The following is a 288358-nucleotide window of genomic DNA, read 5'->3' on the forward strand; positions in this document are numbered from 1 at the left end:
CGAATCACCTGGTTCGGATCCGGAAGGGAGACGAGTGGAAGACGGCATTTAACACCCCGTTAGGTCACTTTGAGTACCTGGTCATGCCGTTCGGCCTCACCAATGCGCCCGCTACGTTCCAAGCTTTGGTTAATGATGTCTTGCGGGACTTCCTGCATCCGGCCAAGGTTGCGGCGGTGAGAGATTGGCCCCAACCGACAAGCCGTAGGAAACTGCAGCAGTTCCTCGGCTTTGCAAATTTCTACCGGAGGTTCATTAAGGGCTACATCCAGGTAGTTAGCCCCCTGACGGCCCTAACCTCCACTAAAGTCCCCTTCACCTGGTCGGATCGGTGCGAAGCCGCGTTTAGGGAGTTGAAACGCTGGTTCTCGACTGCACCAGTTCTGGTGCAGCCCGATCCCAATCGCCAGTTTATAGTTGAAGTGGATGCCTCTGACTCAGGGATAGGAGCCGTGCTGTCCCAGAGTGCGGAGTTCAACAAGGTTCTCCCTTCTTGTGCCTATTTTTCCCGCAGGTTGACCCCGGCTGAAAGGAACTATGACGTCAGCAATCGGGAACTTCTGGCGGTGAAAGAGACCCTTGAGGAGTGGAGACACCTGTTGGAGGGAGCTGTGGTACCTTTCACGGTTTTCACGGACCATCGGAACCTGGAGTACATCCAGACCGCTAAGTGTCTGAACCCCAGGCAAGCCCGTTGGTCATTGTTCTTCGGTCGGTTTGACTTCCAAATCACGTATCGCCCCGGGACCAAGAACCAACGGTCCGATGCACTGTCCCGGGTGAAGAACAGACTGTACGTCCCACCAGAGGCCAGAGCTGCAGTCTTGGACTTCTGTCATGGTTCCAAGCTCTCCTGCCACCCAGGGGTGCAAAGAACCGTAGCAGTTGTAGAAGAATTTTTAGGTCCATATTTGAACTGTGATGAACTATCAAATGTCCTGATCCGAACTGTATGTCCTCTGGTTGAACTAGCAGGTGTTCAACCCAAAAAAAGGGCTCTATTAGTCATTTAGTCTGTCAGGGGCTTTCCAAGGCCTTTTAGGTGCTTTCCCGCAGGCCGCGTGCAGGGGCCTCAGGCCAGCTGCACGTGTGGTTGAGGCCACGTGCGGAGGGGGCCTCAGGCCAGCTGCACCTGTGGCTGAAGGTCTTTTAAAAAAATCAGTTGTAAATCCTTCATGTTTTAATGGGAGCGTTTGTCACATTGAAATAATGGCCTAACACCTGCTTAGGGTTCACTAGAAGACGCTTCCAATAGAAAACCATGTCTTGGGAATGAAATAAATAAAAAAGTCGAAGGAGGAGCGATGCCCGCGGGTCTCCAATAAATAGACGAGCGCGGTTGTCATATTCAGTCTCTCTAGAGGACTCAGTTTGTCTAAGCTTTGTGTCGAAGGCTTAAATAAACTTAAAAACTCTGTGCATTTTATCTTGCTTAAGGCTGAATTATTCTAAAGTGTTGTGTCCTCTTTCTAGCATATCACTTGCAATTAGTTTGTGTTATCTAAAAGACGACATCCTGAGAAGACCAAAAAGACGAGCCGCGACAGAACTTGGCGAGCCAGCTTCAGGAGGGTCCAGGGGCATTCCGGCAGCCTGGGGCAGTCCAGCTCATCCCTCCAGACCGTAAATAACAGTGATCACGACTAAAAGGTAAGCAGAAACCTTTTATAATTTCTGCACGATCTGGAGGAGTGAGTCAGGATTTCCGCCCAAGTTGACAGGTGATATTTTTTAATTGCCTCTTACCCAAAAGAACCTGGACTAAGAAAATTGATAAGAGACTAAAAAAAGATAAGATTGAAAATTATCAGGCCTTGTAGATAAAATGCTCAGAAGGTGTGTGTGTTCCCGGGAAAAAGAATGTCTATGTGAGTGAAAGGTCAGGAATGTTCATGAACTCTGGTGCGGAAAGAGTGCGTGGAGAACTAACCTGGATGCTTGGGGAATAATTGGTGTTGAAATTCGTTACTAACGTGCCGGCTGATAGCATGCGCTGTAGGGGTTAATTTAGGGGAGTATACTGACAAATAGATACAAGGTAATACAAGGTTATTTAAAGAGTTTAACAGAGACTGAAGTGAAATAAGTGAGAAAAAAGAGTTTAACAAGAGAATACGTGCAGAGAAAGCACAAGATAAGCGCCTGAGGGGGCGCAGTAGAAATACCGTACGTGATAAAGAGATTTAAAGAGAAAAGTGCAAAGAAGCACAGCTGACAGTAAGTAAAAGAGCTCAATAAAGGACGTCATTTTTTAAGAAAAGAGAAAAACTATAAAAAAATAATAAAATAAATAGAGAGTTAGTGCAGAATACATGAGAATTAATGAAGCAGAAAATAGTGCAGTAAGGCACCAAATACACGCTTGTGGGGCGTGGGAGAAGAATAAGTAATTAAGTACACAGTAATATGAGTTTTTTTTATAAGAAAAGAAAAAGAGAATATTTTCAGTGCAAAGGCACATTAAGCTCACGAGGAGCTCAGTAAGTGAAAAAAAAAAAAAAGGCAGAAGAAAGTGCAGAAAGGCACAGGATACGCACGCGAGGCGCGGTAAGGCGTAGAAGTAAATGAAATATTGTATGCTCAGAAAGGAGCTTGTGAAAATAATATAGTAAGCACAGGATACGCACGCGAGGCGCGGTAAGGCGTAGAAGTAAATGAAATATTGTATGCTCAGAAAGGAGCTGGTGAAAAATAATATATTAAGCACAGGATACGCACGCGAGGCGCGGTAAGGCGTAGAAGTAAATGAAATATTGTACGCTCAAAGAGGGCTTGAAAAAGTAATATATGAAGTTGCTGACAGCGCCAGAGAAGCTGTCTAACGTGAAGAAGAGATACATGCTTAAACAGAACACATTGGTGTTAAGTGACTAAAAAGGTTGTTTAAAGCTGCGGAGTGAAAAGTGGCAGAAGTCTAGATAGAGATATATAGAAAGTTGTTTTTAATAATTTTTGTGTATAAAGCTTTTGAAGATTGGTGTGTGGGAGAGTGGAGAGTAATCTGTGTAAAGCTGTGAGAACTTGCAGGCTGGCTGACATACAAGATTAATGTGAAAGAGTACGAGGGGGAGGTATTTAGACCCAACAGGAGGACTTGGGAGGTGCATGACAGGCAGAGAGGAAAGTGTGAAACAGAGGCAGTGAAGAAAAAGACAGGAGAAGAGTGCTATGTAAATACAGAGAAGGTAGATATTATTTCAAAGAGAGAAAACTAATAAACAAACATAGCAGAAAAAGACGAGAAGCAGAAAGTTAAAAAAAAAAATAAATAAAATAAAAATTAGAAGGGAAATAGAAAGTCGGGAGCAAAGACATTAGGAGGTGTTAGGGTTGTAAGAGGATTAAATAAATAAAGTTGGTTATAAATCAAAAGAGTTAAAGCTTAGATTATAGTGAAAAAGCTGACAGACTGATCAATGCTTGGGACAGTCTTTGATGGGAGACTTAAGTGATGATGAAATAATACTCCCAGAACATTACTTGACTGACGGAGACATCGAAACCCAGGGAATCAGGACACATTTTTGGCTGGAAAGGACCTATTTTGACAGGGTAGGAGCAGAACATTGGCAGGACGAACAAGAGATCAATCAGAAATTATGGCAGATTACTAAGGTAATCAATCTGAAGCAAAAGAAAGAACAATTCCCTCGAATTAATTGGGAGCTGCTGATAAGACGTCTGTGGCATCAGGGTTTAACCCCGTGGCTGGAGCTGCTTTGTGCTGACCCTAATAAAGAACTTAGCATACCATTAAATCATTTAGTAACACTACCAACCGATCCAGGTGAAGAACTGTTTCCTAGGTTGACTCTGACTGTGGTCCCAAGGAAGGTTCGGTGGGAAACAGGTAAATTTTCATATTTAGTTAAAGAAAAAGAAGACGGGCATAGCAGTTGGAAATTTAATCCTTTTAAGGGTTTAAAATACAAAACAGGTGTGACAGCCAGCAAGTTATTGGTCTGGATCAGGACAGCCCCTGAGGGACTACCAGAACACCATAGAAACACCTCACATAGCGTTTGTCAGGGTTACATGGGTAACTCTCAAGGTCAAGGTCGGGAAAGTACCCCGCTAGACTTAGTACTAAGAAAATATCCAGGAAAACGCACTAAGGCCAACCAATGTATGAGAAAGTGGCACAAAAGGTCACATGGGGGCAGGCAATGGCCTTTGGTGGGATCATTTGATCCGGTGATGTGTGAAGCAGTTGCGGTAGAAATACAGAAAAAAGAAATTAAAGATCAGCAGAAGAACGTAAAAAACAACAAAAAACGCACTGAAGAAAAAGAAGTTTTGGCCTTGTTCAAGCAGGAAGCACAGAGGCTACAGCAGAAAAGAGAAAAAATGACAGAGGAAAGATCCAAAGAGACTAAAGCCAGTGCACCGAGCTGGGAAGCAGAGCCACCCCCATATAAACGTCATGATATAGGGAAGACAGCTGGACAATTTGTATTAGGAACTCGTGAAGAGGACCAAGGCATGGATGTGGAGGGCAAATTCACACTGACACTAAAAGCTCGAGAGCCACAAGGAGACAGGTCCTCAGTCTGTCAAATGGATCATACAAGGTCTCCAAGTCCGAAAGTAAGTGGTCGCACACCACGACCAGCAGGGGGGGGCCACAAATAACAGTGACACGGAGGCAGACGAGGATAAAGAGAGAGACCTGAAGGCTCCGCCTGCACATCGAGGTCCACTGAAAACCGTCCCCTCCCACCATAAGTCAGCCGACTGGACCTTCACAGGCTATAGAGGCTCCGAAGAGTGGCACAAGAGCTTCTGTGACACACTGGATCTGGCCAGAAGAGATAATGAAGAACTAGCTGAGCAACTTCGGCTAGCGAAGGAAAGAATACAAAGACATAGGGACGCCGAGGAAAGAAGAATATTACAACAATCGACGCCCAATCAAGGGAATCACATTATAGAGCCACCCACCCGAAAAATTTCTGGTGAGATCATCATTGAGACTGCAAAAGAGGCCCGACTCAGGCAAAGACAACAATGTGTAGCCAAAGACATAGCGGCTTTAGAACAGAATATAACCGACTGGATGGACTGCCTGGAACCAGTCAGTCGCACTCGATCTGGAAGACAGTATGGAGTCCGCACAGAAGAAGAGGAGGACGAAGACCTCATATGCCCATTGGTGGTTAGAAATGGTCATCATGTGTATACCCCATGGAGCTGGACAGACATGGTGGGGCTGGCCAACAGACTGCCAGACATCACCCAAGGAGCTGGGAGATGGATAACTGCCTTAGAAGAAGGCACTGCAGGGGTAACCTTGTCTTTAGGTGACATAAAAGCCTTGCTAATGCATGTCATGGGAAAACATGACACTGAAGAATTAGCAGGAAAGGTTGGACTAACACAAATGATGGGCACAAATCAACATGATGAAGTCCCCTTTAATCGCTATAGAAACTCCATGTGGGAAGGACTGAGAAGAAAGTACCCTGAGGTCTTGGATCCCTCTAAATTGGATGATGAGGAGTGGACACCTGAAGAGTGCCCAAAGAAGTTCCTGCACCGATTCCAGAAGAGATGGGCGGAGGAAACAGGAAATGCATGGAACCATTCTCCAGCAACAGAAATCCTGTTTAAAATAACTGTAAAAAAGGCTCTACCAGATGAGGTTCAGAAAGCCCTAGATGGAGTCGTGGGACTATCAAAAATGAATTGGGCTTTATACTCTGAGCATATTTGTCACCATCTTGAAATCTACAAGAAAGAAAAACAAAAAGAAGAAGATGCAGCAAAATCCCTGACGAAAAAATTGGTGCAGATGCAGTTGGGAGAGCTAACCAAAGTCAAGAAAGAAAAAACAAAGACCCAGGCACCAATGATGACCCCTGTTCCTTCTGAGTCGGCAAGCCTAGGCCCTACGGCAAACACTGCTGCCACCATACAGGCACCTGTGGTAACAGCCACACAGAGCCCCCAAGGAGCAGCAGGGAGCACTGCTGCAGGAGAAGTCTCAGCACCAGTGGAGCATCACTATCACTACCATAGCACTGGCACACCCGGAAATGGACCCACCTACAGTCATGGGTGGAGAGGAGAGTCACGGAACTTTCAAGGTCAAAGAGGAGGGTGGCGAAGAGGATCTCGCCAACCTTCATTTGGAAACAGATTCCAAAACTCAGCTCCCAGGAACAGTCAAGCGGGACCGCCTATGGGACCAACACCCCCAATAGGGGATCAACCCTCTAATGAATGTTGGAGCTGTGGACAACCTGGACATCGAATGAGAAATTGTCCGGCCCGACCTTGGGTTGGACCCTCTGCCTATTGGCAATAGGGGGGCCTAGAGAAGACAGAGGGGGAAACGGTGGCATTGGCTATTTCGATGATACCTAAGGAAGAGCCAACCGTCACTGTTAATATACAAAACAGAGATTTCCCTTTCATGGTGGATACAGGGGCAACATACTCTTGCATAGGGAAAATGGGCGCTCATCTCCCCCTCTCTGGGTCTGTAATTAAGACCATCGGCTTCTCTGGGAAGACTCAAATAATACCGTTTACACGCCCACTTCCTGTAACGATTGCAGGAAAAACAATTGAAGCACCCCTGTTATACTCACAAAATACACCTGTGAATTTGCTGGGAAGAGACATTTTATGTAAGCTACAAACCCAGATAGTGTGTACCCATCAAGGACTGCAAATACACTTTCCCGACGAAGCACTCGCCAACATTATGGTGCTTATGGACATGGAAAACAAGGTCCGACCTGTGCAACCCATGGTATACTGGCTGAAGTTACAACCAGAAAATTCAAATCTTCAACTGCAATGGGAAAAATGGAAGCCCTGGGCCGAACAACACTATGAAGCAGTATATACACCTAGTTTACCTTTACATGTCACCCTGATGTTCGATGCCAAACAAGAACAAACTGACTATGCATGCTGCTGGGATGCATTGATGAATCAACGGCTGTTTCACATAACCACCACAGAAATTTATTTAGGCCCCCAAGGGGCCGCAGCTTCTGTCAAGCTAACTTCAGCTGAACAACAATGGTATCAAGTGCCGAATGCCATGCCTCATGTGACCCTTTTAGTCTCAGAAAAGTATGAATCCCATGACCTAGGTCCAATGGTAAAGACAGCCTCAGAAGTTGAAGAATGGCAAAACATGGAAAGTCCACAAGTACATCTGTCAAAAGACCAGCAGTTTATACAAATTAATTTAAAAGTAAATGATGAGGCTATAGCTCAAAAAGTGGAGCTCAATCCTAGACCAGAGGGACAGATGGTGTTATCGGCCCAACAAAAGAAATTGTTAGAGCAAATACCACCAGTGGTGTGGTCCAAAAGCAAAACGGATGTAGGACTAGTAAAAACAGCCTTACCAGTAAAAATAAAAGTAAAACCGGGAGCAAAACTGCCTCACCAAAGGCAGTATCCATTAAAACCTCAGGCTATTGAAGGCATAAAACCAGTAATTAAGGGACTAATGGCAGCTGGAGTTCTAATAAAAACTGCAAGCCCATGCAATACTCCTATCTATCCTATCCCTAAAAACAATACCAAAGAGTATCGGCTGGTACATGATCTGCGTCCTATCAATGCAATAATAGAAATGGATGCACCTATAGTACCTGATCCGCATACTATACTATCAAGCATCCCTGCTGGAGCAGAATGGTACACAGTAATAGATCTGTGTTCAGCCTATTTCAGTGTGCCTGTGCACCCAGACTCACAACATTTGTTTGCATTCACATTTCTGGGACAACAGCTAACGTATACACGGCTACCTCAGGGACTGAACCTGTCCCCAGCCATCTTTAACAAAGTCCTGGCTGAAGATTTACAACACCTTGACATACCCAGTACATTGGTGCAATATATGGATGATCTCCTTATTGCATCAGAGACTCAAGAACAGTGTGAAAAAGATTCATTAATTGTATTGCATGCATTGGCAGATGGAGGTCATAAAGTAAGTAAGGACAAATTGCAGTTCTGCAAACAACAAGTAGAATACTTGGGAAGACAGTTGTGTGGGACCACGCGATGTATAGCCCCAAGCCAAGTGGAGGCTATAATCAAGGCTCCCAAACCCCAAACAGTGGGACAGATGCTTTCATTCCTTGGGATGGCAGGGTACAGTCGGCCGTGGATTTGTGATTATGCTATAAAAACTGCACCTTTGCGTGCCATGATTAGAGCAGTGGGGCAAACAAGCAATGCAGCTCTCCTCGTCTGGACAGATCAGGCAACGGGAGCTTTTGAGGCCCTAAAAACAGACATGCAATCTGCTCCCGCGTTAGGTAACCCAGATTATGGGAAACCTTTCCATTTGTATGTTACTGAAAAAGCTGGTTATGCTTGTGCTGTACTAATGCAGGAAACAAATGAAGGAAAACAACCATTGGCCTATTATAGTACAAAGCTTGACAACATTGAAACAGGATTGCCACCATGCTATCAGGGTCTAGCAGCAGCTGCCTTTGCATTTCAAAAAGCATCATCCATAATCATGGGACATGCAGTAACGTTGTACACGTCGCATCAGTTACATGCCCTGCTAACCAGTCAACGTTTTGTCTTAACACAAGCTAGACGCACTGGATATGAAGTTGTGTTGTCCGCCCCAGAAATAACAATACAACGTTGTCACACGGCGAATCCCGCCACCAAATTGACCACACCGTTAGATGGTACTCCACATAACTGTGTGGCAGAGACAGAGAAATTTTTGAGAGCCAGAGAACATTTGTATAATCACGCCATAGATGCAGATCTAACCCTGTTCGTGGACGGCTCATGCTTTCGGGATGCCGCGGGATTGCATGCAGGTATGGGGATTGTTAAACTAAACACGGATGGCGAGACCTTTGAATTACTGGAGTCCCAAGGAATTGATCAGCCTTGTTCAGCCCAACTGGCAGAAATCAACGCCTTAACTATGGCTTGCCAGATAGCTAAAGATCAACGTGTTAATATCTACACAGACTCAGCCTACGCTTATGGCGTATGTCATGTACATGCAAACATTTGGAAACAAAGGGGATTCCTGAGAGCAGATGGCACCCCTGTCACTCATGGAGAAGCGATTTCCCAACTGTTACAAGCTCTCCAATTACCGTCTGAGGTAGCCATCATTAAATGTGCAGGTCATCAAAAGAATAATAACATCATAGCTCAAGGTAACAACCTAGCAGATGACGCAGCGCGCAAAGGAGCACAAGGAGAAAATATGTTTCCCCTGCTAACCATCCAAGATTGTGCCCCACTGGTTTCACTTGACGCACTGATAGTGGCTCAAAGTAGGGCCAGTGGAGAAGAAAAACGAATGTGGGTTAAACGAGGCGCTATTGAGACACGCAGTCAGGGGCCAGCGGACAAGCTGTGGCGCAGTAGTCATGGACATTTTGTGTTACCCACCAATTTATTACGACATGCAATCATTTGGGCCCACGGACCCGATCATTGTTCGCGAGTCCAAATTATGAACAAACTAAAAGCTGTCTGGTGGTCACCATATATGGCAGCAACAGTGGACCGTTTGTTGAATGAGTGTGAGGTATGTGCACAGTACAATGTCCGGAAATCATTCACAGCCCCTTTAGCCCACATTCCGGTCCCTGATGGGCCATTCAGACATCTTATGATGGATTTCATAGACATGGGAGCTGAAAATCGAGTTAAACGAATGAGATATGTTTTGGTACTGATATGCAGATTCAGCCGATGGATTGAGGCAGTAGCCTCTGCAAATCAAGACCATAAAACGGTAGCCAAATTCTTGTGCCGAGATGTCTTTCCAAGATTTGGCATTCCAAATACTATCTCATCTGACAACGGTAGGGCTTTTGTAGCCAAGGTTACACAAGAAACATTCAAACAATTGGGTATCAAACAGAAGTTTGGGTGTGTTTATCACCCCCAATCAAATGGGGCGGTGGAACGGGCTAATGGCATTTTAAAGAACAAACTAGCAAAAATCATAGCAGACAGCAATGGCAAACTAACCTGGCTGGATGCGTTGCCGCTTGCTTTATTGTCAATGCGCTCACAAACTAACCGACTAACCCATTTGACACCATTTGAAGCTCTTACAGGTCGGCCGATGCCTATTCCATACCTGAGAGGACCCTACGAAGGACCATCGCTGGAGCAGCTACAAGACGAATGGCATAATTATCTGAGACAGTTAACCCAAATACACAAAACTATCTTTTTGCAGGTCAAAGGTGCTACAGAAGACAGAGAAGCAGAGATTCCACTTGAAAATCAGAGCATCCAGCCTGGTGATCTGGTTTACGTCAAGGTGTTCAAAAAGAAGTGGGACAGGCCCCGCCGAGAAGGTCCTTTCAAAGTTATTCTTGCCTCACGTACAGCAGTCAAAGTAGACGGTAAGGACACTTGGTTTCATTTAAACCACTGCTGTAGGGTTGGTGGCCCAGCGCCCCTGCGGCCTCGGCAAGCTCGTCTTGGCAGAGCCGCCGGGCCAAGGGGGGAAGCAGGAGAAGCCAGAGACCCTACAGCAGCACCGAGGGACGGCCACGCCTCCCTGCAGCCAGAAGAAGCACCGAGGGAAGGCCACGCCTCCCTGCAGCCAGGCGAACACCGGCCAAGGCGCTCACAGAGACTGATTGAACAAAGACGACGCACAGCTTCAGAGAGTAGTGGATCCCTGCCAGATAGAGCAGCGACAGACTCAGATGCAGACTCAGAGACAACTGGAGACGCAGGCCAACAGACAGACAGAAATACAGACCGACAGATAGACAGGCCACAGGAGACATCAGACTCGGACAGCAACTCAGTAGATTTACCGACAGAAGAACCGCAGGAAGTACAACCCAGACAAAGCACAGATACACCACACATCCCTAGTGACAGCTCATCTAGTGACGGCTCACTTAGTAGCACATCTAGTAGCACATCTCAACAGTCATCAGAGCAATGATTAAGGAATTATTCAAGGGATTGACAATACTACTGGTGGTCAGTATGGGAGAAAATAGACATCCAAAACATACAACGGACTGTGCCGTGGCCATGGCCGCAATAGCAGCTAAACAAGGCATTCTAAACACAGGAAAAACATATAATTTGGTATACATTAAATCAAAAGCCTACAAGAACATAGGAATACAGGGAAAGCTGGGGGATTACATATTAGGCGAAGCCATTAGCATCAAATGTGAAGAGGAGGGAACACTCAACATAGAGGTAATTTGTGATAAAAGAGGATGCAGGGAAACCAAGCAAGACGTAACTGTTACAGTACATGAAGCCACAAAATGGGTAAAAATCAAACCAAGGAAAAAGAGGACAATTAGAAGCCTAGAAACAAGCAGTCACTTAGGGAGATGGGATCCCAGTACAGACCTAGCCCGCACACAAGGGTTGAAGACCAATTTATTTTACCAATGGTTGAAATTTTCGGCTAGGCAGATCAGTGAAAAGCCTTGCATAGCCTGTCACCGGAAAGGTGTGATACCTCAGGCTAAACCCCTACCTGATATCAACAACTGTTATAGGAGCCCCCAACATAACCCAGACCAAGCAGAATGCTATACACAATGTGTTATGAAAATGGCAGTAGGTGATGAAAAATATGCTGCCGACAGTAAACTTTGTCCAGTGCCCCTAAGTACAGAAGGAACCGTTCCACCTATGATTAAAATAGAGAAAGGGATGATACACCCATTCTGTATAGCTAAAGGCTTAGTAGCACAATACATAAGCGATTGGCAGGTAGGGACGACCCAGCCAAAACACCACATACAGTGTATGCAAAAGCAGCAAGAATACAAACCGGCCAAAACAGCATGGAACATTACCGTCTGTCACACCCTGCCAGCAGCAGGCATACAGTGTGAACAAATAGTACCGGCCACAGGGGGGTCGGTAATTGGACTGAATCTCACCCATGCTTTATGGGTATCTACTCCAAATTTAGCTAAGGGAACGGTACCCTTAGCTGACATCTTTTGGATATGCAGACAAAGAAGGAAACTCCTGTCATCGCTGTCCCCTAATTGGAAGGGCCTTTGTGCTCCTGTGATGCTCACAGGAGCTATAACAGTAATTGAAATGCCAAATTCAATACAACCCATGCCACAGAAACTTCGTAAGAAAAGAGGAATAATGACGTTTAAAACAGACTACAACATCACAGTAAGAAACGGGATACCAGAAGGGATACCCCGACAGTTAGAAGCCATAGACAGTAGCAGAGTTAAAGCAGATGAAGATGCGGATAAATGGGGATGGGCATTGGCTCTGTTCGGGGTTACTCCAAAAATCCGTTCTAGGTTCCAGGAGGTGCAGTGGATTAATTACTTGTGGTATAATCAACAAAGATACCTGAACTGGACATTGGCAGCAGTAGGAGCCTTAACCGAACAACTGCACGCCACCTCGCTAATGACAATGCAAAATAGATTAGCTATTGAGATGATGATGGCTGATGAACAAGGAGTTTGTATTATGATCAAAGCCACCGAATGTTGCACAGCTATTCCCATGCGTACAGGGGAAGACGGAAATTTGACAGAGCTTTTAATCACACTTGAGGAGATGCAACAGGAACTGTTAAGTAACTCCATAGGAGGGAGAAATGAAACTGACGATTCTGGATACATTGTAGGGAATGGAATGAATATTGGCCCACTGTTTTCACTGTTTGGGACTCTAAGGAGAGGGTGGATATCATGGAAAGACTGGTTGTACCAGATAGGTGTAATCTTGGCACTAACAGGGGTGGCGGTCTTGCTGGTAATATGTTGTGGTATTCCCTTGATAAAATTTCTGGTCAATAAATTGATTTCATCCACAGTAGGACAGCTCCCACTGCTAGCCATCCGAGCCCTAGAAGAAAGCACAAACGAAACAGACAGAGAACCAGAATATATGGAAATGGATGAAATACCAATTATCCTCCCCGACAGCCCCCAGCTCCCTAATATTGTGGCGTACACCCCAGATAGGGAGGACTGGGATGGACCGTGCTTGGTGATATTGTAGACGAGGAAGAAGACATGCACGCACATTTACATTCACACACATGCACCCACAAAAATGAGGGATAGGATAGACAATATCTGAAAGAATGACATGGAGCTGTAATAATGAACGTATATGTATATTACTAGGACACAGGAGTATGGCTGAGAGACCAGACTCCCCTGATCAGGGACCTATGCCTGATCTGCCTCTATCAAGTCTGATTGGACTCTCAGAACTGTTTGGAGAAGAGGATATGCAGGAGGGATGGTCGAGACATGATTGGTCGCCACAGCCGCCTTCCATCCAGCAGCTAAACCAGTTGGCAACAGAAGGATCTTCATCGTTCCAGCACCTGGCGATGACGGCTTCACAGAATCTGCCTGCAGCAAGAGTCAGCCCGAGGACTCCACCATCACCTGAAGGACCCTTTGGACTCAGGAACACACCCCTTCCGCAGATGCCATGGAGACAGTCACATGTGCCAGGGGCAACGATACCCTCCAGGGGAGGCAGCCAAGGTCGGCCATATGCAGCAACCGCCCGAGTGCATCCTAGACCCAATTCACTGCTAGGACCTGTCCCCAGCTTTCCACCCCCAAGGCAGGAGAGATATTCTGATCAGCCCAGTACCTCTGGAGGAGGATCAGCAGGGGTAGACCTTAGCCAAACTCACCCACCAGGACAGAGGGGAGCTTTGTACAGGCTACTAAATGCCCAGAGTGTCCCAACCACTTGCCTGTGCGACATCAACAATACTCCCCCCACACACGAAATGCCTTCCCCCTTGTACTTCCTGTCCCCTGGACTGCACAACCTTAATCTGGTCATGGTCACCCCACAGGACATGGCAATCTTGGTTCGAGAGCTTCGTCTTCCACAAGAGTCTGTTCCAAAAACCTTGGAGCAGCTCCTGCCCCTCACAAATCACATTCCCCATGAGCTATTTGAGGAAATCATGCCACAACTAAGTCAGACAGCTGCATACCTGTTCAGGATACACCGTGACAATGCCAACATCTCTTGTGCTCAGGAGGGCCTCCATACTCAACTGTGTGGTCTTCAGTCTAGTATGGACATGCTAGCCTGCATGATGGAGCATATGGAAAGGGAACAGCTAGGGCTGGCCACCACCACCCTGAATGTGGGCAAGAATTCTCTGGGGGCCCTGTACAACCTGGCCAAGCAGCACAAGGAGCTGGAAAGATCCATCAGAGAACTGCACGACTGTCTGAAAGCCAGAATTCCTGATCCTTCCCCCACTACCCCTGAAAGGCCAACCTCCCCATGTTCCCCAACTTCTCCAAAAACTTCAGATGCTGAGTAAATGCTGAGGAGCGCGGACTGATGTAATGGCACTGACCACGGACTATGATCTTGGTTCTTGAGTTTGAATTGCGGACTGGTTTCAGAAATCTGAGTGTAAATAAAACAAAGAAGGATATATGTTAGTAACGAAGGTTGGGTAAATGTCTGTCCTTACCATCATCTGCGTAACACAGATAAAGCTAAATGCATACACATAGATATCACATTGCAAAGTTATAAAAAGGGGACCCTTACACGGCGTGTTTGTAGATTTAGTAGTAAAGATGCACCATAGGGACCCCTTTTTTCTTAAATTATAGCATGCCTCAAGAGACATGCATTGCCTAAATTTGGTGTCTGGCCAAAACGGGCATTAGAAAACAAGCTGAAAAAGAAGAAAAACAAAGTGGAGAATGTTGAGAAATGGCCTATAATGAAAACCATTATATGATTGACTAAGGCAAATGACTTAAGGACGGACATGAAGGGAAACCATTTATTGTGTTTATCATTTAACTAGACATAGCTGCGCTAACCTTAGAATAGTTTCTTGATTGGTTGACTAAATAGTGGTAACGTAGGGGTTATTTGATGCATTTAAATAATAAATGTGTGACTCTTTAACAAAATAATATGTAGAACCAAGAATAATGGGTTGGAGCCTCTGGTTGAGTGAGTCAATAGATGCCAGAAGATGATTGGTTGCACTGATGTCAATGTAAGGCCTTTACTTTGCCATGATTAAGAGGTTGCTGTAACTTGGTTTATGTGGCCATTTTAAGTGCCTTGAATTACACCAAAACTCAATGTTTGAATGTCACCTTGTGTTGATATAATCCAGCTAATTGCTCACCTTGTGCCTTAGTATGTAGGTTCACCTGCACTGCAATATATTTACCATGTGAAGTATCACTGATATTCATATCCGCACCAGAGTTATCAGTAAGTCGAGTGCTGTGTTTTTCTTTTATATTGCAATGCACAAATGAGGATGTCTTGTCAGTAAACAACCCAAGAGTATAGTTGATGTAATGGGACTCTTTCGAGTCCCAGAGGAGGGACTGTAGAAGAATTTTTAGGTCCATATTTGAACTGTGATGAACTATCAAGTGTCCTGATCCGAACTGTATGTCCTCTGGTTGAACTAGCAGGTGTTCAACCCAAAAAAAGGGCTCTATTAGTCATTTAGTCTGTCAGGGGCTTTCCAAGGCCTTTTAGGTGCTTTCCCGCAGGCCGCGTGCAGGGGCCTCAGGCCAGCTGCACGTGTGGCTGAGGCCACGTGCGGAGGGGGCCTCAGGCCAGCTGCACCTGTGGCTGAAGGTCTTTTAAAAAAATCAGTTGTAAATCCTTCATGTTTTAATGGGAGCGTTTGTCACATTGAAATAATGGCCTAACACCTGCTTAGGGTTCACTAGAGGACGCTTCCAATAGAAAACCATGTCTTGGGAATGAAATAAATAAAAAAGTCGAAGGAGGAGCGATGCCCGCGGGTCTCCAATAAATAGACGAGCGCGGTTGTCATATTCAGTCTCTCTAGAGGACTCAGTTTGTCTAAGCTTTGTGTCGAAGGCTTAAATAAACTTAAAAACTCTGTGCATTTTATCTTGCTTAAGGCTGAATTATTCTAAAGTGTTGTGTCCTCTTTCTAGCATATCACTTGCAATTAGTTTGTGTTATCTAAAAGACGACATCCTGAGAAGACCAAAAAGACGAGCCGCGACACAGTGGTCCGGCAGCGCTTCTGGTGGGCGTCGATGGAAGCTGACGTCTGGGAGTACGTCCAGGCCTGCACCACCTGTGCCAGGGGCAAGGCAGAACACAAAAAGGAACAAGGACTGCTTCAGCCGCTGCCTGTGCCCCATCGCCCCTGGTCCCACATAGGCCTGGACTTTGTCATGGGTCTCCCTGCGTCCCAGGGTATGACCGTCATCCTGACTATAGTGGACCAGTTCTCCAAGGCGGCCCACTTTGTGGGCCTCCCGAAGCTCCCGACAGCTCACGAGACTGCAGACCTCCTGGTCCACCACGTCGTGCGTCTGCATGGTATCCCAACAAACATTGTCTCAGATCGTGGTCCCCAGTTCTCCTCGCAAGTCTGGAGGAGTTTCTGTAGGGAACTAGGGGCCACCGTGAGTCTCTCGTCCGGGTACCACCCCCAGACAAATGGACAGGCAGAACGGGCGAATCAAGATCTCAAGCAGGCCCTGTGGTGTGTAACCTCCGCGCACCCGATGGCCTGGAGTCAACATCTGGCCTGGATCGAGTACACCCATAACAGCCAAGTCTCCTCAGCGACCGGCCTCTCCCCCTTCGAGGCGTGTTTGGGGTACCAGCCCCCATTGTTCCCAGCCATGGAGGGAGAGGTCGAGGTCCCCTCGGTCCAGGCCCACCTGAGAAGGTGCTGTCGGGTGTGGCGCACAGCCCGCTCTGCCCTTCTAAAGGCCCGGACGAGGGCTAAGGGCCATGCAGACCGCCAGCGTACCCCGGCCCATGCATACCAGCCCGGGTAGGAGGTATGGCTATCTACCAAAGACATTCCTCTGCATACGGACTCCCAGAAACTGAAGGACAGATTCATTGGACCATTCACCATCACTAAAGTCCTCAGTCCAGCCGCAGTGAAGCTGAGACTACCAGCTTCACTGCGGATACATCCCGTATTCCATGTCTCCAAGATCAAGCCGTGTCACACCTCAAACCTCTGCACCCCCGGACCAGCACCGCCTCCTGCTTGCATCACTGACGGCGAGCCTGCGTGGACCTTCCACAGGCTCTTGGATGTTCATCGGAGGGGTTGGGGATTCCAATATCTGGTGGACTGGGAGGGTTACGCACCCGAAGAACGCTCCTGGGTGAAGAGGAGCTTCATCCTGGACCCGGCCCTCCTGGCCGATTTGTACCAGCGGCATCCTGACAAGCCTAGTCGGGCACCAGGAGGCGCCCGTTGGGGGGGTCCTGTTGTGTGGGTCACCCGAAGAGGAGGACTGCTGGCCCAACACCAGAGGGCGCCCTGCCTGAAGGCAGGCTTCAGGCACCAGAGGACACAGTCGCCTACCAGGAGCCCCAGGAACCCGGAGCTGACAGCTGTCGCCACTCAACCCATCATCACCATCCACCATAAAAGCCTGGCAGAGACATCACTTCCCTGCCGAGAAATCAGCTTACCCAACAGGTAACATCTCAGCCGTATCTGTGCCGTATGCACATAATTGTTTTCTGAACGTTTTGCAGTCGTAACTTTCTGTAACTTACAGCTTGGAGCTGGTTTGTAGGAATTTGGAGGAGTTGGCGATACCACTCCTAAATTCTTAAGTGTTACAGTAGGCACTGCACATACTGTGTTCTCCTGCTACCTGGAAGTGGAGGACTTTTCTCTCAGGAAGGAACTGTGAGTTGCTGACTGTTGCTGGGTGTTCCACACACCCACATAATCTGTTTGTGCTTCCTGCCAGCAGTACCTGATCTGACAGCTGGAGGCAGTAACCACCTGGGGACTCAGGACTTGGCGGCTCCGGTGTGTTGCAGGTCTCCGCTGGCAGTGGAAATCGTGTGGGGCCCGACTCTTCTCTGGACAGGCGTCTCCTATCCTCGAGCCTGCCCACACGTCACCTATTGTTTAAGTGACTGTTACCTAAAGTTGTATCTGTATTCCGTTGTGCACATTTTCACAACATTAAATTGTTATCTTTTGGCATTTTCATTGTCCGTTCATTTACGCCCCCTGTTGTGGGTCCGTGTCACTACACTTTCCCAACACCATTGCCTTTTAATTAGAACAAGAACGGCTAATTAATCGATTAATTAATTTTCCCGAACTACTTTGTTGATCAAAGCTATACAGTTACGGCTGTATAGCTGTATACTGGTTGTAAAAATGCAGCGAAAGCAGTAACCAGCTAACGCCGTTTCTGCATGTGTCCTGTCTTTTAATTAGTATGCAAATGGAATATATTGATTAATTTTTCCGAACAAATTTGTTGATCAAAGGTATACAGTTATGGTGGTAATGTGGCTTGCTCAGTATATTCCTACGCCAGCCTTTCGCTGGGGTAAAAGTTCTCCCATCATGCACCTCGGTGAGCCATATTGTTTCTTGTGTACTTCCTGTTTCCGGTGATGAAAGTGTACTTCCTGTTTGCAGTCACAAAAACTGAGCTGAATGGGCTATGAGAACACACCGTGCTCGTCTGTCATCATCCTTGTTACGCACGGCGGCTCTGCCACCTCACGCACTGCTCTGTATAATTTCCAACAACGTGCAACAATATAAAATTACATTTGAGAAAATGAATACATTTGATAAAACTACCAAATATATTCATTAAAATTTACAATCATACTCATTACAATATGTCATGTATTGATTATTGTATGCTTTTGACATTTTGTTGAAAATATGCAGTGTTTGTGTATTGAGTATTAGAGTTTATATTTAGACTCTCTATTGCTAAATTTGTCTGTAATGAAACTATCTACCACAAGGCTACATATAGACAGACAAACTCATTCACACCTGCATGCTCACCTACAGTCAATTTAAAGTTTCCACTTCGCCTAACCTGCATGTGTCATGTGGGTCTATGTTCATGTTTGGGGTTTTGTATTTTCTTTGTATTCATGTTTGGGGTTTTGTATGGCTTTATGTTCTTGTTTGGGTTTTTCTTTGCTTTGTGTTCAGGTTTTGTTTTTCTTTGCATTTTTCTTACTGCACGCTCTTGTCTTGTGCCTGGGGTTAGGTCTGGGCGGGTCTTTTCCCCTGTGTTTTCCATGCCTCCTTCCTGATTGTTCTCTCACACCTGTTCCTAATTTTCCCCTCGTCACCTGTGTTATTTAAGCCCTTTGTTTTCCCTCCTGTCTTTACCAGTTTATCATATCTTGTGTTGCCGCTACTAGCCTTTTCACAGTTCTCATTATTGCTCTGTTTTTTGTACCTCTTGCCTGTTTTTCTCCTGATTTGGACATTTCTGCTGATTCTTGCCTTCCTTTTTGTGTCCCGACCTTTGCCAGTTTACCCAGTAAGTCATTTTACTTATTCTATGCCTCTGTGTGAGTTCTGCATTTGTGTCCAGCCTTTTTGGGTCCAAATTCATAACAGCATGTCTTTGGAAGTGGGAAGAAGCCCCGGAGGGAACCCACGTAAACATGGGGAGAGTGCTGCATGCTGCGGTCTTCATGTGGGAGGTGCCCACTGATTGTGTGGACGTTGCCCACTGATTGTGCGGACGTTTCCCGTGTGGACATTGCCCACTGATGGTGTGGATGGTGCCCTCTGATGGTGTGGACAATCCCTCTCTGTGGTGCTGGCACCAGTGCGGCTATACCCATGAGAGCAAATGAAGGTCAACTAAGGCCGTTGCAAAATGGACTATGCATGAAGACTGGATCTGAAGATGTGAAGATGTGATCTGACCTGACCTTCACTGACTGCTAAATGTGCAGCATATTCATAAATATGTGCAACTATAATGAGCTCCTCCAATCATGGCATGTGACCTACAAGGACCACAAAAGCAGCTCACAACTTACCCACTAACACCCACTTCTATTCTTCTGTGGATTTCAATAAACAAAGCACGAGTTACATTATTTACCTTCAACTCTGACGTGTGGTTATGGCTAAAGCAACAAACCCTTGCCTATATTCAAATATTTTTGGACCAAACAGGCAACATTGACTGATTTTCATCATAAATGATTGATTTTGGTTGTCATTTAAAGCAGCACGACTCGCAGGCTCATGACATGAGGCAGAAGGATTACAGCTCACATCCCCCAACAGTAGCAGCTGCACTGCAGCCGTTAATGCTGCCATTTAAACTGCATCACGTGACCCCAGATAAAGGCGGGGTATGTAGATCCTTGGCTGTATCCAAGCAACTTCATTTATTCATTCGCTAGATCTTAGGAGGAGGAATGGGGGTTGGTGTCTGTGGTTCAGAAATTCCTCACATTTGTGACAAAGCCATGACGAAAAACTGTAAAATCAAGAGTGAGACACACTGATATGTCCCCGAAGATCGTTCCATGATAAAGCTTCACAAAATTTTAACCATCTGCATAAACTGTGCATGAAGAACACACAATTTCAGCTAAAGAATAACAAGATGTGCTTCAAGAGAGTGCATGTTTTAACTGCAGGTTCCATAAAGAGAAATGTGACAGAGAAGAAAAATACAGGCATCACCTCCGACTGTTCTTCTTCTGAGGTAATGAGAGCATTAATCTGAAAACTGGCTTCCTCACTGAGTGAATTTCTCAAATTGGTTCTGAATCATAGTCTGAAATGAAACATGTAAAAAGATTTATAGATTTCTATCTCATCTTATACTCATTCAGTATGTAAAATTCATATTTTGATGCAGATTTTTATGGATCTGCACCAAATTAAATATATTGTTGAAATGTCTCATAATGTGAATGTTTGACTTTTTCATGATGGATTATGTATCGATTTCAGAAAAATGTATGAAAATTGCTAAATCATCCTGCCTCATTTGAAAATTTTTAAAACCACCTTGCAGTGCAGTGGGACCCAGACTGGTACCAGCTCGCCCAACAACTTCAGCAGCGCTGCACTGCCCTTGAGAACCCCAATGTTACACGGATGAGGCACACAGGGCACCCACATTAAGACAACAAGGGACAAAGAAGAAAGTGAACAAAAAATTTCTGGATCTGCTCTAAAAGTGAATGTTTTCCTCCTTTGCCCACACCCCGCCTTCCACCAAGTTTCATGAAAATCCGTTCAGTGGTTTTTGCATATTCCTGCAGACAAAGAGACAGACAAGCAGCACTGAAAACATTCCCTCTTTGGTGATGGTGGTAATAATTGTCCTTATTTCTCAGTAGAGACGGGCTGCAGGCAGTCAAAAAGGTAATACTGCTAACATTCATGATTGTGCTGCACAACAAAAACATTTGTGGTGGAGACTCTGATGAGAAAGTCTGAACGGTGACACTGTTCAAACAGAAGCAAAGAAAACACCACCAAGGCTGAAGATCAGTTTTGGACAATGACTGACGTAGTGACCGACGTGTGCAGTAGGTTCTGCGTCTGCCCATTTTACTATTTCTATAAATGATTGTTTGCACCACTGTAGGATAGCTGTAGAACCTGGAGCGCAAAAACAATTGTCACCCAATTAGAGGTGGAATGAAGTCACCATCAAGTCACTCTCAAGTCATGAATCAGCAACTCCCAAGTCAAGTCTCAAGTCATAATGACCACCAATTGTTTGCAAGCTGACTTGGGACTTTCTGATGAATGACTTAACATTGACTTTGTCCCACCTCTGCAATTACTCCACCAATTAAAACAGGTTTTAAAAGTATTTTGGAGGTTTCCAAGATTCCATACTCTGTCTGTCTGTATGTGAATTATATGAGCTTAGGGTCGCGCAGCGGGGTGAAGTTAACTCATGGTACAGGGCATCCTAAACAGGAAGTGCCAAAATTCAAATCCACAGTAAAATAGGAAATGTTCAAATGTCAAACATTTCCTGGATTGACAGACGAGACCCCATGGATTCTCGTGGGAACTCAGTGGCAAGCTCACACTCAAACAGGAAGTGCCAACTTCTCAGTCACAGTGAAACAGGAAATATCTATTGTTGTACATTTCCTGGCATGGGTGGAGCGGAGGCCAGGGTTTGACTGGACTCCCCTGAAATCTGATTGGACACAGATGATTGACATGTCACGGCACCACACGTCTGGTTGAAAGACCTGCATTTTGAAATCAGTGAGTAACATTGACTGCTAGGTTCCTCCTGTCCAGTAGTTTGTGCTGTGTAACACTAAAAGTTCTAATCCACTTTAGTAGAAGAAGAAAAGTGTTTGCTTCAGATTTGAACTAAACACGTCATTTGAACTATGGACTTCTAATGACACCAAACTTATATTGGTGAGTAAACGACCGTATTTTATGGCAGAAATGAGGTCCAGGTTGTTAAAAGCAGCATTTCTCCTTTAATTCGGGTTGCCTTATATACACGTTTAGGCTAACAGCTGGTTCATGCTCTGTTGGTTTAGTAGTACAGCAGATAACTGAAACAGTTCTTCAAATGGTGATACAAGCATCAGATTCAGCACAAATACAGCTGGAGCAAAATTAATGGAACAACTTTAACTTCTGACCTCTGTACAAACTGAACCTTGGTATTTTACACATTTTAATTTGTTTATTCCATTTCAAATACATTTTTTTCTAAAATTATCTTCTTAACTCAAACTGAAAGCAAATCTCTACAACTTGATATAAATGAACTAAAAATATAAAATCCAGCTTCCAGATGAAGTGGTGTAGAGGATTTTCTTAAAAAGAAGACCTGAAACTTTACAATACTACAATTTGACAGACAGTACATTTGAGATGAAAGCCTCGATTTGATGTTTTGGTGAAAGAAACTTTTGTATTTCTTCATAATTGATGTAAATAAAGTCCAAGACATATTCAGTGACTTGGAAATGTTCATGTTTCCACCCCCTGACTTGTCTAAAGAAAACAGGCAATAAAACTGATTATTATTTACAGGTTTTATCAGGTTTTAGAGATTTGCTTTCAGTTTGAGGAAGATAATTTTAGAAAATTTTATTCTTTATTTTTTTTTTGCATTTCTTGTATTTAAAATGGCATAAACAAATTAAAATGTGTGAAATGCCAAGTGTTACAATACTTTTGGAGGGCACAGTATCCTAACCTTATGATGAGTTAGGGCTGGATCAGGTGACCCTGAACCATCCCTTAGTTATGCTGCTATAGACTTAGACTGCTGGGGGGGTTCCCATGATGCACTGAGTGTTTTCTCTTTTTGCTCTGTATGCACCACTCTGCATTTAATCATTAGTGATTGATCTCTGCTCCCCTCCACAGCATGTCTTTTTCCTGGTTCTCTCCCTCAGCCCCAACCAGTCCCAGCAGAAGACCGCACCTCCCTGAGCCTGGTTCTGCTGGAGGTTTCTTCCTGTTTAAAGGGAGTTTTTCCTTCCCACTGTCACCAAGTGCTTGCTCATAGGGGGTCGTTTTGACCGTTGGGGTTTTTCCGTAACTATTGTATGGCTTTGCCTTACAATATAAAGCGCCTTGGGGCAACTGTTTGTTGTGATTTGGCGCTATATAAATAAAATTTGATTTGATGAGTGCAAAATGAGTGTGGTATTATTACTATTTTGTTTAAGAATGTTTAATTTTCACTGTTGCTGCACTTTGTGTCAGATCATAGTCATATCGTATATCATATTGATATGACAGTTCAGTAAGGTATATCTTCTATTATACATTACAAATCTAAGGTGGAACTTTACTAGTGTTTACTAAGGTACACCTACTCAGCTTTTAAAAAAAGAGAGTAGAGCCACTTAGGTGCCTGGTCTTGAGAACCAGGGATGGTAGGTTGAAAAGCTTTTTTTTTATCCCATGGGAACTCTCCCTACCCACCTAAGCAGCTCTAGAATATGTACACCATGTATATAAGTGACATTTATGACAATATTGAGATACGATAATTTGGCCATATTGAACATCCTTACTGTCAACTAGCTGAAAACATTGAATATTCATTTACAGCTCCATTTTAAAAAAAAAAAAAAAAAAAAAAAAAAAAAAAAAAAAAAATGCTTTCAGAGGGCTGTAATTAGGGGGTCAGCTGAAAAGCAAAAAAAAAAAAAAGAAACGACAAATGCTTAAAAAGGTGGGGAAGTATGGGGGCAGAGCTCCTCCAGAAGCTGAAAGGTTTTTGTCATGCTAATGCTCCCCTGAAGCATTTACTCAAAATAAAGTCTGAAGGACCTAAATGACATGGTGAGATGCTGAGGAGCTTCGCTCATTCATGTCCACAACATATATGCATATTGATAAATCCTACATGAAATATAATACACACTCATGTAAAACAAAAACTCAGTTGAGTAATACAAATTCAGTTATTTTTTATGTAATAGAATAGATTAATTCCAAGATTTCTGGGTTCAGGCTGAAGCTCTTATAGGATCTGACTATAAAACCTGCTTGTAGCAACACCTCATGTAGATGCACTATTATTTTGACATGAAATTTCACATTTGACTGATGTAGCCAACCTGATCTCACGATCTCAAGTTAAATAGTTCATGATACATTTTTATGATGGTATCATGAAATTATTTCATGATGGCATCACAAAATTTGGGGTGACACGGGGTTGGGGAGGGGGAGGGAATTGGGGTTATGGTTACAGTTAGGGTTAGGGCCAAAACTAGTGATTGAATCTTGTGAGGCTGGGCTGGATGCAACATATTTCTGAAGTAAAATTGACCCAGAATGCATTGCATCAACACCCCCCCCCCATAAGTCAAACATCTGATTCCATTCTTTACAGTCCTTCGCATATACATTTTATTTCTATATGTGTCTGAGAAAGTGCATAAAGTTAACCAATTTTATAGGATGCAAATAGTGAATGTTTATGAGTTCAATGGTATGAATATTTCATAACGTGAAAGATGGAGCGTACTATTCAACAAGGCTCGTTGAATTGTGTGTTCCATCTTTCACCTCATGAAATATTTGTTCCATTGAAAGAATGGAAAAACATATTTGTTTTATATAACGGCAAAAATAGATCCTTGTCATTTCATATTTTATTCATTTATAAACAACAGAAAAGAGACTTACATTTTGGTATTCGTCACTGGGGCTTTGACGTCAATTAGATCAAAAATAATTCTGACGTAGTCTGTGAGGCCATGCACTGCCTTTGTGTACTTCAAAAAAAAAAAAAAAAAAAAAAAAAACTTTGTGTACTTCCTCAAAAATTTGACCAGGTTTTCATCCTAACTTCATCCTCTTCAGCCTAATGGCCCTTCCTGCCTCCAGACGCCTTACAGCGTGTGGATTTGTTTTCTTTTTGTGTGTGTGTGTGTGTTAAGCCTTGGCCCCACTGAATAATAAGCCATGAATAATGAGCCACGCATGGGTGTGTCAATGATTATTCGAAGAATGATCCACATTTTAAGCTATCACGTATCCGCTACTAAGGTGCCTCAATGTGCCTCTCTGTACCTCACATGTGCCACGTATCAGCCTCTTATGGGCCACGACTGACCTGCCATTTGAGCCCCATCCAGCCTCGAATGGCTTGTGTCGCTGTATACTTTTACAGCTGCTTATAACGAAGGAATGAACATGCAACTGTTTTACCAAGCTATAACAATAAAAACATTCCAAATCCTTACCTTTTAAGCTGTTCCAAATACATTCTCCACCTCAGCATATGAGACAGAGAGCGGAAAAAAAGGGTCCAGAGGAAACAGTACTCTGTGATTTCAACTGCCAAGCTCTGACAGAAAAGGATTATTCCGCTACAAAATAATTATTTTATATACAGCGTCCGGCGCATAAAACAGGTGGGACTGTCACAACAAAGTGCGCGAGAGAGCGGAGCCAAAATAGCCTGTCCAAAATAACCTGTCCAAAATAACCTGTCCTGTCCTCAGAGCACCAGGTGCTTGGATAATGGGCTTTTAACAGCCTCATCCTCACCACAACCATGCCTCTAAAATCCTCATTTGTCTTCGTAGTACCTTGTACACAAACTGCCCCACACTGTTGCTAAATTTTGAACTTCAGAGATGAGCCTCTGTTAGGACCTACCTAAAAACTCTTTGACACAGGCAACAAATGAGAAACAGGTTTCAGTTTATAAGATCTTTTATTTAAAGCTTTAAAGGTAGTTGTCATACAGAGTGTAGGTCTGGAGACAAATACGAGTACATTCACTTTTCATGCCACTTCTATACAGTCCCAAGGTGTTATAAAGTACATTCAGTGAAATCATTTGATAGTATAAGACAGTCACTCTCAAAGTCCATTGCCGGTCGTCAATCATGTACTGATGAACATTGTCTCGCCTCATCATATAGCATAAGACAAACAGATGAATAGTCCTTTCCTTCTTGTTCATCATGCACTGATGAATGCCTCATCAATCTTATCTGTGCCCTTTGTACACTTCCATGGCATTGTTCAATCAATTACTAAGACAATTATAATGGTAAATATACTGTATTTGACATAGCATTAACAACATTAACTTTTATAACATTTCCCTCCTGTTTAACCATAATTTCCTACATCAGAATTGTACAATTTCATGGAGGTTTTCTGTACACACTCATCACATTTTAATCACAATGATCAAACAGTAGGACCAGAATCGTACACTTCAAACTCATCATCATAGTTGGCAGCATCATCTCTTGGTTGCATCTAGACATTTTCTGTCACTCTTTCATAAATTAGCAGTGCCAGATAAACATCATCATGGTGTTAGTCCAACCCGGTTCTTATTGTAATGCTGTCCCTCACAAAATACAAAGTTGAACTATTTCTCAATTTTATATTAATTCAAAGTCACCATGAAAAACAGGCCTGGGTCCCCAGAGATGTGTCCCACACAGGGGCTCCATCTTGTAAGAGCCCCCGAACTGAGCCAACAAGTGGTTTTTATAAAAGACAATATCTGAAGCTTGCACATGCATAATGGAAGCTAAACTTAACTGTCTGTTGAGACTTTGAACCAGTTAAAACCAGGTTCCAGGCAGTTCTATACAGATAACAAAAGCAAGTATTTGATAACTAACATAAAAAATTTAAATAAGGAATTAACACAGATATTATCTAACAACTCCCACTCTTGACATGAATCTGTCATGTCAACAATTAAGATAATTTTGGCATAATAATTCAATTCTCATGTATGATCCAATATCCCAATCAAGTCAATGTACTGCCAAACATGTAGGTACATCAACTGACCCCATCCTGATGCTCCCTTATGGTGCCCATGTAGCCAGACTATGGTCAAGGCCTCACTGAAACAAGATCAAGTAATCATGACTCTGCCTGTTAGGTCGTCCCAGGGTATAAGGTGGGATCTTACCTGTCATGAGCTATCCAGCCTTCCATACTCGCCTGATACAACATGCCAACAAGGCAGGGGCACATAGGTGTGAGGGAACTACCATTCAAGGTGTTATATCCAAATAGTTCAAATTGTCACTGATCTTTAAATTCATAGGATCACTGGATGTGAAGTTAATTACTTCCCCTGTAATTTACCTGAAGATACATCTGTTGGATACATCGGACATTGTTGCACTCAACCAACAACAATGACAATGCCATATCAAATGGAATGAGGCAATGATCAGATACAAAGGTTGAGAAGCAAATAATAATAGTGAAAATTAGGGCGCTCATCAAGTATCACGGGAATCTTTAAGTGTCCATCATGAAATTATCAGAATGACCACCACAAAGCAAACACAACAGATTCATGCTTTTGTTTCTTCTAGACTAGATTATTGTAATGTTCTATTTTCAGGGTTACCACAGTCCAGCATTAGGGATCTTCAGCTGGTTCAGAACACTGCCGCCAGACTTCTGACACGTAGCAGAAGATCTGAACATATCACACCCATTTTGGCATCTTTGCACTGGCTCCCTGTCTCTGTGAGAGCAGATTTTAAGGTTTTGCTATTGACTTATAAGGTTGTTCATGGACTGGCGCCATCTTATCTACCTGATCTGGTGGAACTCTACGTGCTGGCCTGGGCTTTGCGGTCGCAGGATGCGGGACTTCTCTGTGTTCCCAGGGTGAAGAAGAAGTCAGCAGGTCAAAGAGCCGTTTCGTATCGTGCACCCACCCTGTGGAACAGTCTTCCTGCGACTGTGAGGCAGTCTGAGTCCATGGACATTTTCAAGTCAAGACTCAAAACCTATTTTTATTTTCTTTCTTATGAATAGTTTTTCTTTTTGGATTTTGGGAATCCTGCCTCTACTGGTGGTTGGCTCTCACTGCGGTATTGTATCACTTCCTGTTCCGGAGCACAGCTGTGTTTTGCTGTATCTGTTAGCTGTTTAATCTGCACAGTTAGATTGATCTAGTTAACTAGATAACGATTTGTTTCACAGTATAATCTTCACGTGCCTTAACTAAAGCACTCCCTCTGCTGAATCACCTCTAAATTATTTACACATTATTCACTTTGCGTGTTTTTAGGAATCCGCTAGCTTAGCGCAGCTACTAGCTCTTAGCCGGTTTAGCATGGCGGCTTCTCCTGTCTCTCCCGCACTTTTCTGCTCTGGGTGTGAAATGTTTAGTTATTCCTCGGCCTCCTTTAGCAGTAATGGTACTTGTAATAAGTGTAGCTTATTCGTAGCTTTGGAGGCCAGGCTGGGCGAATTGGAGACTCGGCTCCGCACCTTGGAAAATCCTACAGCTAGCCAGGCCCCTGTAGTCGGTGCAGACCAAGGTAGCTTAGCCGCCATTAGTTCCCCCCGGGCAGATCCCGAGCAGCCGGGAAAGCAGGCCGACTGGGTGACTGTGAGGAGGAAGCGTAGTCCTAAACAGAAGCCCCATGTACACCGCCAACCCGTTCACATCTCTAACCGTTTTTCCCCACTCGGCGACACACCCGCCGATGAACAAACTCTGGTTATTGGTGACTCTGTTTTGAGAAATGTGAAGTTAGCGACACCAGCAACCATAGTCAATTGTCTTCCGGGGGCCAGAGCAGGCGACATCGAAGGAAATTTGAAACTGCTGGTTAAGGCTAAGCGTAAATTTTGTAAGATTGTAATTCACGTCGGCAGTAATGACACCTGGTTACACCTGGTCACTAAAATTAACATTGAATCGGTGTGTAACTTTGCAAAAACAATGTCGGACTCTGTAGTTTTCTCTGGGCCCCTCCCCAATCGGACCGGGAGTGACATGTTTAGCCGCATGTTCTCCTTGAATTGCTGGCTGTCTGAGTGGTGTCCAAAAAATGAGGTGGGCTTCATAGATAATTGGCAAAGCTTCTGGGGAAAACCTGGTCTTGTTAGGAGAGACAGCATCCATCCCACTTTGGATAGAGCAGCTCTCATTTCTAGAAATCTGGCCAATTTTCTTAAATCCTCCAAACCGTGACTATCCAGGGTTGGGACCAGGAAGCAGAGTTGTAGTCTTACACACCTCTCTGCAGCTTCTCTCCCCCTGCCATCCCCTCATTACCCCATCCCCGTAGAGATGGTGCCTGCTCCCAGACCACCAATAACCAGCAAAAATCTATTTAAGCATAAAAATTCAAAAAGAAAAAATAATATAGCACCTTCAACTGCACCACAGACTAAAACAGTTAAATGTGGTCTATTAAACATTAGAGCTCTCTCTTCTAAGTCCCTGTTAGTAAATGATATAATAATTGATCAACATATTGATTTATTCTGCCTTACAGAAACCTGGTGACAGCAGGATGAATATGTTAGTTTAAATGAGTCAACACCCCCGAGTCACACTAACTGCCAGAACGCTCATAGCACGGGCCGAGGCGGAGGATTAGCAGCAATCTTCCACTCCAGCTTATTAATTAATCAAAAACCCAGACAGAGCTTTAATTCATTTGAAAGCTTGTCTCAGTCTTGTCCATCCAAATTGGAAGTCCCAAAAACCAGTTTTATTTGTTGTTATCTATCGTCCACCTGGTCGTTACTGTGAGTTTCTCTGTGAATTTTCGGACCTTTTGTCTGACTTAGTGCTTAGCTCAGATAAGATAATTATAGTGGGCGATTTTAACATCCACACAGATGCTGAGAATGACAGCCTCAACACTGCATTTAATCTATTGTTAGACTCGATTGGCTTTGCTTAAAATGTAAATGAGTCCACCCACCACTTTAATCATACCTTAGATCTTGTTCTGACTTATGGTATGGAAATTGAAGACTTAACAGTATTCCCTGAAAACCCCCTTCTGTCTGATCATTTCTTAATAACATTTACATTTACCCTGATGGACTACCCAGCAGTGGGGAATAAGTTTCATTACAGTAGAAGTCTTTCAGAAAGCGCTGTAACTAGGTTTAAGGATATGATTCCTTCTTTATGTTCTCCAATGCCATATACCAACACAGGGCAGAGTAGCTACCTAAACTCTGTGAGTGAGATAGATTATCTCGTCAATAGTTTTATATCCTCATTGAGGACAACTTTGGATGCTGTAGCTCCTCTGAAAAAGAGAGCCTTAAATCAGAAGTGCCTGACTCCGTGGTATAACTCACAAACTCGCAGCTTAAAGCAGATAACCCGTAAGTTGGAGAGGAAATGGCGTCTCACTAATTTAGAAGATCTTCACTTAGCCTGGAAAAAGAGTCTGTTGCTCTATAAAAAAGCCCTCAGTAAAGCTAGGACATCTTACTACTCATCACTAATTGAAGAAAATAAGAACAACCCCAGGTGTCTTTTCAGCACTGTAGCCAGGCTGACAAAGAGTCAGAGCTCTATTGAGCTGAGTATTCCTTTAACTTTAACTAGTAATGACTTCATAACTTTCTTTGCTAATAAAATTTTAACTATTAGAGAAAAAATTACTCATAACCATCCCAAAGACATATCATTCTCTTTGGCTGCTTTCAGTGATGCTGGTATTTGGTTAGACTCTTTCTCTCCGATTGTTCTGTCTGAGTTATTTTCATTAGTTACTTCCTCCAAACCATCAACATGTCTATTAGACCCCATTCCTACCAGGCTGCTCAAGGAAGCCCTACCATTAATTAATGCTTCGATCTTAAATATGATCAATCTGTCTTTATTAGTTGGCTATGTACCACAGGCTTTTAAGGTGGCAGTAATTAAACCATTATGTAAAAAGCCATCACTTGACCCAGCTATCTTAGCTAATTATAGGCCAATCTCCAACCTTCCTTTTCTCTCAAAAATTCTTGAAAGGGTAGTTGTAAAACAGCTAACTGATCATCTGCAGAGGAATGGTCTATTTGAAGAGTTTCAGTCAGGGTTTAGAATTCATCATACTACAGAAACAGCATTAGTGAAGGTTACAAATGATCTTCTTATGGCCTCAGACAGTGGACTCATCTCTGTGCTTGTTCTGTTAGACCTCAGTGCTGCTTTTGATACTGTTGACCATAAAATTTTATTACAGAGATTAGAGCATGCCATAGGTATTAAAGGCACTGCGCTGCGGTGGTTTGAATCATATTTATCTAATAGATTACAATTTGTTCATGTAAATGGGGAATCTTCTTCACAGACTAAGGTTAATTATGGAGTTCCACAAGGTTCTGTGCTAGGACCAATTTTATTCACTTTATACATGCTTCCCTTAGGCAGTATTATTAGACAGCATTGCTTAAATTTTCATTGTTACGCAGATGATACTCAGTTTTATCTATCCATGAAGCCAGAGGACACACACCAATTAGCTAAACTGCAGGATTGTCTTACAGACATAAAGACATGGATGACCTCTAATTTCCTGCTTTTAAACTCAGATAAAACTGAAGTTATTGTACTTGGCCCCACAAATCTTAGAAACATGGTGTCTAACCAGATCCTTACTCTGGATGGCATTACCCTGACCTCTAGTAATACTGTGAGAAATCTTGGAGTCATTTTTGATCAGGATATGTCCTTCAATGCGCATATTAAACAAATATGTAGGACTGCTTTATTGCATTTGCGCAATATCTCTAAAATTAGAAAGGTCTTGTCTCAGAATGATGCTGAAAAACTAATTCATGCATTTATTTCCTCTAGGCTGGACTATTGTAATTCATTATTATCAGGTTGTCCTAAAAGTTCCCTGAAAAGCCTTCTGTTAATGCAAAATGCTGCAGCTAGAGTACTGACAGGGACTAGAAGGAGAGAGCATATCTCACCCATATTGGCCTCTCTTCATTGGCTTCCTGTTAATTCTAGAATAGAATTTAAAATTCTTCTTCTTACTTATAAGGTTTTGAATAATCAGGTCCCATCTTATCTTAGGGACCTCATAGTACCATATCACCCCAATAGAGCGCTTCGCTCTCAGACTGCAGGCTTACTTGTAGTTCCTAGGGTTTGTAAGAGTAGAATGGGAGGCAGAGCCTTCAGCTTTCAGGCTTCTCTCCTCTGGAACCAGCTCCCAATTCGGATCAGGGAGACAGACACCCTCTCTACTTTTAAGATTAGGCTTAAAACTTTCCTTTTTGCTAAAGCTTATAGTTAGGGCTGGATCAGGTGACCCTGAACCATCCCTTAGTTATGCTGCTATAGACTGCTGGGGGGTTCCCATGATGCACTGAGTGTTTCTTTCTCTTTTTGCTCTGTATGCACCACTCTGCATTTAATCATTAGTGATTGATCTCTGCTCCCCTCCACAGCATGTCTTTTTCCTGGTTCTCTCCCTCAGCCCCAACCAGTCCCAGCAGAAGACTGCCCCTCCCTGAGCCTGGTTCTGCTGGAGGTTTCTTCCTGTTAAAAGGGCGTTTTTCCTTCCCACTGTAGCCAAGTGCTTGCTCACAGGGGGTCGTTTTGACCATTGGGGTTTTTACGTAATTATTGTATGGCTTTGCCTTACAATATGAATCGCCTTGGGGCAACTGTTTGTTGTGATTTGGTGCTATATAAATGAAATTGATTTGATTTGATTTTTATTTGTTTTATTCTTTTACTTCTGTTTTTATGTATTTGAAAAAAATTTTATTCATTTTTAATTATTATTAAATTTTGTGTTGACTTGTTTTATGTAAGGTGCCTTGAGACAGCTTTTGCTGTGATTTGGCGCATTATAAGCTAATTCATTAATTAAATTAACTTTAAAATTATTGGCAGTTGCAGTGTGCTGTGATATAGCGAGAAATTAATGCAAGTGTGTGATGTCAGAGTCTCTCCATGTACGGGCAAATTGAATTATAGACACACTAGCTACTCCCTCTTTTAGACAAAACAAAGCCCCATAATCCTGTACCCCCAATGGTGTATTAACGGTTACTTCATTGCATTACCTATATCAATAGCAAAATTGATGTGAACAGTACTTCGTTGCCACATCAAGAGTAGCAATCATTCATCATTGCCCATTGTATCATGGAAAGAATCTACACAGTATAACAGTGAAAGTTAATAATAAAATTGATAAAAGAAAAACTAAAATAAAAACACAGAATTCATCTCTAAGAAAAAAGAACCATGGCCTATATGTGTTAACACTTAGCAGCACAATATTTTAATTAGGCAATAAAAAATACATCGGTTTTCATCCTCATCCTCTCCCAGGTCTGTTGCCTCAGGCTGGAAGATTAAAAAATTTAGATAGCGTTGTAACATTTAATAAGGGGAAAGTACCCCTAATTTGGTGTCTAAGGCAGTGTTGATACATTTGGGAGACAAATGTCTTATACAAAGGACCAGTACTGGTACTGCTGAAGTCAAGGTGATTTAAATAAAATAGAAATTAAGGTACCAGCCCTGTCACTTGCCAAAATGGTCTACCAACTCAGTCAACTTTTAGGTTATTGATACCAAATTCATAGCCAGTCCCTCAGCACCTCTTTAGTCCAGTCAGGGCTCTGACTGGACTTACAGGGCCGTAAGATGCAATATTGTTTGGAAGAAATTTACTTACTACTCTTTTTTTGCTAGAATAAAATGTTTAAATGAGCACTCAATGAAATGGCTGTAAATTATTCATATCGTCCAGTCACACAGTCTATGGTCAGATTGTTCATCTTTGCACATTGAAATAAACATAATTGATTCCATTCACGTTTTTTTGCAATTTAGAACCACCAGTTTAGATTCATCAGGCACCCTGCTAGGTACTCCTAGGGTATCAATAGGAGGAGTGGCATATATTTCAAATGCAATATGTTTAAATATATGTGAAATACTAACAGGTCTCCTTTTTGCTCAGTAATCCATAAAATACTGAATTTAGTCCCTTCCCATCATATTAATAGTGGTTAGGGCCCCTTCACACATCGTTCGAATAAGTACAACTCAAGCTGACTCATGGTGAAACAGCTCGTATGAGCAAACCACGAAACATCACGCCGACGGGCAGGTGTGCACGATGCCAGTGTGATGGTTCATGCACGCGATGGTGTCTTTAGAGCAGGAACACAGTGTGTTCCTGCTCTGTGTTTCATGGGACGAGATGCACCACATCGTGCCGCTGATGTGGAATAAATAAAAAATAAAAACCAGCTGGTCCATGTGGAACCACATTGCACCGCTGCTGTGGAATAAATAAAAAATAAAAACCAGCAGGTACGTGTGGAGCCACATCGTGCCGCTGCTGTGGAAAAAAAATACAAGCCACCCATTCGTACCTGCACTTTAAAATTTTATCCAAAACACTCCAAAATTTTATCACTGAGCTACCATTGCTGGCCTATAAACAGTGCAGAAAAATGCCTGAAATCAATGAAGAGATGGACGTATTTAAAAACAATTAAACCACATACCATAAAAAACATAGCATTTCACTGAATCCCTCTTATCAAGTATGAACCGTCTGTTCCTCTGCAGATGACCCATAGTCACAAACTAATGACATGAATGAGAAGCAGGGTGCTCTGATCATGTCCACATTTGTTGGGGCCGTGTCCAGCCAGCCCTGCGTGTGTGTCCTGCCTGACGTGTGTCTTGTGGACGGCGCGCATTAACAGCCTCGTTAGTTTAGTTGAATATTCTCAATTTCAATTTATTAATTTTTATAGCGCCATGTCACGACAGAGTTGCCCCAAAGCCCTTTCCATAACACACAATTTATAATAGAGTAAATTAAAATCAAAAAGGGCATGATAAAAAGGTAAAACACAGTAGAATAAAAAGACATTATAAAGCAAACATAAAAACAGAATAAATTAATGATAAGACAGTCTAAGAAAGTGGGTCTTCAGTCTTGATTTAAAAGTCTCCACCGTGTCGGACTGCCTTATAGCTGCAGGAAGATTGTTCCAGAGAGTAGGGCCATGGTAGGAGAAGGCTCTATACCCCACAGACTTCTTATTCACCCTTGGAACACACAGAGGCCCTGCGCCCTGCCAACACAAGGGCTGTGCCGGTACGTAGGGCTTGACCAAGTCCGCCAGGTAGGAAGGAGCCAGTCCATGAACAATTTTATAGACCAGCAACAGGAGTTTAATATTCGATCTGGCAGAAACCAGAAGCCAATGAAGGGACTCCAGAATGGGTGTAATGTGGTCAAACTTTCTACCTTGTGTCAAAAGTCTGGCAGCAGCATTCTGCACTAACTGTAGACCCCTAATGCTGGACTGCAGCAGACCAGAAAATAAAGCATTACAATAATCCAATCTGGAAGAGATAAATGCATGTATCAAAGTCTCAGGCCAAATAAATATCCAGATTAGCAGATGCCTGAAAGATTCCACAGTTCTGAGAACAGAGTGGCTCTCAATGCATCTGAATGTAGAATGTGGTCTTTACAGACGGTCAAAGCGGGTTTCCAGAGCTGCAATCCTGCCCGAGATGTTTTCCAGCATGCGGTTAACACCCGCCGACTGCACAGCCACTGCCTTCCCAATCAAATCAATCATGTAGGGCAGTCTGGACAGCCCAATCAAAGCTGCCTCCACTTTCTTGATTTTCCGGTCAACCAGCGCCATGCCCAGCCCCCGAATGTCTTGTAGAAAAAATAGTGTCAATTGCGTTCAAAGACCACTTTAACAGATCCATTTTTGTCGTTTTCCAGAAGAGCAAAGCTGCAGCCTCACAGACAACATGCCACAGAAGCAGGAAAGATAAGGAGGGAGGGAGAAGAGAAAAGTGCGTCCGTCTCGGCAGAGTGCAAGCTGGCAAAAAAAAAAAAAAGTGCATGTAGCAATGAAAGGCAATCCCATAATGCCACAGAATATGCCCAAGAGGTGCTACATAAAGTGAGAAAAGCAAGGGGCCTAACATAGACCCCTGTAGAACCCCAAATTTCATTTCACCAAGACCAGAGGTAGTGTTATTATACACAACACAATGAGAACGACTGGACAAGTATGACGTCAACCAAGCAAGGACACTTCCAGTTAGGTCCCCAAAGTAATTTTCCAGCCTATCAAGTAAATCACGATGATCCACAGTATCAAACGCAGCACTAAGATCTAAAAGCACCAAAACCATTGTGGTGTCCGAATCCATTGCACGCAGAAAATCATTCACCACTCTAATAAGCATTGTCTCTGTGGAGTGATGTTTTCTAAAAGTAGACTGCAGTGGCTCAAAAAGATCATTCTCAGTAAGATGGTCCAGAAGCTGCCGTGAAACCACTTTTTTTCCAGAATTTTAGAGCAGAATGACCGATTTGATATCGGCCTATAATTATTCAATACACCAGGGTCAAGACTAGATTTCTTAAGCAATGTTTTAATCACTGCAGATTTAAAACACCTAGGAACAGAACCAGAGGTTAATGAAAGATTAGCAATTTCCAGCACAGTCAGCCCAAGAATGGGCCATAAGTCCTTAAACGACTTTGTTGGTATAGGATCAAATAAACAGGTTGTGCTTTTTGCAGACGTCACGAGCTTCGCCAGCACATCTAGTGAAATAGTATCAAATTCTGTAAATCTCAGTGTCACCCCATTGATAACACCCACCTCTATAGCAGGGTACAATGATTCAGCCAAAGCATGCTGAGATATGCACAATCTAATGTCTTCTATTTTCTTCTCAAAGTAATCCAAGAAATCCTGAGCTACAAACGGAGAATGACTAACAATTGACCATCCATGGATAAGAAATGCTACCGTGTCAAACAAAAATTTCGGGTTGTGCTTGTTTTTATTGATCAAATCTGAATAGTAGGCTCACTTTGTAGTCCATAATGCATGCTTATACTCTACGACTGCATCATGCCATGCAAGGTGGAACACCTCTAATTTAGAGCTACACCACTTGCGATCCAGCCTTCTGCCCGAGGTCCCGCAAGTAACCATTGAACCAAGGCGACTGCACTTTGGGTAGGCAAGGCCTTAATAGAGGAGGCGCAATCTTATCAAGTGTAGTTTTGAGTACTGAGTTTAGATTATCCACCATACTGTCTACTGGTTGAGCATTCTGCAAAGTTGAAGCTAAAAGATAAGGCAATCTAGCTTTGAGTTCAGTCCTAGTTGAAGGTTTAATGCGTCACTGCAGTCACAGGCAAGGCTGTTGCTCCACTAAACGTGGCAGCGTAAATGTAAACCTAATAAGTGAGTGGTCAGAGACCACTGATGCAAGGGGCAAGATACCAATATTCGTGACAGCAACACCACGTAGAAGAACCAAATCCAGGGTATTTCCAACAATGTGTGTCGAGCCCTGAATACATTGCTGAAATCCCAATGCATCCACAATTTCCATAAATGATTTACACAGGGGATCAGCGGGCCTATTCACATGAATATTAAAATCACCAATGATCAAAATGTTATCAGCACTAGTTGACAAGTTAGAGATAAACACACCAAATTCGTCCAAGAATTCAGAATGTGGGCCAGGGGGCCTATAAACAATGACAAAATAACACGACTGATGTCCATACTTGTCCCCAGACAATATGTAGCATCATGGACAGAGCAGAGAATCAGATGCTCAAATGATTTATACTTGTGACCCCTAACAGTTAAAGTAAACCTAGACCTATAAATAAAAGCAACACCCCCGCCTTGACTCGCTCCATGGGAAACATGACTAAATGTGTATGCCGGTGGGCAGGCCTCATTCAGGGGAAGGACAACTGCAGGCCTAAGCCAGGTTTCACACAAACCAATCATATCTAAATGGTGATCCACAATTAGATCATTGATCAACATAGATTTTGAAGACAGTGATCTGATATTAATAAAATCCAAACTAAGGACCTCGGCAGAGTTGACAATTGGACTGTTTGCGTTTACAGGTGGTTCCAAAGTAACATTTCTGAAGTACCTGAAAATAGGTTTAGGCCTGAAACACTCCACACGGATCGCAGGCATCAGACACGAAATATTTAATTCAGCAGGAACAGCCAGCAGGCCATCCTCAATTCCAGTGTGATCCAATATAGTAATAGGTGTTAAATTTGAAAAACATATCCCCCTATAATTTCTTTGAACACGTCTACAGGAGCAGGCCACAGTCTCAACCTGATAAATCTCCCTACCGAAAAAAAAAACCCCATTATCACCACCTTGGATTGTCTGCACTAAATTCCCCGCTAAACTAGTGGATCCCACACCCACATTCATCCCCTGCTCTGCGACCTGCTGTATACTTCTAGTGTTACCCTCCCTGCAGAGCCCTATCTATATTTGCAGACAAGATGGCAGCGCCTTCCCCAGTCGGGTGAAAGCCATCCGGCATCAGCAAATCATGCCGGCCCCAGAAAGAAGGCCATTTATCGACAAAACTAAAGCTGTGTTGTGTACAAAACTGTGCCAGCCACCTATTTAACGATATCAGACTGCTAAAAACCTCATCACCACCCCGGGAGGGCAGCTGACTAGAGACTATTAAACAATGCCGACATGACCTTCTAGCAAGGTCACAAGTCCTCTCTATATTCATTTTCGTGACTTCTGAGTGCTTCATCTTAACATCATTTGCACTAACATGAATAACTATATGACTGTATTTCATGTCATGTTCATCTGTTTACCCTTTACCCAGCTATTCTGCCTCTAAGAGCCTCTCAGAGCCACTATTCTCCCACAACTGTTGAATAACTGGACTCGTACCAAAAAAACCAAGCTACGTGGCTCATTATTCATCCTTCAGTATTCGGTGGGACGAAGGCTTTAGAAGAAGTAGCACCATCAATTAGCTCGTTCAAAACGTCATCTGTCAGCAAAACAAACTCTGCCATGATTAGCTCCCCCTCAACCCCCCCCACACACACACTGTGTGCGTGGGCGAGGTTCACAGTGCGCTATGGTACAAAACATATGGAACCAAATTTGCACAGTAAATGGAACCATTTTCACGCTAAATGCAATGCAACACAAATGGGACGAATAATCCATGTCAATCAATCAATCAATCAATTTTTTTATATAGCGCCAAATCACAACAAACAGTTGCCCCAAGGCGCTTTATATTGTAAGGCAAGACCATACAATAATTATGTAAAAACCCCAACGGTCAAAACGACCCCCTGTGAGCAAGCACTTGGCTACAGTGGGAAGGAAAAACTCCCTTTTAACAGGAAGAAACCTCCAGCAGAACCAGGCTCAGGGAGGGGCAGTCTTCTGCTGGGACTGGTTGGGGCTGAGGGAGAGAACCAGGAAAAAGACATGCTGTGGAGGGGAGCAGAGATCAATCACTAATGATTAAATGCAGAGTGGTGCATACAGAGCAAAAAGAGAAAGAAACACTCAGTGCATCATGGGAACCCCCCAGCAGTCTAAGTCTATAGCAGCATAACTAAGGGATGGTTCAGGGTCACCTGATCCAGCCCTAACTATAAGCTTTAGCAAAAAGGAAAGTTTTAAGCCTAATCTTAAAAGTAGAGAGGGTGTCTGTCTCCCTGATCCAAATTGGGAGCTGGTTCCACAGGAGAGGAGCCTGAAAGCTGAAGGCTCTGCCTCCCATTCTACTCTTACAAACCCTAGGAACTACAAGTAAGCCTGCAGTCTGAGAGCGAAGCGCTCTATTGGGGTGATATGGTACTATGAGGTCCCTAAGATAAGATGGGACCTGATTATTCAAAACCTTATAAGTAAGAAGAAGAATTTTAAATTCTATTCTAGAATTAACAGGAAGCCAATGAAGAGAGGCCAATATGGGTGAGATATGCTCTCTCCTTCTAGTCCCCGTTAGTACTCTAGCTGCAGCATTTTGAATTAACTGAAGGCTTTTCAGGGAACTTTTAGGACAACCTGATAATAATGAATTACAATAGTCCAGCCTAGAGGAAATAAATGCATGAATTAGTTTTTCAGCATCATTCTGAGACAAGACCTTTCTAATTTTAGAGATATTGCGTAAATGCAAAAAAGCAGTCCTACATATTTGTTTAATATGCGATGTGACATACAAAACACCAATCAAATGACAAGGATCCACTCAGCCATTATATAAACCTTTTTAAAAAGCAAATATAAATGAAGGTTCTGTTTTTGCTTGTTTTGCAGTATATACAGAAACATAGCATGTGCTTCCTATGGTCAGATGTTCACTGCTCACAGCAATATGGCTTCTGAACAATATCTGTAAAATTCTCTGTGATAGTTTATAAATGGCTGTCATTGATCTACAGACAGTTCCTTTGACTTAATGCTTGGTTTGTGCTCTGACATGCACTGTCAACTATGGGGCCTTATATGTGTGTGTCATTCCAAATAACTTACAATCAACTGAATTTATCCTAGGTCGACTTCAATTAAGCTGTAGAAACTTCTCAAAGATGATCAGTGGAAACACGATGCACCTGAGCTCAATTTTTAACTTCATAGCAAAGGCTGTCAATACTTATGCACACGTGATTTCTTAGTTTGTTTGCTTTTTTAATAAATTTGCAAAAATCTCAAAAAAAAATTTTCACATTGTCATTATGGGATATTGTGTGTAGAATTTGGAGGAAAAAATGAATTTCATTCATTTCGGAATAAGGCTGTAACATAGCAAAATGTGGAAAAAGTAATGCACTGTGAATACTTTCCGGATGCACTGTACAAACTCTGTGGTACAGTATGGTAAATTTGTCTGGCGGTGGCAGTTCCCAAAGACTGAGTGACCATGCAGGAAAGTGACTAGTGAGAAAAGCCACCAAGACAAGAAGATAACCCTGAATATGAAATTGGCTTTTGTGCCTGCGATTGAAGAAACTGTGCATAGTGGACATTTTGCATTTTACTTCACCAGTTATCCAGCTTCATCATGCAATGGTATATGTAATATAGCATATGCTTGCATTCCTCTAATTTTAGTAGAGAAGCTTGAATCTTCGATTGGACTGGGTTGGTTGATGTGAGGACGTTTCGCTTCAAATCGCAGAAGCTTCCTCAGCTAAAATTTTTGCTCTGGTAGTCTGACTTCTGTCTTTACTCTTGTAGAGAAGAATAAACAGAAGCCAACAAAAGCTGGAGTTTTTTAAACCTAACCAGACCCCTCCTACCGAAAGGCCGACTGCTATAGGCTAGTGACTAAACGATAGCTCTAATTAGCACCTATTGTGCTCTAGTTAGCACCCTCCTAATGACAGGGCAGCTGTCCCTCCTAATGATGGGACGGAAGCCTCTCCTGATGGCTCCCTCCTCTAATTTTGTGTGGGTTTTTTATGTAACATCTTAATCCATTGTTAGTGTTTCTTTGTAGATTAAGACATACTGTGCAGTGTGCAAATGTTTACCTTTTTTACACTTCTGAGCTTCCCCAGGTAACTCCGGTGTTGAGTGGAATTTTTGACCTCTGCACAATATCTGACCAGGCTTAGTGCACATACGATACGATATGATACACTTTATTGTCCCTTCCGGGAAATTTGTCTTGGACTCCAAGAGCTGCACAAGTAAAAAGTAAAACTGCCATGACATAATTACATGACTCATGCATATTACATAACTTAATACACACACCAATCATACATATTGCACATCCCTAATACATATATCCAAATTGCACATACCCCTATTACACAGCAGTCACACATAAATAATTCATGCATATTGCACATCTCCCTAAAAACACATACCCCTATTGCACAGCCATCTCCCACATATGGTTAAGGAAAACACTAACAGTGAATAAATAACACTAAAATAACAATGCCACCATGTCATTAATGCACAATCCTACTACCTATCCCAGGAACCATATTTAAGACTCTAATTGACGTAGGCACAAATGAGTTTTTAAAGCGATTCAATTTGCACTGAGGGACTCTGTATCGCCTACCAGATGGTAGGAGTTCATACTCAGGATAGAGGATGTGGGAAGGATCTGACAAAGCTCGCTGTGCTTGTTTGAGAACAGACCCTTCATACATGGACTGCAGGGAAGGGTTTCCCGTCCTCCCTACAACTTTTATAGCAGTCTTCACCAGACAAGCAAGCCTAGCTTTTAACTGGACAGAAAGATTACCGTACCAAGATGACATCTCATACCGGATAATGCTTTCCAAAACAGCCTGATAAAACAAAAACAAGATGTTCTGATCAACCCCAAACACCCTGAGTCTGCGCAGAAAATATAACCTCTGCTGTAAACGAGAGCATAAATTATTGACGTGTTTCCCAGCTGAACTGGTTATCTAAGTAAATGCCTAGATACCTGTAAAAGCTGACCTGATTAATTTCTTCATCATGGATTACCAGAGGGGTATGATCACCAATAGAACGAGGGTCAATTATCATCTCCTTAGTTTTCTTTACATTCATGGTAAGAAAATTATAGCATCACACCAGTGGACGAAAGACTGCACCTCCTTAAAGTACAGTGATGGATCTGAGTCTTTATGAAGCAGACTGGGGATGGCAGTATCATCAGAAAGCTTAAAAACATGATTTGCATGAAAGTGGCTAATGCAATCATTAGTATAGAGAGTAAAAAGGACAGGCAAACTGACACAACCCTGAGGTACGCCAGTACTGATGTTTTTAGGATCAGAGATAGTGTTATTAACTCTGGCATTTTGAATTCTATCTGTTAAAAAAGAATAAAACCATTTTATAATTACAGGATTTACTGACAGGTGAATTAATTTTTAAATCAGTAAATGAGCTGTAACGTGTTACAAGCAGAACTAAAATCAGTAAATAAAAGACGTGCGTAAGCCTTTGGGTCTTCAAGGTGTTTTAATGACATCATCTGTACCCCGCCCTCTCCTATACGCAAACTGCAAGGGATCTAGATCTGAATTTATCTCTGACTTTAAAATAGACACCATATATTTTTCTAAACATTTCATAACAACAGAAGTTAAAGCTACCGGTCTGAAATCATTGTTAATCGTTGGGCAGGGTTTTTGGGGACTGGAACAATAATTGACTTTTTCCAGAGTAAAGGAACTGTGTGCTGATCTACAGACTGCTGGAAGACCGGGCACCAGGCTGGTGTGAGCTCCTCTGCAAAAGTCTTTAAAAGAAAAGCTGAGATGCCATCTGGGCCAGCAGACTTATTTTTCTGAACCCTACTAAAAAGTGACTTAATTTTGCCTGGATCAACTACTAACCTGTGGCGCGAATCAGTAGGTGAAATGGAATTTAAAATATTAGCACGATCCAAAGAAAAATCCTGAGTCTCAAATCTCAAATAAAAGTCACTGAGCTCATTCGCTTTTTCCTGATCATCATCTGTTACAAAGCTTTTCCTTTTTATTACCATATTAGCTGCCACTTTCATCGAATCCCAAAATTTTTTAGAGTCCATTGAGGCAAAATTCTGCTCAATATTGTCCTTGTGCCTCTTCCTTGCATGCCTTAGCATCTGATTCAGTTCTTTTTGCACAGTTTTTAACTCCATCCGGTCTTGATTCTTAAAAGCCATTTTTTTACGGTTAGTACAGTCTTTAACCTCTTTGGTTATGTAAGGCTTGTTGTTTGGATACATAATAATATCCTTTCTGGTAACCACACAATCAGTACAAAACTGTATGTAGTCTGTTATAGTATCTGTGGCCTCATCAATGTCCAGAGTATGAAAAATGTCCCAATCTGTGCAGAGGAAAGATCCCTTTAAAGCCTCTATGTTATCACTTGACCAAACAGACACTGTCCTGATCTGTGCCTTGCTGCTCTTCAACACAGTCTTGTAAGTTGGGATCAGATGTATTATGTTATGATCTGAATTAGACAGAGGAGGCTTTGCTCTGGCCCTGTAGGCGTTCTTAATATTGCCATAACATTTATCTAAAATCTTATCATCCCGAGTGGCACAATCAACATATTGATCAAATCCAGGGAGGGACAGTTCACATGCGTGGGGCCAGGTGGGAAGTGACAGGTCAGTGTCTGTGGAAAACCTGACTTGTTTGCAAAGCTAATAGGGCAGCACAGTCTCATTTGAACCCTGCGTGATATTGTGGGATTTGACCACGAATGGGGACAACCACTCCTGTTGTGCAATATATATACAGCATAACTTCACATGGGAAAATGGTGTACTGTTTTGTTTTCGGCTGCAATCACCGAAGCAGACGCGAAAAGTGCCGTTTTTTTCAGTTCCCAGTGGCAAAGGGAAAACGAGGCGAACATGAGAGGTCGTGTCGGTAAGTGTTAGCCTACACAGCTATCTAGAGCAGCTCCGTTCTCTCGCCTGCAAAACCGCCTCAACACGTTTGAGCTCCAGGTCATAAACAAACTGCAACACATGTCCACTTTCCACTGCATCGTTACCTTTTCTTTGTATTTTCACTTTGTTTGCATGTAATGTGCCCAAAATCTCAGAGAAAGTGCCATGTTTCTGTCCCGGGAAGTAGAGAAATTATGTCATATTTTACCCCTTTAGGGCCTGCCCTCAAATGAGATGGCGCACACAGCCCAGTCACGTGTATGCACATACCAACCTCGCAACAGCTATTTCACACAACACCAGTTTCATGTCACAATGCTGTGCATAATAACCTCCACCAACAAAGTTGGAGGTTATGTTTTCGCTGCTGCTGTTTGTTTGTTTGTGAACAGCCCGGAGCTCGCAATTTTTTCATATATTGTTATTAATTTTTTGCTGAAGATTTATATCCTGATATGCAAAAACTGACTCAATTTTCAAGGTCATAGGTCAAAGGGCAAAGTCAGGAAAATTGGAAAAAAAATCCCTATTTTTAACATTGAATGAATTTTCAAAAAAAAAAAAAAAGTTCAAATGTCTTTCATATTTGAGAGCACTATGTACAACCCCAATTCCAATGAAGTTGGGACTTTGTGTAAAATGTAAATAAAAACAGAATACAATGATTTGCAAATGCTCTTCAACCTATATTCAATTGAAAACACCACAAAGACAAGATATTTAATGTTCAAACTGAAAAACTTTATTGTTTTTCTGTAGATATTTGCTCATTTTGAAATGGATGCCTGCAACACATTTCAGAAAAGTTGGAACAGGGCAACAAAAGACTGGGAAAGTTGATGAAGGCTCAAAGAACACCTGTTTGGAAACAGGTGAGTGTCATGATTGGGTATAAAAGGAGTGTTCCCAAAAGGCTCAGCCATTCACAAGCAAAGATGGGGTGAGGATCACCACTTTGTGACAACTGCATGAAAAAAACAGTCCAGCAGTTTAAGAACAATGTTTCTCAACGTTCAGTTGCAAGGAACTTAGGGATTCCATCATCTACAGTCCATAATATAATCAGAAGATTCAGAGAATCTGGAGAAGTTTCTACACGTAAGGCAGCACTGCATTAAAAACCGACATCATTGTGTAAAGGATCTTACTGCGTGGGCTCAGGAAAACTTCAGAAAACCACTGTCAGTTAACACAGTTTGTCGCTACATCTACAAGTACCATTTAAAACTCTACCATGCAAAACGAAAGACATCCAGAAATGCCACCACCTTCTCTGGGCCTGAGCTCATTTTAAATGGACAAATACAAAGTGGAAAAGTGTGCAGTGGTCTGATGAGTCCACATTTCAAAATGTTTTTGGAAATCATGGACATCGTGTCCTCCGGACAAAAGAGGAAAAAGACCGTCCAGATTGTTACCAGTGTAAAGTTCAAAAGCCAGCATCTGTAATGGTATTGGGGTGTGTTAGTGCCTATGACATGGGCAACTTACACATCTGTGATGGCACCATCAATGCTGAAAGGTACATCCAGGTTTTGGAGCAACACATGCTGCCATCCAAGCAACGTCTTTTTCAGGGACGTCCCTGCTTATTTCAGCAAGACAATGCCACATTCTGCACATGTTACAACAGCGTGGCTTTGTAGTAAAAGAGTGCAGGTACTAGACTGGCCTGCCTGCAGTCCAGAGCTGTCGCCCATTGAAAATGTGTGGTGCATTATGAACCGTAACATATGACAACGGAGACCCTAGACTGTTGAACAACTGAAATTGTACATCAAGCAAGAATGGGAAAGAATTTCACCTACAAAGCTTCAACAATTAGTGTCCTCAGTTCCAAAACACTTATTGAGTGATGTAACACAGTGGTAAACATACCACTGTCCCAGCTTTTTTGAAACGTGTTGCAGGCATCCATTTCAAAATGAGCAAATATTTGCACAAAAACAATAAAGTTTATCAGTTTGAACATTAAATATCTTGTCTTTGTGGTGTATTCAATTGAATATAGGTTGAAGAGGATTTGCAAATCATTGTATTGTTATTATTTACATTTTACACAGCGTCCCAACTTTATTCGAATTGGGGTTGTAGTATGGTATCCTTTATCAACTGACAAAGTTTGATCTGGATCTGATCCAGATTACAGATTTTGTGGCCATTTAAGTTTAACATTGAAAACCCAATTTAATGTATATTTTCCATTATATCTTAATCAAGCGTGCCCCAATCACTCTCCTATTTGAAAGTGAGGTGCAGACTGTCACTCACTATCATCTGACCACGCTTGACCCGCATCTAATCTGGAACGGTGATTTTGTGGACATTTAAATTTAATACTGAAAAGCCCATTTGGTGTACATTTTGCATATCTGTTGTTTCAACAGAAAAAGAACTGTGTAGGTCGTCTGCATAAAGACTGCACTTTAAGAAGAACACTCCAAACTTTATTACACACTGAATAGAAAACAACCATGTAATCTTCTCGTCTGCCTGCTCACCAACACTGCGACCCAACATGGCAAACCTGCCCCTTTTATACAACAGGATGAGTGATCCCTGCTGGTCTCTTACAGACACCACAAAATCTCAGTCAAGTGTCTCAGTCTCTCTCATTTATGACAATGAGGTTCAAGCTGGCATGCTCAATGAATAAACTAAGTTTGATCCGGATTTGAAAAGCCATTTTGATCTATATTTTGTACTATAATTTTGCTTAAGCCCCTTTCTCACCAAGCATGCGTAGAGTTACATTGTGCTACATGCAGGAATGGCTCCAGGGGAAGAAGCTTGGCTCCATGACACTGTTTTTACAGACTGCCTGGATGGATTTGATACATTTGATACGTGCAGATGGATTTCATACATTGGCGATCCGTCCATGAGGAGTTATAGTGGACATGGACGCTTGGTCCACCTCTTCTTCTTCCGTGGTTTTGAAGCTTCACTGAAAGCAAAGTTCAGCGGGATCAAAAAAAATCTACCAATGCAGGTATGTACTGATAAAAACCTAAAAGGATTTTTCACCTGGCCGGCATAGGGTTGTATACAATTGTGGAGGCATGGTGTACAATAGTGCAGTGTTGCACAGACTTGCATACAGTAGCGGAGTGTTGTGTAGACTTGCGTAGTGGTCTACGCTGAAAGTCCTCAAAAAACTTAAACAGGTTTAATTTTTTCTGTCCATTTCCCAGACCCTTTTGCGTCCCTTGGCATATTGCCACATAGGGCTGCATAAACATGGCGTAGGCCTGCATGAGCTCAGTGGAGCCAGTACGTGTACCTTATCACATCTGTTTATGTATCATGCCCCGATGTATCTGTATCAGCCCTCATCCAAATAAACAGACATGTAATAAGATATTTATGACATATTACAACAAAAATAAAGAACAATAATCATACACATAAATGATGTAGAACAAATAACGAAGGTAAATCATGTAAACATGTAAATTATGGAATGTTCTTATGTCTCTCTATAAAGACATGAGTGTTCACTTCATTGATGTCTCACAACTTTTAGGGAGGCTAAAACTCTCTCATCTTGATCAGAAATCTTGGTTGAATGAAATGATCTGGATCCTGTATCAGGATCCTGCACTTGTCACCAGGGTAACACAAAATGGGGGTGTGTTATTGGTGGGACTGATAAATGGGGGCTCCTGATTGGATGAAAAGCATGGTATTTTCAATGTTGTTTTTTGTTGTATCACCCTGTTTTAACATTTGTATCCCCCTGATTTTATTGCCACAGTTTCCAGGGCAGTAAAATTGATAGGAAAAGTGTATATTTATCAGCCCTATTTTTTCTTGTATCTCATGAGGAGTGGTTTATGAGTATAGGGCAGATTTTTGTTGTAATATGTGATAAGCCCCATTACGCAACTCAACGTTGGCCCTGTATGAAAGAGGCTTTATGAAAAGCCACTTCTAACAGGACTTTGACCTTGAAATTTTTTTCCAAGGTAAATATTTGTGGAATTACAAACGAATATTGACTCTGATTCCCTTAGTCTACCCAAATGACTACTTTGGAAAAGTGGACATAAAGAGCTCCAAAAATCTGCAGGAGAGCCCTAGTGCACCTGACAATGTGACACTGGGACATCCCTAACCCTCACACATTTTGTGGAAACGCACTTCAAAGTCTGAGTCTGGGAGTGTGGAGACTGGGATTGGGCCAACCTGTTACACACATCTTAAAACAACCAATTTTGTTTATTAAAACATGCTCAAATATAACTATCCACAGGAAAGCCAGATAAATACATTTAGAAATGAAGTTTGGTAAAATGGCTGCGCCAATAGTACGCAATAGTCCAAAGCTGCTTTTAATCAGTGGACCTGGCAACACAGCTTGTATAAATGTGCGCGCCTCCTCTGGTCCGGCGTTAGTCGTTGCATCGACCCCGCCAGGTTCCACAAGCGACGTTACAAAAAACACAGCTGTCCACGTTTTTCTACCTTCGGTGGAGTTTGTGTCTCTAAAGAAAACATGGTAAGCTTTGAATCTTTTGCTGTGTGTTAATGGAACGTTGACTGACTACTTCAAAATAAGCACAGCGTCAGCACAGTTTGTTGGATGACATCTAAATGTTTTCTATCTGTAACGAATCGTCTGTAATTTGGTGTAATCTATCTGAAAGCCATCATTTGTGTTTGGTTAGTGGTGAATATCGCTGTGAGCGCACAGTTTGGGCTGCAGCAGTGATTCGACTGTGACGTCACAGAGAACAAAGCGCTGCTTCATTCAGTCGGTTTCTTACAGGCTGCACAAAAAATGTGCTTCAGTGTTATAGAAATGTATAAAACAGTAGCTTTCCAAAAACCCTCATCTTGTTTTTTTTATATGTAATGAGTCAATAAATCATAATCCATCCTTTTAAAATATGTCTGGACGCAGGGAGGCAGCCGGGATCTGATGGAGACGTCAGAAAGCAGAATTCATTTTTAATTAATTGCAGTTAACGTTTTGCTTTCATCTGTGAATGTGTCATTTTGCAGCTGTTTGAAACACAATATATGATTTCAGATGTGGATTATTAAAGAACACCCGCGTGTCCACTCATCAGTGGGTGTGACTGCGTGGATTTTTTTTTTTTTTTTCGTCAGCTGTCATTGTGCTTCAGTGTGCGCGCGCCAGTGGAATATTCCACACTGACTGTGTGCGCGCGCCTATAAACACGTAAATCAGTCAGTCTGGTGTTGAATTAATGTTAACAAATGTGGATTAAAACGCACAGGACAAAGAATTTGATGGAATCGTGGAGTGTGTGTCTGTGGGGCCGCAGCCTGGTTTTTGTTGTCTGTGGGTTGAGGAGCAGTCAGACGCCTCCTCATGCAGTGTCTGCTGATGACCGACAGGGGGCGCACCCGTATCTGTTTATGTTCATTTACTTGTCGATGAAAAACAAACTGAGTAGTGATTTTTTTTTTTATCTTTCTTTCCACAGCGTGAGTGTATCTCCATCCACGTTGGTCAGGCTGGTGTCCAGATTGGCAATGCATGCTGGGAGCTTTACTGCCTGGAACACGGGATCCAGCCTGATGGACAGATGCCCAGTGACAAGACTCTTGGAGGAGGAGACGATTCCTTCAACACCTTCTTCAGTGAGACTGGAGCTGGAAAGCACGTCCCCAGGGCCGTCTTTGTGGACTTGGAGCCCACCGTCATCGGTTCGTCTCATCGGTTTTTACCAATATGTGTTTCAGGAAACATTTGAAATGCAGCATCTGAACAACAGTTTTGTCTCCTCAGATGAAGTCCGCACTGGGACCTATCGCCAGCTGTTCCACCCAGAACAGCTGATCACTGGTAAGGAGGACGCTGCCAACAACTACGCCCGTGGACACTACACCATTGGCAAAGAGATCATCGACCTGGTGCTGGACAGGATCCGCAAACTGGTGTGTAAACAAGAGAAAAGTACTATTTGACAAATGAATATGTTTCACACAGTTGAACATCATCTTTCTGCCCTCAGGCTGACCAGTGCACCGGTCTTCAGGGCTTCCTGGTTTTCCACAGTTTCGGAGGTGGCACTGGCTCTGGTTTCACCTCCCTGCTGATGGAGCGTCTCTCTGTAGACTACGGCAAGAAGTCCAAGCTGGAATTCTCCATCTACCCAGCTCCCCAGGTGTCCACTGCCGTGGTGGAGCCCTACAACTCCATCCTGACCACCCACACCACCCTGGAACACTCAGACTGTGCCTTCATGGTGGATAACGAGGCCATCTACGATATCTGCCGTAGGAACCTCGATATCGAGCGTCCTACTTACACCAACCTGAACAGGTTGATCAGTCAGATTGTGTCCTCCATCACTGCTTCCCTTCGATTCGATGGTGCCCTCAATGTTGATCTGACAGAGTTCCAGACCAACTTGGTGCCATATCCCCGTATCCATTTCCCTCTGGCCACCTACGCCCCAGTCATCTCCGCTGAGAAGGCTTACCACGAGCAGCTCTCAGTGGCCGAAATTACCAACGCCTGCTTTGAACCAGCCAATCAGATGGTGAAATGTGACCCTCGCCACGGCAAGTACATGGCCTGCTGCCTGCTCTTCCGTGGTGATGTGGTGCCCAAAGATGTAAATGCTGCCATTGCCACCATCAAGACCAAGCGCACCATCCAGTTTGTGGACTGGTGCCCCACTGGTTTCAAGGTTGGCATCAACTACCAGCCGCCCACTGTGGTTCCTGGTGGAGACCTGGCCAAGGTCCAGAGGGCTGTGTGCATGCTGAGCAACACCACCGCTATTGCAGAGGCCTGGGCTCGTCTGGACCACAAGTTTGACCTGATGTACGCTAAGCGCGCCTTTGTCCACTGGTATGTAGGTGAAGGTATGGAGGAGGGAGAGTTCTCTGAGGCCAGAGAGGACATGGCTGCTTTGGAGAAGGATTACGAGGAGGTTGGTGTTGACTCCATTGAGGGTGAAGGAGAGGAGGAAGGGGAGGAGTATTAAGTGTAGTTGTACGTGGTCCATAAATTATACAGTGTTGCATGATCTTCTGACCGTTGGTAATAAACACTGAGTTTAAACTGGCATTTTGTGTGTTTCTGTATTAAATAATGGTTTGTGTATAAGATCAGAATAAACTGAACATTTAACTGATGGTGTCCTCTGATATAAAGTTTTAACATCTGTAAACACAATGAAAATCTGGCAGGATCTTCTCATATCGATCTGCTTATCAAACTCAGAATTCTTCAAGTATATAGCATAAATAATTGTTCCAGTAGCTGATGTACACCAGAAAGGGTACAAGTAGAGAATATCTCTGAAAAGGTAATAATGGGCAAATATTGTTACCTCTAACAAGAGAACAAGGTCAAAATTATTATTCTTAATCCAGACTGGATCTTTGTGATTTCATAAAGAACAATTGCTAAAGTCGTTAGAGGAAACTCGTTTGAAGCCAATTTGTAATGCTACAAGAATCAGCTCTTCCTTAACCAAATACTCCATCTTGTTGCAACAGTGTTGCCGTAGTCTGCCACCTCGACAGATCCTGCTTTCAGACACATGTACCCTCCTCTGTCAGCTGGCAGATGTTATAACACATTTATGTGCTTAAAAAAACTGAAGATGCATATATGTCCAGCACCAAGACCTCATTAAGGGCAGCAAACGGCTGCAAACATGCACGGAGTATCTGAAAGGGTGACGCATGGGTTCAGGGCTGAGATGTGTCAGGTCGGCAGACTGGCAGTGACTCAGCTTTGTCCCAGCTGTCGTCTTGGTGTGTCGTGCTTAAGTTTGTCAACAGGGGTACAGATCAACCAGTCAAATCTATGTCAATTTCTTCATATTCCTCACATTTAACAAACAATATACCTGTTAAGTCAACTATGCCTTTAATATAAATTTATTTAAAAAGACATTTGTGTGAAGTGCCTCAGGGCAGCTTTGTTGTGATTTGGCATTATATAAATGAAATAAATTGAAATATTTGCTAGCTTTCAATTACTGACAAATTTTCATTGAAATATGAGTTCAAATGCGTGGAACAGGTATAAAAGTAAATGCAGGATGGGTAACCCCAGTGCTGTTGTCTTATCACTGCCACCTTGTGGTGAAAGTCAATCTTAAGTAACTCACTGGGCCCATGAAAATTCAGTAAGGTATATCTTCTATAATACATTCAAAATCTAAAGCAGAACTCTACTAGTCTATACTAAGGAACACCTAAATATCTAAAAAAAAAAGAAAAAAAAAAAGTAGATCCACTTTGGTGCCTGGTCTTGAGAACCAGGGATGGTAGGTTGAAAAGCTTTTTTTACCCATCTCTCCCTACACACCTAAGTGGCTCAAGAATATGGACAGCATGTATATAAGTGATATTTACACAATCAGGGTAGTAAACAACATATACAAGAAATATAGTTACTACATAATATTATAGGAGTTAGCTCCTGAAACCTAAGTGTTCATACAGGAGAAGATTGTAGTATACACCTAGTCTGTAGACTTGTAAAACTAAATTATAACTAGTAGGCTAAGCTATAAATATGGTTATGTTATTATAGAAACAGAAGCTATGATGTAATATTTTTTAGGTTTCTATCTAAAGTTCACCCTGCTAGCTATAGGAAGACAAAATCCATACTCTACATGCTGCTCTACATACATGGTGTTAGTTCGCCATCCTGCAGTGTAAAGTGGATGAGTCTACAACTCCCCCTGGAGGAGACACCGGTCCATCTGAGGTTACTTCCCTATCCAAGGCCAGTACCATTTACAGCAGGGTGGACTGGGACTATGCAGACTGGAATTCAACACTGGTCTATGTACTGTTTGTGCAACTCCTATACCTCCGTGCCACCTACTCGACCGGCCCAGGTGTAGCCCAGACCTTGCACAAGTGAGTCAAACCAGCACGGGTTAATTTTAAGGAATAATTAAAACCAATTAAATGATACATTAAAGGTTCAAGATGACTCACTGATAACATACTAAATTTAACGTACCTTTCAAGCAACTTACAAGAACAACCACCATTATGTTGACATCATGAACAGAATTTGTACAAGTATTGAATATTCTTTTAAGCTGTTTATACAGTACTAATTCACAAACAGCCAAGTCACTTTCCAATCCCTTTGAACACCACTTAATTCACAGATTTTCATTGAGAAGCTGATCGGACAGTGATGGGAGATAATGTTATGATACTCGAATGAATGAATGAATGAATTTGTTTCAAAGAAAGAAAACATGAAAAAAAACCACAAGTGAAATATGTCAATCAATAAATGATGTTCAAAAAGGAGTAGGAAGACGTAAATGAATAGATTCCTACTCTCTTTACACTGTTCATATATTAAAGTAAATGACAACACCACCGCACAAATCCAAGCTATTTACAGACTAAAACTTGGTATTAAGAATGAGTGGTAACAACTTAAAAAAGTAATCCTGGAGAAACATTATTATGCTCCCTAGAGTGATGTAAATAATCTTTACCTGTCAGATTTAGGATTCTCCATTCATCAGCCATTCATATTCTCCTGGTATATTTTACACTCCCTGCTTAAGAAAGTGATGTCTGGGTACAGGACTTGTCCAAACATGGTTCCATCACCATTTCAAAATGTCTCCCAATTATTGCTTGATGCAATTAGTATTGGACGTAAAAGAAAGAAAGAAAGAAAGAAAGAAAGAAAGAAAGAAAGAAAGAAAGAAAGAAAGAAAGAAAGAAAGAAAGAAAGAAAGAAAGGAGAAAAAAAATGAAGTTGCACAGTCCTTCGGCTGCTCCCTTGTTTTCACTCAGTGTCACCACAGCACATCCAAGATGGATTGACATGTTGATTTGGAACAAGTTTTACACTGGATGCCCTTCCTGATGCAACTCCACATTACCCTTTCTGAGAAAAATTGGGATCATCAAGATTGGGAGAATGTATATTAATCTCTTCCCCTGTGATCATAGCACATCCTTCCATCCTTTAAAAATATTATGTATAGATGTCTGAAAGGAACTTTCTCCAGATAAAACTGGAGTTGCATCATTAAGGGCATCCAGCATAAAACTTGTGCCAAATCCCAATGTGGCTCTGTGTTGGTTGCGCTGTGGCGACCATGAACAAAATGGAGCAGCTGCAAGGCAAATGACAATGAGGTCTGAAAGGAACTCCCTTCTGAATAGGTAAGGCTGCACCTCTGGCTTTCATTGAAAATTTGGAGTAATATATTAGACATCAACACCTGACCTTATTGTGCCCTGTAAAACAAATAAATAAATAAATCTGCTACCTTTGCCCCCCTTTACAGGTTTTTTTTAAGTCCATTAACATTCCACATACAAAATACCACTTCGTCCACCGCCTTTCCTTTGTCAAGACTATCTTGCATTGAATCAATAGATTTTGTCAAGGCTCGAGGATGCATGGCACAAAAATGTGGGAGGGCACAAAATGCAGACTCGAGGGCCAGGCGTTGTAAGTAAAAAGATAATCTTTATTGTTTTCACAAGCAGGGATATGGGACACGGGAAGGCAGGCAGCGAAGCAGAGGCACAGATAACTACTAGGCAAAAACGTGGTCAAGAGACAGGTTGGGTTCAAAAACACTGTGAGATACTGTATCAAAGGCAGAGGCAAAATCAAGGTCAGGTAAACAAAGCAAGGTCGAAACATACTGAGGCAGAACACCGAACACACAAACACAACGAACTGGCAGGGGAGTGAAGAAAGTGAAGGCCTTAAATACACAGGTGGGGTAATTAGGTTGACAAGGTGCACAGAAGAAAGTTCTAGAAGGGAGGTGTGGTGGGGTGAATCCAAGAGAAGGGAAGAGATGCAAGAGAGTGAGGGAGTGATCAAGGCAGACAAAGATGAAACAGGCAGGTGCAAGAGTGTAAGTGAACACACGTGGAAAACAGAGACAAAGATGAAACAGGTATGTGCAAGAGTGTAAGTGAACACATGGGGGGGAACAGAGACAAAGATGAAACAGTCAGGTGCAAGAGTGTAAGTGAAGGACATACAAACGGAGAACAAGTGACTACTGAAATCAGTGACTACTAAGATAACAAACTAAACACATGGCTGAAGTCTAAAAGATAATAAACATAAATTAACCTATAGATAAATAGCATAATTGCATAACCGAAAACAAAACCCAAGACAACTGTATAAAGTGTAGCACAAAAAAGGAATGAAACAATGAAAGACTACATAATATGAGCGAAGCGTCGCGCAGCGGCGTGAAGCTCACTCATGGTACAGGGCGTCCTAAACAGGAGTGCCAATTTTCAAATCCACAGTAAAACAGGAAATGTTCAAATGTCATACACTTCCTGGATTGACAGACGAGATCCCATGGAATGTCGCGGGAACTCAGTGGTAAGCTCACACTCAAACAGGAAGTGCCAATTTATCAGTCACAGTGAAACAGGAAATGTTCAAATGTCAAACACTTCCTGGCAAGGGTGGAGCTAGAGCGGAGGGTGGGGTTCCTGAAATCTGATTGGACACAGATGATTGACATGTCACGGCACCACACGTCTGGTTCAAAGAGCTGCATTTTCAAATCAGTGAGTCACATTGACTGCTAGGTTCCTCCTGTCCTGTAGTTTGTGCTGTGTACCACAAAAAGTTCTAATCCACCTTAGTAGAAAAAGAAAAATGTTTACTTCAGGTTTGAACTGAACATGTTGTTTGAACTATGGACTTCAAATCACACCAAACTTATATTGGTGAGTAAACGACCGTATTTTATGTCAGAAATGAGGTCCAGGTTGTTAAAAGCAGCATTTCTCCTTTAATTCAGGTGGCTTATTGTTGTTGGCTTATTAGTGCAGCAGATGACTGAAACAATCCTTCAAATGGTGATACAAGCATCAAATTCAGCACAAATACAGCTGGAGCAAAATTAATGGAGCAACTTTAACTTTTGACCCCTGTACAAACTGAAACTGACCTTTGTCACCATTCTTGCTGCTTTTACCTCATAACTACATATCATTCAGTCACAGATTGCCCAAACTATACCTTTTTGGAATCTTTATGATCAGGCAAATAATGTGGTGTAGTTTTCTATATGATTGGAGCATCTTTTAATTTAAACCAGGGGTGGGCAACTTGTTCCAGAAAAGACCAAGAGGGTGCAGGTTTTCTTTGCAGCCACTGACTCCACCAGGTGATTTCACTGATTAATATCACCTTGAGCAGATGGAATCAGTTAATCAGTGAAATCATCTGGTGGAGTCAGTGGCTACAAAGAAAACCTGCACCCTCTTGGCCCTTTCTGGAACAAGTTGCCCCAGTGTGATTCTTCAATTGAACCCTACCTCGCTGTCTATTGAAAATTCAAGTGAACAATCAGTTTTTTTAAAGAGTTAATGTCTATGGATTATTTGTGCAAAATTTGATGCTTGTATCACCATTTGCAGGATTCCACTCTAAATATTCTCTTATCTGCTGCACTCAGGGTCGGACTGGGAACAAATTTTGGCCCTGGCATTTTTCCTCTGGACCAGCCCACTATTGGCCCGACGAATCCACCCCCAAACACGCACACCCACCCGTCCATACCGAACCCCCAATGAACAAATACTATACACCTAAACACCATGAACACACACCTAAACACACACCTTCACTGTCATTTCATATTGATCATAGTACAAAACGCGGACCCGGCGCCACGAGGGGGCGTCCTGATAACATTAAAGGCAATTACATATTTTGACGAAATTATAAGTTTAAATGACTATATATATATATATATATATATATATATATATATATATATATATATATAAACATGAGGTTTATGTCACAGAAATCCTACTTTACAATCACACTGCAGTCATTGGTAAATTATTTCCTTTTGCATTTATAATAAACATTTGTATTTATTTAGTGTTTGTTTTTCTGGTTGAAATAAGATATAAATAATCTACCAGACTTCAAAAAATATACAAGTTTCCATGTTATTTTATTTGTCTAAAAATAAATGTCTGAGGTTCCTTATGTTAAACAAGAAATTATCTAATCTGAAATAACAGGTGGTTTTAATACAGATGAAAGGTTTCTAAAGAACCATTTATTGATTTATTTACCTATTTTAATTACAAGTGTTCTAAACTTTTTTAACAGTAATCAGAAATTTTGAGGTAACAACAACAAAAAAACATTTCCAATGATTTTTCTTCAGAAAACTGCTCTCTAAATGAGCAGTCCTGTCACACATTAATGTTTTGTACAGATCAGTGGTTTCTGCACCACTATTGGACAGTGCCAAGGTACATCACAGCTCAGAGTGTCGAAAGTTGGCGCACCTCATCTCAACAGAACACCGGCTCTGTGGTATGCAGGAGATCACTTGACCGAGGGTCTATACGTTCAAATAATAATTTTAAAAAATACTGTCATCACTCTTCACTCTTGGTCAGTCTCTTACAACGGTGCAACGTAAATACACGAGCTTTACAGGAGCGCACGTCTCCTCCGGTGCGCACTATTTTTTGGGGGGGGGGCGACCCCGCCCTCATCACCCCCTTAATATTTTTTTTTTTCTGGCGCCGGGTCTGACAAAACGGAAGCAAATGCACACAAGCGGAAAAAAGTTTTTGTGTCTCCAAAGTGTGTGTGTGTGTGTGTGTGTGTGTGTGTGTGTGAGAGAGAGAGAGAGAGAGAGAGAGAGAGAGAGAGAGAGAGAGAGAGAGAGAGAGAGAGGGGAGTAATGTGTAACCACTGCTAGGATTCACACAGCAGCAAATTAAGGAGCTGAAGTCCATAGCTGTTGCATTTAAAGATTAATACAAGTAAAGCACAGTTAATTAAGATAAAAGAAACGACTCCAACCTTGTATCAGTAGAAGAGCGGAGAGAAGTCCAGGCGCCGAGGAGTCAATCCATCCACAGGGGCGGGAGCGGCCGCCTGCTCTTCCTGCAATCTGATTGGCCACCATGTTCGCTTCTCCATTGTCATTGGCTGTTGGTCATGTCAATCATTGTGCTTGATGTAAGTCTCCGTTGTGTGATCAAACGGAAACAAAACTGAAACCTAGAATATGACTGCGCCGTGTATGAAACATTACAGAACTTTTATTTTGACACAAATTCAGGAAGTGGCTCTGCAGCTGCGCCGATTAAATGCTGTAGCTTCACCGATCACGGACTTTCCTCGTGTTGACAGCAGTGCGCGGTTCGAGAACACAATATATTTCCATAATCTCTATAAATATGGGACGGCCGGCCCACGCACGTCTAAACATGCAGCGGCCCACCGGGCAAATGCCCAAAATCACAGATTATCAGTCCGAGCCTGGCTGCACTATATATAAGATGTAAGATGCTGCCCCTCAGTGTTACTCAATTGCCCTCAAAAGTATTGAAACATTTTGTATTTCACACTTTTTAATTTGTTTATTCCATTTTAAATACATTTTTTTTTTCTAAAATTAGCTTCCTTAACTCAACCTGAAAGCAAGTCTCTACAACTGCTATAAATTAATTAAAAATATAAAATCCAGCTTCCTGATGAAGTGGTGTAGAGGAGGATTTTCTTAAAAAGAAGACCTGAAAGTTCAGCTACAATTTGACAGAAAGTAGATGTTGTATGGCTGGGGGGCCTGGCTGCCTTTTTGTTTCTGTCTTTTGTTTTTCCTTCCAGGTGGCTTGCATTTGGGACTGAGTGGCTGTGTTGCTGAGGTTATCAGGACCTCACCCTGATCACCTGCGGCTCGTCAGGACTCACAGCTGAGGTGCATCTATATGGATTGGAACATGGTGGCATTTAAGACTGGAGTATACAGTGTGTATTTGCCAGAGACTCGACCTTGTGACCAGACGGGTGAGATCGTCGTCTTGGGAGCCATCTCATCATCAGTGGATGCAGAGAACGTCCAGGGTTTGATGCACGGTCTGTGAAAGAGGAGGGAGTGAGGTCTCACGCTCGTCAGCACACTTCCTGAGGTACGTTAGATTTTGTGACTAACATTTATACAGTCAGTAAATGTGGTGTCCCTCACACCTTTTTATATTGAGCTGTATGTTAGTCATGTATCGGCTTCCACTGCAGTGGAGTTTTGTGAACTGGATGTTCCATGCCTGCAGGTTGGGAAGCTGATTAGTAATCAAGCCAGGAAGTGTTTGCTGTTTGTACACCTTTAAGTGTTCTCTCTGTGTGTAGAGTGTGGACTCACATAATGGTTCCTTCTTTCACAGACTCGGTTTGTTGCGGCCACCTGGGGGGTGTCGGCGGGGTCCTTGGGTCCGAACAGCTTCTGGCTCCGGACCGTTAGCGCTGCTGGGAGCGCACCACGCCAGACCGCACTTTCTTTTGTTATTTTTTGTATCACTGTTATGTATTAAATTCAGTTAGCCTTTGTACCATGCTCTGCTTATTTCATACTGGGTCCTTCAAACGCTGGTCGGTTCTCCGAGCTGCGTCCGACACATAACAGTAGATTTGAGATGAAAGCCTAGATTTGATGTTTTGGTCAAAGAAACTTTTGTATTTCTTCATAACTGATGTAAACAAAGTCCAAGACATATTCAGTGACTTGGAAATGTTCATGTTTCCATCCCCTGACTTGTCTAAACAAAACTGGCAATAAAACTGATTATTATTTACAGGTTTTATCAAGTTTTAGAGATTTGCTTTCAGTTTGAGTTTGAGGAAGATAATTTTAGAAATTTAAATTCTTTTTTTTTTCGTATTTCTTGTATTTAATGTATTTAATGACATAAACAAATTAAAATGTGTGAAATTCCAAGTGTTCCATACTTTTGGAGGGCACAGTATCCTAACCTTTTGATGAGTGCAAAATGAGTGTGGTATTATTACTGTTTTGTTTAAGAATGTTTAATTTTCACTGTTGCTGCACTTTATGTCAAATCATAGTCATATCGTATATCATATTGATATGAAAATTCAGTAAGGTATATCTTCTGTTATACATTCTAAATCTAAAATGGAACTCTCCTAGTGTTTACTAAGGTACACCTAAATATCTTTAAAAAAAAAAGAGAGAGTAGAGCCACTTAGGTGCCTGGTCTTGAGAACCAGGGATGGTCGGTTGAAAAGCTTTTTTTATCCCATGGGAACTCTCCCTACCCACGTAAGTGGCTCAAGAATATGGACAGCATGTATATAAGTGACATTTACATGACAATTTATATGACAATAAAGAGATACGATAATTTGGCCATATTGTACAGCCCTACTGTCAGCTAGTCACATGACTAAAGGAAGAAAAACAGAAAATACAAAACACACAGGAAACAAAACCAGAGACTACAGAATACTGAACAGAAAATAAATGATGAACTCAGAATGAAACTATAACTAGAAAAACATACTGTGGAGAGGAGCGACCCCCCCATGACAGATTTCTCTAGTTTCCTTGAGCTTCCTTATGCTGCCAGTTGAAGACATTTTGGCATTAAGAATAACAAGCAAAGAAATTTTTCACTTCTTGGGTGATTCTTTAACTACGGGCACTATTGGCCTTGTAAATGTCATTTCCACCACACCATTGCCTTACAATATAAAGCGCCTTGGGGCAACTGTTTGTTGTGATTTGGCGCTATATACATGTACTCTGATGTCACTGTTTATCTCCATAGAAACTACCCAAACAATCTTTCATACAAACTGTTTAAAGGGACATTACAGTGTTGTGGTGGAAATTACGGCAATAGTGTGGGACAACTACATTTTGTTTAAAAAAATCACAACAGTTGTATGACATTGAATACCCCTATTATGTTTTGATTATTTTACTGATATTTTATTCAGAGATATTTTAAAACATTAGAAAAAATGTTTCTTTACCATTCATTTTTATCATTGAATATCAAAAGTCTGGGTGTGGGACAAGCACAAAACGGCAATATTTACATATAATGATGCTGAAAAAAGGTGAAAAAGTCATCATAGACTACTAGAACAAAGTTCTTAACACACTTTCATTGCAAAGATAACTATAAAAGTGTGAAATTTCCCCTTTTTTCTGTTTTTCATACAATATGATCAAAGGACATAATAAGTGCCCGTAGTCTAAGAATCACCCTCTTATTTTAAGCAACAGTACAGGGTTGTGTTGCATTTTTTATTTCAAAATTCTCCACATTTTCTATTGAGGCCAGGTCAGAATTGTAGGCAGGTCTGCACCCATACCCACTTCAGAATGCAGGTTTGCTTTGTCTTACTGAAAAATGCATGGATGTCCCTGAAAAAGATGTGAAGGCAAAATTTGCTGCTCTAAAATCCCATTGTACTTTTCTGCAATAATGCAATAATACAAAACCGTAGCCAAAGACACTGACACAATCCCATACCATGACTGGCTTTTGGACTTGTTGCTGATAACAGTCTGGATGGTCCTTTTTGTCTTTGGTCCGGAGCACACAGTGTCCATTTCTATTAAAAAAAAAAAAAATCTACAATACTGATTCCGCTGACCACATTTCCACTGTGAAATTTTCCAACTCAGATGCGTCAGAGCCCAAACACGTCAATGCCACTTCTGAACAAGTTTAACATAAGGCTTCTTTTTTGCACAGTAAAGTTTGATGTACCATTTATGAATTTATGAGGGTTGTCTGACAAGTTCGGCCTCCAAAGCAATTGTTTCAATCAAGTATAAGATATTGAAGTGAACTGGTATGAGAATAATCCTTATCGACTATGAGTGTGCCTACAATTTCAGGCATGTGCAGAATGGCCTTTGACATAATACATGCAAGCAGTAGCCTGTAAAAACTGGTGACATACCTGGACATGTGTTTGGACCAACGTGCGATTATTGAATTCCTCACAGTGGAGGATTGTGCACTCATGCACATTCATCGAGGAAAGAGTGTTGTGACACAGTTATACTAATGATGCACAGGTGCAAACAGCTGTGTGCTGCTGGTGGTGAGAGCATACACCTCGTTCCTTCACCAACAGGATGCAAAACTTGTCCGGCACTGGGATAAGCATGTATCTTGCTTGTTCATGAAATAATCATTGAGGAGGTGGAACTTTTCACTAATTCCTTGTCCATGTGGTCATATCAGCTGCTGATGAGTGAGGATTCTTGGTTGAGTGCTATCTGAGGGATCAGAGATCAGGTGGTCAGCTTAGGTTTGCACCCTTGCCCTTTATGCACTGAAATTCTTTCAGATTCCTTGAATCATTTAATGATATTATGCACTATGGAAGGATAAATATACAAATCCCGCCCAGTCTTTCTTTGATGAACATTCAATAATTTTCTCATACATATTGTTGACAAACTGGAGATCCTCTGCCCATCTTTGCGCCTTAAAGACTCAGCCTTTTGTGGATCCTGCTTTTGAACCAAATCATGATACAATCACCTGTGTAAAATAACATACCACATACTTATTTAATTTTGTTAACCTCGTTACAAGCCCTATACTGCCTCAGTCCCTATTTTTGGAATGTGTTGCAGGCCTGAAATGCAGGAATGGATTATATTAACAAATGAAATGAAGCTGGAAATGAAGCATGGAATATCTTGGGGTAATGCTATCAACATTGAAATAGAAGTCAAATGTAAGAATCACTGCAGTTTATTTTTTAATTTGCATTTTCTATTTTCCAACTTTTTCTCATTTGGGGTTGTATTTTTGGACACATAGAATGCAGTACTATAGTGCCTCTTCCAGCCTTATGACCATTTAATATATATATATATATATATATATATATATATATATATATATATATATATATACACTCAACAAAAATATAAACGCAACACTTTTGGTTTTACTCCCATTTTGTATGAGATGAACTCAAAGATCTAAAACTTTTTCCACATACACAATATCACCATTTCCCTCAAATATTGTTCACAAACCAGTCTAAATCTGTGATAGTGAGCACTTCTCCTTTGCTGAGATAATCCATCCCACCTCACAGGTGTGCCATATCAAGATGCTGATTAGACACCATGATTAGTGCACAGGTGTGCCTTAGACTGCCCACAATAAAAGGCCACTCTGAAAGGTGCAGTTACCAGTCAGTATCTGGTGTGACCACCATTTGCCTCATGCAGTGCAACACATCTTCTTCGCATAGAGTTGATCAGGTTGTCAATTGTGGTCTGTGGAATGTTGGTCCACTCCTCTTCAATGGCTGTGCGAAGTTGCTGGATATTGGCAGGAACTGGTACATGCTGTCGTATACGCCGGTCCAGAGCATCCCAAACATGCTCAATGGGTGACATGTCCGGTGAGTATGCCGGCCATGCAAGAACTGGGACATTTTCAGCTTCCAAGAATTGTGTACAGATCCTTGCAACATGGGGCCGTGCATTATCCTGCTGCAACATGAGGTGATGTTCTTGGATGTATGGCACAACAATGTGCCTCAGGATCTCGTCACAGTATCTCTGTGCATTTAAAATGCCATCAATAAAATGCACCTGTGTTCTTCGTCCATAACAGACGCCTGCCCATACCATAACCCCATCACCACCATGGGCCACTCGATCCACAACATTGACATCAGAAAACCGCTCACCCACACGACGCCACACACGCTGTCTGCCATCTGCCCTGGACAGTGTGAACCGGGATTCATCCGTGAAGAGAACACCTCTCCAACGTGCCAAACGCCAGCAAATGTGAGCATTTGCCCACTGAAGTCGGTTACGACGACGAAATGGAGTCAGGTCGAGACCCCGATGAGGACGACAAGCATGCAGATGAGCTTCCCTGAGACGGTTTCTGACAGTTTGTGCATAAATTCTTTGGTTATGCAAACCGATTGTTTCAGCAGCTGTCCGAGTGGCTGGTCTCAGACGATCTTGGAGGTGAACATGCTGGATGTGGAGGTCCTGGGCTGGTGTGGTTACACGTGGTCTGCGGTTGTGAGGCTGGTTGGATGTACTGCCAAATTCTCTGAAACGCCTTTGGAGACGGCTTATGGTAGAGAAATCAATCAATCAACTTCAATCAACTTTTTTCTTATATAGCGCCAAATCACAACAAACAGTTGCCCCAAGGCGCTCCATATTGCAAGGCAAGGCCATACAATAACCATGAAAAACCCCAACGGTCAAAACGACCCCCTATGAGCAAGCACTTGGCCACAGTGGGAAGGAAAAACTCCCTTTTAACAGGAAGAAACCTCCAGCAGAACCAGGCTCAGGGAGGGGCAGTCTTCTGCTGAGACTGGTTGGGGCTGAGGGAAAGAACCAGGAAAAAGACATGCCGAGAAGAAATGAACATTCAATACACGAGCAACAGCTCTGGTTGACATTCCTGCTGTCAGCATGCCAACTGCATGCTCCCTCAAATCTTGCGACATCTGTGGCATTGTGCTGTGTGATAAAACTGCACCTTTCAGAGTGGCCTTTTATTGTGGGCAGTCTAAGGCACACCTGTGCACTAATCATGGTGTCTAATCAGCATCTTGATATGGCACACCTGTGAGGTGGGATGGATTATCTCAGCAAAGGAGAAGTGCTCACTATCACAAATTTAGACTGGTTTGTGAACAATATTTGAGGGAAATGGTGATATTGTGTATGTGGAAAAAGTTTTAGATCTTTGAGTTCATCTCATACAAAATGGGAGCAAAACCAAAAGTGTTGCATTTATATTTTTGTTGAGTGTAGATTAGTTAATGCTCAGTAGTTTCACATTTAGCTGAATATTTACAAACATCAAGTTACATATTTAGCTAAATGTTGAGACAAATATGCACATTAATAAAGAGCTAATTGTTTCTGCCTGAAAGACAGATTACTAAAGTGTCTAATATCAGACATTTAGCATGTCAGGGTGTGTTTATTCAAACTTGCAATCCATGGATAAGCGTTACATTGTAGCCTGCTGTCTTTTGATGTCAATTTCAACTGCAATTTCAGGGGCACTTCTAAAATCTAAAAATAAATAAATAAAATAATTTTTAAAAATGGCTGTTTGTGCAAAATTTTGTGGGTTTTTTTGGGTGGTTTTGCTCAAAGGGGGTCTCACCCGGGGAGTAATTCATTGTAGAACCGCCACTGCTCTCCCCCTTCCCCTCCAATAAATCTGTTTCCATGTAACTAATTAGACAGAAAATATATTTCACACACTTCCAAAAATACACGTTCTTTTCACTTTTGTGTTGTATTTGGAAATTAAGTAACATAGAATGACAACCATTGTTTTGTGTACATTTTTATGACAACAACAACAATAATAATAATAATTCTGATGATGATTAGGATACTCTAAATAAATTAATATATTATATACAGATATAATACATATACAGACAGTAGGAATGGACGTTAATTTCAACAGGGTCCTCAAACGTTCCACAGTGATTCAAGCTGCATATTCATTCATAACGTCAGTGAATAAAATTAAAATCATTTTAACAAATAAACACTAAAACAAACACCATCATTTGATGAAACGTCATAGAATAAATATAATAGCAGACGCTTCGTTCTGACTAAAAGCAGCCAATTAGTGCTCGTAAATGTGAACATATTCTCTTCACTCCCACATATCTGGAGACAACGTGACACAGAATAAGAATCATACTGATTTGTGTGCATTTTTTCGGCGCAAGCTGCGTATCTGTGCTGTTAAATGTGAGTTTACGGCGACGAGGTTCAAATGCGCGTTCCCGCGAAGCAGGGGTGCTGAATTCGGCACAACACCTGTCATATCTGACCACTTCATAACGTTTGACCGGAAGTGCCTCTCTTTGTGACGTCACGTGTGTTACTTTATGCTTTTGTTCTTTGTGCAGTTTCACTTTAGTTTGAGTCAGTCTGTAGTTTGTGTGGCAGTGTGTGTGTTTAAACCTGCAGCAGTCTGTGTTTTATCTCTCAGTCTGACGGTTTTATTCATATTAACTGATAAGTTATTTGACTGGTGAAGTGAGAATTTGGTTCTTAACGTCAGACGAAGTTGCGGTTTGAGGATTTTTCGTGGATTTTGAGAGTTAATCAGCCGCCTGATCGTCACTTCACAACACAACAGGTAAATTATTCAAACATTTAATGATCTGTCTCAGAGGAAATCATGCAGAAAAACAGAAGTTGGCTGGATTTCATGAAACTTTCCAGAAGTGAAGAACAATCATAAAAACGTGGACCCATAACATTTTTTCACTCCATAAAACGTTCTGAACAACTTTAGACAATTTTTAAAATGATCCACTTTTGGCCATGTTTGCAGTCTCTGCATTGAAATATAGTAAAAAAGGCGATTTTGAAAGTGAATGTTCTCAATTCTCGACGCCTGTATTTCTGTTCCCTGTGTACCAGAATTTAGGAAATATATTTTTCTAAATGTTTTTAGTGTCTGTAGCGTGGCATATTGCAGTGTAAATTAGCAAAGTGACCTTTTTCTGACAATGTCAAATTCTCCAGTTACTGTCTGAAAGGAAATTATGGTGTGTGTGTGTGTGTGTGTGTGTGTGTGTGTGTGTGTGTGTGTGTGTGTGTGTGTGTGTGTGTGTGTGTGTGTGTGTGTGTGACCGACTCCGATTTTGATGAAATTTTCACCAAATATCCTTCAAGTAGATTGATTTAGGAATGACAAAGTTAGTTTTTCCATGAGGCAAAATTTTACTTGAATTTTGGTCAGTTCAAAATTTAATGTCAAAAAGGCCTCAGATTGTGTTAGTATAAAAATATAGCAAAAATGACCAACTTTGACATATCGATTCTCAATTCTCAACAGGTAGACAAAAAAGTGAGTGTGATTCCTCATATGGGGTGCCAGTGACCTTCAAAAACCACTGTTTGTTCTGTGGCATATTTCCTTATATTTCTGTAATTGACACTTTTTAAATCCTATATAATGCAGCAGATAAGAGAATATTTAGAGCAGAATCCTGCAAATGATGATACAAGCATCAAATTCAGCACAAATACTCCTTAGACATTACTATTTTAAAATAACCAATGAGACACCTGAATTTTCAATAGGCAGCCAGGTAGCGGTCAATTGAAGAATTACACAGGCATCAAACTTTAAAATGCTCCAATCATGTTGAAAACTACACCACATTATTTGTCTGATAATAAAGATTCCAAAAAGGTATAGTTTGGACTATCTATGACTGAATTCCATTGAGTTATGGGGTAAAACAGCAAAAATGGTGAGAAAGGTCAATTTCAGTTTGTACAGGGGTCAAAAGTTAAAGTTGCTCCAATTTTGGTAAAAAATTATGCAAATTATTGGTTGAGTTAATCACATTTTTTTAAAGGAATAGTTTGCGCCGTTATGCTTGGTTATCATCTTACAGGGTAACATATGTCACATGTCATAGAATCCAATGGACGTCGACCTTGTTTGACCTTTACTTTGGACACCAAGCATTCAACACTGTCAAAACTATTCCATTTATTTATCTGTGTCTCATGTCAAGATGTTTGCTCATTGTGTGTTGTTGACTGTCTGAACCCACAAACTGTGTAAATTTGACTGAAATGCAGTCTTTGTGATTATTTTCTGTCTCTCCAGTCATGGCCTGTAGAAGTGCCCGTCTGCTTGCGATGGGCTACTATGTTTATGATGAAGACACTGAGTCCTACAAGAGGACCGTTTGTTACAGAGAGACCCTGGTCAGGTACGTGATCTGCTTCTGTGGCTCTAACTTTAACTCTGATATTCTTTTGGCACTCTGTTTCTTTTCTTTGTCCTCATTATAATTCCTTATGTTGTGTATCCGTGTTTCTCTGTCGCCCCTTCCAGGAATTTCAAGAAGAGGAGGGACACTCATCGTACGGCCGTCAGCCACAACGCCAGCAGTGATTCTGCTGACGTCATGACCAACCTTAACCAGTATGACGATGACCTGGAATCATCTTCCTGTGAAGGTCACTCACAGGCAGACACACACACGCACACACACACACACACACACACACACACACACACACACACACACACACACACACACACACACACACACACACACACACACACACACACACACACACACACCTGAATCATTATTATTATTATTATTATTATTATTATTATTATTATTATTATTGTTGTTGTTAGTAGTATTTTGTGACATTTTAAACTTTATTACAATACTAAAAATCCAAGAGTTTTTTCTCGTTTATTTTGAATGGCCTCTCATGGCCCTCCTGCAGTACCTTCTCGGTCCACCAGAGGGCAGTGGCCGACACACTGGGGACATAGTACAGAGTCCTGTGACACTGAGAGGTCTCTCTGTGTGGTTTCTTTGACAGGTGGGGACTCACTCCTCCACAAACCGGACCCCACCAGGAGGAAACCAGCAGCCTCCACCAGCTCCACTGATGCTCCACGTCATGGATTTGGTGCCAGGATTTGGATTACTGCCTTCACTTTGATGGGTGAGTGTGAGCCAATCAGCTTCCATCTCAGGTGCATCCTGTGCTTCCTTGATGAATTGTGTTTGGTGATTGGATGCGTTGGATGATTTTTAGCAGCTTGGTGGATTCAGCAGATGTTTGCTTTCTCCTCCCTGTTTTTTTTTTCCAGCTCTTTGGCACCTCCTGCCCACAGTGCCCAGCTTCCACATGATCGGTTCAGCTGTCACTCATCCTGGTGACCTCAGCACCACCAAGGCTCCATCTGTGAAGGTAGACTTCACCTGCAAACACCTGCAGCTCACTGCTGATTTGTGTGTTGGTTAAAGTCATGCAGATTAAATATAATTTATATTTTTAAGACAAGACTGTCTCTTCATATGTCTTGTTACTGTCCACCCACCCAACAGAGTCCATCTTCAGAAGCTGGTCCTGGTCTTGACCACGTCGAGCTCAGCCCGGAGCTGAAAGAGGCTGCTGAGAGGTGGCTCATGGACCGAATCAAGGTACGTGGATATACATGTTGTGTCCATACCCGGGTGGATCTGTAAATTGACACATTTTAAAGTAAAAACACCAAATTTGCACACACATTGTTTTAGATATCATGCCAAGCTCAGTTTTATTAATTTATTTATTTTTTTAAATCAATGTAATTGTGGCTGGAATGGATTCAGTGTCAGACAACAACACTTCATTAGTCTCTGTATGACATCTACTACTATAAGCAACAGATTCATCATCATGACAGCAGCCTGTACTCAAAGTTCTTGAAATGGACCAATATCTCCACCTGGTGGAGATTTAGCATTAATGCAGGTACAATACAGTTTCACCAAGAGCTCTAGTTTAGTAAAAGACAGATCATTTTGAAGATCTTCTGGACCTGCATGGTGGCTGTCTCAGATTTTGCTATTTGCTGAAGATGAAAACTGAATTTGAAATTATCTTCTTCTTCTTAAATATCAAACAATGTGTGTGCAAAATTTGGTCCTGTTACCATAAAACGCACAAATTTTAGTCATTCATTTCTTGTGTGGGTTAGCGACGTAGGGATGGGACGGAGTGTAATTTTAAACTTTGTGTGTGTATGTGTGTGTGTGCACATTTGGTCATTTATTGTATGTTGTATATTTTTCAGGAGCAACGTGAGGCTGATCAGCGGCGCTGTGAACGCCCGATTGCAGACAGAATGGCTGACTTTGCTCTGGAGCCTCTAGGTTGGATTACCCCCCCCAAATATCTGAGTCATGCGACTTCATTCTTCAGTATTTCAAAATATCTGTTTTCATGCCACACTGAAATATTAAAATAAGAATAGAAACGTATCAATATTCCAAAGTCATAGTTCATTAAAATACATCAAAATATGCCTAAACACTCGTTTATTACCTCGCGTGCGAGTTGCCCTGTTAGCGTCCGTATAGCCCCTATGTTACAGAGCTGGATCGAGTCTAAAAGTACATTTTAGGGGTTTATTCCAGTGATACTTTCCAGCTGTGGACATGCTCCATATTTGACCATTTCCCAGATGTACTGGAACAATTGCAGGTGTTTTTATAGCAAATCAGGATAAACAAAAAAGCGACATTAATATCGCTCACTTTCCTTCTAAGTTACACCTGCAATAACGTATTGATGTGTTTTCATGAGCTTTAACTGAGCTCTTCATATCTTCATGTGAGCGGGCCCCCTCATGGAGGCCACCATGTTGGTACAGTAGCCCAGAAGGGACATACTTACCCAGTACAGTGAATTTCTCAGCACACCTGGAATATTGAAGGGTTGCTAACATGAAGGCTAACGCATTTACATTAAATCAATGTTGTTGTTTTTTAATCCTCTGTAGGTGCCACTGTGGTCCAGTCCAGATCGTCTGAGACCCACCACTCTCAGTCCACGTGCAGGACCCTCTTTGGATTTTCTCTGTGGTGTCGCTCTCAGAGTCCACGAGTTGCCATTCAGGTATATTTATTTATTTATTTGAAAATTTTGTTTCGTGTTTCACTCTGTCTGTGTCTCTGAAGATCTTCTTGTCACGATTATCGATTGTTTGCTGCTGGGTCTAAATGGTTCTTTGTCTTCTTTCAGGGCTTCCCGGAGCTGCTCCCGGGGAGGTGCTGGCCATTTCAGGGTCATCAGGGGACTCTGGTCGTCGCTCTGTCGCACCCCGTCAGGATGAGTCACGTGACTTTGGACCACCTGCCGAGCTACAGCTCCCCCAGTGGACGCATTGACTCGGCTCCCAAAGATTTTGAGATCTATGTGAGTGATCACGATCTAGAAAAGAAGCGTGGAACTCCATGACTGATTTATTTACCAACGGAAATGTTCATTTTTTCCGTCTCTAGGATATCCTGTTAATGCATCACTGAGTAACTTGATATGTAACCGATCTGTTGGAACCCTGTTTAATTCACAGACGTACTAAAGCGGCGCCATCAGATGGCAAAAAGTTTGACACTTTTGGCTGCTGACAAAATTTGGAAAATTGCGGCTGGTATGCTATGCTAACGCTTAATCCAACCCTGAATATACTGTCGACAGCATTATTGTGATTTAGGGGAGGTGATGGTCTAGTGGTTAAGGTGTTGGGCTTGAGTCTAGAAGATCATGGGTTCAAATCCCCACCTGACTGGAAAATCACTATGGGCCCTTGGGCAAGGCCTTTAATCCCCTATTGCTCCCGCTGTGTAGTGAGCGCCTTGTATGGCAGCACTCTGACATCGGGGTGAATGTGAGGCATAATTGTAAAGTGCTTTGAGCCTCTGATGCAGATGGAAAAGCGCTATATAAATGCAGTCCATTTACCATTTTCTTTTCATGAAAAGGAAAAACAAATTTGTTTTAAACTGCGAGTGACCTCAGAACACAGTGAGGTGCTTTCTTTAGATAGTTTAATGCTAATGCTCAAGCTAACAGGGGCCTAGCTTGGCGTTTAGCTAACATTCAGCAACTTTTCACTAGGAATTTTTTTTTTTTTTTTTGGTAAATGTGCAAAAGGAGAAGAAATGATAAAGAAAGTGATTCATTATAAACTTGCAGATAATCATTCCATTAAAATCACATGGAATTCTGCTTTTTGAGCTCTTGTTGTTGTGCTAATTAGCATGAGGGTTAGCTGCAGAGGTCTCTGTTCCACACGTTGTTTCTGCGTTTCTGGTCGGTCCCACAAGTTTTATTTCTAACATGTTCCGCTCCGTCTTTCTCAGGGGATGGAGGACAAGGACGACGACGGGACTCTGCTGGGCAAGTTCACGTACGACCAGGACGGAGACCCGACACAGACGTTTGAGCTGCCTGTAAGTTTGAAGAAACATCTAAAGATCTGGTTGCACTTTGTTGTCTAGATATTTGAACTGCACACATCCTAACAGCACTTTTCTCTGCTCCTCTGTTCTTCTCTCCACCTGCAGAAACCCAGCGAGGTCCATCGCTACGTATCCTTACGTGTGCTCAGCAACTGGGGTCACGCAGAGTACACGTGCGTGTACAGATTCCGTGTGCACGGAACGATGGACGTCACATGATGTTTGAAACACAAGACTGTTTAAATCCTGTAAATAATAAATTGATTTAAATGAAGAAAAACTTGTTCTTTATTTCAGCCACTTTAAACAGAAGTTTAACTCCTTCTTGGCAAAACTGGAGCCTTTCTGACAAACTCCTCTGGACTCATATGAAGAAATAAAACAGGTTCCAGTAACTGAAGAGCTGCTGATACAAATCCCATCTGTGTCTTCATCAGTTAAAAAAAAAAAAAAAAACGTAGAAAAAAGTGACTCTGGTGTCAGATGAAAAGCCACCATGTAAAAGTTTTCCTTGACTGGATTTGGAACAATTTTGAGGCGGTTTACGAATAAGTAACATTTAATAACAAAAATACTCTATAATATTTACAATCCTTCTCTGCCCCACTCTGTAAAGCTGGACAAGTGACGCAACACACAAAAGTTGCACAATATAGTTTCTCAAACAGCCACAAAAGCCTGTAACTCTTTTAGAGTCATCATGGGTTCTTGATGGCTTCCCTCACTGGTCTCTGTTCAACAGATTTACCAGTTTGATGGGTATCACACATAATTAGTGACTTAGAAATGTACATGTGTCCATCCCCTGACTTTAAAAGAAAACTGGCAGTAATTTAAAATAAATAAATAAATAAAACGTCAAAATACTTATAAGCTATGAAAATGAAAGCTGTGTAAAAAATTTAATTAATCAAAGGCTCATAAATTTTTAAATTGTTGTAATTAACCCCTTGAATTAAATCTGAAATTCTACACTACAAGCATGTTAGCTTCATTTTCATTTAAACTCCATTCTGGTCATGCACAAACTCTTGTTCAAATAAGGTGATTATTAAAGGGGTCTTTGTTGTGTTGAAGTCAGGTTTAACTACGTTTTATGTTTTCATGCGTTTAAGGTTTAGCGTTAAATATCTCAAAAGTCACACAATTCTGTGTGTGTGTTTTCAGACATTCTCCCGCTGTAATCATCACTGAGGACAGACAAGGCTCATTTTAGACCTAGGTGACATATGTAACAGAAATAGTCCTCAAAGTGCATTGTGGTGGTTTACAGAGGCAACTGTTGTGAAAGTGACGTGACACGGACCCACAACAGGGGGCGTTAATGAACGGACAATGGATAAGCCAAAAAGTAACAATTTAATGTTGTGAATCGCACAACAACGTACAGACAATAACAATATGGTGGACTGTTAATCATACACCAGGTGACGTGTGGGCAGGCTCGACGATAGAAGACGCCTGGAGAGAGAAGAGCTGGATCCCCACACACCAACAATGTGCATGTGCAGACTAATTAGGAAACAAGGTGCAGGTGTGGAGGGAAGATTCCAGAAAGGGGGCGTGGCTCATGAACAAAGACACAATGTTGTGCAAGACAGTGAGGGAAGAGAGCACAAGGTGGAGAGAAGAAAATACAAAGATGTGTGAACAGGAGTCAAGAGTGTGACTAAAGGGAGTGAGCACAGTGGCGTGATGTAATAGACAAAGACAATGGAACAGGTGCAAGAGTGTGAGTAAATGGAAACAAAGCAAACATAAACAAGGTGGGAGACAAAGACATGGGGCAGGTGTAGTGAAGTAACATAAATAACTGGGCATGAGACAAGGAGCAAAGACTTGATGGGAGGTGCAGAGTGTAAACAAATGGCAAAAGCAGAACAGAGCTAAAATGGGAATCAGGGGCAGAATATAACACAATAGGAAACCAGACATGAACATGAGAACTGAAAGAAGACAAAGATAAAACTAAACTGGACTGACTAAGAAAACAGAGTGGTTAAACAAATTACAAAATAAAACAGACTGAGATCAACAAAACCTGACACTAAAGCACAACAGATAATATAACAAATGAGAAGAACAAAATAAACAAGTGGTAAACAATGAAAACACAAACTGGCTAAAACAAGGATGGAACAGGACAACGGCTAAAGTATAAAAGTAGCAAAGAAACAAAGTGACAAAGCAAAATACAACATAGCAGAAACACATGATGAAAATAAACTATTAATAAATCAAAGCGGGAACAGAAGATGCCGCAAAGAAAGGGGCAAAAAAGGGATCAAAGCCTGGAACAGGGCCGGTCATGACACTGAGTACAACAGGATTTTTAACATACAGAGATCTTGATTGGAAGAGAAGAATATGTAAGAGCTAGAATAGATGAAGAGGAGCAAAAGTGGGCTTCCAATTTACACCAGGATAAATTGGGAGATTCCACCCAATGACGTATTGTGTGAATGTGTGTTGCCCAGTAAGAAAATTGCAAACTGAGTAATACAAGCCCACTGCTAAATTTACACATCTTTGAAGCAATAATTTACAGATCTATGGAGGTCTCACACCCTAAATAAAGGAGCTAATCATTTTATCCAAAGAATCAAAAAAGTATGTTGGCAAAAATAAAGGAATTGATTGAAACAAATAAAGAAATCTAGACAAAATGTTCATTCTAACAGCATTAATCCTCCCAATTAGAGAAATGGGTAACACATTCCATCTCTGAAGACCAGATTTAGTTTTGGCAGTAAGTGGCGTTAAACCGGCAGACAACAGGCGTGAAAATGTATGCATCACTTCAATACAGAGATACCTGAAACCAGAATGGGAGATATTAAATGGCAAATCAGTTAGCTGGAGTTGCAGAGCTACTGCATTAATTGTATAACATGTAGGCAGTGGCTATTTTGCCGGATACGGCAAACACGCACCTAGCGATATTTGACTGGATCTCCTCACTGATTGGCTAGTTCAAATGACATCATCATAGAGGGTATTTAAACATGGCGGAGCCCACGGCATGAGTGTTGGTGCTAATTTTTCATCTTTAAATGCCATTTTGGGTGCCATTAAGTCTTTTGAATCGGAACAGAAAATCACCTACTGGTGGAGGGATTCTCGGAGGCTAAAAGCAGCTCAAAAATGTGGCATAGCCGTGCCTGAAATTATTTCCACCGCCGTGCCCAAAATGACTTCCACCGGCACTTTTTGCCACGTGGTGGAAATAATTTCGGGCACAGTGAAAATAATTTTTGCAGTCTTGGTAATTTTCTGTGTTGAGTGGGGATGATAAACAACTTCATTTTTTTATTTGGCCTTAAGTGCCCTCATTTTGTGTAGCTAACATGATAAAACATTCAAAATGCCATGGTAAACAGAAATAATCTCTTAGATTTGTGATTTCCAAAACCTGCAAATTCAAGACAGAATATAAACGAAAATACAGAAGTCGTCGACAAAACGAAAATACAGAAGTCCACGTCGGCACGTGTGTTTATCCTGTTTTTTTCTCTGTCACTGTCATGTCTGCAAAACCTTCGATCAGTCCACCCCTGAAAATAATGAATGGTAATATATGCCAATTTTCAATAATGGAAATCACCAATATCGAGCTACAATCATGAATGTGAAATAAGGAAATCTTAAACTCTGATCACCTTTAACTTCCCACCCGACCGTGGCCGTTCTGTTGTGAATAAATTTAGACAGCCGGCAAAACAACGCAAGCTGCGTACGGTGAAATATTGTCCAGTTCAACTTTGCCGGAGCTGATTTCATCACAGGTTCTGGTACGGATGACGTCATTTGACTTAGCCAATCAGATAGGAGATCCGGCAAAACACCACTAGCTGTAAGTTTGCCGGGTCCGGCAAAATATCCACTACCTAACAATTACTTTTCAAAAGACTTAGTTAATATCCTGAGAAGGAACTGAGAATATCTAAAATAGAGAGAGAATACCCAGAAAGATAAATGCAGGTTCAGTCACATATAATAACAAATAATCTGCATAGTAGTCTATGATCAATGTTCTTACGGACAACGTTGTTGAAGGATCGAGATGACCTTAATGCAATAGACAGTGGTTCAAAGTAAAAAGAGATGGTGATAAAGGGTGTGTCCCACTTTCTAATATGAAATATTGAAAATGAAATAAAATAAATATTATTTGTGCAAACAGAAGCCGGTGGAGACGGGAATAATAATTAAACCCAAATAATAAAGTTATCACCAAAACCACTTTTTAAAAAAACTGAAAACAAACACTCCCACTCAACCCTATCAAAAGCTTTCTCAAATACAGACTTGCAATTTGTGGCAAATTTGAAGGAGTTGAATAAATTACATTTAGTAGAGTGAGAGTATTAAAAAAATAAATGACTATATGAGGTCTGTTAGAAAAGTATCCGACCTTTTTATTTTTTTCAAAAACCATATGGATTTGAATCACGTGTGATTGCATCAGCCAAGCTTGAACCTTTGTGCGCATGCGTGAGTTTTTTCATGCCTGTCGGTTGCGTCATTCGCCTGTGAGCAGGCTTTGTGTGAGCACTGGTCCACCCCTCTCGTCGTTTTTTTATTGCGAATAAATGTATGAACGTTTTGGAGCTTTGCTGCATCAATTTGTTTCCAGAAACTGTGAGAGACCTCCAGATGGACACCGTTTGGAAAATTAATATGGCTTTCAGGGACGATTTTATGAGGATTACACAGATTAAGGAATGATCCAGATGGTTTAAAGACCACCCACAACTGCTGAGAGCGCAGCGCGCTCCGAGTGCTGATCGACAGGCTCACACCCCGCTGAAACAACCAGATCATTTCCAACGTGAAGGCTTTGTTGATCCGGGACGTCTGACTTTCACAAAAAGGCAGAAGGTGTGGACATCAGCACTTTTTTGGCACATTCCACTGTTACAGGAGTTTTTTTCATGGAAAGAAAAGCAGAGGGACGCAGCACGGAACCGTTCATGACGCGGGACAAAACCACCTCAGTGTTGGTCTCACAGGACGGCTTTCAGGTGGATTTCAGACGGCTGTTGGTTGCTTTTCAGTCGTGTGATTATCCGAGAAATTGAGCATGAGCTGGACATGCCCCAACATGTCCTGTGAGGCTTCATCACGGCGTTGCCTTGCGCCATGCGGCTCCACCATGACGTGTGGAATTCCACTCCTCTTTCCATGACAAAAACTCCTGTAACAGTGGAATGTGCCGTTCATTTCTAAACTGGACACTGTCTTGATCCGGTATGTCGTCTGACTAGCACAGGAATTGTGAAAAGACATGGACATCAGCATTTTTTTGGCACACTGAGACAGATGTGCGGAGGAATTCCGTGCGTCGTGGTGGAGCTGCATGGCACAAAGCAACGCTGTGATGAAGCCTTACAGGACATGTTGGGGCAGGTCCAGCTCATGCACAATCACAATCGGATAATCACACGACTGAAAAGCAACCGACAGCTGTCTGAAATCCACCTTTAAGCTGTCCTGTGAGACCAAAACCGAGGTGGTTTTGTCCCGCGTAATGAACGGCTCTGTGGTGTGTCCCTCCACTTTTCTTTCCATGAAAAAAACTCCTGTAACAGTGGACTGTGCCGAAAAAGTGCTGATGTCCACGACTTCTGCCTTTTTGTGAAAGTCAGACAAGGTCCCGGATCAACAAAGCCTTCACGTTGGAAATGATCTGATTGTTTCAGCAGGGTCTGAGCATGTCGATCGGCGCTGGGAGCGCGCCGCGCTCTCAGCAGTTGTGGGCCGTCCTTAAAGCGGCAGTAACACTCCTTAATCTGTATAATCCCCATAAAATCGTCCCTGAAAGCCATATTAATTTTCCGAACGGTGTTTTCCTGGAGGTCTCTCATAGTTTCTGGAAAACAATTGATGCAGCAAAGCTCCAAATCGTTCAGACATTTATTCGCAATAAAAAAACGACGAGAGGGGTGGACCAGTGCTCACACAAAGCCTGCTCACAGGCGAATGACGCAACCGACAGGCGTGAAAAAACTCACGCATGCGCACGAAGGTTCAAGCTTGGCTGATGCAATCACACGTGATTCAAATCCATATGGTTTTTGAAAAAATAAAAAGGTTGGATACTTTTCTAACAGACCTCGTATACCCTTAATAATAAAGGCATTTTGTTCTTATATACTGGATAGAACTTATACTGGATAGAACTCTCTAACCAAAGAGCAAGAGTTTTGTCCAGTACTTTGACATCAGCATTCAACAAAGATAGATGTCTGTACGAACTGCAGGAAGTAGGATCTTTATCACTCTTTAAAAGTAGAAACGCCATCATGATGAAGTAAATGTCATAATTAAAAGGCAGATAGTGACAGTAGCACAGTGAGTGCGCACCGAAGGTCAAAGAGCTGCTAGCATGATAGCACAGCTAGCTTAGCCTTAGTGCCAGTTTGGAAACAGGCAGTGGTGGGCACAGTTCTGATAAACCGATAACCAATAATTATCGAAGATAATGTTTTTATTATCGGATTATCTTTTTAGATAACTTTAAAAACCCTGCAGATTCATCAAAGTCTAATCTCTGTCTGTAAGATCAGCGCTGCACTGTGTCACACAACATGGAGCAGCGCACCCTTCTATTGTGGTTTGTCAGCCATCTACCTCAGGAGATTTTGTTTTAAGTTGTGTTGAGTGATTTTTTTCTTAAACAAAATTGTTGACTGTGATAATAAAGTATTTTGTTGTCACATACAATGTTTGGCGAAATTCTATCCTAGGTCTTTTGGATCCTTTGGATCTATGAATCCAAACCATTTCCGGTTTGTACCTTCGTCTGCCATTGAGCTCGCGAGATTTTTTTTGTGACATTTCTGCTCTAATGTGATTTCATCCAGTGGGCAGATTTTTTGTGCCATTTCTGGTTTGTGCCTTCGTCTACCATTGAGTGAGCTCATGATGGCGGAGCTCATATCAGTAAATCATACTACATATGCATGATAAGAAGAGGAAATATTTTGCAGCTTTGGCATTCTGATGACCACGATTCATGTCACATCAATCAGGCGGGACATCAGAGCCGTCTGCAGTGTCAAGCATTTTAAGAAACATTACATGCAGGGGTGGTGGCCAAGTGGTTAGTGAGCTTGGTTTCAGTGTAGAAGGTTCCCGGTTTAAATCCCAGTTTTTCCATATTTCTCCATGTGGAATTGCGTCAGGACTCAGGAAGAGCATCTGGTGTAAAACCTGCGGCAACCCTGAGTGGAAAAGAGCAAGGGAGCAGCTGAAGGGGCTTACGAGGTCTGTGAGAAAAGTATCTGACCTTATTATTTTTTAAAAAAACCATATGGATTTGAATCACGTGTGATTACATCAGCCAAGTTTGAACCCTCGTGCGCATGCGAGAGTTTTTTCACGCCTGTCGGTGACGTCATTCGCCTGTGAGCACGCCTTGTGGAAGGAGTGGTCCAGCCCCTTGTCGGAATTCCTTTGTCTGAGAAGTTGCTGAGGGACTGGCGCTGTGCTTGATCAAAATTTTATCAAAAACTGTGAGGCACATCCGAGTGGACATCATTCGAGAAATTCAGCTGGTTTTCGGTGAAAATTTTAACGGCTGATGAGAGATTTTGGATTGTTTCTATCGCTGTAAGGACTTCCCACAGAGCGGGACGTCGCGCAGCGCTCCGAGGCGACGTCGTCATCCTGTTTCAAGCTGAAAACCTCCAAATTTAAGCCTCTGTTGACCCAGGACATCATGAGAGAACAGAGAATTTTCAGAAGAGGTCGGAATCAGCAGTTTATCCGGACATTCCACTGTTAAAGGAGATTTTTTTTTAATGAAAGACGCGCGGACGAATTGGCGCGTCGGCTCGCAGTCAGCGCGGCGCTCCCACCACAGGAAAAACACCTCCGTTGGAAGCCTTAAGGACAAGTTGGGACATGCCCTGCTGTTAAACAATTTCTCAGATATTCACTCAACTGAAAGCCACCAAAAGTCGCCTGGTTTTTACAAATGGTTATCAACACGGAGGTGTTTTTCCTGTGGCGGGTGCGCCGCGCCGGCTGCAAGCCGACGCACCAATCCGTCCGCACGTCTTTCATTAAAAAAATCTCCTTTAACAGTGGAATGTCTGGACAAACTGCTGATTGCCACCTCTTCTGAAAGTTCTCTGTTCTCTCACGACGCCCTGGGTCAACAGAGGCTTAAATTTGGAGGTTTTCAGCTTGAAACAGGATGACGACGGCACCTCGGAGCACTGCGCAACGTCCCACTCCGTGGGAAGTCCTTACAGCGATAGAAACAATCCAAAATGTTGTGGGGGCCGCTGAAGAGGAGGTACTGCTGGCCCACCACCACCAGATGGCGCCCTGCTTGAAGTGCGGGCTTCAAGCACGAGAGGGCGTCATAGCAACCGGGAGTGACAGCTGTTACTCATCATCAGCATCAGCTGTCACTCATCCACATCACCACCACCTTATAGGCCGGACTGCAACTCCACCTCCCCGCAGAGAAATCAGCTACCTTGGAGGTAATTTCTCTGCTAACTTAACATTGAGTAATAATCTGAACTTCTTTGCAGCCATTTTCCTGTGGTGTTTTCCTTATCTGTGGGATTGGCGTTTGGTGTGATCAGCGACGGCTTCGCTTCACACCCCAACCAGATAAGTGATTAGACAGGAGCTGCACAAGTGTGTGACTGGAGGTGGAGGTGCTCCCTCCCAAAAGAACACAGACTGTGGGATTACTGAGTGTGCGTACTCACACTCACCTGTGCTGTTTCTGTTCTCTGCCAGCAGTACCAGGTCTGACAGCTGGAGACGGTGACCACCTGGGGACCCAGGACTTGGCGGCTCCGGTGTTCTTCAGATCCGTTGGCAGTGAGGGCCGTGTGGGATCCGGCTCGGTTCTGGACGGGCGTCTCCTATCCTCAAGCCTGCCCACACGTCACCCAACGTGTAATTGACTGTAGTTCCACAGTAATTGTTGTCTGTATTCCGTTGTGCACAATTTACAACATTAAATTGTTACTTTTGGCTTATCCATTGTCCGTTCATTAACGCCCCCTGTTGTGGGTCCGTGTACCTACACTTTCACAACAGGATTTCTCGGCCAGCATCATGGATCCCGAGGGGTGTCAACCATCGCTTGAACAGCCAATGGAAGAGCGAGGTGCACAGGCGCCAGCAGGAGGCGTGTTAGGTAAGCTGCAGCACATTTTTAACCGCTTTTACTGCTCGGTTGGACTTAGTTACTGAGTAGAGCATTGTTCTCAATCGGAGGATGGAGGCTCTCACCGCCCAGGTGGAAGCGCATGCTCAGGGTGCTGTTGCAGCACCTCCTCCTGCTGACCGAATGCCAGAAACAGACATTCCACTGGTCATTCAACGAACCCCCCCACCTTCCCCTGAAGCATAAATAAGCCCTCCGGAGCCGTACGGAGGCTGTGTGGAGACGTGCGCGGACTTCTTGATGCAGTGCTCGCTCGTCTTTTCACAGCGTCCTGTCATGTACGCGTCAGACGCTAGCCGGGTGGCTTACGTTATAAATTTGCTTCGAGGAGAGGCACGCACCTGGGCTATGGCGCTCTGGGAGCAGAATTCACGGCTCCTAACGATTTACACTGAGTTTGTGAGGGAGTTCCGACAGGTGTTCTACCACCCTCATAGAGGCGAGACTGCTTCAAGCGTGCTGCTGTCGATAAGACAGGGGTGTCGGAGCGCAGCGAAGTATGCAGTCGACTTCCGCATCGTGGCAGCGCGAGCCGGCTGGAATGCTGTTGCGCTCCGTGCCGCCTTTGTAAATGGACTGTCCCTGGTCCTTAAGGAGCACCTGGTGGCGAAGGACGAGCCGCGGGATTTAGACAGGCTTATCGACCTGGTTATACGGTTAGACAACCGATTAACAGAACACCGACGGGAGTGACACGAAGGGCGTGGTCAGGCACAAGCCGTCCCTCTTCCTCCCGGGTCCGAAAGGGAGCCGTCTTCCCCACGCTCCACAGCCAGGGCACTCCACGTGATGACAGCTCCCCCTGCTGACGTTGCTATGGAGACGAGCAGGGCCAAAAGGCGATCAGATCAGAGACAAAGGAGGCTGATCCGTGGGGAGTGTTTTCTCTGCAGCTCAACCGAGCACACACAGAGAGAATGCCCCAAACGGTCAAAACAGCAGCACTCGTCCTTAGAGACTGGGCTAAGGGTGGGTCACAATACCCACGCGGGGAGACCCTGAAAATATGCACGTATCCCAGTCACGATCCTGAGTGGGGATCTAACCCTTCACGCCCCAGCACTGGTGGACACGGGGTCGGAGGGGAATCTGCTGGATAGCAGATGGGCAAAGGAGGTTGGGCTCCCTCTAGTGGCCCTACCGTCACCATTGTCGGTGCTGGCACTAGATGGCACCCTTCTTCCACTAATCACACACCAGACACAGCCAGTGACATTGGTTGTGTCTGGAAATCACAGGGAGGAGATTGTGTTTTATGTAACACCTTCTACCTCCCGAGTGATTTTGGGTTTTCCATGGGTGTTAAAACACAATCCCTGGAATGATTGGCCGTCTGGGGTTGTGGTTCAGTGGAGCGAGACCTGCCACCGGGAGTGTTTAGGATCCTCGGTTCCACCCGGTGTGACAGCTAAGGAGCAGGTTTTAGTTCCCCCCAATCTGGCGGCAGTGCCAGCCGAGTACCATGACCTTGCTGACGTCTTCAGCAAGGATCTGGCACGCACGCTGCCCCTGCACCGTCCGTACGATTGTGCCATTGATTTGATAGCGGGCGCTGAGTACCCGTCCAGCAGGTTGTACAACCTCTCACGTCCGGAACGCGAATCAATGGAGACCTACATCCGGGACTCGTTAGCTGCCGGGTTGATCCGGAACTCCACCTCCCCGATGGGTGCTGGTTTCTTTTTTGTGGGCAAGAAGGACGGCAGACTCCGTCCATGCATTGATTACAGAGGGCTGAACGAGATTATGGTTCGCAACCGATACCCGTTACCTCTGTTGGATTCAGTGTTCACGCCCTTGCATGGAGCCCAAATTTTCACAAAATTGGATCTTAGAAATGCTTATCACCTGGTTCGGATCCGGGAGGGAGACGAGTGGAAGACGGCATTTAACACCCTGTTAGGTCACTTTGAGTACCTGGTCATGCCGTTCGGCCTCACCAATGCACCCGCAACGTTCCAAGCGTTGGTTAATGACGTCTTGCGGGACTTCCTGCATCGGTTTGTCTTCGTATATCTAGATGATATACTCATCTTTTCTCCGGACCCTGAGACTCATGTCAAGCATGTACGTCAGGTCCTACAGCGGTTGTTGGAGAACCGGCTGTTTGTGAAGGGCGAGAAGTGTGAGTTCCACCGCACTTCTTTATCCTTCCTGGGGTTCCTAATCTCCTCCAACTCCGTCGCCCCTGATCCGGCCAAGGTTGCGGCGGTGAGAGATTGGCCCCAACCAACAAACCGTAGGAAACTGCAACAGTTCCTCGGTTTTGCAAATTTCTACCGGAGGTTCATCAAGGGCTACAGTCAGGTAGTTAGCCCCCTGACAGCCCTGACCTCCACAAAAGTCCCCTTCACCTGGTCGGATTGGTGCGAAGCCGCATTTAGGGAGTTGAAACGCCGGTTCTCGACTGCACCGGTTCTGGTGCAGCCCGATCCCAATTGCCCGTTTGTAATTGAAGTGGACGCCTCTGACTCAGGGATAGGAGCCATGCTATCCCAGAGTGGGGAGTGCGACAAGGTTCTCCATCCATGTGCCTACTTTTCCCGCAGGTTGACCCCGGCTGAAAGGAACTATGACGTCGGCAATTGGGAACTTCTTGCGGTGAAGGAGGCTCTTGAGCAGTGGAGACACCTGTTGGAGGGAGCATCGGTACCATTTACGGTTTTCACGGACCATCGGAAGCTGGAGTACATTCGGACCGCCAGGCGTCTGAACCACAGGCAAGCCCGCTGGTCACTGTTCTTCGGGCGTTTTGACTTTCGGATCACCTACCGCCCCGAGACGAAGAATCAACGATCTGACACCCTGTCCCGGGTGCATGAAGAGGAGGTCAGGACCGAGCTGTCAGACCCGACGGAAACCATCATCCCCGAGTCCACTGTCGTGGCCACCCTCACCTTCACAACACAAAATCTCTCATCAGCCATTAAAATTTACACCGAAAACCAGCTGAATTTCTCGAATGATGTCCACTCGGATGTGCCTCACAGTTTTGGAAAAAATTTTGATCAAGCACAGCGCCAGTCTCTCAGCAACTTCTCAGACAATGAAAATCCGACGAGGGGGCTGGACCACTCCTCCCACAAGGCGTGCTCACATGCAAATGACGTCACCGACAGGCGTGAAAAAACTCACGCATGCGCACGAGGGTTCAAGCTTGGCTGATGTAATCACACGTGATTCAAATCCATATAGTTTTTTTTTTTAATAAAACTGCCGGTTTCTTTTCTAATAGACCTAGTATTATTTTAAGAAACATTATAACCTTTTTAAAATTTTGGTCATTGATTTTATAGTTTTATGTTTGTTTTATGATTTTGTCTTTATTTTTTCCTTTTTCTTTTTTTATTGTTGTGTATGCACCAACAACACCAGATCAAATTCCTTGTATGTGAGAACTTACTTGGCCATAAATTAAACTCTGATTCTGATTATCTTGGTTTTATATTTTATGTGATACATATTTTGTGTGTGTGTGTGTCTGTTTGGGTGTATTGATGATATTGTTTGTACCTTTGATGTGTTTTCAGGTATTACGTACAAATTTTTCACACTCGGTTTTTGGGGTATTTACTTTTCTGTGCTTTGTACAGTTGCTTTTCCACACTAATAAATGAATTATGTGATAATAGTTCTTTTTTACTGGTTAATTTATCTATTGAAAACGAAACGGGGAAGAAATGAAAGATGTCCATGCGAACCGGTCACGGAAGAAGACGGGGGAGGACGCAGTGTTCGAGGAGTGGAATGGTTTGGATCATATAAACTGCTGATAAAAGCCAACACAGACGTAAGCTTTTGCATATTAAGATTAGTGGGGCTAGAGGAGGGAATAGGTCTGGTATACGGTATGCTTACTGGTATTCCTTACTCTTAGGAATGGCAGGGGAACAGGGAGAGAGCAGGTGGAATATGGATGATTTGGAGGAGGAAGATAAGAGTAGTACTTGGGTGTCAGGGTGGTAAATAAGGGATCAAAGGGATCAGAAAGTAAGCAACAGTTTAATGTTGTGAGATTTGAAGGGGAAGGATCGAGGAGTTAAACACTTGGACCCATTTAAGCTTACAAAAATGATTAAAAATCAGGTTGGAGATGTGAGGTTTGTGAGAGTTTGGAATGATGGAAACTTGTTAGTGAGTATCCCACTAAATGAGAGGGTGGACAGGTCAGCTGCAAAAGCTGTGACAAGCAATCTTTCTAAAGCAGAGGGCAAATGTACAGTATGGAGGGAAATTAACTTACAATGGCAAAAAGGTTGGGAGCAGGAGACTAAGCATAGGCACTCAATAGCTAGTAGAGTGACAGATTCAGGAAATTGTTGTAGAGAAGAAAAGGGTAGAAAAGGAAGGAGGAAGTCACTATTACCAGGCTGAGAGCTGGTCATATGTTCTTCAATAGTACTCTCTTCCTCCTAGGAAAATATCTGGATAGACTATGTTTGGTAGAGGTGGGTGATACCGGGAATTTTGGTATTGATCCGATACCAAGTAAATACAGGCCCAGTATTGCCGATATCAATACGATACCTTTTCATATTTAAGCTTCATAGATCCAAAGGATCCAAAAGACCTAGGATAGAATTTTGCCAATCATTGTACATGACAACAAAATACTTTATTATCACAATCAACATTTTTGTTTAAAAAAATATCACTCAACACAACTTAAAACAAAATCTCCCGAGGTAGCCTAGAGGGCTGACAAACCACAATACAACTGTGCAGCAGCGCTGCGCTGTGTCACACAACAGAGAGCAGCGCTGCTCTTACAGACAGAGAGTAGACTTTGATGAATCTGCGTGCGCAGCAGTCAGTGCATGCAGGAGAGAAAAAAAGCTTGAGTATCGAGCTTTTTACACGAGGATCGTTCAATATCAATACCAGCATTGGTATCGATATTATCGCTATTAGGATCGATCCGCCCACCTCTAATGTTTGGCATGTCGCCAGCCAGAGACAGTGCTGCATGTCCTCTTGTATTGGTGATAAATATTCCAGGGAAAGGAAAGAGCTTCTTTTTGAAATTTAGAGGGATAGACCTGAAAGAAGTGGAAGGAGGAAGTGTTGGTTTTGTAAATACCTGAAACTCAGACACTGATCTCATCAAGAGGATTTAGTACAACTGTATAGAAGGTGGCAGCAATGCACCAATAAGGACGCCGGCACCCTGCTCAGAGTGCCGCTCTCGTTGGACCGACATCTCTGCTATTTTGGAATTGTGGGATAGCTCGCGCCCACAGATTGAACTCGCCGGACTACTTTCGCCACACTCACGAGCGCAAGCTAAGCTAGTGGCGGTCGTGAGAGTGTGCTCTTTCCGCATGAAACTCCATCGTGTCAGTGTTTATTACTACTAATTAATTTAGATGAGATATACTCATTATCTCACAAGAATCTATCACAATTATCTGGGAACTACTTTTTGCGTAGAAATTCATTAAGCACGGTGCGTACTAACACAGAATACCCAAAAACTGGACAATTGTTCGGCCATAAGGAGAGCGTCCACTTTTAGCTTGCCATAAGCTAAATAATAATAATAATAATAAGACTTTTTTTTTTTGTGCAAATCTTTATTTCAACAAATACAATAACAAACAGTAAACGAACAAAAGACAAGGCCACGCAATTATAATGGTAAGCGATATAAAAGGAACAAGAATCTGAAGAATAAAGTTGATGTTAATATCCCTTTGGGAAGGGTTGATTGTTTTAGTATTTTTAAAGAGTTGAGTGATCAGAAGTGGCAAAAGCAGTGGGAGAGTGAGTCGGTAGGGAGGCACTATTTTATGTGTCAGCCTTCGATTAAAAATAAGAGACTCCTCATCCTGTCGTAAGGATCAAGTCAAATTGATTAGATTGAGACTGGGGCATTGTGGGTTGGCAGCATATTTAAAAGTGATTGGAAAACATCCAGATGGAGTGTGTCAGTGTGGTCAGTTGGAAAGTGTTCTGTGCTGTCCTATGTATTCTAGTGATAGGCGGAAATTGTTTAACGATTTGTCAGACTGTGGATTGACTGTGTTTTCTTTTAGGTCAATTTTTTCTGAGAGCAGTTTAGTTTAGTGGACAAAGCTGTGATTAAGTTCCTCCATTCCACCAACCTCTTATTTGAGAGTCTAACATATGATAAAGTATTTATATATTTAACTATTACCTGTGGGGGGCAGCATTATGCTACGCCAGCGTACAGCTGCCGGAATCTATTAGAAGAAGAAGAAGAAGACGGCGGCGGCGGCATGGCTGTTGCGTCATCAATATGCGTCTATCAAAATAGTGACCAGAAGCGGGAATTTGACCGTTTGTAAACGATCTCCGAGGATAAAGTGAGTGCAAACACTTTACCACATTAATGATTTGGAGACTTGTGTTAGAAGAAACTATTTACCGCTACTACGTGCGTGGCGTACTCACGTTAAAACGCCGTGTCACTCCCGTGCCTGACCTGATGGTTGTGTTTTATATGATATCTGTGTTTTATCAGTCGGGTAGAGTGTCGTGTCACCATGACTCAGAGAAAGAAAGGGTCCAGCTCTCAGAACCCAGTAAGTTTAAAATTTACAGCCGACACACGCACACACCCCTTTATTGGCATGAAAGTACAAAAGACAAAGCGACAAGTGATGCAGACAGTTGCCCAGTTGCCCGGATCACCTTTTTTCAAGTATCGCTATACGGAGCCATAATGCAACTGAATATCCTTTATTGCGTATTGTTGTATTGGACATTGGATGTTATCGCGCTGAAAAAGTCTGGATGGTGTAGCCCTTCTACTTAAAGTGTGAAGCCACATTATGTGTGGTGCAAATATTTGCCGGAAATGGATCAGTTTGCCCGGTTCTGGATCACGACACTCGGCCTCACTTTGGGTTCATTCCTGGCATCTGTCTGGAGCCCTTCTAATGCAGAATGATACACACTGTGCCCGAGAATGTGTTTTGAACACAAAATGATAGAAATTATACTAAATGAGAATTTACTTAGTTTCGAAAATCATTGCTATACGTTTTTACAAGCAAAAAATGAAGTGTGGAGGTGAGATTTCTCCCGAATTAAAAAGTAAAAGCCCCCACATTCATGCCCATTCGTGATGTTGAGATGACCCCCCAAAGTCCACATGACTCACAAGAACTGGCTTCAGTGATCCACAACCGACAAATTTTTGTGTCAGAGATAAATGCGTGCAGCAATTAAACAGCAAGACATAACACACTGACATTTTCTACCCAAGTAAGTAAGTATTTTCCCACTCTAGAACCAAAAACACAGAATAGCTAACTCACCTTTGCTACGTATCGTTACTTTCAAACTTGCAGGAATGAGTGAGTCAGAAAAAACATGCACACCGCAGACACCAAATGTTTTGATTCCTCTGCTGATCACAAGGATGGCTGGATCCGGTCGAGCTTGTGGTCGTTTATAGACAAAACATCGGTCTTTCCATTGGTACCAAGTATTAACTTATTCGCGCTGATTACGAGAAACGGCAGTGCAAATACTACAGCAGTGATCCGGAACTGGCAATGATCCGGAACTGGGCAAGTAACTGTATTGATATTACAGATGCAACGAAAATGGTATATTTCATAAAATACAGCCTATAAAGCAGTGTCTGTGTCACTCAGTATGTATTCAAGGGATTATTCAGAATTATCATGTTTTGTTCCTAATTTGTTGACTTTTTACCTTTTTTTTTTTTTTTTTTTTTACAATTACAGAACATTGGCAAATTAATTCAACGGCTTTGTCCCAATTCAGGGTCTGTACCCTTTTCATGTCTGTGTCTCAACAAACCTTTCAGGCTTCAGTCATTCAGACACCCTGGATCAAATCGTTATGAAATTAGATCATCTGGTCCACGAGCATTATTCTGTTGCATCATTATGTTTCCCCAACCCCTAACGCCTGTCGCCAAGCAACCTTGACAGCTGCATTCTCCAAATTGGCATAGATTAGATTAGATTAGACAGAACTTTATTCATCCCTTGGGAAGACTCCCTTAGAGAAATTGAAGTTCCAGCAGTGTTGGATAACAGCACACATGGTATCAAAAGTAGAAGTAAGAGACGATTTACAAAAAGTAAATAAAAATATAAATACTACTGGCTTACTGGCTACTACTGTTCCTGTCATTCTCATCCTCTGTCTTCCCGTTACTCCTCCTCCCACTGAGTGAGGAGTTGTACAGTCTGATGGCCTGAGGGACAAACGAGTTTTTCAGTTTGTTGGTCCTGCACTTGGGAAGGAGCATTCTGTGGCTGAACAGGTGTCTGTGGTTGCTGATGACGGTGTGCAGAGGGTGACTGGCATCGTCCATAATGTCCAGCAGTTTGTCCAGTGTTCTCTTCTCTGCCTCCGTCACCGGAGACTCCAGCTTCATGTCAACCACAGAGCCAGCCCACCTGATCAGTTTGTCCAGCCTGGATGTGTCCTTCTTGAATGTGCTGCTCCCCCAGCACAACATGATGTAAAAGAGGATGCTGGCTACCATAGCCTGGTAGAACATCCACAGGAGTTTCCTGCAGATGTTAAATGACCGCAGCCTCCTCAGAACGTACAGCCTGCTCTGTCCCTTCCTGTACAGGTGGTTGGTGTGGGTTGTCCAGTCCAGTTTGCTGTCAAACCACAGCCCCCCAAGGTACTTGTAGGAATCCACAGCCTCCACCTCAACTCCCTTGATCAGAACTGGTTGCAGACTTGGTCTGGACTTCCCAAAGTCAATGACCAACTCCTTTGTCTTCGAGGTGTTGCGCTGTAGATAGTTTGTGTGTCACCAGGCAGCAAAGTCCTTCACTAGGCTCCTGTACTCCTCCTCTCTGTCATCCTTGATGCAGCCAACAAAGGCTGTGTCATCTGCAAACTTCTGGATATGAGACAGCTCAGAGTTGTAGCAGAAATTCGAGGTGTACAGGGTGGAGAGAAGAGGGGCCTGCATCATGGGTGTAACCCATAGTAATCATTTTTCAGTATTTATTTATGCTTTACTTACTATTTACAATTGTGCACACAAAGCTTTAAAGTGTCTGTGACGTATGGGGTTGTTTGGACTGTGAATGATCCAGCTCATGTATCCTTTGTTTGCGGGGGAAAGAAGGCCGTGACTGTCAATGGCTTCACAAACAGCCTTTGAAGTGGGACAGCCTAGTCGCGCTACCTACGACATAAACAGCTGCCGATTACAGCTTTCACAACATGCAGCCTCTGAACTGGGGCACAGCCAGTGCCTGACTAGACGGTTGCACCATGTTTCTGACAGAAATGATGACAAGTCCAACTACTACAACCCCTGGCAATAATTATGGAATCACTGGCCTCTGTGGATGTTCATTCAGTTGTTTAATTTTGTAGAAAAAAAGCAGATCACAGACATGACACAAAACTAAAGTCATTTCAAATGGCAACTTTCTGGCTTTAAGAAACACTATAAGAAATCAGGAAAAAAAATTGTGGCAGTCAGTAACAGTTACTTTTTTAGACCAAGCAGAGGGAAAAAATATGGACTCACTCAATTCTGAGGAATAAATTATGGAATCATCCTGTAAATTTTCATCCCCAAAACTAACACCTGCATCAAATCAGATCTGCTCGTTAGTCTGCATCTAAAAAGGAGTGATCACACCTTGGAGAGCTGTTGCACCAAGTGGACTGACATGAATCATGGCTCCAACACGAGAGATGTCAATTGAAACAAAGGAGAGGATTATCAAACTCTTAAAAGACGGTAAATCATCACACAATGTTGCAAAAATGGTTGTTCACAGTCAGCTGTGTCTAAACTCTGGACCAAATACAAACAACATTGGAAGGTTGTTAAAGGCAAACATACTGGTAGACCAAGGAAGACATCAAAGCGTCAAGACAGAAAACTTAAAGCAATATGTCTCAAAAATTGAAAATGCACAACAAAATAAATGAACGAATGGGAGGAAACTGGAGTCAACGTCTGTAACCCAACTGTAAGAAACCACCTAAAGGAAGTGGGATTTACATACAGAAAAGCTAAACAAAAGCCATCATTAACACCTAAACAGAAAAAAACAAGGTTACAATGGGCTAAGGAAAAGCAATTGTGGACTGTGGATGACTGGATGAAAGTCCTATTCAGTGATGAATCTCGAATCTGCATTGGGCAAGGTGATGATGCTGGAACTTTTGTTTGGTGCCGTTCCAATGAGATTTATAAAGATGACTGCCTGAAGAGAACATGTAAATTTCCACAGTCATTGATGATATGGGGCTGCATGTCAGGTAAAGGCACTGGGGAGATGGCTGTCATTACATCATCAATAAATGCACAAGTTTAACTTGATATTTTGGACACTTTTCTTATCCCATCAATTGAAAGGATGTTTGGGGATGATGAGATCATTTTGCAAGATGATAATGCATCTTGCCATAGAGCAAAAACTGTGAAAACATTCCTTGCAAAAACACACATAGGGTCAATGTCATGGCCTGCAAATAGTCCGGATCTTAATCCAATTGAAAATCTTTGGTGGAAGTTGAAGAAAATGGTCCATGACAAGGCTCCAACCTGCAAAGCTGATCTGGCAACAGCAATCAGAGAAAGTTGGAGCCAGATTGATGAAGAGTACTGTTTGTCACTCATTAAGTCCATGCCTCAGAGACTGCAAGCTGTTATAAAAGCCAGAGGTGGTGCAACAAAATACTAGTGATGTGTTGGAGCGTTCTTTTGTTTTTCATGATTCCATAATTTTTTCCTCAGAATTGAGTGATTCCATATTTTTTTCCCTCTGCTTGGTCTAAAAAAGTAACCGTTACTGCCACAATATTTTTTTTTCCTGATTTCTTATAGAGTTTCTTAAAGCCAGAAAGTTGCCATTTGAAATGACTTTAGTTTTGTGTCATGTCTGTGATCTGCTTTTTTTCTACAAAATAAAACAACTGAGTGAACATCCTCCGAGGCCGGTGATTCCATAATTTTTGCCAGGGGTTGTAGTACAGGGATGAGCAATTAACTGAAAATAATAGTTAAAACTTGTTCATATCAATTAATTCAAGTAATTGTGCCCCATGGATGTCTTATTTTTAGCTTTGTCTCTCACCCTCTGTGGCACTGAACTGTGCTACTGAGATATTAATTTTGGTTACATTTGTCCATCCATCCATCCATTTTCTTCCACTTATCCTACGTCGGGTCGCGGGGGCAGCAGCTCAAGTTACATTTATTGTTTTAAAATTCAAAATAAATGGAAAGATGAAGGCTTACTTTGACCTGTTCAATAAATAGCCATAAATATTTAAGATATACACTGCTTTTGAAAAAAAAACAACTTTTTTTTTTCTGGTTGGTGATGTATGAAGGCAGTGCACAAAAAAGCCACTAAAATATGATAATCGTTCATTAATCGCAATTGCAGTAAAAGTTTGAACCAGTCATTTTGATCTGGAATTCTATTGTCCAGCTCTACTAAAAGTGGTGTATATCTGTGTCCTCCGCCTATATTAAATGTTGTTTGTGCATAAAGGTATGAAAGCATATACTCATAATTAAATTTGATAGATAATGACTTAACACTTTCTCTCCACTGTATTGTCTTGATACCTGTAAATAAAGTGATGCTAAAGATGTCTGTTACAAGTAATTCTAGACCACTCTTGGTAATTTTTGATGTTTAAACACTGGAAAATATGCAAGATTGTAAAGTTTAACACCTATACCAAAAAAACCGATGTGTCCCAAATCCACACAAGACCGTGAACGCAGTGCAGCATCGCCGCATAAAAATGAGGCAGGTCACTCATTTTACAGGCTGCCAGCAGTTACTGTGCATCAAGCAGTGGAGTGTTACGAGCTTTCTAAGTGACACACAGAGAGACCTGGCTCAGCAGATCTCAAGGAAGCTTTAATATGGACAGAACCAAGCAGCCCGCCCAGAAATCCAAATCCAAAGCCACCCGGAAGAGCGCTCCGCTACCGGCAGTGTGAAGAAGCATCACCGTTACAGGCCCGGCACTGAGGCGCTCCACCGCTACGAGAAATCCACCGAGCTGCTGATCCACAAGCTGCCCTTCCAGCACCTAGTGAAAGAAATTGCTCAGGACTTCAAGACCGACCTCCGCTTTCAGAGCTCCGCTGTGATGCTCTGCAGGAGGCCGGCGAGGCTGACCTGGTCGGCAGATCAGCAGCTCGGTGGATTTGTGGTAGCGGCGGATCTCTCTCAGCGCCTCAGTGCCGGGCCTGTAACAGTGAGGCTTCTTGACACCGCCGGTAGCCGGAGCGCTCTTCCGGCTTTGGATTTACGGGCGGTCTGCTTGGTTCTGGTCATATTAAGTTTACGCTGTGAAACTGCCGGCCACTTTGTTACATCGTCATTAAATTCACTATCCAGTACAACATACAGATCCACTGAACCAACTATTACACATCGATCACAATAAACAGCTTTATCTCAAGGGTTTAAAGCCTCGTAATAAGCTTTCGTTCTTTTTTCTTTCACGCACCAGCTGTGTAGTAATCCACGATGGAGACAGTCCGATGGAGTCATTATCTATCAAAGGACCCACGTTTCCTGAATGCAACATCATGTGAGGACTGATTGCTCTGCTGTCACTCACAATTCCACGCCCCTCTCAATCATAGCCACGCCCTCCCACGCCAGAACGGGGCCAAAAGTTGGAAACTGAAAAAATAAGATCTGAAAGTGAAAAAAAGATCTGAAGGTGAAAAAAAGAAATATGAATGAAAATAAATTATTTGATCAAAATAATTAGAGCTGAATCAAAAATATATTTAAACTGAAAAATATATATCTTACACTTATTTTTATTTTAATAATACTTTTTAAATGATTATAAAATTCAAGAACAAACATTGAATTTTCAGTTTCAAAATTTATTTTTTTCAATCTTTTTTTATTTTCAGATTACAAAACTTTTGGCCTGGATTTAGCTCCATACAAAATCAGTGGGACGAATGAATAGATAGATAGGACAAGATAGTTTGGTGACAAGCCACCATGTCATTGCAGCTTCAACATTTAGTTGTTTTCCTTGTTGGACCATTGGGGTTTGTCATTTCTAGTATTAGATGTAATCATGAAGCTTTTCTCCAGCTCAGCTATTATCATATTGGTAACAAGCTGACTGATGTGCGTGTCCAGTATGCAATGTGATCAGTCTTGTATTGTGTTTATGAAGTTGCGTTGAACAAAAACGTGAGCATGAGAATGGTCTTGTCCTGTTTATTTTCAAATAGAGGTCTGCGGATGCTACACTTGCTGAGGAAGAGGATGGTGATTTTTCTTTCACTCAGCTGACTACCTCACAGGTTCAGAGAGGCCTTGAAAAGTTCACAACTGCACAGGTTGACCAGAAGGTAAGGAAAACCTGCTGTTAATTCAAATGTTTAAAAAATGATTTAATGCTGCGGTGCTGTCACAACAAGTGTTGAAATCATGTTCTCAGAGATGTTTTAATATGATGCTGGGTAGAAATTCCTCGCACAGTCATTGCCTGACAAAAGAAGAGTGTTAAAGGAGAAGTTTGGCATTTTTTTCACCTGGCCTCTATTTTTAGAAGTGTAATGTTCATCTTTGCACTTGGGACAAAATTAATTTAACAGGTACAGTATGCATTTAGAATACAAACACTGTCATGGACTGAATGACTATATAATGTTAAGGGGCAAGCTAAAAGAATATAGTAAACCACTTCTTGCTCCACTGAACAGGTGAAACTATTATTAGACGTTTCTGGGAGTATGGAGAGATTCCCTAAATGTAAAACAGCTTTCCTGATGAGGAGCTCAAACATCGTTTTACTTTTTTTTTTTTTTTTAAGAAAAAGTCATTTCATTAAAACTTACTAGGGGTCGGTGCCGATATTTATCATTTTTCCATTTACCAGTATCGGCCATTTTTATAGCCAAATTGCCAGTAAGATTGTTTCCTTTAGTCCCACTTGCTAGTTGCCAGTTCTATCTTCATTTGAAGGCTGGTACATCTGTTTAATTTGATGATTTAGTGGTGCATTACTACCACCTTTTGCTCCAAAGTGTAGATTTGTGCGTTCCTCATTCAGATCAGTATACAGGACCAGCTTGTCACGCATATAAACTGTGCCATCTTGGCATTGTAGATGATGATGCAGTAATTTTTTTCCCCACGAGTAGCTTTGAAAGAAGAGCCAAACAATTATAGAAAGTGCAACTTAACGTCCAGAAAATATGGTAAGTAATTATTACCTTAAAAACACCACCACAAAATGGAATCTGTATTTCACTATATAAACTTTGAGATGAGTCTCTGGTACATATGTGTGGTGGTTCGTCCGCATCGCAGATCAGCTGTGGTCTGTTAAGCCAGTACTTTCTCTGTTACATTCTCTGTTAATTGTAAACATGTTTGTTACGCAGACAGCCGAGGTGGTGCAGTATTTCTTAGTGAAGGACCAAAAGAAGATTCCTATACGCCGAGCAGGTTAGACTTGCATAAAATTGATAATTAACTGAGTAGCAGGCTTCATTTTCATTCTGGGCTCTGTAGATGGTCCTCCAGGTTCCAGATAATGCCTTTTTGGGGGCTGGCAGAATAGGCACTGCAACCACTGTAGAAACCTTTGCAGAGCTTCACATGGGGGAACACCTGTTTCTTGTTTTTGCTCTCTGTGGTTTTGCAGATGTTCACAGGACATGGTATTTTATCTAAAAGGGAACTCTGAATATTGTCCATAGAAGTCATAATGCATGCCTTGGTATAAATTCCGGCCTAGGGATTTCCTTGAGTGTTATCCAGCATGCAGGGGCCTCAGTGTTGTGGACACCAGAAACCGAGAAAAGGCCAAGGGGATGCTTGCTCATCACGTGCCTGTGGCACATAGATGGTTACTTTTGGGAGGTGGGAACAGACCATGTTGTTGCATGTCAAGATCAGAGTGGTTCTATAGTGTGGTGGAAGCTGTGACACGCGACCCTCGCATGTATTTCATGCAATCTATTTTTGTGTTTTTCAGACCTTGTGAAAAATGTAGTGAAAGAGTACAGACACATTTACCCTGAGATCATGGCGAGAGCAGCACGTACGTTTGATCAGGTTTGTTCAGTGTGGTCAGAGGCAACACTAACGGATAAACATAACCATGTTTAACAACTAAATCAAAAACATTTACACACAGATGGATCTCATTTGTAATCTTTTGCTTTCAAACAGGTATTTGGCCTCCTACTGCTAGAAATTGATCCCAAAAGTCACATATACATACTGATCAATAAGCTGGAGCCGGCTGATGGAGCCCCACCGATCGAGTGAGTGTAGCTGTTTAGAAACGGGTCACACAATGAATCAGTTCTGGTGACTTGTCAGAACTTAGTTGTATTTGAGTGCACACATTTACTTATTATGAAATAATTTTGGTTTTTGTGTCTGTAGTAGCCCTGCCAATCCAAAGACGGGTCTGCTGTTTGTGGTTCTAAGTGTTATTTTTATGAAAGGAGGTGTAGTAAAAGAGAGTGAGTACAACACTTCGCCTCATTTCAGTGTACTGTTTGAAACATGCACTAAGTAAAAAAAATTGTCTTGTGACATAGGTCTTATCTGGAATACACTGAAAAAACTGCGTGTAGACCCTGGGTAAGACGTGTGCACACACACATCCAGATATTGCGTTATTATGATGCTAAGTTTTTTTTTGTTTTTTTTTTGTGCTGTTTTCCAGAGAGAAACATGAAGAGTTCGGTGATGTAAAGAAGGTCATCACAGATGAGTTTGTGCGCCAGAGGTGAGTATTAACAACTCTGTGCTTTCTGGATGTTGCTCAGAGGAATCTGTTGCTTAAGTAGCTCCCAGCAGGCGCTGATGGCTCAGTCAGTTAATCCAGTGTCTTTGAGATCCAAAGGTCACAGGTTCGATCCCTGTAGAGATCAGTAATGGTGTGTTCAGAGCCAGTTTCTGTCAGACCGTAGACTCTGGTTTATACCACACCAAAGAGCAACAAGACAGTGAAAAAAACTCTAGACCACTTTGAGCAGAGTGGTTGGATTGACACTGACTCTGTACATTATTATGCAGATTATTTTATTCCTTTTAAGAATTAAACACAGGTTATTTATTCAGTTAACAACATTATAGTTTACATTTATAAAATGCTTCAAATGCAGGTTACAGTAGTATGACAAAAAGAAACTTTCATCATAGTAACTTCACTCCCATACTTACAGTCACCGAGCACTTGATGAGGTACACCTTGTTAGTACTGGGTTGGCTCCCCTTTTGCCTTCAGACCTGTGCAGCAGATAACTGAAACAATCTTTCAAATGGTGATACAAGCACCACATTTGACACAAATATCCCTTATAAGAGAAGCTTGAATCTTCGACTGGACTGGATTGCTTGACGCGAGGACGTTTCGCTTCAAATCGCAGAAGCTTCCTCAGCTAAAATTCTTGCTCTGGTGGTCTGACTTCTGTCTTGACTCTTGTAGAGAAGAATAACAGAAGCCACAAAAGCTGAAGTATTAAACCTAACCAGACCCCTCCTACCAAGAGGCAGACTACTATTGGCTAGTGACTAAACAATTGCTCTAATTAGCACCTATTGTGCTCTAGTTAGCACCCTCCTAATGACAGGGTAGCTGTCCCTCCTAACGATGGGACTGACGCCTCTCCTGACGGTTCTCCTGATGACGTGAATGACTCATTACCATGAACAAAAGACTGCTTACTGCTTAGACTGAGTACCCCATTGTAAACAGGGGCAAAGCGTGTCTTAGACCCCCTCCCTGGTTAAGGCTGGGTTTCAGCTGTTTCACATACAATGCCTCCTTCACTCCTCTCTCAAACCATTTTCAAGAAATGGCGCCAGTCCCATCGTTAGGAGGGACAGGTACCCTATCATTAGGAGGGTGCTTACTAGAGCACAATGCTAATTAGAGCAATTGTTTAGTCACTAGCCAATAGCAGTCTGCCTCTCAGTAGGAGGGGTCTGGTTAGGTTTATTACTCCAGCTTTTGTGGCTTCTGTTATTCTTCTCTACAAGAGTCAAGACAGAAGTCAGACTACCAGAGCAAGAATTTTAGCTGAGGAAGCTTCTGCGATTTGAAGCGAAACGTCCTCACGTCAAGCAATCCAGTCCAGTCGAAGATTCAAGCTTCTCTACTATGGAAACCACCTGGACAACTGAGAGCCTTCACAGAAACAAATACCCCTTAGACATTACTCTTGAGAAAACTGACTAGCCACTTGAATTTTTAATAGGTGGCCAGATAGATTAGATGAGATTCAACTTTGTCATTGAATCTAATCAGTATTATCTTCAATCTTTTTCTTTCTTTCTGTGAGTGTACAAGAAGAACATGTTATCAGTAAGACATCAACTGTTCCGAATTGAAAAAACTGCAGGTAAGCTGGTTTTGTGTGCAGGTATCTGGAGTTTGTGCGAATTCCTCACACTGAACCAGTCGAGCACGAGTTCCGCTGGGGTCAACGTGCTGACCTGGAAGTGTCCAAAGCTAAAATCCTCGAATTCATGGGTCAGGTAAGTGAATCTGTGGATCTCTAATTTTGTGTTTGGGTAAAATCAATGTGTTGAAGAACACAGTAATGGCAAAAGAAAGCTTTCTGAAAATGAGAGGCTTTTTGACAAATTGTATCACAAGGATTCATGCCTATCAACTTTCAAACAAAATGTTCTGTTGTGGGATCTGCTGAACCAAAGCAAGAACGGCATCGGATCAAAACTCGGTTCACTGAAGCATTTGGAAAATGTTAATTTTCAAACTGCATTATATTTGAAGTCATATTTTGTTATGTTTGTGAACGAATGGCATCATTGTAACATTATTTTAACTACGTAGCCTGCATGGTTTTTATTTTATAAAAACACAGCCTCCATGTGAAGCCTGCAAATGTTGCATTTGTGTTCACGCTGGAGTATCAGGATTTATAGGTCTCTGAAAATTAATGTAATTCTGTGAAACTGAAATATGTAATTTAACACATGGATTTTGCTCATACTGCATCTTCTAAATAAATCAAAAGTTTAAAAAATGCAACATAGACAAACCAAAGGCACATTTTCAGCTGAAATCAACTTAGAAAGCAATAATAGAGGATTTTTCTATGTATGTACTTTTTATATTCAGTGCTACATGTATGCATGTCCGACATATAGCGGGTAAAATAAGTATTGAACACCTGGGTACTAGCTGCGGTGGGCAGCACCGCTCAGTTCTGCAAATTTCTGCCCAGCTCTCGCATTCAAATTGGTTGTCCTGCCCACCTTTATCACAAAAAGGGTTTCTATAAAAAGGTAGATGATGAACAGCTGATGATTTGGCTGTGAGCTTTCCAGTTCACCTAACCTGCATGAATTTGGAAGTGGAAGGAACCCAGAGCACCCGGAGGGAACCCACAAAAACACGGGAGAACATGCAAACTCCACACAAAGGACAAAGCAGGAAACGATCCCAGGACCTTCTTGCTGTGAGGCAACCGTGCTAAGCACTAAGCCACCATGCCGCCCTTAAATACATGCAGGTTAGGTGACTCTTAAGTTGACTGTAGGTGTGAGTGTGAATGTGTTTTCTCTGCCTGTGACCCTGCGAAGGCTTGGCAGCCTGTCCAGGGTGTACCCGTCACTTGCCCAGTGACTGCTGGGATAGGCTCCAACCCCCTCCTAAATGGAATATACAGGTATAGAAAATGAATGGAAATGTACTGTCAAGTCCTCAAGTAATTGGACAGTGATAACTTTTTGCAATTTTCCTTCTGTACATTGACACAATGGAGTTGAAATAAAACAATCAAAATGTTCTTGCCATGTTGACTTTCAGTTTTAATTTGAGGGGTTTAACAAAAACATCACATTAATGTTTAGGAATTGGAGCCATTTTTATAAGCATGACTCTCCATTTTCAGAGACCATAAGTTATTAACAAACCTAAGTATTATTGCTCATACAAATCATCACTTTTACAGCCAGTTTTCTGTAGATAAGTCTGGGGACAAATACATGAACATTTCCATGTCACTGTATGTGTCTTAGACTTACATCAATCGTTAAGAACAGTATGGTACTGTATCCTAAATCAGAGGAGACAGTTCTCAAATCCTGACTGTACAAGAAGGAGATGGGTGAGGGAAGCCACCAAGACAGTCTGAAGGAGTTATACAGTAGTATTCAGAATAATAGTAGTGCTATGTGACTAAAAAGATTAATCCAGGTTTTGAGTATATTTCTTATTGTTACATGGGAAACAAGGTACCAGTAGATTCAGTAGATTCTCACAAATCCAACAAGACCAAGCATTCATGATATGCAGTCTTAAGGCTATGAAATTGGGCTATTAGTAAAAAACAAAAAAAAAAAAGTAGAAAAGGGGGTGTTCACAATAATAGTAGTGTGGCATTCAGTCAGTGAGTTTCAGTTTTGTGGAACAAACAGGTGTGAATCAGGTGTCCCCTATTTAAGGATGAAGCCAGCACCTGTTGAACATGCTTTTCTCTTTGAAAGCCTGAGGAAAATGTGACGTTCAAGACATTGTTCAGAAGAACAGCGTAGTTTGATTAAAAGTTGATTGGAGAGGGGAAAACTTATACGCAGGTGCAAAAAATTATAGGCTGTTCATCTACAATGATCTCCAATGCTTTAAAATGGACAAAAAAACAGAGACGCGTGGAAGAAAACAGAAAACAACCATCAAAATGGATAGAGGAATAACTAGAATGGCAAAGGCTCACCCTTTGATCAGCTCCAGGATGATCAAAGACAGTCTGGAGTTACCTGTAAGTGCTGTGACAGTTAGAAGAGGCCTGTGTGAAGCTAATTTATTTGCAAGAATCCCCCACAAAGTCCCTCTGTTAAATAAAAGACATGCTGAAGAGGTTACAATTTACCAAAGAACACATCAACTGGCCTAAAGAGAAATGGAGGAATATTTTGTGGACTGATGAGTAAAATTGTTCTTTTTGGGTCCAAGGGCTGCAGACAGTTTGTGAGACGACCCCAAACTCTGAATTCAAGCCACAGTTCACAGTGAAGACAGTGAAGCATGGTGGTGCAAGCATCATGATATGGACATGTTTCTCCTACTATGGTGTTGGGCCTATATATCACATACCAGGTATCATGGATCAGTTTGTATATGTCAAATACTTGAAGAGGTCATGTTGCCTTATGGTGAAGAGGACATGCCCTTGAAATGGTTGTTTCAACAAGACAATGACCCCAAGCAGACTAGTAAACGAGCAAAATCTTGGTTCCAAACCAACAAAATTAATGCCTCGCAGATGTGAAGAAATCATGAAAAACTGTGGTTATATAACTAAATACTAGTTTAGTGATTCACAGGATTGCTAAAAAAGCAGTTTGAACATAATAGTTTTGAGTTTGTAGCGTCAACAGCAGATGCTACTATTATTGTGAACACCCCCTTTTCTACTTTTTTTGCTAATAGCCCAATTTCATAGCCTTAAGAATGTGCATATCATGAATGCTTGGTCTTGTTGGATTTGTGAGAATCTACTGAATCTACTGGTACCTTGTTTCCCATGTAACAATAAGAAATATACTCAAAACCTGGATTAATCTTTTTAGTCACATAGCACTACTAGGCATCTATTGCTATGATTGGAGAAACTGCATAGTGTACTTTTTGTCTGTTGTGTCACCAGTTAACCAGTTTCATGGAAGAGTGGAACAAAAAAGGATTTTAATACAAGAAAGCATATTAAATCTAGGGAGAGGTGGGACAATTCAACATCAAGTCACTCTCATGTCATAATGACCACCATTTATTTGCAAGCTGACTTGGAACTTGCAGATTGATGAAGTCCCATCTCTGAATCTAGGTTCCTGTGGTTCTGGCAAACTAACTGGAATTTCATGTTTGCTTCTTAAGGAATCCTTCTCTGTTCCACTCCACTGTGACACTGCTGAAAAACCGTATTGGTGCTCCACATCCTAGAGTCACATGGTTGATTTAAATGACGCTTCATGTCTTCATAAACAAATCATGCCTCACACATTTTGTATGCGTGTGTGCCTCTTAGCTTCAGTATAACTGTGTACATGTGTGTTTTTAAACCCACAGCTTCATGAACAGGACCCTCAGAGCTGGACTCAGCAGTACAGAGAAGCCCACTCCACCCCCAACTCCCCACAGGCTAGCACCAGCAGCCAGAGATAATGCTGTTCGTGTCATTACTGATTCTGCTGTTCGCATTTTCTTTTTGAATGTTGTGGTGGTGAAGACTTTAGGATCACATCCACTCATCGTTATGAACTTTGCTCATATCTTTGTTCTTTGTCTGGAAGAGCTCGATACCACACCCAAACATTTCAGGTGAACAGTTTAGTTTTATTGCATGAACTTTAAGTTGACAGTTACATTTTTCAAGTTTAGAAAATAAAATCTTTAAGATTATACATTGACTGTATAGAGTGCCAGTTTTGTTCCCGTTTTTTCTCTCTCCAGACAGTCCTACATACTACTTTGACACAAATAGCTAAATACTACAGCTCATATGTCATAGGCATACTGGCAGAGTACTCTGTACAAATCAGTATGAAACAGCTGTACAAAGTGAGCTGACTGCACGAGGAAGCACAAAGTTGCATCAGACTGGACATCTAATTGTCACTCACACTAAACATGCAACTTCAATTCTAGTTTTCTAATTGCCAGATGTATGTCATGTTGTCAGTGAGGAAGTACATACATGCCGTAACATTTTAAAAACTACTGCTAGGGCTGTTCATCAATGATTTCCCCTAATCAACTCCTGGTTATTGTAGGAGGCTGAAATTGCACTATTGTAGGAGGCTGAAATTGCACATAGGTCATGTGGTATTTTGCAGCCCTGAGCTCCTAACAGTTTCTTTTTTACAAGTGCTAAGGTAGAGTAAGGTGCGATCACAGAGCGGTATCAGGCTCCTGTAGTTGAGAGGCCACACACCAAGGGAGACATTTCAGTGAAATAAAAGAGACTTAGGGGGAGGATGCCAGTTCAAGTGTGGTTGGATATCGGTGGAAACTACCCCCATTCCTGTGCAGCCACAGTCCACCATTGATGAAGACACCATCTGGCAAGTAGAGGCATGCCACACCTCTCGGTTTTGATGGCCTTCTGTAATTTCTGCAACAGTGAAGCACAATATGTCCAGGTAATTGTGGTACCCTTTGCCAGGAAAGCCATCATTACTATGTCTTGCTGGTCCCTAAAAAACCATGAGGATGACCTTGCCCAGTGAGGGTTGGACACATGCCATTTTCAGAGATGGTGAGTCACAATGCTTCCACTGCTTCTGCTGGGCTTTAGTCTCTGGATCATAGTGATGGATCCATGTTTCATCCTATTTGCCTGATGGTGTCTTCATCAATGGTGGACTGGTTGCTAGACAAACACACTTGAACTGACAATGCCAGTGCTTGACTACATCATATGATGGGGAATCTTGCCCATAGGTCTCAATCATCTCGCTGAACACCTCCTGTGGTGTGTGCGGCCTTCTCAGATACAGGAACCTGATGACCGCTCTGCATTCAACTGGCTCAGTTATCGCACCTTACTCCACCTTAGCACCTATAAAAGAGAAACTGTTAAGAGTTCAGGGCTGCAAATTGCCACATGACCTATAGAGAGAGGTGTTGTTAAACGTGCAATTTCAGCCTCTTACAATAACCAGATGCTGGTCAAGGGAAATGTTTAATGAACAGCCCTCGTACAGATACCCTGAGAATACTGTATTTTAGATTGCTCCCTCAGGTGAAGCAACTTTTCTTTTTTTTTTTTTTAATCATGCTTCTACAAATGACACCTGTTCCTCTGGGGCACATAAACCTGATCAAAACAGAACTTCAAATTAAATCAAGTAAAACTATTGCACCGGATTCCCTCATGTGGCCTACTGTTAGGAAACAGTCTTGTGTGCTGTACAAGGCTGGTGTGTAGAGGGTTCTTGTGCATAAACTTTGCTACCATGAGTGCAAAAAAACCCCCAAAAAAACCAAAAAAACAAAACTATTATGTTATATGAAGCTTCAATGTTTTCATGCGAAACATTATAACGTGATACTGAGTAAGGTAAAGGATGAGTCCCATATTTTTAAAATGAATGTTAACCATTGGTGGAGGTCATGGCTTGGCCTTGCTATTGTCCTTGGCTTCAGCATAGTCTGGCTTCGAAGAAGAAGCTGAGGCTGGTTCGAGGCAGAAGCATTTATTTTATTTTTAACTTATTTTTTGCACTGTTTACTTCCCACCAAACAAAAAAGAGCCCCCATGGTAAATTTACGCATTTGGTGGTCTATGGATGCAATACTCGAATGCATCGTTTTCTAATCACCAACAGTTTATCTTACACACAGACACGTGCTATGCTCAGTGATGGGCATGGTTCTGCTAATCTGCTCATTAGCAATGCTAACTTTTTTGTTAGCTTTTCAGATAACTTCAAAAACAATCAGTGGACCAATTAGCTTCTGCTAAATTTAGTTCTGCTAATGTTTTTTTTTTTTTTAAACATAGAAACAGTGGAAAAACATTTGTAAACCCTAAAATCATACATGTTGGTTCCTGTCTGCTACGTATTCTGCAGCAGTCAGGCAGCTGGGAGGAGCTGAACTCAACTCTACCCTAGCAGAAGGGGCCAGGTTGCTCCAAAAAACAAACAAACAAAAAAAAAGTAGTTTACGTTCACAGCATATAGCGGTCCAGACATGAGGCAGACGTCCTGAAAAGGTAAACAGGTTTGACTTATGGTTTTGAATTATAAACCAAATTAATCCAGATAGTTTAACTACATTGTCAATTCTGTAATTTGTACAAAATGAAAATATAACATCTTTTAATTTTAAAATAATGCACTCCTGAAGTTTTGAACATTAACACACACAGATGCCAAAAGGCATTATGGGTAAACTGAGCTCCCGCTCATCACTGATTGGTTGATTCATTATATGTATAAAAAAAAAAAACCCAACACAAGATACTGTAACGTGTGTGTTGATTTTTACAAATTAATGTGCAACTGTAAAATATGTAATTTTTTCATTTGTAAAAAGACATTTGCAAAACTAATAATTCTGTTGTGATTCTGCAACAACCATGTGATATAACCGGGCGTCATTCACACTGCCATCCAGTACATGGCAGTGTTCTATGCATTTTGACCCATCTACTGGATGGCAATGTGAATGGTGCCCGGTTATATCACACGGTTGTTGCTGAATCACAACTTAAAAAGAATTTTCAGTTTTGCAAATGCCTCTTTTGAGAGTTCACATTAATGTAGATATTCTGTCTGGATTGATTTGGTTTATAAATCAAAACCATAAGTCAAACCTGCTTGCCTTTTGAGGACTTCGGCCTCATGTCTGGAACACTATGCTGTGAATGTCTCTTCCTTACAGCAGTGGGCAGGGCGCACAAACAGAAGCGCTGACTCGTTGACTGTGTTTGTGATCGTCATTGATTCTAACCAGAAGCGTTGGCGGTGCTTAAACTCAAAACCGGCTTGTCAGTAGCTGAGGGTGTACTGGAGACAATACTGAAAGTTAGTGGTTAACTGTAGCTTCCGCAAAAATTTTTTAGTGGTTTATCGGTTTAGCGTTATAAAAGTCAACTTTTTAGTAAGCTGATTAGCGGTTATCGAAGCTAACTCTTTGGTTAGCTGTGCCCACCGCTAGCTACGCTACACTATGACTACAAGTACTTATATGTAAAAGTTTTCCAAAACATCTGCGTCAGTACCTAAGCGTGATTATATTTCTTCACCCGGGTAACTTACTAATTAATGTCTGTACACTAAAGATTATACAAGGTCATGTCTGACTCATTTGGCTGTGAATTGAAATTACATATGAGTCTATGGAAACAGGCTGCTGCAACTGAGAAAGACTTTGGATAATACTCGGCCTTGAGTAGTGACTTGGCCTCTGAGACCCAGGACTGACTCAGCCTTGGGCAAGGTGGGCTTGACTACAACACTCAATTTAACTGTGCTTAGGGGAGGTTCTACTTCAAGCTGCACATGTACGAGTTGAGGTAGGGTGGCCAGTTCCTTTCCTTGCCACCTTATACCTTCCCCAAGTATTAGTCATGTGCCCCTTTTACTGTTGGGTGGGTGGTAGATTGGCATCAGATGCCAGTCCAAGCCAGGATTCCATCCAGCAACCTGGAAAGAAGGCCGGTGTCGCAGACCGAACAGTACCTCCCCTAAAAATTGGTCTGCCCTGCCTTCACTGCGCATGCATCATTTTGGACCACAGCGGCATGTCTGACTGAGTCTGACTCTCTACACACAAAGCGATCAAAGGGAATAATGTGATTATTAACCATCAGATGACAAAGTAAAACCTCTTAAACCATTCTAAAGTCAGATTTAAGCAGAAACGGGGTGATAATCACCTCATTTTGTTACTATGCTCCGAAATAACGTAGGTGCAGCAGCATGTCAAACGTTTGGCGTGCTGCTGTGCTCTGACTGGCCGCCATCTTTTATTATGTAATAAGAATGAATTTATGTTGAAATGATTGCTGCACAAAAGATATCTATTGCTGAAATAGATTATACTGGAGTGCAGTTTTAAGCAGAAACGACATGATAGTCGGTGGGTCGCTGCTTAGAAATGAGGCATGTGCAGTGAAGACAGGGTGGACTGATTTTTAGGGGGGGACCATTCGGTCGGCGACACCGGTGCGCCAACCGCTGAGCCCCCGATACTGAGTGAGTGAAGGTTTCTTTAATGACTGCTGCTGATCACAGTGGGATCAGTTCAGCTTTAACAGCTGGAGAGATTTCTGAAGTGATATTTTGTCTGCACACTCGTTCAGTGTGGTCTGTCACCTGTGATGCCACATTGTGTAACTGTGCACACATATTCATATAATGAACTGTGAGGAGTTTTTAGATTTTCCTGCTTCAATGTTAATAGCATTTATTGCTGTGTGTACACATGCACAATTGCACATACAGGCCTGCTCTTGTAGAGACCCTCTGCCACAAAGAATAAGATTAATTTATTGCTCAGCAATCTATGGTTAAACTACAGTTTTTAGTTTTCTGCCTAAATAATATTTCTAGCAGACTCTAATTCATGCAGTTTTTCTTATACATCTTGTACATGTATGCACATATTCATGAAGGTCACATGACAGAATACAGAGATATGGTCGCTGAGTTTATAACAGTGCTGCTGTGCAGACATACTCCATCAGAAATCTCTCCAGCTGTGATCAGCTGCTGCAGTCATTAAAAAAAACCTCCACTCACTCCTGACAGCATGTTATAATGTGTTACTGCTATTTTTTTTTAAACTACTGTTGTAGCAATACACTTCCACAATTAGTCACATGGTGGTATAGAATAGATATTATTTGAGAACTGTGGAGTACATAGTGTGAAGAGCTGCGAGGCTTCGTTTTGCTCATAAATTTCATTGAGCATGACCTCGGTGTGGTAAGAAACATAAAAGTGGCGGCTGACAAAAACCTAATCCTCTCTAACACCTCACCTCTGGCAGGGAGATGTTCTTAGGATGTGCCACTGCACCTAAAACCGTAAGAACAGTACATAACTGATTCAAATTGATCGTCCCAGTTAGATGTGTTTTGGCAGTTTCATTAATAAAGGAGAGCAAATGCAAAGAGAATAAAAAAAGACAAAGAATGAAGACGTGAAGAAAACAGGATAAAATACAAATGAGCAGGCGTGCACGTAACAGGTCCTCATGGTGCTTGTGTGTGCTAAAAATGAATGATGAGCAGCAGAAAACACAGAGCTTTTCTTACAAGCTGTCACAGCTTTCCTCCTGAGAAGTGCTTCACTCCGTGTGTTCTGCTGCATATTTATTTTTAGCACCATGAGCACCAGTTGTGTGCACGCCTGCAAATGAATGCTTTAACATGACCCATGTTGCTGGTGTCTAGGTAAAAAGTGAAGCTTCATTTTCACAGTAAATTAAATGTTAATGTAAAAAATGTGGACAGCTGAGTTCTAAAGTGCATTTCCAATGGTAACAGGCTGCCACAGAAGAAATATCTCACGTGTCAACATTTCAACAATAACAACAATGGTCAATATGATTAATTAATAACAATAAAAAAAAAGGCCACATTGTGTGATTGAAGTAAAATCAGCTCTTTGTGGCTGTTGGTCTTCTATATGTGCTCTGGGACCGTCTCCAGTGCTTCCGCTGGGTCTCTGTCCACATCCACGTTCTGGCAAACAGATTCAAACAGTGTGTCAAATCCCACTGTTATGCTGGTACTTATAAGGAAACTGCACAAATCTACATTTTCTCATAATGTGATGCTCGGGGGAATTTCTGTACTACATATGAAGTGACAAAAAAAAAAAAAATTCAAGACTTTTCCCCTCTTCAATCAGCTCTTTGATTTATTTACATAGGTTCAAAACCAGTCACCTCAAGGTGCTATACCGTAAACCTTACCCACCCCATGAGCAAGCACACTGGGGACAAGGTTAAGGAAAAACATCAACCAGACCAGAGTCAGCATGGTGACCATCCGCTACGGCCATTTTCTCACAGACCCAATCACATGATGCACTTTTTTACCACTCTCTATTTCTGAAAAACACCTGTAAATCACTAGAAAGAGGCTATTAAAGGAAATACTTGTAAATTTATAACAACAAACCTTTTGCTTACTGTACAGTCTCCTCTTAAAGTATTGGAACCACAAGGCCAAGTAATTTATTTAATTATTGTTTTTTTTTTGTTTTTTTTTTTGTTTAGCTGTAAACTGAATACATCTGGGTTTGATCTCAAAAGTTGAATTAGAAAGGCAAAGGCTATTCGCCCAACCGCTGGGCAGATCAGTCATACAATGAACATTACATGCCCAACCGTTGGGCAGATACAGTGAGGAAAATAAGTATTTGAACACTCTGCGATTTTCCAAGTTCTCCTACTTAGAAATCATGGAGGGATCTGAAATTTTCATCTTAGGTGCATGTCCACTGTGTGAGACATAATCTAAAAAAACAAAAAAAAAACATCTGGAAATCACAATGTATGATTTTTTATTTTATTTGTATGTTACTGCTGCAAATAAGTATTTGATCCCCTACCAACCAGCAAGAATTCTGGCTCACACAGACCTGTTAATTTTTCTTTAAGAAGCCCTCTTATTCTGCACTCTTTACCTGTATTAACTGCACCTGTTTAAACTTATCTGTATAAAAGACACCTGTTCACACACTCAATCAATCACACTCCAACCTGTCCACCATAGCCAAGACCAAAGCGCTGTCTAAGGACACCAGGGACAAAACTGTAGACCTGCACAAGGCTGGGATGGACTACAGGACAACAGGCAAGCAACTTGGTAGAAGAAAACAACTGTTATGATTATTTATTAGAAAGTGGAAGGAACACAAGATTTCTGTCAATCTCCCTCGGTCTGGGATTCCATGCGAGATCTCACTTTGAGGCATGGGAGAAGGTCATGTGGTCAGATGAGACCAGAATAGAGCTTTTTGGAATCAACTCCACTTACCATGTTTAGAGGATGAGAACAACCCCAAGAAAACCATCCCAACCGTCAACCATGGGGGTGGAAACATACACTGGGGGTGCTCTTCTGCAAAGGGGACAGGATGACTGCTCCATATTGAAGGGAGGATGGATGGGATCATGTATTGAGAGATTTTGGCAAACAACTTCCTTCCCTCAGTTAAGAGCATTGAAGATGGGTCACGGTTGGGTCTTCCAGCATGACAATGACCCCAAACACACAGCCAGGGCAACAAGGAGGGGCTCCGTAAGAAGCATTTCAAGGTCCTGGAGTGGCCTGGCCAATCTCCAGACCTGAACTCAATAGAAAATCTTTGGAGGGAGCTGAAACTCCAAACCTGAAAGATTTGGAGAAGATCTGTATGGAGGAGTGGACCAAAATCCCTGTTGCAGTGTGTGAAAACCTGGTGAAAAACTACAAGAAACATTTGACCTCTGTATTTGCAAACAAAGACTACTGTACCAAATATTAACATTGATTTTCACAGGTGTTCAAATACTTATTTGCAGCACTAATATACAAATAAATTATTAAAAAATCATACATTGTGATTTCCGGATTGTTTTTTTTTTTAAATTACACTCAACAAAAATATAAATGCAACACTTTTGGTTTTGCTCCCATTTTGTATGAGATGAACTCAAAGATGTAAAACTTTTTCCACATACACAATATCACCATTTCCCTCAAATATTGTTCACAAACCAGTCTAAATCTGTGATAGTGAGCACTTCTCCTTTGCTGAGATAATCCATCCCACCTCACAGGTGTGCCATATCAAGATACTGATTAGACACCATGATTAGTGCACAGGTGTGCCTTAGACTGTCCACAATAAAAGGCCACTCTGAAAGGTGCAGTTTTATCACACAGCACAATGCCACAGATGTTGCAAGATTTGAGGGAGCGTGCAATTGGCATGCTGACAGCAGGAATGTCAACCAGAGCTGTTGCTCCTGTATTGAATGTTCATTTCTCTACCATAAGCCGTCTCCAAAGGCGTTTCAGAGAATTTGGCAGTACAACCAACCAGCCTCACAACCGCAGACGTGTAACCACACCAGCTCAGGACCTCCACATCCAGCATGTTCACCTCCAAGACCGTCTGAGAGCAGCCACTCGGACAGCTGCTGGAACAATCGGTTTGCATAACCAAAGAATTTCTGCACAAACTGTCAGAAACCGTCTCAGGGAAGCTCATCTGCATGCTCGTCGTCCTCATCGGGGTCTCGACCTGACTCCAGTTTGTCGTCGTAACCGACTTGAGTGGGCAAATGCTCACATTCGCTGGCGTTTGGCACGTTGGAGAGGTGTTCACTTCATGGATGAATCTCGCTTCACACTGTTCAGGGCAGATGGCAGACAGCGTGTGTGGCGTCGTGTGGGTGAGCGGTTTTCTGATGTCAATGTTGTGGATCGAGTGGCCCATGGTGGCGGTGGGGTTATGGTATGGGCAGGCGTCTGTTATGGACGAAGAACACAGGTGCATTTTATTGATGGCATTTTGAATGCACAGAGATACCGTGACAAGATCCTGAGGCCCATTGTTGTGCCATACATCCAAGAACATCACCTCATGTTGCAGCAGGATAATGCACGGCCCCATGTTGCAAGGATCTGTACACAATTCTTGGAAGCTGAAAATGTCCCAGTTCTTGCATGGCCGGCATACTCACCGGACATGTCACCCATTGAGCATGTTTGGGATGCTCTGGACCCGGTATATGACAGCGTGTACCAGTTCCTGCCAATATCCAGCAACTTCGCACAGCCATTGAAGAGGAGTGGACCAACATTCCACAGGCCACAATTGACAACCTGATCAACTCTATGCGAAGGAGATGTGTTGCACTGCATGAGGCAAATGGTGTTCACACCAGATACTGACTGGTATCCCCCCCAATAAAACAAAACTGCACCTTTCAGAGCGGCCTTTTATTGTGGGCAGTCTAAGGCACACCTGTGCACTAATCATGGTGTCTAATCAGCATCTTGATATGGCACACCTGTGAGGTGGGATGGATTATCTCAGCAAAGGAGAAGTGCTCACTATCACAGATTTAGACTGGTTTGTGAACAATATTTGAGGGAAATGGTGATATTGTGTATGTGGAAAAAGTTTTAGATCTTTGAGTTCATCTCATACAAAATGGGAGCAAAACCAGAAGTGTTGCATTTATATTTTTGTTGAGTGTATGTCTCTCACAGTGGACATGCACCTAAGATTAAAATTTCAGACCCCTCCATGATTTCTTAGTGGGAGAACTTGCAAAATTGCAGGGTGTTCAAATACTTATTTTCCTCACTGTAAATATGTCTTACCTTATTCGCCCAACCGTGCTGTGATACAGTATTTGACATGTTTTGTGCATCTAAACTGTTTTTTACACCACTTTTTTAAGCCTCTATTGGGGCATGAAAAGCGGCGTATGTTTGACACATTTAACTGTGGCGTCTTTAATAACTGAGAAAAAAAAAACACCGCAATGGATGAAAGCAAACTTCATAAACATTTTGAACAGAAGCTTGTTAACGACGATGAAACAGTTCTTATGAACAAAATACTGCTTGTTGCCTGAAAGATGGTGTTAGTTTGACACAGTTCCCTGGGTGTGATGAGCCAAACAGAACCGCTTTAGATCACAGCCCCTCCGCAGGCTGCGAACCCTCCCGCAGCCAGAGAAAATATCTGCCCTTTTTCCCTGCGTTGAAACCGGAAGTGAACTTACAAGCATGCTCATTGGTCGGTTGTGGTTGGGCGTATGCTCGCGTATTTACTTTATTGAACCAACAGTTGGACATACAGCCACTCCGAATTTGACAATTGGCGAGAACTGGATGGGCACAAAGAGTGAAGACAGTTCAGGTTTTCATTTCAGCTGAGCAGCTCAGCAGGAGATTTCACAGACCACTAGAGCACCGCAATCGTAGAGCACAAACCTCTGCCAACCCTAGTTTCCAATTCCACAAATTTTTACCTTGGAAAAAGTTTCAAGGTCAAAGTCCTGTTAAAGTGGCTTTTCATAAGCTATATTAGATCTGATCACATGTCAGTAGTATGTATTTAGTTCATACACTTTAAGTTTTTTTTTGTGGTGGTGTCAGTTTTTTTTTTCCAACTTTTTCCATTTCTGAATTCTTTTTCAGATAATTTTCACAGAACATTGGTTATCTCTGCTGTGCACAATTAGTCACTGCTTTCTGGCACTTGGTTTCTGACTGATAACTAACTGGAAGGTAGACAAACAGGCATAAAACTAGAACCTCCATCCAATAAGCCTTTTCACACTGGGAATGTGCATGCGTGACCAGGTTGGTTCAAAGGTCGAGAGGTGTAAAAACATAAACAGACGCTCACTCGGTCAGTGACATCGTCAGTCAAACAACTGTCTAAACCCATAATAAACATAATTTTACAGATGCTTATAAGGAGTGAAAATGCAACTGTTTTACCAAGACATTACAATATAAATATTATAAATAATGTCCTTTGAGATTGCCCCAAACACTTTCTCCACACCATGAAATGCACAAGAAAATTAAGCTGCTGGAGAAAATTTCTCTATGCTTCGGAGCAATTAGAGATGGTTTTATCAGCCAATCTCTGACAGCAAATGATTAATCAGCTATGAAATACAGTAATTATTTTATATAATGCATTGTCCAGCTGCACACAGTGCGGCATCCAGCGGGTCGCGTTGGATTGAACTGTGCGGCAGTACCATCAAATCATGCCACTCTTATCATCCAGCCAGTCGGACTCAAGTTCGGATCGGGCTGGGGAATGATTTGCCGTTGTGATCTTTTGAAAGGGCAGCGTAATCTGTCGCCTTGGTCTGTTGTGATACAAATCAGTGCGTTTTATCCCACCTGTTATTCATTGATCCCAATCACAGGCACATGAATAAACATAGCCTAATAAATGACACAGAACATGCAGGGATATGGACCAGGCAGTTACTTCATGATTATTTACACCATTCAGCTGCCATTCACCAACCAGATCCATGATTAATTTGATTTTATTCTTCATGAATAATTTTATTTCACACTCTCGGAAATACAAACGTAGTGCAGAAGATTTATAGAGGTCTGCAAAGTGAAACAGTGATCATCTGATTCTATGTTTACAAATAGACAGCCATGGACACCAATACCACATTTTCACAAAAAATCTCAAGGAATCAACACGCCAACGGGAAAATTTTTTTGGAGAGTAAATAGACCTGAAAATGCACCAGAATGCATCTGAGATTTCATTTTTTTTTCTGTGGGAGAGCCCCCAAACGCCGCCAAGGGCTTCGGGCCTTCCACCCTTGCCAAAAACGTTTTTGTTCCTCATGCCTTACTTTCATCACTGGTGACTGAGGCACTTTTGATTAAGATTTAATTAAGATATAATGCAAAATGTTCATCAAATGGGCTTTTCAAAATTAAATTCAAACGTCCACAAAATCCACAATCCAGGTAAATCAAACTTTGTCAGGTGATAGTGCGTGCCAGTCTGCACCTCACTTTCAAATATGAGAGTGATTAGGGCACATTTGGTTAAAATATAAAATAAACATTAAATTGGGTTTTCAATGTTTAAATAGCCACAAAATCTGTAATCCAGATCAACCTTTGTCAGGCGATAAAGGATACCATCCGACATAATGCTCTCAAATACGAAAGAAATTGAATCTTTTTTGATAGTTATGATTTTTTGAAAATTCATTCAATGTTGAAGGATAGGGATTTTTCCAATTTTCCACATTTTTTCCAGACTTTTACCTATGACCTTGAAAATTTAATCAGTTCTTGCCTATCAGGATATGAAGCCTCTGTAAAAATGTCATAATATATGAAAAATTGTGGGCTACAGGCAAACCATGCAAACGTGTCGCTGGTAAAACTCAATTTACGATCATTAATTCTAGCATGAACACCCGCAAATGATGAGACACAACAGGGTTATTCCCATTCTAATCCAGTTTCATTGTTTGCATGGTTTATTTTTCTGTAAGTAATTCGGTTGGTGAATCATTGTGAAATGGTGTGGTCCGCTCATCAAAGGTTACCGTAGCAACAGCATCTTCAAACTAGAAATTCTGTGAGCAGATCCACAAATTTGTCCATCTCATCAGCTGCACTGATTTAAATCCACGGTAAATCCGTCAATCAATCCAGTTCAATCCATTCATATACAAATAATGAATGTTTATGAGTTCAGTGGTACAAATATTTCACCGATTTAAATATTCGTTCCATTGAAAGAATGTAAAAACATTCATTATTTGATTTATATGGCTAAAATAGATCCTTATCATTTGATAGCTTATTCATTTATAAGCAACAGAAAAGGGACTCACATTTTGGTGTTTCACTGCTGCTAAAGTCCAAATTGTAATGTGTAGTCCAGTGATGCTGTGCACTGACTTCGGACTTCCATAAAAAAAGACTTTGTCTAGTTCCTCAGTCCAACCAAAAATCACGTCAGCTTTTCATCTGAACAGCTCTTCATGCATCCAGACGGCTTACAGCGGCGTGGATTTTGTGTGTGTGTGTTAGAAGAACTAGTACCGTCAGTTAGCTCAATCAAATCCTCATCTCTCTTGTGTCATTGTCCTGCATGCATGCGGTGCACAGGCACACTCGCACAACCGGGTCGATGCTTGTGCACGTACACTACTACTACTACAAAAAAAGACTGTGTATATCCTCAGTGCAGCAAAAAAAAAAAAAAAAATCACATCAGAAATAGTCCAGCTTTTCATTCTAACTTCCTGCTAACAGCCTCCAGACAGCTTACAGCGCAGTGGATTTGTTTTGTGTGTGCATGCACATGCGGGGGTGTGCATGTGTGCGCGTGCAGAGTACAATGGTACCAAGAGTATGGAACCAAATTTGCACTCTAAATGGAACCAAATTTGCACTCTAAATGCAATGCAACACAAATGGGACGAATAATCCATGTCACGTGACATACAAAGCACCAATCAAATGACAAGAGTCCACTCAGCCTTTATATAAATCCACTTATTTCTGCAGCGTCGTTGCAGCTGAGAGCACCATTATTGACACCTGCATCGCAACACATTCACGGCGCAGAGTTATACATCAAATGTGAAACAGTCGACTTATTTTGCCACTGTCTACTCAATATTTTATGGTCTGAAATCTCATACGTTTAACCAATCAGATTTGCAGAACAAATGTAACTGGATCAGAATAAGGTTTTCACCCCTGTTTGTCTGTTTGTGAACAGCCTGTAGCCCACATTTTTCATATATTATGAAATTGTTATAGAGGCTTCATATCCTGATAGGCAAGAAGTGATTCAATTTTCAAGGTAATAGGTCAAAGTTTGGAAAAACTTTGGAAAATTGGAAAAATCTCTATCCTTTAACATTTAATGAATTTAAAAAAAATTCATAACTGTCAAAAAAGATCAAATTTCTTTCATATTTGAGAGCATTATGTCGGATGGTAACCTTTATCGACTGACCAAGGTTGATCTAACACATCGCCGGTAAAACTCAATTTGCGACCATTAATTCCAGCATGAACGTCCGCAAATCATCAGACACAACAGGGTTATTCCCTAATTACGCCAACAAAGTAATAATGGGTAAGGGTAATGAGGAGTTTAAGTCGAGGGGAGGAACTCAATAGCAAATCCACCTGTTGAGGTGATCAGCTGCCAGGAAAACCTGCACCACAAAAGCTCACAAGACCGAAGCTCACACCCTTATTGAAAAAAAGGACAAAAGTTCACATCACAAAATTTTTGTTATTTTGTTTATTATACCCAAACATTTACATATCGCATTAGATTTATCACATGATATTATACATATAAAATAGCACAAATTCTAGATATTACATGAAATCCAACTAATTCATTGTAGTCGGATGCAGTGCCCCACTGCAATGAGGAAGTCAGCCATAGACCTACGCTCAGCCGTGAAGTCCCAGCAGGGGGTCTTGGAGGCGCTTCTGAAGCTCAACACATTATCGTTGCTTTTGCTTCTTGATCACCTGCCCTCTAGTGTGCTGAAGTAGTTGTGTGCTGACTGAGGCGTAGTCTTTACGGAGCCCATCCACAACAGTCCAAATGAGCAGTAGTGATGCCCGATGAGCTGGCAGAAGGAAGAATTTCAGTCCTCACATGCATTGTTGGTCCTATCTCCTCCCTCCAGGGTGGCCTGATGCACGTTCCAGATGGGGGTGCCAAACCAAAAAATATTTAAAGTATTTTACTTACTTCAATCACATAAGTCTAGTCCATTAAATTGAAGGGATGATGCTCAATCAGAAATCTGGAGGTTGTGTGACTTCTTGAGGGCAGCACATATATACAAATGTATGACCCAATAACATTGTGAGACTGAACAATAGGACCCAATCAGTATGTTCATGCGGTCGAACAAAAAAATTATAGGTTTTATGGTGATAACAAAAAATTGTTGTAATTCTGCAACAGTGGGTCTTAAAGGGTTAAATGTGTACACTGAGGAAAACTAGGTGTGAACAACTCTAAAAGATTAACTCAAATGTGTAAAGTGAGGAGAAAAACTGTTTTAACACAATATTTGTTATGTTTGTGATCTTTTGTATTATATCTTTTTAAAAAAATGTGAGCTTTTGTCCTTTTTCATTAAGGGTGTGAACTTAATGTTGTCTTGTGAGCTTTTGTCATGGAATCCCTTGGCACTTCATGTCTAGGGAGGTCTTCCAGGTGCATGTAACTGGGAAAAGGCCTTTGATGAAAGACTCTGGACATGCTGAAGGGTTTATATCTCCATGCTAGCTTGGGAATGCCTCGAGATCCCCAGAAAGTCTTAGAAAGCTTGCTTGAAGATAGGAAGTGTAGACGTGATCTGCTGCCACTACGACTCGGATAAGTGGCAGTAAATGAATGAATGTTCCAAAAGCAGTCATACAAGAAAAAGACATAACAATACGTCCACCATGCTTGATGAAATGTGGACAGTGCATACATCACTAAAGGAACCACAAACCCCTTAAGATGAATAAAATGGAGATTTACGAGGTCTATTAGAAAAGTATCCAACCTTATTATTTTTTTCAAAAAACATATGGATTTGAATCACGTGTGATTACATCAGACATGCTTGAACCCTCGTGGGCATGCGAGAGTTTTTTCACGCCTGTCGGTTACGTCATTCGCCTGTGGGCAGGCTTTGAGTGAGGAGTGGCCCACCCTCTCGTCGATTTTTTCATTGTTTAGGAATGGCTCAGAGACTGCTGCTTTGTTTGATAAAAATTTTTTCAAAAACTGTAAGGCACAACTGAGTGGACACCATTCAATAAATTCAGCTGGGTTTCGTTGAAAATTTTAACGGCTGATGAGAGATTTTGGTCTGGTAGTGTCGCTTTAAGGACGGCCCACGGTGCCTGACGGCGATCTGCGCTCTGAGGCAGCGTCATCTCGCTGTTTCAAGTTGAAAACTTCCACATTTCAGGCTCTGTTCACCCAGTAAGTCGTCAGAGAACAGAGAACTTTCAGAAGAAGTCGGCATGAGGAGTTTATGCGGACATTCCATTGTTAAAGACCATTTTGTAATGAAAGAACGTGCGGGCAGAGTCGCATGTCGGGCCGCACCCGACCGCGGGGGGTCGCGACAGGAAAAACACCTCCGTTGGGAAACTTAACGGGCAAGTTGGAACATGCCCAAGCTGTTAAACAATTTCTCAGTTACTCACTTGTTGAAAGCCATTAAAAGCCGCCTGAATTTTACAAATGGTTTTCAACACGGAGGTGTTTTTCCTGTCGCGGCGCACACAGATTTGCGGCGTCGTCACGGAAACGACTCGGCGAATTTGCGCGCACGTTCTTTCATTACAAAATGACCTTTAACAGTGGAATGTCTGCATAAACTCCTCATGCCGGCCTCTTCTGAATCTTCTCTGTTCTCTCACGACGTCCTGGGTCAACAGAGCCTTAAATTAGGATGATTTCAGCTCGAAACAGCCAGACGACGTCGTCTGGGAGCGCTGCACAACGTCCCGCTCCGTGCGAAGTCCTTAAAGCGACAGAAACACCCCATAATCTCTCATCAGCCGTTAAACATTTCATCGAAAACCAGCTGAATTTCTCGAATAGTGTCCACTCGGATATTCCTCACAGGTCCTGAAAAAAGTTTGATAAAGCAACGCACGCCGTCTCGAGCAGCGTCTCAAACAAAGGAATTCAGCCGAGAGGGCTGGACCAGTGCTCACTCAAAGCCTGCCCACAGGGAAATGACGTCACCGACACGCGTGAAAAAACTCATGCATGCGCACGAGGGTTCAAGCATGATTGGTGTAATGGCATGTCATTCAAATCCATATAGTTTTTTTTTTTATAAAACTGCCGGTTAGTTTTATAAGATACCTTGTATTTCAAAGGCTAAAGCAGCATTTAGGGTGATTACCCTTCAATCATCTCTAGTCAGCATGCAAAACAATAATTTTGCAATTAAAGTTTGTGTTCTTACTGACCACTGGTTTGTCCCTGTGTGTGTTGACAGCATCAATGTTCAAAAAGACAGACTCCACTTTACAACCTGTCAAACACAAATAGAGATGATGATTTATGCATGTGTTGGCTCAAAAAAGTATATTTGAGAAGTCTTGATGCAATTAACAGCTCTATCAACAAATATCAAAATCAATCAACAGATATCAAAAAGGAAAAAAATTTTTTAAATCACTGACCATATGCGACCGGGGTGAGTTTGAGGACCGTGTGAAGAGGACACTTCAAGTAAGGCAGTTCATCTGACACACACACACACACACACACACACACACACACACACACACACACACACACACACACACACACACACACACACACACACACACACACACACACACACACACACAAACAAACACACACAGAGAGAGAAGTACGATTCTATTATTGAATGACCCAATAACATTGTGAGACTGAACAATAGGACCCAATCATGTGGATGAACCAAAAAGAGGTTGGTGAAAGAACAACAGTTACGAAGTTACATATATTTTTAACATTTTAATGAAGTCAGTCCTTCCAACCATTTAAAACACCTGCTTGGGTAAAGAATATTTTGTCTAAGATGGTCTTGTACGAAAATACTGTACCTCCTGTTTACATGTGCCGTACCTTCAGCCAGTGGTGGGCACAGTTCCGCTCATCCGCTAACGTTTTCATTATCGGATTAGCTTTTCAGATAACTTTGAAAACCATCAGCGGACTAGTGATCTTCCGATAAATTTTGGTCCGATAAATTTTCGACTGCTAACCTATTTTTGCAGGCGTGGTGAACAAAGCTTAACAGTTACAAACATTTATGAAGTCTGAAATCAAAGATTTGAGTACCTACCTGTTAAATGTTTTGTAGCAGATGCACAGTTCTATCCTCTGCAAACTGGTTCCAGGAGAAAACTGCTTTCTCCTCTGCCAGCAGGAAAACTGTCACAGAAAACTGTCACAGAAAAGAAAAGCTAATTTCTTTTGCTCCCAATTCAGATCAGGGAGACAGACACCCTCTCTACTTTTAAGATTAGGCTTAAAACTTTCCTTTTTGCTAAAGCTTATACTTAGGGCTGGATCAGGTGACCCTGAACCATCCCTTAGTTATGCTGCTATAGACTTAGACTGCTGGGGGGTTCCCATAATGCACTGAGTGTTTCTTTCTCTTTTTGCTCTGTATGCACCACTCTGCATTTAATCATTAGTGATTGATCTCTGCTCCCCTCCACAGCATGTCTTTTCCTGGTTCTCTTCCTCAGCCCCAACCAGTCCCAGCAGAAGACTGCCCCTCCCTGAGCCTGGTTCTGCTGGAGGTTTCTTCCTGTTAAAAGGGAGTTTTTCCTTCCCACTGTCGCCAAGTGCTTGCTCACAGGGGGTCGTTTTGACCATTGGGGTTTTTACGTAATTACTGTATGGCCTTGCCTTACAATATAAAGTGCCTTGGGGCAACTGTTTGTTGTGATTTGGCGCTATATAAATAAAATTGATTGATTGATTGACTGATCCCATGCAGATGTGCTGGCAATATCACCCAAGTCATCCAGAGGTATACAGTTTTAACTAACAGTTTTAACTAATTTCGGACAAGTTATTTAAATTTACATTATGTCTGAAGTTTTCTAAAGTGAAAATATCAGATATATGTTTTAGTTTTCAAGTAATGCACTAATTTTGAAGGGTTTAGTGTGGACATTGTGTCTCCACAAAGTGCATTATGGGTAACCTCAGTACATTCACGACAGAAGAAATGCATTTGCAATGCTCTGATCAGGCTCCACATGGACAACAGCATTAAATCCTTTGTATATTGTGCCTAAAACTCTTGTGAATATTTTCTCTGGGTTTAAAGACGTTGTTATTGTGTTTGTTTTATGTAAAAATACCAGAAGAAGCACATGTTGCTTCTTCATTATTTTCAATTGGAGTCATTGTGAGCTGCAACGCTTCATGCTCCTTAACGTCTTGCTTTTGTCAAACACTGACTGTCCTCTTTGTTCCAGAGTAATATATATAAGATGTCTGAAATTCGGTTTGCGTTTATTAAATTCCACGCATCTTAAATGTAGCAGACACGGACAGGTTATTTATTTGGAATAATAAATGAGACAGATGATCCGTATGAAAATTGCAAGTTTTCAGGGTCTTTACTGCCATCTAGTGGCCAGTACTGTTCATGGCAGTATTCGCCCTAAGTACTAAGTGTCTGGGCACCAATAGATGGCAGTGTTCTATTTATTTTGACCCCGGTTATATCAGACAGTTGTCAAATCAACTTTTTGGCTTTGCAAATGGCTTTTCTTTTTTTTTTTTTACAAATAAAAAAAAATGGCATATTTTACAAAGCACATTTATATGTAAACACCAACACACACACTTCACATTAACGTGTTGGTTTTTACACAGAATGAATGAGTCAACGAATCAGTGTTAGCGGAGGCTCATTTACCCATAATCCCTTTGGCATTTGTCTGTGTTTGTTACAAAACTTCAGAATTAGTGCATTGTTTAAAATTAAAAGATATGTTATATTTTAACTTTGTACGAATGACAGAATTGACATTAATGGAGTTATTCTATCTGTATTAATTTCATTTACACTCCAAAACCATAAGTCAGCACTGCTTTATTTTCCAAGACCTCCGCCTCACGGCGACTTTGCTATTGAGTAGAGAGTTGAGCGCTACAGCTCCTCTCAGTTGCTTCACTGCTACAAGCTATGTAGTAAACAGGAGCTTTCAGCAGTGGGCAGGGCCCTCAAAGACAGAAGTGCTGACTCAGTGTTTGGGTCTAGTTGCCTTTGATGCTACCAGAAGCGATTCAGCTTGTTAGCTGCAAGTGTACTAGAGACACTACTGAAAGTTATTGGTTAGCTGTAGCTTTTGGGTGGTTTATTGGTTTAGCTTCATAAAAGTTAACTTTTCAGTTAGCTGATTATCTGTTATCAAAACTTTTTGGTTAGCTGTGCCCACCACTGCCCTCAGCAGAGTTCCAATAATTGAATATTAATACAATAACATGCTTTTGGAGGGCGGTATGCATTTTCAGAGGCCCGACGTTCAACTCGGGCGAATATCTGTCATTTTGGGCGACTGATCATGAACGGAGGGACACAGAAAATGCATACCGCACAACAAATGCATGTTATTTGCATTATTATCACTTTACTGAGATACACAACACGTAACGCGTACATGAACAGTAATTCACAAAGCTCCTTTTACAGCAGATTAGTTAAACAAACATATTATCAGACACTTCCAGGTTAGAGAAAAATGTGTGAGTGATCACCATCAAAAAGCCTTTAATTTTTTTTTAAGCCTTTCTAATAGGGGTGCAATGGTGCACCTCCCTCGTGGTTCAGTACAAATCATGGTTTCAAGATCACAGTACAGTTCAAATGACGGTGCACGTCTGTAAGGGCTCCTCATACACAGGACACGAGACATGCACAGAATTTAAAAGATAAAATATTATCACTTGAAATGTTCAACTGTTAGCCTGACTATCTACAATTTCGTCACATGAAAAAAAATGACACCTGATGTTTTTACATTGCACTTTGCCTCATCATAATAAAAGCAAACATCTGAACATGACAATATTACTCAGTCAATGTCCCACGACTGACATTGTTTTCTTAAATGGTACACAGCCCACAGTTTGGTACATTTAAAATATTGCAGTTCTTTGGGATGATGATACTTTCCAAGAAAACCCAATCCTTCTTCACATATTAGTGGATATGATTTAAAAAGTTACTATTTTTGTGTACTAATTGACAAGAAGTTATTGTATTTGTGTATCTCTCTCTCTTTCTCTCTCTGCATTCTTAAAGCAGCAGTGACCTTGGTGACCACAAGGCCAACAAACTGGCAGACAACCTCAGTTATGTAACTTCAGCCACAGCTGTTGTTGAATTATTTTCAGCAACAAGCCCAGACATGTTCAGCAGCTCACAAACAGGTGCAGCGTAGCTAGAAAGTATTCACAGCGTTTCAGTTTTTACACATTTTGTTATGTTACAGCCTTATTCCAAAATGGAGTAAATTAATTTTTTCCCTCAAAATTCTACTCCATAATGACAACATGAAAAAAGTTTTTTTTTTTCTTTCAAATTTATTAAAAATAAAAAACTAAGAAATCATATGTACCTAATTATTCACACTCTTCGTTCAGTACTTTGTTGATGCACCTTTGGCAACAATTACAGCCTCAAGTCTCCTTGAATATGATGCCACAAGCTTGGTGCACCGATCTTTGGCCAGTTTTGCCCATTCCTCTTTGCAGCACCTCTCAACCTCCATCCCTAAGCACACAGCCAAGATATCAAAGGAGTGACTTCAGGACAACTCTGTGAATGTCCTGGAGTGGTCCAGCCAGAGCCCAGACCTGAATCTGATCGAACATCTCTCGAGAGATCTGCAAATGGCTTTGCACTTGTGTGAAGCACCTTGAGGCAGCGTTGTTGTGATTTAGCGCTATATAAAGGAAAAAAAATTGAAACTAGGGATGCACCGATACCACTTTTCCCCAGACTGAGTACAAGTACGAGTACTTACATTTGGGTACTTGACAATACCGAGTACCAATACAAATACTTAATGATACCATTACAATTTTATGACTTTGAAAATGTTTTATTCATCAGTTGTTCCTTACTTTTTGAATGTAACTGCTACCAATATCATTTTCACTTAAATCATATAACTTCACTTTTTGACTCCAACAAATTGTGCTTTAACATTAACCGTGTGTTTCTTAACAAAGATGACACTGTCAGACATCTCAGTGAAATGTAACCTGTGGCACTGCAAAATATACACCAGGAAGAGAACTGAAACTGTCCGTCACTAACTTTACTTATGTCTGTGAGCACCAGTGTTGCCACAGTTACTTTGAAAAAGTAACTTGTTTTACTGATTACTTGCTTTACTGATTACTCAATTTTAAAAGTAACTAAGTTAGATTACTAGTTACTTTATTACTTACTTTCAGTAGCTGCTGATAGCACCCCCCTGCCACCTCAACATGAAAATGATAACCAGTTTTGCCAATGCTCACTTTATAGTCACCCTTTCTTGACCTCAATCAACATAAATAATTGTTTTATAAAAAATAACATAAAGACATCTTTCTTGACCTCATATTTAAATGTTGACAGCACTGTAACAGTAAAACTTACAATTTAAAGTCTACATCGTTTATAAATGTAACTATTAAATTCTATTCTATTATATTAAATTTGTTCTAATATTTTTCTTACATTTAAATTCTTTCTCAACATTTATTTGTTAAAATTATTATTATTATAGTATTAGTAGTAATTGTATGAAAAACTGTCTTCAAAAGTGGACCTTTAATCTAGGGGTGTGGAGGGGAAGCACGCCCCCCTCCCCTTTCTGCCTGGATTCGCCCCTGGATGGCTGTCTGAGCAGGAGGAATTGACAACGTGTATTTGAGGAAAAAGCACAACCAGATTGAGAGGTAGGGAATTTTTTTTTATGTTTTTCAGCATTTTTGTACATCATGTCATCCACAGAAAGAGACTTTAGGTGCATCTGGGTGGAAAAAACAAGCGCTATTAATGTGTGCAGATCAGCTGTTTTTAGCGAGAGCACAGATGGAGCGGCACAAAGTTTTAAAGAAAAAAAAAATGTCTCAGTAAAGCTCAGTGCAGGTGTGTTGCCGTCACCGAGCTTTGAAGGCAACAACTGTTTTTAACTCAGAGTTGCACTGCAGAAAACAGGTGAAAAACTCGCAGCATCAACCACTCTGGGCGAAGTGGGCAGTTCCGTCAAACAGCTACCTTCACCTGCCCCCGGGCTGCTGCGATCGACACGCAATACAAACACAATGCATTGAGAGACATCGCGGCAGGTTGACCTGAACTGTAAAATCTACGAAATAAACCTTTACTTTTTTCTAAATAAATTTTACTCACCTGCAGTCTTGTCCAGGAAGTAAGCCAGCAGACATCTCATAACAGCCTGATGACAGATGACTAAAACGTTCTCCTGCCTCTCCAGCTCCATGATGACCGGCTCCAGACGCTGCACAAGGTCCTCATAGGACTGATGCACAGACACAACACAGATACAAACCATTTGACACATTGATATTTTGCAGACACCCGTTATTACAGTTTTTCTGAATTGCTAAAATACTCAATTCCCTGAACCAAATTCTCAGTGGCCTGAAAGCATTTCCTGAATCAAGCAACTCTTTCGGCAAAACCTTAAGCAGTTTTCACCCAGTCAGACACAATTTAGAGCTCTTATGCAGTCTTTTTTGTAAAACTTTCTTATTCGGCCTATTGAGATATCCCATAATCCCCTGCACGCCAGAGGGTCACTGCAGTCAAAACAACATAGAGAATCCACATGACAACAATTCCAAATGCACATGATACTACCAAAATGTGATTTTAATGCTTTTCATCATGTTACTAAGAGGCTGCATGCATGATACCCTGAAAACTTGCTAAAACAAATATTCCAAATAATCTGTCTCTGCTACGTTTAATCTGTGTGGAATTTAATAAACAAAAAACAAATTTTAGACATCTTATAGATATATTACAGGACAAACAGTGCTGTAAAGGACAATAAGCAGGACGTTAAAGAGCAAACTTCACTTTCCCTCACAATGGCATGAACAGGAAGCGATTGCGGTGCACAGCAACTCCCACTGAACATAACGGAGAAACAACCTGAGCTTCTCGTATGTTTACATAAAACAAACACAATAACAACGTATATAAACCCAGAGAATACGAGGTCTATTAGAAAAGTATCCGACCTTATTATTTTTTTCAAAAACCATATGGATTTGAATCACGTGTGATTACATCAGACATGCTTGAACCCTCGTGGGCATGTGAGAGTTTTTTTCACGCCTGTCGGTTACGTCATTCACCTGTGGGCAGTCTTTGAGTGAGGAGTCGCCCACCCTCTCGTTGATTTTTTCATTGTTTAGGAATGGCTCAGAGACTGCTGCTTTGTTTGATAAAAATTTTTTCAAAACTAAGGCACAACTGAGTGGACACCATTCGATAAATTCAGCTAGTTTTCGTTGAAAATTTTAACGGCTGATGAGAGATTTTGGTCTGGTAGTGTCGCCGTAAGGACGGCTCACGGCGCCTGACAGCGATCTGCGCTTCGAGGTGGCAGCGTCTCGCCGTTTCAAGTTGAAAACTTCCACATTTCAGGCTCTGTTCACCCAGTAAGTCGTCAGAGAACAGAGAACTTTCAGAAGAAGTCGGCATGAGAAGTTTATGCGGACATTCCACTGTTAAAGGTCATTTTGTAATGAAAGAACGTGCGGGCAGAGTCGCATGTCGGGCCGGACCCGACCGCAGGGGGTCGCGACAGGAAAAACACCTCCGTTGGAAACCTTAACGGGCAAGTTGGAACATGCCCAAGCTTTCATTACAAAATGTCCTTAAACAGTGGAATGTCCGCATAAAGTCCTCATGCCGGCCTCTTCTGAATCTTCTCTGTTCTCTCACGACGTCCTGGGTGAATTAAGCCTTAAATTAGGATGATTTCAGCTCGAAACAGCCAGACGACGGCGCCTGGAAGCGCTGCGCGACGTCCCGCTCCGTGGGAAGTCCTTAAAGCGACAGAAACACCCCATAATCTCTCATCAGCCGTTAAACTTTTCACCAAAAACCAGCTGAATTTCTCGAATAGTGTCCACTCGGATATCCCTCACAGGTCCAGAAAAAAGTTTGATAAAGCAACGCGCGCCGTCTCGAGCAGCGTGTGAAACAAAGGAATTCAGCCGAGAGGGCGGGACCACATCTCACTCAAGGCCTGCCCACAGGGAAATGACGTCATCTACACGGGTGAAAAAACTCACGCATGCGCACAAGGGTTCAAGCATGATTGGTGTAATCGCATGTCATTCAAATCTATATAGTTTTTTTTATAAAACTGCCGGTTAGTTTTATAAGATACCTCGTATATTCATGAGAGTTTTAGGGACAATATACAACGAGTTTTACAACCCCAATTCCAATGAAGTTGGGACATTGTGTAAAATGTAAATAAAAACAAAATACACTGATTTGCAAATCCTCAACCTATATTCAATTGAATATACCACAAAGACAAGATATTTAATGTTCAAACACACAATACGGGTTTGGGAACTGAGGACACTAATTGTTGAAGCTTTGTAGGTGGAATTCTTTCCCATTCCTGCTTGATGTACGACTTCAGTTGTTCAACAGTCCGGGGTCTCTGTTGTCGTATTTTGCTCTTCATAATGCACCACACATTTTCAATGGGTGACAGGTCTGGACTGCAGGCGGGCCAGTCTAGTACCCGCACTCTTTTATTCCGAAGCCATGCTGTTGTAACACGTGCAGAATGTGGCTTTGCATTGTCTTGCTGAAACAAGCAGGGACGCCCCTGAAAAAGATGTTGCTTGGATGGCAGCATGCGTTGCTCCAAAACCTGGATGTACCTTTCAGCACTGATGGTGCCATCACAGATGTGTAAATTGCCAGTGTCATGGGCACTAACACACCCCCCCTACCATCACAGATGCTGGCTTTTGAACTTTGCGCTGGTAACAATCTGGATAGTGTACTTCCTCTTTTGTCCGGAGGACGCGACATCTATGATTTCCAAAAACAATCTGAAATGTGGACTCATCAGATCACAGCACACTTTTCACTTTGCGTCTGTCCATTTCAAATGAGCTCAGGCCCAGAGAAGGCGGCGGCATTACTAGATGTTGTTGTTGATGTATGGCTTTCACTTTGCATGGTAGAGTTTTAACTTGCACTTGTAGATGTAACAACGAACTGTGTTAACTGACAATGGTTTTCTGAAGTGTTCCCAAGCCCACGCGGTAAGATCCTTTACACAATGATGTCAGTTTTTAATGCAGTGCCGCCTGAGGGATCGAAGGTCACGGGCATTCAATGTTGGTTTTCGGCCTTGCCGCTTACGTGTAGAAAGTTCTCCAGATTCTCTGAATCTACTGATTATATTATGGACTATAGATGATGGAATCCCTAAATTCTGTTCAATTGAACGTTGAGAAACATTGTTCTTAAACTGTTGGACTATTTTTTCACGCAGTTGGTCACAAAGTGGTGATCCTTGCCCCACCTTTGCTTGTGAACAGCTGAGCCTTTTGGGGATGCTCCTTTTATACCCAATCATGACTCTTACCTGTTTCCATTTAACCTGTTCACCCGTGGAATGTTCCAAACAGGTGTTCTTTGAGCATTCATCAACTTTCCTAGTCTTTTGTTGCCCCTGTCCCAGCTTTTTTGAAATGTGTTGCAGGCATCCATTTCAAAATGAGCAAATATTTGCACAAAAACAAAAGGTTTATCAGTTTGAACATTAAATATCTTGTCTTTGTGGTGTATTCAATTGAATATAGGTTGAAGAGGATTTGCAAATCATTGTATTCTGTTTTTATTTACATTTTACACAACGTCCCAACTTCATTGGAATTGGGGTTGTAACTCAGAAGTATATACACTCTACAGCATAGGTCTGTCTTTCTGTAACACTTACAAAATGTATCTGTTTTTACAGAGAGAATGTTTGTACTGGATTCCATGGAAATACCACACAAATGTATTTTTATTGATGGAGACGGTGTCGCAGACCAAACGGTACCCACTAAAAATCTGTTGGTAAAAATCTTATTGTACAATCTGTCGCTGAGTTAGATGATGACTGGAGTGTAGTGTGAAGTAGAAACAAGGTGATAATCGGTGAATTGCTGCTGATGCTCCGAAATGACGCATGTAATAGGAGGAGAAGTCTTGTTGATTGAGAATTGAGTTTGATTTTGCAGTTATGTTGACTGTAATGTGCTTTCATTTCAATTTTGTCTGTCATTTGGCCTTCTGCAGTACTGTTTATACAGTATTGTACTATAAGGATATGATTATATACTTTAAGGATATGATTCCTTCTTTATGTTCTCTAATGCCATATACCAACACAGTGCAGAGTAGCTACCTAAACTCTGTAAGGGAGATAGAGTATCTCGTCAATAGTTTTACATCCTCATTGAAGACAACTTTGGATGCTGTAGCTCCTCTGAAAAAGAGAGCTTTAAATCAGAAGTGTCTGACTCCGTGGTATAACTCACAAACTCATAGCTTAAAGCAGATAACCCGTAAGTTGGAGAGGAAATGGCGTCTCACTAATTTAGAAGATCTTCACTTAGCCTGGAAAAAGAGTCTGTTGCTCTATAAAAAAGCCCTCCGTAAAGCTAGGACATCTTTCTACTCATCACTAATTGAAGAAAATAAGAACAACCCCAGGTTTCTTTTCAGCACTGTAGCCAGGCTGACAAAGAGTCAGAGCTCTATTGAGCTGAGTATTCCATTAACTTTAACTAGTAATGACTTCATGACTTTCTTTGCTAACAAAATTTTAACTATTAGAGAAAAAATTACTCATAACCATCCCAAAGACGTATCGTTATCTTTGGCTGCTTTCAGTGATGCCGGTATTTGGTTAGACTCTTTCTCTCCGATTGTTCTGTCTGAGTTATTCTCATTAGTTACTTCATCCAAACCATCAACATGTTTATTAGACCCCATTCCTACCAGGCTGCTCAAGGAAGCCCTACCATTATTTAATGCTTCAATCTTAAATATGATCAATCTATCTTTGTTAGTTGGCTATGTACCACAGGCTTTTAAGGTGGCAGTAATTAAACCATTACTTAAAAAGCCATCACTTGACCCAGCTATCTTAGCTAATTATAGGCCAATCTCCAACCTTCCTTTTCTCTCAAAAATTCTTGAAAGGGTAGTTGTAAAACAGCTAACTGATCATCTGCAGAGGAATGGTCTATTTGAAGAGTTTCAGTCAGGTTTTAGAATTCATCATAGTACAGAAACAGCATTAGTGAAGGTTACAAATGATCTTCTTATGGCCTCGGACAGTGGACTCATCTCTGTGCTTGTTCTGTTAGACCTCAGTGCTGCTTTTGATACTGTTGACCATAAAATTTTATTACAGAGATTAGAGCATGCCATAGGTATTAAAGGCACTGCGCTGCGGTGGTTTGAATCATATTTGTCTAATAGATTACAATTTGTTCATGTAAATGGGGAATCTTCTTCACAGACTGAAGTTAATTATGGAGTTCCACAAGGTTCTGTGCTAGGACCAATTTTATTCACTTTATACATGCTTCCCTTAGGCAGTATTATTAGACGGTATTGCTTAAATTTTCATTGTTACGCAGATGATACCCAGCTTTATCTATCCATGAAGCCAGAGGACACACACCAATTAGCTAAACTGCAGGATTGTCTTACAGACATAAAGACATGGATGACCTCTAATTTCCTGCTTTTAAACTCAGATAAAACTGAAGTTATTGTACTTGGCCCCACAAATCTTAGAAACATGGTGTCTAACCAGATCCTTACTCTGGATGGCATTACCCTGACCTCTAGTAATACTGTGAGAAATCTTGGAGTCATTTTTGATCAGGATATGTCATTCAAAGCGCATATTAAACAAATATGTAGGACTGCTTTTTTGCATTTACGCAATATCTCTAAAATCAGAAAGGTCTTGTCTCAGAGTGATGCTGAAAAACTAATTCATGCATTTATTTCCTCTAGGCTGGACTATTGTAATTCATTATTATCAGGTTGTCCTAAAAGTTCCCTAAAAAGCCTTCAGTTAATTCAAAATGCTGCAGCTAGAGTACTGACGGGGACTAGAAGGAGAGAGCATATCTCACCCATATTGGCCTCTCTTCATTGGCTTCCTGTTAATTCTAGAATAGAATTTAAAATTCTTCTTCTTACTTATAAGGTTTTGAATAATCAGGTCCCATCTTATCTTAGGGACCTCGTAGTACCATATCACCCCAATAGAGCGCTTCGCTCTCAGACTGCAGGCTTACTTGTAGTTCCTAGGGTTTGTAAGAGTAGAATGGGAGGCAGAGCCTTCAGCTTTCAGGCTCCTCTCCTGTGGAACCAGCTCCCAATTCAGATCAGGGAGACAGACACCCTCTCTACTTTTAAGATTAGGCTTAAAACTTTCCTTTTTGCTAAAGCTTATAGTTAGGGCTGGATCAGGTGACCCTGAACCATCCCTTAGTTATGCTGCTATAGACGTAGACTGCTGGGGGGTTCCCATGATGCACTGTTTCTTTCTCTTTTTGCTCTGTATGCACCACTCTGCATTTAATCATTAGTGATCGATCTCTGCTCCCCTCCACAGCATGTCTTTTTCCTGGTTCTCTCCCTCAGCCCCAACCAGTCCCAGCAGAAGACTGCCCCTCCCTGAGCCTGGTTCTGCTGGAGGTTTCTTCCTGTTAAAAGGGAGTTTTTCCTTCCCACTGTAGCCAAGTGCTTGCTCACAGGGGGTCGTTTTGACCGTTGGGGTTTTACATAATTATTGTATGGCCTTGCCTTACAATATAAAGCGCCTTGGGGCAACTGTTTGTTGTGATTTGGCGCTATATAAATAAAATTGATTGATTGATTGATATGCAAGTGTTGCATCCAGACATTCTATGTATATTGTATTGCTTGCAGTTATCTACACTTCTTAGTGAGTTGAAAAATTCTGTTTGAAAACACAATGTATTTACTGTAGGAATAAACTTGTTTTCCCAGACTATGTGCCCTTAGCACTGTGTTCTCAAATATTCAGTGGTGTCAAAAGTACACACATTTGTTACTTAAGTAGAAGTAACTTAAGTAGAAGTATAGATAGTGCAGTTTAAAAACACTCTGGTAAAAGTTGAAGTATCAACTTGACCTCTTTACTCAAGTAAAAGTGAAAAAGTATGTGCTCCAAAGCCTACTTAAAGTATAAAAGTATAAAGTAACCTTTAAAAAAAAAAAGGTAGATGCCACTATATGAATTGAAAGCTTAATTTAAAAACTGATTCGTTCTACATGTGGCCCAAGACCCAAAACCCAAAATTACCCCCCAACACCACCTGCACGAAAATGTTTCAATTCTAGAAGCTCTGAAATGCAATCTGGGACTATTCCAGACAATAAACTGCAGTGAGTGCAGCATCCATTTAGTAAAGGAAAAAAACAAAAAAAAAAACCCCACAACTTTCCTTATTCAAATTCATTCCAGTAGTATTCTGCTCTTACTAGGATGCAGCAGTTTTCTAGTTTCAATCAATCAGTCTGTGAAGAAGATTCCCCATTTACATGAACAAATTGTAATCTATTAGACAAATATGATTCAAACCACCGCAGCGCAGTGCCTTTAATACCTATGGCATGCTCTAATCTCTGTAATAAAATTTTATGGTCAACAGTATCAAAAGCAGCACTGAGGTCTAACAGAACAAGCACAGAGATGAGTCCACTGTCCGAGGCCATAAGAAGATCATTTGTAACCTTCACTAATGCTGTTTCTGTACTATGATGAATTCTAAAACCTGACTGAAACTCTTCAAATAGACCATTCCTCTGCAGATGATCAGTTAGCTGTTTTACAACTACCCTTTCAAGAATTTTTGAGAGAAAAGGAAGGTTGGAGATTGGCCTATAATTAGCTAAGATAGCTGGGTCAAGTGATGGCTTTTTAAGTAATGGTTTAATTACTGCCACCTTAAAAGCCTGTGGTACATAGCCAACTAACAAAGATAGATTGATCATATTTAAGATCGAAGCATTAAATAAGTTTGGCAGATAGTTCTGGAGGAAATCACTGAAGAAATTAACACATTGAAAATATGGTCATTAAATAAGACAGGGATGAAATGGAGGTGTAAGAGTCACTAGGTGTTCACAGGAAACACTTATTTATGTATGTATTTATTTATTTATGTATGTTCATTGTTAGTTGCTTTTATATTTTCTGTTGTGTTTCTATTCAGGTTCTTTTTGCCTCTTTCTCTAAAATTGTATATAATAATCATTAGATTATTAATATATAAACAAAAATAAATGTAAGAAATATTACAATGTGAAAACAAATGCACCCGAACGTGATGAGAGCTGCAACTGCTTAATGCTAACTTTAACATTGAAAATGCCATAGACATGCTAACGCGTTAGCGTCGCTCCCGTTTTTAAGTTATAAAATACATCTATCAACTGTTTCAGAAGACCATAACAGGTCGGTTTAACATAGAAAAGGTAAATAATACTCACAGAAGTATGCTCTTTAGGGTTTTAGCGGGAGGGAAATTAAGCGAAAGAAAGAATAAACGAAGCAATAGGTCGAAGCATTGCTTCAATCTGCGAACCACTGCTTCGATTGGTTCACGGTTCAAAGCAAAGCCGTGCTGCAGAAAAGTTGATTACAGGCGCACATGACGTGAAATATATATATAAACATTAAACTGAAGCCAAGAGTAACGAGGCTGTTTTAAAAATGTAAGGAATAGAAAGTACAGATACTTGTGTGAAAATGTAATGAGTAGAAGTCAGAAGTAGGCAGAAAAATAAGTAAAGGAGTAAAGTATAGATACCTAAAAAGTGTACTTAAGTACAGTAACGAAGTATTTGTACTTCGTTACTTGACACATCTGCAAATATTTGATGTAGAGTGTACTGACTATTCAGTAGTGCTCTGATTTTTACTGACTGTGTGTATGACTGAACACATGCTTGAGTATTCAGCACAGTTCAAACTGTTCTGAGGTGATTATTTGATTATGCAAGAAGATTCAAAGGTTCTGTGAATCTACCTTGAGCATTTGGGTTTTGTGTTTACAATTATGAGAAAAGGGTGCAAGGTTTCACGACATGTATTTTTGCAACTGTGAAATACTGCAACTGTTTAAGCACATGCACTATTTCTGACATTTAAGGTTTCCTAAAATTACAAATGTCAGGATATGCTGCCTGACTTTGTTCTATAAACTACATATCTGGCTGTTTACACTGTTGACATGATGTATCACACTGAGCTTTGTGAATTTGGTGTTTAAACCAGTTTTCTGTTATTTTATATAACTATATCTATAAATCTGTAAAAGAATAAAAACAAAAACAAAATTGACTTTGACCTGTGAACGCCTTAAATAACTAGCAAGGGCTACCGTCATGTTCGATATACACTCAGTAGGGGGCAGTAAATGTTCATATTATGGCCATAAATTATCATCGTGTCCATTTTCAAAATGGTTCTGTTATGATGCAAATCATATCAGTATGGGGGCCTTGAAGGGCCAGAGTCAGGATTATGTTTTTAAGAGGTGTGAATTTATTTTTAGAGCTTGTTTTGCATTCTCTCACAGTTTTGTCTACAGCCACTCTTAACACCCAGGGCTCTGGAATGGATGCACTCAGAAATGTATTTTGAGCCATATTTAATTTGGCTCATTTCAGAAATAATTCCATCTCTGAAGATGCCTCATTTTCCTCAGGAAAACCCCTCTTCTATCCATTTCATCCACATTTAAGTGGAAATCCTATTATTAATTAATTTATTAAGCAGACATCCTCGTCTTCTGACAAGCAGATGTTCTCTGCATTTCAGAAACATCCATCTGTATTTGTGACGTCTCCCTGAGTGCAGTAACTGACGACAAATTCAAATCAGCAGCATCTACCAGATTACTGTAACATTTTCTTGGAGACAGCCCTCTTATTCTAAAAAAAATCTTTGACTTTTCTCTCGCTAATTTTCACATCTGTGCTTTGCATGCAATGGTAATGTCTGCATATTTAACACCAAGCTCACCAAGCTATGAGCACATCCATTCCACAGTGACGGGTACAAAAAGTAATTAATTGAGAAGGGATGTAGCCAATACTGTGTCAGAACGCAAAACGTATTGTGAGCAAACACAAAACAAGCTCTAAAAATTAATTTCATCCTCTTAAAAAAATCCTACCATGGACTTTCAGGGACTCTGCACATCAGGGATAAGCATAACTTTATTTTTTAACAATGAAGAAAAGATTAATCTACCAAGCGGAGGTCTAGCAACTGAATAATCAAGTTTTATGTAAGGGGCACAGGTGGTCTTGAAACGGAAACCTTGTGGAAGCAAGTGCACTAACTGCTTGAGCACCATGCTGCCCTTTTTACTGGCACAGTGGTTCATATTTCAAAAGGGTGATATGGACTAATGGCCCCTGAGTGCTTGAAGTAATGGGACATCAATGCACCTATGCAAACTGGAATAAAATAAATAATTCAAGATTTGTAATTTTTTTAAATCGATTGTAAGAGCCACAACTTGCTGCAACCAGTTTTAGTTGAAGTGAAATATGATGCAAATTTCATACTGTGTTATTTTATCTTACATTTCATGTCATTTTACATGATGCATAGGTCATAAATAATGTTTGTAAGATTAAAAACACATTAATGGACATAGGAGTTTCTCCCGTCTTCAAAACGTACAAACAGTAGCTTTAATCTAGTGTGGCAGACTGGGAGAGAGGTTTTCTCTCTACCATATGACAGAGTGCAAATGCAAACTTTCTTTTTCATGAAACATTTTTGAATTTTATTACATCTCTTGTCATGTTACTCTGCATACAGCTCATTAAGTGTTTTTGTTTTTGGTGATCTATGATCGCCAGACCACCTTCAACATTTTGTCAACAATGTTTCTTTGATTTTGCACAAATGATGACATCTCATAAAACACCACTCTGTACAGAATGAAAATCATCAGAGGCAGCATCGTTATTTAGGGAATCAATTCAGGTTCTCCTCCTGGTGGCAGTAAATTAAGACTCAATATAGTCAAAGCACTTCAATAAAGGTTAACATTTCAGAGTAAAAAGGTAATATATATCATGTTTGGGAGCTTTTTGGTACATTCTTTTAAAAATTTATGCACCAGTGACACAAGCCACACTGAATAATGAATCACTGCATTCCATAGCTGATGTTTCTTCTCTCTGCTTCTTTCATTTACTGGCTGTTATAAATGCTGATTCAGATCTATATAACGATCATTTCAGCTGATTAGATCAGCTTGCCGGTTTATCTGTTGAGCTATTGTTCTTGCGGCAGCATGGTGGATTAGTGGTTAGCACTGTTGCCTCACAACAAGAAGGTCATGGGTTCAATTCCCACCTGTGGTCTTTCTGTGTGGAGTCTGCATGTTCTCCCCGTGTTTGCGTGGGTTTCCTCCGGGTGCTCCGGTTTCCTCCCACATCCAAAGACATGCGGGTTAGGTGGACTGAAACCTTTAAATTGTCCGTAGGTGTGTAAGTGAATGTGTTTGTTTGTCTCTTTGTGGCCCTGTGACAGACTGGCATCCTGTCCTGGGTGTACCCTGCCTCGTGTTCTATGACTGCTGGGATAGGCTCCAGCCCCCCACGACCCTTAATTGGACTAAGAGGTTGAAGTGTGTGAGTACTAAGTAAATGTGAGTGCTAAGTAAATGTAAATTAAGAATCACTGCTGGATTCTTTTATGTATTTATTTATTTTGCATTTTCCATACTGTCCCAACTTTTTCTGATTTGGGTTTATAGTAAAAATCTCTCCATTTACGATACCTGCTTACTCCAACTAAGGGTCGCGGGGGCTGGAGCCAGCAGTCCCAGCAGGCATAGGGCATGAAGTGGAGTACACCCAGGACAGGACGCCAGTCTGTCACAGGGCGATTATAGTAGTAATAATTAATAACAAAAGAGAAGCACAATCAAGTCCATCAGTATTTAGACAGTGACAGATTATTTGAAATTTTGCTGCTGTACATTACCAAAACAGAGCTTAAATGAAACAAAACATGCTTGTAGTATAGAGTTTTAGGTTTTATTTACTGGGTTTAACAAAAATATTGCATTAAACCATTTAAAAATTATATCCATTTCTTAACACAGTCTTTCCATCTGAGCCCATCAGTAAGTCTACAAGTGAAATATAAGGATTATTTTATGTCTAAATAATGACTGACAGCCACAGCAGCCTATAATTCCATCAGAGCTGTGTGGGTGCTGTGGTCGCTTCCCTCACCCCCTGTTGCACTGTAACTCAGTTTTTTTCAGAGATACCTGTTGTGTGTTGGGGGGGGCGTGGCTGGATGTTTTGGTGTTCTTTTCTTTTCTTTGCTCTCCAGGTGGCATGAGGGCTGATTTGTCTGTGAAGAAGGTGCTGGCTGAAGAGTCTTCACCCTCATCAACATCATGGAAAGCACCTGTGATTGGTGCTCACGTGCAACCTGGACGACTTGCAGCTGAAGCAGATAATTGGATGGCGTTCTGCATTTAAGTCATGTGTGATTCAAGCAGAACTGCCGGGAACTCGACCTTGTGACGTTCGTTTGTGAGACGCTGAGGACCGCGCCTGGGTTTTGACACATCGAGCCCGTGAAGCAGGGAGGGGTGAGGACACATGCTGTCAGCACACACGAAAGGTAATTAAGTGTTTAAGTAATTGTTGATAGTAACTTGGAGTTTTGTTACACAGTATACTGGAATTGTGAAGAGAATTGTGCAGTTTGCTTCTCACTGCTGTGGCGTGAAGGATAAGTGATCCTCCACTTGTTGTGAGAAGCTGCTCATTTGCATAAAGTAAAAAAGGATACTGACCTGAGTGTGTTGCTGATAGCGTGTGTTTATTGGAAGATATAGTTGTATCTGTTGACTTACCTCATCTTCTCTTTGCTTCACAGAGAATCAGTTTGTCGTGTCCACCTGGGGGGTGTTTGGCGGTGGTAGGAAGTCCAGGAGCGCCGGCTTTAATCCTTGCGGGCGCTGGAGAGCGAGCCACGAATCACTCCACCAGAGGGATGTTGTTTTTATGTTTTTACACTTTTAAGCACAGGTGAATAATAAATAGTTTCTGTTTGGAACCGCTTTCTGGTTATTTTTAGCGCTGGGTCCTGTCTGACGCAGGTCCGCTCCTCAACCCGCGTCGACACATAACAATACCTCCAGCAGACAGACTTGGCACGCAGTATCCTACTGTGTGTATTTCTTACTGATGTGTATAAAACAGAAGATATATTCAGTGATTTGAAGAAGTTCATGTGTCCATTCCCTGACTTGTCTAAAGAAAAGTGATGACGCATATTTAAAAAAACTTCTATTTGTCTGATTATTTATGGGCTCTGAAAATGGAGCCTTCATTGATACGAATGGCTGTAAACACCTGGGTAATGTGATATTTTCTGTAAAACCCCTTGAATTAAAGCTGAAAGTCTAGACTACAAGCGCACCGCAATTATTTTATTTCAGCTCCACTGTGACGACGCACAGAGGTCAATTACAGAAATTGAGTCACTGTCCAGTTAGTCAAGAATCTAACTGTAACCTGTACTTTACTGAGTGACAATCCATTGGATTAAATCAAACAGAATCCTCAGTAGAATGGTACGTTTTTATGATTCATCAAATTATGACAGACAGAATCATTTATGATCTGAATAATTAAAATTCCTGTGGCTCATGAGTGAAACAATCTACATGATAAAGTGATAATATAAGGATATGATTCTCACCTCTCCTTTTGGATATCGGTAGCGATACTTGTCTTGGTCCCTGAGTGCAAACTCCTCGGGGTAATTTTCCTGAATCTCTTCGTACATCATCTCTTCACAAACGCCCTGAAATGGTAAAGAGAGAGAAAAATACAAATTTTCATGAAATGTATACATTATATATGTATATATATATACGAGGTCTGTTAGAAAAGTATCCAACCTTTTTATTTTTTGTAAAAACCATATGGATTTGAATCATGTGTGATTGCATCAGCCAAGCTTGAACCTTCGTGCGCATGCGTGAGTTTTTTCACGCCTGTCGGTTGCGTCATTTGCCTGTGAGCAGGCTTTGAGTGAGCACTGGTCCTCCCCCCTCGTCGGATTTTCATTGTGAGGAAAACGTCTGAATGGCTGGAGCAGCGCTGCATCAAATTTTTCCAGAAACTGTTAGAGACAGCCAGGTGGACACCATTCGGAAAATTCAGATGGCTTTCAGGGATGATTTTATGGGCATCACACAGATTAAGGAGTGGTACAGCCAGTTTAAAGACGGCGCACAATGGCGGAGGGTGCGCCGTGCTCTGAGCGGCGATCGACGGGCTGAAACGACCAGATCATTTCCAAACTGAATGCTGTGTTGATCCGGGACGTCGTCTGACTACCAGAGAAATGGCAGAAAAGGTGGACATCAGCACTTTTCCGGCACATTCCACTGTTAAAGGAGATTTTGTCATGAAAACAGGAGCGGAGGAATTCCCCACGGAGCCGCTAATGGCGCGGAATGAAAGCACCTCTGTGCTGGTCTCACAGGACATGTGACATGCCCAGATCTTCGACAATTTCTCGGATACTCACTCGACTGAAAAGCCACCCAAAGCCGTCAAAATCTTCCGAATGGTGGAAGAGCTGGGCATGTCCCGTGAGACTTCCAACACGGAGGTGCTTTTTGTTCTGCGCCATTACGCAGCTCTGTCCTGACGCGCAAATTCCGCCGCACGTCTTTCATTACAAAATCTTCTGTAACAGTGTAATGTGCCGAAAAAGTGCTATGTCCACCTCTCTTGCAATTTCTCTGGTAGTCAGACGACGTCCCGGATCAACACAGCCTTCACTTTGGAAATCATCTGGTCGTTTCAGCCTGTCGATGGCCGCTCGAAGTGCGGCGCGCCCTCAGCCGCTGTGGGCTGTCTTTAATCCAGTTGTAATGCTCCTTAATCTGTGTGATGCCCATACGTTCTTCACCGAAAGCCATCTGAATTTTCCGAATGGTTTCCATCTGGCTGTCTCTCACAGTTTCTGAAAAAAATTTAGATGCAGCAAAGCGGCAGTCGCTCGGCCATTTTCCTGACAATGAAAATCCGCCGAGGGGGCTGGACCACTCCTCCCACAAAGCCTGCTCACAGGCGAATGACGTAACCGACAGGCGTGAAAAAACTCACGCATGCGCATGAAGGTTCAAGCTTGGCTGATGCATTCACACATGATTCAAATCCATATGGTTTTTGCAAAAAATAAAAAGGTCCGATACTTTTCTAACAGACCTCGTATATATATACACACACACACACACACACACACACACACACACACACACACACACACACACACACACACACACACACACACACACACACACACACACACACACAGTGCATCTGGAAAGTTTTCACAGTGCTTCGCTTTTTCCACATTTTGTTATGTTACAGCCTTATTCCAAAATGGAGTTCCATGAAAATTCTATTCACATCACCCCATAATGACCACATGAAAATTTTATTTTTATTTTTGCAAATTTATTCAAAATAAAAAACAAAGAAATCACTTGTACATAAGTATTCACACCCTTTGCCACAAGCTTGCTGCACTTATCTTAGTTTTGTCCATTCCTCTTTGCAGCACCTCTCACACTCCATCAGGTTGGATGGGGAGTGTCAGTGAAGAGCCATTTTCAGATCTCTCCAGAGATGTTCAATCAGATTTAGGTCTGGGCTCTGGCTGGGTCACTCAAGGACATTCACAGAGTTGTCCTGAAGCCACTCCTTTGATAGCTTGTCTGTATGCTTAGGGTCATTGTCCTGCTGAAAGATGAACCATCACCCCAGTCTGAGGTAAAGAGCACCCTGGAGCAGGTTTTCATCCAGGATGACTCTGTACATTGCTGTATTCATCTTTCCTTCCATCCTGACTGGTCTCCCAGTTCCTGCTGCTGAAAAACATCCCCACAGCATGATGCTGCCACCACCATGCTTCACTGTAGGGATGGTGCCTGGTTTCCTCCAAACATGACGCCTGGCATTCACACCAAAGAGTTCAATCTTTGTCCCATCAGACCACAAAATTTTGTTTCTCATGGTCTAAGAGTCCTTCAGGTGCCTTTTGACAAACTCCAGGCAGGCTGCCATGTGCCTTTTACTAAGAAGTGGATTCTGTCTGGCCACTCTACCATACAGGCCTGATTGGTGGATTGCTGCAGAGATGGTTGTCCTTCTGCAAGGTTCTCCTCTCTCCACAAAGGAATCCTGAAGCTCTGACAGAGTGACCATTGGGTTCTTGGTCACCTCCCTGACTAAGGCCCTTCTCCTCCGATCACTCAGTTTAGACGTGCGGCCAGCTCTAGGAAGAGTCCTGGTGGATCTGAACTTCTTCCATTTACAGACGATGGAGGCCACTGTGCTCACTGGGATCTTCAAAGCAGCAGAAATGTTTCTGTACCCTTCCCCAGATTTGTGCCTCGAGACAATCCTGTCTCTGAGGCCTACAGACAATTCCTTTGATTTCATGTTTGGTTTGTGCTCTGACATGCACTGTCAGCTGTGGGACCTTATATGTAGACAGGTATGTGTCTTTCCAAATCATGTCCAATCAACTGTATTTACCCCAGGTGGACCCCAATTAAGCTGCACCTTAAGGATGATCAGTGGAAATGGGATGCACCTGAGCTCAATCTTGAGCTTCATGGCAAAGGCTGTGAATACTTATGTTGGCTGCATGTAATTTCTTAGTTGTTTTTTTTTTTTTATTTAACAAAAAACTAAAACAAACACACAACCCCCCCCCCAACCTTTTCCCATTGTCATTAGGGGTATTGTGTGTAGAAGTTTGTAGTGAGCAAGGCTGTAACCTAACAAAATGTGGAAACAGTGAAGCGCTGTGAATACTTTCTGGATGCTCTCTGTGTGTGTGTACATGTGTGTGTGTGTGTGTGTGTGTGTATATATATATATATATATATATATATATATATACCACCACTTGCTTATTAGGTTTACAATTACGCTGCCGCATTTAGTGGAGCAACAACCTTGCCTATCATTGCGGCGACGTATTAAACCTTCAACTCTGACTGAACTCAAAGCGAGACTACCAGAAATCTTGACTTCAAGCTTGATGAATTTTCAGTCAGTAGACAGCCTTGCTGATAGCCTGAATTTAGTGCTAAAAACCACACTCGATAAGACTGCGCCTCCTCTATTAAGGCCATGCCTTCCCAAGGCACAGACTCCTTGGTTCAACAGTTATTTGCGTGACCTTAGGCAGAAGGCTAGAGGGTTGGAACGGAAATGGCGTAGTTCCAAACAAGAGGTGTTCCACTTTGCAAGGCGTGATGCTGTCTTAGATTATAAGCATGCACAACTGGCTACAAAGCGTGCCTATTATTCTGATTTGATCAATAAAAACAAGCATAACTCAAAGGTTTTGTTTGAAACTGTGGCATTTCTCATTCATGGACAGCCACCTGTCATTCATTCTCCCTTTTCAGCACAGGATTTCTTGGACTATTTTGAGAAGAAAATTGAGGATATTAGGTTGAGCATATCTCAGCAGGCTTTGGTCCAACCACTGCATACTGCTATGGAGGTGGATGCGCCCACTGAGGTGTTACCCAGATTTACAGATTTTGATGGTATCTCGCTTGGCGCGCTGACAAAGCTCATGACGTCTACAAAAAGTACAACTTGTTTACTTGATCCTATACCAACAAAACTATTTAAGGACCTGTGGCCCATTCTTGGACCAACTGTGCTGGAAATTATAAATCTCTCATTAACTTCTGGATCTGTTCCTAAATGTTTCAAGTCTGAAGTGATCAAACCATTACATAAGAAATCCAATCTCGACCCTAGTGTATTGAAGAATTATAGACTGATATCTAATCTATCATTTTGTTCTAAAATCCTGGAAAAAGTGGTTTTGCGACAGCTCGTGGACTACATCACAAATAATCTTTTTGAGCCACTGTAGTCTGCTTTTAGAAAATATCACTCCGCAGAGACAGCACTTACTAAAGTAGTGAATGACCTTTTGTGAGCAATGGACTCAGATACCACTACAGTCTTGGTGCTGCTGGATCTTAGTGCTGCGTTTGATACTGTGGATCATCATATTTTACTCAATAGGCTGGAAAATCACTTTGGGATTACTGGAACTGCTCTTGCCTGGTTGACGTCATACCTGTCCAGTTGCTCTTACTGCGTATTGTGTAATGGCATCTCCTCTGATTGTAGGGACATGAAGTTTGGGGTTCCTCAGGGATCCGTTTTAGGCCCCCTGCTTTTTGTCCCTTTATGTAGCACCTCTTGGGAATATCCTGCGGCGCTTTGGGATTTCCTTTCATTGCTATGCTGATGACACTCAACTGTACATGCCAATAACTGCTGGTAATCTCACTCACATAAAATCTTTGGAAGATTGCCTTGCATCAGTAAGAAGTTGGATGTCTAATAACTTCCTACTTTTAAATTCTGATAAGACTGAAGTTATGGTTCTTGGTCCAGCGAGGTATCGGCATAAATTTGATCAGCTAGCACTTAGCTTAGGTCTGTGTGTTATACATCATACGAATAAAGTGAGGAGCCTTGGAGTAATTTTTGATCCTACGTTGTCCTTTGATCTCCACATTAGAGACATTATGAGGACTGCTTTCTTCCATCTGCGAAATATAGCGAAGATTCATCCCATCCTGTCTATGGCTGATGCTGAGACTTTGATTCATGCATTTGTCTCTTCTAGCTTGGACTATTGTAATGCTCTATTTTCTGGCTTACCGCAGTCCAGGATTAGGGGTCTTCAACTGGATCAAAATGCTGCTGCCAGACTCTTGACACAAAGCAGAACGTTTGACCATATTAAACCCGTTTTGGCGTCCCTGCACTGGCTTCCTGTTCCTGCAAGATCGGATTTTAAAGTACTGTTATTAGTTCATAAAATCGTTCATGGACTTGCACGTCCCTATCTGGCTGACCTGGTAAACCCTTATGTACCAGCTCAGGCCGTGCGTTCTCAGGGTGCAGGACTTCTGTGTGTTCCCAGGGTGAATAAAAAGTCTGCCGGTCACAGAGCTTTCTCCTACCGAGCCCCAGCTCTGTGGAACGATCTCCCAGCACACAATCGGCAGTCGGATACTGTGGATATTTTTAAGTCACGTTTAAAGACTCATTTGTTTTCTCTGTTTTATCATTAGTATTACGAAGTGTTTTTATTCTTGTATTCTTTTATGGTTGTCTTTCTTTTATGGTCGTTTATTTTTATTTTTTTTATTGTGTTTTAAATTTTTTAATTGTTTTTTGTGTGAAGTGCCTTGAGAGGATTTTCTCGTGAATTGGCGCTATATAAAATAATAAATTTGAATTTGAATTTGAAAACTAAAACATATATCTGATATTTCCACTTTATAAAACTTCAGACGTAACATTAATTTAAATAACCTGTCCGAAATGAGTTTGGTTAAAATTTTAACCATAAGTTAAAACTGTATGCCTCTGGATAACTTGGGTGATATTGCCAGCGATCAGTATGGGGGTCAAAAAAAATTTTTTTTTTCTTTTGCTTGCTTGCTTTCTTTCTTTTCTGTGACCAGTTCTCCTTTGACTGCAGAGATTATGGCAGTTTCTTCTGTAACTAGGTCACTTCTGTTTGCAGAGGATAAAACTGTACATCTACTACAAAACATTTAGCAGGTAGGTACTCAAATCTTTGATATCAGACTTCATAAATGTTACAGTTAAGCTTTATTCACCACGTCTGCAAAAATATGTTAGCGGTATAAAAATGATCGAACCAAAATTCATCGGAAGATACTAGTCCGCTGATGGTTTTCAAAATTATCTGAAAAGCTAATCCGATAATGAAAACATCAGCTTTGATAATTAGCAGTTAGCAGATATACGAGGTCTATTAGAAAAGTATCCGACCTTATTATTTTTTTCAAAAACCATATGGATTTGAATCACGTGTGATTACATCAGACATGCTTGAACCCTCGTGGGCATGCGAGAGTTTTTTCACGCCTGTCGGTTACGTCATTCGCCTGTGGGCAGTCTTTGAGTGAAGAGTCGTCCACCCGCTCGTCGATTTTTTTCATTGTTTAGGAATGGCTCAGAGACTGTTGCTTTGTTTGATAAAAATTTTTTCAAAACTGTAAGGCACAACTGAGTGGACACCATTCAATAAATTCAGATGGTTTTCGGTAAAAATTTTAACGGCTGATGAGAGATTTTGGTCTGGTAGTGTCGCTTTAAGGATGGTCCACGGCGCCTGACAGCGATCTGCGCTTCGAGGCGGCAGCGTCTCGCCGTTTCAAGTTGAAAACTTCCACATTTCAGGCTCTGTTGACGCAGTAAGTCGTCAGAGAACAGAGAACTTTCAGAAGAAGTCGGCATGAGGAGTTTATTCGGACATTCCGTTGTTAACGGTCATTTTGTAATGAAAGAACGTGCGGGCAGAGTCGCATGTCGGGCTGGACCCGACCGCGGGGGGTCGCGGCAGGAAAAACACCTCCGTTGGAAACCTTAACGGGCAAGTTGGAACATGCCCAAGCTGTTAAACAATTTCTCAGTTACTCACTTGTTGAAAGCCATTAAAAGCCGCCTGAATTCTACAAATGGTTTTCAACACGGAGGTGTTTTTCCTGTCGCGGCGCACACAGATTTGCCGAGTCGTCACGGAAACGACTCGGCGAATTTGCGCGTACGTCTTTCATTAAAAAAATGTCCTTAAACAGTGGAATGTCCGCATAAATTCCTCATGCCGGCCTCTTCTGAATCTTCTCTGTTCTCTCACGATGTCCTGGGTGAATTAAGCCTTAAATTAGGATGTTTTCAGCTCGAAACAGGCCGACGACAGCGCCTGGAAGCGCTGCAGGACGTCCCGCTCCGTGGGAAGTCCTTACACCGACAGAAACACCCCATAATCTCTCATCAGCCGTTAAACTTTTCACAGAAAACCATCTTAATTTCTCGAATAGTGTCCACTCGGATATTCCTCACAGGTCCAGAAAAAATTTTGATAAAGCAACGCGCGCCGTCTCGAGCAGCGTGTGAAACAAAGGAATTCAGCCGAGAGGGCGGGACCACATCTCACTCAAGGCCTGCCCACAGGGAAATGACGTCACCGACACGCGTGAAAAAACTCACGCATGCGCACGAGGGTTCAAGCATGATTGGTGTAATCGCATGTCATTCAAATCCATATAGTTAAAAAAAAAATAAAAGGGTCGGTTTATTATCTAAGAGACCTCGTATAAAATAAAAGTGGGTGATGTTTTGCACTCACAGCGTCAATCTCGTTGAGGGCCTTCCACTGTTCGTATGGGACTCCCAGAGCCTCGGCAGTCTGGATAGTCCTCTTCATGTGGCTGGTCCACACCTTCAGGTCTCTGATACACTGACCACGCAGGTACGTGCCCAGAGTGCTGGCAAACTGACACACAACACATGGTACAGCACAAAGCAGATCAGACCAGGCTCCTCATTTATCAATGGATGTGTAGAAAAAGTTCTAAATGCTGAGATACAAACAAAATTTACTATGAGTGTAAGTACTAATAAATAAATAAAATAAATCTGTATTTATCAAACAGGCGCATGCCATTTGTACGCACATAAGTATCAGCTGTTGATAAATCCCTCACATTCTAAACCATCATGCTCGTGCACATTCATGGTCATCTGCATTCAAAAATGCCCTCAATTGGGCAGTGCAGTCTTGTTTTGCTAAAGGGGTAAAATATGACGCATTTGATTTAATTTTTCTACTTCCAGGGAGAGAAACACACCACTTTCTCTGAGATTTTGGGCAAATTACACAAGTGACGATGTGGTGGAAAGTGGACATGTGTTGTGGTTTGTTTATGACCCGAAGCTCAAATGTGTCGAGGCAGTTTTGCAGGTGAGAGAATGCAGATACTCTGGTTAGCAGTGTAGGCTAACACTTACCGACACAACGTCTCCCATTCGCCTCGTCTTCTTTTCTCCACTGGGAACTGAAAAAACTGCACTTTCGCGACTGCAGCCGAAACGAAAACAGTACAGCATTTTCCCATGTGAAGTTATGCTGTGTATATATTGTGCAATGGGAGCAGCTGCCCCTATAAATGAACGAATCACGCGATATCGGGTTCAAATGACACTGCACTGCCCTATTAACCATATATGGTAACAAAATGCCTGTTTGTTGCTCGTGTTCCTCACGAGAAGAACAGAAGAAGAGAGAGAACAAAATAAACTGTTGTGAAACAAGCATCGAGGCACTCATTCGTAGTCACGGCAGTTTGCCTTTTCTACCTTACAGCTGTGCGTGTACAAGACAGTAAATACTATACTTTGTGTAAAAATGTTCATATGCACAAACCTGTGCATATGAACAGTTGATAAATGAGGTCCCAGGATTCAAACACAAGCTGAAAGCTGGCCAAACAGAAAATACTGCAAAGTTTGATCTACTTAATAACCAGCAACCAGATGATATGTTTTAGCAGCTGCAGCTTAATTCCATGTCATTGTCACAACTACGAGAAAACAGCTTCGCAAGACGTTTTTTTTTTTTCCAACTATGACCCTGACCATTATATCATCAATTATGACATTTCTTTTACAAAGTCTCAGATTATCTTGGCAGCACAATACAATCCAGACATGAGGACATGCACATGGACCCTTACCTGAGCACCACGTTGCGACAGTCCAGAATCTCCCCCAATGCGCCCCAATAAGTTGAGTTCACTCTCTCCATGGCGGCACAGGTAGATGGAGCGCGGCGTGACATGGATATTCATGAGGTAGTAGACTATCCTGCTCTGAATGTGGTCCTGGACCTGATTCACCAAGTACCTGCTGCCCACGTTGAAGATCTTGATGTAAGACAAGTCCCTGCATGAGGGAGGGTAAGAAACTCCAACACTGAGAAACACTTCATAGAAGGAGGGAGAGCTGCAGATTTGTCAGGTTTGTGCATTTTTAATTTAAATTTTCTTGTTTCACTTTATAGAAAAGTTGTGGTTTTGTCAATCACTCTGCCTGTCCAAAGTCCAGAAATCAGCACATTCATCTCACGGTTTGATATCAGTGATGTCATCACCTGTCCTTGTTGTCATCCAGTGGAATGTACGTCAGCTTGTAACATTCAATCCTCTTGAGGAAATCTGCCACAGCCTCCTCTTTGTTACAGCCCACGTAGTCTGGACTGCTCAGTTTCACTTGCTGTTTCAGGAAAAATGAAGAACAAGAGATAAATCTCATTCTGAACTCACGATGGATCACTCCTGTGGCAGCACAGCCCCGTCTCACATTTTTCTCTTGATACTCTCACGAAATGTATTACATTTTTGTGACACAGTCACCCTTCACACATTAATTTTAGCCTTAACCATAACAACCCTCCACACACACTATGTCACTCCAAATTTCATTATACCGTCACAAAATTTTTTTCATGACACCATCATGAAAATCAGCTCCATTTTGTGACGGTATCATGAAGTAATAGATTAAATCACTTTTTGTGATGCCATCAGGAACTTGGCATGAGATCGGATTGGTCTGTGTGTGTGTGTGTGTGTGTGTGTAAATTAAAGTACTGGACTAATGAGCAGTATCATGCACTACATTCCTGTTACTTGAATGAAACAAGCTCTTGCATTAATTTTATTTTGGAGAGGGTGGCAGAGACAGATTACAAGTTCATACTGAGCTATTTTGTTGGTTGAATAATGTCCAGCAGTGCTTTTTTAAAAAAACAAATTCAGTTGATTATTGAACTATAAATGACAATTTTTTTCATTTAATTTCGCTAAATTTGTTGTTACAGTTACTGAGCAATAAACATAATAGTGAGCATAAGTGAAAACAATTATCGATAGATTAATGGAGTAACGAAAAAAAGAATCGATAATCAATAAAACAATTATTGTTCGGTGCAGCCCTAATGTCCACAAAATACCTAAAATCAACTTCAGTGTGAAGAAAACCACAGCCCCCCACCCCACACACACACACAGAGGCTTGAGAAAAAGAGAGAGAGAGCTCTTCTGGGAAAAGCAAAAATGCCTCTTTCTCCTGTACCAAAAGCAATAATGCGCGCCGGGATTCAGTACCCATCCCTCCCACGCTTCAGATAATCATGGGTAAGGTTTTTTTTCACTTCATCTTGCTCTATGATGGACTTCATGCTCTGATTAAGCACAGACACTCCCACCTTGCAACATATTGAAGAGTGTTATGTAGGACTGTCATGATTAGGAATTTCTGGAGACGATTAACTGTCAGACAAATAATTGCGATTGATGAATATATTGTCTATTTTTTTCTTTTTTTCCCTTCTTTATATTCTACTATTGTAGTATAATTACACACCTCTGGAAGAACGTTTGGCTTCTGTAAGTGGAGAAACTGTGAATAGTGCAACATTTTTATTTTTATCTTCATTTTACATACAGTCGCAACTTTTTATGATTTGTGGTTGTTTCTGTTGCATTTCTGAAATTGTTTCTCCACATCAGTCACGTTTTGTGCTTAAACACTACATTAAGCTCAAGATTGAACAAATACCTTTGAAAAATAACAGCTGTTAAAGTTCAGAGTTCTCACCTGCTTTTTGTGATCTGTGTGTCTGAACATCACCACAGCTTCTCCACATTCATTCATATATTCTCATTTTTTAAATAAGTTTTTAAAGATATTTGACCGTTTATTTCATCCCATGATCTCATAAATTCAGTATATGACCCGCACATGGTGTGAACAGGACGGTAACGGCAGAAGCACACCGGGAGAGAAAGTTCAGAGAGAAGTAAAGGCAGCTCCACGTTTTGGTTTTGTTTTTTAACATGTTCACTCGGGTTAAAATCCTCTCTCTGCTCCGCGCTCGCTGTGCACTGATGGTTCAGCAGCGTGTCGTGCCTCCATTCAGGAATCTCCCTCACCCACCCCCTCCCTCGCAGTCTGCAGCCTGTTGACTCCACGCACACACACACACACACAGACACACTCACCGACAGCTCCTTTGGTAAACTCCGCATTTTACACGGCTTTGAAGAAGACGGCCACTGCTTTAATCGGCCGTCTTATCCAAACGCCAGGACGGATCGCTCCTCAGCGTCCATGTTATTGTCCTGCCTTAAGACGAGAGCGAAACAGAGTGAGCGAGGCTGCAGCACAATGACGTCAGATTCTGAGTCGTTTTATGCTTTGTGGATGAAATAAATAATATGAAAAATAATCGCGACTGGCGAATACTGTAATAAATGTGACTGCCCTAGTGTTATGTAAATCGATGTATTTACATCATCAATTACATTGATGCAGTGAATTTCAGGAGGCCACCCACAATAAATTTGTCACCGAAAATCAAATTATTTTAAAAGTCAAAAGAGCTCACACCCTTTACTTATGTTTTAATATTAGAAACGTTTAGATTTTTAAAAAGGGTTTTTGGTGGAAGAAAGGAGCTGTACAAATGAAGATTACAATTTTGTGTTCCTGAATTGAGACTGAGTCACTGATATCAGATGTGCACTGTGACACAGTTTTCTGCTTTGTTCAAGGGGGAGTGCGTGCATGTGTGTGTGTGTGTGTGTGTGTGAGTGGGGGGGGGGGGCAGTACACTGGACCTCGGCTCAAATCAGTTCTTGGCCAAAAACCGAGCTCTCACAGTGATTTTGGACAACTTTGCACACACTTCCTGCACAGTTCACTTACCTTAATATTCTCAGCAATGATTTCCGGATCGTCACATATTGACTCCACAAAAAACACCTGAATGGGTGAGACAAACCCTGACGCTGAATTAGTGAGTGAGGTTTTGTTTTGTAATGTGTGCCACTGAGTAGAGAACAAACCTTGTAACTGTTCTGCTTGGCAAAGCTGAGGATGAGCTCTCTGCGCTCCTGTGTGGTGTTGGTGGCGTCGAAAACCTGACAGTCAGGAATAGAAGCTTTAATTGATGACGTCATTAAAATTATACAGGCCGCGTATATCCACATCAGACAAGTGTGTTACTTCATTAACAGCAACAGCGCATCAAAGCTGGAAGTATTTTTCACTCACCACAACTTGACCTTGCCCACTCATGAAGTACTCGTACACATCCTTCAGGGCCGTGATGGCACAGGCTCTAGACACACAAACAGTAAAAAAAAAGAAAGAAAAAAAAAACTCTATTTTTACAAAAAAAACTCACTGCTTCATACTATATTTGGAAATCACATATTATAAGAAGACAAGGCTGGTAAAGTCACTCACGTCTCCGGAGACGCACTAAGAATCAGAAGATTCATACTTGCGTATCTTCATGGCCTCTATGTTGTCGGGTCTGAAGAACTCAAAGCTGTTGTAGGAACATGTGGCTTCTCTCCGATACTGCCCAATATTAAAGACTGTAACAGAAAAAAGGAATGCAGATGCAGACAAAGGCTGTGAAGAAACAAAGCCACTTCATTTGGTTTTGCTGTACATTGAGGACTTTTGGGTTTGAGATCAAAAACTGAACACAAGAAGATGTTCAAGACACCAGCTATTATTTCCTACAACTGACATTGAGATGTGGTAACACAGAATATTGCACCTTTCTGTAACAGACCACCCAGTTTTTTGGGTGACCAAAGTTCCTGGAACAGGTACATAATTCTGACAGTAATAACATTTCAATTACTAATATTAACAAATATTTGCGTGCTTCTATTGTTCGGCTTTTTCAACCAGCAACCGCTTTCAGTTGTTGGTTGTTTCTATGGCTTTTCACGTGAGATTGTAGTACAACTTGTTGCATTTAATTTCAAGATAATTGTTTCACTGTTTCACCAGCTTTAAATGGTCAAAAGTATTTGGGCATAGCTGGGTGGGGGGGGGGGGGCAGTGCCATTGTCCTAACATAACTTTTATGAGCTGCATTCACAGCAGCGAGTCCCAGTGAAATGTTTCAGTGTAATCCTGCACTGTGATACCTTTAGTTGTAACCCCGATCCAGTTCAGGTATCTGGTGAGCTTCTTAGAGATGTAGGTTTTCCCTCTTGCTGGAAGTCCTACCATCACGATCATAGTTGGGGAGTTGGTAAACTGTGGCACAGATGCTGAAACACACAGAAAAAAGGGAACACATTAACACTGCATCATGTTTAACAAAGATGACAGGGTTTTCTATATATCAGCAATATGATTATCAAATATTAATGTCTTTTCTTTGATTATTAATGTCTTTACTTTGATGTACTGTCTTTGATCTTGTCTTTGATTCTGTTCTGTATTTTCAAATATACATATATGCATGTGTGAAGGTTCATGTGCCATTACTCTTTTAATTAATCACTTATTGTTAAAGCAATCATATACACTGAACTGTTCAAATAATCATTACAAATGCTTACACGGGAAAGTGAACAGATGATCTTTGGCTTAGTGAATGTGCAGACTGTTTTGCTAAAGCTATGTTTTTGCTAATCACAGATGTGCATCTTTAATTAATGGGTCAGCCTTGAGGGAAGAGCGGTGTGACCGGTACACTGATTCAGGGCTGAACGTTGTTATGGGAAGGCTAGGAGACTGGAGGCTTAAAGCCATAACAGTTTTCATATCGACAAGAGACCAGACTCTGTGTCTTTTTCTTATTTTGTATTATTGTCGCCTCTATATGCTTGTATGTAACTTTATTTCAATAAATATGAGAGGCAGATGGGCGGGGCCCTTGAGAGCTGACGGGACGGCCGTTACCGGAGGTTGACGCTCGTTTGCTCTCTCCTGATCAGGAAAAAGAAATTCAATGTCTCCTGCGTGATTATTTTCTGTGTTAACTGAGTTGTTCTTTTCAGGTCCAACTCTGAACAACTTTGACATCTTGGTCCTTTGAGAGCCGGGTGCCAATAGACCGGACAGCCATCGGCCCGTGACGGAGGACCCCCGTGGAGTCCGCGGCCGTGGCCAGGGAACCAGTTCCCACAGACCCTTTTCCGAGGGACGGGTCTCCTCCCTAACAGGACAGTGCTTACCGGGGTGAAGGCATTCGAATTCAGCGGCAAAGTCTGATCACGGGTGAGAACTGAATTTCTTTACGTGCACGTGTGTGCATGTGGCTGGGACCACCGCGAGGGAAAAAAACCCCTAATGTCTTTCTTGGTTCGTCTCTTGGCTTAAACACTGTAAGGTGTGAGGCAAAAACCTGGCTGTAAAGCATTAAATTTTACTTTCTGGAAAAAAAAAAGGAAAATCAGGAGGGACAGCAGAGCTGTGCTCTCACGCTCCATGCTCGTTTCATTCCCGCTGTGTCAGACACCTGATGTGGGCTGTCAGCTCCGTGTTGAGCCAACACCGGTTTACAACTGGGGTTTACAATTGGGAAAAAAAAGCAAGAGACAACTAAAGACCACTTTCAGGTCCGAAACAGTGCATAAAAAACTGTACAGTGTTAGGTCAGTGAAACCTTCGGTGGACGAGCCGTAAAATTGTGATAAAACCGGTTGGAGCAGAAGCGTGATAACAGCGGAGTTAAAACGTGATAACAGCTGAAGTGCGGCGGTGTGAACGTGTTTGTGTGAATGTGTTTTTATGAATGAGAATGTGCACAACTGAATCGCGGGGGGCCTGACACCTGTATTAACCCACAGGCAAGAATGAAGCCCCTGATGGTGAAGTAAGTTGTAAACATTCTATATGCACCACAACTGTTTGCAAGCCTACGAGTCTGAAAAGAAGCCCTAAGCAAGGTCACCCACCTCTCAGAGGTCGAAGTGGTGACACTTTTCAGGCTGATCAGTGACAAAACAGTGAAAAAAGAACAACAACCTGTTCGTTTAGATCTCCCTATGAGATAACCCCACGAACAGCTAAAATAGGTAACAGTTGTTCTCACAGCCAATATGACACACAGTCAAATGATGTTAGGTACATGGTGTTACAGTGGGGCATATGGACAGACTAAATTGAACCCCAGTAGCAGGTCAGCCGGACAAGAAGGCAGATGATCAAGAACAGCAGTTTATTAATTCACAAGAGATATGAACTGAAGAATTGTCTTTTGGTGCAAGGTGAGTTCAGCACAGGCGCCTGCTTCATCAAAAGGGTGAGTTTAGCACCAACAGAGTTCAAACTTAGCAGTGTTCATTCTTCCAGGGAGGCAAGTGTCAACACAAACAGAAATGAACTTGAATCTTCTTCATAACTGGAGTGTAAACTGAGGAGGCTGTCTTCAGAGGTGGAAATCAACTCAGGAAGCTTCTTATCAAAATCAAATCAAATCAAATCAAATCAATTTTATTTATATAGCGCCAAATCATAACAAACAGTTGCCCCAAGGCGCTTTATACTGTAAGGCAAAAGCCATACAATAATTACAGAAAAACCCCAAAGGTCAAAACAACCCCCTGTGAGCAAGCACTTGGCGACAGTGGGAAGGAAAAACTCCCTTTTAACAGGAAGAAACCTCCAGCAGAACCAGGCTCAGGGAGGGGCAGTCTTCTGCTGGGACTGGTTGGGGCTGAGGCGAGAGAATCAGGAAAAAGACATGCTGTGGAAGACAGCAGAGATCAATCACTAATGATTAAATGCAGAGTGGTGCATACAGAGCAGAAAGAGAAAGAAACACTCCCAGCATCATGGGAACCCCCCAGCAGTCTACGTCTATAGCAGCATAACTAAGGGATGGTTCAGGGTCACCTGATCCAGCCCTAACTATAAGCTTTAACAAAAAGGAAAGTTTTAAGCCTAATCTTAAAAGTAGAGAGGGTGTCTGTCTCCCTGATCCCACAGGAGAGGAGCCTGAAAGCTGAAGGCTCTGCCTCCCTTTCTACTCTTAAAAACCCTAGGAACTACAAGTAAGCCTGCAGTCTGAGAGCGAAGCGCTCTATTGGGGTGATATGGTACTATGAGGTCCCTAAGATAAAATGGGACCTGATTATTCAAAACCTTATAAGTAAGAAGAAGAATTTTAAATTCTATTCTGGAATTAACAGGAAGCCAATGAAGAGAGGCCAATATGGGTGAGATATGCTCTCTCCTTCTAGTCCCCGTCAGTACTCTAGCTGCAGCATTTTGAATTAACTGAAGGCTTTTCAGGGAACTTTTAGGCCAGTGACAAAAGTGACAAACAAACTGGAGAAGCTGCTTCAAAGTCAAACCTCAGAGTATGCACAACAAAAGAATGTCCTTTTCCTCTTAGGAGTGAAATACAAACTCAAAGACAAGTTTTTAATCAAAGTCTTTTCTTCTAGACCAAAAGTTCAAACCTAGACAACAGAGTTAACTCAGAAAATCTTTTCTTCTTACTGAGTTCAACACCAGACTGCAAAACCAAAATCATAATCACTACCAAAACTGGTAAACAGGAAACACCCTGGAAATGAAGCCATCACACTATTAGACACCATAAACATACACACAAACATGCATAAACACACACGCAATAATGCAGAACGTGTTGTGTGGGCCGCTGAAGAGGAGGTACTGCTGGCCCACCACCACAAGATGGCGCCCTGCTTGAAGTGCGGGCTTCAAGCACGAGAGGGCATCGGCTTTGCTGGAGGTGACAGCTGTCATCAATCAACACAAGCTGTCACCCATCACCACCACTACAAAGACCGGACTGCAACTCCACCTCCTCGCCGAGAAATCAACTACCATTCAGGTAATTTCTCTGCTGACTGACACTGTGTGTGTTTAACCTGAACTTCTATTTGCAGCCGTTTTCCTGGAGTGTTTCCTTATCTGGAGGATTGGCGTTTGGTGTGACAGCGACGGCTTCGCCTCACACCCCAACTCAGATAAGTGGTTGACCAGGAGCTGCACGAGTGTGTGTGATTGGAGGTGGAGGTTTTCCCTCCTTTACTTAATACAGACTGTGGGATTACTGAGTGTGCGAACTCACACTCATCTGGACTGTCTCTGTTTTCTGCCAGCAGTACCGGGTCTGACTGCTGAAGACAGCGGCCACCTGGGGCGCAGGGCTTGGCGGCTCCGGTGTTCTTCAGCTCCGTTGGTGGTGGAAGCTGTGTGGGGATCGTCGAGCCTGCCCACACGTCACCTGGTGTATGATTGACAGTCCACCATATTGTTATTGTCTGTACGTTGTTGTGCGATTCACAACATTAAATTGTTACTTTTTGGCTTATCCATTGTCCATTCATTAACGCCCCCTGTTGTGGGTCCGTGTCACGTCACTTTCACAACAGAACGGTGAAGGACGTGACAGACACACAACCCTTGGAAGGAGGGAGTAAAGGAATAACCAAAAGATTAAACACAAGCTATAAAGACTCACAACCAGGGGAGAAAAAGACTGGCCTATACCATATATCCACAGACAACAGAAGAGTGACAGACTGTGAGAGAACACACCCACATACACACCAACATAGAAACGAGACATAACTGCACACAAGCCAACACACACACACACTAACCACAAAGGGGGCAGCTTAGACAAGACCAAACATCTAATGCACAACACCCACACATAGGCACACAGCAACAGGGAGGACTGAGACAAAACCCACAGACACAACTGACAGCTCAGGGGGTGTGTCCGAATACACACAGAGACCAGTACAAATGCAGAACACATAAGGACTCAGACAAGCCGCAGGAAAACACATACACAAATGACAAACTAATAAAAACCATATACACAGACGACATCACAACAGTACCCCCTCCTTCAAGAGCTGGCACCGACAGCTTAAACAAAACCCCCCGGAAAGACAACCGGAGGAACACACAAAAACAACGGACATGGAACAAGAAACGGAACACCAAACAAGGAGACCCCCCACCCAAAAAAAAAACCCATACACAGAAAAACAAACACTGGGAGGGCGGTGGGGGAAGGCCCACAGGTGGACAGCCCGTGAAACAAAAAAGGACCACCCGGGAGAATGCCACTACTGGGAACATTATGACCAACTTGCTGAAAAGTCCGACTACCGCTGAAAGTGGGGGCTGATTGCTGACCAGGTACATAGACGAAAAACCTGGGGGAAAGAGGAGTCCGGTTAATGTTAACAGGAGCGACAGGGAACTGGTTCATCAACTGGCCGAAGTTCACAGACGGGACAAAAGGCTGACTCTGTGGCAGGCAGGGGGAAGACAAAGAGAAAGGTGACCGACTTGGCGGCCGGCTGAAGTTCATAGGAGTGACGAAGGGCTGCTTCATCAACCGTCAGGAGTTCACAGACGGAACAAAAGACTGGCCCTTTGGCCGGCAGGAGCAGGACAACGTAAAAGGTGACCGGCTCATCGGTCGGCTGAAGACCACGGTGGAGGCAGAAGTGCGACCGTGCGGTATGTCAGGGTTCCCCACAGTGTCAGCAGAAGTGTCACACGGCCCACCGAAGTTCTCCACCGTGTCTGGGATGGGGATGTCCAGCCCCAATCCTACGATGTCTGTGGAAGCTGGGACATCCAGCCCTGCTTCACCAGTATCCCCAGGAGTGGGGAATGAAGGCTCCTCAATCACGATCCCAGTCGAGGGAGTCGACGTCTCCCTTATGTCACTGTCAGTTGTGGAGGTGTCCGGGCCCACGGTGACGTCTTCGGAGGCTGGGACAGACGGTCCCACGCTAACGTCCTCTGAGGTGGAGGCGGACTGTTCCGCAGTGACACATTCAGGGGTGTAGACGGGCTGCTCCTTCGTCTCTCCATCCAGAGCCAGAACTGCTGACTCCCTGATGAAGTCATCATCAATGAAAGCGGCAGGAGGAGCTGTGTGGACGTCATCAACCATGTCGACCGACAGGTCCCCGGAGACATCTTCCACAGCGGAGGTGACTAGCCCCTCGGCAATGCCAACATCCTCAGAGGTGGGAACAGATCGCCCCACAGCAACGCACACTGGATTGGAGGTGGCCGGCTCATTTACTGCTTCACCAGAGACTGGGAACGATGACCTCTTGGTGATGTCTGGAGTCGGTACAATCACCTCCGCTTCCACTGACCTGCAAGACAAGGCATAGGGATTAATATCCCCCACACCCCCACTGGAGTCCCCAGAAGGCACTCCAGTGAAGTAGGCCGGAATGAAGGAGACGTGGTCTGCAGTGGGAGTGCCCAGCTCCGTGTCAACACCATCAGGGGCCAGTGCCATGGACCCCTCGGTGACATTTGGAGGAGCAGAGACGGGTGATTCCTCTGTGACAACATCAGGGACCAAGGCAGAAAACTGTTGTATGGCTGGGGTGCCTGGCTGCCTTTTGTTTCTGTCTTTTGTTTTTCCTTCCAGGTGGCATGCGTTCAGGACTGAGTGGCTGTGTGGCTGAGTTATTAGGACCTCACCCTGATCACCTGAGGCTGGTCATGTGCAGCTCGTCAGGACTCACAGCTGTGGTGCATCTTTATGGATTGGGGCATGGTTGCATTTAAGTCTGGAGTACACAGTGTGTATTTGCCAGAGACTCGACCTTGTGACCAGACGGGTGAGATCGTCGTCTAGAGAGCCATCTCATTATCATGGATGCAGAGACCGTACCAGGTTTGGTGCCATGGTCTGTGAAAGAGGAGGGGGTGAGGTCTCACGCTCGTCAGCACACTTCCTGAGGTACTTTAGGTTTTGTGACTAACATGAGTACAGTCAGTAGATGTGGTGTCCCTCACACCTTATTATACTGAGCTGTTATGTTAGTCGTTTAATCAGCTTCCACTGCAGTGGAGAACTGAACTGGGTGTTCCATGCCTGCAGGGTGGGAAGCTGATTGGTGATTAAGCCAGGAAGTGTTTGCTGTTTATGTACACCTTTGAGTGGTCTCTCTGTGTGTGCAGTGGTGGACTCACATGATGGTTTCTTCTTTCACAGACTCGGTTGGTCGCGGCCACCTGGGGGGTGTCGGCGGGGTCCTTGGGTCCGAACTGTTCTGGCTCCGGACCGTTTGTGCTGCTGGGAGCGCACCGTCTTTCCACCTCGCCAGACCGCGCACTTATATGTTTGTAATTCAGCACTCACTGTTATGTTATTAAATTCTGTTATCCTTTGAACCGTGCTCTGCTTATTTTATACTGGGTCCTTCAAATGCTGGCCGGTCCTCTGCCCGCGTCTGACACATAACAGAAAACCCCTCAATGACATCTTCAGGGGCGAAGCAGCTGTCAACCTCCTCCACCAATGGCACATCCAACTCACACCCTGAGCTGCAAGAGGAAACACACAGATCAGAATGCCCCAGGCCCACCCCGGAGCCCAGAGAAGGTCTTATCGGGAGACGAAAAGTCTCCTCCTGGACCAGCCCTGGTACAGGTGACGGCTGGAGATCTGCAGCTTCTTGCTGGTGCCCCTCTCCGTTGGACTTGGACCGATGTTTTTTTGTTTTCTTCCTGGTCCTGCCAGATACACAGGTGATCACAGGCGAAGATGGGGACCTGGGAGGTTTGGCCGGAGTGGTAGGCGGAGGTGCAGAGACCTCTGGTGGCTGCTGAAGCAGGTGGCCCTCTGACTGCCGTGGCGGGAGATCAACCCCGGAATGTGATCCAGAGACAGGTGAGCTTGGCTGAGGACCTTCCAGGGGAAGGACTATGGCCGTGTGCAGACTATTGAGGGAATGTCTGAGAGCTGAGAGAGCGATTGTTCTGGAGATCTGATCATCCAAAACAGCTGGTGACTGTAATTTCATCAATAGTTTATTGATAGTGGTTAAGAGAGAACGCAGGGCTGTGTTGGATTCAGCCAGACTCTGAACGGAAGAAAGGATATCCTGCGTGGATTTAATGAAGGTGTGCAGACCTGCTATATCTGGAACAGCAAGAATGTCAGTAAGTGATGTTGGTGTGGCTAAGGAAGAAGGCTGAATAGTCAAGGCATCCATGTCTGCACTGGAATGAGAGTCCTTAAGCGTATGACAGCTCTGTGTCTGAATTGCTATGATCAATCTCATGAGAATGGTAATAACCAACAGGATCAGATGCCCAGTCTGGAGTTGTGTCCTGATAAAACAAGCCTTCTAAAGAAAACAGTTCAGGGAAAACATCAAATGCCCATGTATTTAAGTTCAGTAGGTCCCAAGCTTGATTAAAAAATGCACTCCTTTTCTTGGGGTTAGAACAAAAGCGAAAAGAATTAAAGTCTAAACTGCTCACCAAAAGTCTTAAATGTAACAAAATCAGGGAGGCTGCCTGAGAGGATCTGTTTAGGTGGGTCCATTCTGTTACAGTGGGGCGTAGGGACAGAGTAAATTGAACCCCAGTAGCAGGTCAGCCGGACAAGAAGGCATATGATCAAGAACAGCAGTTTACTAATTCACACGAGATATGAACTGAAGAATTGCCTTTTGGTGCAAGGTGACTTCAGCACAGGCGCCTGCTTTATCAAAAGGGTGAGTTCAGCACCAACAGAGTTCAAACTTAGCAGTGTTCATTCTACCAGGGAGGCAAGTGTCAACACAAACAGAACTGAACTTAAATCTTCTTCATAACTGGAGTGTAAACTGAAGAGGCTGTCTTCAGAGGTGGAAATCAACTCAGGAATCTTCTTATCAAAAGTGACAAACAAACTGGAGAAGCTGCTTCAAAGTCAAACCTCAGAGTATGCACAACGAAACAATGTCCTTTTCCTCTTAGGAGTGAAATATAAACTCAAAGACAAGTTTATAACCAGAGTCTTTTCTTCTAGACCAAAAGTTCAAACCCAGAGAACAGAGTTAACTCAGAAAATCTTTTCTTCTTACTAATGAGTTCAACTCCAGACTGCAAAACCAAAATCATACTCACTACCAAAACTGGTAAACAGGAAACACCCTGGAAATGAAGCCATCACACTATTAGACACCATAAACATACACTCAAATGTGCATAAACACACATGCAATAACGCAGAACGGTGAAGGACGTGACAGACGCACAACCCTTGGAAGGAGGGAGTAAAGGAATAACCAAAAGATTAAACACAAGCTATAAAGACTCACAACCAGGGGAGACAAAGACTGGCCTATACCATATATCCACAGACAACAGAAGAGTGACAGACTGTGAGAGAACACACCCACATACACACCAACATAGAAACGAGACATAACTGCACACAAGCCAACACACACACACACTAACCACAAAGGGGACAGCTAAGACAAGACCAAACATCTAATGCACAACACCCACACATAGGCACACAGCAACAGGGAGGACTGAGACAAAACCCACAGACACAACTGACAGCTCAGGGGGTGTGTCCGAATACACACAGAGACCAGTACAAATGCAGAACACATAAGGACTGAACACTTAAAAATGTGGGGAGAGACAGTTAACTTCTTATGAAAATTACAGCTAAACTCCACAACAAAGTCATTTGATTCCATAAAAGAGAACACCAGTGATTTTACAAGAAGGCAAGAGAGATGTAGAGTGAAAAATACACCAGACCATGCTTTTGCACCAAACACAGCAGTTTTTAAACCTACCGGAGCAGTCATAATGATGTGTGAGGAAGAAGTTTATTTTGCAGGAAAGGGTAAAGGTCAGCGCCGCAGAGCAGCCAGAGGCAAAGCCCGTGGGCATGAGATAAAGAGGAAATTGACATGTTGGAAGTGTCAGAAGAATGGACACTTTGCGTGTGAATGTACACACTCGCAAAGATAAGGAGTTCTCCGTTTTCAATATGAATTTTGTTTATGCATGCATAAGGTTGCAATTCTTTCTTTTCTAGAAGATTATACTTATCAATTTTTCCTTACTTTTTATTCTGTTGTCGCTATATAGACAGATTGTGTGTAATTATTGTGAATTGTTTTGGATAACACTGTCAAGGTCACAGTTGCTGGCGCTCCAACATCTTAAAGTGTGGAGTTAAGATACTGAGAAATAAGTGCACATTAATCAATTTTGTATGTGTATATGAGTGTGAGTTGGTGTCCAGGGTAAGAGTATTCTGAGGGAGAATTCTGAAATAGATCTGTTGATGAAATAAAGCTTTTCAGCTTATTAAGATGATAACTCAAAGACAATAAATACTATTGTCTTCCTACTTTCCATATTGAATGATCATATAACTTGGATGAAGTGGTTAAAATATGGTTGATTTTTGTACACTGGATAAGGTGTAAAAGTTGGTTAGTTTCACCTACTTAACAGATTTTAAGTAAAGCTAATCAAGATTATATTCCAATAGAGTAATTAATGATTGGATTTATTGTTGTGTGGTGTGTTTTTGTGAGATTTGTGTGGGTTGGTTCTTTTCTGTCTGAAGGAAAAAAAAAAATTCAGATTGACTACTTCTGTTGTGTGTGCCGCCAGAAGAGGAGGTACTGCTGGCCCACCACCAGAGGGCGCCCTGCCTGAAGTGCGGGCTTCAGGCACGAGAGGGCGCTGCCGCCACGGACACAGCCGGGAGTGACAGCTGTTACTCATTACTTCCTGACAGCTGTCACTCATTCTTCATCACCTCACTCCATAAAACCCAGACGTCATCTCCACCTCATCGCCGAGATATCGTACTTCATTGAAGGTAATATCCTCAGCCGTTTTGTGTTACAATATATCTGTATATTGTGAGTGTTTGCAGGAGTACCGGTTCCTCTATCTGTGGAAGCTGAGTGAGTGCAGGACGGCACTCTTTTCCCCTGAGGAATCACTGCGGTACTCATCACATATTGAGTGAGAGGTGGAGGTGGCATTCCCACCGTTGTTGTTACTGGGTTTACACACACCCACACTTGACTGTCTTTGTTCTCGCCAGCAGTACCAGATCCGACAGTCGGAGACGGTGATCACCTGGGAATTCGGGACTTGGCGGCTCCAGTATTCACCAGGTTCGGTGGTGGCAGAAATCGTGTGGTTCCGGCCCTTCTCAGGACAGACGTCTTCTATCCTTGAGCCTGCCCACACGTCACCTTTGTAATTTGACTGTAATCATATACTGAGATTGTCTGTATATTCGTTGTGCACATTTCACAACATTAAATTGTTACTTTTTGGCTCATCTATTGACCGTTCATTTGCGCCCCCTGTTGTGGGTCCGTGTCACTACACTTTCACAACAGGATATCTCGGCCAGCGTCATGGACTCCGAGGGGCGTCACCCGGCTGTTGAACGACCAATGGGAGAGCAGGGAGCGCAGGCGTCTGCAGGAGGCGTGATTGGTGAGCTGCAGCACATTCTCACCGCCTTTACGGCTCGGTTGGATCAAATGACTGAGCAAAACATTCTCCTGAACCGCAGGGTGGAGGCTCTCTCCGCGCAGATGGCGGCGAGCGCTCAGGGCGCTGCTGCAGCTCGTCCTCCTGTCGACCCTGTGCAGGATATGAACGTTCCAGTGGTGGTTCAACAACCCCTCCCACCATCCCCTGAAGCATACATAAGCTCTCCTGAGCTGTACGGAGGTTGTGTGGAGATGTGCGCGGACTTTCTTATGCAGTGTTCGCTCGTCTTCGCACAACGTCCCGTCATGTACGCGTCAGATGCTAGTAAAATAGCTTATGTGATTGCTCTGCTTCGGGGTAAAGCACGCGCCTGGGCTACGGCGCTCTGGGAACAGAACTCATGGTTGTTATCAGCATACACTGGGTTTGTGGGGGAGTTCAGAACAGTGTTTGATCACCCTAACAGAGGAGAGACCGCTTCAACTGTGCTGCTGTCAATGAGACAGGGACGCGAGAGCGCAGCCGCTTATGCAGTCAACTTCCGCATCGCGGCTGCGAGGTCCGCCTGGAATAACGTTGCGCTCCGCGCCGCCTTCATAAACGGACTGTCGTTGGTTCTGAAGGAGCAGCTGGTAGCTAAGGAGGAACCGCGGGATTTAGATGGGCTTATCGATCTCGTTATACGGTTAGACAATCGGTTGGAGGAACGCCGTCGGGAGCGAGGCGAAGGACGTGACCGGATACGCGCCGCCCCTCTCCCTTCCGGGTTCGAAAAGGGGCCGCCCTCCCCACGCTCCACAGCCGCAGCGCTCTGTGGGGCAACAGCTCCCCCTGCTGACGTTGTTAGGGAAACGCACAGGGCCAAAATGAGGAGGTTGATCCGTGGAGAGTGTTTTCTCTGCAGCTCAACTGAGCACACACAGAGAAACTGCCCCAAACGGCCAAAATGGCAACACTCGCCCTTAGAGACTGGGCTAAGGGGGGGTCAAAACATTCAAGTGAGACACACACAGATTGCCACACGACTCCCAGTCACAATCCTGAGCGGGGATTTAACCCTTCAAGCCCCAGCACTGGTGGACACGGGGTCAGAAGGGAATCTGCTAGACAGCAGATGGGCAAGGGAGGTAGGGCTCCCTCTGGTGGCGCTTCCTTCGCCATTGCAGGTGCGGGCACTAGATGGCACCCTCCTCCCTTTACTCACACACAAGACACAACCAGTAACTCTGGTGGTGTCTGGAAACCATCGGGAGGAGATTGAGTTTTTTGTAACTCCTTCTACCTCCCACGTGATTTTGGGCATCCCATGGATGTTGAAGCACAATCCCCGGATTGATTGGCCGTCTGGGGTGGTGGTTCAGTGGAGCGAAACCTGCCATCGGGTGTGTTTAGGATCCTCGGTTCCTCCCGGTTTACAGGCTAAGGAGGAGGTCAAAGTCCCTCCCAATCTGACGGCAGTGCCGGTTGAGTACCACGATCTTGCTGACGTCTTCAGCAAGGATCTGGCACTCACCCTTCCCCCGCGCCATCCGTACGATTGTGCCATTGATTTGGTTCCAGGCGCTGAGTTCCCGTCCAGCAGGCTGTACAACCTCTCACGACCTGAGCGCGAATCAATGGAGACCTACATCCGGGACTCATTAGCTGCCGGGCTGATCCGGAACTCCACCTCCCCGATGGGGGCAGGTTTCTTCTTTGTGGGCAAGAAAGATGGCGGACTCCGTCCATGCATTGATTACAGGGGGCTGAATGAGATTACGGTTCGCAATCGATACCTGTTGCCATTGTTGGATTCCGTGTTCACCCCCCTGCATGGAGCCAAAATCTTTACTAAGCTGGATCTTAGAAATGCGTATCACCTGGTTCGGATCCGGAAGGGAGACGAATGGAAGACGGCATTTAACACCCCGTTAGGTCACTTTGAGTACCTGGTCATGCCGTTCGGCCTCACCAACGCCCCCGCGACGTTCCAAGCCTTGGTTAACGACGTCTTGCGGGGCTTCCTGCACCGATTCGTCTTCGTATATCTGGACGATATTCTCATGTTTTCTCCGGATCCTGAGACCCATGTCCAGCATGTACGTCAGGTCCTGCAGCGGTTGTTAGAGAACCGACTGTTTGTGAAGGGCGAGAAGTGCGAGTTTCACCGCATGTCTTTGTCCTTCCTGGGGTTTATCATCTCCTCTAACTCCGTCGCCCCTGATCCGGCCAAGGTTGCGGCGGTGAGAGATTGGCCCCAACCAACAAGCCGTAGGAAGCTGCAACAGTTCCTCGGCTTCGCTAATTTCTACAGGAGGTTCATTAAGGGCTACAGTCAGGTAGTTAGCCCCCTGACAGCCCTGACCTCTCCAAAAGTCCCCTTCACCTGGTCGGATTGGTGCGAAGCCGCGTTCAAGGAGTTGAAACGACGGTTCTCTACTGCACCAGTTTTGGTGCAGCCCGACCCTAGCCGCCAGTTCATGGTTGAAGTGGACGCCTCTGACTCAGGGATAGGAGCCGTGCTGTCCCAGAGCGGAGAGACCGATAAGGTTCTTCACCCGTGTGCCTACTTTTCACGCAGGTTGACCCCGGCTGAACGGAACTATGACGTCGGCAATCGAGAACTCCTTGCGGTGAAAGAGGCTCTTGAGGAGTGGAGACACCTGTTGGAGGGAGCGTCTGTGCCGTTCACGGTTTTCACTGACCATCGGAACCTGGAGTATATCAGGACCGCCAAGCGGCTGAACCCCAGGCAAGCCCGCTGGTCACTGTTCTTCGGGCGTTTTGACTTCCGGATCACCTATCGCCCCGGGACCAAGAACCAGAGGTCGGATGCCTTGTCCCGGGTACACAAAGAGGAGGTCAAAACTGCACTGTCGGATCCACCGGAGCCCATCCTGCCGGAGTCCACTATCGTGGCCACCCTCACGTGGGACGTGGAAAAGACCGTCCGGGAGGCCCTGGCACGGAGCCCGGACCCAGGAACAGGTCCGAAGAACCGTTTATACGTCCCACCAGAGGCCAGAGCTGCAGTCTTGGACTTCTGTCACGGTTCCAAACTCTCCTGTCATCCAGGGGTGCGAAGGACCGTGGCAGTTGTCCGGCAGTGCTTCTGGTGGGCGTCTATGGAGGCCGACGTCCGGGAGTATATCCAGGCCTGCACCACCTGTGCCAGGGGCAAGGCAGACCATAAAAGGTCCCAAGGACTTCTCCAGCCATTACCGGTGCCTCATCGCCCCTGGTCCCACATCGGCCTGGATTTCGTCACGGGCCTCCCGCCATCCCAGGGCAACACCACCATCTTCACGATAGTGGACCGATTCTCCAAGGCGGCCCACTTCGTGGCCCTCCCGAAGCTCCCAACAGCCCAGGAGACAGCAGACCTCCTGGTCCACCACGTCGTCCGTCTGCATGGGATACCCACCGACATCGTCTCTGACCGTGGTCCCCAGTTCTCCTCACACATCTGGAGGAGCTTCTGCAGGGAACTGGGGGCCACCGTGAGCCTCTTGTCCGGGTGCCATCCACAGACGAACGGACAGGCAGAGCGGGCCAACCAGGAACTGGAACAGACCCTTCGCTGCGTAACATCCGCGCACCCGACGGCCTGGAGTAACCATCTGGCCTGGATCGAGTATGCGCATAACAGCCACCGGCCTCTCCCCATTTGAGGTGTGTTTGGGGTACCAGCCCCCATTATTTCCCGTGGTGGAGGGAGAGGTCGGTGTGCCCTCGGTCCGGGCCCATCTTCGGAGGTGCCGTCGGGTGTGGCGCACCGCCCGTTCTGCCTTGTTGAAAGCCCGGACGAGGGCCAAGACCCATGCAGACCGCCGGCGGTCCCCGGCCCCTGCATACCAGCCCGGGCAGGAGGTGTGGTTGTCAACGAAGGACATCCCCCTGCAAGTACAGTGTCCAAAATTGATGGACAGGTTCATCGGCCCCTTCCGTATCCTCAAAGTCCTCAGCCCTGCCGCGGTGAAGCTCCAGCTCCCAGCTTCACTGCGGATCCACCCGGTCTTCCATGTTTCCAGGATCAAACCTCACCACACCTCACCCCTCTGTGCTCCCGGTCCGGCGCCGCCTCCTGCCCGGATCATTGACGGGGAGCCGGCTTGGACAGTGCGCCGGCTCCTGGACATCCGTCGAATGGGCCGGGGGTTCCAATATCTGGTGGACTGGGAAGGGTATGGACCCGAAGAACGCTCCTGGGTGAAGAGGAGCTTCATCCTGGATCCGGCCCTCCTGGCCGACTTCTACCGCCGACACCCCGACAAACCTGGTCGGGCGCCAGGAGGCGCCCGTTGAGGGGGGGGTCCTGTTGTGTGGGCCGCCAGAAGAGGAGGTACTGCTGGCCCACCACCAGAGGGCGCCCTGCCTGAAGTGCGGGCTTCAGGCACGAGAGGGCGCTGCCGCCACGGACACAGCCGGGAGTGACAGCTGTTACTCATTACTTCCTGACAGCTGTCACTCATTCTTCATCACCTCACTCCATAAAACCCAGACGTCATCTCCACCTCATCGCCGAGATATCGTACTTCATTGAAGGTAATATCCTCAGCCGTTTTGTGTTACAATATATCTGTATATTGTGAGTGTTTGCAGGAGTACCGGTTCCTCTATCTGTGGAAGCTGAGTGAGTGCAGGACGGCACTCTTTTCCCCTGAGGAATCACTGCGGTACTCATCACATATTGAGTGAGAGGTGGAGGTGGCATTCCCACCGTTGTTGTTACTGGGTGTACACACACCCACACTTGACTGTCTTTGTTCTCGCCAGCAGTACCAGATCCGACAGTCGGACACGGTGATCACCTGGGAATTCGGGACTTGGCGGCTCCAGTATTCACCAGGTTCGGTGGTGGCAGAAATCGTGTGGTTCCGGCCCTTCTCAGGACAGACGTCTTCTATCCTTGAGCCTGCCCACACGTCACCTTTGTAATTTGACTGTAATCATATTCTGAGATTGTCTGTATATTCGTTGTGCACATTTCACAACATGAAATTGTTACTTTTTGGCTCATCTATTGACCGTTCATTTGCGTCCCCTGTTGTGGGTCCGTGTCACTACACTTTCACAACAACTTCAATTGAACATTGCAGTATTTGGCGAATCTTGCCTCAGTAATCATGAATGAGCTACTGTGGAACTGACCACTTAGATCAATGAGTTCCAGCGGGTATTCATAAACCGTTTGGAAACAGGCTCATCCAGGCAATAAAGACTTTGGGTTATAAAACATTTCTATGAATCAGGTCCCCAGTATACATATTAAATACTGCTAAAAGGTAAAAAAAAAAAAAAAAAACTTGTTAATTGACTGATCCACTAATTTTTGATGGCACATAACAGACAGAAGGTAGCAGCGGTTGTGGTAGATTCTCTGAGGACTATTAAAAACTGATTGTGAGACTGTGATTGCATACCCGGTTCTTGACCTTCGGGCCCCAAACAGCCTGACAGAAGGTTGGCAAAAGAAAAAAACAGAAAAAAAAAAAGTCTCCTATCAGTCCACTGTAATTAACAGTTCTGTTGAGTTCTACGGGTCTACATGTGTGTATAATATGCTGAGTGTAATGGGGCACAGGTCTTCTTTGGACCTGTGGATGTTTTTTGGGTTTTTATTTGAGAAGAGTTGGGTTATTTTGCTTGTTGTAGCAGTTGTGGGATTCTGTTCCTGGTCTGAGGTGCTGGAGGAGGAGCGTGTATACACACAGCTGCTGAGGGAAGCTCTAAATGTTCACTTCCCTCCTGCTCCTTCTCCTCCTCCTCCTCTCCCTGCCGCTCCACACCCCCACAATTTGAGAAATTGAGAAACACTGCAGCGAAATTTTGTTGTGCATAACACAACAAAGGGGTGTTACGTGTTATTGATATTATTATTTTACAAGCGTTAGTAACTGTTAAATTTAGAGAGATATTGTTTATTTGATATAATCAATTCCAGCAACAGTGTTGTTTTGCATTACATTACATTAACTTTACCAAGTAAATTCAACATTTATTTTTTGGTGCGTGGTTTGTTTTGGGAACAAGGTGTGATTATAACACTCCAGCCAGGGAGCGGAGTATGATATGTGGATAGTATAAAAGGGTTGACAGTTGTAATGTGTTTATAGAGCTCCTGTTAGACGCATTAATGTTGGTGAGGGTGAATTGACAGCAATATAGAAGCAACAAATAATAACTCAATATTTTGATAATCCTGTGTTTTGACTGAAATAACGTGAACTGTCATGAGATGCAATTAACCCCTGCTGCAAATCAAATAAGAAGCTGCAGGCTTTCATAAAGCATTGATGACCAATGAAGTGCTTCTTAATTATTGAATTATTATTATTATTGTTGATGTATGCAGATTAAGTTAGGCCTGTCCCAAATGGTATGAAAGCAGCAAAAGTGATACCTTTATTCAAATCTGGTGACAAGCATCTTTTTACTAACTATAGGCCTGTGTCTCTATTGTCACAATTTTCAAAGATATTGGAAAAACTTTACAATAACAGATTGGATAAATTTATTGAACGACACAACTTGCTTAATGATATTCAATAAGGGTTTAGAGCAAAAGGGTCCACAACACTGGCTTTGTTAGATGCAATAGAAGAGATTAATAAACATGTGGACCAAAGGAAAACAGTGATAGGATTATTTGTTTTATTTGTTAAAAAAGGCTTTTGACACAATCAATCACAACATATTATTTTAAAAGATGGAGCTTTATGGGATCAGAGGAGTGGCTTGAATTGGATTAAAAGCTATTTACAAAACTGCAGTTTGTTAAACTTGGGGACTGCTGTTCTTCATATCTGGACATCGTTTGTGGGGTTCCTCAGGGTTCTGTGTTGGCATCAAAGTTTGATACAAACTTATTTTGTTCAGGAGATAATTTGCAACAATTATTAGATGATCTGGGATCAGAAATGATAAAGTTGAAGAGATGTTTCGATATGAACAAACTGTCACTGAATTGTCTAAAACTAAAATAATGTTATTTGGAAATCATAAAAAAAGATGAACAAATACAGTTAAACATACAGGGGGTAAGTGTATAGATTACGTCCAAGGACCGGACCCGACGGGAGCTTACGCTCAGGTGAACATGTACTGGCTGTGTGGCTACAATGCCTTCATAGCCCTCCCCGCAGAATGGACAGGCAGATGTGCCTCAATAACCACGGCTCAGCACTCCTACGTCGTAACCGCTCACCCCTCGACCAGTCATCGCTTCAAGCGGGACTTGGCTCCCCATGACCCTATATGGGGAACGGATGTGCCCCAGGACGCAAAGCTGTGGTCTACAGACCAGAAAGTCCTACTGTCACTCTTCCCCTGGGTGGGCGTGGGCCGGGTGATGCTGCAGGTGGAGACACTAAATTATCGATTTAGTTATTTTGTGAACTTCACTGTTGAGGCTCTTAGAGGCATAAGGGCAGAGTTGACAGCTCTGAGGATCATGGAAATGCAGAATTGAATGGTTTTGGATCAATAAACAGCAGCCTCAGGAGGAGTGTGTGCCATGGTAGGAGAGAGCTGTTGTACAATTTGTCAGAGACAACGACGGCGATGGAAAATCCATAAGTCTGGCCATACAGAATTTGACATTATTGAGGAGTACTGCAAGCAAGGACTTTGTTTCTAGTAATGGCTGGACCTCATGGCTCTTTTGGATCATGGTGTCACATTCTGTTAAAACTGCTTACCCCAATTATCATTCTGTTGGATGCACTAGGTATTATGATTTGTTGTATAAATTCCTCTTGTTCGATCAGTGGCTCAATGGATGATTTCCACCAGAGATGATGGCTTATTGCTAGACATTGACTATATTGCGTTATTGCTATGGGATGCTGAATTATCTCACCCCATCCAGACAGGGAGAAATGATGGTTAAGTACACTGTAAAATTTTTGATGTTTCTACAATGATGATGTTGAGAATGTAGACATTAAAATGTGATAAACGGGGGAATAATGACAGGGTTTTCTATATATCAACAATATGATTATCAAATATTAATGTCTTTATTTTGATTATTAATGTCTTTACTTTGATGTACTGTCTTTGATCTTGTCTTTGATTCTGTTCTCTATTTTCATATATACATATATGCATGTGTGAGGGTTCATGTACCATTACTCTTTTAATTAATCACTTATTGTTAAAGCAATCATATACACTGAACTGTTCAAATAATCATTAAACTGCTCACATGGGAAAGTGAACAGATGATCTTTTGGCTTAGTGAATGTGCAGACTGTTTTGCTAAAGCTATGTTTTTGCTAAGTGCAGGGAAGAGCGGTGTGACCGGCACACTGGTTCAGGGCTGAACATTGTTATGGGAAGGCTAGGAGACTGGAGGCTTAAAGCCATAACAGAGTTTTCATATCGACGTGAGACCAGACTCTGTGTCTTTTTCTTGTTTTGTATTATTGTCACCCCTATATGCCTGTATGTAATTTTATTTCAATAAATATGAGAGGCAGATGGGCGGGGCCCTTGAGAGCTGATGGGACAGTCGTTAGCGGAGGTTGACGCTCGTTTGCTCTCTCCTGATCAGGAAAAAGAAATTCAGTGTCTCCCGCGTGATTATTTGCTGTGTTAACTGAGTTATTCTTTTCAGGTCCAACTCTGAACAACTCTGACAAAAGATGTGCTAATTTCCATTCATTAAAGGGTTGCTAACTACAGCACAATTTGTCGATTTTTGGCCCAAGATTTCTGTCCCAATTTCAAAATTGAAGAAATTGGGCCTGAATCTTTAGAGCAGTAGCCATTCATATGTACTCATAGTTAATACTATTACAGTGGTCCCTCGTTTATCGTGCGAGTTACGTTCTAAAAATAGCCCGCAATAGGCGAAATCCGTGAAGTAGTCAGCGTTAATTTTTACAATTATTATAGATGTTTTAAGGCTGCAAAACCCCTCATTACACACTTTATACACTTTTTTTCAAACAGGCATTAACATTTTCTCACTTTTCTCTCAAAGATCAAACCTTAGTAGAAAAATAAGACCAACCTGTTTTCAGGCCCAGACATTTGTTTGAGAAATAAAAATAGAACGTTTTGCTATAAATAATTATGATGGCTTTTAGAACTAACAAATTTAATTTTAACAATCAACCTACGAGGTTGGACACATAAGAAATTATTGATAGTGACTGACCAGTATTTCACAGTTCCTCTGACCGTGCCTCTTCACCCTGGCGCTGCTCCGCTGTCGCGTCTTTTTTCACTGAGTGACAGGTGTCTTTTTCCGAGTGAAGAACACAGTTATGGGTAGTTGTTGGCGCTCTTTTTTCTTCTGGGTGAGAAGATTCTTATGAACAGACACGCAGAACACAATGCGCGTACTCTCCCTTTGCGGTGCCGCGACCGGCCTGCTTGATGAAGACGCAGAACACAATGCGCTGTTAAAAAAAAAAAAAAACGCATGCAAAATTGGACTAAAAAATCCACGAATCTGTGAGGCCACGAAAGGTGAACCGCGTTATAGCGAGGGACCACTGTACCTACCTGAACATACAAAATCATGAAATGAATGAAAAGAAAAAAAGGGGGAGGGGGGTTAAAATGTGAAATTCCAAGCATAATAGATTGAGTATAGTAATCATAAAAATGGGAGTTAAACTAGTCTGAGTTGGTTTAACTTGAAGTATTCGCTGTTTCGCAGTTGTGAATCATGCACCATCTTGCAGTCTATGACTCATGCGAGAGGGCAGTTTTCAGCAGTTCTGGTTCAGGGTGTTATGTAAACAAACCTCATGAAGTATGGACAACAAGATAACATCGGGACACGGCAGAAGTCTATCACAGGTGCTACACCTCCACTAGATAACCCTCTCACCTTGGGAGAATGTGTCATCATCATAATCACCCGTGAACTTGCCGGATCAACACCATCCACATGCTCGCTTTGCAAGTGTTCACATGCGCTGTGAGATGCCGGAACTCTGCTGGCACCGCAGTGCATTCTGGGAAGCGCAGGGGGCCTCCAGTGGGATTAAGGGAAACGTTAAAGTACCAAACATGATGGAAGGATTCCATTTGTGAAAAAACTTAGCAGAACAACCTTTAACAGTTAAAGAAATCTTGAGCGTTTCTTCATAGAGACCAAATACAATTAACAGTCAGGCTCATGACAAGCAAATATAAATAAACCTCTGACAAATTGCTGAATGACGAAGACAACTGGCAAAATAACCGCCTGTTACCGTGTGCTGCTACCACAGATGCCAACCAGGCAGAACACACAAGTACAAGTACAGAATAAACATTACCAGCAATCGATGATACAGTTTACATTGCAGCAACAGCAGCATCACGTCCGAGATACCAGGTTTAAGCAACAAGTTCACACAGCAAGTACCCAGAGTGATCTGACGCCATCATCAGAGGCATCTGATGCCTGTCACTCACTCACTCACTCACTCACTCACTCACTCACTCACTCACTCACTCACTCACTCACTCACTCACTCACTCACTCACTCACTCACTCACAACCACACTGCAGAATCTGGCAACGGAGTTAAACTTTTAACATTAAAAAGTGAGAACAGATGTCTGTTTGCCTCAGACACACATTAGGGGTGAACAGCCCTCAGGTCCCTCACACAGCACGACCACATGTTCTCTGCACACAATCCACTGTGTCCAACAACCTGCCACAGAAACAGCCAAAAGGCTGCTAACTGCTTTGCATTTGTGATGACTCACACTTGCGGCGACACAAGTCTCATCTTGTCAGACTGAAGTGAGATCCAGAAAGGTAAAAGCAGTTACGTCATTCAAGTGTGGGAATAAGAGCGAGGCGGGCTGTGTGTTTGCACGTAAATACTCACAGCCTCGGCGCTGCCTCAGTCTGCTCTTCATCCACGGAACCCAAGTTTTCTCCAGAGGAGTCTGAGTCAGTGTCGACTCTGTCTGTGACATGGCCCTCTGTGTGACGATGTGTGTGTTTACTATGCGTGTGTGTTTGTAGCAGGATGACACGATGAAGAGGAGCTGTCCAGGTGAGCGGAGAGATTTTAAACTGCCTCATATGAATTAAATGGGGAGGGGATTTGTCCTTTGGCAAATGGGGTATCTGCTGGGCTTGTGACGTTGGAATGACTTGTCTCTGACTGGACCAGCAACTTGTCAGTCAGATTTACCGTCCCAAAAAGCAGGCCATTGACCAATCACAAAGTGCAGATCAAAACATGTTCTTTGTCCCGGTGCAAGTGGTGTGATACGTATGACAGACCAACCACACACAGACACACTGATTTCTGTCTGAAGATATGTGGTTTGTGTGTGTGTGTGTGTGTGTGTGTGTGTGTGTGTGTGTGTGTGTGTGTGTGTGTGTGTGTGTGTGTGTGTGTGTGTGTGTGTGTGTGTGTGTGTGTGTGTGTGTAAGAGAGAGAATGAATGAGTAAGTGAGGACAGAAAACATAACAGATGGAAAAGGACAACAGATACCGGTTGTTTTCTTTTGCTGTATGTAGATAAATGCTGGTGTTCAGACACTGGGTATTAGATCACTCTGTGGGATTAGATTTGTGTCAGAGAAGATACTGCAAAGTAGCTCTTACACCTGGCTGAGTTCTGTGCTGGTTGTTCTTGAGCAGTTGCCCAGCATGGCTCATGTGTGTACCGAGGGGCGGTCGGCATGGTACTTGACACAGATCAGCACAAGTCAGGAAAAACTAGTTACACTTGTGCTGGATGTTGGGGCAGTCTGGTACAGGCTCAGTGAAATTTGACATCTGATTTTCACTCAGAGCATTAACTACCACAATCTATCAAGAGTTAAAGACAGACTGTCCACCAACGTTGCCAGTCCCCTTCTGGTTCATGCCAAGCAGAGCATGGGCAGAACTAAAATGCCTGAGAATCCACTAGTTCCCCCACCTCTCTCTCTCTCTCTTTCCAGCTGGCAATCGCACACGTTCCGTGCATGAGGAGTGAACGGTGGACATGTTGCTGGCCATCCATCCGTGAGGAGTTAACCTAGACGTGGAAATGTCCTCTCGCTGGCGATCGGTCTGTGAGCAGGAATTAATGGACTTTATTTAATTTACCACAATCTTGAGAGAACTGGAGGAGGTTGAACGCAAAGCGGAGATGCACCTGGCAGTTGCGCGTGGGATCCATCCCTGACGAGTGGACGTGGACTTGCCCTCTGAACGTGGAAGCTTGGCTTGCATCTTCTTCTTCCGTGGTTTTGAAGCTTCACTGCCAGCAAAGTCCAGTGGGATGAAAAAAATTTATCAATCCACGTATGTACTGCCAGAAGGATTTTCACCCTGGTGTGTAGAATTTGCAGAGGCTTGATGTACAGTAGTGCAGTGTTGTGTAGATTTACATACAGTTCCAGACTTGCTTAAAAACTGCGGACTTTCTGTATCCAGTGCTCTCGGTTGAAAAAATTAAGCATGTTTATTTTTTTGCATCCATCTCGCGTAGCCCTCGGCATACTGCTGCGTAGGGAGCAAAAACTCGATGAAGAGTTGCTCAACTTGGCATAATCAGTAGAGTTGCAATACGCAACTCTACGCTGGCCCCGGAGTGAAAGGGGCTTAAGAAGCACGTGCTGAAGTTTTTCCATCAAGTGAGGTGACGGCTTCCACGCAAGCCAGAAGCACAGTGCTGTGCAAGCTGCTGTGGACACTGCCACTCACAGTCACAGCAGGAGAAGCAAAGCCTTTGACAAAGGAGACAAACATCTTGAAAAGGCGACTATTTTTTTAGCACTTTAAAAAATCTTTATTATTCCACCATGAATGTAGTGAAGAGTCAATAGATGGAGCTGTTGTTTGTCCCCTTGTCTTCCCAGAATGCAACACACACAACAAATGTGGTATCCACGACCAAATCCATGGAATTACTAATCTGACTGACTTTGTGGATTATTTTGAGAGGGTTTTTTCCCCCACATTGACGACCTCTCACTTGCCTAGCATGATATGCAACAAGGGACAGGATTTTTACAGGGCAGAGGGGAGGAAGTATTTTGAGACTTTGCTCGCGAACAACTCATGTTCATCAGTAAGGTAAGAAAACAGATCAGTTTTAAACCCAAATGTTCATGAATGAATGACTTTAATATACAAGTAAGAATGGTAGTATTAGTTATCAGAGTTACTTCAGTGGAGTCTGAGATCCATGGTTGTGTGGCGTTAGCGATCTTGCTACATACGTTACTCCTTTGTTTCAAAGCGTGTTTGTTGTGTGTACACAGTAGCCAATAAAATCATTTATAAATGGCAATCACACCATGATGAATTAGCTAAAGTTACCCACTCATACAGCTCATATCTGCAAAATATGCTGTCAGGTAGCCATGTTAGCAGGTAGAGCCCGACCGATATGGATTTTTTGAGGCTGATGCCGATAGCGATATTTGGATGAAAAAAATGCCGATAATCGATAAATCGTCTGATCTGCTGATAGCTGATAAAGCAGCTGATATTATTATTGTTTTTTTTTTAATGAATAAAATGTTCTGTTTTGGACACTTAACAAAAAGGTATGAGCTAAAAGCTGATGCAGTGTCCTCATATTGATTAGCTGTATAACAGAGAAGAATTTTCAAATTCAAAAAATGCAAAAATGCAATTGGAGCAGTTAGAGAGCTATTCAAACAGGCCAACTGGTAAGATATCACTCCTCAAAACGATCTTTGCCATATCACGTGAGGTAAATCTGCCCTACGATTGGATTTTGGAAAACCGTGTGATGGAGAACCAATTCTGATTGGACACTCACATTGCGCATGTCATCACACATCTTCTATGAGGAGTACCAAGATGGCCGACGGTGGATCGAAAGTCTGGGGAGTTAACTTTTCAGCAAAAAAAGTAAGTTTCTATCTCATATCATTAAAAAGTTATTTACAATTTAGTAAAGCTTGGTCCCAGTCATTGTATACAATGGCGTCGGCCCCAGAGGGTTAATGGTGAACGGCAGTAATTCCCAGAACCCTTCCGGACGACCAGTGAATTTGAATGTTTCAACCTCTTAGCAGGAAATGAAAGTTTTCCATGCTAGAAATAAGGTCTACACAACGTGGGCGTAATAAAAAGCGTGACCGACTCAATGAAGCACATTTGACACATTACTACATAAACTGAGTTAATCAAACTGAGTTGAACTGAAATGGGAGAAATGTGGGGTGAATGTAATCGCAAAGTTATTACAAACAACATCCTTATAAACTTACTTGTATGCTTTTGTCAGCCGATCAGTGCAGTGGGAAGGCGAACTACGGGGCCGGTGATGAACACATTTAATCAGGGGTGTAGGCAGCTCTCAGCTGAATGGAGTCAGAGCTCCTTCTACTGGACAAACGGTGCAAGGACATTTTACATTGCTGACAAACATTATTTCAGTAACTGTTCTGTTTATGAGAAATTATCAGCGTTCTATCGGCAAAATTTCGGCTGATAGTGAGTACTTTGAAAAGGGCTTATATCGGCCGATAATATCGGCCGGTCGATATATCGGTCAGGCTCTATTACAACCCCTGGCAAAAATTATGGAATCACCGGCCTCGGAGGATGTTCATTCAGTTGTTTAATTTTGTAGAAAAAAAGCAGATCACAGACATGACACAAAACTAAAGTCATTTCAAATGGCAACTTTCTGGCTTTAAGAAACACTATAAGAAATCAGGAAAAAAAAATTGTGGCAGTCAGTAACGGTTACTTTTTTAGACCAAGCAGAGGGGAAAAATATGGACTCACTCAATTCTGAGGAATAAATTATGGAATCACCCTGAACGCTCCAACACATCACTAGTATTTTGTTGCACCACCTCTGGCTTTTATAACAGCTTGCAGTCTCTGAGGCATGGACTTAATGAGTGACAAACAGTACTCTTCATCAATCTGGCTCCAACTTTCTCTGATTGCTGTTGCCAGATCAGCTTTGCAGGTTGGAGCCTTGTCATGGACCATTTTCTTCAACTTCCACCAAAGATTTTCAATTGGATTAAGATCCGGACTATTTGCAGGCCATGACATTGACCCTATGTGTCTTTTTGCAAGGAATGTTTTCACAGTTTTTGTTCTATGGCAAGATGCATTATCATCTTGAAAAATGATTTCATCATCCCCAAACATCCTTTCAATTGATGGGATAAGAAAAGTGTCCAAAATATCAACATAAACTTGTGCATTTACTGATGATGTAATGACAGCCATCTCCCCAGTGCCTTTACCTGACATGCAGCCCCATATCATCAATGACTGTGGAAATTTACATGTTCTCTTCAGGCAGTCATCTTTATAAATCTCAATGGAACAGCACCAAACAAAAGTTCCAGCATCATCACCTTGCCCAATGCAGATTCGAGATTCATCACTGAATATGACTTTCATCCAGTCATCCACAGTCCACGATTGCTTTTCCTTAGCCCATTGTAACCTTGTTTTTTCTGTTTAGGTGTTAATGATGGCTTTCGTTTAGCTTTTCTGTATGTAAATCCCATTTCCTTTAGGCGGTTTCTTACAGTTCGGTCACAGTCGCTGACGCCAGTTTCCTCCCATTCGTTCCTCATTTGTTTTGTTGTGCATTTTCGATTTTCAATCAATCAATCAATTTTTTTATATAGCGCCAAATCACAACAAACAGTTGCCCCAAGGCGCTTTATATTGTAAGGCAAGGCCATACAATAATTATGTAAAACCCCAACGGTCAAAACGACCCCCTGTGAGCAAGCACTTGGCTACAGTGGGAAGGAAAAACTCCCTTTTAACAGGAAGAAACCTCCAGCAGAACCAGGCTCAGGGAGGGGCAGTCTTCTGCTGGGACTGGTTGGGGCTAAGGGAGAGAACCAGGAAAAAGACATGCTGTGGAGGGGAGCAGAGATCGATCACTAATGATTAAATGCAGAGTGGTGCATACATAGCAAAAAGAGAAAGAAACAGTGCATCATGGGAACCCCCCAGCAGTCTACGTCTATAGCAGCATAACTAAGGGATGGTTTAGGGTCACCTGATCCAGCCCTAACTATAAGCTTTAGCAAAAAGGAAAGTTTTAAGCCTAATCTTAAAAGTAGAGAGGGTGTCTGTCTCCCTGATCTGAATTGGGAGCTGGTTCCACAGGAGAGGAGCCTGAAAGCTGAAGGCTCTGCCTCCCATCCTACTCTTACAAACCCTAGGAACTACAAGTAAGCCTGCAGTCTGAGAGCGAAGCGCTCTATTGGGGTGATATGGTACTACGAGGTCCCTAAGATAAGATGGGACCTGATTATTCAAAACCTTATAAGTAAGAAGAAGAATTTTAAATTCTATTCTAGAATTAACAGGAAGCCAATGAAGAGAGGCCAATATGGGTGAGATATGCTCTCTCCTTCTAGTCCCCATCAGTACTCTAGCTGCAGCATTTTGAATTAACTGAAGGCTTTTTAGGGAACTTTTAGGACAACCTGATAATAATGAATTACAATAGTCCAGCCTAGAGGAAATAAATGCATGAATTAGTTTTTCAGCATCACTCTGAGACAAGACCTTTCTGATTTTAGAGATATTGCGTAAATGCAAAAAAGCAGTCCTACATATTTGTTTAATATGCGCTTTGAATGACATATCCTGATCAAAAATGACTCCAAGATTTCTCACAGTATTACTAGAGGTCAGGGTAATGCCATCCAGAGTAAGGATCTGGTTAGACACCATGTTTCTAAGATTTGTGGGGCCAAGTACAATAACTTCAGATTTATCTGAGTTTAAAAGCAGGAAATTAGAGGTCATCCATGTCTTTATGTCTGTAAGACAATCCTGCAGTTTAGCTAATTTGTGTGTTGTCCTCTGGCTTCATGGATAGATAAAGCTGGGTATCATCTGCGTAACAATGAAAATTTAAGCAATACCGTCTAATAATACTGCCTATGGGAAGCATGTATAAAGTGAATAAAATTGGTCCTAGCACAGAACCTTGTGGAACTCCATAATTAACTTTAGTCTGTGAAGAAGATTCCCCATTTACATGAACAAATTGTAATCTATTAGACAAATATGATTCAAACCACTGCAGCGCAGTGCCTTTAATACCTATGGCATGCTCTAATCTCTGTAATAAAATTTTATGGTCAACAGTATCAAAAGCAGCTTTTTGAGACATATTGCTTTAAGTTTTCTGTCTTGACACTTTGATGTCTTCTTTGGTCTACCAGTATGTTTGCCTTTAACAACCTTCCCATGTTGTTTGTATTGGTCCAGAGTTTAGACACAGCTGTGAACAACCAACATCTTTTTGCAACATTGCGTGATGATTTACCCTCTTTTAAGAGTTTGATAATCCTCTCCTTTGTTTCAATTGACATCTCTCGTGTTGGAGCCATGATTCATGTCAGTCCACTTGGTGCAACAGCTCTCCAAGGTGTGATCACTCCTTTTTAGATGCAGACTAACGAGCAGATCTGATTTGATGCAGGTGTTAGTTCTGGGGATGAAAATTTACAGGGTGATTCCATAATTTATTCCTCAGAATTGAGTGAGTCCATATTTTTTTCCCTCTGCTTGGTCTAAAAAAGTAACTGTTACTGACTGCCACAATTTTTTTTCTTGATTTCTTATAGTGTTTCTTAAAGCCAGAAAGTTGCCATTTGAAATGACTTTAGTTTTGTGTCATGTCTGTGATCTGCTTTTTTTTCTACACAATGAAACAACTGAATGAACATCCTCCGAGGCTGGTGATTCCATAATTTTTGCCAGGGGTTGTAACAGGCAAGCTAAAATTACCCAACGTGAGTTGAGTGATACACATTCACATTGTTGTCTCAACAAGCTTCTCAATAACATTAGTTTATCTCAGTCATCTTCAACTGCTTACTCCAAATGAGGGTCACTGGGGGCCTGGAGCCTATCTCAGCAGTCATACTTGGAGGGAACCCACAGAAACATGGGGAGAACATGCAAACTCCACACAGAAAGGCCACAGGTGGGAGTCGATCCCATGTTCTTCTTGCTGTGAAGCAACAGTGCTAACCACTAAGCCAAAGTATTGCCCCATTATCTTACCTGTCCAATAGAACTAAAAACAAGGTCAGTGTGGATTTAAAAAAAAAAGTTGGACTCTCCATTCATCAAAGTTGTGTTGGTCCATGTTTTCAAACGATGTAAACCTGATCATCTGCACATCACATGAAAACATCTGGACAAACAGGTTGGGCTCCTGCAGATAAAATTTATCTTTCTTAGTTTTACTCAGTGTGTGTTCTGCATGGATTTGCTGCTATGTTGGTGTTCCTGAAGTCCATTCTGTTATCTGTACAAATCTTGCTGGCTCTGCTATACGTGCAGCCGATGTAAACATGGATGGTCCTGTGACCTGATTTCCCTTTAGAGAAGGCGATTACAGACAGTTGGATGAGTGACAATATGAATCCTGACCACTAGATGTCATCGAAACGGCCTTCAACACCATTAAATGCTTGACCAATAATTCATTCTTTTAAGGTTGTGTGTATATATATATATATATATATATATATATATATATATATATATATATATATATACACACACACACACACAGTCCCTGCATAACCCCTAATTGGAATGGGTGGCGATAGGACATAAATAAATGAATTAATTGATTTAATAATTCTGCACACTGACAGTGGCCTAATAAGTGAGTATAGAAAATGAATGAATGAATAATAATACTTTTTGGGCAACTGCATTTTCATCCAACTTTGAACTCCTATTGCTTTTCTGAGATTGTTTCTGGGGATTAGTTTTCCTATAGAATCAGATAAGTTCATCCAATTCAATGCAACGTTAACCAACAGGTCACAATATGTCTGAAAATGGTTGAAATCTAAAAATAAAATGGTTCTGTCATTGTTTCAAAACTATACTTGATAAAGTAGTTCAAATGTTTCTGCTTGCAAGCTTTTGTTAGATCTCTGTTAGAAGTCTTAGACAATTAACGTTATAATTTTTGTTAAAGTTACCATATTTTTCCAATCATCAATAGACTATTATGGCAGTAATAATGATGATTAAAAACTAGAGCATTGCAATCATAGAGTGCAAACCTCTGCTAGTTTCCAATATAGTTCACACTAAATTTGTTAAGAATGGAAGCACAGGCACCCAGCCTTTGATATTTTCACAATAATATTTTAATATGCCACAGATTTGAAGCCTGTAAAACATTGTCAATATGTATACACATTACACTAGCACCATTCTATTCCATTTGTGGTGGAATGTGCGTGTGCACACGGCTGTTCCAGCCAGTGATGGCTGGAACGTGCGGAAATACTTAAAGTAGTTGTTAAAACGTTCTTGCCACTATTGGTTCTGTATGAAAACGTTGCTTTTCAATCCAAACATGAACGAGTCACGTTCAGCTGGTCAGATCTTTAGTTATTGATCCGTTCAGATATCGTCAACGTTCGTGCAAGATGTCTGACTTGGGAGGTTGGACAAAGTTGGACGACAGTCAAATGGAACTCCAACGGTATGGGAACTATGCAAATGATGAGGAACCGTCAATGCAGAAAGCAAAATGGAATACGGATGAATTGAAGTTGTCATTGGGATTCATTCACATTTTCACATTCTTCTCATGAAGCGCCAGCTACAGGAACTAAGCTGGACGACGGTTAAACAATGTCTCAGAAAATCAAAGTTAAGTCCAGATTTCTTGTTTCGTTTTGGCTTCAGTGTCCTTTGTTAGAGCTGTGTGACCGGGGCTTTAGCCATACAGTGCATGCTCCTGCTGAGATAGCGACTGCTTATTGTGAGGGTGGGTCAGCTGCAATATTCTGGCCACGTGGCTCGTTTTTCTGTGCATGAACCAACACCCAGGTGCCTGAGTGTTGAGGACTCCATTGGCTGGAGAAGTCCAAGGGGTCATGACCGAAAGACGTAGATTGCAGGAACAAGTGGCTATGGGCTTCCTTCGGAGGGTGGCTGGTGTCTCCCTTAGAGATAGGGCTAGACGTTCGGTCATCCGTGGGGAGCTCGGAGTAGAGCCGCTGCTCCGTCATGTTGAAAGGAACCAGCTGAGGTGGTTCAGGCATCTGGTAAGAATGCCTCCTGGGCGCCTCCCTAGGGAGGTGTTCCAGGCATGTCCAGCTGGGAGGAGACTCCGGGGAAGACACAGGACTAGATGAAGAGATTATATCACCACACTGGCCTGGAAATGCCTCGGGATCCCCCAGTCAGAGGTGGTCAATGTGGCCCAGGAAAGGGAAGTCTGGGGTTCCCTGATAGAGCTGTTGCCCCTGCGACCCGATCCCGGATAAGCAGTTGAAGATGAGTGATGAGTAGGGATGGGTATTGATAAGATTTTATTGATATCGATGCCATTATCGATTCTGCTTATAGATCTGATTCCTTATCGATTCCCTTATTGATACCTCGTGAATTTTGTACTAAAAGTAGGCTTTACAGGTTTTCTATGTATTTCATTGAGTCTTAAAGTAAATAAATATGAAATTGGTCACTGTATCCTTGATCTCTGGACATAAATAAAAATAAACAAAACGGTGTTTCGCTTTGAAGTTATTAATTCAGACTGGACTCAATCGTTCTAACTTGACAGAGAGCCGCGCAACGTTTGGAGCTGTGTGAACAGAACGGAGGACAATTCTCATTTCTTTCTTGCAACAAGACAGGAGTCCCAGTTAGTAACTTTAATCCGCACAAAAGTGAGTCACGATTGACATATTCAGGGATGAAAGTGGTGAAAAACAAAAGAAAGCTGAAACCCAAAATTACCCCCCAACACCAAGTGCACGAAAATGTCTGAATTCTAGAAGCTCTGAAATGCAATCTGGGACTATTCCAGACAATAAACTGCAGTGAGTGCAGCATCCATTTAGGTGAGAAAAAAAAAAAACAACTTTCCTTATTCAAATTCATTCCAGTAGTATTCTGCTCTTACTAGGATGCAGCAGTTTTCTAGTTTGGCAGATAGTTCTGGAGGAAATCACTGAAGAAATTAACAAATTGAAAATATGGTTTGACCGAAACAAATTGTCATTAAACTTACATAAGACAGGGATGAAATGGAGGTGTAAGAGACACTAGGTGTGTGTAGGCAGTGTGTCATCGCCAGTACTTTTCACCATTTATACAAATGATTGTAAAAGCACACATCAAAATAATAGCATTTTGAAATATGCAGATGACACTGCCATTGTGAGTCTTTTATCTAAGGATACGGACACATCCTTATATCACAATGAAATTGACAGTTTTACAAAATGGTGTGAAAGGAACTTTCTTGTGATTAATCCAACAAAAACACAAGAAACTGTTTTTGACCGTTGGCATGTATGTGACATGAACATGTCCACATAGATAATGTGATCATCCAGCAAGTGGACTCCTACAGATATATGGAGTGGGAATTAACATCTTGCTTGTTTTTTACAGAGCAACACTTGAGAGTCTCATTCGTTATGGGATTACAGCGTGGTTTGGTACCTTATCTGTCCAGCTGAAAAACAAGCTTGCTCACATCCATAAAACAGCCATGAAAGTAGTAGGGCTAAAAGATTACCTGTCTATTCAAGCCTTATATGAAGAGGCAGTGGTAAGAAGAGGTAAAATCATTTCAAAGGACCCAGAGCATCCTCTTTACAGCCATGAAATGAATATGTCCTGTTGCCTTCAGGACGGAGACTGAGGGTGCCACAGTGTCGGACTAACAGATTTAAGCTGTCCTTTGTCCCATCTTCTATTAAACTGCTGAACACTAGATCTTCACGTACATCAGATTTTCTGCATAGTACTTAACCTGCACTTTACCAACTCTGTGGTTGAATGTGTGTTGTTTGTATCTGTTTTTATTGTGTTTTATTATTTATTATTATTATTATTATTATTTTTGGATTGTTTTTAAGCAATATGTAGCACTGTGCCCAGGACAAATTTCCCTTTGGGGACAATAAAGTTTTTTCTGTTCTATTCTATTCTATTCTAGGTGTTCACAGGAAACACTTATTTATTTCTTTATGTATTTATTTATTTATGTATGTTCATTGTTAGTTGGTTTTATATTTTCTGTTGTGTTTCTATTCAGGTTCTTTTTGTCTCTTTCTCTAAAATTGTATATAATAACTATATACTGTATATAATAATCATTTGATTATTAATATATAAACAAAAATAAATTTAAGAAATATTACAATTTGAAAACAAATGCACCCTGCAACTGCTTAATGCTAACTTTTAACATTGAAAATGCCATAGACACGCTAACGTGTTAGCATCGCTCCCGTTTTTAAGTTATAAAATACATCTATCAACTGTTTCAGAAGACCATAACAGGTCGGTTTAACATAGAAAAGGTAAATAATACTCACAGACGTATGCTCTTTAAGGTTTTAGCGGGGGAAAATTAAGCGAAAGAAAGAAAGAAAGAATAAACGAAGCAATAGATCGAAGCACTGCTTCAATCTGCGAACCACTGCTTCGATTGGTTCAAGGTTCAAAGCAAAGTCGCGCTGCAGAAAAGTTGTTTACGGACCCGCTGCAGGGTCTGTAATCAATGTAGAGAAACGATAATTTTCCTGACAAACACCCCCCAAAACAACGGCCACTCTGAAGGACCGATAACAGAATCGTTAAGCACAAAGCACTTCTAACACATAGTAGCACAAATGACAACAGCAACAACAACAAAGGGACATGGCAGAAAGCCTGAAACTAGTGGTGCAACAGTTCACCCATATGAATCAAAGATTGGTTTTAAAATAAACAATATGACTACATCTGTGCCCTCAACCCTGAATTGATTTAAATGCAATATGAGCGCTCAATCGTTTTATTAAAACATTCAAAAGTCAGCAAAAAAACTCTCACAACTTCAGAATGGGAAATTCTGTTTAAGAACTTGGAAAATATCCATTTTTACTCCTGCGCTGTAGCACATCTATGTTACTCCATTCTGAGGCACCATTACGTCATCTCTGCTGAACAAACTAAAGTAGACAACTGAGGAGATCAAGCATCAAAACATGCAGATGAATTTCTACACTGCACTTTATGCTACTGTATGTGCTGCTGCCCCCAGTGGTGAAAAAAGGTGAGCAGAGGCAGTGCTAACTAGAGCTGAAACAACTAATTGAGTTAATCAATTAAAACCGATTATTAAAATAGTTGTCAACTAATTTAGTCATTGATTAGTTGCTAAATAACTTTGTTTTACCGAAAATATTTCATTTCTTCCATATAATCAACCGAGCTTTGCTTTGAATCTTGAACCAATGAAGGAGTGCTTCAAGCTGCTGCTTCGATGGTTTCATTTGTTTTATTTTGCTTTATCTTAATGTTTCCCCACTAAAACCCTAAAGAACATATATCTGTGAGGAATATTTACCTTTTTTTTATGTTAAACTGACCTGTTATGGTCTTCTGAAACAGTTGATAGATGTATTTTATGCTAATGCCGATGCTAACACATTAGCATGTCTATGGCATTTTCAATGTTAAAGTTAGCATTAAGCTGCTGGCATTTCAGCATGTTTGTGCATTTGTATTCTGTATATTAATGGCTCAGCGGTTGTTGTCGTAAAAGAGTCAAATGTATTACAAATTATAATATTTTTTAATTTATTTTTATTTATATATTATAATAATTGCAATAATAATAGTAATAATAATACAATAACATGCTTTTGGAGGGTGGTATGCATTTTCAGAGGCCCGACGTTCACGGCCAGTCGCCCAAAATGACAGACATTTTTTGACAACAGCATGTTATTTGCATTATTATCACTTTTTACTGAGATACACAACACGTAACGTGTACATAAAAAGTTGGCCCACTGAACTTTTGTCGTGTCGTGTGCTAGCTGGCACGCGCTGCGCTTCAATTTAGCCAGTGTGTCCTCATCAAGCTGGCTGCTTTAGCTGCTGTTCATTGTCGTACTATCCATGAGAAAATCATCCGGAATATCCATATTGGGACCAAAACACACTTCTCGCCTTTTCATCTTTTCCTCTGTGGACAGTTTTTTTTTCCCCTCTGTGGACAGTTCTTGGGCTGCGCGCGCGCACTATGACGTCATTTGTTTACGCACAGCGGGCGGGTATAGCCAGATAGCGTTGACGTAAATCTGCGATACCGGCCTAGCAACGCCCCGGTAAAGTGATAATAACTAATAATTCTACAATACAATTTTAGAGAAAGAGACATGAGTTACATGTGTCACTGTGAAATGACCACATAGTTTACAAGTTATACAGAGAATGTTGCACATATAATGAGTCAGGCTACAGTTGATTTAGGTTTTATGGTTAACTGGTTATGCTAATTGCTCATTCGCAGCAACAAAAATACCTCTTTTTTTCCACCATATATTTTATAACATTTATATGTTTCAATGTTGTTTCATGGCAACTCAGCACTTTGATACAGCAATGTCATTTGAAATAATTATTTTTGTTCTTTATTATAAACTGTTTTATTCTTTATTATTTTATATTTCAACAGCCAAGGGACATTTGAAATAAATAAAGTGATGGAAGGAGAGAAAAACTGTTTCCCTGGCACATTTTAAAACCCCATCAGATTCATCAATGATCCAAATAATCGTTTGTTGCAGCCCTAGTGCTAACATACAATGCACAGTAGTAAAATTGTAGAGAAGGTCCCTGAAGTTTTAAAAAACACTAGCATGTTGCCCGTGGGGACCTACGGGCTCCAGATTGGGTAGTGTTAAGAAAATAGGTAGCTGACATTTTTCAAGGGTGGTAATAAATTATGCAATGTTTCTATAATGAGTTGGAATGGCGTGAGAGTCCAGAATGTTTTTAGAACCTTAGACCGCAACAGTTTTTAGAGGAAGAACTCAACCCTTTTATTTCCTGTTAATTAAGTCATTTTTAATGTTAATTTACTGTCTTGTATTGTAATGTATTTATAAATTGTTTAGGTTCTTCTTATCATATACACACTATTATTATTATTTTTATTATTTTATTATTCTATTTTTGTCATTTGATTTTTATATGGAGCACAATGGAAAAAAGTGTTTTCTTGTGGCATCCATGTATATTTATTAATGTATTTATATTCTGTACTTACTTCTGTGAAGGCTCTCAGTTGTCTAGGTGGTTTCCATAGTAGAGAAGCTTGAATGTTCGACTGAACTGGGTTGCTTGTAGAGAAGACTCTTTTAGAGAAGACTCTTCTTCTCTACAAGAGTCAAGACAGAAGTCAGACTACCAGAGCAAGAATTTTAGCTGAGGAAGCTTCTGCGATTTGAAGCGAAACGTCCTCGCATCAAGCAACCCAGCAATAGGTGCAAAGCTACGTTGCGGCAAACGATTTGACACTTGTGACCATTGGTGACCTTGAAAAGTAGGTCAAGGTAACCAGCCTTCGAACCCATGCGAAGTACTCCTCCAAGGCATGTACCCACCAAATATTAAGTTTCTGCGAACAATAGGTGCTGAGCTACGTTGCGGCGAAGGATTTGACAGTTGTGACCACTGGTGACCTTCAAAAGTAAGTCAAGGTCACTGGCCTTCGAATCCATGTAAAGTACTCCTCCAAGGCATGTACCCACCAAATATGAAGTTTCTGTGAGCAATAGGTGCCGAGCTACATTGCGGCAAACGAATTGCGGCTGGACAGACAGACAAACTGACGGAAGGACGAATGGATGGACAACCCGGATGCTATATGCCCTGCCTCATGGCGCAAGCGCCGCGTGGAGCATAAAAAAAACATTACAAATCTTGAATTATTTATTTTACTGTATTTCATTTTTATGCTGAGACGGCTCCATCATATAGAGAAAATGGCCCCTTACTTCAGACACTGAGGGACCATTAGCTCCTATCTTGCTTTTGAAATATGAATTGTTTTGTTATGAAGAGTTTTCAAATGTTGCATTTTGTATCCTTTAAGTTCTACAGTTATTTTTATATTTGTCGCGCCCGGCAGCTGCCCGACAACCGTAGTGGCTGGACCCGCAATGCAGACTCCCAAACCAGACTTTGGTGTATAAGAAATCGTTGTCTTTATTCCAGTCTTGGGTTTGGTACACAGGCAATCAAGCAGCGGAGCGGAGGTACAAACAGGATCAGGCAAAACGCAGTCATTGTTCAGCAGGGGTCAGAGGCACGAGCAAACACGGTAGTCAGGGATTAGGCAAAAGACGTGGTCGAGAAATACAAAGCAGAAGACAGTACACAGCTGAACAGTACTGTGATCAAAAGGCTGGAATGTGTGCTAAGAGCAACGACAAACTGGCAAAGGTGTGGTGGCTGGGAGGAGATTAAATAAGCAAGTGCGCACGTGTTATGTGGGCCGCTGAAGAGGAGGCACTGCTGGCCCACCACCACCAGAGGGCGCCCTGCTTGGAGTGCGGGCTCCAAGCACGAGAGGGCGCCAGACCCAGAAGAAGTGACAGCTGTCACTCATCCTCAGCTCCAGCTGTCACTCATTCCTCATCATCACCATCACCATAAAGGCCGGACTGCAACTCCACCTCCTCGCCGAGAAATCAACTACCGAAGAGGTAATTTTCTCTGCTGACTCATATTGTTGAGTGATAATTTGAACTTCTTTTGCAGCCGTTATCCTGTGGTGTTTGTCCTTATCTGTGGGATTGGCGTTTGGTGTGACAGCGACGGCTTCGCCTCACACCCCAAACCAGATAAGTGGTTTAAACATGAGCTGCACGAGTGTGTGATTGGAGGTGGAGGTGCTCCCTCCTAACTGAGTGCAGACTGTGGATTACTGAGTATGCGGATTCACACTCATTCATCTTGTCTTTGCTTTCTGCCAGCAGTACCAGGGTCGACAGCCGAAGACAGAGGCCACCTGGGGACTCGGGACTTGGCGGCTCCGGTGTTCTTCAGACCGTTGATGGTGGAAGCCGTGTGGGACGCGGCTCCTCTCTCGTCAGGGGTCTTCTATCTTCGAGCCTGCCCACACGTCACCTGGTGTTAATTGACTTTACAAATTTTGTGTGTTTAGTTGTGTGTTGTCACAACATTAAATTGTTACTTTTTGGCTTATTCATTGTCCGTTCTTTTGCGCCCCCTGTTGTGGGTCCGTGCTACGACACCTTCCCAACAGCACGTTTTATTAGAAATGGATGTGGTCAGGGTATATCATCATGGTTTGGGTGCACAAGGACATATAGCAAACTCTGGCTACCCAGCATGACATCATCTGGAGTTTAAGCACATTAAAAAGGATGCTGAAGGCGAAGCGTCTCCCCATCGTGAGGATGACAATTTAGGTCATATCATTTTGAACGAAAGGAAAATGCAGGCCCGGCGCCAGAAAAATAATATTAAGGGGGCGATGAGTTTATCACGGGGGCGGTGTCACCCCCCCACACACACAAAAAAGTGCGTACCGGAGGGTACCTGCCTCTGAGCGTGCATAATGAATTGGGTGCGCTCCTTGAAAGCTCGTGTATTTAGGCTACACGTTGTAAGAGGACTGACTAAGAGTAAAGAGTGATGACAGTATTTTTTTAATTATTATTTGAAAGTATAGACCCTCGGTCAAGTGATCTCCTGCATACCACAAAACCAAACCAACAACTGATCTGAGAAACGACACGAGATAGTAGATTAACCCACATACAGCCCTCCATCACAAGCGCAAACACAGCGCAATTGGGCATGGTCAGTCACACAATGGGTCAAAGATAAACCTTTCATGTAGATATACAGTGGTCCCTCGTTTATTGCGGGAGTTACGTTCTAAAAATAGCCCGCAATAGGCGAAATCCGCGAAGTAGACAGCGTTATTTTTTACAATTATTATAGACGTTTTAAGGCTGTAAAACCCCTCACTACACACTTTATACACTTTTCTCAAACAGGCATGAACATTTTCTCACTTTTCTCTCGCATGTAAACACTCTCAAAGTTCAAACCTTAGTAGAAAAATAAGACCAACCTGTTTTCAGGCTCAAACATTTGTTTGAGAAACAAAAATAGAACGTTTTCCTATAAATAATTATGATGGCTTTTAGAACTAACAAATTTAATTTTAAGGATCAACCTACGAGGTTGGACACATAACAAATTATTAATAGTGACTGACCAGTATTTCACAGTTCCTCTGATCGCGCCGCGCCACTGTCGCACCTTTTTCCACTCACACCTCGCTGCAGGTGTCTTTTTCCGAGTAAAGAACACAGTTATGGGTAGTTGTTGGTGCTCTTTTTTCTTCTGGGCAAGAAGATTCTATAAACAGACACGCAGAACACAATGCGTGTACTCTCCCTCGCGGTGCCGCAACAGGTGTCCCGTCATCTCAACAGAACACCGGCCTGCTGATGAGGACGCAGAGCCAATGTGCTGTTTAAAAAAAAAAAAAAGCATGAAAAGGCGAGGCGCTATATTTTCCAGTATTTCTTTTTCTTTCTTTTTTTCTTTTTATTTTTGATAACTCTTCCAATCCGAGGGGGCGAGGTTGAGACGTGAGGGGGCGCTGCCCCCAAACGCCCCCTCGTGGCGCCGGGTCCAGGAAAATGTGCGCACGCAATTATCATGACCAGGAAAATGTGCGCACATTTTATTAATTTTGAGAGCACATTTTATTCATTCATGGGCCCAATTAAAGGAAACTTCTCCTGGGTTCTGTACGTTCGCGATCACGTGAAGAAAAAAAAACTGTCTGCCGCCACCGCCGCCGCTGCTGCTGCTGCTCTCCCCTCAAACTCTCCCAGAGAGGAAGAGTTCTGACACATCGGAGGAGTTTAAGGTTGATATAAGACTGACTTTTGGTTGTGCAAGTAACTATTTTTTGGTGCAAGCAATTTTTTTGGTACTAGAAACCAGTGCAAGTAGGTAAAAAATGTATTTCGACCCTGATATCTGTTGCAAGTTTTTGTTCACCCTGTCTTGACCTTTGACCCTGCCCCACCTGTCCTCCATTTTTCATCAGTTTCAGCTTTTAAGTCTCACCTTGTCTCTATGCTCTTTTGTCGGTTGTATGTTTCCCAGTCAGCTCTTGCTCCATGTCTCACCTGTTTTGGTTCCTGTGTCCACACCGGCTGAAAGTCACCTTTTGGACAGTTGGTTTTTGTTATCAGGTTTGTCAACCTTGTTAGTCTTTACTGCCTTTTGGATTTTTCCACTTAGAAGAGTTTTGTTTAACAATCTCATTGTCACCTTTGACAGTTGGTTTTGTCATCAGTTTGTCACATTATTAGTCGTTATTGCTTTTTTTGGATTTTTTTCCACTTAGAAGAGTTTGCTTTCTCCTCTCACTGTCGCCTTTTGACAGTCGGTTTTTGGTTTTTTGTCACCTTATCAGTCTTGACTGCATTTTGGATTCTGCCACCGTGGGGATTCATGATTCTGTGTATTTTTCACTGGAACATTTAAAAACCCTGGTTTGTCACGTACCTCTACAACCCCTGCAATAATTATGGAACACCGGCCTCGGAGGATGTTCATTCAGTTGTTTAATTTTGTAGAAAAAAAAGCAGATCACAGGCATGACACAAAACTAAAGTCATTTCAATGGCAACTTTCTGGCTTTAAGAAACACTATAAGAAATCAGGAAAAATAATTGTGGCAGTCAGTAAACGGTTACTTTTTTAGACCAAGCCGAGGGAAAAAAATATGGACTCACTCAATTCTGAGGAATAAATTATGGTATCACCCTGAAAATAGATCAGTGTTAAGATCAAGGCAATATAATGAATGCGGAGAGAAAATAAAAAGGACCAATGCATCTGGAAGGAGTGCACTGCAAGCCTGAGGGGTAGGACCCTCTAACAGCTGACAGAGCCCCACAACGACTGTCAGGGAGTTTCCTAGACAACCAAGCGCGGTGACCCTGGAGCAACAAACTACAAAATGACGGCAGAAGGAGAGAAAGGGGGAAAAAGAGGCACAGTATGCGTCCACACGCACACACACAGCACCTTCACACATGTAGGCAAGCACAACCACACACAGTCCCCCATAACACACCCACCACATTCATGTACACTAGGGGCTATGCAAACATGGGAAGGCAGGTTCAGGAAAACCACACACACGCACATGCATACTCATCCACACAAAAAAGACACGGACATCACAGACATGGAGGCACTCAGACCAAATGCACCCTTGGGGACACAGGTGCAGAACAAGACAGGAGGAGCCAGACACGGGGACAGGAAGCAACAAGAACTGAACCCCAAAAAACAACTAACCCAGACCGGAACCCAACAGTAGCAGTGTTCAAACTGGAACTGTGGCGACTGTGTTTATTTGTTTGTTTGTTAATTTGTTCAACTTCATAATAATGACACCTCCAGGGCCCTGAGGCAAGCAAGGAAGATAGTGGCCGAACCCTCTCACCCAGCACACAAACGTTTGTTACCCTCCCCTCTGGCAGACGGCTGAGGTCTATCAAGACCAAAACCTCAAGACTCAAAAACAGCTTATTTCAGCTAGACAGCTAGACTTATAAATAATGCCAGAGACCCCCATTTACACTGCCCCCCACTACCACAAAGTACAGCATGATCATTCCTGCACTGAAAGGTACTGCACATCTGCATACCTCTGCACCGCCTCATTACACTGTTATACGAGGTCTGTTAGAAAACTATCCAACCTTTTTATTTTTGCAAAAACCATATGGATTTGAATCACTTGTGATTGCATCAGCCAAGCTTGAACCTTCGTGCGCATGTGTGAGTTTTTGTGAGTTGTCTGTGGTAGTCAGATGATGTCCCGGTTCAACACAGTGTTCAGTTTGGAAATGAACAGCACATTCCACTGTTACAGGAGTTTTTGTCATGGAAACAGGAGCGGAGAAATTCGTGCGTCAGGACGGAGCCGCATGGCGCAAAGCAACGCCGTGATGAAGCCTCACAGGACATGTTCTGGCATGTCCAGCTCATCCACAATTTCTCGGATAGTCACATGACTGAAAAGCCACCGAAAGCCATCTGAAAGCCGTCCTGTGAGACCAACACGGAGGTGCTTTTGTCCCGGGCCATGAGCGGCTGAGTGGCGCATCCCACCGCTTCTCTTTCCATGACAAAAACTCCTGTAACAGTGGAATGTGCCAAAAAAGTGCTGATGTCCACATCTTCTGCCATTTCTGTGGAAGTCAGACGGATTAACAAAGCCTTCACTTTGGAAATGATCTGGTTATTTCAGCAGGGTTTCAGCCTGTCGATCGGCGCTCGGAGTGTGCCGTGCTCTCAGCCGCTGTGGGCGGTCTTTAAACTGGCTGGAGCACTCCATAATCTGTGTGATCCCCATAAAATCGTCCCTGAAAGCCATCTGAATTTTCCGAATGGTGTCCACCTGGAGGTCTCTCACAGTTTCTGGAAAAAATTGATGCAGCAAAGCTCCAAATTGTTCAGACATTTTATTCGCAATAAAAATCCGACGAGAGGGGTGGACCAGTGCTCACACAAAGCCTGCTCACAGGCGAATGACGCAACCGACAGGCGTGAAAAAACTCACGCATGCGTACGAAGGTTCAATACTTTTCTCACAGACCTCGTATAATGCCTGAGTGGATCCTTGTCATTTGATTGGTGCTTTGTATGCCACGTGACATGGATTATTCATCCCATTTACGTTGCGTTGCATTTATTGTGCAAATATGGTTCCATTTACCGTGCAAATTTGGTTCCACACATTTTGTACCATTGCACACTTCCATCACCATGCTCACACTAGTGGGGAAGGTGCATAGTTTTAAAACAAACATGGTGGAGTTTGTGTTGCTGACGGACAATGATTTGAAAGAGCTAGCTGACAGTGCTAGTTCTTCTAAGCTGCTTCCTCTAAGTTCTTCTAAGACAGCTGTAAGCTGTCTGGAGGCGACATTGAATGGGGTTGCAAGTAATGTAACTCTAATTAAGTCTGACACAACAGAACTTAAAAGCGCTGTGAGTGCAATTAAAATAAGGCTAACAGAGGCCGAAAGTCGCATTTCCAACGTGGAGGACAACGTAGCTGCCATGGCTAACGACAACGGCAAACTCACTAAAGTACTGGAGCAACTATATTTGAATTGATGACCAGGAAAACAGGGCTCGCCGTAAAAACATCAGCCTGGTGGGACTAAAAGAGGGAAAGGAAACAGGAGCAGTGCTGTCTGATTATGTGCAGAAAGTACTTTCAGATGGTTTGGGACTGACTGGAGGCGGATTTGAGATTGAACGGTGTCACAGAAGCCTGGGACCTCGCCCAAATCCTAATCAGCCTCCGCGTATCATATTGATGAGATTTCTCAGATACACCGCCCGAGAAAAAGTACTAGCGGTACTATACTATGGGAATACTGTAATCTCTCATTTTTTGAGGATATGACTAAGGAGCACTCTGCACAGCGCAAAGTATTCTCCCTGGTGATGAAAGCATTATTGCAGCATCAGGTGAAGCACACGCTGGCTCACCCAGCGACGCTCCGATTCACATAGAGGGGAAAGCGGCTAAGTTTTCCTGATGCAAGAGAAGCAGAAAGTTTTGTCTAAGAGAGTATTGAGAGTGTGGAGGACTGAGAAAACATGGAGATTTATGAGGACGTGGAGAACATCTGACGGGGGAAGGGAGAACACTGGCGGCGCTGACAGGACCAGGATGACGGGAGCAGCAGAGGGCTCATCCTCGGAACCCACACGGACCAGAGAAGACTTGATTTTACAGCCAGGAAGGCTTTACACTGCTACGTTCTATTTTAGTGCAGTGTTTTATTTTTTGTTATTGTTCTATTGTACTGGAAATAGTGAGGTAAAAATTAGTGTTATGTTTGCACCAAGATGCTTTTACATGCTATGTGGTAGACTCAAAAAATTATGGCCGACAATTTTTCTATTTGATAATAATGGATAAATCAGGTACTAATATTGTAACGTGGAACATCAATGGATGTGGCACGCATATTATGTGTTATATTTTGTGTTATATTAACACAAAATACAAGAAACACATTTGAAAATGAAACAGAAGCCTTAAAGATGAAACAAGAGCAGGTTGGGAAAGTATTTCACAATTCAACTAAGCATGAAATCACAAAGTTCTTCTGCTGTAGATTTTGAGGAGCAAACTGGAGCAATCTGAATTGTACAGCAGCCGATGGATGAATATAGGTGTGTGTGGAGACAATTCACTTCATTCACAACGTGACAGAATATAACGATGCGCTGTTACACGCAATAGCGCGGAACGGCGGGCAACAGCGCGGAGCATTATTCTTGAACGTGCGTGATAGTTCCTGATAATTTGCCAGCAACACGTGCCATTAATCGTAACATGAGTTAACAGGTTGCAGCAGTTCCTGAAGACACCTGACGCCTCTGCCTCAAATCATCACATTCGTGATCAGCGGCCAAGAATGTATACTTCGTGGCATTCATGACTTGTCGTCGTTATGTGTAAACACAGCATTAAGGCCCGAAGTGGCAGGCCAAGAAATATCTCAGATAAGCTGAAGTGAAGGTTGGTGAGAACTAGGGCTGGGTATCGACAAGATTTCATCAATATCGAGACCATTATCGATTCCGCTTATCGATCCAATTCCTTACTGATTCCCTTATTGATACCTCTTGTGAATTTTTTGTGTACTAAAAGTAGGCTTTACAGGTTTTCTATGTCAGTTTGTCAAAGAGCTTTTTCTTATCGTGCACCCGCTCTGTGGAATGGTCTTCCTGCGACCATGAGACAGTCGGAGTCCGTGGTCATTTTTAAGTCAAGAATTAAAGCCTATTTTTATTCTCTTTCTTATGAATAGCGGGATCCTTAAACTTTGGACATAATAAACTCTACATGGTGGATCCTTGATCTCTGGACATAAATAGAAATAAACAAAATCTGTAGTTATTGTCAAAAGCTTTTCCTTTCAGACACTATTGGCATGAATGTCTTTCCATACTCTGAGCTGAGCTCTTGCAGCTGACTGTGCTGCACATCAGGATGTAATTCATAAAGAATGCAGGACGTCTCATTTTGGGAGGAAAAAAAAACATTTTAGTTGATTGCAGTTTCTTGTCTGTATTACAATGTTTGTAAGAGATGTCATTTTATTTAAAGCAATTTGTTTTGAAGTTATTAATTCCGACGGGCAGAGAGCCGCACAGTGTTTGGAGCTGTACCAACATTACGGAGGACGAGTCTCGTTTCTTGACTGCAACAAGACATGAGTCCCAATTAGAGACTTTAATCCACACAAAAGTGATTCATGATATTTAATGGCTTTGAGAGGGGTTAAGAAGCGGACTTGCCCTTTCTGAAGAGCAGCGAATCAAAGAACCAACGAGCTAGTGGATCAAAGCATTGCTTCATTGGTTCACGCTTCAAAGTGGTGTCACACTGCAGAAACGGTTGATTACAGAGCCACTGCAGGGTCTGTAATCAACGTAGAGGAATGATCATTTTCCCGACAAATACCCTCAAAAACAACGGCTGCTCTGAAGATCCGATAAGGGAATCGTTAAGCAAAAAGGCTATTGATATTGGTGGATCGAAAAATTTCTTAACGATACTTGAAAAGACTTTTGCATACAACTGTATATGCCCCAAACAGGGAAGAACCAAACTTTGTTCCTAATATTCTTGATATACTGGGCAATTCTGAAGGCCAGATTGTGCTAGGAGGAGACTGTAATCGGGTTTCAGATGATGATATAGACAGAAGTAGAATAAGTGTCAGTTCTACAACCCTGACAATAATTATGGATGGATGTTCATTCAGTTGTTTAATTTTGTAGAAAAAAAGCAGATCACAGACATGACACAAAACTAAAGTCATTTCAAATGGCAACTTTCTGGCTTTAAGAAACACTATAAGAAATCAGGAAAAAAAAATTGTGGCAGTCAGTAACGGTTACTTTTTTAGACCAAGCAGAGGGAAAAAAATATGGACTCACTCAATTCTGAGGAATAAATTATGGAATCACCCTGTAAATTTTCATCCCCAAAACTAACACCTGCATCAAATCAGATCTGCTCGTTAGTCTGCATCTAAAAAGGAGTGATCACACCTTGGAGAGCTTTTGCACCAAGTGGACTGACAGGAATCATGGCTCCAACACGAGAGATGTCAATTGAAACAAAGGAGAGGATTATCATACTCTTAAAAGAGGGTAAATCAGCACACAATGTTCCAAAAGATGTTGGTTGTTCACAGTCAGCTGTGTCTAAACTCTGGACCAAATACAAACAACATGGGAAGGTTGTTAAAGGCAAACATACTGGTAGACCAAAGAAGACATCAAAGCGTCAAGACAGATAACCTAAAGCAATATGTCTCAAAAATCGAAAATGCACAACAAAACAAATGAGGAACGAATGGGAGGAAACTGGAGTCAACGTCTGTGACCGAACTGTAAGAAACCGCCTAAAGGAAATGGGATTTACATACAGAAAAGCTAAACGAAAGCCATCATTAACACCTAAACAGAAAAAAAACAAGGTTACAATGGGCTAAGGAAAAGCAATCGTGGACTGTGGATGACTGGATGAAAGTCATATTCAGTGATGAATCTCGAATCTGCATTGGGCAAGGTGATGATGCTGGAACTTTTGTTTGGTGCCGTTTCAATGAGATTTATAAAGATGACTGCCTGAAGAGAACATGTAAATTTCCACAGTCATTGATGATATGGGGCTGCATGTCAGGTAAAGGCACTGGGGAGATGGCTGTCATTACATCATCAATAAATGCACAAGTTTATGTTGATATTTTGGACACTTTTCTTATCCCATCAATTGAAAGGATGTTTGGGGATGATGAAATCATTTTTCAAGATGATAATGCATCTTGCCATAGAGCAAAAACTGTGCAAATATTCCTTGCAAAAAGACACATAGGGTCAATGTCATGGCCTGCAAATAGTCCGGATCTTAATCCAATTGAAAATCTTTGGTGGAAGTTGAAGAAAATGGTCCATGATAAGGCTCCAACCTGCAAAGCTGATCTGGCAACAGCAATCAGAGAAAGTTGGAGCCAGATTGAAGAAGAGTACTGTTTGTCACTCATTAAGTCCATGCCTCAGAGACTGCAAGCTGTTATAAAAGCCAGAGGTGGTGCAACAAAATACTGGTGATGTGTTGGAGGGTTCTTTTGTTTTTCATGATTCCATAATGTTTTCCTCAGAATTGAGTGATTCCATATTTTTTCCCTCTGCTTGGTCTAAAAAAGTAACCGTTACTGACTGCCACAATTTCTTTTCCTGATTTCTTATAGTGTTTCTTAAAGTCAGAAAGTTGCCATTTGAAATGACTTTAGTTTTGTGTCATGTCTGTGATCTGCTTTTTTCTACAAAATTAAACAACTGAATGAACATCCTCCGAGGCCGGTGATTCCATAATTTTTGCCAGGGGTTGTAATGTTAGAAACAAATCTGCAAGTCTATTTTAGAGAGGAAACTGGGTTGGTTGACATTTGGAGACTTATACACCCTTTGGAATGGGAGTACACATTTTATTCACACTCCCACAAAACTTACTCCCGAATTGATTATTTTCTCATTTCTGGTGTGAGTGTCGAACTGGTAGTAGATTGTGAAATAGGTGTTATACCTCTGACAGACCATGTCCCAGTGGAGTTGCGTATAGATTTACATGGCGAACAGAACTCATGGCAGATGAAGATTAATCTCCAATATATTGCAGGATGAACAATTTGTGGCAACATTAAAGGAAAACATCATTTTTTTTCTTTCAAGTAAATATTACATCTACAGATAAGTTAGCGACCGTATGGGATTCTCATAAGGCCTTCATCAGGGGTAAATGCTTGGGTTATAGCTCTAAAAATTTTTAAAAAGGTAAAGAAAAAATCAAGACCCTGGAAAAACAGATCAGTGACTTAGAAAAACAGCTGATCAATACAACCCCAACTCCAATGAAGTTGGGATGTTGTGTAAAATGTAAATAAAAACAGAATACAATGCTTTACAAATCCTCTTCAACTTATATTCAATTGAATACACCACAAAGACAAGATATTTAATGTTCAAACTGATAAACTTTATTCTTTTTGTGCAAATATTTGCTCATTTTGAAATGGATACCTGCAACACGTTTCAAAAAAGCTGGAACAGTGGTATGTTTACCACTGTGTTACATCACCTTTCCTTCTAACAACATTCAATAAGCATTTGGGAACTGAGGACACTCATGATTGGGTATAAAAGGAGCATCCCCAAAAGTCTCAGCCATTCACAAGCAAATATGAGGCGAGGATCACCACTTTGTGAACAACTACAATGAAAAAATAGTCCACCAGTTTAAGAACAATGTTTCTCAACGTTCAATTGCAAGAAATTTAGGGATTCCATCATCTACAGTCCATAATATAATCAGAAAATTCAGAGAATCTGGAGAACTTTCTACACGTAAGCGGCAAGGCCAAAAACAAACATTGAATGCCCGTGACCTTCGATCCCTCAGGCTTTCGCTTTGCATGGAAACTCTACCATGCAAAGCGAAAGCCATACATCAACAACACCCAGAAACGCCGCCGCCTTGTCTGGGCCCGAGCTCATTTGAAAGGGACAACGCAAAGTGGAAAGTGTGCTGTGGTCTGATGAGTCCACATTTCAAATTGTTTTTGGAAATTATGGATGCCGTGTCCTCTGGACAAAAGAGGTAACAGACCATCCAGATTTTTACCAGTGCAAAGTTCAAAGTTCAAAAGCCAGCATCTGTGATGGTATGGGGGTGTGTTAGTGCCCAGGGCATGGGCAACTTACACATCTGTGATGGCACCATCAATGCTGTAAGGTACATCCAGGTTTTGGAGCAACACATGCTGCCATCCAAATAATGTCTTTTTCAGGGACGTCCCTGCTTATTTCAGCAAGACAATGCCAAGCCACATTCTGCACATTACAACAGCGTGGCTTCGTAGTAAAAGAGTGCGGGTACTAGACTGGCCTGCCTGCAGTCCAGACCTGTTGCCCATCGAAAATGTGTGGCGCATTATGAAGCGTAAATACGACAACGGAGACCCCAGACAGTTGAACAACTGAAGTCATACATCAAGCAAGAATGGGAAAGAATTCCACCTACAAAGCTTCAACAATTAGTGTCCTCAGTTCCCAAATGCTTATTGAGTGTTGTTAGAAGGAAAGGTGATGTAACACAGTGGTAAACATACCACTGTCCCAGGTGCAAGGTGTTGCAGGTATCCATTTCAAAATGAGCAAATATTTGCACAAAAACAATGAAGTTTATCAGTTTCAACATTAATATCTTGTCTTTGTGGTGTAGTCAATTGAATATAGGTTGAAGAGGATTTGCAAATCATTTATTCTGTTTTTATTTACATTTTACACACACATCCCAACTTCATGGAATTGGGGGTTGTAAATATGATGAGAATGGGTTTAGAAGACTAAGCCAACTAAAATTCAACCTTCATGAAATTTACACTAAAAAGGCAGAGTATGCACTTGTTAGGGCTCAAAACAATTTCTATGAAAATGGTGAAAAAACAGGATGGCTACTGGCCAGATGACTTAAGCATTTAGAAAATCAAATTGTGATTTCAGCAGTTTAAAAAGACATCATCTTCTGAAATTAATACTGTTTTCAAGACGTTTTATGGAGAGCTTTAAACGTCTGAGAATGAAGCTACTACAGAAGAATTAGGTCCTTTTTGACAAAATAATATTACGTAAAGTTTCTCAGGAAGGAAAAGAGAGATTGGAGGCACCTATAATGGAGGCTGAAGTAAAAAAAAAAACAAAAAAACGAGAAAGTCACCCGGTATAGACGGCTTTACAGCTGAATACTATCATAAATTTGCAGATATACTGGCTCCAATTTTAACTGATGTATATCAAGAAGCTTTTGAATATGACACACTCCCTGAAAGTTTCAATCAAGCTATAATAACACTTCTATCAAACGGTGACAAAGAGTTAACTAATCCAGCAAACTACAGACCTATATGTCTGATAAATGTCGATTGTAAAATACTGTCAAAAATTTTAGAAACAAGACTGGAAACTGTGTTGCCACAGATTATTCATAAAGACCAGGTGGGGTTTATTAAGCAACGGTCATCAGCTGACAATATGCAGAGACTATTGCATCTTCTATGGGCAAATAGGCAGAATGTAAATTCTGTGGTAGCATTATCATTTGATGCCCAAAAAGCTTTCGGATAGAGTGAGTGGAGCTTTTTGTTTTTGTTCTGTCAAATTTGGAGTGGGGGATCATTTCTGTAGGGGGTTAGTACATTGTATTCTGGTACAAAGGTTGCTGTTTTCACCAATGGAGTACTGTACCAATTTTTAGTATCTCAAGATGTACAGTCAGGCTGTGATCTTAGTCCACTTTGTTACAATTTTTTTTGGAACCTCTAGCTATTAAAATCAGAGAAGATTCCAGAATTAAGTAAGTGAACGGATGGGGGGAGGGAAGACAAATTATTTTTGTACGCAGATGATATTTTGGTGCTATGTCAGGAACCTGTCAACTCGGTTACAACATTATTAGAAGTTATTGATTACTTCTCTAAATTGTCAGGTTACAAAATTAATTGGCATAAGTCAGAAGCAATGCCAATATCACAAAACTGCAACACTAACTTACTATCCTCCTTTAATTTTAAATGGTTACAAAAAGGAATTAAATATATAGGAATAATGCTTAACCCAGATATTAATGATATTACGGGCAGACAATATATACAAAGTGCTCTCTAAGATTAAAACTAATTTGGATAATTGGAGCAAGTTGCTTCTGACACTATGGGGCAAGGTAAATACAATAAAGATGGTTGTTGCCCCTCTCATCAATTATTACACTGGAATGATACCAGTCTGTATTCCAGCACAAATTCCTTAAAGATATAATAACATGATCAAATATCTTCTTTGGGATGGTGGTAAACCCAGGACTAATATTGGCAAGTTGTGTCAACCAAAAAAAGATGGCAGTTTTGCCTTACCTAGTATAGAACATTACAGCATGTCATTTGAAATGTCTAAGCTATGTAAACACTGGTCAGAAACTAAATCAGATCTGGATTGGGTTTTAACTGAACAGGAGCTTACCTCTCCGTTCACTTCTATCAAGGTCTTAACTCAAAAAACTGATAAAAAAGGGAATAAGCTGGATAACCCTATTTTGAAGTTTTCAAAAAATTGTATGGCTGGAGGTTCACCAAAAATGTAATCTCTCTCCTTATTTCCAAAGGTACGTATCCCTGTGGCACAATCCGAAAATTAAAATAAGTAAAGAGACAATTTAGTGGTCTCAATGGTTAACGAAAGGTATATGGATAATTGATGGCTTGTATGAGAAAGACATGTTTATGTTATACAACAATTTGAAGGAAAAGTTTAAACTGGAGGGGTCTGGCCACTTCTGGAAATATTTACAACTCAGAGACTATTTGAAAGACAAAATAAAATTTCCATAGGAGAAAAACCCCATAGAGAGTTTCTTACTCTTCTCACTGCCACCTTCACTTTGTAAAGCATCAAAATGGTACAATGTATGTCCATGGGTTAAAAACAACACATGTAAAAGTCTTAAAAAGAAATGGGAAAGGTTGTAGCTTTGAAGAAGGAACATGGGATTCTATTATTTCTGAAAACGTTCTTTACATTAGGGAGGCCAAAGTTAAATTTATTCAATATAAAGTTCTTAACAGGTACTATTTCACACCATCCCAACTTCCTAAATCGGCATTAGTAAAGATGACCTATGTTGGAAATGTAAAATTACAAAAGGTACTTTGTTTCAGGCTTTATGGGAATGTCCACTGGTTTCTCCAATATGGAATAGTGTGATAAGGCACATGGAAGGTTGGTTACAGCGTAATTTACCTGTGTCTTCAATTTTAAGCTTGCTGGGAGACAGAAGTGTGGTGCTACAGGTGGATAAGGCAGTTTTCAGAGTGTTGAACAATGGATTTGTCACCTGTGCTCAGCTCATTTTGATGTTATGGAAAGCACCCCAAACTCCAACTCTCAAAACATGGAGAGAGAGAATTACTGAAAATGCAGCATGTGAGAAAATGCTGGGAAGACTAAATGGGAAAAATGAGGCCATAACAAAACAATGGGACAGTTTTTGTTCTTTTGTGTCTACTGTTTAATGTGTCTACTGTTTAATTTGATGCTTTGATCAAGACATCTTGAGATGTGCACTGGTTGATTTATAATTATTTATATATGTAAACCTCACTTTTTATTTTTATTTGTTTTGTTTATTTGTGTTAATTTGTTTGTTTTACATGTCAACAAAATACAAAATAAATAAAAACTTAAATTAAAAAAAGGATAAATGCCTCCAAAACGTAACCTTGATAGGACTAATATTTTTGGAGAAACTATAGATATTAGCTAAGAACACTGAACAATGGACATTGATAATTATATTTTGGACTCACACCCCATTCCAGCAGGGGGCAGTAAATCATCTATACATTAAAAGCAAAGTGGTGTCTGTGTACGAGGTCTTTAAGAAAAGTATCGGACCTTATTATTTTTTTTAAAAACCATATGGATTTGAATCACGTGTGACTGCGTCAGACAAGCTTGAACCCTCGTGCGCATGCGTGAGTTTTTTCATGCCTGTCGGTTGCGTCATTTGCCTGTGAGCAGGCTTTGAGTGAGGGTGGTCCACCACCTCTCGTCTATTTTTACTGCAAATAAATGTCTGAACGATTTGGATCTTTGCTGCATCAATTTTTTTTCCAGAAACTGTAAGAGACCTCCAGGTGGACACCGTTCGAAAAATTAATATGGCTTTCAGGGACGATTTTATGAGGATTAAATAGATTACGGAATGTTACTGCCGCTTTAAGGACTGCCCACAACTCCTGAGAGCGCGGCGCGCTACCAGCCCCCATCGACAGGCTGACACCCTGCACAAACAACCAGATCATTTCCAACGTGAAAGCTTTGTTGATCCGGGACCTCGTCTGACTTTCACAAAAAGGCAGAAGATTGTGACATCAGCACTTTTTTCGGCACATTCCAGTGTTACAGGAGTTTTTTTCATGGAAAAAGAAGTGGAGGGACGCGCCACAGAGCCGTTCATTACGCGGCACAAAACCACCTCGGTGCTGGTCTCACAGGACATCTTAAAGGTGGATTTCAGACGGATTCCGGGTTGCTTTCCAGTCGTGTGAATATCCGATTGTGATTGTGCATGAGCTGGACATGCCAGAACATGTCCTGGAAGGCTTCATCACGGCGTTTCTTTGCGCCATGAAGCTCCGCCGCGACGCGCGGTGGAGCCGCTCCTCTTTCCATGACAAAAACTCCTGTAACAGTGAAATGTGCCGTTCATTTTTAAACTGGACGCTGTCTTGATCCGGTATGTCATCTGACTAGCACAGGAATTGTTGAAAAGACGTGACATCAGCACTTTTTCGGCACATTAAGACAGACGTGCGGAGGAGTTCCGTGCATCGCGGCGGAGCTGCATGGCGCAAAGAAACGCCATGATAAAGCCTTCCAGGACATGTTTGGGCATGTCCAGCTCATGCACAATCACAATCGGATATTCACACGACTGGAAAGCAACCGGAATCCGTCTGAAATCCACCTGAAAGCTGTCCTGTGAGACCAACACGGAGGTGGTTTTGTGCTGCGTAATGAACGGCTCCATGGCGCATCCCTCTGCTTCTTTTTCCATGAAAAAACTCCTGTAACGGTGGAATGTGCCGAAAAAGTGCTGATGTCCACATCTTCTGCCTTTTTGTGAAAGTCAGACGAGGTCCCAGATCAACAAAGCCTTCACGTTGGAAATGATCTGGTTGTTTGTGCGGGATATCAGCCTGTCGATGGGGGCTGGGAGCGCGCTGCACTCTCAGGGGTTGTGGGCCGTCCTTAAAGCGGCAGTAACACTCCGTAATCTGTTTAATCCCAATAAAATCGTCCCTGAAAGCCATATTAATTTTTCGAACGGTGTCCACTTGGAGGTCTCTCACAGTTTCTGGAAAAAAACTGATGCAGCAAAGCTGTTGGGAAAGTGTCATGACACGGACCCACAACAGGGGGCGTAAATGAACGGACAATGAAAGAGTCAAATATGAACACTTTTACTGTTGTGAATGAGCACAACCAAGTACAGCAGATTACAGAATGTCAGATAATAATCAACAAAGGGGACATGTGGGCAGGCTCGAGGATAGAAGATGTCTGTCCTGAGAAGAACCGGAACCACACGATTTCCTCCGCCACCGAACCAGGAGAATACTGGAGCCGCCAAGTCCCGAATCCCCAGGTGGCCACCGTCTCCGAGCGTCGGATCTGGTACTGCTGGCGAGGAGCAGAAACAATCAGAGGTGGGTGTGTGTACACCCAGTAACAACGCTGGTGGAGAGCCCACCTCCACCTCCTATCCAGAAAACAGGTACGTGCAGCAGTTGAGAGTACTTATCACAGAATAGCGTCGGGAGCGAAGACGTCAGCTCTCCACGTCTCTCACACTCAGCCTCCGGCTGCGAGCACTCATGGAACTGACTGCATACACTGTGTAACAAACACTTGTCAGAAAAGACAAAAGCAACGGCTGAGAGTTTTACCTTTACTGGTAGATGATATCTCGGCAACGAGGTGGAGATGACGTCCGGTATTTATGGTGTGGACTGATGAAGTGTAGATGGGTGACAGCTGTCCTGAGATAATGCGTGACAGCTGTCACCCTGGCTGTGTCCTTGGTGGCAGCGCCCTCTGGTGCCTGAAGCCCGCACTTCAGGCAGGGCGCCCTCTGGTGGTGGGCCAGCAGTACCTCCTCTTCTGGCGGCCCACACAACAGGACTACCCCCTCCCCCCAACGGGCGCCTCCTGGCGCCCGACCAGGTTTGTCCGGGTGGCGGCGGTAGAAATCGGCCAGAAGGGCCGGGTCCAGGATGAAGCTCCTTTTTACCCAGGAGCGTTCTTTGGGTCCATACCCCTCCCAGTCCACCAGATACTGGAACCCGCGGCCCATCCGGCGGACGTCCAGGAGGTCCAAGCCGGCTCCCCATCAATGATGCGGGCAAGAGGAGGCACCGGACCGGGAGCACAGAGGGGTGAGGTGTGGTACGGTTTCAGTCTGGAGACGTGGAAAACGGGGTGGATCCGCAGCGAAGCCGGGAGTTGGAGCTTCACTGCGGCAGGACTGAGGATCTTGAGGATCTTGAATGGTCCTATGTATCGGTCCTTTAACTTGGGTGAGTCCACTTGGAGGGGGATGTCCTTTGTGGATAGCCACACCTCCTGCCCGGGCTGGTATGCAGGGACCGGGGACCGCCGGCGGTCTGCATGGGCCTTAGCCTTCGTCCGGGCCTTCAACAAGGCAGAACGGGCGGTGCGCCACACCCGACGGCACCTCCGCAGGTGGGCCTGGACCGAGGGCACACCGACCTCCCCCTCTACTACGGGAAACAATGGGGGCTGGTACCTCAGACATACCTCAAACGGGGAGAGGCCAGTGGCAGAAGACACCTGGCTGTTATGGGCATACTCGATCCAGGCCAGATGGTTACTCCAGGCCGTCGGATGCGCGGATGTCACACAGCGAAGGGTCTGTTCCAGCTCTTGGTTGGCCCGTTCTACCTGTCCGTTCGTCTGTGGGTGGTACCCGGACGAGAGGCTCACGGTGGCCCCCAGTTCTCTGCAGAAACTCCTCCAGACTTGAGAGGAAAACTTGGGACCACGATCTGAGACAATGTCTGTTGGTATCCCATGCAGACGGACGACGTGGTAGACCAGGAGGTCAGCAGTCTCCTGGGCTGTAGGGAGCTTCGGGAGGGCCACGAAGTGGGCCGCCTTGGAGAACCGGTCCACTATCGTGAGGATGGTGGTGTTGCCCTGGGACGGCGGGAGGCCCGTGACGAAATCCAGGCCGATGTGGGACCAGGGGCAATGAGGCACAGGCAGTGGCTGGAGAAGCCCTTGGGTCTTCTTATGGTCAGCCTTGCCCCTGGCACAGGTAGTGCGGGCCTGGATATACTCCCGGACGTCGGCCTCCATAGATGCCCACCAGAAGCGCTGAAGGACCACTGCCACGGTCCTTCGCACCCCTGAATGGCAGGAGAGCTTGGACCCGTGACAGAAGTCCAAAACCGCAGCTCTGGCTTCTGATGGGACGTAGAGTCTGTTCCTCGGCCCGGTTCCGGGGTCCGGGCTCCGTTCCAGGGCCTCCCGGACGGTCTTCTCCACGTCCCAGGTGAGGGTTGCCACGATAGTGGACTCTGGAATGATGGGCTCCGGTGGATCCGACAGCTCTGTTTTGACTTCATCTTCGTGCACCCGGGACAAGGCATCCGATCTCTGGTTTTTGGTCCCGGGGCGATAGGTGTTCCGGAAGTCAAAACGGCCGAAGAACAGTGACCAGCGGGCTTGCCTGGGGTTCAGCCGGTTGGCGGTCCTGATATACTCCAGGTTCCAATGGTCAGTGAAAACCGTGAATGGCACAGACGCTCCCTCCAACAGGTGTCTCCACTCCTCAAGAGCCTCTTTCACCGCAAGGAGTTCTCGATTGCCGACGTCATAGTTCCGTTCGGCCGGGGTCAACCTGCAGGAAAAATAGGCACACGGGTGAAGAACCTTATCAGTCTCTCCGCTCTGGGAAAGCATGGCTCCTATCCCTGAGTCAGAGGCGTCCACTTCAACCACGAACTGGTGACTAGGGTCGGGCTGCACCAGAACTGGTGCAGTCCAGAACCGTCGTTTCAACTCCTTGAACGCGGCTTCACACCGATCCGACCAGGTGAAGGGGACTTTTGGAGAGGTCAGGGATGTCAGGGGGCTAACTACCTGACTGTAGCCCTTAATGAACCTCCTGTAGAAATTTGCAAAGCCAAGAAACTGTTGCAGCTTCCTGCAGCTTGTTGGTTGGGGCCAATCTCTCACCGCCGCAACCTTGGCCGGATCAGGGGCGACGGAGTTGGAGGAGATGATAAACCCCAGGAAGGACAAAGAGGTGCGGTGGAACTCGCACTTCTCGCCCTTCACAAATAGCCGGTTCTCCAACAACCGCTGCAGGACCTGACGTACATGCTGGACATGAGTCTCAGGGTCCGGCGAAAAGATGAGTATATCGTCCAGATATACGAAGACGAATCGGTGCAGGAAGTCCCGCAAGACGTCATTTACCAAAGCTTGGAATGTCGCGGGGCGTTAGTGAGGCCAAACGGCATGACCAGGTACTCGAAGTGACCTAATGGGGTGTTAAATGCTGTCTTCCACTCGTCTCCCTTCCGGACCCAAACCAGGTGATACGCATTCCTAAGATCCAACCTTGTAAAAATTTTGGCTCCATGCAGGGGGGTGAACACGGAATCTAACAACGGCAACGGGTATCGGTTGCGAACCGTAATCTCATTCAGCCCCCTGTAATCAATGCATGGACAAAGTCCGCCATCTTTCTTGCCCACAAAAAAGAACCAATTTCTCGGATAGTCACATGACTGAAAAGCCACCGAAAGCCATCTGAATCTTCTGAATGGTGGAAGAGCTGGGCATGTCACAACATGTCCTGTGAGACTTCAACACGGTGGCGCTTTTGCTCCGCCATCAGCTTCATGCCGAAGCCATCGACATGAATTTTTCTACAACTCTTTTCATGGCAAAATCTTCTGTCACAGTGGAATGTGCCGAAAAAGTGCTGATGTCCACCTCTTCCGCAATTTCTCGGATAGTCACACGACGGTCCCGCATCACCACAGTGTTCACTTTGGAATGATCTGGTCATTTCAGCATGTTGATGGCCGCCCGGAGCGTGGCTCGCTCTCCACCATTGTGCGGCCGTCTTTAAACCGGTTGTACTGCTCCTTAATCTGTGTGATGCCCATAGCATCGTCATTGAAAGCCATCTGAATAATCCGAATGGTTTCCACCTGGCTGTCGCCCAGTTTCTGGCAAAATTTGATGCAGTCACGCTGCTCCAGTCGTTCCGCCATTTTCCTTGCAAAGAAAAAACGACAAGAGACTCCACCCATCCTCACACAAAGGCTGCTTACAAGCAAATGACGCAATCGACAGGCGTGAAAAAATTCACGTATGCACACAAAGGTTCAAGGTTGGCTCATGCAAGCACACGTGATTCAGATCCATCAGGTTTTTGAAAAAAATAAAAAGGTCCGATACTTTTCTAACAGACCTCGTATTACCACTGGGACCACTTTGGACTTTACATTCCACATCTGCTCCAGTTGCTCCTTCAGCACTTGGTACTTCTCTATTTTCTCATGCTCCTTCTTTCTGGACTAGGTCTGACAACATGGAACTGATGGAATATATATATATATATATATATATATATATATATATATATAGTGGTGGGCACAGCTAAACAAAAATTTAGCTTCAATAACAGACAATCAGCTAACTGGAAAGTTATCTTTTATAAAGGTAAACCATTAAACCACCCAAAAATTTATTGGAAGCTACAGCTAACAATAAGTTTCAGTATTGTCTCTGGTACACTTGCAGCTACTAACAAGCTGATTTTGAGTTTTAATACTACGATCCTTTCTGGTATCATCAAAGGTGACTACAGACCCAAACAATGAGTCAGCATTTCTGTCTTTACGCATCCTGCCCACTACTGGAAACTCCTGTTTACTACATAGCTTGTAGCAGTGAACCAGCTGAGAGAAGCAAAACGCTCAACTCTCCCCTCAATAGCAGTGTCGCTGTGAGGCGGAGGGCTTGGAAAATAAAGCAGTGCTGACTTATGGTTTTGAAGTGTAAATAAAATTAATGCAGATAGAATAACTTCATTAATGTCAATTCTGTAATTTGTACAAAGTTAAAATATAACACATATCTTGTTATTTTAAATAATGCACTAATTCTGAAGTTTTGTAACAAACACAGACTGATGCCAAAGAGATTATGGGTAAATGAGCCTCCACTAACACTCATTCATTCTATTTAAAAACCAACACATTAATGCACATCACGTGTGTGTTGGTATTTAAATGTGCTTTTGTAAAATATGCCATTTTATTTACCGTATTTTCCGGACTATAAGTCGCACTTTTTTACATGTTTTGGCCGGGGGTGCGACCTATACTCCGGTGCGACTTATAAATGAAAAATATACCGGTAGGATCTCAATTAATTTACTGTAACAAAACAATTTTACGTGACAGAGTCGATCTATGTTTTAAAATGGCCACCGGAAAAGGAAATGCAATGCATCATGGGCACTGTAGTATGACGGCCATCCTATAGTTCACGCTGGTCGCGATAACCAATCAGAGAACAGAACTTTGGATGCGTATTCCTCACCTCACCCACAGCGTGTGAAGCTGACGAACACGGTGCTTGCTGTTATTCCGGCATGGCGAACAGAACAGCTTCAACCCTTGGATATCAGTGTGAGCAGAGTGTTTAAGTTGACGCTGAGAGCTGCGTGGGAGCACCGGGTGAGCGACGGTGGAGGATTAGCGTGTGCACTTGGAAGGAGCTGGCGTCGATGATTGTGAAAAGCGTTTGAAGCAGACGAACATGGTGTTTATTCCGGGACGGCTAACAAGACAGCTTCAACCCTTGGATATCAGTGTGAGCAGAGTTGACGCTGAGAGCTGCATGGGAGCACTGAGCGACGGCGGAGGATTAGCGTCTGCACTTGGAAGGAGCTGGATCGACACCGCTGGGTGGTCATGAGCTGCGCAGGTAGGTGCTGCATGGTTCGGCTTGCAATGTGGTCCGCAAAATACAAACATATCCGTAGGTAAAATGCAGCTCCTGAGAGGGCACTCGAGGCTTGTGTGACTGTTCCTGCGACTTCTGACTACCATAGAAAAATAAAAATTGTAACGTTACTGATAACATAAGACAACGGAGAAGGCCCGAAAAAATGCCACCAAAAAGAAAATCATACTCTGCAGATTACAAGTTGCGACTGGTGAAATATGCATCCGAAAACGGTAGCCGTCACAATATTATCATCTGAACTTTTCATGTTAACATACCTGTATGTCCATGGGACTTATAGTCCAGTGGACCTTATTTATGGTTTATTTTTCTTTATAATGGATAAAGTGGCTGGTGCGACTTATACTCCGATGCGACTTATTTATGGTTTATTTTTCTTTATAATGGATAAAGTGGCTGGTGCGACTTATACTCCGGTGCGACTTATAGTCCGGAAAATACGGTATATGTAAAAAAAAATTAGCTTGGTTAAAATTTCAACCATAAGTTAAAACTGTATGCCTCTGGATGACTTGGGTGATACTGCAAGCGAGTCAGTATGGAGTTAGGAGCAATTATCTAGTGATCAGATGTTCTCTGACTGCAGAGAATAGAGTGGTTTCTCCTAAAACCAGTTCTTCTCTGTTGATAGAAGACAGAGAGGTTTTTCTGCTACAAACCTTTAGCAGGTAAGTGCTAAAATCTTTGATATTAAGTCATCACAAATGTTTTTAACTATTCATGCTTTATTCACTTCACCTGCAAAAGCATATTAGTGATTTACAAATTATTGGACCAATATTTATTGTAAGATAATGGGTCTCATGATGGTTTTTAAAGTTAACCAAATATATATATATACATATATATACATATACACTCAACAAAAATATAAACGCAACACTTTTGGTTTTGCTCCCATTTTGTATGAGATGAACTCAAAGATCTAAAACTTTTTCCACATACACAATATCACCATTTCCCTCAAATATTGTTCACAAACCAGTCTAAATCTGTGATAGTGAGCACTTCTCCTTTGCTGAGATAATCCATCCCACCTCACAGGTGTGCCATATCAAGATGCTGATTAGACACCATGATTAGTGCACAGGTGTGCCTTAGACTGTCCACAATAAAAGGCCACTCTGAAAGGTGCAGTTTTGTTTTATTGGGGGGGGGGATACCAGTCAGTATCTGGTGTGACCACCATTTGCCTCATGCAGTGCAACACATCTCCTTCGCATAGAGTTGATCAGGTTGTCAATTGTGGCCTGTGGAATGTTGGTCCACTCTTCTTCAATGGCTGTGCGAAGTTGCTGGATATTGGCAGGAACTGGTACACGCTGTCGTATACGCCGGTCCAGAGCATCCCAAACATGCTCAATGGGTGACATGTCCGGTGAGTATGCAAGAACTGGGACATTTTCAGCTTCCAAGAATTGTGTACAGATCCTTGCAACATGGGGCCGTGCATTATCCTGCTGCAACATGAGGTGATGGTCTTGGATGTATGGCACAACAATGGACCTCAGGATCTCGTCACGGTATCTCTGTGCATTCAAAATGCCATCAATAAAATGCACCTGTGTTCTTCATCCATAACAGACGCCTGCCCATACCATAACCCCACCGCCACCATGGGCCACTCGATCCACAACATTGACATCAGAAAACCGCTCACCCACACGACGCCACACACGCTGTCTGCCATCTGCCCTAAACAGTGTGAACCGGGATTCATCCGTGAAGAGAACACCTCTCCAATGTGCCAAATGCCAGCGAATGTGAGCATTTGCCCACTCAAGTCGGTTACGACGACAAACTAGAGTCAGGTCGAGACCCCGATGAGGACGACGAGCATGCAGATGAGCTTCCCTGAGACGGTTTCTGACAGTTTGTGCAGAAATTCTTTGGTTATGCAAACCGATTGTTTCAGCAGCTGTCCGAGTGGCTGGTCTCAGACGATCTTGGAGGTGAACATGCTGGATGTGGAGGTCCTGGGCTGGTGTGGTTACACGTGGTCTGCGGTTGTGAGGCTGGTTGGATGTACTGCCAAATTCTCTGAAACGCCTTTGGAGACGGCTTATGGTAGAGAAATGAACATTCAATACACAAGCAACAGCTCTGGTTGACATTCCTGCTGTCAACATGCCAATTGCACGCTCCCTCAAATCTTGCGACATCTGTGGCATTGTGCTGTGTGATAAAAGTGCACCTTTCAGAGTGGCCTTTTATTGTGGGCAGTCTAAGGCACACCTGTGCACTAATCATGGTGTCTAATCAGCATCTTGATATGGCACACCTGTGAGGTGGGATGGATTATCTCAGCAAAGGAGAAGTGCTCACTATCACAGATTTAGACTGGTTTGTGAACAATATTTGAGGGAAATGGTGATATTGTGTATGTGGAAAAAGTTTTACATCTTTGAGTTCATCTCATACAAAATGGGAGCAAAACCAAAAGTGTTGCGTTTATATTTTTGTTGAGTGTATATATATATATAGCTTCTGAATAAGAGACACAGGGTTCTGTACTGAGTTTACCCTTTCTGTGTGTGTATTAGGACTGAGAGCTGGGTTCAGTTTATGGAGAAAAATAACCCGCCTGTAAAGCTGATTTTGGTCCCAGTACAGAACAAACTCCTCATTTTTTATGCATGTGCAGATATGAATATACAAATCTGTACAGGGGTAATCTCAGTACGTGACAGTGGGTCGATGTAAAGTGTGACAAACAGCCCCGGTGTCCCCCCTGAAACGTCAGAGCCACCATGACAGTCACGAGCCAGATGGCTGTGATCCTACACCAGTGATGCTGGCTGATTCACTGAAACTAAAATATTGAATTTATCTCTGTTTCCCCCCTTTTGGTCAGGGTTGCCACGTAGATCCAATATGGATCAGCAAGATTTGGCACTCTGACGCCGCTCCACATCACATGGAGAGAGGGGGCTTGAACCAAGAACCTATTGGAAGCAAGCGCATGAAGTAACCACGCTGCCAGTGAAGTAAACAGGAGTTCTTTTTCAATGCACGGAGTCTACTGATCGATGAAAACGATCACTTCACGCGCTAAATCTCAAACAAAAAAACAGAGGAAACCGTGCACGCGAAAGCGCGCGCGCGTGTTTGAAGAAATGCGCGCAGGAGCGTGAAAATTCTGACGTTCAGCGAACTGATCGCGCTGCGCGCTCGTGCACGTTCATGTTGTAGCGACACAAAGCAGCGTGCACGCTCAAACTGTGAGGACACACAAAATGTCATTATTTCGTGTAATTAACAGAAAGAAGCCCGCGAGCATCAGACTGCAGCTCCACGCGACAACAACAAGCCCGCGTGCGCGCGTGTGTGGTTTTATTTGCGTCATTGTGGTGCCCTGCTAGACCTTAATTAAGAACATTTTAGACTGAACCCGTTCATGAGCTGTCTCATTCAGGAGGTGGGATGGTGCGCGGGCGCGTGCGTCACTCACCGTGCGGCCGCTGGAAGCGGAGCGTCCGTCCCTCCGCTCCTCCGTCCTGCACCGCTCCGCTCATCCTCCTCCGCGGGGTGAACTAACGTCCAAGTGCGCCTTTTAATGAGGGTCGTGCACCGTGCGCGCAAGCTCGTTCCGTTGCCGTGGATGTAGTGCGCGCGGGTTGCCCGACGAACACGCAGGTCGCCGCGTGAAGCAGCCCGTGGGAACGTCCCTGTGCTCCTCCGTGTGCTCCTCAGCCTGCTCCTCCTCCCTGTGCTCCACCTCAGCGTGCTCCTGTTTACGAGGACCGCCAGCTCCACACGCACGCGCAGACGGCGTCAGTTTGATTTCGGATAGCACCGCTGCTCCCAATCCGCGCGCCACGCCTCTCTCCCTGTGACATCACGGTGCGCGTGCGTGCATCGCACGTACTGTCACATGTTAATCGTATTCCACATATTACATGGTAATAACGGCGCACGTTGCACGTATGAGGCCGTAGTTGTTGCTGCGTGAGGAAGCCACGTGTCATGTTTTGGTTGCTTGTAGGTTTGTTTATTCGCGTGGCTGCATAAAGAAAAACAAGGGAGGCCTGTTTGAACTGGGGTTTGAAGAATATCCAGGTGTGTGTGTGTGTGTGTGTGTAGGACCAGCTGTCACAGTGGACATGGGGAAGCTGTACAGCGACTCTTTGAAGTGCATGTCTGTGACAAAACCTCATGCATGTCTGTTAAAAAACCATGTTGTTCAACACTGACAAATTATTAAATTATTTCTATTCCCTACATAAAACAATATCTGAACCCATTTTTACACTATGTTTGAAAATGTAAATGACATTATTGCTTAAATAATTTAGCAATCATATATATATATATATATATATATATATATATATATATATATATATATATATATATATATATATGTGTGTGTGTGTGTGTGTGTGTGTATATATATGATGTCTGCACACTTCTGAAGAATTCTACAGCTTTCAGGTCTTCAGTGATTACTGAGAGACACGTTGCAAAATGTTACCCGTGGAACGTCAGTGTGATTCAAACACAAATCAAAGGCAGTTACCTGCTCCACTGCATTCCAGCTTCAACAGACTCACCTTTATGTCACAACCAAGAAGTCAGTTGATCTTGATTAAACATTGATCGCCTCAGTATTTCCTTTGTTTATAGACAGACAGACAGATGATACACACAGTGCTGTGAAAACATTAATGTCCCTTTGAGCATTTACATGTTTTTTGATGTCCTAAAAAATTTCAAGCATGTAATTACTCAAGACCGCACTGTTTTCACAGCACTGTACATGTATATGTATGTGCATATATGTTTATATAACGACTGAGTGGATCCTTGTCATTTGATTGGTAGCTTGTATGTCACGTGACATGGATTATTGTACCATTTGTCACTGAGTTTCATTAACCCTGCAATAGTGTTGTGTGGGCCACCAGAAGAGGAGGTACTGCTGGCCCACCACCAGAGGGCGCCCTGCCTGAAGTGCGGGCTTCAGGCACGAGAGGGCGCTGCCGCCTACAGGAACAGCCGAGGTGACAGCTGTCACTCATCAACCATGACAGCTGTCACCTATCATCTGCATCTCACCTGGGATAAAAGCAGGAAGACACCTCCACCACATCGCCGAGATATCGACTTCTGCGAGAGGTAATATTCTCAGCCTTAATCTGTACCGTACTGCACTGTGTGTTTCTGATCTTTGTACAGGAGGTTTCAGTCGTTTGTGTCAGCGGGAAGCTGAGCTGGTCGGTAACGGCAGGGTGACGGATCGCACCCTTCACGATCAGTGAGACAAGTGACTGTTCAGGTTCTGTAAAAGACTGTGTTCATATTTTCGGAGGTGGAGGTGGAATTCCCACGATTATTGTTACGGGGTGTACACACACCCACACTTGACTGTCTTTGTTCTCCGCCAGCAGTACCAGATCCGACACGCTGAGACGGTGGCCACCTGGGGACTTCGGGACTTGGCGGCTCCAGTATCCCTCGGGTTCGGTGGCGGTGGAAATCGTGTGGTTCCGGTTCGTCTCCAGACGGGCGTCTCCTATCGTCGAGCCTGCCCACACGACACCTTATTGATTGACTTATGTTCATTCTGTAATCTGCTGTGTTTGGTTGTGGCATTCACAACAGTAAAGTGTTCAATATAACTCCTTCTATTGTCCGTTCATTTACGCCCCCTGTTGTGGGTCCGTGTCACTACACTTTCCCAACAGGATATCTCGGCCAGCGTCATGGACTCCGAGGGGCGTCACCCGGCTGTTGAACGACCAATGGGAGAGCAGGGAGCGCAGGCGTCTGCAGGAGGCGTGATTGGTGAGCTGCAGCACATTCTCACCGCCTTTACGGCTCGGTTGGATCAAATGACCGAGCAAAACATCCTCCTGAACCGCAGGGTGGAGGCTCTCTCCGCGCAGGTGGCGGCGAGCGCTCAGGGCGCTGCTGCAGCTCCTCCTCCTGCCGACCCTGTGCAGGATATGAATGTTCCAGTGGTGGTTCAACAACCCCTCCCACCATCCCCTGAAGCATACATAAGCCCTCCTGAGCCGTACGGAGGTTGTGTGGAGACGTGCGCGGACTTTCTCATGCAGTGTTCGCTCGTCTTCGCACAACGTCCCGTCATGTACGCGTCAGACGCTAGTAAAATAGCTTATGTGATTACTCTGCTTCAGGGAGAGGCACGCGCTTGGGCTACGGCGCTTTGGGAGCAAAATTCACGGCTCCTTCACACGTACACTGGGTTTGTGAGGGAGTTCAGAATAGTGTTTGATCACCCTAACAGGGGAGAGACCGCTTCAACTGTGCTGCTGTCAATGAGACAGGGACGCCGGAGCGCAGCCGCTTATGCAGTCGACTTCCGCATCACGGCTGCGAGGTCCGGCTGGAATAACACTGCGCGCCGCGCCGCGCCGCCTTCGTAAACGGACTGTCATTGGTCCTGAAGGAGCACCTGGTGGCTAAGGATGAACCGCGGGAATTAGATGGGCTTATCGATCTTGTTATACGGTTAGACAATCGGTTGGAAGAACGCCGTCGGGAACGAGACGAAGGGCGTGGCCGGGCGCGCGCCGTCCCTCTTCCTTCCGGGTCCGAAAAAGGTCCGCCCTTCCCACGCTCCCTGGCCTCTACGTCCCGTGTGGCGACAGCTCCCCCTGCTGACGAAGCTATGGACACGAGCAGGGCCACATTCAGACCACCAAATAGACAGAGGAGGCTTCCCCGCGGGGCGTGTTTTGTTTGCGGCTCAATGGAGCACCAAATGAGTAATTGCCCCGAACGGTTAAACACCAACGCCCGCCCCTAGAAACTGGGCTTAGTTTGGGCCAAGAAATTCACGTGGGACACACACACATTTCCACACAGCTCCCAGTTACAATCCTTAGTGGGGATTTAACCCTTCAGGCCCCAGCACTGGTAGACACAGGGTCAGAAGGGAATCTGCTAGACAGCAGATGGGCCAGGGAGGTAGGGCTCCCTCTGGTGGCGCTTCCTTCACCATTGCAGGTGCGAGCACTAGATGGCACCCTACTCCCTTTAATCACACACAGGACACTACCAGTAACTCTGGTAGTGTCAGGGAATCATAGGGAGGAGATTGAGTTTTTTGTGACTCCCTCTACCTCCCGTGTGATTCTGGGGTTCCCCTGGATGCTAAAACACAATCCCCGGATTGATTGGCCATCCGGGGTGGTGGTACAGTGGAGCGAGACCTGCCATCGGGTGTGTTTGGGATCCTCGGTTCCTCCCAGTTCCCAGGCTAAGGAGCAAGTCAAAGTTCCCCCCAATCTGTCAGCGGTGCCGGTTGAGTACCACGATCTTGCTGACATTTTTAGCAAGGATCGGGCACTCACCCTTCCCCCGCACCGTCCGTACGATTGTGCCATCGATTTGTTGCCAGGTGTGGAGTTCCCGTCCAGCAGGCTGTACAACCTCTCCCGACCTGAACGCGAATCGATGGAGACCTACATCCGGGACTCCTTAGCTGCCGGGCTGATCCGTAACTCCACCTCTCCGATGGGAGCAGGTTTCTTTTTTGTGGCCAAGAAAGATGGCGGTCTTCGTCCATGCATTGATTACCGGGGGCTGAACGAGATCACGGTTCGCAACTGATACCCGTTGCCTTTGTTGGATTCGGTGTTCACCCCTCTGCATGGAGCCAAAATCTTCACAAAGCTGGATCTTAGGAACGCATACCACCTAGTTCGGGTCCGGAAGGGAGATGAATGGAAGACGGCATTCAACACCCCGTTAGGTCATTTTGAGTACCTGGTCATGCCGTTCGGCCTCACAAACGCCCCCGCGACATTCCAAGCTTTGGTTAATGACGTCTTGCAGGACTTCCTGCACCGATTCGTCTTCGTATATCTGGACGATATACTCATCTTTTCTCCGGATCCTGAGACCCATGTACGGCATGTACGTCAGGTCCTGCAGCGGTTGTTGGAGAACCGGCTGTTTGTGAAGGGCGAGAAGTGTGAGTTTCACCGCACCTCTTTGTCCTTCCTGGGGTTTATCATCTCCTCCAACTCCGTCGCTCCGGATCCGGCCAAGGTCGCAGCGGTGAGAGACTGGCCCCAACCTACGAGCCGTAGGAAGCTGCAACAGTTCCTCAGCTTTGCAAATTTTTACAGGAGGTTCATTAAGGGGTATAGTCAGGTAGTTAGCCCCCTGACAGCCCTGACCTCACCAAAAGTTCCCTTCACCCGGTCGGATCGGTGCGATGCCGCGTTCAGGGAGTTGAAACAGCGCTTCTCGACTGCACCTGTCTTGGTGCAGCCCGATCCTAGTCGCCAGTTTGTGGTTGAAGTGGATGCCTCTGACTCAGGGATAGGAGCTGTGCTATCTCAGAGCGCAGAGACCGATAAGGTTCTTCACCCGTGTGCCTATTTCTCCCGCAGGTTGACCCCAGCAGAGCGGAACTATGACGTGGGCAATCGAGAGCTCCTTGCGGTGAAAGAGGCTCTTGAGGAGTGGAGACACCTGCTGGAGGGAGCGTCAGTGCCTTTCACGGTTTTTACTGACCACCGGAACCTGGAGTATATCAGGACCGCCAAGCGACTGAACCCCAGGCAAGCCCGCTGGTCACTGTTTTTCGGCCGTTTTGACTTCCGGATCACTTACCGCCCCGGGACCAAAAACCAGAGGTCGGATGCCCTGTCCCGGGTGCACGAACAAGAAGTCAAGACCGAGCTGTCGGATCCACCGGAACCCATCTTACCGGAGTCCACTATCGTGGCTACCCTAACCTGGGACGTGGAGAAGACCGTCCGGGAGGCCCTGGCACGGAGCCCGGATCCCGGAACAGGACCGAGAAACAGACTGTACGTCCCACCAGAGGCCAGAGCTGCCGTCCTGGACTTCTGTCACGGGTCCAAGCTCTCCTGCCACCCAGGGGTGCGTAGGACCGTGGCAGTGGTCCGGCAGCACTTCTGGTGGGCGTCTCTGGAGGCTGACGTCCGGGCTTACATCCAGGCCTGCACCACCTGCGCCAGGGGCAAGGCGGACCACTAGAAGGCACAGGGACTCCTGCAGCCACTTCCTGTGCCTCATCGCCCCTGGTTCCACATCGGTCTGGATTTCGTCACGGGCCTCCCGCCGTCCCGGGGGCACACCACCATCCTCACGATAGTGGACCGGTTCTCCAAGGCGGCCCACTTCGTGGCCCTCCCGAAGCTCCCATCGGCCCAGGAGACGGCGGATCTCCTGGTCCACCATGTCGTCCGGCTGCATGGGATACCTACAGACATCGTTTCGGATCGCGGTCCCCAGTTCTCCTCGCAGGTGTGGAGGAGTTTCTGCCAGGAACTGGGGGCCACCGTGAGCCTCTCGTCTGGGTATCACCCTCAGACTAACCGACAGGCCGAACGGGCCAATCAAGAGTTGGAGCAGGCCCTGCGTTGTACAACATCCGCACACCCGACGGCTTGGAGTGAACACCTGGCCTGGATCGAGTACGTGCATAACAGCCAAGTGTCCTCTGCCACCGGCCTCTCCCCGTTTGAGGTGTGTCTTGGGTACCAACCCCCTTTGTTTCCTGTGGTGGAGGGAGAGGTCGGTGTGCCAGGCCCACCTGCGGAGATGCCGTCGGGTGTGGCGCACCGCCCGTTCGGCCTTGTTGAGGGCCCGGACGAGGGCAAAAGCCCATGCAGACCATCGACGGTCCCCGGCCCCCGCATACCAGCCCGGGCAGGAGGTATGGCTATCAACCAAGGACATACCTCTCCAAGTGGCTTCCCCAAAGTTGAAAGACCGTTACTTAGGGCCATTCCGCATTCTCAAGGTCCTCAGTCCCACCGCAGTGAGGCTCCAACTCCCGGCCTCACTGCGGATCCATCCAGTCTTTCACGTCTCCAGGTTAAAACCACATCACACCTCACCCCTCTGTGCACCCACTCCGGCGCCGCCTTCTGCCCGTATTATCGACGGGGAGCCGGCTTGGACAGTACGCCGGCTCTTGGACGTCCGTCGAATGGGCCGGGGCTTTCAATATTTGGTGGACTGGGAAGGGTATGGACCCGAAGAACGCTCCTGGGTGAAGAGGAGCTTCATGCTGGACCCGGCCCTCCTGGCCGATTTCTACCGTCGCCACCCGAACAAGCCTGGTCGGGCGCCAGGAGGCGCCTGTTGAGGGGGGGGGTCCTGTTGTGTGGGCCGCCAGAAGAGGAGGTACTGCTGGCCCACCACCAGAGGGCGCCCTGCCTGAAGTGCGGGCTTCAGGCACGAGAGGGCGCTGCCGCCTACAGGAACAGCCGAGGTGACAGCTGTCACTCATCAACCATGACAGCTGTCACCGATCATCTGCATCTCACCTGGGATAAAAGCAGGAAGACACCTCCACCACATCGCCGAGATATCGACTTCTGCGAGAGGTAATATTCTCAGCCTTAATCTGTGCCGTACTGCACTGTGTGTTTCTGATCTTTGTACAGGAGGTTTCAGTCGTTTGTGTCAGCGGGAAGCTGAGCTGGTCGGTAACGGCAGGGTGACGGATCGCACCCTTCACGATCAGTGAGACAAGTGACTGTTCAGGTTCTGTAAAAGACTGTGTTCATATTTTCGGAGGTGGAGGTGGAATTCCCGCCATTATTGTTACGGGGTGTACACACACCCACACTTGACTGTCTTTGTTCTCCGCCAGCAGTACCAGATCCGACACGCTGAGACGGTGGCCACCTGGGGACTTCGGGACTTGGCGGCTCCAGTATCCCTCGGGTTCGGTGGCGGTGGAAATCGTGTGGTTCCGGTTCGTCTCCAGACAGGCATCTCCTATCGTTGAGCCTGCCCACACGACACCTTATTGATTGACTTATATTCATTCTGTAATCTGCTGTGTTTGGTTGTGGCATTCACAACAGTAAAGTGTTCAAATTTAACTCCTTCTATTGTCCGTTCATTTACGCCCCCTGTTGTGGGTCCGTGTCACTACACTTTCCCAACAAATAGCTCTTTTTAGTGTGCAATTTTTGTGCTATATGAAATGTGCTTTTGCACACCCCGACCACCGTGCATGCTCACACTACCCATGGTGGCTTTTAGTTAAACATGGCGGTGTTTGTTTTGCTGGTGGATGACGATTTGATGGAGCTAATTGACGCTGCTAATTCTTCTAAAGACCCCCTGACGCTTGTAAGACTTTGATGCACGCACTTGCACACGTGATGATCAAACCTGCTGTGTGCCCAGATGGATGCCGTACTTTATTCCACTGACTGCCACATGTTGTGCACTGGACGCTGCGTGTATAAAATAAGGCCGTGGCTATTCGCACGGCGGCTGTGTCCATAAGTCTCATTTGGCTATTCACACGGCAAGACTCTGGTGGCAAAACTTGGAACTGCTTGTATAAACAAACATACTGCATTCAAGATGTCTTAACTCCTTTAATATTTTTGCAATTTTGATGATTTTTTTTTTTTATTATTATTCGGCCATGTCCATAACTCTCATTTCAGTATTCGCACGGCAAGACTCTGGTGGCAAAAGGCCGACCCTATTCGAACAGCAGCCGTGTCCATAACTCTCATTTAATGCAGTATGTTTGTTTATACAAGTAGTTCCAAGCTTTACCACCAGAGTCTTGCCATGCGAATAGCCAAATGAGAGTTATGGACACGGCGGTGGTGCGAATAGCCACTTCCATAAAATAATTATTTTGTAGTGGATTAATCATTTTCTGTCCGAGTTAACTGTTGAAAACGCCTCTAATCGCTTCTGGAATCACAGAGGAGCACTCCAGCTGCTGTTTTTCTCGTGCACGTGCTGAAGAAAGGGGATAAAGCATTTGGAGCCATCTAAAAAGTTAATTATTTGTCATGTTTATATCAGCAAAGTGCACATTTCGGGCCACGCGGTGCATTATGGGGAGGCTAAATTTTTCGACTACCAATCCGCAAGCTATGACGGCTGAAAGTAGCGAGGAGTGCTGTGATTGGATCCTTTCAACCGCTGGAAAGTTGACGATTTAAAGCGTTTTTGTAAGTGGGTTGCCTGTTACAACCAGGACTACGTTCAGCAGTGGACAGAAACGGAAAGAAGAGCTGGCTGTGCTTGCGTGTGCTGCATTGTTACAGAAACTACCGTTGGTGCCGACAAAGGAGGAAGAGCGCGCTGCTGTCAAAAATGACCAGTCCTTGTTGATCGTTGGAGACAAACAAATTTCTGACCCCTTGAAGGCAGCTGACGGATGGTTAGACGAAGTCCAGAGTCTGAAACTGTGGATATTGCAGAATATTTGCTAAGCAGGTATGAGAAATCGCTACTCTGCCGGCTTGAAGCAATGAAGGTGAGTCTCACATATAACCTCTTTGGTGTCACGTTTGTTTTGATAAGTTGACAGACATACAGTGATATGTGCATGCATGCAGTTTGTTTATAGAACATGTCAATTTTACAATATTACACACCACATCATTCATGGTGCGACATTACAGTCATAACCGATGCACGGAAACAGCATCATCAGCCACATTATAATTCAGCAGTTTCAGGATATTGACAAAATAAATGTGTGCAAGAAACTTACAATTTTAGTCCGTCGTTTACGTCCGTCTGGATCTTTCTTTTCTGTGGGGAAATTTTGTAGAATGAACGGAGGTTTGCAACCACATTTCTTCTTCTTTCCGTCTTTGTGTGGACTCAGCGGAGCTTTGCAATCGTGTGTTTTCAGCCAACTTTCAAGCCTATAAATTCTGTTCGAGCATTTGAAAACAGCACAATGCGCACCTGTCATTATTGTATGCGTCGCTTAAGGCTTAAAGGCTTTGAAACAAACCCTGTAAGCCTTAACTTTTACAGTCCACTAATGCTACTGTATACGAAATTCAATGGGAGCGGTGTGAGTTTGGTAGTTGGAATTTTTGCCTCCGTTTGACCCACGCATGCACAGATGCGTTGCGCACTTAGCTTATTGTAATAGCTTGGTAAAACAGTTGCATGTTCTTTCTTTCTTGTGTGCAGCTGTAAAGTATGTTTGTGACAGATTTAACATCTCGTTATAAACGATCAGATGAGCTGCGCTGTGATGCGGTGCGCTGACACAGTCACTGACACTGTTCACTTCTTTACTCGACGAGCTGCACGTAGTTTTGACGAGTAGATCACGCAACGTTCACTACCACTTCACGTTTGTTGCACGACATTTATGCGTGAAAAATTTTTGAGCATTTCAAAACTCTCTTTGCGCAATTGCATGCACCGGTGCCCCTCTCACATTCAGACTACACCCATTAACGACGAGTTTACTCTCTTGCACAACACAGTGCGTGCAAGTGCATGCATCAAAGTCGTGCCTTAACACACACACACACACACACACACACACACAAAACCAAATCCACCATGCTGTTTGGAAGTGTGGTGGAAGAGCGTTTAGGATAAAAAGCTGGACAAATTTCTGGCGTAATTTATTTAGCTGGAGTGAGGAAAGCAGACGTCAGTCTGTACACGAAGTCAGTGGACGGCATCACGGACTACTGAGAACAATCTTGGACCCCTATTTAAAGTTCGTGTTGGACTGTTAAGCACCGGTGGAACACCACAATGTAGTCCCTGTTCTGTTGTTTATTAATTAATAATATATCAAATGACAAGCATCTATTTTAGCCGATATATAAAACAAATAATGTTTTTCCATTCTGTCAATAGAACGAATATTTAATTCAGTGAAAGTGGGAGCGTATCATCTTTCACCTCATGAAATGAAATATTCGTACTATTGAACTCATAAACATTCATATAATATGTACAGTGAGGCAAATAAGTGTCTGATCCACTGACGATTTTGCAAGTTGTCCCACCTACAACGAATGGAGAGGTCTGTAATTTTTATCGTAGGTACACTTAAACTGTGAGAGACAGAATCTAAAAAAAATTCAGAAAATCACATTGTATGATTTTTCAATAATTAATTTGCATTCTAATCCAATTACATTTGTTCCGCAAATCTGATTGGTTAATCATGTGAGATTTCAGACCATAAAATATTGAGTAGATGGTGGCAAAATATTTGACCGTTTCACATTTGATGTATAACTCAGCGCCCTGACCGCATTGCTGCACAGGTGTCAATAATGGCGCTGTCAGCTGAGAGTGAGAGAAACTAGTGCAGTGACAACGATGCAGAAATGTGTGGATTTAATGGATTTAACTTGATTGATTGATGGATTTACCGTCAATGCAGCTGACGAGATGGAGAAACCTGTGGGTCTGCTCACAGAATTTCCAGTTTGGCATGAAGACGCAACGAATCATGACCGAATTACTTACAGAAAAATAAACCGTGCAAATGATGGAATTGGGTCCGCAAATCATCGGAAACAACAGGGTTACGAGTATTCCTGAATTTTCTTGCATGAAATAAGTATTTGATCCCCTACCAGCCAGCAAGAATTCTGGCTCACACAGACCTGTTAGTTTTTCTTTAAGAAGCCCTCTTATTCTGCAATCTGTACCTGTATTAATTGTACCTGTTTGAACTTGTTACCTGTATAAAAGACACCTGTTCACAACACAATCAATCACACTCCAACTTATCCACCATGGACAAGACCAGAGAGCTGTCTAAAGACACCATGGACAAAATTGTAGACCTACACAAGGCTGGGATGGACTACAGGACAACAGGCAAGGAGCTTGGTGAGAAGACAGCAACTGTTCTGATTATTTATTAGAAAGTGGAAGAAACACAAGATGGCAGCTGGTCTGCTCTGTGTCAGCCTGATCCCGTCGGATCCCGAAGCTAAGCAGTGCAGGATCTGGTTAGTACTTGGATGGGAGACCTCTTTGGAACACCAGCAGCTGTGTGTTTCTCCAGGTAAAACTGGTGTTGCGTCGGGAAGGGCATCCGGCGTAAAACTTGTGCCAATTACCAGTGCGGCTCTGGCTGTATCTGCTGTGGCGACCCTGAACAATACTGGGAGCAGCCGAATGAACACCATGGAAGAAACACAAGATGACTGTCAGCCTTCCTCGGTCTGGGGTTCCAAGCAAGATCTTGCCTCGTGTGGTAAGGCTTATTCTGAGAAAGACCAGAACTACATGGGATGACCTGGTCAATGACCTGAAGAGAGCTGGGACCACAATCGCAAAGATTACATTAGTAACACATGATGCTGTCATGGTTTAAAATCCTGCAGGGCAGCAAGATCCCCCTGCTCAAGCCAGCACATGTCCAGGCCCGTTTGAAGCTCACCAGTGACCATCTGGATGATCCAGAGGAGGCATGGGAGAAGGTCATGTGGCCAGATGAGACCAAAATAGAGCTTTTTGGTATCAGCTCCACTTACCATGTTTAGAGGATGAGAACAACCCCAAGAAAACCATCCCAACCATGAAGCATTAACTAAGTACAAATTAATGTAGCTTGCAGGCATTTGTAAGACAAGAATAGATGGAACAAAGTAAATTAATTATTCAGGTACTGACTGAGTGAACTAGCTTAACCCACTTTCTAGCTACTGTAATACAGGCGGGAATATCCTACTAGTCTGAAGGTTCAGGTCAATAAATTAATATAGTTTGATGCCAAGTTTTAGTAGGCTGCATTATTAGCTGTATACTTACATGTACTTTTTGTTTCTATTACAGGGACATTTTTTTCATCTGTGATACGAGAGTGTTATTTTAATAAATAAAAAAAAGTCACTTTGTTATTAATTTAGCTGGTTAGAAAGATACACCATACATTGTAAATGTCATACACAATATTCCGTAACTAAGACTTTGGCATTTTGAACTCAAAATTTGAAGGTAGTACATATGTTACATGAGTGCAACCATAAATCTAAAACATGGACCATGTTAGCACTGGTTGCCACTGGTTAGCACTGTTGCCTCACAGCACCTCTCTGTGTGGGGTTTGCATGTTCTTTCCGTGTTTGCATGGATTCCCTGTGGGTGCTCCGGCTTCCTCCCACATCCAAAGACATGCAGGTTAGGTTACCTGGAAACTTTAAATTGGCCAAAGGTGTGAATGTGTTTGTTTGTCTATATGTGGCCCTTCGACAGAGTGGCGTCCTGTCCAGGGTGTATCCCTCCTCTCGCTCTGACTGCTGGGATAGGCTCCAGCTTCCCTGTGACCTTTAATTGGAATAAGTGGGTTTAGAAATGGTAAATGGACTGCATTTATATAGCGCTTTTCCATCTGCATCAGGCACTCAAAGCACTTTACATTGATGCCTCACATTCAACCCGATGTCAGGGTGCTGCCATACAAAATGCTCATTTCACACTGGGAGCAACTAGGAGATTAAGGGCCTTGCCCAAGGGCCCTTAGTGATTTTTTGATCAGGCTGGGGTTTGAACCGAGGATGCTCTGGTCTCAAGCCCAATGCTTAACCACTAGACCATCACTTTTAGAAAATGAATAAAGCTGAAAAGTTATAATCACTTTTGCCTCTTTCCTAGTTTGTTAAAAAAAAAAAAAAATCAACTTACTGTTTTTATTTGCAAGGAAAAATCTAGAGTGATGTATCAAAACTATTTTCTCATGTGAGCTATGTCCGGAGAATGGGGCAGCCTTCAGGGTGCTCTTCCCATCCTCATCTTCCAGCTCCTCCTGGGGGATCTCAAGGTGTTCTAAGCCCAGATATGATAGATAATACCTCCAGCGTGTTTGGAGTCTACACTGTGTTTTTATACGCCTGGAAAACTTCAAAAAGGGAAGTGTCCAGGAGGAATTCTATTCAAATACCCAAACCACTTCAAATTACTCCCCGTGAAGCCCACCTGTATTCAAAGTTTCATGAACGTTCATGGTGAAAATGGAAGGTTGGACCACAGATCAGTTGGTACACATAGCGCTTTGTCTCCCTCCATATCACTGGACAAACTGGTGGACATTATGGACAATGCCAGACACCCTCTGTACACCATCATCAGCAACCAGAGGAGCCTCTTCAGCCACAGACTGCACCATCCCAAGTGCAGGACCAACAGGCTGAAAAACTCCTTTGTCCCTCAGTCCATCAGACTGTACAACTCCTCACTCGGGGAGGAGGAGTAACAGGAAGACGGGGTACAGGAAGGAGAGGAACAGTAGTCACCAGTAAACCGGTATTGATCAGTATGTCTGGTATTTATAGTGTGTATTTATACTGCAAACTGTTCTTCTTTTTTACTTTCGCTTTTGATACTCTGCTTCTTACACTGAATCAGCGTAGATAGATAGATAGATAGATAGATAGATAGATAGATAGATAGATAGATAGATAGATAACTTTATTGATCCCAGAGGGAAATTCAAGGCATCCAGCAGCTCACACATTAGACAAGACACGCAAAAATAGGGTTAAGTAAATAAAAGAAAAATAGACTAATCAATAAAAGCTACTAACTAAAAATAAAAGTAAAATTTGTGTGCAAGTACAGCATCCAGTCTCAGAGAATATGACGGAGGAGTAAATGTAGTAGTGCAGTGGTGAGGAGGTAGCACAGATGTAAACAGTACACAATGTGAACAGTGTAGGTTGTGCAAAGAAGTAAGCAGTGTAAACAGTGTAGGTTGTGCAAAAGAAAGCAATAAAAGGTCAAACAGATGATACAGATGCATAACTGATACAGTTATGCAAAAAAGAAGCTACCAGTACATGGTCTATGATTTCCATTTGAGGAAACAACCATCTGTCTCCTCTTCCGTTCTGCTCAATGCCAATTTTCTACTTGATGAACGCTCAGAATAACTATTCCAAGTAGGTCTATTTTTAGGAAACACAAGTTACAAACAATGCCAAATAAATACTTCTGGTGTTGCGTTCACATGCTGATTGTTTGCAGCATAAACAGGATGTTCATAAATGTTTTCATTCTGTGGAAATGACAAGGACAAACTGGACTACAGACAATGCTTATACATGCAGATTCAAGACCGCCAGTTCGAATGTGCTCTTTCATGCGAGATGTTCATTTCCCACATGCAGTGAGGAAGAAGCAAAGCATCACTAAAGGGGAGAAGTAGTTATCTTAATTGTCATCATGTGCATCCGCCACCCATTAGGACTGGGTACAAAGCAATTTGAGTGTCAAGTGGAGGCGAGGCCCTTGGCCTGTAGAGTTCAAGATCCAGGAAATTAGCTAAAATATGCTCAACAGAAACAAAACGAGAGACAGAGATAGAGACACAGCAAGAGACCAACTCTGTTTCTTCAGGTACACGTCCATGTTTATTTATTAGTTGACAGTCTTGGGTTAGTTTTCAGATACAGTACAGCGAACGATGCAACAAGCAGGTACAATACCCCCCCCCATATGTGTGTTTGTTTTGAACCCTCACTTGTCTCTGTCCCCCAAACACCTTCATCTTTCCCTGCTTAATCCCTTCAAACTGACTGTGTTACAGATCATCCTGATCCCATCACTAGCTGTGTTTACATGGACAGTAATGTGATAATCTGATTAATACACTGCCATGTATATAACATTTTCTGATTATTTTATCCCAAATAAGGTCATAATCAGAGTAAGCTATATTCTATTTAAGAAGTGGTGTATTCCAGTCTTCTGGAATACAAATTCTGACCTCTAAATGCACTGCAGACATGCAAACGCCTTAATCAGACTATGACCTCCACATGTTGTTTTAACAGCATTTTGCAACACATAAGACATTAAGCTCATAATTCAGTGGTGAGACATTAATCAGACTATACTTGGCAACATGTCAAGAGGAATATGAATGGAATATTCATTACACAACTCATGTTAACATCATAAATCTAAGTATTTAGAATAGGATCAATAATCGGATTACTGCTGTCCATGTAAACGCAGTCAGTGACTGATAATAGCACTGTTGCTATCTGTAAAATTATTATTCATAACCATTTTTAAAATCTTTTAATGGCGTGTTTCCCCATGTGTTATAAAAGAAGGCTGCGGCAGACAGACAGACAGACAGACAGACAGACAGATAGACAGACAGACGGTCAGGCAGGACTGTACAATAGGAGCAGAGACACAAAGAGGAGCTGGGTTGCTGTTTTGGACACTTAAAGCAATAGGCTTAAATTAGGCTAAAATTATTCCACTGGTAGTTAAACTGAGTAGAATGGAAAACTACTGAAATAAATTAAGATAGATTAGTTGTATGTGGCCTTAAAACACACAGCTCATAAGGGCTCCACTATACATAGTTACTGTGCAGTTTGGTGGATTATCAGTGATTTTTGACTATGTTAAAAAGTGCAAATACATTTACAGTCACTGCACGCAGTGGTCTATTCTTCCAGTAATGATCGCATGAAACAGAAAAAGACTCTACACTAAAATAATGATGATTAAATGATTCATTGAGTCATCTACAGCTGCTGAAATGTCTCATCAATCAATAGTTTAAGATAATGGTGAGCATGAGCAGTGCTTCCATGAAACATGACAAGATTACAGGAAACAGGAGTCTCAGCAGCTATGTGGCCTTACTCAGAACATAAAGGAAGGTGAGATAAGCATGGCCAGTATCAGAACCCAGTAACACGATCAATGCAAAGGGACGATAAGCTTGATTTTGTCAGGTATCATGTTTTTGAACCAAGCCAGAGTATCAGATGTCTTGAACCCTGTATTCAATGTGGCCTGTCTACCTCATGATGCTTCACTCTGAACGTAGTGTAACACAATCTTAGCCATGCGCTTAGTCACAGCTTTTACAACAAGATTTGTGGACGGTGATATGATCACATCAAAATGTAAGTACAGTCAGGTCAGGTTTAGGAGCAGATGTTCTGTTGTTGTGTGTCGATGTACCAACCACACTATGGAACAGCCTTGGGTCCTGCATGGCAACCACCCAGGCAGATCACAGATCCATTCCCCTCTTGGTCAAAATGACGTAGCTGACGTTCCCTCACAATGTAACTAGCATTACTCAGGTGAGGTTTTCTAAGAAACAATTCGTTTGACACCAAGCCATTCGGTGGTACCCAAGAATCCTCTAAAAACGTGTTCCTTGCCAAATTTATGAATATAAAATGTTTTCATCTCTGCTCAACATGGCATCAGTTGTTTGCTGGATTTCTTTAAATTTTGGATGTTGTTAACACTGATCTCTGCTCTTATGTGCATCATAATATATTTGTTTTGAAAATGGGTGAACTGTCATTTTATGCAGATAAAATATTCAAAATTCGCACATTAAATATTGATGTAGTATTTTACTGCCCCCTACTGCTTGTATGAGGACCATGATTTTAACTACCCTTACTGGTTGTTTGAGGTTCCCAGGGAAGTACCTTTGCATACAATAAGTTTGATTTGAATCTAGTTTATCATACTCCCAGAGTATGATAATCAGAATGATTTTCTGAAGGGTGTATAAAGCCATATTCATTGGTAAAACAACTTGATAACGATTTTATCACAATGCGCGTGCTCTCCCTTTGCTCACTGCCTCCGGGGGTACGGATGTGGGACCCGCAAAGAATCCAAGTCATGGCCACGAAGCTCTGCGGCTGCGGTTACTGAGACCATGCAGCGGGCACTGCACATCAAAACAGCGAGCGTAGTCTCTGGACCTGGTGCTGAGGTTGGATGCAGCTCGGCACAGCGGACAAGGGGGCGGTGTGAGTGGCCCGCTGCAGCGCTTACCGAGCCAGAAGACTCAGTAAGCGCATCGGAGGAGCTGAGAGCAATCGTGGTGATGCCGACCGGTGCTGCGACCAGCGCGCTTGATAAGGACGCAGAACACAATGCGCTGTAAAAAAAAAAAAAGAAGCATGCAAAATTGCACTAAAAAAATCAGCGAAACTGCGAGGCCGCGAAAGGGAGTTACGTTCTAAAAATAACCCGCGATAGGCGAAATCTGCGAAGTAGTCAGCGTTATTTTTTTACAGTTATTGTAGATATTTTAAGGCTGTAAAACCCCTCACTACACACTTTATACATTTTTCTCAAACAGGCATTAACATTTTCTCACTTTTCTCTCCTGTGTAAACACTCAAAGTTCAAACCTTAGTAGAAAAAATATAGAACGTTTTCCTATAAATAATTACGATGGCTTTTAGAACTAATGAATCAACCTACGAGGTTGGACACGTAAGAAATTATTAATAGTGACTCACCCGTATTTCACAGTTCCTCTGACCGTGCATCTTCGTCGTGGTGCCGCTCCGCTGTCCGGATTAGCTGATTACTGGGGTGGTATGAAAAATACCCGTCCGCAAAAAGGGTGTATTGCTATTTATTCCTTAGTGTTTTATCCAATCATATTGGCGTATCATTTATAGGTATATGATAATATCAACATATCAATGTTTTGTTCACATGATTTCAAGCTATTTAAATATTGACCTAAATGTTAGAAATAAATAACTTTTTTTTTTTTTTTTTACAACAGTTAACGATGACAATTATTGTTACACTTCTTGGTTGGCAATTAGAAAATAGCTAGCTAGCAAGATTAGCCACTGTTAGCCATATCAGATTATAGATGCAGTGCAGCTGCCATTACTCCATCACATCATGGTTGTGTATCCACTATATTGTTTGGTGAGAAAAATTACTGCAGACTTCCCACATATACTAAATCATTAATCTCGTTCTTCAATATTTTCTCAATTTGAACCTTCTAACTCAAAGAACTCAAGGCCATTTCACGTCTTCATAAAGAAGGCAAGGCTGTTTTGTGATACATACTTCCATTAGACTCAAAAACACTACAAAAAAGATAGTAATGAGTGGGAGCACTCTTCTTCAACTAGGCACTTGTTTTTGGTTGACAAGTATCAGATAATAATAGATAAAACTAGAAAGGGGCCACATCTCTTGTTTTTACACCTCAGGGGAGTCTGCTGGATTCACTGTGTGTGTGTGTGTGTGTGTGTGTGTGTGTGTGTGTGTGTGTGTGTGTGTGTGTGTGTGTGTGTGTGTGTGTGTGTGTGTCCATGCCCACACACTCCTGTGTTCACAAAGGAAGGAGAAAAACATGCACTTTTCACATCACAGGTTCTTAGAAAAAAATGTCGTCTTCATATGTGATCACTTGTTGTTGCTCTACAGTATTTGGCAAGATTGATTCAAATCAATGTAATGTCACACATCCTGTTGCTCTTTTAATTTTTGCTGTTTTTTCATGTTCATGTGTTACATATCTGCAGTTTTTGTGTTATTCTGGTTCTCGTCCTGCATTTTAAATTGGGTGCATTTAGTCTCTACTTATTTTGGATTGAAATTTGTGAACCTTAGCTTATTTCTGTACTGTCTATTTATTTATTTATTTATTTATTATTATTATTATTATTATTACATGCACTTCCATGTCCTGATAGGACTACTATGGATCAGTTTCAGCTCAACTCCAAAGTTTGACTTGTGTTATTTAATTGTTAACTGTCATGACGCGGTGACAAGCTGAACCAGTTTTAACTGAACATTGGCCTGCCCCAATCTGTTCCTGGAGAGCACCTGCCCTGCGTGTTTTTCACCCTCCCTGCTCCACCCACAGCTACGTAACTCTGTCAGGTGCGTTCAGCTAATGAGAAGCTTGGAAACAGCAGAATTAAATAATCAGCTGTGAGTAGAGCCGGTAGACGTGGGGCAGGTGCTCTCCAGCGACAAACTTGGGTGGCCCTGGTGGAAGTAACGGCAGCGTGTTAGACGATCCCTGCAGACTGTACAGATCCTGCATTCCAATGAAAAAACATATTGCCACATATTGTTGCTTAGCTGAAACATCTCAATGTTCAAATGTAGAAGTAATTTAAAACGTCGGTCCAAACACACAGGAAAAAAAAAAAAAAAATCTGTTTGACATAGTGTCTCACTAGCTTTGTGTGAGACAATGGAGCCATTATGAACAGTGTAACCCAGCCTCTCTGTGGCACCACAACCAAAACACGCCCCCCAAGTGTCCAGATGGATTTCCTATGTCAATCCACCCAGCGCTGCAGCTCATCCATGTCTGTTAAGTACAACACGGCCTTGGCTGGTTGTGTAAACGTCAACATTTAGGACATGATTTCTTAATAATAATAGCATCTGCTCCGTCTAATGCTAAAAAAAACAACCTGAAAGAAAAGAAGGGTGTCTGTTCTATGATTCTAATCTTCTCTAAAAGTCTACAAAGTGACACGAGAGGAAAAGCTGAACCTAAGATGGTGGGTGAGGTTCTACGATACAGAGACCACAGCAGGGAGGAGTACGAGTGCTGCAGTACACAACGCAAACAGCAACCGAGAGCAAAAAGACACAAATTTGTTCATCTTATAAAAGAAGCAATGAGAATAATAATAAGAAAAAAAAATGAAAACTGACATTCTCAAAGTTGTATTTACATTCAGAGAACAATACATCAGATTCTCTCAACTTTTTCTCCTCATGTTTGTGTCCTCCTCTTCTTCCTCCCCCCAAGTCTTCAGAGGGGTCAGTTGGGTTTTGCTACAGAGGACCAACTTCCTCCAGAGGTCTCGACAGACCTCCATGTTATGTATGCATTGACTCCGTGTGTGTGTGTGCGTGCGTGCGTGCATAGGGTGTTTTTCAGATGGACAGAAAGATGGAGGAGAGGAGGCTCAACTGGACTCTCAAGGCAAAAGTTCTCCCATCGCTGCAGCTCAGCATGCAGGGACAGAGAGCATGACCACACTCACACACTCTTTACACTCGTATTCTAAATATCAACTCAATATCAAATCAATCCAGGAGCACCTGCAGGGACCATGCACCTTTACTTTAGGAGGCTGACACGCACATTAATAAATAGCAAAAATTCCCACATGCATACATGCAAACACAAATAAATAAGACACATAGTGGGAAAAAAACCCCTAAATGATAAGATGCTGCATTCACACTGACATTTATAGCAGAAAGAAAATGCTTCATTCATTTTAGTGAGAAGACAACAGAAAACTGTGAGGTGAAAGTTAAAGATTTCAGTCTGATGGAGCCACAATGATAAACTGAATGTTGATTTATTTTTGGGTGAAAGATCAAAAGTTCTTTAGTTCAGAAAAGCTGGAAGAACATTCTTTAAAAAGTTGGAAGAATCTTCTTTTTACACAACTTTGTGCAAAATGTTAAACGGCTTTTGTAGCTCCTCAATTACCATGGCAACGTACTGCACCACATCTCCCCCATCCTGGTCCATCAGTGCAGCTGACAGTGTTGTTGCTATAGTGACCTGGAGGTCAACATATAAATCTAGCAGGCGACTTTAAATATTTTAATCTGACAGAATGACACGTTTGTAAAAGCTGAATTTATTTTGGTGACGTACTTTGTAAATTTCACTTTTCTCCTCTCTGTCTCACTCCTCATCAGCCGTCCACCTCTCCTTCCTTCCTTAAAGAGACGGGTGTTACGTACCGTGTGGATATTTAAATGTTGACGTGTGCATAAACGCATGCGGGGACATGTCCTGTAAACTGCATGAACCTGTGGAATGTACTGACAGCGGGAGTGTAACCTACATCATTACAGTCAGTGGAGTCGCGGCTCTTTTGGCCTTTCAGTGTGTGCGTGGGTGGAGTGTGGTTTTTGCTTGTGTTTGTGTTGACGTGTGTGTGCGTGTGTGTGTGTTCTGTGTGTCTAGCTGGGCCGGTCCAGGATGGTTGACATGGAAGGAGCAATAGGGGGAGGCGGAACTGCATTTACAGGTGACGCGGGACCAGAGCTTTCGTTGCCTTGAGGAACAGGTCCTCTGCCACTGTACTGGCCAATGAAAGAGCCGTCCTCGTTAAACTGGATGTCCACACTGTCTCCATATTCAGCAAGAGAGTCGTCGCTCCCCAGCTTACTGTCCCCACACAGAGACGGCTGGCTGTCTGAACGCTTCTCGTCTCCATCGCTGAAACGACAATAAAAGGGTGTTAACAATTAGCTCCATCAGATGTGGTGTGTGTGTGTGTCCTTGAAGCCGAGGTCTCCAGCAGAGGGGCAGTATCCTAGCTATTCCTGAGACTGCCTGCTTCTGAACAGACACCTCAGATGGTGTAGCTGGAAATTTGTTGGAGTCATTTTCCCACTTTGGGGTCACAGCCCAAAGAGCTTTTATTACCACCAGGACCACGGTGACCCTTACCTTCTGCAACTTTTGTAGTTCTTTCTTCCACACCTTTCTGATATTACTGTCACTTAAATTGTCACATGTACAACAACTGCCCTTTTCTGCTCCTTTTCAATCACGGCTCTGTCTCTGTCTCTGTCTGGTTGGTCAGCACCTGTTCGTTTTGACTTTAATACTTCCACTACCAAAGTCAGTGGTATTTGGCACAGATATATAATATATAAATAACACCAATATTCCTGTAGACTGCCTCTAGTACCTGGTTGTGCCTCTCAGTGTACACTGTCCCAGCTTGCATCTTGCACCCTGTTATTAAGTGATGGACTATTTCTGTGGTAGACACCTGCCTCTGTGGAACTGGCGTTCAGGGTCTGTTCTTCTCCTGCCATGACCAGAGCCTCTGTGCTGTCCTTCAGCCCAGCCTTTTGTTGTCACTGGCAGGACTTCTTGATGTCAATAACCTCCTCTATCTGCTGATTGTACATCCCATGAAGGGACTTAGTCTTCCTTGATGTCTCCTCTTCACCTTTGTGTTCTGCTGTTTGAGGTAGTGATGGAGCAGTTTGTCTGCAGAGCCTTAATGTACTCCTAGATGCTCCTTGATTCATCTATGATGGTGGCTTTGACACGTAGTAATCCTAAGACTCCCCACACCTTTTTTTTGTTGTTTCACTGACTGTAGTCTCAGAGTGCTGGACCTTGGGTGGAACTTTTTTTTTTCACACTGTGCTAAAGTTTATGTGTCTTGACATCTATTGCAGCTTTCTTTTCATTTGGCCATTTTATTATTCCAGCACTGTATCTGATGATTGGTGAGACATACATGTCCATGGCTTGGAGCTTATTTTTGCTGTACCACTGGAACTTGGTTCTCACTATGTGCCTTACTTTGTGGATGCATTTGGCTGTAGCTTGTGAGGTACCACTGTACTTGTATATCCATTATCCTGCTTCTGCAATCTGGTATCCTGTGATATGAATTTACGTTGAGTTCACTCTGGGTATACAGTTTAATATCATCATGTGGAGCAGGTGGCTGATGGGTACCCCACTCCCAAAGCTGCATTCATAACCAGTCTTTGTGATAATCTGGCTCAGGAGCTCAGGCCTATGCAGAACAGCAGCGGGGGAATCTTGGTCACATGTGTGATGACCCTAGGGTTTGTCTCAAGTGTTCTTTTCCACAGCTGCACTGAGTTCCTTAGGAAGCCTAGCAGTGACTTTGTATGGAGCCAAGCATTCCATTATCCATATGCGGGTGCGTTGACTCATAGGGTTTCTTGTTGTCAGTGCAGGTACCGCTCAGGTTAGTCTGTCTGGTCTTAGGGCTGCAGGTGATTTAAGGCTGGCAAATTATACAATATTTCTTGTCTTTCTGATGCCTGATTCTGTTTTTTCTCTCTGTTTAAGGTGCAGCTCCATCCAGTGATGGGTGTTGTATTTGTGCTGGAGACCCTCCTGTCCTGTGCACCAACAGCATTTCCTGTATATTCGTTTTGTGAATTGTTCTGTAATTTGTGTCTGTAGCATGGCCCAAGCAGAGGGTCACCTCTTTGAGTCTGGTCTGCCTGAGGTTTCTTCCTCAGAGGGAGTTTTTCCTTACCACTGTTGCTCTGGGGGTTAGTAAGGTTAGACCTTACTTGTGTGAAGCGCCTTGAGGCAACTCTGTTGTGATTTGGTGCTATATTAAAAAAAAAATGAAATAAATATAACTGTTCTGTTGACCAGTAGCTGGTGTGTAGATACTGTGGGGTACTGATGCCCTTTATGAGCTTCACTCATGTCGTGCTCAGCTTCCTGCTCAGCTTGGTTGCAAAGATCCCTGAGAGGAGCTTCCACATTGTGGAGCGGCAGGTTGTTTCCCGGCAGTTTGAAGGCATTGTACCCTTTTGGGCATCCTTCATGATCACAACTTTACTGCCTTGTATTAGCCAGCCACAGTCATACATATTGTAGCATTGTGGATTAGCAGTTGCAATTAATTAGTGGTAAATTTTCTGAGTAACATATTAAGTTTCAACTTTTAAGGCAAATTGTACAACTGTTAATTTGAGTAAATGAGAAGTAACTCCTTAAATTTTCCGTGAACCAAATTTTCTCTTTTTTTTTTTTTTTTGAGAAGACTGAGAAAATTTAGTATGCCAGCCAAAATTCTCAGCAACTTCTACAGGTGGACGATTGAGAGTGTCGCCCTGCGACAATATATATGCTGTAATAGTCCTCACCACTGCTATCACAGTCTATCTGGTGTGGTAACTGTACAGTCCAAGACATGAAGGCTCTCCAGCGTGTCATTAAGACCTCACAGTACATCTCTGGGGCAGCCTTTCCCTCACTACAGGACATTTACCAAACCAGAGTCCTACGTAGGACACACAACCTCATCAGGGTCAGTACACACCCCCAACACTCACTCTTCACTCTCCTACCATCAGGCAGACACTACAGGAGTCTGACGTCCAGGACTACTAGGCTGGTGAATAGCTTCTACACACAGGCCATTAGGCTTCTCAATAACTCTCTTACACACTGACCCCTCCATCACCTGAGTGACTGTTATTTCACTGTCATTCTTCTCCTCATCATTATCACTATCATCCTCTAAGTATTTCTTATAATAGCTCTGTTCACTATTTATTCATCCATGCACCTTAAGACTCCTGCACAGCAGGAATGCTGCTTAAAACTACACAATACTGCACAAAATTGCCAATACTGCATAAACTGCACATCCGCACACCTTCCAAACTGTACATCCTGTAGATAGTGTATATAATAATTCTTCACTCTAACAATGTGTATTTTATAATGTGTTTTCTTTTTTTATATAAATTATCTTGATCTGAACTTTCTACATGCAGATTTTCTAAGGAGAATGAACAGAGTAACAATTTCATTGTGTTGTATAACTGCCTGTTTTTACTGTACACATGATAATAAAAAAGCTCTTAACTCTTAACTTAAATGGTATAATTATGAGAGATTCAGATTAGAGCAGTGGTCAGTAAATGTATAATTTTAGTTTAAGTACACATTCAGTCAGTCCGCTATTGTCCACCACACTTTTTCTGGCTCTATCATTACAACACCAGTGTTTCCTGTTTTACATATTGTATACTTTGTTTCCTCGTAAGCTTCCGTTTGTAGCTGTTGCTTACTGGCTATGAAGTGCGTGGCAGGTGTCGTTTCCATTTCAGCCTACTGAAATCTCTGACAGCATTTGTGGTGTGTTGAATGAAGTTGTGAATGTGCTTTTATCTGGATTACTTTCACCTGTCTTCACCGCGCCACACGTCGTCTATCCGGTCTAGCCAGAAGCATGAAACCTATGAGGCCAGGATGCACTGACTAGACTAGATTGAGCCTCGCTGTTTTCTGTTATCATGGATTTTGTAATTCTCCCTTTATAGATGTAGAACTTTTCAATATTTAACAATTTCAAAACAATGAGTAAAATAAAAAACAATGAGTAAAATAAAAATAAGGCTACTCTCACTGTATCTATAATATTTGCAAATACTATTAAAATCCCACCAAGTTAGAGTTATGTAATTACGTTACAAGTTATTAACACAAGATCACTATCAAAAGCAGAAAACATGCATTGGTCAAAGCCTCACCTCTCCAAAGATCTGCAGTGAAAGCATGAAGGAAAGACAGGAGAGTGAGACAGAAAAAAAAACAGCTTGGAAGGAATGAAAACCTGCACCTTCTCTGTCATTTCTGACACCAAGATGAAACCACTAGGTTATAAGTAGTTAAAACATTTACTGTGTCAAAGAACAGCAAATCAATATGAAGGGCCATGTTTCATTCTTAAAGATAAAACACAATTTGTGACAGGATAGTTTACTGGATATAATGTGTGTCTCTGACTTTGGAGTGAAAAACTTTACTGATGTAACTACATGCAGTACTACATGCAGACAGTCTGTGTGTGTTAAGAAGTAAATCTTATCAGTGGGTGTGTCAGTTACAGCTAGGTTAATCATTCTCAGTCAGATCACATCAGTTGCACCCCCACAGTGACAACGTCTTGTGACTTGGCCCCCAGGAGGAGACGCAAGATAAATATGAAAGGATGTGAGATATTTATCAGCGCAGTTGTATTACTGAGTGAAAAAGCAGGCATCTGGCTCACGGCTGCAGAGCTCCAACAGCTCCACTGTACTTCATACGTGGTGTATCAGGGAAGTACTACAGTTCACAGTGCTTTGGTTTTTCCACATTTTGTTATGTTACAGCCTGATTCCAGAATGGAGTAAATTAGTTTTTTTTATCTCTCAAAATTTCACTCACAACACCCTATAATGACAACAAGAAAAATGTTTTTCTTTTAAAGTTTTACAAATTTATTAAAAATGCACTAAGAAATCACATGTACATAAATATTCATACCGTTTGCTCAGTACTTTGTTGATGCATCTTTGGCAGCAATTACAGCCTCAGGGCTTTTTGAATATGATGCCACAAGCTTGGTGCACCTATCTCTGGGCAGTTTTACCCATTCCTCTCAAGCTCCATCAGGTTGGATGGGGATCGTCGGTGCACAGACATTTTCAGATCTCTGCAGAGATGTTCAATCAGATTCAGGTCTGGACTCTGGCTGGGACACTAGGGTGGCCTCTTCAGTATGTCAAAAATAAAAATGTGACTTTCTTAAGGGTGCTTCCAGACAAAATTGTTCATCTTGATGAGAAAATGTTTTGTGCAAATTTAATTTCTAACCACTGCTGCACGCGGGATGGAAATGACGATGGTTGAGGATCTATGCACAGACCAGCGATAGTAATGTACCTGTTCACAAATGAAATTGAAATAAATTGAAACAACAATCCTTTCTCTGTTAACTGACCATACAGGACAGATAAAAAAAAGTATTACATGTCACTGTCCACCTATTTGGTGAAAACAAACAGTCATGGGGAGTGGCGTTTGATTCTGATTTTCTTCACCTCCAGGAACTGACGTCGATGCCAGTCAACAACTTGCAGCAGGAATTGGTGCTGCTGTTGATCCTTCATTGGGATCTGATTGTAATCCTGGATAAATGCAACTCCTGGATCAGCAAAATCACTGAGAGCAGCAATGTTATCCAGGACCTGCTGTGACGACTGGAATGATGGGCCATCCTCCCACTCTGAGGGCTCTTTGATGAGGAAGTCCATGTTGACTGTTTCAAAAATGTGACCTTTTTCACTTTGTCATTATGGGGTATTGTGTGTAGAATTTTGAGGAAAAAAATAATTTAATCTATTTTGGAATAAGGCTGTAACATGACAAAATGTGGAAAAAGTGAAGTGCTGTGAATACTTTCCGGATGCACTGTAAGAAGAGGAACTTCCATTCTAGACTATGCCTGGAGGTACATTCTTCATTGGGTTCCTCCACTGTACATGTCATTGATAAAGTAAGGTGTGACCAGCTGTGAAGTGGCTACAAAGCACAACTGGTCATCAAAGGCAAACTGTTGTAATATTCTAGTAAGGCCATTTCTCATAACAACATTCAACATTAAGCATTTTATCCCAAATATTTTTATAGAAAAACTGACTTGATCTATCTATCTATCTATCTACAACCCCGATTCCAATGAAGTTGGGATGTTGTGTAAAATGTAAATAAAAACAGAATACAATGATTTGCAAATCCTCTTCAACCTATATTTAATTAAATACACCACAAAGACAAGATATTTAATGTTCAAACTGATAAACGTTATTGTTTTTGTACAAATATTTCCTCATTTTGAAATGGGATGCCTGCAACATGTTTCAAAAAAGTTGGGACAGTGGTATGTTTACCACTGTGTTACATCACCTTTCCTTCTAATAACACTCAAGAAGCATTTGGAAACTGAGGACACTAATTGTTGAAGCTTTGTAGGTGGAATTCTTTCCCATTCTTGCTTGATGCAAAACTTCAGTTGTTCAACAGTCCAGGGTCTCCGTGGTCATATTTTACTCTTCATAATGCGCCACACATTTTCAGTGGGTGACAGGTCTGGACTGCAGGGAGGCCATTCTACAAGTAGTACCCACACTCTTTTACTACAAAGCCACGCTGTTGTAACACGTGCAGAATGTGGCTTGGCATTGTCTTGCTGAAATAAGCAGGGACGTCCCTGAAAAAGATGTTGCTTGGATGGCAGCATGTGTTGCTCCAAAACCTAGATATACCTTTCAGCATTGATGGTGCCATCACAGATCTGTAAGTTGCCCATGCCATGGGCACTAACACACACTCATATCATCACAAATGCTGGCTTTTGAACTTTGCGCTGGTAACAATCTGGATGGTCTTTTTCCTCTTTTGTCCGGAGGACACGACGTCCATGATTTCCAAAAACAATTTGAAATGTGGAATCATCAGACCGCAGCACACTTTTCCATTTTGCGTCTGTCCATTTCAAATGAGCTCGGGCCCTGAGAAGGCAGTGGCGTTTCTGGATGTTGTTGATGTATGTCTTTCACTTGCACTTGTAGATGTAGCGGCGAACTGTGTTAACTGACGATGGTTTTCTGGAGCCCACATGGTAAGACCCTTTACACAATGATGTTGGTTTTTAATGCAGTGCTGCCTGAGGGATCGAAGGTCACAGGCATTCAATGTTGGTTTTCAGCCTTGCCGCTTATGTGTAGAAAGTTCTCCAGATTCTCTGAATCTTCTGATTGTATTATGGACTGTTGATGATGGAATCCATAAATTCTTTGCAATTGAACGTTGAGAAACATTGTTCTTAAACTGTTGGACTATATTTTCATGCAGTTGTTCACAAAGTGGTGATCCTCACCCCATCTTTGCTACAGCTGAGCCTTTTGGGATGTTACTTTTATACCCAATCATGACACTCACCTGTTTCCAATTAGGTGTTCTTTGAGCATTCATCAACTTTCCCAGTCTTCTATTGCCCCATCCCAACTTTTTTTAAACGTGTTGCAGACATCCATTTCAAAATGAGCAAATATTTGCATAAAAGCAAAAAAGTCTATCAGTTTGAACATTAAATATCTTGTCCTTGTGGTGTATTCAACTGAATATAGGTTGAAGAGGATTTGCAAATCATTGTATTCTGTTTTTATTTACATTTTACACAACATCCCAACTTCATTGGAATTGGGGTTGTAGCTATCTATCTATGATTGTTACAATTTATATGACTGAACTACTGATGTTGAATGATGGTTTAGAATATTTTCTTGGACAAAGACACACCTGTACTCTCCAAATGTCTCATCTTTCATTGGCCGAGCTTCAGAATCTCCTTCTTTATCTTCCTTGTCCTTCACTGTAAGAACAAACACAATATTAAACTAACTGAATAATTTAGAGGTACAGCAGTAACTGTGAATCTGTGTGTTTCACCATGTGTAAGTGTATTTACCTGCATATTTGCCCCCCTTGCTGCGTTTGATTAAGAAGAGGATGAGCAGGATCAGAATCAGCAGCACAATGGCGCTAATAAGTCCAATAAACCAACTTTGGGTTGCGAAACCACCGGCCACTTCTGACACTTCTGTGAGAGGCAGAAAAACAGTGATTTTAGAGCTTGCCTTTTATTCATTTATTCATGGTCTATACCAAGTTACTCCAATGAAGGGTCACAGGGGCTGGAATCTGTCCCAATAGTCAGAGGGTGAGAGGCAGGGTGCCAGTCTGTCGCAGGACCCTGACTGCATCAGCAGGGGTGTAGCACCAAATTCTGGGCCCTAGGTACTAGCCATATTGAAGACACCCCCCCCCCCCCCCCCCCCACACACTGTTATGTTCTTTTTTATTAACGCAAACACCAAATTTCTAATACGTAGTCAAACCAGGTCTAAATCATGTATACCTTAGATCACACCTGGGAGTCAGAACCCTTTTTAAAGTTGGGGGAGCAATATTGAGTTTGGGGGTGTGGGGGACCAAATTGCACCATTTTCTAGAAAAATGGTGCAATTTGGTGCATTCCTGTGCATTTTAACAGACCCCCCCCAACTCAATATAGCTAGCTTTCAAGCTCACCTCTCTTTTCAAAGAATTTGGTTAGCAGCTGCTTTCCCTCATTTAGTTTTTTTTCCCTGCCCTTTTTTTCTGTTCTTTTTTGAAATCCAGACTTTGATTTTTTAGGAAAGACATTTTATTTCAGCCTAAACACGAGGGCTGCAACTAACGATTATTTTGGTAATCAATTCATTGGTCGATTATTTTTTTGATTAATCGTTGTTGTTTTTTTTTTTACTTACATATGAGTTTTTCCATTATTTCTTTAAGTGAGTTATTATTAAAAGGCCTTTATCATGCAACATCAACGTTTGAACTTGTAACAAAGTTACGTTATATTCTCGTCAAAAACATACCTGGAGTAGTGTTTGTTTTATTTTGCACATATACATCACCGACACACCACAAAGAGATTTCTATCAGGTTTCACCCGATTATGAGCATTTTAGATGCCTACAGCAACTATCTCAACCACTGACAACATATTACAGAAAGAGTCCACAAAAGTATTTTAAAGGCCTGACTAAAGTGTAATATGTGATCTTTAATAACATATTTTCATGAAAAAAGACACAAATGTGCAGTTCACTGCATTTTCTTTTTTTCTTGTGTAAAAACACAGCTTAGATGTGGTTTGACTGAAACAAATTGTCATTAAACTTAAATAAGACAGGGGTGAAGTGGAGGTTTAAGAGTCACTAGGTGTTCACAGGAAAGTTATTTATTTCTATATTTATTTATTTATTTATGTTAATTGTTAGTTGGGTTTATCCTTTCTGTTGTGTTTAATCAGGTTCTTTTGTTTCTTTCTCTAAAATTGTATTGTAGCATTACTGGTTATTATTACTATTATTGTTGTTGCTATTATTACTAATATATAAATAAAAAAGAAATTAAAAAATATTACAATTTGTAATACATTTGACTCTTTTACGACAACAAACGCTGAGCCATGAATTATTATACAGAAAACAAATGTGCTGACAGCTGCAACAGCTTAATGCTAACTTTAACATTGAAAATGCCATAGACATGATAATGCATTAGCATCGGTCCCGTTTTTAAGTTATAAAATACATCTATCAACTGTCTCAGAAGACCCTAACAGGTCAGATGAACATAAAAAGGTAAATATTACTCACAGACATATGCTCTTTGGGGTTTTAGTGGGGGAAAAATTAAAATAAAGTGAAATAAAACAATGGATCAACAAAGTAACAGATCAAAGTACTGTTCATGTATAGAGATTGAGGTGCATTTAGGAAAAACCCTTGTCCCAGTCTGCAGGATTAAATGTCACCTCCAGATCACGCTCCCACAACCGCTTCAGAGAATCATATCCTGAAGAATCATAATAAAGTATTGAAGTATAAATTTTGGAAATCAGTCCTTTGGGAGATTTGGATGGTTTAGTTTTTAATCTTTATTTTCTTCTTTTTTTTAAATTGTGATCTTTCTGTTGTAAATTTGAGAGCTTATGTTGTTGTTCATTGTTGTGCTGTGAGTCTCCATAGATGTGTTTTGGCGTTACTGTTGACAGTGTGCCGTGCTGTTTGTCACGCACCTGGTCCTGCTGTTCGGATTTCGTTGTCCCAGTACGTGTTGTTTCCGTGCTTAATTACAAAGTGGTACTGAGAGCCCGGCTGGAGGCCTGTCAGTGAGTAGAAACCCTGTGTGGAGTTCACCATCTCTGACACCTCAACCGTAGACCTGCCTACTGCAAACACACACACACACACACACACACACACACACACACACACACACACACACACACACACACACACACACACACACACACACACACACACACACACACACACACACACACACACACACACACACACACACAAAGGAGTCACTTTATTGAAACTACTTTGTTTTCTGCATGAGTACAAACACTTTCTCCTCCTGTGTCTTATGAGTAGACGTGTCGAAACCACCCGCATTAGTCAATAGAAACTGCAAGCAGGATTACTGGGAAATTAAACATCTGTTTTTCATGAAACCTGGTGAAAAGGTTGAACCTAGCATCTATGAGAAATTATAAAATCTTGTGTGGATCTGTGTCATGACTCATGAGACAGACTGAGGATTTTCTAAAATCTTTAAGACGTCAAAATAAGGTGTTTTGCTGATAAATACCTCTAAAACCTGATGGAAACATTTGACAGTTGTAAAAACAAACATTTTCATATAAAGTTAATAAAAAAATGGCTATAACCTATTTTCATCTGGGCTGACAACAGCATTGTTTAATGCAAACACTTTTAATCAAATGTCTCTCTCTCTCTCTCACACTCTCACAGGTACATCTAAAAAACAAAAAAAGTTTAATATTTCTTGTCAGATATTTCAGAAAGTGAAAATATTATTTTATTACATAACATTTTTCAAGCATTTCTTAATTTTTCATTAGTTACTTCATCCAAACCATCAACATGCTTATTAGACCCCATTCCTGCCAGGCTGCTCAAGGAAGTCCTACCATTATTTAATGCTTCAATCTTAAATATGATCAATCTATCTTTGTTAGTTGGTTATGTACCACAGGCCTTTAAGGTGGCAGTAATTAAACCATTACTTAAAAAGCCATCACTTGACCCAGCTATCTTAGCTAATTATAGGCCAATCTCCAACCTTCCTTTTCTCTCAAAGATTCTTGAGAGGGTCGTTGTAAAACAGCTAACTGATCATCTGCAGAGGAATGGTCTATTTGAAGAGTTTCAGTCAGGTTTTAGAATTCATCATAGTACAGAAACAGCATTAGTGAAGGTTACAAATGATCTTCTTATGGCTTCGGACAGTGGACTTATCTCTGTGCTTGTTCTGTTGGACCTCAGTGCTGCTTTTGATACTGTTGACCATAAAATTTTATTACAGAGATTAGAGCATGTCATAGGTATTAAAGGCATTGTGCTGCGGTGGTTTGAATCATATTTGTCTAATAGATTACAGTTTGTTCATGTAAATGGGGAATCTTCTTCACAGACTAAAGTTAATTATGGAGTTCCACAAGGTTCTGTGCTAGGACCAATTTTATTCACTTTATACATGCTTCCCTTGGGCAGTATTATTAGACGGTATTGCTTAAATTTTCATTGTTACGCAGATGATACCCAGCTTTATCTATCCATGAAGCCAGAGGATACGCACCAATTAGCTAAACTGCAGGATTGTCTTACAGACATAAAGACATGGATGACCTCTAATTTCCTGCTTTTAAACTCAGATAAAACTGAAGTTATTGTACTTGGCCCCACAAATCTTAGAAGCATGGTGTCTAACCAGATCGTTACTCTGGATGGCATTTCCCTGATCTCTAGTAATACTGTGAGAAATCTTGGAGTTATTTTTGATCAGGATATGTCATTCAAAGCGCATATTAAACAAATATGTAGGACTGCCTTTTTGCATTTACGCAATATCTCTAAAATCAGAAAGGTCTTGTCTCAGAGTGATGCTGAAAAACTAAGTCATGCATTTGTTTCCTCTAGGCTGGACTATTGTAATTCATTATTATCAGGTTGTCCTAAAAGTTCCCTAAAAAGCCTTCAGTTGGTTCAGAATGCTGCAGCTAGAGTACTGACGGGGACTAGCAGGAGAGAGCATATCTCACCCGTGTTGGCCTCCCTTCATTGGCTTCCTGTTAATGCTAGAATAGAATTTAAAATTCTTCTTCTTACTTATAAGGTTTTGAATAATCAGGTCCCATCTTATCTTAGGGACCTCGTAGTACCATATTACCCCATTAGAGCGCTTCGCTCTCAGACTGCGGGCTTACTTGTAGTTCCTAGGGTTTGTAAGAGTAGAATGGGAGGCAGAGCCTTCAGCTTTCAGGCTCCTCTCCTGTGGAACCAGCTCCCAATTCAGATCAGGGAGACAGATACCCTCTCTACTTTTAAGATTAGGCTTAAAACTTTCCTTTTCGCTAAGGCTTATAGTTAGGGCTGGATCGGGTGACCCTGGACCATCCCTTGGTTATGTTGCTTTAGACGTAGACTGTGTTTCATAATTATTGTATGGCCTTGCCTTGCAATGTGGAGCGCCTTGGGGCAACTGTTTGTTGTGATTTGGCGCTATACAAGAAAAAAGTTGATTGATTGATTGAATTTTAATTTTGAAAACGATTGCCTATAGCTAAAAAAGGAGAAGAAATAAAGTATCTCAAAATGTTACAATATTTAATTTCAAGTCTGAGCAACTCACTAATTATGCAGTAAAAACCATGAATCTCTCATTCTGGTTCACCACACGTAACCACAATAATGGGGAAGACTGCTGACTTGACATTTGTTCAGAAGACACTTACTGACACCCACCACACTGAGGGCTAGCACAGAAGGTCACTGATGAAAGCACTGGCTGTTTGCAGAGTGCCGTATCCAAACATATTCATGGAAAGTTGACTGGAAGGACAAACTGTGGCAGGGACATACGTATGCACAAGCAACAGGGATGACCACAGCCTCCAGAAGATTGTCAAGCAAAGCTAATTCAAGAACTTAGGGGAGCTTCACAAGGAGTGAACTGGAGCTGGAGTCAATTCAATTTTTGATATATAGCGCCAAATCACAATATGTCCCCCCAAGCTGCTTCTCAAGGGTAAGGTTCAACCTTACCCACACCCAAAGCAAGCATGGTGACAGTGTGGTAAGGAAAAACTCCCTCAGGAAGAAACCTCAAGCAGACCAGACTCAGAATGGTGACCATCTGCTTTGGTTATACTAGCAATAACCGAAAGTCGAATAAACTACGTACAACGAATTATCACACATGCAAAGACAGATATGATAGGGCTAGGCATGCAGATAATTGTGTGGTCATAATGACCACGAATCAACCAGGTGGGAAAGATATTGGACCAGTGTTCATCATGGTGAGCAGACAGTTGAACCTTCAGTGGGAGAGGCACTTAGACTGTCTCAATGTTCCATTTACTGTCAGCGAAGGTAAGGGTAGTTATTTTAGGATATGTGTAATGTTCCTCTTGCAAATTACATCTCATGATCAATGATGATCCTTCTGCATCTTCATCATCAGAACAGCAGAACACAACAAAACAGAACATAAATCAGTCAGATGGAACAAACAACAAAATAATGACCATAATGCTATTGCGATCGCTGGCAACACAGCCCTGTTTCACAGAAAATCCTACACTTTAGATATAAGACTGAGTCCAGTTACACCAGTAACATAAATTTAAGATGGACGGGAGAGGTAATTCAATACAAACCTATATTAGTCATATTAAAGAGAGAAAAGATGAGTCTTCATTCTGGATTTGAATGAATCAATGGAATCATTTTTTATTTTTTTTTATCTCAGCAGGCAGACTGTTCCACAGAAAAGGTGCCTGGCAAGAGAACACTCTGTGACCTGCTGATGTCTTTTTAACCTTTGGAACATACAATCATCATGCTTCCTGAGAATGCAGAGCATGTGCTGGTACATAAGGTTAAATCAGGTCAGCCAGATAGAGATGTTCTAGTCTTTCCTTTCGTTTTGCTAAAGCTTATAGTTAGGGCTGGATCAGGTGACCCTGAACCATCCCTTAGTTATGCTGCTATAGACTTAGACTGCTGTGGGGTTCCCATGATGCACTGAGTGTTTCTTTCTCTTTTTGCTCTGTATGCACCACTCTGCATTTAATCATTAGTGATCGATCTCTGCTCCCCTCCACAGCATGTCTTTTTCCTGGTTCTCTCCCTCAGCCCCAACCAGTCTCAGCAGAAGACTGCCCCTCCCTGAGCCTGGTTCTGCTGGAGGTTTCTTCCTGTTAAAAGGGAGTTTTTCCTTCCCACTGTCGCCAAGTGCTTGCTCACAGGGGGTTGTTTTGACCGTTGGGGTTTTTCCGTAATTACTGTATGGCTTTGCCTTACAATATAAAGCGCCTTGGTGCAACTGTTTGTTGTGATTTGGCGCTATATAAATAAAATTGATTTGATTTGATTTAGTCCATGGAGGATTTTGTATGTTAGTAACAAAACCTTAAAATCTGATCTCACATGGATGTCAAAATTGTGGCAATATTATCAAACTTTCTTCTCCTAGTCAAAACTCTAGAAGCAGCATTTTGAGGCATTTGAAGACTGCCATAAATTAGAAAATATTACATTAAAGTAATCTAATCTACAGGAGACAAAGGCATGAATCAATGGCTCTGCATCTACCATAGACAGAATAGCTTGAATATTGGCAATATTAAGTGAAAGAAAGCAATCTAGAGTCAATCAAGAGTCACCACACCACACCCGATGTGTGCTAATGGGCCAGATTATATATATATATATATATATATATATATATATATATATATATATATATATATATATATATTTAGTGAATGCTAAATATGTAGATTAATATACAATTAAATATTTAGCAATAAATAGTATTTTTAAACCCAACTGATGAACAATCGTAAACAATTTTTCTTCAATTAAAGATGTTAGCACTGAAGATTATAGTTTTCAACTATCAATCTCATCAAAAAGTGAAATAAAAAAGCACACAAGCTGACTTACTTTGTTGTCATTATGGCAAACAGATAAACTGAACTACAGTATTTATTACTTTTAACATTTATTTATTTTCAAGTGGCACATGTCCAATCAACTGAATTTTCAAGTGGTTTGTTGAAGAATTCTTTACTTGAATTTTTTTAATTAATTTAGATTGTAAGACACCTTCCTCTATCCCTTTCTTACCACCCTTCCTTTGGTAATAGATGGAGAAGCCATGGTTTCTGTCTCGCTCTCCTGGCACCCAGCTCAAGTTGACCGACGTGTCTCCTGCCACCATGGTGATATTTGATGGAGGAACTGATAGAAGACAGCAAGGAGTCATTTCAGAGGAAGGAAACAAATGGGGTTGGAAGTTAAATCACAGACTGATACTTTAAGTTTTGACCAGAAAGGATATGAGATAATAATACTTGAGAGATTCAGCGTATGATTACTACTGTAGAAAATGTAAATGCTCTTATTTTACCTCCATCCAGCAGGGTGGCACCGCTCTCAGTGATAGGAGGTCCATCTCCAGCAGCAGTGCGTGCCATCAGTGTGAAGATGTAATAACTGCTGGGATCTAAATTGTCCAACTCAAAGTGATTCACACTGGGATCGCTGATGATCTCCATCTGCACCAGACTGTCTCTGCTCTCCACCTCTGTAGGTCAAACAAACATCCAAGCTTTCTTGGTCATTTGCTTCCTTGTGATGTTATGGAAAGGGAAAGTAAAATTAAAGATAAGGGAATTATTGGTAATCAAACAGTATGGGGAATGAACAGATATAAATTTTGTTACTGACTACTTGTTTAGTTCGACATGTAACTGTAAGAGTGTGACTTATACTGTAGATGCAATGTTTGAGCCAAGAGTGCTGATGGAGGTGTAGAGAAGGCCATAAGGAGTTACAGTGGGTGTTTGTGGAATTAGAGGAATCTGATGACAGGGTGCCAAGAGTTGTGGTATTGTATGAGGAAGTCTGGAGTGACAGAGAAAAATATGAGGGTGGTGCAGGATATGTACAAGGACAGTGTGACAGTTTTGAGCGCACAGACCAGATTGAGACTAGCCTGGAGAGATGGAGATATGCTCTGTAGAGAAGGGGAAAGAAAGTCAGAGAGAACTGGAATGAAAATCAGCCGTGGTGGAATAGTGTAGTTGCAAGGAGGAGAGATGGAGAAGGTAGATGAGTTTAAATACTTGGTGTCAACTATCCAACATACTGAGAGTGTGGAAGTGAGGTGAAGAAGAGAGTGCAGGCAGAGTGGGGTGGCTGGAGAAAGGTAGCAGGAGTGATTTGAGACAAAAAGATATCTGGAAAAGTGAACGGGAAAATCTACATGACTGTAGTTAAATCAGCTATGCTGTACAGCTTAAAGGCAATGGTGATAACAAAAAGAGAGGAGACTGAGCTGGAGGTGGTAGAGCTGAAGATGATACGATATTCTTTTGAAGTGATGAGGATGGATAGGATTAGGAATGAACATATCAGAGGGACAGCATAAGTAGGATGGTTTGGAGAGAAAGCCAGAGAGGTGAGATTGAGATGGTTTGGACATGTGCAGAGGTGGGACCCAGGGTATATACAGTTGTGCTCAAAAGTTTACATACCCTGTCAAATTTTTTTAAATTTTTTTGGCCATTTTTCAGAGAATATGAATGATAACACAACTTTTTTCACTGATGGCTAGTGGTTGTGTGAAGCCATTTATTGTCAATCAACTGTGTTTACTCTTTTTAAATCATAATGACAACAGACACTAATCAAATGACTGATCACCTGATAACATGCACATAAGTTGACACAAACAGGTTTGAATGGCTACCAAAGGTAACCATCCTGACCTGTGATCTGTTTGCTTGCAATCAGTGTGTGTGTATAAAAGGTCAGTGAGTTTTTGGGCTCCTGACAGACCCTTGCATCTTTCATACAGTGCTGCACTGAGGTTTCTGGTTTCTGAGTCATAGGGAAAGCAAAAGAATTGTCAGAATAGGTAACTGAACTGTATAAAACAGGAAAGGCATATAAAAAGATATCCAAGGGACTGAGAATGCCAATCAGCAGTGTTCAAAATAATTAAGAAGTGGAAAATAAGGGATTCTGTTGGAACCAAACCACGGTCAGGTAGACCAACAATGATTTCAGCAACAACTGCCAGGAAAATGGTTCAAGATGCAAAGAAAAACCCACAAATAACTTCAACTGAAATACAGAACTCCCTGAAAAAAAGTGGTGTGGCTGTTTCAAGATGCACAATAAGGAGGCACTCGGAGAAAAATGGGATACATGGTCAAGTTACCAGAAGAAAGCCATTACTATGCAAATGCCACAAAGTATCCCATTTACAATACGCCAAACAGCACAGAGAACAAGGTCATTTGGAGTGATGAGATCAAAATTAATCTTGTTGGCCACAACCATAAACATTCAATTTGGAGAGGAGTCAACAAGGCCCAGTGGTGGGCACAGCCAACCAAAAAGTTAGCTTTGATAACAGTTAATCTGCTAACTGAAAAGTCATCTTTTATAAAGCTAAACCGATAAACCCCTAAAAAAAAGTTATCGGAAGTTACAGACACTGATAACTTTTAGTATTGATTTCAGTACACTAACAGCTACTGACACAACAACGAGCCAGTGCTTCTGTGTCAGATTACCTTTCTCTCAGCAAAAGAGACCTAGTGACCGAGGAGAATGAGGAATAAAAGCAATTTCTATTTACACAATACATACTCACCAGCATATCACGCAAGTCATCAACATGCATACAGTTTTAACTTATGGTTAAAATTTTAACTAAACTAATTCCAGACAAGTTATTTAAATTAATTCACATCTGGTGTTTTATAAAGTGAAAATATCAGCTTTATGTTTTAGTTTTAAAGTAATGCACTAATTTTGAAGTTTTTAATGTTTGGGACACACATGCTGCAGTGCATTATGGGTAAAGTTTCACGACAGGAGAAATGCATTGAAATGCTCTGATTCGGGTGCACTTTAACCACTGCACATGGAAAACACATTAAACTCTGTCTATTGTGCCTAAAACTCTGGTGAATATATTCTCTCTCTCACTTTCTTTCTTTCCTGTAACCAGCTCTATCCTCTGCCTACACCGAATAGAGCTGTCTCTCCTGTAACCAGCTCTCCTTTGCCTGCAGAGGATAGAGCTGTCTGTCTACTGAAAAACATTTAACAGGTAGATACTAAAGTCTTTGATTTCAGACTTCACAAATGTTTTTAACTGTTAAGCCTTATTCACTATGCCTGCAAAAATATGTTAGCAGTCTAAAAATTATCTGACCTAAATTTATCGGAAGCTAATTGGTCCGCTGATGGTTTTCAAAGTTATCTGAGAAGCTAATCCGATAATGAAAACATCAGCTTTCATAATTACCGGTTAGCGGAACTGTGGTCACCACTGACAAGGCCTATGATGAAAGGTACACCCTTCCTACTGTGACGCATGGAGGTGGATTGGTGATGTTCTGGGGATGTGTGAACTACAAAGGCACAGGAAACTTGATGGCAGGGTGAATGCAGCATGTTATCAGAAAATACTGGAGGAAAATTTGACTCATCAGCCTGGAAACTGCACATGGGACGTACTTGAAGTGGGTTATGTGAAACCTGGCTTAAACCTACAGCTGTCCTCCCCTTAAATGAGGCCTGCCCACCAGCATATACATTTAGTCATGTCCCTCGTGATGCAAAGCAAGGCGGGGGGGGGGGGGGGGGGGGGGTTGTTGCTCTTATTTATAAATCTAGGTTTAGCTTATTAGCTGTTGGGGGTCACAAATATAACTTGTATCTGCATCTGATTCTCCGCGTTGTTCAGGATATTACGCATTGCCAAGGTCAGCAGAATAAAAATCAGCCATATTACTTTGTCACTGTACGTCAAGGTCAAGGTCAACTTTATTGTCCCATTAGGGAAATTTGTCTATAGGCCTACTGGCCCATATTCTGAATTCTTAGATGAATTTGGTGCATTCATCTCTAACCTGTCAACGAGTGCAGATAACATTCTGATCATTGGTGACTTTAATGTTCATATAAATAAGCCTTCTGATCCCTTCTGCAAATCATTTATGAAAATTCTGGATACATTAGGATTTCGGCAATGCATTCGGGACTCGACGCACATTAGTGGAAATACCCTGGATTTGGTTCTCGCATGTGGTATTGCTGTCACGAATATTGACATCATGCCTTTTACATCAGTGGTCTCTGATCACTCGCTTATTAAGTTTACGGTTTCGCTGCCGTGTTTTGTGGAACAACAACCTTATTTATCACTACGGCGATGAATCAACTCCTCAACTAAGACTGAACTCGAAGCTAGACTGCCTGATGTCTTAGCCTTACATTTGGCAAATATCCAATCAGTAGACATTCTTGTGGATAGTTTAAACTCAGTGCTCAAAACGACACTCGATATGATTGCGCCACCTTTGTTAAAATCGTCCCCCCCCTCAAAGCACAGTCACCTTGGTTCAATGATTACCTGCATGACCTCAAGCATAAGGCCAGAGGTCTAGACCGGAAATAGCGTAGTTCAAAATTAGAAGTATTCCACCTTGCATGGCGTGATGCTATGCCGCGTTCACACCAGGCGCGATCAGACGCTACAAATTCGCGTGGGTCGCCAGGCGTCGGGACGCGCCTCCTTCGCCCGGTGTGTCGCTCTGCTTTTGCTGTGAAAATTCGCCCCGGTGCATCATCAAATAGGAGGAGCTTCCATTCTGCTCGCCAGCTCCGGTTTTCAGTCAAGTTAACATGACGGACCTTGATTACACGGAGCGAGTCGTTGTGGAAAGCTCCCAATACAGGGAGTATTTGCTGCAGGAGCTGCGTCTGGATGACGGCTGCTTTCAGCAGTCTTTCCTCCTCTGCAGGACCCAGCTTGAGGACCTCCTGTCCCGTTCACACGCGCACATGTAAACAATTAAAAAAAAAAAGAAACTCTGCTGCCTGCTGTGGACTGCAACTTGCTCTTCCCCCCAAAAACTCTGTCATAATTGTATTTAGAAACCAGTCACCATTTGTTTTATTATACATCTGTGTAGTTAAAAGTAAAATAATCTCCACAGACGATTCACTCGCGCGCGCACGTAAGAAAAAAAAAAAGAAACTACGCTGCTTGCTGCAGCTGGCTCTACCCCCAAAAAAACTGTCATAATTGTATTTAGAAACCAGTCACCATTTGTTTTATTATACATCTGTGTAGTTAATAAGTAAAATAATCTCCACAGACAATTCACTCGCGCACGCACGTAAGAAAAAAAAAAAAACCTCCCCCCAAAAAACTCTGTCATAATTGTATTTAAAAACCAGTCACCATTTGTTTTATTATATACCTGTGTAGTTAATAAGTAAAATAATCTCCACAGACGATTCACTCGCGCGTGCACGTAAAATAAAAGGAGAAAGAAACTCCGCTCCCTACTGCTGTGGTGCTGCTGCTTGCTCCAAAAACTCTGTCATGATTGTGAAATAAAGGACAAAAGAGACATAAGTCCTGCTCACAGGCTGGTACCAGATACAGGACATGTTCACATCCTCAGTCAAACTCCAGACATCTCCACGTCACTACATATTCAGTCCCTGATTGGTCATCGCGGCACGACGAGATGAAAAAGTTCAGATTTTTCAATTTGGGGAGGAGGGTAATGCGACGTGACGCGAGGCAATATCGCGCCACAAATGCGCAAAACGCTCAAAATCGCTTCACTCGCGTCGCGCTGCGCGGTTTGGCACCAAAACACGTCATTACATAGGAATTACATGGCAACCTGTGGCTGCAGTCGCTTGTGTCGCGCCCGGTGTGAACGCAGCATTAATGCATTACTGGCTACAAAGCGGACCTATTACTCTGATTTGATCAACAAAAACAAGCATAACTCAAAGTTCTTGTTCAAAACGGTGGCAACACTTATTCATGGACAACCACCTGAAGTTTGCTCTCATTTTACAGAACAAGATTTCCTGGATTACTCTGAGAAGAAAATAGAAGACATTAGGTTAAACATATCCCAGCATGCCTTAACCCAGCCACTACACCCTACCATTGAGGTGGGCTCCATTATTGGGGTATTACCAAGATTTACAGAATTTGACAGTATCTCTCTAGGCATGCTGACGAAACTCGTATCATCAACAAAAAGCACAACCTGTCTATTTGATCCCATACCAACAAAACTGTTTAAGGACCTGTTGTGCTGGAAATTATTAACCTTTCTTTAACTTCTGGATCTGTTCCTAAATGTTTCAAATCTGCAGTGATTAAACCATTACTTAAGAAACCTAATCTTGACCCCAGTGTACTGAAAAACTATCGGCCGATATCAAATCTACCATTTTGCTCTAAAATTCTGGAAAAAGTGGTTTCACGGCAGCTAGTGGACTATCTTACTGAAAATAATCTCTCTGAGCCACTGCAGTCTGCTTTTAGAAGATATAATTCCACAGAGACGGCTCTCACTAAAGTGGTGAATGATCTTCTGCTTGCAATGGATTTGGACACCACTATGGTTCTTGTGCTGTTAGATCTCAGTGCTGCATTTAATACCGTGGATCATCATATTCTACTTGATAGGCTGGAAAATCATTTTGGGATTACTGGGAGCGCCCTTGCATGGTTGACGTCATACTTGACCAGTCGTTCTCACTGTGTTCTATACAGTAACACTACCTCTAATCTTAGTGACATGAAATTTGGGGTTCCACAGGGGTCCGTTTTAGGCCCCCTGCTTTTCTCCCTTTATATAGCACCCCTTGGGCACATATTGCGGCGCTTTGGGATTACCTTTCACTGCTATGCTGATGATACTCAGTTATACATGCTGATAACTGCTGGTCATCTCATCCACATAAAATCCTTAGAAGATTGTCTTGCATCAGTGAGAAGCTGGATGTCTATAAACCTCCTACTTTTAAACTCTGATAAGACTGAAATGATGGTTCTTGGTCCAGTGAGACATCTGCATCAATTTGCCCAGTTAACGCTAAGCCTAGGCTCATGTGTCATACATCACACGGACAAAGTGAGGAACATTGGGGTAATTTTTGATCCTACATTGTCCTTTGGTCTCCACATTAGAAATATTACGAGGACTGCTTTCTTCCACTTGCGAAATATAGTGAAGATCCGTCCCATCCTGTCTATGGCTGATGCTGAGACCCTGATCCATGCATTTATCTCTTCTAGATTGGACTACTGCAATGTTTTATTTTCTGGTTTACCGCAGTCTAGCATTAGGGGTCTCCAGTTGGTTCAAAATGCTGCTGCCAGGCTTTTGACACGAAGCAGAAAGTTCAACCACATTACACCCATTTTGGCATCTCTTCACTGGCTTCCTGCCTCAGTGAGATCAGATGTTAAGGTTCTGCTACTAGTCTATAAAATTGTTCACGGACTGGCACCTCCCTTAGCTGACCTACAGTGGGGGAAATAAGTATTTGATCCACTGTCAATTTTGCAGGTTTTCCCACCTACAAAGAATGGAGAGGTCTGTAATTTTTATCGTAGGTACACTTCAACTGTGAGAGACAGGATCTAAAAAAAAAGAAAAAAAGAAAAATCCAGAAAATCACATTGTATGATTTTTAAATAATTAATTTGCATTTTATTGCATGAAATAAGTATTTGATCCCCTACCAACCAGCAAGAATTGTGGCTCTCACAGACCTGTTCATTTTTCTTTAAGAAGCCCTCCTATTCTACACTCTTTACCTGTATTAACTGCACCTGTTTGAACTTGTTACCTGTATAACAGACACCTGTTCACACACTATCAATCACACTCCAACCTGTCCACTATGGCCAAGACCAAAGAGCTGTCTAAGGACATCAAGGACAACACTGTAGATGGGATGGGCTACAGGACAATAGGCAAGCTTCTTGGTGAAAAGCAAAAACTGTTATGATTATTTATTAGAAAGTCGAAGAAACACAAGATGACTGTCAATCTCCCTCAGTCTGGGATTCCATGCCAGATCTCACTTTGTGGGGTAATGATGATTCTGAGAAAGCTCAGAACTACACAGGAGGACCTGGTCAATGACCTGAAGAGAGCTGGGACCACAGTCACAAAGATTACATTAGTAACACATGATGCTGTCATGGTTTAAAATCCTGCAGGGCAGCAAGGTTGACCTGCTCAAGCCAGCACATGTCCAGGCCTGTTTGAAGTTCACCAGTGACCATCTGGATAATCCAGAGGAGTCATGGGAGAAGGGCATGTGTCAGATGAGACCAAAATAGAGCTTTTTGGAATCAACTCCACTTGTCGTGTTTAGAGGATGAGAACAACCCCAAGAAAACCGCCCCAACCGTGAAGCATGGGGGTGGAAACATCATACTCTGGGGGTGCTTTTCTGCAAAGGGGACAGGACGACTGTACCGAATTGAAGGGAGGATGGACGGGGTCATGTATTGTGAGACATTGGCAAACAACCTCCTTCCCTCAGTAAGAGCATTTAAAATGGGTTGTGGCTGGGACTTCCAGCATGACAATGACCCCAAACACACAGCCAGGTTCTGGAGTGTCCATTTCATTCTCCTGACTTCAAAATCATTGAGCCACTCAGGGGAGATCTCAAATGTGCAGTTCATGCAAGACATCCCAGGAATTTACAGAAACTGGAGGCTTTTTGCCAAGAAGAATGGGCAGCTTTACCATCAGAGAAAATAAATAGCTTCATCCACAACTACCACAAAAGACTCCAAGCTGTCATTGATGTTAAAGGGCAACACACTGTATGAAGTACTGGGGTATGTAAACTTTTGATCAGGGTCATTTGGCTAGTTTCTGTTGTCATTATGATTTGAAAAAGACTAAACACAGTTGTTTAAGAATAAATGGCTTCACACAACCACTAACCATGAATGAAAAAAAAAGTTTTTTGTGTTATCATTCATATTCTCTGAAAAATGGCCAAAAAAAAAAAAAAAAAAAAAAAAAAAATCAAAAATTCTCCCAGAGTATGTAAACGTTTGAGCACAACTATAGGGAGAGGGATGCTGAAGATAGAGCAATCAGTGAAGGAGAAGACCGAGGCCACAATGGAGGTCTATGGATGTCGTGACAGAGAGCATGTACAGTGAGGAAAATAAGTATTTGAACACCCTGCGGTTTTGCAAGTTCTCCCACTTAGAAATCATGGAGGGGTCTGAAATTTTCATCTTAGGTGCATATCCACTGTGAGAGACATAATCTAAAAAATAAAAAAAAATCCGGAAATCACAATGTATGATTTTTTAATAATTTATTTGTATGTTACTGCTGCAAATAAGTATTTGAACACCTACCAACCAGCAAGAATTCTGGCTCACACAGACCTTATTAATTTTTCTTTAAGAAGCCCTCTTATTCTGCACTCTTTACCTGTATTAATTGCACCTGTTTGAACTTGTTACCTGTATAAAAGACACCTGTTCACACACTCAGTCAACCACACTCACCACACAGGGACCTGAAACTCCAAACCTGAAAGATTTGGAGAAGATCTGTATGGAGGAGTGGACCAAAATCCCTGCTGCAGTGTGTGAAAACCTGGTGAAAAACTACAGGAAATGTTTGACCTCTGTAACTGCAAACGAAGGCTACTGTACCAAATATTAACATTGATTTTCACAGGTGTTCAAATACTTATTTGTAGCAGTAACATACAAATAAATTATTAAAAAATCATACACCGTGATTTCTGGAATTTTTTTTTAGATTATGTCTCTCACAGTGGACATGCACCTAAGATGAAAATTTCAGACCCCTCCATGATTTCTAAGTGGGAGAACTTGCAGGGTGTTCAAATACTTATTTTCCTCACTGTAGGTGGTTGGTGACAGATTAAGATGCAGAGGACAGGGTGGGATGGATGTGGCGACGCTGAAAGAAGAAGATACTAATCAACCTTGTGTTGGATGGGCAAGAAGAGAGAAGTCAGCACTTTGGACGTATTTTACAGATGCTTGGGTTTTTAGGGATATCTAGTGGTGAGGATTCACATTCCAACCACCAGAACCCAACATGCACATGCCTGCATTTCTGGACATTCATTGCCTGAGTAAAACCACTGACTGTGAACCTGTTTGCAGTACAACCACAGTGTGGTTGGTTCCTTATTCCTTATACCTTTGAAACCACCATCAGCAGCGATTTCTTCTGGATTAGTTGTGTCAGTTTTATTTGCCCTTGCAAATGGAGCAATTCTAAGATCATTGCCATGATAAGATGCTTCTGGAAAATAAAGTCCAGGTCTTACTCTGTTGGTACTGCAGCACATATCCCAGCAGGATGCCATTGGGTTCAGCAGGAGGGGTCCAGTAGAGAATAAGTGACTTTTCTGTTGGACTCTCAAACCTTAAAGATGTAGGAGGGCCAGGTGCTACACAAACACATCACAATGTATTCACAATTTCAATTTAGTCAAATAAAATTATCATTACTCAATATGTTTTACAATGTTAGTTACCATGCAAACAAAACACAGCTTTTACACAGTACTTACCTCCTTCTGGAGTACTGAAGACTTCAGGCTGGCATCGAGGGCCTTCCCCTTTGCTGTTGAAGGCTGTAACAGACAGCTCATATCGAGAATAAAGTCGCAGCCCCGTGACCTCCGCTGACGTCTTGTTGCCATGGACAACCACCACTTTGTCCTCATCTCTGCTGTTTCCTGGATCAACTCTTTCCTGTCTGTCTCGTCCCTCTGCATGGTGATGCTTTCCAAGGTACCTCCGGCTCCGCACCCCTTTAGGACCCAACCTCTTAATATAGAGCTGAATGATAACAACAGACACAGTATGAGGAGGTGTCAAGAACAAAATTATTCAGAAATCAGACATTTCACTATGTGTTATGATGAGATCTCTGCGATGAGGATTACCTCCTCCAAATCTGAGACCATAGTCCTGTGTTGGAAAAGTGTGTCTCCTCTGGATAAAGGTAAAGTTATTGCCCCAAGTAAAGGAGTTTAAGTATCTTGGGGTTTTGTTCATGAGTGTGGGTAAGACTGAGTGTGAGATTAATGAACAAATCAATGTTGTGTCTGACATCCTGTGGACATTGTATCGGACTGTGGTGAACAAAGAGATCAACCAGAAAGTAAGACTCTTGATTTATCAGTTGATTTATGTTCCTATCATCATCTTTGGTATGAACTTTGGGTAATGACTGAATGAACAAGATTACAGATACGAGTGGTGGAAATGAGATTCCTCTGTAAAGTATCCAGGGCTGCACTCAGGGACTGGTTGAGAAGTTTGAATATCCAGAAGGAACTCTGAGTGGAGCCCCTGTTCCTTTGATTCAAAAGGAACCATATGAGGCAGTTCAGGCATCTGGCGAGGATGCCACCTTGTCATCTCACTTGGAAGGTCTTCCAGGCATGTCCAACTAGGAGGAGGCCCTGGGAAAGACCCAGGATATGCTGGAAGGATTACATCTCCCACCTGGCTTTGGAATGCCTAGGGATTCCCCAGGAAGAGTTAGAAGGCCTGGCTAAGGATAGGGATGTGTGGGATGAGCTGCTTAGTCTGCTGCCACCGTGACCCAGAGCCGGACAAGTGACAGAAAATGAAAGAATGATCTTTCCATTTATGATGAAGCTGACTGTACAATTTGCACAGATTTTACATGACTGATGTCTATATTCTCAACCATGTGACTGGAATAGCAAGGTAGAAGCAACAAACAAATGTCAAATGTCTCCATTCGTAACAGTTGTTCTCAATGATACAAAACCAGAATGTAAACCATTAACTCTTTAAGTGAGTTCGCTTTTACAATGAAAGATTAGTTTATTCTGTCTGCCAAGAGGTGGTAGTGGCAGCATAGTGGATTAGTGATTAGCACTGATGCCTCACAGCAAAAAGGTTGTGGGGTCTCTTCCCACCTGGTCCTTTCTATGTGGAGTTTGCATGTTCTCTCCGTGTTCGTGTGGGTTCCCTCCGGCTCCCACTTCATATGTCTATATGTGGCCCTGCAACAGACTGGTGTCCTGTCCAGCGTGTACCTTGCCTCACACCCTATGACTGCAGGGATAGGCTCCAGCCCCCTGTGACCCTTGACCGGAGTGAACAGGTATAAAAGAAATGAAAGAGGTGGCAGTCTATCTGTTGCTTAAATAACTGTCAAGCACAACAACTTAAATACCTGGTTTGAAACCTGGTTTCAAACACGCAGTATACAGATAAAAATAAAACTCACTAAATTTCTTTTTGATCTTGATAAATCTCATTATGTGTGCCAACCTCACCATGTTCAACTCCTCTAATTTTGTGCACTTGGGTCGACACATCTCAAATCGCATATTCATGAATGTAAACATGATAAACACACTGCTTTCTATTTTACACATTAGAAAGACGTAATCCTCAGCGTACACGCTAGTAAATAAGCATGCACATTTCTTTGCGGGAGCTATGTTGTTTGTGCATGTTATTGCACATGCAAATGTTGAGCAAATCAAATCATCTTACAGCACACAGTTTAAAGAAAATAAATCTAAATATGACTTTATTGTCATAATAGTATGACTTTTTTAAATAAAAAAAAAATCTTAAAAAGCAACAAAACTTTCCTTCACCAGCCCCCTTTCACACTGGGGGTGCTCCCGGTTGCTCCCAGTTGCGCTGTGCGTCATCATGACAACGCCGCATGGAAGCAACTCAGTGTCGAGACGATGCAGCTCGGCGCCACAACAGCGCGAGGGGCGCAAAGGAGGAAGCAAGTCGGGCGCCGGAAAATTAAACCTGTTTTAAGTTTTTTTGGCATGCTGTGCTCAACGCAGAAGGGAAGTGGTTCCAGTGCAAGTCGGGGCAAAGAGGCGTAACTCGGGGCAAAGAGGCGTTACCCCGTGTGACTCAGAAGCCAATTTATGATTCCTGCTGTGTTCCATTGTTCCTGCAGTATAAATCACGCAGGATTGTTTTTATACCGTGTACTTAATGCAGTAAAAACTACACGCTGAAAAAAAAGACCATAGAAAAAAAAATGCTGACTGCAGGTCAGCTCCTTCTCTGTGTGGAGCTGTCAGGTGAAGAGACGCACTGAGAAGCAGCTGCAGCTTCTTCTCTCACAAATGTGTTTAAATAAAATCCATAAAAGTCCTGCTCACAGACTGATTGCCAGAAATATCCAGTAAAAAGTCCGGAAATCTCTAGTCCACTCATGGACGTTCGTTCACGCGTGCACGTGAACAGTTAAAAAGAAAAAAAAAGTCTGGCTGCAGGCATTAGTTCCTTGTTCTCTGCTCAAACTCTCACATCACAGTTAAAAAAAAGGACAAAAAAGGACATAAGTCCTGAGACAGGACTTGTCAACATCAAGTAGAACTCCAGACATCTCCATGTTTGCTAAGGACAGTTCGCTCGCGCGCAAGTGCGCGCGCATCTCGCGGTCAAAGGAGGAAAGATAAACTATAACGGAACTCAGAGCGCAGCCCTGCAGCTCTGCACAAGAACAAATATAAAGTAGAAAAGAAGTCAGAGTGCAGTCTGTCTGTAGCCAAACTGTGCACTCTGACTTCTCTGTGCAGAGAACCTGCAGGCTGCGTTCTCACCTTCTCTCTGCCCCCTGCTGCGCGCACCTGACGCAGATATTCCTGCGTCGTCATGACACCACAGGAAGCAACTGGGAGCAGCCCCGGTGTGAAAGGGGCTAGGTCAAAGTCTCCATCATATTTTGTTTAAAAGGTGCTTTAAAAATTACAATTCAGAGAACAGGCCTAAAACAGTTCCTTGGCAACGAAAATAATAATAATAATAATAATAATAATAATAATAATTTTAAAAAGCCAGTTTTCCTCCAAACTATCTCATGGTTTTTTGGGGGCTCTGAGGCAGTAAGCGTGTGTAAAAACCAGTTACCTTGTATCCCCGCAGCCGACCCTGGACCTTCTGAGCTTCATTCCATTTTACTCTGACTGTACTATTTATCACTGTCACTGCAACTCCACCAGGGGCCTCCAGAGGTACTGAGAAAGAGAGAGAGAGAGAGAGAAAATACATATTCTAAATGAATTGCATATAGTTTTTTTTTTTTTTGGGGGGGGGGGGGGGGGGTGCTTCAGAAACACAAAAACAGCACCCAAAATTACTCTCATTAAAAACAATTACAGAAGTATGATAATGTGGAAAAAATAAAAGGTGTAACCAAAAATAGCACCGCATGAACACTGTGCGTAACTCAGTGTTGCACTATAAAGTATATTTTAAAGGTATATAACCACTAAGCTTTTTAAGATTTAAGGCAAAAATAATTTTCTTTGGCACCACTATAATTTTATTTATTAGCCTTTGATTGCAGTATTCATAATATCACATTTCCAACATGATCAAAATGCATGTTGTTGAGAAAAAATATATATAAAAAGTTCCACTGAAGGGGAAAATTTCAAAAGAACAGGCAACCATGAACTACTTACGGTAGTGACCAATATACTCTATGGGTGTTGTGACTCAATAGTTTAGTTTAGTCCAATGGAAATAAACTGTCCATGCAGCTGGCACGTTCAAACCGAACTCCCTTTATTACCAGACTTAATTGATCAGTAAATCCAGATATGCCTATCATCCCTGATGGTGTGGAGGAATCATGACTTTATATAGAGGTGGGTATGGTATGTGTGCTGAAGACCCTCCTGTCCTGTGCACCAACAGCATTTCTTGTATATTCGTTTTGTGAATTGTTCTGTAATTTGTGTCTGTAGCATGGCCCAAGCGGAGGGTCACCCCTTTGAGTCTGGTCTGCTTGAGGTTTCTTTCTCAGAGGGAGTTTTTCCTTACCACTGCTGCTCTGGGGGTTAGTAAGGTTAGACCTTACTTGTGTGAAGTGCCTTGAGGCAACTCTGTTGTGATTTGGTGCTATATAAATGAAAATAAATTTAAACTGAAATATACCAATACATCACAGTTCCTCCCCTCTTATTCAACTCACTAAAATTTCTTTTCACTTTACAACAATTTAAAATACCCAACCTTTAACCTTTATTACAACCTGGTAGGAAACCAGACCAGACTGAGATGTGCGGCTATCCACTTTTCCTCCCCCCTCTGGCAATCCCGGACAAGGACTGAATCACCAACACTTAATGTTCTACCCTTAGCATGCGTTGCTCTGCGCATGCACTGGGCATCTTGTGCCTGCTCACCAACTGTTGCAACAACTGCAGAAACAACATTGCAGGTATCTCCTGAGTTGCTGAATGAGGTGTGTTCTTGTACTGCAGCAGAAAAGCATCAAGTCACTTTTGAATGTTATCAGTTCCCTTAGATGATTTCAGTGAATGTTTAAAGGTCTGCACAAAGTGTTCACCTAGCTGAATGAGTGTGCTTAATGCCTCTTGATGTCAAAAACCTAGCAAATTCCTATGATGTCAACTGAGGTCCATTGTCACTAATGAACACATGTACTCCATAATGACTAAATATCAGGGGACCTTGGTTGAAATGTAATCACGTCATAGGTTAGATGTCATTCAAAATGTAGCAGGGAGGGAGCTGACCACGCTGTGCCACGTCCCCATCAACAGCTGATTCTCAGAGACAGACAGAGGGAGAAAGACAGTGAGAGTGAGAGAGAGAGAGAGAGAGAGAGAGAGTGGGATGGCACGCGTACAACGGGGGGGGGGGGGGGGGAGACACACATCCAACTCATGTACTGACATGTAATGTGGGACATGCCAGGTCTTCCAATGACCACAGTGCTCGTCCTGGCATATATATATATATATATATATATATATATATATATATATATATATATATATATATATATATATATATATATATATATATATATATATATATATATATATATATAGGCATACATCAAGGATACATCAAGGTGGAAACTGCGATCGGAGTCTCTACCAGTAAACTAAATTTTGCCTTTACTTACTCTGAGTACTGCTTTGACAATATTTGGATCAGAGTTTCTACCAGTAGAGACTGCAACAACAGAGATCAGCTATACTTGAAAAACTAAACTTTAACAGAAATGTAACAGAATATCAACTGGGAAGTCACAGTCATATTTTGCTACATTCAGCAGTGTTGTAGTTCTGCATCATCAAACATTGTGTATTTTAAGTATGTGAAATGGAGCATTTTCAAAATTTTTGGTTTTCAAACTCAATAATGTAACTTTAGTTACAAGTTCCTCTGAGAACTATTTTGACAACGCAATCTCTACTGGTAGAAACTGTGATTTTACTAGATCGCAGTTTGTACCTTGATATATATATGTATGTATTTGTGTGTGTGTGTGTAAAATCATGCTGTAGAGCAGTGACTCAGTGCTCTTATGTCTTGAGTGTGAGTTGTGGCGTAATCTATAAGGGCACCTTCACACACAGTACAAATAAGTACAAATCAGGGCGAATCATGGCGGAACACCTCGTATGAGCGAACCACGAAAACATCAAGCCGACAGGTAGGCATGAACAAACCAGCTGTGATGGTGTCATGCACTCAACGGTGTCATGCACTCGTCATTGTCATGCGAGCAGGAACACAGTGCGAGCAGGTGGGACGTGGAGCACCACATCACGCTGCTGATGTGGAGAAAAATAAAATAAGACCCAGCTGTATAATTAGTGAATATCACTGAGTTGATATAAATAATAAATAAAAGGGGACATAATACAGAATCCTGTGGTTAAATGACCCTGGTTAAATAAAAAAACAAATGCCACTCACGGGATTCAAACCTGCAATTTACAAGAGCTCTGATTACCAGAGAGAAACTTTACCACTGCGCTACAATCACTATCTTATAACAAGAGTGTGAAATTACTAAAATCAACAAGCAGATAAAAGTATTTTTTTAAAAAAGAAAAAAGAGGCGTGATAACTGACCAAATGGTGTTTGTTACGGCGTATTTCTGCTGATACGTGACTGAAAGTGGCGTATTTGTTGCACTGTTGGCTTGTCATATACAGTCCTGCGCCACTCACAGGACACGCCTGTCCCGTCAGACAGACGCGTCATTAAGATCGCTTGCTTGCTTGCACATGAACTGGCGGTCTGTTCCAGCTGGGGCAGCCTATCAATGTGCGCGCAGTGCGTGCTCTCCAGCTCGTCACAAAAGCAATATCTGTTTTTATGTATTTCTACGTGTGGACAGCAAGCACACACATGCATGTCTGTCAAAACATGGTACGTGTTCTGCAGCTGTGATGTCCAGAACCAGAGATCTCAACACCTGCAGCTGTCGGTTGACACACACCCTGTCAGTCCAGCGCACACACCAACACACAATAAGTACATCCACCTCACATGTGTTGCTGTTTTGCAAAGCCACAATCGAGGGGGCACTTAGCCAAATTTCACATCCAGCTCGAAAGTGATCGTGTGCTGACTGTTTTCATATTGATAGTGCGAATGGCCACACATTTTCTAAGCGCCAAGCGAGCAGTGTTAGATGTTTGTGTGTGTCAGCTGGAATTTGGCCGACACCTGCCGTGAGAGGGTTCGATGGGCTCTCACTGCGCACACTCTGTCTTTCAGCCGCTGGTGTGCGCAAATAGTTGTAGAAACAGGTGTACGAGGCGTTGGAGGCAGCTCCGATTTTACACGTATTGCATACGATTCCTGCTTCCTGCGCAATTCGACCACATTCGTACTATGTGTGAAGGGGCCCTAATGATGTGTGTAGTTTGTGTTCTAGTTTTGTTAAATGGCTCTGATAACATGTATCACATGTTTTTACTATAATCTCACAATTTTTTTATCAATGACTATAAAATTAAACATGTACTTTGCTGTCTTTCATGTGTTTGACTGTGTAATTGTACAGAATACCAGTGTTTCTTAAGCCCTATTTCCACATACTTGATTTAGAACACACCACCAGAACAGTCAAATTGTGGCAGGTTCTGGGATAGTCTTGGTAAGTCTTGATCAGTTTTAAACATTCTTGATATGTTAGTATGGTACAATGCCTCCACAGCTAGTTTAAATGGTTTACAATGGCTGAACTTATTCCAATCCTCTTGCTTCTGTCCTGCAGTCTTCCTTTGTCTTGCTGTCATTTTGAAAGCAGTTGTGGGCATTCTTGTATATTTGTGGATGGGGCTTCAAAATGACTGACAGATCATCTTGATGGAGTATTGATGGAAGCTTGATGGTGTCATATAATATTACTGGACTCTTGGTAGAACTTAATGGTGTTGTGGTAATTCATGATGGTTGTTGGTTCGGTCCTAATGAATCATAAGGTCTTGATGTAGTTCTTGTATGTATACAGAACATGGTCAAAATTCACTACAACACCTTTGAATGGGTGTATTTGTGGACAGTTGTCAAAATTGTGTGTGTGGGAACAGGGTTTTAAAAGGGCCAGAGTATTTGAAAGATCAATAAATCAAAGTGTTGATTTGAATGAGATGACATCAGACTTACAATCCTCCCCTGAGTGTCCGATCTTAGATACAGGTGAAGGTCCTTCTCCCAGTGCATTCACAGCTTGGACCTTGATGTCAAACCGTGTGTATGTCCCCGTGTTGTTTACAAAGAAGGGTGGGCTCTTGGCGTAGCCATGATTCCAGTCTTGGCTCTTCCCATTTGTATCAGCCTGTCGCCATGACACCTTGTATTGGAAGTCTTGACCATTATGTAAGATCTTGTTCATCTCCTGCACACATAGACACACACACACTGTTAGATAGTTCTGTTAAACTTGTATGACGTGAAAACACGTAGCATCTGGGTAGTATCAAGTACTCACATCCCACATAACGATCATCGTACCGGGGTCTTTGGACTCACTGTGGACACCTGTGGGGTTACTGCTTGGAACTGGAGGAAACACACAGTGGAGGAAACATGCTTAGAATGAATCCAAACAAAATACGATTAACCCTGCCAGAGGACATTACTGAACCATGGGACCAAAATATTTCACATCACATCCTAGGTTTTCTGTGTTTTACCAGCAGGGGGTGTGCTGTAGTAATCTGAAGGCAGGCTGGGGTCACTGTGGCCATACTCATTTACAGAGATGACCCGGAATCGGTAGGTGCAGAATGGCTGGAGGGTCAGCTCCAAGTGGTTGAAGTCTCCAGAAACCTTCATCCACTTCTCCCACCTCCACTTCCCCTCATCCAAGTGCTGCTCCTCACGAGCCTCCACGATGAACTCTGGCAGGGAGAAAAGATGGCAAAAATACAGTGAGTGTCAGTTTACATCATGCGTACTACATCTTATTGTTAAAACTGGGAAAAAACTAAAAACTATAACTTATAGAACGGATGCACACTCATACTGAGCATCTCCTACCTCTAATTTGTACCGTGGCTGAGTATGGGCTTAATCAGCTCGGTTGACACATTAGTAGTTTCACCTTTTCTTTTCTAATACTGTGTTTGGAAATAAACCAACCAGTTGTGTTGCTGAGCTACTGTACTGTACACTGGAATTTGGGTAAACTGAATATTGACAGTGCTACATTCAAAATTTAACATTTTCTATTTTAGGTAGACCAAATGTTATTTTTTTGTGGCTAAATGGTTAGGGTAGGGATATGAACATGAGCCAGCTGATACAAAAAAGCAACAACAACGGCAAAAACTATGGCTGCCAGGTGACAATAAATTACAATAATAGATACACTTTAGTCAAATGGGCGGTCCTTAGAGTATTTTTTGTTAAACGTCATCATGCCCAAATTCAAATGCATGTTGAGATGCACTCATTTATGGTGTGTTGTTCACTAAATATTGTTCATGTTGTCATGGGCACAAGAAACTGAGTGAGGTGTGGATTGGTGTGGAATTCAAAATCAGCTTTCTGGTAAGTGTGGGATAATAAGAACCACATACAGTTAGGAAAATAAGTATTTGATCACCCTGCGGTTTTGCACGTTCTCCCACTTAGAAATCATGGAGGGGACTGAAATTTTCATCTTAGATACATGTCCACTGTGAGAGACATAATGTTGTGTGGGCCGCTGAAGAGGAGGTACTGCTGGCCCACCACCACCAGAGGGCGCCCTGCCTGGAGTGCGGGCTCCAGGCACCAGAGGGCGCTGCCGCATCATGGGAGTAGCCTGGGTGACAGCTGTCACCCATCACCAGACACAGCTGTTCTACTCAGCACCAAGGTATATCAGGAGGACGGCGTCTCCACCTCAGTGCCGAGATATCGCCTAAGACCAAGGTAGTATTCTCTGCAGGTACACATTGCATTATCAACTAAAACCTTGTTTTCAGGACTGGTGACTACTAAACACCTCATTTTGGGATAAGTACTCACCTTCCTGCTATTCTTGCCAAGAGGTGGAGGCGGCTTCTCCCCTCTCTGTTACGGGGTGCGTTCATCCACTCCTGTGTGTTGTTGCTCTCTCCTGCCAGCAGTACCGGATCCGACGAGCGGAGGCAGTGGCCACCTGGGAATTCGGGACTTGGCGGTTCCAGTATTTCCAGGGTTCGGTGGCAGAGGAGATCTGGGTGGTTCCGGTTCGACTGAGACAGACGTCTCCTACCTTCGAGCCTGCCCACACGACACCAACGGATTCGACCCCAAATTGTGTTTGTTGTATTACTCGTGCTGGTTTCTGTAGTAAATCTTGTTATTTACTCTCTCCATTGTCCGTTCATTGCGCCCCCTGTTGTGGGTCCGTGTTCCTACACTTTCACAACACATAATCTAAAAAAAAATCTGGAAATCACAATGTATGATTTTTTTAATAATTTATTTGACCTGCACAAGGCTGGGATGGACTACAGGACAACAGGCAAGCAGCTTGGTAGAAGACAACTGTTATGATTATTTATTAGAAAGTGGAATAAACACAAGATGACTGTTAATCTCCCTTGGTCTGGGATTCCATACAAGATCTCACTTTGTGGGGTAAGGATGATTCTGAGAAAGCTCAGAACTACACAGGAGGACCTGGTCAATGACCTGAAGAGAGCTGGGACCACAGTCACAAAGTTTACATTAGTAACACATGATGCTGTCATGGTTTAAAATCCTGCAGGGCAGCAAGGTCTCCCTGCTCAAGCCAGCACATGTCCAGGCCCATTTGAAGTTCACCAGTGACCATCTGGATGATCCAGAGGAGGCATGGGAGAAGGCCTGGCCAGTCTCCAGACCTGAACGCAATAGAAAATCTTTGGAGGGAGCTGAAACTCCAAACCTGAAAGATCTAGAGAAGATCTATATGGAGGAATGGACCAAAATCCCTGTTGCAGTATGTGCAAACCTGGTGAAAAACTACAGGAAATGTTTGACCTCTGTAATTGCAAACAAAGGCTACTGTACCAAATATTAACACTGATTTTCACAGGTGTTCAAATACTCATTTGCAGCAGTAACATACAAATAAATTATTTTAAAAATCCAGTGTTGTATAAAGTACTGGAAAATCACACTTAAGTAAAAGTACAGATACCCATTAAAAAAATGACTTTGGTAGAAGTTCAAGTCACCGATTGAAATGCTACTCAAGTAAAAGTCTTAAAGTATCTAGTATTTATTGTACCTAAGTATGACAAGTAATGTACAACTAAATGTACTCAAGTATTGAAAGTAAAAGTACAAGTAAATGTTAATAATCAAAAACGGGCTGATTTTATATATATATATATATATATATATATATATATATATATATATATATATATATATATATTACAAAGTTTATCTAGGCTTGTAAATGACTGGTAGTATTTGTCAAAATACTGAAAACTGTGCACATCACACTAAAACACTTCAGAAACAATGTTTCAAAGCCTAAACGAGAGTAGGCTACTCACTAGGTGTTCACAGGAAACAGTTATTTATTTCTATATGTATTTATTTATTTTCATTGTTACATGGTTTTATCTTTTCTGTTGTGTTTTGTTTCATTAGGTTCTTTTTGTCTCTTTCTCTAAAATTGTATTGTAATATTATTAGTCTATTATTATTGACTATTATTGTCTATTATGTAGACTATTATTGTTGCTGCTATATGAAAAAAAAAAATAAAAAAAATTACAATTTGACTCTTTTACGACAACGAACGCTGAGCCATTAATTATAGAGAAAACAAATCAACACAAATGTGCTGATGCAAACAGCTTAATGCTAACTTTAACATTGAAAACGCCATAGACATGCTAACGCGTTAGCATCGGTCCCGTTTTTAAGTTATAAAATACATCTATCAATTGTTTCAGAAGACCATAACAGGTCGGTTTAACATAAAAATATTAAATATTACTCACAGACATATGCTCTTCAGGGTTTTAGCGAGGAAAAATTAGGATAAAGCGAAATAAAATCCATGAATCGTAGATCGAAGCACTGCTTCGACCTGCGAATCACTGCTCCGATTGGTTCAAGGTTCAAAGCAAAGCCGTGCTGCAAAAACGCTGATTACAGACCCGCTGCAGGTCTGTAATCAATGTAGAGAAATGATCATTTTCCTGACAAACACCCCCCAAGTGTGCAACTGCAAAAAAGCCTACCGGACATGCCTCATGACAAATCGGCCTGACTTCGTTGCAGTCACTAGTAATCAGTGGTGTCTCTGGCTGAAAACACGACTTTTTTTGTGTGTGTGTGTGTGTGTGTGTGTGTGTGTTTTGTAACGAGTAACGGCATGGCGCATAGAAAATGTATTGGAGACAAAGTATGCAATTAAGGACGGAAATGTAGTGAAGTAAAAGTGAAAGTAAGCTGAATTAAAAAAAACTCAAGTAAAGTACAAAGTCTCCCAAAACGTACTTAAGTACAGTAGTGAAGTATTTTTACTTCGTTACTATACAACACTGAAAAAAATCATACGTTGTGATTTCCGGATTTTTTTTTAGATCATGTCTCTCACAGTGGACATGCACCTAAGATGAAAATTTCAGACCCCTCCATGATTTCTAAGTGGGAGAACATGCAAAACGGCAGGGTGTCCAAATACTTATTTTCCTCACTGTATGTCCCTTGAACACTGATTAAGTATCCTTAGGTGCAGCTTCAGGAACAATATTTAACAGTTGGGTGGATCCATTTCCTTTTAATCTTCTATTTTCCAGTTCACAACAGGCTATATATCCAGAATTTGAAAATACTTTATTAAAATCTGCCAGTTGATGAAATGGGGTGGACATATTGTTGCTTTGAGACAAGATGTCTGAAAAAGAAATGGATTAATGTTCACGCACATTTGAAGAAGTCGTCTTTGGGATATGGAAAACTTAATGGAATGTGATAGTTAAGTGTGTGTGTGTGTGTGTGTGTGTGTGTGTGTGCATTATAATTTTCTGAAATTATCATTTTATTCCACATTAAAAATGCAACCTTTTTAAACCATGAGGAACAGTTTGTTTTTATTTTGAGAACATTACGGCTTTATTCTGGGAAGCTCAGGTAGAGTGACTGCAGAACAGCTGATTGAGAGAGTTTCACTTTAACTGAGGGGTTAGTGGGTCTGATCTCTGAATGCTCCTGAGCATCCAAATCATTACACTGGTCAACAAATATTTTTTTTTTCTTGCATGGACTTTGAGAACTAATTTAGGGTATTTTTGGGATGCTGAATCTGAATCTGAGCTCACTTCAGACTTCAGACAACTTTATTGATCCCATAAAATGGCAATTATGTTTACACTCCGATTACCTCAGACAAGATACAGCAATTAATCCACAATTACTACTTGTTTACCGTAATAATGGCACACATCAAAATTAAAGACAACACATATACATTTGACATTGTTTATGTGCACTAAACTTGAAGCAGTCCGTCATCCGAATTGAGGTAAAGTGGGTGAAGGCCGCTGCAACTGTAAGTCACGCCGCCAAGACCAGCTTGAGAGCGGGTGAGGCCTGCCGCAGGGAGGGAGGGGCAGAGAGTGGCCCAGTGTCCAGACAGACAGCCCGGAAGGCACGTGAGGCACCATCGACAGGCCTTATCTGTCCATCCTGGGGGGGATCCCAGTCCTGAATCAGTCCACAAGGTCCCACAGTCAACATCTCAGGACTGGGAAGGGAGGGAGGAAGGGGGGGGGGGGGACGAGGAGCGAGGCTATCAGGAGTGTTCCTCAGGGGGAGGATTTTATCCCAGCGGCCTTGAAGGACAGCTGGTGTTTGGAAAACAAATAGATATCCAGATTAACAGACGCCTGGCAGATTCCACAGTCTGAAACTTCAGAGTGGCTCCCAATACATCTGAAAAGAGGAGAGATGTGGTCTTACAGACGATCAAAGCGGTTTTCCAGGGCAGCCATTCTCCCCGAGATGGATTCCAACGTGCGGTTGACACCCGCCGACTGAGCTGACACTGCCCTTCCAATCGAATCAATCATGTGAGGCAGCCTGGACGGGCTGATTAATGCCGCCTCCACCTTCTTAATTTTCCGGTAGACCTGTGCTGTGGCCGCTCCACACAGCAGAAACCCAGTCACCACAGCTCCAAATAAGTAAACATCTTCAACGTCCTCCACAGACAACGTGTACAGGCACATGACTTGCCACCTCTGCCAGCTGTCCATCACGTAACCCGCCACATGTGTCCCGGCAGGACAGGTCGGGTCCTCCGCTCCCGAGTGTCTTGTGGAAAAAATAGTATCAATTGCGTTCAGAGACCACTAGATCAGATCCATTTTGCCGTTTTCCAGAGGAGCAGGGCTGGCAGCCTCACAGACAAAACACGCTAAGGGAGAGTGGAGGAGATGCGACCACCCTCGTCGGAGTCCCAAGCAGACTTCCTCTGTCACATCACTTTTTTTGTAATCTGCATATTCCCTATTGATGGATTATGCAAAAGTTGCTCAATCACTCACGAGTTTGCTGCCACTAATCACGCACAAAAGCAGCTTCAAAAGCATAGTTTTAAAACCAAGTTCATAAAATGTCAACAAAGAGCTGCAATATTGTTTGCGGTGCCGAAGAGGTGTGTGAGACTGCAGATTTTGCTTCAATGCTTGATATGAGAAATATGTTTTCATATTTGGAAAATGTGATGTGAATGGCAAAATCTAACACCAGATACAGATTCAGCTCCCCCAAATTACCCAAAATCTGTTGAAAAACTCCATGCAAGAAAAATCGTGTTGACCAGTGTTATTAGTGAGACGTAAACGCCAAACCTTATATGTCTGTGTTCATGTGTTCGGTACCAGTGATGGGGCTGTTGTGTGACGGTCCTGGGACCCAGCTGAGCATGAGGTTGTGGCCCTTCGCATCAGGCACAGACAGGGACAGATCTTTTGGAGGATCCGGGCGTGCTGAAGGTCAGAGACAAACCAGATTAGAACACACAAAGTGTCACATGTACACAAAAACATGTGAGTGTAGCACACACCTACTACAGTGATGTAACCGCGGGCTGTCACACGGTCCAGCTCAGTGATTACCTCACAAGAGTAAGACGTGGTGTCATCTGACTGGACATCAGTCACTCTCAAGGTGCCATTCTCAAATATAGTGTACCTGAATGCACACGCACACACAGACAGTAAAACATCAGCTTCACTACACTGAATTCTGCTGTGACTAATCGCCTGAGGAAGAAATAAAAATTTAAAGAGTTATGCAAAAACAGATGAGCGTCTTCTTCGTTACTTCTTTGCATTAAAAGGAGCCATTTGAGGTGGTTCGGGAATCTGGGAAGGAAGCTCCCTGGTTTGCACAGTTTGTACAAGAACACCCATTTGTGGAGGAGTAGGAGGTCAACCAAGGGCAATTGCATAAATTAGATGAATAAAACTGGCGGAAATGCCTGGCTATACAAAAATTCTAAATGGACGAAATGGAGGCTGATAATCACGAAATGGGGGTAAAAAGTAACGAAATGGAGCAGACTGACCCAGACTGATTCCAAATATGATTAAAGGAGACCTGCATTGAAAAAAATGCAGTCAGATTTTTTTAACAAAAAATGACTTACATTTACACATGAGATCCTTCTGAATGTAGTAAAGTAAATCTGCAAGCCCAGATCTGTCATTCAACGGAGAAATCTTCATTTGAAAATGACAAATTTACAGCTAACATTTAGCCCTCCGCAAACTGTCCCTCTCATCATGGACGCTGCTGAGACGTCACGGACAAGACCCTCTCCCAGCATGCATTGCGCCAATTGTAATTTGTGGATTTACATCAGTTTGCATCTGCACCTTTTTCTTGTCTTATACGGAAGGATCTACTTTTTTTTAAACTTCATACTGTCTTGCGGCACGTTTGGTGAGTACACATTTCTTTTATTTGTGCTTGAAAATTATTTTGGGGGACTTTTTCATACGCCCGTTTGATTGAGTGGTGTCACAATGAAAATCTACTGTCTTTCGCCTCTGGTACCATCGCGGGATATGGACGCGAGACCCGCAAAGAATCCCAGTCATTAAAAATATATAAACCTCTCTCAGCGTCCATGGAGCTCTGGGGCTCCGATTGCCGAGACGTGCGGTGCTGTGGATTTTGCCGCAAGACGTCTGTCCTTGCAGCAACAGGTGTACCGGCTGCTTCGCATTAAAACAGCGAGCGTAATCTCAGGACTTGTGCCAAGTGTGCAGCAGCTCCATTCAGTAGACAGAGGGGTGATGCCGGTGTTGTGCGCTGAATCTGGCACAACACCGGCTGCAAAGCAGACACGGGCGGTGTGAGTGGCCCGCGTCGGCGGTTAACGAGCTCATTAACGAGCCCGCAGACTTAATAAGTGCAGCGGAGGCAGAGAGCGGGAGAGGAAGAACGGCGCCCGCTGTCGATGTCGTTGCTGATCTGAGCACACAGATCTGTATCTCACATTCATTGCAGCTTACTTTTGGATGTTGAAACCAGGACGTGTATAAGTAACATTACTAAGTAACATTACTAACAGATAAAATCAATTTCAATGCGGATCGGACTGAAGAAGGGAGTGCGTCGTCTTGTCCCTGACGTCATGGAAATGATACGGCTGTACAAACTGTTTTCACAGAGGGCTAAATTTTAGCTACAAATTTGTCATTTTTAAATGAAGATTTCTCCGCTGAATTACAAATTTGGGCTTACAGATTTACTTTACTGCATTCACAAGGGTCTTATAAATACATATCAGCTATTTCTTTCTGAAATCTGACCACATTTATTTCAATGCAGGTCTACTTTAAATATGATTCAATGAATTACTTTTATTTAATTATTTTTAAGCACAATGGAACAAAATGGGGACTGATAATAACAAAATGGTGGTAAACCGTGGTGAAATAGAGCAGACTGACTCCAAATATGATTCAATTAAGTACTTCTGTTTCATTTTTTTAGCGAAATGGGATGAAATGGGGATTGATAATAATGAAATGGGGGGGAGGGTGTTAAACGGAACGAAATGGAGCAGACTGTCCCATTGACTGAAGTTTTGTCTCTTGAAAGCCAGATGGCATGTACTGAGCCATTTCACAAAAAACAAAAGCCAAACAGTTAAATAAAAGTACTTATTTGGAGTCAGTCTGGTTCACTCTGCTCCATTTCTTTACATTTTACCCCCATTTTGTGATTATAGTGCAGCAGATATGTGAAACAATCATGCAAATTGTGATAAAAGCATCAAATTTGGCAGAAATACTCCTTGGACACTCCTCTTTTGAAAAAACCGATTGGCCACTTGACTTTTCAATCGGTGGTCAGGTAGGGGTCAATTGAAGAATTACACAGAGGTCAGAATTAAAAGATGCTCCAATCATATTGAAATATATTCCACATTATTTGCCTGATCATAAAGATTCCTAAAAGGTATAGTTTGGACTATTTGTGACTGAATTCTATGGAGTTACGGGATAAAAACAGCAAGAATGGCGACAAAAGTCAGTTTCATTTTGTAGAGGGGTCAAAAGTGAAAGTTGCTCCAATTTTGGTAAACAGTGATGTAAATTATGGGTTGAGCTAATAGGATTAATAAATGGAATAGTGTTGACAGTGTTGAATGCTTGGTCTCCAAAGTAAAGGTCAAACAAGGTCTATGTCTATTGGATTCTATGACTTGTGACATATGTTACCCCGTAACGTGATAAGTAAGGATGATACCTGGTCCAAACTACCTGACCACCGATTGAAAATTCAAGTGGCCAATCGTTTTTTTTCAAAAGAGGACACTGCACTGTTTTTTCTGTTTCTCTGTTTTTATGTTGCACACAGCCTTTCATATTTCATATTTCTTTTTTTTTTATCTTAGATTTTATCTTATTTTAACACATGTTATATTTTATCTTAGCATTTTATCTCTTCTTAATGTTGCACCATTGTACCGAAGCAAATTCCTAGTCTGTGAATCCTGTTCACTGGCAATGGCAATAAACCTCTTCTGATTCTGATTCTGATTATCAGTAGCTTTAACTCATCTGTTTTCAGGTGTTATCAGTTTTTCTTTGTCACAAAAGTTGTGACAGCTTGTAACTTCAAGATTAGCTGTGACCGCCACCTGTACTTTCAACCTCTAATTTGCTCTGAGCCTTTTACCAGAAGTGTCATTCAAACAGAGCAGAATGCGTTTACTTGTCATCTGGTGACGACTCCTGGATTTTGCTTCCACGTTTCCTCCAGACAATCTGGTAATGATGGAGCTGACGATCTTTGTGGAAGAGACAGTCCAACAGCGCGTTGGTTCCTCTGAGTACACGTATGTTCTGCGGGCCCCTGGTTATCACTGTTCGGTCTGATGAAGAGAAAAATAAAAACATAGACAGCAAAGGTTGAGAACAGACTGTATCTGAAAATGAATTGTGTAATGTTGGCATTTGTTGCTGTGTTGTAGAGGCAGTCAGTCACAGGCTGCAGCTCCTGTGAAGGCCTGTCTCAGTTTTTTTTTCTTAAGGCAAAGTGTACACTCAAGATTAAAATACTTGGATATTTTGTGCCAAACAATTAGTTACTTAATGAGACTCAGATGAGTTGCATCACTTACATTGTGAGGGAACATTAGCGATGACATTTCAGCTATTTTATTTGTTTCTTGGGCAGCACGGTGGATTAGCGGTTAGCACTGTTGTCTCACAGCAAGACGGTCGATTCCCACCTGTGGCCTTTCTGTGTGGAGTCTGCATGTTCTCCCCGTGTTTGCGTGGGTTCTCAGTGGGTGCTCTGGCATCCTCCCACGTGCAAAGACATTGCATGTTAGGTGGAATGGAAACTTTAACTTGTCTGTAGGTGTGTGTGCGGGTGTGAATGTGTTCGTTTGTCTATATGTGGCCCTGCGACAGACTGGTGTCCTGGATGTACCCCGCCTCACGTTCTATGACTGCTCGGATAGGCTCCAGCCCCCCGCGACGCTTAATTGGAATAAGTGGTTGAAGATGAGTGTGTGTGTGTGTGTGTGTGTGTGTGTGTGTGTGTGTGTGTGTGTGTGTGTGTGTGTGTGTGTGTGTGTGTGTGTGTGTGTGTGAGTGTTTGTTTCTTTTGACATGATCCAGCATGCAGTGCCTGAGTGTTGAGGACCACAGTGTCTGGGGATGGCCAAGGGGATGCCCATGCTTCACTCGGCTGCGGCAGACAGATGGTTATTTTCAAGGGGTGGGGATGGATTACCTGGGTGGTTGTCAGTCAGGACCCAAGGTGGTTCCTTAGTGTGGTTGATGCGTCAACACGAGGCACCAGCGCATGCCCATAGACCTGGCCTGGAAACTATTAATGCTAGCTATGTTTCATTGTGCACCGCTTTGCACTGAATAAATGATGGAGTTCTAGAGGTCAAGGAGTGCATGCTGCATATTCAGTGGAGGTTTTGTGTGTGTGTGTGTGTGTGTGTGTGTGAGAGAGAGAGAGAGAGAGAGACTCACTGAACACCTCCAGGTGAGCAGTAATGGAGATGTTGGTGTGTTTGACAGAGCAGGTGTAGGCTCCCCTGTCATCATAACTGACGTTTACCAGCTCAAGCGTCCCATTGGTCAGCAGAGAGATGCGAGGATCCGACAGAAGTGGAACATTGTCTTCACCCTCCCTGAAGTGAACACATACAAACACAGTGAAACTGTGTCAATCACTAAATCCAATTGACCAAAATGTGGACCTTGTGACTCTTTCAGGGTTTATTGCATCATATCAATCAATCAATCAATCAATCAATCAATTTTATTTATATAGCGCCAAATCACAACAAACAGTTGCCCCAAGGCGCTTTATATTGTAAAGCAAGGCCATACAATAATCACGGAAAAACCCCAACGGTCAAAACGACCCCATGTGAGCAAGCACTTGGCGACAGTGGGAAGGAAAAACTCCCTTTTAACAGGAAGAAACCTCCAGCAGAACCAGGCTCAGGGACGGGCAGTCTTCTGCTGGGACTGGTTGGGGCTGAGGGAGAGAACCAGCAAAAAAGACATGCTGTGGAGGGGAGCAGAGATCAATCACTAATGATTAAATGCAGAGTGGTGCATACAGAGCAAAAAGAGAAAGAAACACTCAGTGCATCATGGGAACCCCCCAGCAGTCTACGTCTATAGCAGCATAACTAAGGGATGGTTCAGGGTCACCTGATCCAGCCCTAACTATAAGCTTTAGCAAAAAGGAAAGTTTTAAGCCTAATCTTAAAAGTAGAGAGGGTGTCTGTCTCCCTGATCTGAATTGGGAGCTGGTTCCACAGGAGAGGAGCCTGAAAGCTGAAGGCTCTGCCTCCCATTCTACTCTTACAAACCCTAGGAACTACAAGTAAGCCTGCAGTCTGAGAGCGAAGCGCTCTATTGGGGTGATATGGTACTATGAGGTCCCTAAGATAAGATGGGACCTGATTATTCAAAACCTTATAAGTAAGAAGAAGAATTTTAAATTCTATTCTAGAATTAACAGGAAGCCAATGAAGAGAGGCCAATATGGGTCAGATATGCTCTCTCCTTCTAGTCCCCATTAGTACTCTAGCTGCAGCATTTTGAATTAACTGAAGGCTTTTCAGGGAACTTTTAGGACAACCTGATAATAATGAATTACAATAGTCCAGCCTAGAGGAAATAAATGCATGAATTAGTTTTTCAGCATCACTCTGAGACAAGACCTTTCTAATTTTAGAGATATTGCGTAAATGCAAAAAAGCAGTCCTACATATTTGTTTAATATGCGCTTTGAATGACATATCCTGATCAAAAATGACTCCAAGATTTCTCACAGTATTACTAGAGGTCAGGGTAATGCCATCCAGAGTAAGGATCTGGTTAGACACCATGTTTCTAAGATTTGTGGGGCCAAGTACAATAACTTCAGTTTTATCTGAGTTTAAAAGCAGGAAATTAGAGGTCATCCATGTCTTTATGTCTGTAAGACAATCCTGCAGTTTAGCTAATTGGTGTGTGTCGTCTGGCTTCATGGATAGATAAAGCTGGGTATCATCTGCGTAACAATGAAAATTTAAGCAATGCCGTCTAATAATACTGCCTAAGGGAAGCATGTATAAAGTGAATAAAATTGGTCCTAGCACAGAACCTTGTGGAACTCCATAATTAACCTTAGTTGGCTATGTACCACAGGCTTTTAAGGTGACAGTAATTAAACCATTACTTAAAAAGCCATCACTTGACCCAGCTATCTTAGCTAATTATAGGCCAATCTCCAACCTTCCTTTTCTCTCAAAAATTCTTGAAAGGGTAGTTGTAAAACAGCTAACTGATCATCTGCAGAGGAATGGTCTATTTGAAGAGTTTCAGTCAGGTTTTAGAATTCATCATAGTACAGAAACAGCATTAGTGAAGGTTACAAATGATCTTCTTATGGCCTCGGACAGTGGACTCATCTCTGTGCTTGTTCTGTTAGACCTCAGTGCTGCTTTTGATACTGTTGACCATAAAATTGTTATGTGTCGGACGCAGCTCGGAGAACCGACCAGCGTTTGAAGGACCCAGTATGAAATAAGCAGAGCACGGTACAAAGGCTAACTGAATTTAATACATAACAGTGATACAGAAATAACAAAAAGTGCGGTCTGGCGTGGTGCGCTCCCAGCAGCGCTAACGGTCCGGAGCCAGAAGCTGTTCGGACCCAAGGACCCCGCCGACACCCCCCAGGTGGCCGCAACAAACCGAGTCTGTGAAAGAAGGAACCATTATGTGAGTCCACACTCTACACACAGAGAGAACACTTAAAGGTGTACAAACAGCAAACACTTCCTGGCTTGATTACTAATCAGCTTCCCAACCTGCAGGCATGGAACATCCAGTTCACAAAACTCCACTGCAGTGGAAGCCGATACATGACTAACATACAGCTCAATATAATAAAGGTGTGAGGGACACCACATTTACTGACTGTATAAATGTTAGTCACAAAATCTAACGTACGTCAGGAAGTGTGCTGACGAGCGTGAGACCTCACCCCCTCCTCTTTCACAGACCGTGCATCAAACCCTGGACGTTCTCTGCATCCACTGATGATGAGATGGCTCCCGAGATGACGATCTCACCCGTCTGGTCACAAGGTCGAGTCTCTGGCGAATACACACTGTATACTCCAGTCTTAAATGCCACCATGTTCCAATCCATATAGATGCACCTCAGCTGTGAGTCCTGACGAGCTGCAGGTGATCAGGGTGAGGTCCTGATAACCTCAGCAACACAGCCACTCAGTCCCAAATGCAAGCCACCTGGAAGGAGAAACAAAGGACAGAAACAAAAAGGCAGCCAGGCCCCCCCAGCCATATAACAAAAATTTTATTACAGAGATTAGAGCATGCCATAGGTATTAAAGGCACTGCGCTGCGGTGGTTTGAATCATATTTGTCTAATAGATTACAATTTGTTCATGTAAATGGGGAATCTTCTTCACAGACTAAAGTTAATTATGGAGTTCCACAAGGTTCTGTGCTAGGACCAATTTTATTCACTTTATACATGCTTCCCTTAGGCAGTATTGTTAGACGGTATTGCTTAAATTTTCATTGTTACGCAGATGATACCCAGCTTTATCTATCCATGAAGCCAGAGGACACACACCAATTAGCTAAACTGCAGGATTGTCTTACAGACATAAAGACATGGATGACCTCTAATTTCCTGCTTTTAAACTCAGATAAAACTGAAGTTATTGTACTTGGCCCCACAAATCTTAGAAACATGGTGTCTAACCAGATCCTTACTGTGGATGGCATTACCCTGACCTCTAGTAATACTGTGAGAAATCTTGGAGTCATTTTTGATCAGGATATGTCATTCAAAGCGCATATTAAACAAATATGTAGGACTGCTTTTTTGCATTTACGCAATATCTCTAAAATCAGAAAGGTCTTGTCTCAGAGTGATGCTGAAAAAGTAATTCATGCATTTATTTCCTCTAGGCTGGACTATTGTAATTCATTATTATCAGGTTGTCCTAAAAGTTCCCTAAAAAGCCTTCAGTTAATTCAAAATGCTGCAGCTAGAGTACTGACGGGGACTAGAAGGAGAGAGCATATCTCACCCATATTGGCCTCTCTTCATTGGCTTCCTGTTAATTCTAGAATAGAATTTAAAATTCTTCTTCTTACTTATAAGGTTTTGAATAATCAGGTCCCATCTTATCTTAGGGACCTCGTAGTACCATATCACCCCAATAGAGCGCTTCGCTCTCAGACTGCAGGCTTACTTGTAGTTCCTAGGGTTTGTAAGAGTAGAATGGGAGGCAGAGCCTTCAGCTTTCAGGCTCCTCTCCTGTGGAACCAGCTCCCAATTCAGATCAGGGAGACAGACACCCTCTCTACTTTTAAGATTAGGCTTAAAACTTTCCTTTTTGCTAAAGCTTATAGTTAGGGCTGGATCAGGTGACCCTGAACCATCCCTTAGTTATGCTGCTATAGACGTAGACTGCTGGGGGGTTCCCATGATGCACTGTTTCTTTCTCTTTTTGCTCTGTATGCACCACTCTGCATTTAATCATTAGTGATCGATCTCTGCTCCCCTCCACAGCATGTCTTTTTCCTGGTTCTCTCCCTCAGCCCCAACCAGTCCCAGCAGAAGACTGCCCCTCCCTGAGCCTGGTTCTGCTGGAGGTTTCTTCCTGTTAAAAGGGAGTTTTTCCTTCCCACTGTAGCCAAGTGCTTGCTCACAGGGGGTCGTTTTGACCGTTGGGGTTTTACATAATTATTGTATGGCCTTGCCTTACAATATAAAGCGCCTTGGGGCAACTGTTTGTTGTGATTTGGCGCTATATAAAAAAAATTGATTGAAAAAATTGATTGATAAAATATAAAAAGCCTTCAGCATCCACAGCCTATTACTGTGGTTACAGTGTGTATTTGTTGAAGACAACAGTGGAGTGTGTCACTGCATATTGATGACAAAAACTTAATCTTGATCTAATACGCTTTAATTTCACAAGACAAGCTTTGATTTTTGAAATAAATACTGTCCCTGTGTGGACAGGACGTGTTCAGAAGTTAAGACAATAAGATTGATTCCCTCAGAAGCTCTTCGGACTTTTGAAGGACAGGCTGGCTGACACCTTGCACAGTGTTTTTCTCACTCAGATGTTACAGTCACAACAACTTTCAGTGCTACACATGAGTACGCCGTGAAATAACTGGTTTTTCACTTCATATTCTGAGAGGTTAAACTCAGTGACACATCAGCTGTAAGTTAGCTACAAAAGGGCAAACAAGTTTAACAAGAATCATATTCAAATAGTGACACTATGCTGAATTGTGTGTGTATATATACGAGTATATATGTGTGTGTGTGTGTGTGTGTGTGTGTGTATATGTATGTATAGTGCAACCAGAAAATATTTACAGTGCTGCACTTTTTCCCACATTTTTTTAATGTTACAGCCTTATTGCAAAATGAGTGAAAATCATTTTTTCCTCAAAATTCTACACACAGTACCTCATAATGACAATGTGAAAAATGTTTTTTTTTTTGTAAGTTCATTAAAAATACTAAAAAAAAACCCTAAGAACTCACGTGTACATAAGTATTCACAGCCTTTACCATAAAGCTCAAAATTGAGCTCAGGTGCCTCCTCTTTCCACTGATCAGCCTTGAGATGTTTCTACAGCTTAATTCAGTTGATTGGACATAATTTGAAAAGGCACACACCTAAGGTCCCACAGTTGACAGTGCATGTCAGAGCACAAAACAAGCATGAAGTCAAAGGAATTGTCTGCAGACCTCCGAGACAAGATTGCTCGAGACAAAAATCTGAGAAAGGGCACAGAAACATTTCTGCTGCTTTGAAGGTCCCAATGAGCACACTGGCCTCCAACATTCATAAATGGAAGAGGCTCGGATCCACCAGGGCTCTGCCTAGAGCTGGCCACCCGTCTAAACTGAGCAATCGGGGGAGAATGACCTTAGCCAAGGAGGTGACCTAGAACCTGATGGTCACTCTGTCAGAATTGCAGTATTCCTCTGTTGAGAGAGGAGAACCTTCCAGAAGGACAACCATCTCTGCGGCAATCCACCAATCACGCCTATATGGTAGAGTAGCCAGACGGAAGCTACTCGCTAGTAAAAGGCACATGACAGCCCACCTGGAGTTTGCCAAAAGGCACCTGAAGGACTCTCAGACCACGAGAAACAAAATTCTGTGGTTAAGATGAGACAAATACTGAACTCTTTGGCATGAATGACAGGTGTCATGTTTGGGGGAAACCAGTTACCACTCATCACCTATTCAATACCATCCCTACAGTGAAGCATGGTGGTGGCAGCATCATGCTGTGGGGATGTTTTTCAGCAGCAGGAACTGGGAGACCTGTCAGCATTGAGGGAAAGTTGAATGCAGCAATGTACAGAGACATCCTGGATGAAAACCTGCTCCAGAGCACTCTTGACCTCAGACTGAGGTGACGGCTCATCTTTCAGCAGAACAATGACCTGAAACACACAGCCAAGATATCAAAGGTGTGTTTCAGGACAACTCTGTGAATGTCCTTGAGTGGCCCAGCCAGAGCCCAGACATGGTTCAGAGAGGTTCTGTGAAGAGGAATGGGCACAACTGCCCAAAGATAGTTGTGCCAAGCTTGTGGCATCAAATTCAAGAAGACTTGAGGCTGTAATTGCTGCCAAAGGTGCATCAACAAAGTATTGAGTAAAGGGTGTGAATACTTATGTACAAGTTGTTTCTTAGTTTTTTAATAAATAATAATAATAATAAAAAAGTCATGTCATCATTATGGGGTGCTGTGAGTAGAATCTTGAGGGAAAAAAAGAATTTACTCCATTTTGGAATAAGACTGTAACATGAAATGTGAAGTGCGGTGAATACTTTCTGGACGCGTTTTATATATACTCTGTGTGTGTGTGTGTGTGTGTATATATATATATATATATATATATATATATATATATATATATATATATATATATACGAGGTCTGTTAGAAAACTATCCGACCTTTTTATTTTTTGCAAAAACCATATGGATTTGAATCATGTGTGATTGCATCAGCCAAGCTTGAACCTTCGTGCGCATGCGTGAGTTTTTTCACACCTGTCGGTTGCGTCATTCGCCTTTGTGTGAGCACTGGTCCACCCCTCTCGTCGGATTTTTATTGCGAATAAAATGTCTGAGCGATTTGGAGCTTTGCTGCATCAAATTTTTCCAGAAACTGTGAGAGACCTCCAGGTGGACACCATTCGGAAAATTCAGATTTCTTTCAGAGATGATTTTATGGGGATTACACAGATTAAGGAGTGCTCCAGCCGGTTTAAAGACCGCCCACAGCGGCTGAGAGCGCGGTGCACTCCGAGCGCCCATCGACAGGCTGAAACCCAGCTGAAACAACCAGATCATTTCCAAAGTGAAGGCTTTGTTGATCCGGGACGTCGTCTGACTTGCACAGAAATGGCAGAAGATGTGGACATCAGTACTTTTTCGGCACATTCCACTGTTACAGGAGTTTTTGTCATGGAAAGAGGAGTGGAGGGATGCGCCACGGAGCCGCTCATGGCGTGGGACAAAAGCACCTCTGTGTTGGTCTCACAGGACGGCTTTCAGTGGCTTTTCAGTCGTGTGACTATCCGAGAAATTGTGGATGAGCTGGACATGCCAGAACATGTCCTGTGAGGCTTCATCACGGCGTTGCTTTGCGCCATGCGGCTCCGTCCCGATGCGCAAATTTCTCTGCACGTCTGTCTCAATGTGCCGAAAAAGTGCTGATGTCCACGTCTTCTGCAATTTCTGTGGTAGTCAGACAATGTCCCGGATCAACACAGCATTCAGTTTGGAAATGAATGGCACATTCCACTGTTACAGGAGTTTTTGTCATGGAAAGAGGAGCGGAGAAATTTGCACCTCGGGACGGAGCCGCATAGCGCAAAGCAACGCCGTGATGAAGCCTCACAGGACTTGTTCTGGCATGTCCAGCTCATCCACAATTTCTCGGATAGTCACACGACTGAAAAGCCACGAAAGCCATCTGAAAGCCATTTGAAAGCCGTCCTGTGAGACCAACACGGAGGTGCTTTTGTGCCGCGCCATGAGCGCCTCCGTGGCGCATCCCTCCGCTCCTCTTTCCATGACAAAAACTCCTGTAACAGTGGAATGTGCCGAAAAAGTGCTGATGTCCACGTCTTCTGCCATTTCTGTGGAAGTCAGACGACGTCCCGGATCAACAAAGCCTTCACTTTGGAAATGATCTGCTTGTTTCAGTGGGATTTCAGCCTGTCGATCGCCACTCGGAGTGCGCCGTTTTCT

The 288358-nt window shown here is 42.6% G+C and overlaps 5 protein-coding genes across 12 annotated transcripts in view; 3 read left to right on the top strand and 2 right to left on the bottom strand.

Annotated features, from left to right (window-relative positions):
- The first annotated feature begins 29540 nt into the window (after window positions 1-29540).
- LOC117512079 (tubulin alpha-1B chain) lies at window positions 29541-51389 on the top strand. 3 transcript variants are annotated; one of them, XM_034172038.1, is made up of 6 exons: window positions 29541-29554; window positions 39572-39576; window positions 48785-48792; window positions 49748-49970; window positions 50053-50201; window positions 50279-51389. In XM_034172038.1, the coding sequence occupies exons 3-6, from the start codon at window positions 48790-48792 to the stop codon at window positions 51257-51259; spliced, it is 1356 nt and encodes a 451-aa protein (XP_034027929.1). In that variant the 5' UTR covers window positions 29541-29554; window positions 39572-39576; window positions 48785-48789; the 3' UTR covers window positions 51260-51389. The 3 variants fall into 3 exon arrangements, with proteins under 3 accessions (XP_034027929.1, XP_034027928.1, XP_034027927.1); XM_034172037.1 differs by lacking the exons at window positions 29541-29554; window positions 39572-39576; window positions 48785-48792 and adding exons at window positions 35317-35322; window positions 36345-36347; XM_034172036.1 differs by lacking the exons at window positions 29541-29554; window positions 39572-39576 and having other exon boundaries at window positions 48679-48792.
- A 14662-nt stretch (window positions 51390-66051) lies between these two features.
- LOC117511448 (SUN domain-containing protein 3-like) lies at window positions 66052-72111 on the top strand. The gene is made up of 11 exons (XM_034171472.1): window positions 66052-66248; window positions 67740-67845; window positions 67971-68095; window positions 68480-68605; window positions 68754-68854; window positions 68992-69087; window positions 69723-69801; window positions 70431-70546; window positions 70673-70846; window positions 71794-71883; window positions 71998-72111. The coding sequence occupies exons 2-11, from the start codon at window positions 67742-67744 to the stop codon at window positions 72109-72111; spliced, it is 1125 nt and encodes a 374-aa protein (XP_034027363.1). The 5' UTR covers window positions 66052-66248; window positions 67740-67741.
- A 15200-nt stretch (window positions 72112-87311) lies between these two features.
- ndnl2 (necdin-like 2) lies at window positions 87312-102478 on the top strand. Of its 2 annotated transcripts, none has more exons than XM_034172041.1 (11): window positions 87312-87417; window positions 87576-87636; window positions 94311-94430; window positions 95469-95532; window positions 96065-96144; window positions 96262-96356; window positions 96481-96560; window positions 96639-96681; window positions 96767-96829; window positions 98469-98583; window positions 102140-102478. In XM_034172041.1, the coding sequence occupies exons 2-11, from the start codon at window positions 87598-87600 to the stop codon at window positions 102233-102235; spliced, it is 795 nt and encodes a 264-aa protein (XP_034027932.1). In that variant the 5' UTR covers window positions 87312-87417; window positions 87576-87597; the 3' UTR covers window positions 102236-102478. The 2 variants fall into 2 exon arrangements, with proteins under 2 accessions (XP_034027932.1, XP_034027933.1); XM_034172042.1 differs by having other exon boundaries at window positions 96484-96560.
- A 4483-nt stretch (window positions 102479-106961) lies between these two features.
- si:dkey-96f10.1 (6-phosphofructo-2-kinase/fructose-2,6-bisphosphatase) lies at window positions 106962-215069 on the bottom strand. Of its 2 annotated transcripts, none has more exons than XM_034172040.1 (14): window positions 214793-215069; window positions 151687-151812; window positions 151023-151119; window positions 150791-150857; window positions 150583-150657; window positions 150443-150499; window positions 147825-147946; window positions 147409-147616; window positions 146022-146168; window positions 138489-138593; window positions 125036-125165; window positions 119292-119354; window positions 119076-119140; window positions 106962-108269 (listed from the first exon to the last, which is right to left on the bottom strand). In XM_034172040.1, exons 1-14 carry the CDS (start codon window positions 214854-214856, stop codon window positions 108210-108212), a joined length of 1386 nt encoding a protein of 461 aa, XP_034027931.1. In that variant the 5' UTR covers window positions 214857-215069; the 3' UTR covers window positions 106962-108209. The 2 variants fall into 2 exon arrangements, with proteins under 2 accessions (XP_034027931.1, XP_034027930.1); XM_034172039.1 differs by lacking the exon at window positions 214793-215069 and adding an exon at window positions 173608-173972.
- Window positions 215070-234319: 19250 nt separating this feature from the next.
- LOC117512083 (neural cell adhesion molecule L1.1-like) overlaps window positions 234320-288358 on the bottom strand; it is a 166242-nt gene continuing 112203 nt past the window's right edge. For 2 of the 4 annotated variants that reach the window (XM_034172045.1, XM_034172043.1), the window contains 17 exons: window positions 280547-280707; window positions 279267-279426; window positions 276100-276227; window positions 275915-276022; window positions 269747-269953; window positions 269542-269612; window positions 269217-269448; window positions 264680-264786; window positions 261319-261589; window positions 261073-261195; window positions 251288-251464; window positions 251005-251118; window positions 245856-246008; window positions 243690-243821; window positions 243521-243593; window positions 239926-239937; window positions 234320-236086 (listed from right to left, as the gene is read on the bottom strand). In XM_034172045.1, coding sequence (XP_034027936.1) covers window positions 235828-236086; window positions 239926-239937; window positions 243521-243593; window positions 243690-243821; window positions 245856-246008; window positions 251005-251118; window positions 251288-251464; window positions 261073-261195; window positions 261319-261589; window positions 264680-264786; window positions 269217-269448; window positions 269542-269612; window positions 269747-269953; window positions 275915-276022; window positions 276100-276227; window positions 279267-279426; window positions 280547-280707 — 2488 coding nt within the window. In that variant the 3' untranslated portion in view covers window positions 234320-235827. The remainder of the gene's footprint in view (window positions 236087-239925; window positions 239938-243520; window positions 243594-243689; window positions 243822-245855; window positions 246009-251004; window positions 251119-251287; window positions 251465-261072; window positions 261196-261318; window positions 261590-264679; window positions 264787-269216; window positions 269449-269541; window positions 269613-269746; window positions 269954-275914; window positions 276023-276099; window positions 276228-279266; window positions 279427-280546; window positions 280708-288358) is intronic. The other 2 variants (XM_034172046.1, XM_034172044.1) reach the window with 1 other exon arrangement.

This window comes from Thalassophryne amazonica, chromosome 6 (assembly GCF_902500255.1).
Source record: "Thalassophryne amazonica chromosome 6, fThaAma1.1, whole genome shotgun sequence".
Classification (NCBI taxonomy): domain Eukaryota; kingdom Metazoa; phylum Chordata; class Actinopteri; order Batrachoidiformes; family Batrachoididae; genus Thalassophryne; species Thalassophryne amazonica.

What these genes read in the sequence shown, in the direction of transcription:
- LOC117511448 (XM_034171472.1), top strand. Translation starts at nt 67,742, where the DNA reads ATGGCCTGTAGAAGTGCCCGTCTGCTTGCGATGGGCTACTATGTTTAT. An exon ending in CCAAGGCTCCATCTGTGAAG is followed by an intron (nt 68,855 to 68,991) that starts GTAGACTTCACC and finishes CCCACCCAACAG; the next exon opens with AGTCCATCTTCAGAAGCTGG. An exon ending in CCAAAGATTTTGAGATCTAT is followed by an intron (nt 70,847 to 71,793) that starts GTGAGTGATCAC and finishes CGTCTTTCTCAG; the next exon opens with GGGATGGAGGACAAGGACGA.
- ndnl2 (XM_034172041.1), top strand. Translation starts at nt 87,598, where the DNA reads ATGACTCAGAGAAAGAAAGGGTCCAGCTCTCAGAACCCA. An exon ending in CTGCACAGGTTGACCAGAAG is followed by an intron (nt 94,431 to 95,468) that starts GTAAGGAAAACC and finishes TTTGTTACGCAG; the next exon opens with ACAGCCGAGGTGGTGCAGTA. An exon ending in CAGCACGTACGTTTGATCAG is followed by an intron (nt 96,145 to 96,261) that starts GTTTGTTCAGTG and finishes GCTTTCAAACAG; the next exon opens with GTATTTGGCCTCCTACTGCT.
- LOC117512079 (XM_034172038.1), top strand. An exon ending in CTTGGAGCCCACCGTCATCG is followed by an intron (nt 49,971 to 50,052) that starts GTTCGTCTCATC and finishes TTGTCTCCTCAG; the next exon opens with ATGAAGTCCGCACTGGGACC. An exon ending in TGGACAGGATCCGCAAACTG is followed by an intron (nt 50,202 to 50,278) that starts GTGTGTAAACAA and finishes TTCTGCCCTCAG; the next exon opens with GCTGACCAGTGCACCGGTCT.
- si:dkey-96f10.1 (XM_034172039.1), bottom strand. Translation starts at nt 173,698, where the DNA reads ATGTCACAGACAGAGTCGACACTGACTCAGACTCCTCTGGAGAAAACT. An exon ending in ACTGAGGCAGCGCCGAGGCT is followed by an intron (nt 151,813 to 173,607) that starts GTGAGTATTTAC and finishes TGTGTGTTTCAG; the next exon opens with CATCTGTGCCACAGTTTACC. An exon ending in CTGGATGACAACAAGGACAG is followed by an intron (nt 147,617 to 147,824) that starts GTGATGACATCA and finishes TCCCTCATGCAG; the next exon opens with GGACTTGTCTTACATCAAGA.